Raw genomic sequence first — 288,358 nt, 5'->3', positions numbered from 1 at the left:
GAGGGTGTTGACACCATGAAATATTAGTCATTAGGCCAAACTGACAGTTGTACCAAACCCTAGGTTGGCGGGTATTCTTTAAGGGAAATAGTTACCTATGTAAACACAGTGGTTTTGATTTGATAAGAAAAAATTTTAAAAACCATTGCTGTCGAGTCAAGTCAGACTCCTGGCAACCCCGTGATTGTCAGAGTAGAACTGTGCGCCATAGGGTTTTCAATGGCTGATTTTTCAGAAGTATATTGCCAGGCCTTTGTTCTGAGGCACCTCTGGGTGGACTCGAATCTCCAACCTTTTGGTTAGCAGCCGAGCACCTTAACCATTCGCACCACCCAGGGACTCATGTATAAAAATAGTGTTACCTAAATCTTTGTGTTCATCAACAAATACTTCCATAGAATAATCTCTTAGAAATAAAATTGTTATATATACAATATTTAGGTTTAAAAAAAAAAGCGTATTGACAAAGTAGCCTGCAAAAAGTTTACAATACGTGTAAACACCAAGAGTGGAGCATAAAAGTGTCTGTATCCTGTACCCTCTTCACTGCTAGGAGTTATTGTTTTTCTGCTACTGGTTGCCAATATGATAGTTGAAAAACAGTAACTTGTTGCTGTCTTAGTTTTATTTCTTAGATTACTAGTGAGGTAGGAAGTTTTTCCTATGTCTTTGGCCAACTCAATATCTTTACGTGTGTGCAAACTGTCTGTTCTTGTCTCTTGTCCACTTTTTCCTCTATGTGTTTTCCACCTTTACATTTATTTTATCAAGCCCATTATATGCCTGGCTTTTACCGGTGGATTCAAACTACCGACCTTTTGGTTAGCAGCTGTAGCACTTAACATACTATGCCACCAGGGTTTCCCAAGTGGCAGGACTAGGGGCCATATTACAAGGAATTACAAAGGAAACTTGCACAAGTCATAGAGGACTTTCGGAAGAAGGCAGGTGGGAAGGAATAAGAGAAAGCTTGAGAAGCAACGATAGTGAGGGAAGTTTTATGGTTAAAAATAGTCTCCAACTGTTTTTTCAATTTTTTAAAAAAATATACTTTTTCCTTGAATACAAAATGCATGGAATACTTGTCAGTTGACAGGATGGGTCCAGTAGAAAGAAAGATTGAAGAGCCAAGAGAGGAAAGGCAAAAATTGGTAAAGCGAGTTTGCAGAAGAGATGAACGGTCAGGGCTTTGATTAATGGTGTGAGCAGAGGGGTTAGCCTGGAAAAGAAGGAAGGACACACCATTTTTGGGGGTGTGAGGGAGGATTTGAGTGTATAGTGTATATGAAGATATAAAGATAACGGACAATATAGAAGTTGGGAAAACTCAGATGGCCTCGAAAATTTAGTAAGGTAGAAGGCAAGACATTTCCTTTCGAAAATGGACACTAAAGTGGGCATTTGACATCTAGGACACTCCACTGGTCTCACCCACTTGGGAGCAAGGAAGAACAAAGAAAACTAAAGACACAAGGAAAAGATTAGGCCAAAGGACTAATGGACCACATCTACCATGGTCTCCACCAGACCGAGTTCAGAACAAGATGGTGCCCGGCTACCACCACTGACTGCTCTGAACAGGGATCATAACAGAGGGTCCCAGACAGAGCTGGAGAAAAACGTAGAGCAAAATTCTAACTCAAAAAGAAAGACCAGACTAGCTGGCCTCACAGAGACTGGAGAAACCCTAAGAGTATGGACCCTGGACACCCTTTCAGCTCAGTAATAAGGCTACTCCTGAGGTTCACCCTTTAACCAAAGGTTGAACAGGCCCATGGAACAAAACTAGACTAAAAAGGCACACCAACCCTGGGGCAGGTACTGGAAAGTAGGAGGGAACAGGAAAGCTGGTAATAGGGAACCCAGGGTTGAGAAGGGAGAGTGTTGATACATCATGGGGTTGTTAACCAATGTCATACAACAATGTGTGTACTAACTGTTTGATGAGAAACTAATTCTGTAAACCTTCATCTAAAGTTCAATTAAAAAAAAAATTAAAGTTTAAAAAAGAAGTAACAAAAATAAATAAATAAATAAATTGGGTATTTGAGAAGGGTGGGAGATTTGGAGGAGCCCTAGTGGTACAGTGGTTAAGCACTTGGCTGCTTACCAAAAGGTTGGTGGTTTGAACCCACCAGCTGCCCACGGGAGACAGATGTGGCAGTCTATTTCCATAAAGATTTACAGCCTTGGAAACCCTATGGGACAGTTCTACCCTGAGTCAGATTGACAGCAACAGATTTTTTTTTTTTTTTGGTTTGGGAGTACTGGAAATGTATATAAACCCATTGCCGTTGAGTCGATTCCGACTCATAGCGACCCTATGAGAAGAAGCCATTTAGAAATGAGTAGAAGGATCACCAAGCAACACTGAGAGGTGACCAAGTTCTACTGCATGAATTTGAATCTATACCAGTCTGCCTAGATACATAACTTCCTCAGCAACACTCAGCAACAGAGAAAGCAATAGATGTGAGGCTGATTGGCTGGTAGGAGACAGTGCATTCTCCCGTGCAACACACACCGCTGAGCTCTTAGAGAGAGAATCCTGAGTGGTGGTGCCATGCTAGCAGCCACATGGGCCGGGCTGGGGACCCAGTGGTTCCTCAGACAGACACCTTCTCTGCTCTCTCAGAGTCAGGTCTAGCAAGATGAGGACAAGGAGGAAAAGGAGCCCAAGATTACCACTGAGAGCATCTTTGAAAGGTTGACCAAAGGGTCTAGCAGTGGACATGCCGGTGAGGGTCAGTGGAGGTTGATGGAGCGAGAAAGGGGAAAGCAGAGATGACCACGTCACTTTTGCACTGTGCCCAGGAGCTCAGCAAAGGGGCTGTGTGGGGTGAACACTACTCTGCACTCCCTGATCAAGCCCCAAGCATGAGGGTCTGGGACTACCCAGAGGGGAAACTGTTTTCCAATCCGTCTGTCCAAAAAGAGGACACCTTTTTCTAATTCGCGCAAAAGCACTAAAAATGGAGTAAGAATGTAGCTTCTCATCGCTCTCAAATTGAACGCAATGGGAGGATATTTGAAGGAGAAATCAGGGAAGAAAGTAAAGTTAGGAGAAATGGAATCAGAGAGGGAAAAGTCAAGAAATCAAACCCGTTACCGTCAAGCTGACTCTGACTCGTGGAGACCCCACGCGTTACAGAGTGGGACCACTCCACAGGGTTTTCTTGGCTGTAATCATAAGGGTAGCAGATTGCTAGGACTTTCTTCCACAGCACCACTGGGTGAGTTCAAACCACCAACCTTTAGGTAAGTAGTCAAGCGCAAAGAATTTGCGCTACCCAGGAACTTTTGAGAGAGGAACCAGGAGACTAATGACTATATTAGGGAACCTGAAGAAAACAGAACAGAGGAAGGTAGAAGAGAGATGCATGTAGGAAGCTTTATTTTTTCACCGTTTGGTGGGTATGGGTGCATCTTCTGACTCATCCCAGAATACTTCCTGATATTGTAGATCTTGCCTCTACTTTTCCTTCCCTGAGGCCCTCCTTCTGCTTAGCTTCTAAGGGTAAATCTCATTAAGCATTTGGCTCCAGTCACTCAAAGCAGTAAAGCAAACGGCTTCTTGAGTAGTTTCTTTTTTTTTTGTGTAGCATTAACATTACACACATGATGTTGCAACAACGATATAATTGATGGCTTAATGGGCTGAATTTAAATTCAAGTAATATTTCCATTCATCTAAAAGCTATCCCTTAAAAGTCTGTAAAATTAATTTATTGAAAAAATTTCAACATAACTCTACCAGAAAATCTCCTCGGAATAATAAGGCCACAGAGTTTGCAACTTTCTTTTTCTTTTTTGATCAGTTCCTATCTTCTTCCTGCAGATGCATCACTGAAGATATGACCAAAAGCCCCAACACGTGAGGTCTGAGAATACGTGTCTCCAAAACCTCTAACATCCACAGGGATGTCTAGAGGAAGGCAGTTCACCAGAAATACCAGGCCGTGCACAGATGGATTGGAAGAGTTTTCCAAATAGGAAGGCAGGCTGAGCCCTGTGGCTGAGGTTTGGAGCCTATGCCAGCTCAGCCCCAGAGGAGAGCCAGGCTTCTTCGGGTGGAGGGAGGACAATGTGACAGGCTCAGTTCTGGTCATTTAAAGGCCCACTTAAAGCTGATCTGTCAGCCAGGTTGTATTAGTTTGCTGTGGCTGCCTTAACAAATTGCCGCAAGCTGGATGGCTCATGGGGTCCCTGGGTGGCACATAGAGTTAAGCAGTCAGCCATTCACTAAAAGGCTGGAGGTTCAAAGGCATCCAGGAAGATAGTACTGAATGCTAAGGAATACTAAAGTCTTGCCATTTGTTCTAATACAACTGAAGAAAGGAGGTAGTTTCCTTATCCCGGAGATAAATACATACTTTATAATTTCGGGTTTCAGCCTGGGACAACTTATAAATCTTATTGCTAATGTTACTCTTTGCCTCTAATTTAATCTATAACTGGCAGGGGTAGGATGTTTGTCCCTTGTTGAAGAGGATTTGGGAATAGATGAGGAGAAAAGACAGCATACAGCTATATCATCTTTTCTTGTCCTCAGTGTTCTGACCACAGAGGAGGGTGTGGGATCCGGAAATGAATGAGGAAACGGGCACTTCCAGAATGACTTCCAGACCTAGCAAAACTGATACCGATACATTCCCCTAGGAATGAACTCCATATGATAGTGTAAAAGAAAAAACACCAAAGCTTGTTTTTCAACACATTCAGAAAACCTAAGGCTCCCACCTAGATAGTTTATGTGGTTTTTGTGTGTATGTGTGTGTGTGTGTTTTAACAGCTTGTAATGACTTCAAATAAAAAGAGTAAAAACATGAAAAGTAAAAAAGAAAGCAGGTAGCAACTGAAGGAAGCTGCTCCTCAGGGAGTCGTGAGAAAAGAGGGGCCAGAGATTAAGAATTAGGGTTCAAACTGCCTTTTTTACCATGAGACCAGAAGAACTAGATGGTGCCCAGCTACCATTACTGAAAGCTTTAATTGAAGATTCTGTAGAAGAATTCTGATCAAAAAGGGGAAAAATGTGAAACAAAATTTCAAATTTTCATGGAATCCAGACTTTATGGAATCATTGAGGCTGGATGAGTCCTTAAAGTCATTGCCCTGTAATAATCTTTAAACCCTACACCAAAAATATCCCCCAAAGTCTTCTTTAAAACAAATAGTTTCCCTCAACTAGTAAAGAATGTCCGTTTTGAGCATTGTGCTCTTTTAAAGTACTATCTCTATGGGATCAAACTGACAACAGCAACTAGGGAAAGGTTAGAGAAGAGACTTAAGGGGCAGAGAGTAAAGTCAAAAGATTGTATGGGGAGGTTAGGGGACAATGTTAATGGCGGTGGCATAATCTGGGAAAGGATACTGAGAATGGTAGCACAACTTGAAGAACGTAATCAGTGTCACTGAATTGTACATGTAGGAATTGTTAAATTGATGTGATGGCACTGTTTTTTGTGTGTGTGTTTTTGTTTATTTTTTACTACATTGTCAACAATAACAAAAAATAAAATAAAATATTTTAAAAAATAATTGGGGTTCACCCAGCTCTAGTCAAACAATTGAGAGCATGAATTTGGTAAGCTTTGTTAGTACTATGATTTCTAGTTGGGTAGATCACTGTTTCCACTTCTCTCGAGAATCCTAAGACAGGGTCTCAGTATCTTGCGGTTTGAAAGCATCTCTCAAAATCCCATGGTCAACGTAGTTTATGACTTTTACTTCTCATGTATGAGAAAACCAGGTTTAAAATATTGAGTCGAGGGTGGGTTAAAGACAGAAGATGAACAAATTCCAAAAGGAAGGGATTTTTTCTCCATTTCTGAGATGAAAAATTATCTCTGTGCTTTCCCACTCTTGGAAAGATAGAAAATGTGGAAAACCAGGAAAAGAAATTCTCATGTGCTTCCATCATCCAGGGAGAAAAAAACTCACATCACTAACATGGTGGTGAATATCCTTCCAATGGTATTTATATCACATCACTAACGTGGTGGTCAATATCCTTCCAGTGGTATTTATATCACATCGCTAACATGGTGGTGAATATCCTTACAATGGTATTTATATCACATCTCTAACATGGTGGCAAATATCCTTCCGATGGTATTTATATCACATCACTAACATGGTGGTGAATATCCTTCTGATGGTATTTATATCACATCACTGACATGGTGGTGAATATCCTTCCAATGGTGTTTATATCACATCACTAACATGGTGGTGAATATCCTTCCAATGGTGTTTATATCACATCACTAACATGGTGGTGAATATGCTTCCAATGGTGTTTATATCACATCACTAACATGGTGGTGAATATCCTTCCAATGGTATTTATATCACATCACTAACATGGTGGTGAATATCCTCCCAGTGGTATTTATGTCACATCACTAACGTGGTGAATATCCTCCCAGTGGTGTTTATGTCACATCACTAACATGGTGGTGAATATCCTTCCAATGGTATTTATATCACATCACTAACATGGTGGCGAATATCCTTCCAATGGTATTTATATCACATCACTAACATGTTGTTGAATATCCTTCCAAAGGTGTTTATATCACATCACTAACATGCTGTTGAATATCCTTCCAAAGGTGTTTATATCACATCACTAACATGGTGGTGAATATCCTTCCGATGGTATTTATATCACATCACTAACATGGTAGTTAATATCCTTCCAATGGTGTTTATATCACATCACTAACAGGGTGGTGAATATCCTTCTGAGGGTATTCATATCACATCACTGACATGGTGGTGAATATCCTTCCAATGGTGTTTATACCACATCACTAACGTGTTGGTGAATATCCTTCCAATGGTACTTGTATCACATCACTAACATGGTGGCGAATATCCTTCCTATGGTATTTACAAAGGTAAAAGTCTTCATGCATATAAGGCTAGCTAGATATCCAGAGAGAGTCATAGCTAGATAGACTGAGAGCTTTGTAAATTACTCTTTCCACTTAAAACTATAGAGTGAGAATTTTTCCATATTTTTACATCGAGAACATGATTTCTGTTCTGTAGAAATTTTTGGTAACTTTTTATTCTGACAAAATTTCAAGCTTAGAGGAAAATCACAAGAAGATTTCGAAGAACTCCTTTACCAGTTTCAACAATTGTTAACATTTTGCCCCATTTGCTTTATCATTGGCACACTCTCTCTCTTTACGTTATGTGGACTATTTTTCCCAAACCCTTTGAGAGTACATTGCAGTCATGTCTTTAATTCCCAAATACTTCATGATGTTGCTTATTGGTCCAGTTGTGAGCATTTTATTTTCTTTATGTTGAGGTGTAATCCATACTGAAGGCTGTGGTCTTTGATCTTCATCACTAAATGCTTCAAGTCCTCTTTGCTTTCAACAAGCAAGGCTGTGTCAACTGTATATCACAGGTTGTTAATAAGTCTGCCACCAATCCTGATGTTCTGTAGGCATATGGATATTATCCTGTCACTGACAGTATTGTACTTCAGGATAGAGCTTGAAATGTTCTCTTTGAAGATAAATTTGATACCATTCCTCTTTGTCATGCCCAGCATAGTAGATCATATGATTTTCCGATTCAAAATGGTTAATACCAGTCCATTTCAGTTCACTAATGCTTAGGATATTGATCTTTATGCATTTCATTTTTGACGATTTGCAATTTTCCCAGATTCACACTTTGTGCATTCCATATAGGGTCTCTATGAGTCAGAATCAACTCTACAGCAATGTGTTTGGGTTTTTTTTGGGGGGGGGCAGTGGTTATGTTCTGATCGTTAATGAATATTTGCAGCTGTTTCTTCTCATTTTGAGCCATGCTACCTCAGCAAATGAGGGTCCAGAAATCTTGACTCCATCCATATTATTAAGGTCAACTCTACTTTGAGGAGGCAGTTCTTCCCCGGGCTTTTGAGTGCCTTCCAACCTGAAGGGCTCATCTTCTGGCTCTATATCAGACAATGTTCCACTACTGTTTATAAGATTTTCACTGGTCAATTTTTTTAGAAGTAGATTGCCAGGTCTTTCATCCCAGTCTGCCTTAGTTTGGAAGCTCCACCGAAACTTGTCCACCCTGGGTGATCCTGCAGATATTTGAAAGACTGGTGGCATAGCTCCCAGAGCAACACACAAGCCACCACAGCACAACAAACTGACAGACACATGTTCATGTCACCATAAGTAATACTACTGGTTACATCCTTGCTCTTAAATCTTTGTCACGACCCCCTTAGATAATTTTCTCAGAATAAATTAATAGGTTCAACAATTAGGGGAATGTTTGTCATTTTTGTAGGTCAAACTGATAAAATACTGGTTATTTCATTTGTTCCAACTTAACAGAAAAGTGGAATAACTCAGACAAAGGAAATTATTAAGGCATTTGGCAAGTGTAATCAAATTGGCGTCCAGAAAGACTTCACTGTGATCTTCTGTAGAACATGAAGTTGCTCTGTTCCTTTTTCCATCAGCAGAGCTAGCAATTTGTATTTTTTAAAACCTTTGTTACTTTGGTAGAAAAAAAAATTATTTCATTGTTTCAATTACACTTCTTTAAAAAAAAACAGGGTTTGAAAATGTTTAAGGTACATTGATCTTTTATATTTCTTGTTTTGTGATTTGTTGTTTTTGCCCTTTACCCATTCTTCTATTGTTGTTTTCAGCATTATAAAATTTGTTTCAGAATCCCTATATGTTAAAGATTTAAATCTTTATCTGTTTGGATGATCTCCTAAGATACATCTCCAAAACTTGGCTCTTTCTCCTTCTTAAGGGTACAGCTTAACGCATCAACCAAAGGCCTGGTTTGCTGGTTCTACATTTCTGTCCCAAGACTTTGCAGATTGTGTTAGATGTTAGGTGAAAGCTGTTGGTAAAAGTCCATGAGGAAGTCTCAGTAGTAATGGGGGAGGGGGGTGGCCTCAAACAGCTCAGTTCCGGTTCAAACCCGTGCTGAGAATTTGTATTTCTAACAAGTTCCCAGGAGATGCTAATGCTGCTGGTTAGGGGCCAATTCTAAGAACCACTAGGAGAACCAAAAACCAAAAAATCCAAACCTGTTGCCGTCAAGTCCATTTTGACTCACAGGGACCCTATAGGACATAGTAGAACTGCCCCATAGGGTTTCCAAGGAGCGCCTGGTGAATTTGAACAGCTGACCTTTTGGTTAACAGCTGTAGCTCTTAACCACTACGCCACCAGGGTTTCCATTAGTAGAACAGTGATTCTCAAATTTTATTACACATAAGAATCACCTGAGGATCTTGTCAAACTGTAGATTCTGACTCAGTATATCTGGAACAGAAATGCAAATTCTCATCAGAGGTTAGAACCAGAATGAACTGGTTTGAAGATCTGGTAGTGGTGTCTGCTGGTACTCACGCAGACCTCCTAGTAAATCTGGTTTCCATAAAAAAGCTAAAGCTTTTCCAAATTCCTTCATTTTGCCATCTATAAGACTTGTTGGAATAACTAATTGCCTCTTGTACTCCAGGTCCACCATGAGAACAGCAAGTCTCTGGTCGCTGCTGCTCTATCTGCTGGGCTCCAATTCGACCAGCCCTGCCCAGCCCTGTCCAGCCCAGCCCTGCCCAGCCCTGCCCAGCCCTGTCCAGCCCAGCCCAGCCCAGCGCAGCCCAGCCCAGCCCAGCCCAGCGCAGCCCAGCCCTGCCCAGCCCTGCCCAGCCCAGCCCAGCCCAGCCCAGCGCAGACCTGCCCAGCCCAGCCCAGCCCAGCGCAGCCCTGCCCAGCCCAGCGCAGCCCAGCGCAGCCCAGCCCAGCGCAGCCCAGCCCAGCGCAGCCCAGCCCAGCGCAGCCCTGCCCAGCCCAGCGCAGCCCAGCGCAGCCCAGCCCTGCCCAGCCCTGCCCAGCCCAGCGCAGCCCTGCCCAGCCCAGCGCAGCCCAGCCCAGCCCAGCCCAGCCCTGCCCAGCCCAGCCCAGCCCAGCCCAGCCCTGCCCAGCCCAGCCCAGCCCAGCCCTGCCCAGCCCAGCGCAGCCCAGCCCAGCCCAGCCCAGCGCAGCCCAGCCCTGCCCAGCGCAGCCCAGCCCAGATCAGCCCTGCCCAGCGCAGCCAAGCCCAGCGCAGCCCAGCGCAGCCCAGCCCAGCCCAGCCCAGCCCAGCCCAGCCCTGCCCAGCCCAGCCCAGCCCAGCCCAGCCCTGCCCAGCGCAGCCCAGCCCAGCCCAGCGCAGCGCAGCCCAGCCCAGCCCAGCCCAGCCCAGCCCAGCGCAGCCCAGCGCAGCCCAGCCCAGCCCAGCGCAGCCCCGCCCTGCCCAGCCCAGCCCAGCCCAGCCCAGCGCAGCCCAGCCCAGCCCAGCCCAGCCCAGCGCAGCCCAGCCCAGCCCAGCGCAGCCCTGCCCTGCCCAGCCCAGCCCAGCCCAGCCCAGCCCAGCGCAGCCCTGCCCTGCCCAGCCCAGCCCAGCGCAGCCCAGCCCAGCTCTGCCCTGCCCAGTCCAGCCCAGCGCAGCCCAGCCCAGCCCAGCCCAGCCCAGCCCTGCCCAGCGCAGCCCAGCCCAGCCCAGCCCAGCCCAGCCCAGCGCAGCCCAGCCCAGCCCAGCGCAGCCCAGCCCAGCCCAGCCCAGCCCAGCCCAGCGCAGCCCAGCCCAGCCCAGCGCAGCCCTGCCCTGCCCAGCCCAGCCCAGCCCAGCCCAGCGCAGCCCAGCCGAGCCCAGCCCAGCCCAGCGCAGCCCAGCCCAGCCCAGCGCAGCCCTGCCCTGCCCAGCCCAGCCCAGCGCAGCCCAGCCCAGCGCAGCCCTGCCCTGCCCAGCCCAGCCCAGCCCAGCCCAGCCCAGCCCTGCCCTGCCCAGTCCAGCCCAGCGCAGCCCAGCCCAGCCCAGCCCAGCCCAGCCCTGCCCAGCGCAGCCCAGCCCAGCCCAGCCCAGCCCAGCCCAGCGCAGCCCAGCCCAGCCCAGCGCAGCCCAGCCCAGCCCAGCCCAGCCCAGCCCAGCGCAGCCCAGCCCAGCCCAGCGCAGCCCAGCCCTGCCCAGCCCAGCCCAGCGTAGCCCAGCCCAGCCCAGCCCAGCCCAGCGCAGCCCAGCCCAGCCCAGCGCAGCCCTGCCCTGCCCAGCCCAGCCCAGCGCAGCCCAGCCCAGCCCAGCCCAGCGCAGCCCTGCCCTGCCCAGCCCAGCCCAGCGCAGCCCAGCCCAGCCCTGCCCTGCCCAGCCCAGCCCAGCGCAGCCCAGCCCAGCGCAGCCCAGCCCAGCCCAGCCCAGCCCAGCCCTGCCCAGCGCAGCCCAGCCCAGCCCAGCCCAGCGCAGCCCAGCCCAGCGCAGCCCAGCCCAGCCCAGCCCAGCGCAGCCCAGCCCAGCCCAGCCCAGCCCTGCCCAGCGCAGCCCAGCCCAGATCAGCCCTGCCCAGCGCAGCCAAGCCCAGCGCAGCCCAGCGCAGCCCAGCCCAGCCCAGCCCAGCCCTGCCCAGCGCAGCCCAGCCCAGCCCAGCCCAGCGCAGCCCAGCCCAGCCCAGCCCAGCCCAGCGCAGCCCAGCGCAGCCCAGCCCAGCCCAGCGCAGCCCTGCCCTGCCCAGCCCAGCCCAGCCCAGCCCAGCGCAGCCCAGCCCAGCCCAGCCCAGCGCAGCCCAGCCCAGCCCAGCGCAGCCCTGCCCTGCCCAGCCCAGCCCAGCGCAGCCCAGCCCAGCGCAGCCCTGCCCTGCCCAGCCCAGCCCAGCGCAGCCCAGCCCAGCCCTGCCCTGCCCAGTCCAGCCCAGCGCAGCCCAGCCCAGCCCAGCCCAGCCCAGCCCTGCCCAGCGCAGCCCAGCCCAGCCCAGCCCTGCCCTGCCCAGCCCAGCCCAGCCCAGCCCAGCCCAGCCCTGCCCTGCCCAGTCCAGCCCAGCGCAGCCCAGCCCAGCGCAGCCCAGCCCAGCCCAGCCCAGCGCAGCCCAGCCCAGCCCAGCGCAGCCCAGCCCAGCCCAGCGCAGCCCAGCCCAGCGCAGCCCAGCGCAGCCCAGCCCAGCGCAGCCCAGCCCAGCCCAGCGCAGCCCAGCCCAGCGCAGCCCAGCCCTGCCCAGCCCAGCCCAGCCCAGCCCAGCGCAGCCCAGCCCAGCGCAGCCCAGCCCTGCCCTGCCCAGCCCAGCCCAGCGCAGCCCAGCGCAGCCCAGCCCAGCCCAGCCCAGCCCAGCCCAGCGCAGCCCAGCCCAGCCCAGCCCAGCCCAGCGCAGCCCAGCCCAGCCCAGCCCAGCGCAGCCCAGCCCAGCCCAGCGCAGCCCAGCCCAGCCCAGCGCAGCCCAGCGCAGCCCAGCGCAGCCCAGCCCAGCCCAGCGCAGCCCTGCCCTGCCCAGCCCAGCCCAGCCCAGCCCAGCGCAGCCCAGCCCAGCCCAGCCCAGCCCTGCCCTGCCCAGCCCAGCCCAGCCCAGCCCAGCCCTGCCCTGCCCAGTCCAGCCCAGCGCAGCCCAGCCCAGCGCAGCCCAGCCCAGCCCAGCCCAGCGCAGCCCAGCCCAGCCCAGCGCAGCCCAGCCCAGCGCAGCCCAGCGCAGCCCAGCCCAGCCCAGCGCAGCCCAGCCCAGCCCAGCGCAGCCCAGCCCAGCGCAGCCCAGCGCAGCCCAGCCCAGCCCAGCCCAGCGCAGCCCAGCCCAGCCCAGCGCAGCCCAGCCCAGCCCAGCGCAGCCCAGCCCAGCGCAGCCCAGCGCAGCCCAGCCCAGCCCAGCCCAGCCCAGCCCAGCGCAGCCCAGCCCAGCCCAGCCCAGCCCAGCGCAGCCCAGCCCAGCCCAGCACAGCCCAGCCCAGATCAGCTGAATCTCAGGTGACTTGCAGACTCCTGCGTGTGAGAATGCATTCTTGCTGTTGTAAGCAACTGAGCTCCAGGAGGCACATCAGGCCTCATTATCATAGTGCTCATTATCATAGTGGTAACTAATTAAATAATCTCAGTGTCATGTAAGTACATTCGTGTATGTGTTTCTTTTGCAAATCAGACAAGTCAGCCTAGCTAAAAGAACGTCTCTGCTTCCAAGATGGGCCACATAAAGAGCCTGGGCTATGTCACTTGGGTAATTTCCGAGTTTTATTCCTTCAAAGAAAACAGAAGAGACTGTCATCTGTCTGGAGAGCAGATGTAAAGTCTGGAAATAAATGTTTAATGGTAAACAAGAAACCTTTGTAAACACCAAGTACAGATTTATAATTGATGAAGGAAACTCTGGGGACTCTGACAAGTTCTAGAACATTCCAATTCTAAAGAGCCTACCAGTCCACTGGCTCTTAAAGTTTGAATCCCCTTCCAGGTGTTTTAGGGCTGATGTTGAGATTAAATGTGTCCTGTCATTCAAGGTTTTTAAAATGAAAATATAAGATGCTGAGAATGAAAATTAAATACAGATAGAAAAGAGCAATATTTAAAATTCATTAACAATAGTTTGTTATTGTGCCTTTAAAACTTGCTTTTTTTGTGAGAATATGGAGGTGGAGGGATTTGCTCTCAGGAAAAAACAGACTAGCGATAAAACCTGGTGCCTTTCTTCAATTTCAGCAAAGGGAACTATCACAGCCCTGTTGCTAGGAAGAGCAGCCTCACCCGCTTAAGCAGGTTTTGCTAGCAGGACTCAGTGTCTATTATTGGGTCACAAAGTACAGCTGCAAGTCCGTTACCATCATTCGTTCACTCAGTGCCTGATCACGCTCAGGATGAGAAAATAAGGAAGATGATGGGAAATCAAAAGGCCAATTTCGAAGTCCAAGAACAACAGCTAGGTTTTTTTTTCTCCCTAATTTTTAACTTAGTAACAGTATACCCAGCCAAAGATATACCATTTCAACAATTTCTGCATGTACAAGTCAGTGACATTGATGACACTCTGCAAGTCGTGCTGCCATTCTCACTATCTCTACCACTCTCCTTTTCCAAATTATTCCACCACCGTGACCTTAAATTCACTGCCCCCTAAACTTCCCCTACAGCTTTCGAGATGATGCTGTCAGTTTTATCTCACAGAGGTAATTCTTTGAGAGCACAGTCCCCAAAGCAGATGTACTTTACTAGTTAAGATAAGCTATTTTTTGGTTCAAAGAAGACCTCAAGGGGTAGTTTTGGTTTAAAGTTGAAAGACTGTCTCAGGGCAACAGTTTTGGGGGGTCATCCAGCTTTGATGGCTCCAGAAAGCCTGGATTCCACTGCAAATTTGAAATTCTGTTCTGTCCTTTTTATCAGGATTCTTCTACAGAATCTTTGATCGAAAAGTTCAGTAATGGTAGCCGGGCACTATCCAGTTCTTCTGGTCTCATGGCAAAGGAGGCACCAATTGCTAGCTTCTAGTGGATTCTCTAAACCCCTCGTGTTTGAGGGCTCTGATTAAGATGGTGCTGCAGTATACTGCCACCTTTACTGACTGACTTATGTGGTCTTCGTATCCCATGTGACAAAGGAATGGAGTGGTTAGAATCACAGGCTTCAGAGTCAGACTTCAGTCCGAATATTAGCAAGTGGCTCTACATTTGAGTTTTCTCAACTGTAAAATGGAGATCATTAAGGGTTGCTATCTCGTAGGCTTGTTATAAAGATTAAATCAGTGAATATAGATCAGTGGTTCTCAAAGTGAGCCATCAATATCAGCAACACCTGGGAACTGATTAAAAATGCAAAGTCTCCGGCCCCACTCCACACCTACGGAGTCAGGACCTCTGGGGGCAGGGTGCAGTTTGGGTTTTAATGATCCCTCCAGGTGACTCTGAGGCAGCTTCACCCTGAGACACCGGTGCACAGAAAACACAGAGCTCTGCACTTAGCACTCCGTTCAGCAATGCCGGGGGAGAACTATTGAATCTGTCTTCACAGTTTTTACCATATTTGTTATTATTAAACATTATATTTATTGTTGTTATTCTCACACATGGCATGAAGTGACCAGTTGCCATGAAGTTCATTCTGACTCATGACCACACCCTGTGTACAGAGGAACTGCTTCACAGGGTTTTCATGGCTGTGACACTTTGGAAGCAGATCACCAGGCCTTTCTTCTGAGGTGCCTCTGGGTAGGTTCAACCCACCAACCTTTTAGTCAGTAGCCTAGCGCTTACCGGTTTGTGCCACCCAGAGCCTGCATCATACAATAAATGAAGCATAAAGAAGGGCAGCAGCTGACTGTTAAAACTGCTCCTCCTGGACCTTAAAATTGGGTTCATCTTCCAATTTCAAAGCTAAAATTCACCTCACTCCATCACTCAGCCTGGCTTTTCCCAGTGAAGGGAGAGAGCACCCCTCTCTTGATTCACAGGAAGGAAAGGAGGATGCCCCTTTTCTCTCACTTACCCCCCTCCCCGCCCCCAGGAGCAGATCTTTGGGGCTGCAGAGGCCTCAAAGCACAGACCCGTCTGCACAAGACCCCTCCTCCGGCTTCCAGGCTCAGATGAACCCCTCTGAGCCTCGCTGTCTGTCGGGTGGCCGTGAGACTTCACACGAAGCTCCTGCCAGCCCCTGAGCGTCCCTCCAAAGGCCCCTGAGGCCTGCTCCTCATCAGCACCCGGGTAGGGCAGAGGCCCGAGAGCGTCAAGGGAAGGAAACCAGTTGTGAAGAGGCGTGCTGCCAGCTCGGTCCCCACAGGATGTCCTGTGACTTGATGATTTGCATGTCAGGGTGCGCGAACCGCACTGCTGTTCACGAGTGGGCACAGGCCGCTGGGCGGGGTCCACTCCAGGTGAGATGCTCTGAGCCCAGTGCTGCGCCCACCACCTCCCACCGGGTTTCCCCGGGCGCTGGACGCGGAGGCCAGAGCCAGGCTGGGCGCAAGGGCATGGGGGTGAGAGGATGCGGTGCGCGAGGGGCGCTGAGTGCGGAGATGCCAGTACTCGAGGGTGCGGGGTGGGGTGTGAGGTGCAGGGCTGGATGCAGGGTGCGGAGCAAGGGTGTGAGATGCAGGACGGGGTTGTGGGCTGCAGGGCGGGGTGCATGGGTGTGGGGCGGGGGTGCGGGGTGGGGTGTGAGGTGCGGGGCTGAGTGCCGGATGCGGGGCTGGGGTGTGGGGTGCAGGGCTGGGGTGCAAGGCAAGGATGCAGGGGCGGGCAGGGTGAAAGCTGGCTGGAGCCAGAGGTGAAGGTCCAGAGTGCCATGGGCTGCTAGAAGCCGGACATCGCCGCTGGGAAGTCTCATCTCCACCCGACACACCACGCTCTGCAGAGGTGAGGTCGGAGGCTCTAACCAACAGAGTTTTAAGTTTGTTATAAACAGAAGTAACACTAACCGAGGGATACGGCGTCGCCCCCCGCACAGGCACAGGTGAGGACTGGAGGCGCCAGCAGGTCCAAGGGTGCTCCCTCAGCGTACGGAGCGCACGACCCAGGGGGTCTCCAGGGCCGGGCGCCTGTGGAACATCCCAGCGTGCAGCCCCATCTCCAGCCTCCACCGGACCAAGGGCCAACTCCGGCCCCCAGGAGGCTCTCCAGGGCCAGGGCTGCTCCTGGGGGCGGGCTACGCGGCGGAGCACCGCCAGGGCCGGCACCGCTGTCCCCATCACACCGCTCAGCTCCCTGCCACTCAGTCCTCAGCCTGTCCCTGCACAGATCTTCCTGGTAAAATAGGAGCAGGCGAGCCCTGACCTTGTCCGGTCTGTCGGGATAGGGAAGCAGTGTGTGGAAATGTGTCCTGGGGAACTGATCCCCTTGGGACGTGCCCCCTCGGCCCGCACCTGTAATTCCCATGCCTGTTACTAATAGAAGTGGCATTTGCAGAGGGAAAAAAGAGCAAGGCCTGGGGAGAACCGGAGTCACCTTTCACCCAACCGTGTCTCAAGTAGAGGTTGTAAGAATTAGAGACACACTTACTAGTATGCAATAGTCCTGCAGGAACTCTGCCATATTTTTATACTGATAAACACTCAACAAGTAAGGTAGCTCTTAGGGTCGTTTATATAGGGCGATATTTTAGGGAAGATTGGCCTTAGTGAATTTGCCGATCACCTTTCCTTCCAACATGCTTCCTTCCTAGTGTTGTCAAACAACCCAAAAGCAAGTGAGCGCTTAGCTAGAAATGAACTCAGCGCAGTTCCTTTGAGTCCTGAAGTTAGGGACATGAGGTTTACCCTTTTCTTTCATCTATTCTGTGTGTGTGTTTGTTTTTCAGGGGGCATTGATTGTTCAGTAGTAGAATTATCCCATTCCATGCGAAAGGGTGGCTCAAGAAGACAATATAAAGTGTTATAATGACCTGTGCAAAGACCTGGAGATAGAAAACCAAAACGGAAGAACACACTCTGCATTTCTCAAGCTGAAAGAACTGAAGAAAAAATTCAAGCCTCTAGTTGCAATACTGAAGGATTCAATGGGGAAAATATTAAATGACTCAGGAACCATCAAAAGAAGTTGAAAAGAATACACAGAGTCACTATACCAAAAAGAATTGGTCAACATTCAACCATTTCAGGAGGTACTATATGAGCAGGAACCAACAGTACTGAAGGAAGAAGTCCAAGCTGCACTGAAGGCATTGATGAAAAACAAGGCTCCAGGAGTTGATAGAATAGCAATTGAGATGTTTCAGCAAACAGATGCAGCACTGGAAGTGCTCACTCGTCTATGCCAAGAAATTTGGAAGATAGCTACCTGGCCAACTGACTGAAAGAAATCTATATTTATGCCTATTCCCAAGAAGGTGATCCCCCTGGATGTGGAAATTATCCAACCATATCGTTAATATCACATGCAAGTAAAATTTTGCTGAGGATCATTCAAAAGCAACTACAGCAGTATATCTACACGGAACTGCTAGAAATTCAAGCCAGATTCAGAAGAGGGTGTGGAACCAGGGATATCATTGCTGATGTCAGATGGATCCTGGCTGAAAGCACAGAATACCAGAAACATGTTTACCTGTGTTTTATTGGCTATGCAAAGGCATTCAACTGGGTGGATCATAATAAATTATGGGTAACGTTGCAAAGAATGGGAATTCCAGAACACTTAATTGTGCTCATGAGGAACCTGTACATAGATCAAGAGGCAGTCATTCGAACACAAGGGGATACTGCTTGGTTTAAAGTCAGGAAAGTTGTGAGTCAGGGTTGTATCCTTTCACCATACCTATGCACTCTGTATGCTGAGCAAATAATCCGAGAAGCTGGACTGTATGAAGAAGAACAGGGCATCAGGATTAGAGGAAGATTCATTAACAACCTTTGATATGCAGATGACACAACCTTGCTTGCTGTAAGTGAAGGGGACTTGAAGCACTTACTGATGAAGATCAAAGACCACAGGCTTCAGTATGGATTATACCTCAACATAAAAAAAACAGAAGTCTTCACAATTGGACCAATAAGCAACATCATGATAGATGGAGAAAAGATCGAAGTCAAGTATTTCGTTTTACTTGGATCCACAATCAACACCCATGGAAGCAGTAGTCAAGAAATCAAAAGACTCATTGCATTGGGCAAATCTGCTGCAAAGGACCTCTTTAAAGAGTTTAAAAGCAAAGATGTTACCTTGAAAACTAAGGTGCGCCTGACCCAAACCAAGGTGTTTTCAGTCGCCTTCTGTGCATATGAAAGCTGGACAATGAATAAGGAAGACCAAAGAATTGACACCTTAGACTTGTGGTGTTGGAGAAGAATGTTGGACTGCCAAAAGAATGAACAAATCTGTCTTGGAAGAAGTACAACCAGAGTGCTCCTTAGATGCAAGGATGGTGAGGCTTTGTCTCACATACTTTGGACATGTTATCAGGAGGGATCAGTCCCTGGAGAAGGACATCATGCCTGGTAAAGTAGAGATTCAGCGGAAAAGAGGAAGACCCTCAACAGGTGGATCGACACAGTAGCTGCAACAAGGGACTTTAGCATAACAACGATTGTAAGGATGGCGCAGGACAGGGCAGCATTTTGTTCTGTTGTACACAGGGTCTCTATGAGTCAAACCAACTCGATGGCACCTAACGACAACAACATGCGGGAAGGTTCAGTTCCCAATCAATGCGTTTCATGTGCAGCCACCACCCATCTGCTAGTGGAGGCTTGCGTGTTGCTGTTATGCTGAACAGGTTTCAGCAAAATTTCCAGACTAAGACGAACTGGGAAGAAAGGCCTGATGATCTACTTCCAAATCAGCCAATGAAATTTCTATAGGTCGCAATGGTCTCATCAACAACAGATCATGGGGATGGCATAGGTCCGAGCAGGGTGTCCTTCATTGTGCATGGGGTCCGCATGAGTCAGGGGGCCACTCCAGGCTGGTCTGCAACAATGACAATGTGCTTTTTGAAAACCACCTATAGCCCACTCGCTCTATGAATGATCAAGAGGCCCCCAAAGGAGATTTCCTAATGTTAAAATCGAGTGAAGAGAACAGGCATCTCCCCCACTCCCGTTGCCATCGAGGGGATTCCGACCCACAGTGACCCTAACGGACGGAGAAGAACTGCCCCGTAGGGTTTCCAAGGAGCGGTTGGTGGGCAGCCAAGCTCTTAAACACTTCACCGCCAGTGCTTCACCTCCTTCCTACCCAATCAACTAAATTGAGGAAGCATTTATATGAGCAAAGCAATGAAAAAGGGAAAGAAGATAGAACAGGAGAGGCACATATCAGGATGATTAAGCGTGTTAAAATAAGAGCCGTTAATGGAATAAATAGCCCTGGCAACAAGCACAAATTGGCAACATCTTTCTCAGATTCAGATATTTGCTAGAATGACAATTCCACTATTGATTATATATAATTATTAAAATCTTTTCCCCAAATGAAATGCAAACTAGTTTTCGGCTGGCAGACTGTTATTAACTCAGGCAGTGAAATAACCTTAGCGACTATCATGCATGAAAATGGAAAAGTGATTTGGCTTTTTATTTTTAAACAATACAAATGACCTCAAATGATTAAAAGGTGATTTAAATCAGCACATTGAAATATAAGATGTCAGTTCACAGTGATGTTATCCTGTGATTGAAACTTCAAAGTGACAAGTTTAAAATCTGAACATGCAAACAAACGTGGAGGGAAAACAGTCACATGGATGTGCTCGGTTGAAGGCACAGCTTGGCAGGGGGTCAGCTGAGCAAGGCGTGGACCCCAGCCTCTCCTTTCAGAACTCTGCTTGTAGGAAAAGGAGCTCAACCTGTTCACCCCAAGAATATAATGAGCAATAAGAGTTAAAATTCGCCCTCTCCAAGGGACATTTGCGTTTTAGTGAAAGACAAAAATTCCCTCCCCGAGGATGCATCGTATAAACAAGAGAATTTCAGGAAGCAGAAAACCAAGTTCCAAGTGGACAGTAAACGTAAATCAAGGCAGGGGGGCCATGTGAGCACCTTCTCCTGAGTGAACTGTCCAGGATTTCTGCTTCCTTCCAGGCCATTCCGTTATTCACTGCTCTCCCTGGATTCGGGAGGAGAGAAAGTGTCTATTCAGTAAAATCTCAACCACCTTTTTATTTATAGGTTCAACTCACACAAAAAGTTTTGCCCCAGCTGCCGTTAATGCAAATTAACAGTAAAAGGACCGTCATATAAAGAAACGGAAGGCCTGAGACCCGGATCAAAAAAAAAAAAAAGAACACTAACTGATTTTATTACTCTGTGATACACACACACACACACACAAAGCGTGTTAACGCTTGTCAGCATATGTGTACATCAATGTCCATTACAGCGTTATTCACAGTTGCCAAAAGGTAGAAACAACCCGAGGATCCATCAGTATGAATGGATAAACAAAACGTGGTACAAACATAATGGAGTATTATTTAGCCATAAAGAGAAATGAAGTTTTGATACATGCTGCAACCTGGCTGAACCTCGAAACATCACGCTGAGTGAAATAAGTCAGACACAAAAGGACAAATACTGTATGATCTCACTTAAATGAAATAAGCAAATATGTAGAAACCAAAGATTATTAGTGGCTATTTACCAGTGTAGCGGAAGGGAGGGCTAAAGGCGGGGGGGGGGGGGCGGTTTGGCTTCGGGAGCATTGAATTTATGTTACTGGTGGTGGAATAATTTGGAAAAAAGACGGCGATAATGGTTGTACAACACGAAGAACGTGATCAGTATCTCTGAAACATACATGTGGAAATTGTTGAATTGGCAAATGTTTTGTTGTGTATATTTTCGTCACACACACACACACACTAAAAAGCTCATTAGAGATTACCAGGGGCTGGGGGAGGAGGAAACAGGAGGTATTGCCCCGGGATGCTGAGTTTCTGTCTGGGGCGATACAGAACATTTGGAAATGGATAGTGCTCATGGCTGCACCACATGGTGAATGTAACTAAAGTCACGGAATTCTACACCTAAAAGTAATTAAAATGGCAAACTTTTTGTTATATACGCTTTACCGCAATTGAAGAAAAATCTTACCAGGATATATTGTGGCCTGTATTGACATGAGAGCAACGCATTTGGTTTTTTTGGTTAGGACAGCCCCAAAACTACCAGAAGGCTATCTAAACCTTAAAGTATATATAAAAATACATAAATGCAAAAGACGTCTTTAAAGTGTTAAAAAGTAAAGATGTCACTTTGAAGACTAAGATGCTCCTGACCCAAGCCAAGGTGTTTTCAGTCGCCTCATATGCATGTGAAAGCTGGACAATGAATAAGAAGGCCGAAGAAGAGCTGGTGCCTTTCAATTACAGTGCTGGCAAAGAACATTGAATACACCGTGGACTGCCAGAAGAATGAACAAATCTGTCTTGGAAGAGGTACAGCCAGAATGCTCATTAGAAGCAAGGACGGCGAGACTATGTCTCACGTACTTTGCACAAGTTGTCAGGAGGGACCTGTCCCTGGAGAAGGACATCATCCTTGGTAGAGAGCCAGCGAAAAATAGGAAGAACCTCAACGAGATGGACTGACGCAGTGGCTGCAACAATGGGCTCAAGCATAGCAACGATTGTGAGGGTGGCACAGGACTGGACAGTGTTTTATTCCATTGTACATAGGGTCATTATGATCTGGACTCATGTGATGGCACCTAACAACAATGACAAATATTCAAGGAAGTCCTCAGACATCATTTTCATCAGGTGCATGCATTAGTGACCACAAGACCCGCCGGTCACCGTGACCTCAATATAAGATGCCTATTTCCCAGGATTGTCCTCTTCACAAGCTTACTTCTGGTTTCAGAGCAACGGCACTAATGGAATGGAGCCCAGCAGACTGTCCATCGCTGCTTCCCACCTGGACTGCAGTCTTGCATCAGACCTTTCAGAGGTGGGTCCCTCTTCAAACACTGATGCAGAGTCCCCATTAAAGTTGTTGCTTTCAATAATGCTGGCGTGAGGTTGCTGGGAGCTGGCTGCTTGCTCTGCATACAAACCCTTGAAGAGTAAGTGAGCTGCCAGGCAGTGCCCAGCAGAGTTAGTGAGTACGCTCATGGCTCCTGTGAAATGGGACAAAGCAGAAGTGTGGTGTGCACTGCCCACAGTCCACAGAGGGACTGCCCTTCTACATCCCCTGTTACCTGACTTAAGTAGATTTAGTGGTGCACCTATCATCAACAACAACAGTGGTGCAAAGGATTTGTTAACATGCTGGGCTGCTAACCAGAAGGATGGAGGTCCAAATCCACCCAGAGGTGTCTCAGAAGAAAAGCCTGGCAATAGATCTACTTCCAAAAAATCAGCCATTGAAAACCCTATGAACCAAAGACACAAGGGAAAGATTAGTCCAAAGGACTAATGGCCAATAATCACCACAGCCTCCACCAGACTGAGTCTAGCACAACTAGATGGTGCCCAGCTGCCACCACCGACCGCTCTCACAGGTATCACAATAATGGGTCCCAGACAGAGCTGGAGAAAAAATGTAAAACAAAATTCTAACTCACAAAAAAAAAGACCAGACTTACTGGCCTGACGGAGACTGGAGAAACGCTGAGAGTATGGTCCCGGACATCCTTTTAACTCAGCACTGAAGTCACTCCTGAAGTTCACCCTGCAGCCGAAGATTAGACAGGCCCATAAAACAAAATGAGACTAAATGGGCACACCAGCCCAGGGACAAGGACGAGAAGGCAGACGGGGACAGGAAAGCTGGTAATGCAGAACCCAAGGTCAAGAAGGGGAGAGTGTTGACATGTCGTGGGGGTGGCAACCAATGTCACAAAACATATATGAATTAATTGGTCAATGAGAAACTAATTTGCTTTGTAAACCCTCATCTAAAGTACAATTTTTAAAAAATTGAGTCGTTTAAAGCACTGGAGAAGAAAACCCTATGGAGTGCAGCTCTACTCTGACACATGAGCCAAAGTCGGCTCCATTGCAATGGCAACAACTGTAGGTCACACTGTGTCTGCCCACCTCCCGCCCCTCCCTCGTAGCCTGTAAAATGAGACCCATAGCACCCCCCTCAATATAATGCAACTCGGTGAAACATGGCTCTCGTATAAGGTGGTCTTACTGTTCTACCATGAGGATTAATAAGATGCTTATTGGAAACGGCAAATGCATTTAAGCTAACTCGGGAAGCAGCTAAGGATAATGTCACACAGCAATAAAGGCCTTGCCGCTCTCAGACTCTCATGGGTGACTCTCTCCCAACAAGCTTAGCAGACAGGAAGGTCTGTGTCATGATTCCCACATTACAAATAAGAGGACTGAGGTCATGGAAATGGAGATCTTGCCCACCACTCTCTGCGTCACTTATTGGGGATTTATTGAGTCCACAATGTTGAGGGTGCTGTGACAAAGGCAGACGAGGTCCCTGCTCTCCTACAGCTGATATTCTAGCGGAAGGAGGCAGGTGGAAGAGAAGGGAATGAATGAATAAGATGACTTCACCCCGAAGGACGTACTCTGAGATGCTTGGGGGGTTGCCGCCCAGGCCACTTTAGGCAGGGCTGTCAGGAGGAGGTGACACCAGGCAGAGACCAAGTGACAAGGTGATGGGGGTGAGCGTGGCATGGTGGCATCACAGTGGGGCCAGGGGATGTGGAGACTGTGAGTGAGAGGGGGAGTGTCCCATGTGGGGTCAGAAAGGTGGTCAGGATGGTCAGGAAAGGATCCTCTTATCCTTATGATTCCTGGTGTCATAGAAATCCATTAGAGGTTTTAAAGCAGGAGGGTAATTTGGTGTGGTTTGGTTAGTTCTAGCTGCGTTGCATGAATGTGAAAGCAGGGAGCAGGGTTAGAGGTAAGGAACAACTAGACCAGAAACCTACCCAGGACCCCACCTTCCCAATAGCCACTGGGCTCCCTGTCTCAGAGGATAGGAGATTTCATACGTTTACGTGCGGTTCAAAACTTAACATATCTGAGATTTAGTTCTTTGACGCAGAGTTATAATCTGCCCCCAAATACCCAGAGCCAAGAAGACAGTTGTAGGTTAGAAAATGTGTAAGTAGGCAGAGTCGTTTTGGGGGTAAGGAGGGAAGAGTAATGGCAACAAGAGAAAAGGAGCAACCATCGAGTTCTGCAGAAGCATTCTTCACCGAGACACAAGCCCTCTCTTTCCTTTCTCACCTTGAACCCAGAAAGGTTAACAACTAGAAGAGAGCTCAGAGACCATCTCTGCTCTCTGTGTGACTCACAAAAATGGAGCATGAAATATTGTTTGGGAATACAGTAGTCCCTCTTATTCACAGGGGATATGTTCCAAGACATGCGTGGATGCCTGAAACCTCAGAGAGTACTGAACCCTAAATACACTGTTTTGTCCTATACATAAAAAACACACCTATAATAAAGTTTAATTTATAAATTATGTACAGTAAGAGATTAACAATAATAACTAATAATAAAATAGAACAATTATAACAATATACTTCAATAAAAGTTAGGTCAGTGTGCTCCCCGAGCAGGATGGAACGGGAAGACAAGAGACTTCATCATTTTACTCATTTAACCCTTTCAGACTGTGGTTGACCATGGGTAACTGAAACCTCGCAAAGAGAACCCGCAGATAAGGGGGGGCTACTGTAGGGTCTGTGCAGATGTTATCAGTTAAGTTGACATGAGGTTATGCTGCAATAGGGCGGGTCCTAATCCAATATGACTGGTGTGCTATAGAAGAGAAGACTCACAGACATACACAGATGGAAGACGGCCATATGAAGACGCATCTACGAACCAAGCAATGCCTGGGGCCACCAGAAGCTGGAAGACACAAGGAAGGATCTTCGCCTTGAGCCTTCAGAGAGAGCACAGCCCTGCTGACACCCGGAATTCTGACTTCTAGCCTCCAGAACTGTGAGACAATAAGTTTGTGTTCTTCTAAGTCACTAGTTAGTGGTACTGTCTTGTGGCAGCCCTAGAAAACTAATACAAAACAGTTCTTACTCATCAAAAGTCCAAAAGCATGGCTTTGACATCAGATCTATAGAGTCTCCTTATATCCCTATATTGCCATGTGAGGCTAGTCTCTTCCAACAGTGTCTTTGCTACCGGGACAGCTTGTTCAGAGCAAGGATTCTGAGAGACCTGGCAGGTATGAAAGCCACAGGCACCAAGAGACCATGAATGGGGAGCCCGTGCTCTTGCTCTTTTGGCAGAGTGATTTTGAGGGGGCCCCTCCAGGGGACCTTGTGCAGAGGCAGAGGTGTGTCCCAGCCTCAGTGATTTGCATGCAGTTGGCGTCCAGTGCTGGTAACCTGAACCCACTGGAATTGGGGTGCAGAGCACGGCCACATGGCTGGGTGTGCAGGGCACAGGAGACCTGGTGCTGGGCCTAGTTGTCCAGCAGCACCCCAGGCCAGCAAGTCTCATGGGCGCTTTCTAGGTGCATTTCCTTGGGTGCTGTCATTCTCTTGGCATCAGTGACACAACACAGACAGCAGGGCCCTTGTCACAACAGTGCATCAGACAACGAACTCTCATTTTCTAAGCAGCCTTTCTTTGCTCCTCTCATGTTGAGAAACTATCTTTAATTAAAACACCACATCAGAATTCTGAATGAATTCTGCCCTGGCTTTCCTGAGTGCTTTGCCCAACACATTAACTCTAGAATCTCATTACGCATTCGCAGCCCCTGTGACAAACGTAAACGATAACTTAGCTCTAATGCCTTCTTGAGCAAGCCATGTTTTTAAAGGCTCATGGGTAATAGTAACTTACTGCAGGAAACGTGGCAGTATGGGATTTATCCGTCTCTTTCTAAACAAATAGAGCTGCTGTAGCAATAGGCTGAACAAATCATCACAGAGTACACACCTGACAGCTCCCCGCAGGTGTGGGCTGGGAAAGCGAGGACGCTAACACTGTTCCTGGGGGTCTCAGCTGCAGGTACCTACAGAGGGGGTGGGCAGCACTGACTGGCAAGCTGAAGAAAAGCAAGAGACTCTGGATTTTGCTGCTGATTTGCTCACAGGGGACAACTTCAAGGGACCGACATCATGATGTTAAAAACAGAGCTTTGAACTGGTTGGAACCATATCAGTCATGGCTGACAAAGTGAAATCAGAACAGACTCAAATTTCTAAAATGTGAGTGAAGCGGAATGACAAGCAGAATGGGAAAAATTACGGGTGGGAGCCCTGGAAAGGTAGACAGGGAAGAGGTGTAGTGGGTCCTTTTAGGAGCCCTGATGCAGGAGATTGGATTATTGCTGGGACTGTGGACAGCCACACACATTCAAAGGGGTGCAGTGAGCCACCATCTTTGAGCGGGGCACTGTTGTTTCCAACTCTGCCAGTCAAGAGATTTGGTGGCTCTCCAATGTGCACACTGCCCTTGTTTTCTAAGAGGGAAATTAAGTTTCCAGCAGGACTTCAGCATGTAATTCTTCCTGTTCTGGTTATCACTCTGATTCACCCACATTTTAAAAATCCAGGTTCGTTTGGGTCTCACTTCTTTGGCCATGACTGAACCAGGCAGAAAGTTTGAAATCCGAGCCCAGTTGCCATGGAGTTGATTCTAACTGCTCCATAGGGTTTTCAAGACTGTGACCTTTTGGAAGTAGATCCCAGGCCTTTCTTCCTAGCTGCCTCTCTGGGTGGATTTGAACCACCAACCTTTTGGTTTGTAATCAAGCACTTAACCATTTGCACCACCCAGGGACTCCTAGTAAGATATTAGAGAAGACCTTTCTTGGGAGTGAATGTAGACTTCTTGGAGACTGCAGACCTGTATGGGCCACAGGACCTCAATCTTCTGCATTGCTTATAATGAGTCACACATCCCTAGGCATGTCCATTGTGGTGCTGGCCTTACCCACAGCCCCTCCTAACAGGACAGCCATGTTTTGTCCAACAGGACACCATTCCCTCCTTTGAAGCCAGGACCAAGGAGTGGGCTCTTCACTTGAGCCAAGAGTAGCTAATCCTTGGGCTTAGCAGTAATCTGCTAGATGGACTGGGAACAAAAGCTATGCTCAAGCAGGGCTAAACTGTGCTAATCAGATGCTCAGATGAAGAAATCTGGCCCAGTAGATACAGAACCAGGGAGTTCACAATGGAGGCTGAAGCTGAAATGTAGAGGCAATGAGGTAGATGAGAGGTCGTAAACAAACTGAAATGAAGAGAACTCAATTTGGTCTTGTGAGGAAGCCATGATGCCAAGGAGAGAGAAGGTTTAGGAGGAGAATCAAACAGCTTCTAAGAGAAGCTGACACAAAGTGAGATGCCTGCTGCAGAGAGAGAGAGCCTACCAGATCATCTACACATACATAACTTAGATACAGGCCATACCTCCAGGGAAGGGCATAACTGTAATAAGGGTGGGACTTAAAGTCACACCCCCTGCAAGGCTCTGACCCAAGACACACCTTACACCAATCCTGCCTTATCAACGTGTAGCTGTCAGGATCCACACAGTATGTAAAATGGAGGATAACCACTGGGAATCATGTCCTAGCCAAGTTGATATATAACCCCAAACATCACAGGTTCCATATACCTTATTTGCATAGTCCCACTCAATCGCTGGAGCCCTGGTGGTGCAGTGATAAATTGCTCAGCTGCTAACCAAAAGGTCAACGGTTTGAGTTCACCAGCCACTCCTTGGAAACCGTATAGGGGCAGTTCTACTCTGTCCTATAGGGTCGCTATAAGGTTGCTACATACGAGTCAGAATTGACTCGATGGCAACGGACTTGGTTTGGTTTTTTTTTACTCAAACATTGTGTATGAGTCACAGAGACCACGGCTAGATGTAATTCAGTACACTGCAGACGTATCTCATTGTAGTTTTGATTTGCATTTCTCAAATCCAACAGGCACTCTTTGGAAACCCTGTGGGGCAGTTCTACTCTGTCCTACAGGGTCCGCATGAGTCGGAGTCAACTTGAAGGCCGTGAGGTGTTTTTCCTTTTTTTTTGGTCGAAGGAGGGTAATGGCTAATGACTGTATTTCCTCATGAGTCTGTTAGTTGCCTAAGTGTCTCATTTGGTGAAGTGTCTGTTCACATCCTTTGCCCGTTTTTTAATTGGATTATTTATCTTTTTGTTGTTGAGGTATTGAAATAGCCTATAGATTTTAGATTTTAGACACTTGTCGGATATGTTGTAGCCAAAATTTTTTTCCCAGTCTTTGAGTTCTGTTTTTGTTTTTTGGTGAAGTCTTTTGATGAACCTAAGTGTTTAATTTTTAGGAGCTCCCAGTTACATAGCTTATCTTCCGGCGTTTGTGCGTTGTTAGTTATGGTTTGTAATGTATTTATGGCACGTATTAGAGCTCCCAGCATTATCTCTGTTTTTTCTTCCGTGATCTTTATCATTTTAGGTTTTACAGTTAGGTCTTTGATCCATTTGAGTTAGTTTTTGTGTATGGTGTGAGGTATGGGTCCCATTTCATTTTCTTACAGATGGACAACCAGTTTTGCCAGCACCATTTGTTAAAAAGACTGTCTTTTCCCCATTTAGTGGACTTTGGTCCTTTGTCAAAGATCAATAACCTCTTCCTTAATCTCCACATTTTACCTGGTTTCCCTATATAAATAACACTTCCTCTAAAACATTGATCATCTACGTTACTCGGAGGTTTGCTACTGGCCCAGGATAAAGTTTTTCTTCAGTCCATGGAGACATTAGATAAATAGGACAATATAGTGAGTTTTTCATAAAACTAAGTTTATTCTATTTAAAGGATTGCTTTTCATTATAAAACTGTCTTTTAAGTGTTAAATTTTCTTTTATGATATTAGGCAGTGGCTTTTAAAGATGTATTTTGAAAAGCTAAAACTTAGCAAAACAACAACAAGGTGGGTGTGTTGGCAGGTGTCTGAGCTTGGGTTCTCTAGAGGAGTGTTACCAGTGAGACGTATATGTACAGTCATGCGCCACTAACGTTCGTTCGAGCAACATCTGATCACATATATGTCTGTGGTTGTATTAACTCTTTATTAGAACTCTTTAAATTCATGTTTGTAAACGTTTAACACAGGAAAAGAAACAAACCCCACCCCATCATTTTTAACCCAGTGGGTAGAAGCAGGACCTGTAAGAACAAGGTTCAAGACAGGGCTTCCACTTTAGCCTCGGCATGGTTCCCACCTCGAGGTGTGAGCTACCTTCAAAATCTGGCAACCCTGTGCGGTATTCAGAGCCCGCTGGGTGCCAGCCTCAGGGGCAGGGCCCTTCTCTCTGCCTGGTGCTAGCAGCAATAGTCAGCCAAGTTCATGATCATTTTGGCTATGTCCTTCTGTAGCCCAAATATCAGGACCTCAACCTTGCCTTTGGGGCCCAACTGGCTCATGTGGGAAATGATCTGTGACACACACTTGACTTGCGGGATGCACTGTACGCCCAGACTGAAGATTGCTTCTGTCAGCCACGCCTCTATACGGTATTTAATACAGGGTTCACACAAAGTCCAAATCTTATAACATCCTATTTCACAGAATGTTTTTTTCTTTTTATCCTGGACATTAAGCAATGCATGACTGTGTGTTTGTGTTTGTGCATGTGTATGTGTGTATATATATACACCCAATGCTGACAAGTGGATTCCAACTCAGAGAGACCCTATAGGGCAAAGTAGAACTGCCCCATAGGATTTCCAAGGAGCAGCTGGTGGATTAGAACTGCCAACCTTTTGGTTAGCAGCCAAACTCTTAACCACTATGCCACCAGGGTTTCCAAAAGGATCAAAGGCAACATCATAGACCCACAGTGTTTCTAGAATATTGTTGCTGTTGTTAGGTGCTGTTGAGCCTGTTCTCAGTAATAGCCACCCTATGTATGCCAGAATGAAACACAGCCCAGTCCTGTGCCGTCCGCACAATCTTCGTATTGCTATTATAAAGTAACTTCCCCCAACGTGCTTCGCTCTCATGGAGGGTGTATCTGTTCTAGTGTGTGGATGCAGGTGTTTCAGAAAATGGCAAACTTCAGAGCTGTAGTTCCAACCCTGTGAATCACTCACTCCCCAACAGCCTGTGCTGGAGAGAGTCTGGGACTTGGATTCACAGACTTGCATTACAACTTCAGGCTAGTCAACCTCTGAATCTTTATTTTCTCTATGTGAAAATGAAGGGAAAAAAGGACTATTTCTTATGTGTTATTTTGAAAGTCAAAAGGCAACAGTAAAACAATGATGACTGGTAAACTGTAAAGTGTTATAAAACGTAAGGGACATTTTCATTATTGTTATCCATTTGTGGGTTTCCATTTGCTACACTCACTCCTGATACCCAAATCTTAAATATCCAAAATTACAGAAAGAGTGGTTCCAGGTTGATGATATCATAATAAAATGTATTGTAAGTGAACAATCCATAGCTCCAGGAATTAGATACAGACATTGTCATATTATAAGTGACCACAGGAGAAGACGCCAACTTGCCCATCATCTGGACCATACTTTGAGATCCTCTGTTTTAGAGTGCAACGTAGTATTGTTCAACCTCTTCCAAGGGCTGAGAAAAATATGATGTTGATGATAAGCACTCCAGAAACATTCATTAAATAAATCCAACCAACTAACCAGTTGCCATCTGGTTGGTCACCACTCATGGCGACCGAACGCGTGTCAGAGTAGACCTGTGCTCCATGGAGTTTTCAGTGGCTGAGGTTTTGGAAACAGATCACCAGGGCTTTCTTCTGAGGCAACTCTGGGTGGGCTAAAACCTCCAACCTTTTGGCTAGCAGGCGAGTGTGTCAATTGTTTGCATCACCCAGGGACTCCATTAAATGAATAGTAAAGCTTAAGCCAAGTGTCACAGATTATTCTCACATTTAAAACATGAAAAATATTATCACATCACTTTCAGAAATACACCAGTAGATTATTATTAATAATACTATTTTGAAGGTCAAAATCAAGTACAATATACATTTCTGTTTATTTTAAACAGAGAAAAGATATACAGAACTAATAATTGGCTGGCATCCATTGGATATAAAATAAAAATGTATTTGTCTGCACAAGAGGCTATTCTTAACTCTTGTCCCTTTCCAAAATGAGCATTTGTGTGTGTCTACTGGTGGAGGTGGGAGTGTGCTGGCTGCGGAGAAGGAGGAGGAGGCGGATTCCAGGAACATACATTTTCTGCAGAGTCACACCAGTTCAATTTCAATGCATTGGTTCAAGGGGATAGGGAGGGAGAGAACATTCAGTTCTCTTTTTAGAGTAAACTAATCAGTTCTCAAGGAGACCTGGTGGCACAGAAATTAAGTGCTTGGCTGCCAACCGAAAGATCGGCAGTTCGAACCCACGAGCCAGTCTGCGGGAGAAAAGACCTGGCAATCTGCTCTCGTGAAGATTACAGCCAGGGAAACCCTACGGGGCAGTTACACTCTTCCACACGGGGCCACTATGAGTCCGAATGGATTCATCCGCACACAGCAACCATCAGTTCTTAGCTGCTCCACGGCAACGTTAACCATGTTTACAGCCTGTTGGTTGTGGGAGAGGGGACAGGTGTGCGGTGTTGAAGAACTCAGTGAAAATGTTCTAGAAAGAGACAACAAAAGGCAAAGGTACAGAGAACAAAGCTTATTAGTGGTAACGGGGTGGGAGCAGGGAAAGGGCTTAACGGGGATGGCAATGTCCTGTCGGTCAAGGGTAGGCTGCACGGCCAATTATTTTAATTGCTGTCAGTAAGTTGGACACTTGTAAGGACTGAACTGGTAAAGGTTGTGTGATGGATATATTTACAACAATACTCTCTCACACACACACACACACAAAGAGTAACTGCTGAGGCTGCTTGTGTTCAGCCAAAAACCTCATGGGATTGGTTCCTTGGTTTGGAGGTTCAGGGTCATGATTTCTTGAGACATCCCAGTTAGTTGGCCTAATAATGTGGTTACCACCTCTGTTCTACCTCCTTGTCCATGCATAGCGCCTGGGATCTTAAAGGTTTGCAAGCAGCTATCCCAGGCATAACAGCTGGGCTTTATTTGCCTGGAGCAACAGAGGAAGAAGGAGTCAGGAATAAATGGGAGGAGGAGATGTGTTTTCCGATTAGGGTCCATGCCCTGGAGCAGTCATGACAATGAAAGGTACCCCAGGTCAGAAAAAGTGAGAAAGTTTATTAAGGAGATGTATACATCATCCCCGGGGACCCAGCAGCATCACAGGCTGTCTCTATGGAGTCCCAAAGAGCAATTTTACATTAGCGCCTATATAGAATCTCACAGGGTTAGAAGAGTCTTTGTAGTCCACAGATGGTCTGGTGGAGGAGCTATTCATCACAAGATAGTGACAAAAGACTCTATCAGACTAAAGAGATACATGCCAGACATCTCTTTGCCAGGCTAAAGATATACATATCAGACACCTGGGCTCTAATCTCTATATGGAGGGTTGAAAGTCACAGGCGGTCTCGGACAAAACCAAACAAAGTTATTTGCATCAGATTAAAACAAAGAACACAGTCATTAACATTAGGTCAAAACAAAGTCATTAACAGAGGTATGCGAAGGAAGAGGCAGGCAGAGGAAGGAGAAAAACTTATAAGTTCATCATGGCATTAGTTATGTCAAGCACTCAGTAGCCCATTTTGAAAAGGTGAAAACATCCTGGGGAGTATGAGCGTCACTATATGGAATGTGTGGCTAATGACCTCCATGAACAACTGCCTCCTTTGCCACAAGACCAGAAGAACTGGATGGTGCCCGGCTGTCATTACTGAACATTTTGATCAAAGATTCCATAGAAGAACCCTGATTAAAAGAGGAGAAATGTAGACCAGAATTTCAAATTCTCAGGGACTCCAGACTTCCTGGAGTCATGAAGGTTTGATGAACTTCTAAAACTATTGCCATGAGAAACTCTTTAAATCTTAAACCAAAACTATCCCCTGAAGTCTTCTTAAAACCAAACAACCGTTTTAGCTTAACTGGTAAAAAAAACAAAAAAAACAAAAAAAAACTGCCTTCGGCATTACACCCCTTTAAGAATTATCTATATAGGATCAAACTGACAACAGCAACTAGAAATATTAAATAGGAACCTTAGGGAGGCAGTGAATTTATGTTAATGGGGGAGGAACAACTCAGAAAAGGAAGATGAAGATGGTTACACAATTCAAAGAATCTTCTCAGTGTCACTAAATAGTACACGTAGAAACTGTGGAATTGGTGTACTTTTTGCTGTGTATATTCTCAACAACAACAAAATAAATAAGATATATAAAAAATGTTCTTAGCCGCTATTGAGCAGGCCCTGATTGACGGTGACCCATGTGTTACAGAGTAGGGTTTTCATGGCTGTAATCTTTATGGAAGCAGTTCACCAGACTTTTCTTCCATGGAGCCATTGGGTAGGTCCGAGCTGCCAAGCTTTATGTTAGTAGCTGATCACACACCACCTGTGCCACCAGGCTCCTCATTAAAAATAATCTTTTTTTTTTTTTTTACTTTATTGTGCTTAAGGCGAAAGTTTACAGCAAAAATTAGTTTCTCATTCAAAAATGTATACACAAATTGTTCTGTGACATTGGTTGCAGTCTCTGCACTATATCAGCCCTCTCAGCTTTTTTCTTTACACCCCGGGTTCCCCGTGTCCATTCATCCAGGTTTTCTGTCCCTTGCTACTTTCTCATCTTTGCTTTTGGGCTGGTGTTGCCCATTTAGTCTCGTATTCTTGATTGAACTAAGAAGCTGTTTCTCACGTGTGTTATTGTTGGTTTTACAGACATGCCTAACCTTCAGCTGAAAGGTGGGCTTCAGGAGTGGCTTCAGTTCTGAATTAGCAACGTGTCCTGGGCCATAGTCTCAGGGATTCTTCTAGTCTCTGTTAGACAAGTAAGTCTGGCCTTGTTTTGTGAATTTGAATGCTGTTCTACTTTTTTCTCCCACCCTGTCCAGGACCCTCTATTGTGATCCCTGTCAGAGCAGTCAGTGGTGGTAGCCAGACTCCATCTAGTTCTTCTGGGCTCAGGCTGGTGGAGGCTGTTGTTCATGTGGTCCGTTAGTCCTTTGGACTGATCTTTTCCTTGTGTCTTTGGTTTTCTTCACTCTCCTTTGCTCTGAACATGGTGGGACCAATAGATGTATCTTAGATGGCTGTTTGCAAGCTTTTAAGACCCCAGACACTACTCACCAAAGTAGGATGTAGAACATTTTCTTTATGAACTATGTTATGCCAATTGACCAAGCTATGTCCTTAGACCATGGTCCCTATCTCTCAGCCCCAGTAACTCAGCCCCTTAAGGTGTTTGGATGTGTCTAGGAAGCTTCTATTGGTTTTGCCTTGGTCAAGTTGTGCTGACTTCCCCAGTGTTATGCGTTGTCTTTCCCTTAACCAAAGTTAACCCTGTCTTAGTGATTTCCCCTCCCCACCCCCTTCCTCCCTCGTAACCATCAAAGATTGTTTTTTTGTTTTTTTTCCTATGTGTCAACCTTTCATTTTCAAAAGACAGCTATTTGGCCAGCTGAGTGGAAGAGATCCCATGTATGTACCCATTCCAAAGAAAGGACATCCAACAGAATGCAGTAATTATCAAAAAAGATCATTAAGATCACATACAAGTAAAATTTTGCTGAAGATCATTCAAAAACACCTGCAACCATACATCAACAGGAAACTTGCAGAAATTCAAGCTGGATTCAGAAGAGAACATGGAACAAAGGATATAGCATTGCTGATGTCAGATGGATCCTGGCTGAAAGCAGAGAATACCGAAAAGATGTTTACCTGTGTTTTATTGACTATGTAAAGGCATTCAACTGGGTGGATCATAACAGATTATGGATAACATTGCAAAGAATGGGAATTCCAGAACACTTAATTGTGCTCATGAGAATCTGTGCATAGATCAAGAGGCAGTTGTTCGAACAGGACAAGGGGATACTGTGTGGTGTCTTATTCAATCTGTATGCTAAGAAATAATCTGAGAAGCTGGGCTATATGAAGAAGAATGAGGCATCAGAATTGGAGGAAAACTCACTAACAACCTGCGATATGCAGATGACACAACCTTGCTTGCTGAAAGTGAAGAGGACTAGAAGCACTTACTGATGAAGATCAAAGACCACAGCCTTCAGTATGGATTACACCTCAACATAAAGAAAACAAAAGTCCTCACAACTCGACCAATAAGCAACATCATGATAAACAGAGAAAAGATTGAAGATGTGAAGGATTTCGTTTTACTTGGATCCACAATCAACACCCATGGAAGTAACAGTTAAGAAATCAGAGGACACATTCTACCGGACAAATCTGTTGCAAGAGGTCTCTTTAAAGGGTTGAAAAGCAAAGAGGTCACATTAAAGTCTGAGGTTAATGTGCCCGACCCAAGTCATGATGTTTTCAATCACCTCATATGCATTTGAAAGCTGGACAATGAATAAGGAAGACTGAAGAAGAATTGGTGCCTTTGAATTACAGTGTTGGTGAAGAATATTAGCTATAACATGGACTGTCAGAAGAACAAAAAAATTTGTCTTGGAAGAAGAACAGCCAGAATGCTCATTAGAAACAAGGATGGTGAAACTTCGTCTTCACATATTTGGACAGGTTATTAGGAGGGAACAGTCCCTGGGGAAGGATATCATGCTTGGTAAAATAGAGTCAGGGAAAAAGAGGAAGACCCTCAATGAGATGGAATGACACAGTGGCTGCAACAATGGGCTCAAGTATAACAAAGGTTATGAGTATGGTGCAGGACTGGGCAGTGTTCCGTTATTTTACATAGGGTCACTGTGAGTTATAATCAACTCAAGGGCACCTAACAACAACATCAACAAATCCTTTGTTGAGTTTTTATAAAAGTCATCTCATACAATATTTGTCCTTTTGTGATTGATTTATTTCACTCAGCATAATGCCCTCCAGTTTCATCCATGTTGTGAGATGTTTCGCAGATTCAACTTTTTTCTTTATCACTGCTTAATATTCCATTGTGTGTATGTAATATAATTTATTCATTCATCTGTTGATGGGCACTTAGGTTGTTTGCATCTTTTTGGTATTGTGAATAATGCTGTAATGAACATGGGTGTGCATATTTGTGTGACAGCTCTTATTTCTGTAGGATATATTTCCTGGAGTGAGATTTTGGATCTTATGGTATTTCTATTTCTAGCTTTTTAAGGATGTGCCATATCATTTTCCATAGGGGTTGTACCATTTTACATTCTCACCAGCAGTGCATAAAAGTTCCAATCTCCCTGTAACCTCTCCAACATTTGTTATTTTCTGTTTTTTTGGATTAGGACCAGTAAATAAAAGAATAATTTATTTTATAAGAACCAGCACAAAGCTGTTTCTATGGATGGAGGTTAAAGATGTCCCAAATGTCCAACTTTTCCAAGTTGCTGTACCACTCCATCATCTCTAACATCAACTACTCTCTCTCGCCTCAGTACTCTCCCTCCTATCTTTGGGTTCCCTAATTTGCTGCCACATCAAACTGTATAAACAAAATGGCTCACGTGGTTGTAGAGACTTGCAAGTTCCAGATAAGTGGATCGAGCATAGGCTCCTCCCAACCCACGTGGCTTCAGGGGCTAACGAACCCAAGCCAGCAGTTCAGACCACAGGCTGCTGGCTCAAAGTGCTGCAGAAGCTGGTGAACCTGGTCAAATAGGCAGCTGGCCCACAGGCCTGGGGAGGCCGGGGAATCCCGGAATCAGTAAGTCAGACAGCAGGGCTCTGGCTTAAGTCCCAAGAACTGGAAGTCAGTTGATCACGAACCAGGCACGGGATCCAGATCCAGAGAGAGAGAGCCCCACCAGATCATCTACACATATATACCTTAGATGCAGGCCACACCCCAAGGAAGGGCTTAACTGGAGTAAGGGTGGGACTGAAGTCATGCCCCACTGCAAGGCTCTGACCCAAGACACACCTTACACCAATCCTGCCTCATCAACAAGTAGAGGTCAGGATCCACAACATGTAAAATGGGGGACAACCACTAGGAATCATAGCCTAGTTGATACATAACCCCAAAATCACAGGTTCCATATACCTTATTTGCATAGTCCCACTCAATCATTAGAGCCGTGGTGGCACAGTGATTAACAGCTCAGCTGCTAACCAAAAGGTCAGCAGTTTGAATCCACCAGCTACTCCTTGGAAACCATATAGGGGCAGTTCTACTCTGTCCTATAGGGTCGCTATAGGGTTGCTGCGAGTCAAAGTTGACTCAACGAGATGGATTGGCACAGTGGCTGCAACAATGGGTTCAAACATAGCAACAATTCTGAGGATGGCACAGGACTGGGCAGTGTTTCTTTCTTTTGTACATAGGGTCGCTACGAGTTAGAACCAACTCAATGGCACCTAACAGCAACATATATATATGTATGTATGTATATGTACATATACATATAGAGACAGAGATTTACTTCTAGGAAATGGCTCATGCAATTGCGATGACTGGAAGGTCACAAATCCATAGGCCAAGTGGCAGGCTAGAGATCTCTGCTGGCTCATGTCCCAGGAATTGGAGTTCAGGTGACCGGAAGAGTGCAAAGTCAAGAGAGAGAGCGAACTTTGCAAGAACATTCATTTATATTCTGGAGGCAGGTCACACCTCCAAGGAAACTCTCCTTTCAACTGATTGGTTCATCACCTCAAATCACATCAGTGAAGGTGATCGCATTACATTAATTGCATTACATTATGAAACAAGAGCCAGTTAAGTGTCTGGCCAAACCACTGAGAATTACAGCCTAGCCAAATTGACGCATAAAATTAACCATCACAGCAGGGGTGGAACTTCACTGGCCCATGAGATCCGAAACTTTTTAGGACCCAACTCATAACCATTTGCCGTCTAGTCGATTCTAACTCATAGCGACCCTACGGGACAGAGTAGAACTGCCTGGTAGGGTTTCCAAGGAGTGGTTGATCGATTTGACTTGCCACCCTTTGGGTTAGCAGCCGAGCTCTTTAACAACTGCACCACCAGGGCTCCATTTCAGAATGAGGAGCCTCCTTTTTAGAAAGTCTTCCATGATCCTCTCCCTCCTCTCCTCCCCCGCTCCTATTCTCACCCTCTTTCTTTTATTCCCATTTTACCCTGGGCAAATCTCCTTTACTGCGCTAACCACCATGTCTGATGACTCTTCCTCCCCTATCCCTTGGGTTTCTAGAAGGCAAAGACTAGGTTCCCTTCAGCCCCAACCTCAGCAACTAGAACATTAGCATGGTGCAAGCACTCTGCAATATTTTGGGTTGAATATTTGAAAACAGCATCAGAAAACTGATCTCTAATAAATTTTTATAATTTCTCTGAATATGTGCCATGGATACTTTATGAAATATTTTTAGCAAAAAATAATATTCCTTTCTTGCTCTTTGTTGCTGAATATTTAGCTCCTCAGTATATCAAATCTTTTTATGTAACTGTAACATGAAAGTTTGCAATATTCAAATGTTGGATGTTGAATTTAGTTAATTGTCACTTTTAGAATAATAACGACAAGGAAGACATATACATTACGGAGCCAACTTAGTAAACTAGCTGCCATTTAGAGCCCTTCCCATGTTCACTTTTTTTTTAGAGTTACACTTTTTTTAAAATAGAGTAGCAAAAACTTTCTAAGCCTTTATCCTGTTTTCAGTGTATCTAATTAAGAGCACAGACACAACCATGCGTTCAAAGGTACCAACGATCGTGAAGATGGCGCAGGACTGGGCAATATTTCATTCTGTTGTGCGTAAGGTTGCCCTGGGTTGAACTGAGTCAACAGCGACTAACAACAATAATCATTAAGAGCACTTGGAAGGTGATCTGAACTTACATTAAAGTATCATGAGCAGCACCCGATAGTGCAAACAGTTAAGCACTTGGCTGCTAACTGAAAGGCTGGTCGTTCAAACCTACCCAGCTGCTCCAAGGGAGAAAGATCTGGCTATCTGCTTCCGTAAAGTTTACAGCCAAGAAAACCCTATAGGGCAGTTCTACTCTGTCGCCTGGGATCACTATGAGTCAGCATTGACCCAACAGCACCAGATAACAACAAGCAGCATTATTAATACTTACGTGACCTTTTTTCTTATTGGAAGTGTAAAAGAAAAAGTGAAACCTATTCGCACATATGCTGTATGCTATTAAATGGCAGTATTTTCAAGCGTGGGCTGGATTTATTATTAGTCTCTTTTCCCATAGTGCAAAAACATTTAGCCCATTCTCACTGTATTGCTTCCCCTCTCTGGTAACCCTTGATTCATACATAGCCTTGTTGGTAACTTAATTTAGCATTTCTCAGCAGCTGACAAATGGATATGCCTAAAAATATTCCTCAGTTTTGATCTATCCCTTTTCTATTTCTCATTTTCCAATAATAGACAGATCTAGTAGCCAAAAATCGCCCGAGTCCTTCCATCCAAGTAGCTATTTTGGTGTTTTTATTGTGCTGTATGTAATATTCTTGCACCAAAGATTGCTGGGAATAAAAATATTACTGACTGAAGTTTGGAAATCTTTTCATGATTTAAAGACGTGGCTGCAATGGTTTTTAGCGTGTGGAAAGTGGTTAAGGGACCTGGGAATGTTTAGTTCTTCGAAGGGCTTGCACTGGGAGGAAAGAGACATGGTGTGTACAGCTTCCATGACTAGACCCAGAACCAGCAGGGTGGAGAGCAGACAGACGAGTTTCAACCAACATGAAGAACATTTCATTCATAATTCAGTACGTGAAAAATGTATTGATTGGTGAGGAAGTCAGCTCCATATCACTACAAGGGTTTCAGAGAAAAGGGAACCGGCATGGTCGCAGTGCTTCAGTAGTGGGTCCAAACACTTGTATGCGTCTACGCTGGTTGGGAAGTTAGACTGGAGATGACCCTAAAGTTTTCTCCAGTTCTGTGGCACTCACCCATTAGGCTAACATCATTTTGTATATAGTCACTGGCCACAGTTCCCCCTGCATGTATCTAGGGGTTCCTACTGTACCTCTCTACTGAATCCATCAGAATCAGTTGAATGGATTAGACCAAAAAAAAAAAAGCTTGAAAGAAATGGAAGCTTCTGTCAATTCCACCAGCATAGTAAGAGTTCAAGAGCAATAACAGGACACACACACATAACACAATTTCATCAGAGTTCTATTTGGGACCCTAAATTAAATCTTCAAGTGGAATAAAGTTAGACCTCTGACCAAGACCTGGAACCTCACCTTAAACAAGCACTGGAGCAATTTGACCCCAGAGTTTCATTCCGAGTATTCGCCCTTGTGGTTCCTACCAAGCCTCCCCTTTCTGACCCTGTGAGCACTGCCCAAAGGCAGGCCTGGTTCTTCAATCTACTTGTCTATTTACCCCTATCTTACAGCGTTCCATGCTGTCTTCGCCATTCGTCCACCTGCTGTCGTCCTGTTTCTTTTCTGCTGGCCATTGTGACCCCATTCCACTGCAGGTGAACTTCCTATGTCAGGATGGCAAAGACAGCTCCAACCGGATCGTGGTAAGGAAAGGCTTCTGAAGTTGTCCCAGAACTCCCTGGGAAAGATGCCATCGCACATTATATCCCTGCCGTTCCATAATTGGAGTTCCTGGGTGGCTCCTATGGTTAACAGGTTCAGCTGATAACCAGAAGGTTGGAGGTTCGAGTCTACCCAGAGACACCTCAGAAGAAAGGCCTGGCAATCTACTTCCAAAAAATAAGCCACTGAAAATTTTACGGAGCACAGTTCTACTCCGACAAACATGGGATCGCCACAAGTCAGAACTGGCTCAATGGCAACTGGTTTTTCTTCATTATCTAGATATTTATTAACTAGAATTAGTTCTTTGGTGACCTTAGTGAGAACAGGTTCAGTCTCAACTGTGAGAAGAAGATAAAAGAAAATGATTATTCTCAAAACCTTTTAGGAATTAAATAAAGAAAAAAGCTCACACAGTAGCCTTGCTCTTGATTCCAGAAAATATGTATTTTCCAAGAAAAAAGGAAGTAAAAACAGGTATTATGTATCTAATCTCAACTCATTTTCTTTCCAAAGGATTCTCTCTCTAAGAATTTTATTTTACTTTAGATGGTCCTCTTTTCTCAGTATCATCTTTAAAAGACATCTGGCTTTCTTAAAGATCCTTCTGGCACCTATCAATACGCAAGGGCGGTTTGAAGCTGGCTGTCAAGCCAACAGGCTGTTCAATGAACACCAGCTCAGGAGAAAGAAAAAAAGAGTCTATAATGAAGAGGGTAGCAGGTTTCTGTTCTGGGTAGGCAGCAACTTGGGAACTTTTTAAAAATGAAAATCCCCATCCAGGCCCTCACTTGCATTTCTGTTACTTACGAGGGAACGGAAACTCAAGCGATGAGAAAGGAAATCTAATTTTGAAATGCTTTCTTATGAAATACCCTTTCCTGCTCAGAGGCATGAATGGCTGTATGGGCTGAAATTTTTCCTCGAAAATGAGTTTCATTCCTCCTTTCCCTCCTCTTTTTTTTTTTCCCCCCCTTACTCCCCTTCTTCTTTTATGATTTTATTTCAAACATTTTTTTCTCCTTAAACATTTCCTTCTTACATATGTACAAGGACAGTTTCACACATATGTACGTACAAAACCTCGGAAAAGGAAGTAGAAGAACAAATGTTCCTTCAAAACTCTCATTATTCCCACTTCCTAGTGTTCCTGAGTGATTACAAAGGTGGTATTGCCCTAAGACCATAGCTGGTCAGTGCTGTCTGCATTATTGGTGCTTTCCTGTGCTGTGTTTACGAACTTCAACTACACCCTCCACTTCTTGATCACTGAAAAGTGCTTAAAATTAGGGTATTTCAGTTCCCTCAGAGCACTAATGGTGCAGTGGTTAAGAGCTTGGCTGTTAACCAAAGGTCAGCAGTTCAAATGCACCAGTTGCTCCTTGAAAACCCTATGGAGCAGTCCTACTCTGGCTTGTGGGGTCACTGTGAGTTGGAATTGACTTGATGGCAATGGTTTTTTTTGGATATTTTTAATAATTAGTGAAGACAATTCAAAGTTAATTGATTTTTATTGTTGTTAAAATAATTGCAGGGTTCCTATTAGAAGCCCAAATGCTCATATTTTAAGGCAATCTATATCAATCAGACACATATTAGGTAGTATACTTTTTAGTGTTCTATGTACTGTTTCAAATATTAGCAGTACAGGTTTTTTGGAATTTTTTTAATTTTAAAGAATGAGGCGTTTGTATTCCCATGTAATTACTTCTATAAATAATGTTTAGGTTAAAAACAAACAGAGTTTGTATTCTAAGGGTCATTTAAATGTGTATAATATTTTTTTCTAAATTTTATTTATTTTGTTGTTGTTGAGAATCTACACAGCAAAACATACACCAATTCGAAAGTATCTACATGCACAATTCGGTGACACTGATTACTTTCTTGGAGTTGTGCAGCCATTCTCACCCTCCTTTTTCCAAGCTGTTCCTCCCTCAATAACATAAACACACTGCTGCCTAAGCTTCCTATCTAATGTTTCGAGTTGCTGTTGCCAATTTGATCTTATATAGATAATTCTTAAGAAAGAATAATGCTCAAGGCAGACATTTTTTACTAGTTAATCTAAGCTATTCTTTGATTAGAGAAGACTTCAGGGGATATTTTTGGTTTAAGGTTTAAAAATTATCTCAGGGCAATAGTTCCAGAGGTTCATCCAGCCTCCATGGCTCTCATTAGAATTCGAAATTCTGTTCTGCATTTTACCCTTTTTGATCAGGATTATTCTATGGAATCTTTAATCAAAATGTTGAGTAATGATAGTTCTTCGAGTAGTAATAGTCATTCTTCTGGTCTCGTGGCAAAGGAGGCAGTTGTTCACGGAGGCAATTACCCACACATCCCTTATCCTCCTCTGATTCCTGACTCTTCTTCCTCTGTTGCCCCAGGCAAATAGAGACCAATTGTTGTGCCTTGGATGGCCACTTGCAAGGTTTTAAGACCCCGGGCACTACCCAACAAACCAGGAGAGAGAACAGAAGAACTAAACATGTTATTAGGGCAATTAACTGGCATGTTCCATGAAAACATGACCCTATACCTCCAAACCAAGGGACCAAATCCCATGAGGTGTTTGGTTGTACATGGGCAGCCTCAGCAGCTACTCTCTCTCTTTTTTTTTAGTCATTGTTGTTAAATGAGTATAATATTTTAATAGTAGGTATTTCAGTTATATTTAAATGGTAAACCACATTGTTTGGAAAAACCCACAAATAAATATAAGAACTTTTTAAGTGCACACACTCAATGAGGTAAGTTTTCTCATCGAAGGCTGAGTGTGAATGCCTCTTCTAGAAATAAACTGTTGCAGTTTGCAAACATTCAGTATAGTGGATGAACCTACTGACCACTATGCCAGATCATATAATCCACCAAGAACTAAATTCCCTGGGAAGAAAATCAAATGGTGCTAGTTTTCAACAAACTGAAATCCCATAAAAGGAAACAGCGCATCTGAATTACTTTACTAGGATAAAAAGGAAAAAAAAAAAGTCTTATGTAGTTGACTCAGAATCATTGAAACCAAAGGAATATCTTCCATCAGCAATCGCTCTTCAAATGGAGGTTCAGAGTATCTAGGGACCAAGTAACTGGTTGATCCAAATAGCCCCTAAATTCCTGATGATGTGAGCAGATCACACACGTGATACACAAACCTTGTGAGCGGAGGTGAGAAAAAAGCTAGCTTTATTACACTCAGAGTATTCTAGAGTTTTCTTATCTGTGCGTACAGTGCTATGAAAGGATGTCCCCAAGATCAACTCTTGGTAAAATGTGCCCTGGCTCAGGCTCTAGTAGGTGAATCATGACTCATGGATAGAACTTAAACACGGGATGCCAGGAAGACCAAAAATCATGTGTTGTAGGTCGTCACTTACGTCTTGATAGGAAAAACAGGTTCGGTTGACATTCTGTTACCAAAAATTCATTATGAATTTTAAGTAGTGAAGCACATGGTATTTACCGTTTCCTAAGTAGAACATAAATGGGTAAGTTAATGCTCCTAGTTTTCCAGTTACGTCTAACTCTTTCGACTTTGTGTGGGCTGCCACACTTGACATTACCCATCTGCAAAGTAACGGGGAGTTTGGCTTTCCAGCACTCCCCACCCCAGTGTGAAGGGAACAGATCACAGTTGCATTCAAAGTACAGTTTGCTCAGCTTGGACCCCTGGACTTGTGACTGTCACCATGAAAAACCTCACCAGTTGCTCCCAGTCTCCCATTCAAAGCATTATTTTCTAAGGGTACCAGGACCTGAAAGTTTGAGAAGCCCTCCTTGGGGCCCAGAGTCTTGGGGAAGGAGCAAGGCCTCCTAAAACATCACCTTCTCCTCTTATCCCTCACCTGCACAGAGAAGACAGAGTAAAAGGAGGACAATGAGGATGGGCCATACCGGCTGGGAAGCGGGGTGGGGGTGGGGATGCCATAGGCTGTGGATTCCTTTGGCAGAGGGGTCAGGAGAGAAACGCAGGCAGGGATCTGCGTGAAGAGGCTGCCGCAGTAACTGAAACACGAAGCAACGGAGGCTCAGACTGGAGAAATCACTGCTCAGACACTGCTTATCAAGCACCTCTGAAGTACCAAGCACATTTGGGAAAAGAGAAGAACTAGTGGATTGAATTTTCTATATACGTACCTACTTATATATTTTCTATATATGTACCTACTCAGGTCCTCTGTAATGACTACATCTTATTGTAGAGTTCCTTAAGACAGGTGTTCTGAAAATGTGCGTTTTTTTTTTTCTTTCAGGAAATACCACCTGAAAAAGTAAATAAATGAGACTGAAGTGTGGGGGTGTAATTACAAGAGACGTCTTTACATTGAAGAAGCCAAAGTCCCATGAAAAAAGCATGCCTTTAAATCTGGGTCCAGCTTGTTCTGCTCTGAAGGGCCAGCCCTTTCAGCAGGTTGTAAAGGTTCAATACAGCAAGAGATTACATCCCCATGCCAAGGGCATGGACTCAGGAATGCCACTTCTGGGAGTGTGTCTCCAGGTATGTTTCCTCACCTGTAATGAATAGGGGTATCAGTCCTAATGGTCAACCTTTCTTTTGCTTAGAAGGGCCTTTGATCAATTTTTCCCCCTGAATCTTTTTATTTATGATGCAGAAGATGCTGGGCTATCTCTCAGGCATGGAAACCGGGATAAACTAGTCTCTTTACCCTGCCTCTGCCTCAATAATGTAATATAGCTGTAAGTGTAGAATGGATGGCAAAGACAGTCTAGAAGGTTAACATATGGGTAAGGAGTACACTTTGGGTTTGGGTATGGGAGGGATGTCAGTGGCCCAGGCAAGCCTACATACATAGGCTCTGGTTCACTTTAGAGCCCACTAGTCCACTAAACCTCTTTCCCTGAGCTCCAGCCAGTTGGTCACCTGGTTTCCACATGCAGTGACAAGGTCTGCACGTATCACTTGAATTTATAATTCTCTAGGGACAGCTTTGGGAATAGGGTGTGTACTGGTATTTATTCACTCAACGAATGTGTACTGAGCACATGCATTCCCATCACTGTGCGGGGATATCTGACCCCCGTCATGGATTGAATTATGTCCCCCCAAAATACGTGTCAGCCTGGTTAGGCCGTGATTCCCAGTATTGTGTGGTTGTCTGCCATTTTATGATTGATATAATTCTCCTATGTGTTATAAATCCTAATCTCTGCCTTTGGTTAATAAGGCAAGATTAGATTAGGGTGGGATGTAGCACCCTTGCTCAGGTTATGTCCCTGATCCAATGTAAAGGGAGTTTCCCTGGGGTGTGGCCTGCATCACCCTTTATCTTAAAAGAAATAAAAGGAAAGGGAAGTGAGCAGAGAGTGGGGGACGTCATACCACCAAGAAAGCAGTACCGGAAGCAGAGCATGTCCTTTGGACCCAGGGTTCCTGCGTGGAGAAGCTCCTAGTCTGGGGGAAGGTTGATGACAAGGACCTTCCTCCACAGCTGACAGAAAGCCTTCCCCTGGAGCTGACACCCTGAATTTGGACTTCTAGCCTCCTAGACTGTGAGAGAAAAAGCTGCTGTGTGCTAAAGCCATCCACTTGTGGTATTTCTGTTATAGCAGCACTAAGATGACTAAGACAACCCCCTACCAACAATTCACAATTAAATGGTAATACATTTAAAACGAAAGCAAAACATACTCAGTACTCCTACATTTAAGACCACTATAGATATATTTCCACTCACATCTATAGCCAGTTTCACAGGACAGAGCTAACGAAAGGACTAACAACTTCAAGAAAGAGTAATCTTGATCTAAAAGTATGTAGACTACTAAGATTAATAGAACTCCTCAGACCACAACCATAGTAGAAGGATTAAAGGATAGTTGGTGCCGTCCAGTCGATTCCAACTCATAGCAAACCTATGCACAACAGAACCAAACACTGCCTGGTCCTGCACCATCCTTGCAATCCTTGTTATGTTTGAGCCCATTGTTGCAGCCACTGTGTCAATCCGTCTCGTTGAGGGTCTTCCTCTTCTTCACTGACCTTCTACTTCACCAAGGATGATGTCCTTCTCCAGTGACCGGTCCCTCCTGATAACATGTCCAAAGTACGTGAGACAAAGTCTCACTTCTAAGAAGCATTCTGGCTGTACTTCTTCCAAGACAGATTTGTTCGTTCTTTTGGCAGTCCATGGTGTATTCAATATTCTTCGCCAACACCACAATGCAAAGGCATCAATGCTTCTTTGATCTTCCTTATTCATTGTCCAGCTTTCACATGCATATGAGGTGATTGAAAACACCATAGCTTGGATCAGGCACACCTTGACCCTCTAAATGACATCTTTTCTTTTTAACTCTGTAAAGAGGTCTTTTGCAGTAGATTTGCCCAGCACAAAATGTCATTTGATTTCTTGATTGCTGCTTTCATGGACAAGTAAAATGAAATCCTTGACAACTTTAATCTTTTCTCTGTGTATCATGATGTAGCTTATTGGTCCAGTTGTGAGGATTTTTGTTTTATGTTTAGCTTAACTAGTAAAAAATATCCGCCTTGAGCATTATACTTTTAAGAACTATGTGTATGGTATTCAATTGGCAACAGCAACTCGAAAGATTAGATCGGAGCCTTAGGGGGCACTGCGTTTATGTTAATGGAGGAGGAACAACTCAGAAAAGGAGGGTGAGAACGGTTAGACAATTCAAAGAAAGTAATCAATGTCACTGAATTGCGCATGCAGAAACTGTTGAACTGGTGTATGTTGTGCTCTGTGTATTCTCAACAACAAAATAAAAAAAAGGTAATTTCAATGTTATGATAAAGTTGTATCCCAGGTGGACAGAAAGAATGCCTCTGAAACCGGTAGCAGTTAAGGGTACTAGGAACGCAAGCAACCTGCCTGGTAGGGGGACATCACTCTGGGCTTGGCTGGGTCCAGGCACATCCTTCCAGGTGAAAAGGAAAGCCCTAGGAGGGCACGGCGGGGCCGCAGACCTGGCCCTCTGTGCAGCACCTGAGGAGTGCCCTTCTGAAAAGCAGCCAGGGGGATGAGGGTGGACTGGTACTTGCCCCTAAGACTGATCAGCTGGAACACAGTGGCTTTTCGAAGTATTCTGTTAAATAGCAATTCAGCAGCATATGGTTTTAGGGGATGGGTTATTTCATATAGGCTATATTAAGAAGCAAAACTTCCTACTAAACTTTAAGCATCTTTACCATAAACAGACAAGATAAATAGCGTCGTGAAATGTGAATATACTGCAAAACACTTTGCTCCTTTGTTCACAAAAGAGAATCAGAAATTTACTAGGTTCTCTGCATAAAGTTGGGCTTTGGCACGCTTTTGTGATGCACGTTGGATAATTATCATGCTATTTTTATTTTATGTTTGTCGTGCCCAATGCTAGACGTGAACTGTTTGAAGCAGGGTCTGCCTTCAGTGTTGTCTGCCCAGAGGCCGGCGTGGTACTCAGCGTAACCACCTCAGCACATAAATACTTCTGGAATGAATAAAATGGCTTGGCTGTTTTGGGAGTTTTTCTTTCATTCATATTTGGGATTTGAATAAATCAGCATGAGTTTCCAAAACTGCATTTGTCTATAGAAACAATGCAACTGACAGTTCAGTCTCCAGTCCTGTAGGTACCTTAGCTAGCTCCTTAATCGTCACCTCCCATTACATTTCCTAGATGTGAAATAAATTTAGCACAAGTGAACTTATTTCTGTGTTCAAAGAGCGGGAATAGAGATAGAATGAAAAACTAAGCACACCCACTTCACTATAGTCACCAGCACATTCAATGTTAAGAATGCCTCTCTGTTAGTGACATGAAAGGCACATAGAAAAATAACTGACATGAGCCAGCATCCTCTCTGAAGACTCTGACTTCTTCTCATCTCTATAGACACACATATTCCAGTCCAGGTTGGTCTATTATAATGTAAATGTAGAATTGAAATCTTCATTTGGACAACAAACATCAAGCTTGTATGTCCCTGTTGACAAAGCACACGAACACCAAAGGGGATATGTTTTCCAGTTTGTTGTGTGTTACCAAGCTTTCGGACACTTATGTGTTTTTGGTGTCCATGTGCAACCATGGAAAACAAGCTTAAATTGCTCTGAAAAAAATTAAAAAATGCACAGCACAATGCTTATTTATCTCTGTGGCTTTTAATTTGTGTTCTTTCACAAATATTTTGCTTTTAAATTTCTTGTAACTGTTGAAGGGGTTAATTTAAAGAAGGGTGGCAGTAAAACATTCACAAATTCTGCTTTAAAAGAGCCTAGGAGCAACTTGTAACATAGAAGACACCTCCAATGAACAGTTCCTATTTCTGCTGGGTACCCGGGCCACTGATTTGGGATCTACCAGTAACAACTTCATCAATGACAAAACCTCCCAAACCGGTCCCCAAATGAGTATTTTTGAAAGGACCCGGATAGCCAAGGTATGCGAATTTCCTTGTTTCTGGTTTTAAATAGCAAATGCACAAGGATTAATTATACTATTAGGTGGGTTTTACCGTGTTTGGATACCATAAATCTGATGCACAACAGTTTGGTTTTATTTAATGCATTTTGAAGTAGAGAGAAATGGTTTTTTTAGTCGGGTGCTGTCTTTATTGAATTGCACACCAATAGCCATATCTAATTAACACCATACATCCCACGGTTGTTAGCTGGAGTCTATCTTTGACTCATGTGACAGAGTAGAACTGCTCTATAGGGCCTTCTAATCTGTACGGGAGTAGCTTGCCACATCTTTCCCCCAAGGAGCCGCTGGGTGAGTTTTGACCACCAAATTTTGATGAGCAACTAAGCACTCAAAAAAAAAGACTGTGGTGCTGGCATTTATTAGTACTAGTAACACTGGTGACATGGCACACAGGAGTTCTGATGGGATGCTTTCTAGTGGCCTAATATCTTTTCTTTTTTTAAGCCATTGGTATATGATACTCCCTTTTCTAATACATGGTCCAACAGCTTTTCCCCCTAACACTTCTCCATTCTACTTCCATTACAGTGTCTGAGGACCAGGTAGTCACTCCCAGGGATGGCACGGGGAGGGTCTCCGAGCATTCAGTCTGCAGGCCTTCCTCTCACCCTGCTGAGGAACTCAGGGAGAAGGCTCCTTCTGACTCATCACCAGATTCTCAGAGCAGCAGCCTGCGCAGACACGGAGCTCGCCGAGTGCCTTCCTTTGGGCCCAGTAGAGCGATGTTAAAAAATACTACAGAAATGGGAGTTGGCATGGTACCCAACTACATTTTTCAAGTTCATATTATTTAGACTCATCGTACACGCTTTTCTATTTTTCCTTTCAGTTAGCTCTGCGAAGTCATGAAAAAAGTAGGTCTCGGCCTTGAATTTAGGGGACACAGCAGTAAGGAAAGAATGAGGTTTCCAACGTTTCCCTTAATAATACTCGTTCTTTCTGACCACAGTTCACTGCGCACTCACTCAAGTGTGGCGTTCTATAGATAAAACTGTTCCATGTGCGTTTCAGTAATTAAAACCAGCTTTACTTGGTGGCACAGCGGATTAAGTGTCTGGCTAATGAAAATGTCAGCAGTTCTAATCCACCAGCTGGTCCTTGGAAACCCTACGGGGCAGTCCTACTCTGTCCAATGGGGTCACTATGAGTCGGAATTGACTCGACGGCAATGGGCTTGGTCTTTTTGGTTATACCTTCCAGCAATTATTAGTTTTGGATCAGATGCAAAATATGCTTTCTGAGTCAGTAAATTTTCCTTGCTATATTCTCTCTCTCTCTGGAGCCCTGTGGCACAGTTGTTAAAGAGCTCAACTGCTAACCAATAGGTCAGCAGTTCAAATCCACCATCTGCTCCTTGGAAACCCTGAGGCAGTTCTACTCTGTCCTATAGGGTCACTGTGAGTCAGAATCGACTCGATGGCAAGATATTTTTTGTTTTGAATAATTTCTCCAGGCTGGAAACCCTGGCGGTGTAGAAGTTAAGAGTTACCGCTGCTAACCAAAAGTTCAGCAGTTTGAATCCACCAGGCGCTCCTTGGCAATCCTATGAGACAGTTCTACTCTGTCCTATAGGGTTGCTATGAGTTGGGATGGACTCTACAGCAGTGGGTTTGGTTTTGGGCTAGGATGGAAGTGGGGAATCTTGAGTAGAATGTAACAAGCAGTTTGAACCTACCCTATGGCACCGTGGAAGACAGGCCTGGTGATCTGCTGCCATAGAGATTATAGCCAAGAAAACTCTATGGAGCAGTTCTACTCTGTAATACATGGGATTGTCACGAGTTAGAATTGACTCAATGGCAACAGGTTTGGTTTATTCTTATTTCTTAAACTCTACTGTGTTTTAGGTGAAAGCCTGGAGCCCTGGTGACGTCAGTGGTTTAAGAGCTTGTCTGCTAACTAGAAGCTCGGCAGCTCAAATCCGCCAGCTCCTCCTTGGAAATCCTATGGGGCAGTTCTACTCTGTCCTACAGGGTCGCTTTTGAGTCGGAATAAACTCACAGCAATGGGTTTATTTTTTTGGCTAAAGCTTGCAGAGTGAACTAGTTTCCCATTCGATCGTTTGTGTGCAGTGTTCTATGACGTTGGCTGCATTCCCCACGTGTCAGCACTTTCCCCATCTCGGCCCTGGGTTTCCCATTTCACCTGGATTTTTTTTACTAACCCTTCCTGCCTTTTGGGCAAATGTTCTTTTTGATCTTATCATTGGTTGTTCTAAGGGATGCGTTCCTCTCGAGTGGGTGTTATTTTATAGGCCTATCGTTTGGCTGAAGAGTGGTCTCTGCAAATGGCTTCAGTTCCAGGTCAGAAGGGTGTATTGGGGCCACAGTCTTCGGGGTTTGGCTAGTCTCGCCAGACCAGTAAGTCTACTCTTTTTATGTGAATTTGACCTTTTGTTCTACATTTTTCTCCCACTGTCTGGAACCCTCTCTTGGGACCCCAGTCAGAGAAGTTGGTAGTGGTATCTGGTTACCATCTAGTTCTGGTCTCGGGGGTGTGTAGGCTGTGGTTCATGTGGTCCATGGTTTTGTTGTGAAGACTTGGGGTTAATTCTCCCTCAACAGATTCAAGGTATTTATAGGCCACCTTGGAGTCTGTCACCTCAGGGGTATCCGTGTTGTCCACATCAGTGAAGCTTTCTCTGAATAGTACAAAATCTTCTAACAGAATCATCACAAATGTAACGCTCTTTGGAACATGTAAAAATTTATGCTACACTTTTCCTTTTGTCTCTGTCCACGTGGGCTGCTTTTATCACAAACTTACAAGAGCCGGACGGCTCGAATTCATTTTGGAATGAACATCAATACCTCCAGCAATTGCTGCTCACTTTTAGATGTGGTATCAAACTCTTAGTTACTTTTTTCCTTTGACTTAAAAACCAAGTTTCCTGCAATAATGCATTCAGTTTTCCCCTGCCCCAAAGCCGATGTCTGAATTAATAGTTTCGGGTGGGGCATTTGGTTGATTTGCTGGCTAGTTTTCTTTCCTGAGGTACCAAATCGGATTTCAGCCTGTATTTTCACTCGTATAGCGCTTCACCCACTGACTTCCCTGTTTTAGGTATCCCCACCGTTGAGAAACCTAGCTGTCTAAACTTTGACATTTTCCATGCTCTTTTACCTCAATGAGGAAACAATGGGCAAAAAACATTAACAAGCCATTTGTTTTCAACTTGTTTTTGTATCTGTGGATTAATTTACAAACATGTATTTGTCATTTTACTCATTTGTCCCCTAACAACTTTCATTAACATTCAGTTAAGTAACCAGTGACTATAACAGAGCGTGCATTAAGAAAACTAGGACTACAGTAAATCTTCATCCTAATCTTGAGATGTTCTCTAAAAATGGAAATGCTGGATAACACGTAAAAACAAGCATTTCTTTGATGGTGTGCCTATACCCCAGGAAGGAGAAAATTTTACAAAAGAGTGCTTAACTGGTTTAAAGGGGGCAGTTATTCAGTTTCAGCTGGCAGTTACCATGTGAGAACACAAGCTTGATATTTCTAGGTATTTTTATCTTTGAAGAAGGGCAGTGTTTGAAACCTTTTTTTAAAAATGTCTTATCTTTGGACTTTGAATGTTGGCAATTAAAAAAAAAAAAAGGCAGAAACAAAACCAAACAACTCTGGGTAGGCCAAACCACGTGCATCTGTGAGTTGCTAGTTTGTGACCTGTGACGTGGATCCTTCGGCTGAGTGTGCCAAGGAAAACACAGCTCCTGGAGAGCATTCAGAAGAAAAAGGCCCCGGGAGACGCCTGCGGGAGCAAGAGAATGCAGAGCGCCAGAGCTCCTGAGAGGGGTCTAACGCTTAGAGGTCAGGCTGGGACCACAGAGAAAAAATGGAAGCGCGCAACCAGTTCTTCCACCGTGCATGAGAGATGCCACAGTCCTTGGCATACAGCTGATGAGAACAAACGTTCCTTTCTTCGCTCTTACATCTAAATACCTACACATAACTTGAGCCTGAGTTCCTTACAAACTAATCACCTCCATTGGCAGGAACCCTGCAGAAGTCTGCTAACTAACATCACTGAAATCAGAGGAAACAGGCAATTCCCTTTTAGCTAGTGACACTAGAACTCCAGAATGCCCGATTCTCACCGTTTCTCTTCAATAGTGTTAAAAGCATCAGAGGAAATTAAAAATGAAAATGTGCATTCTTTATTCTGATATTTATACATATACTTTCCGGGGAGGGGGGGGGAATGAGCGGCATTTCGACTGCAGTTGGCTGAGAGGAGAAAGCACGTGCATTTTTTCCAGTTGGTTTATTGCATTTCACGTACAGTCATAGGTGGTTCTCCGTTCACATGTGACCTGGGAAGACCTATTCCGACTTCTATATAAATATATACAATGTCCACAAATAAAATCTTAAATGTCTTATACACACTACTACAATATAAGCCATAAAAGATGTATTTGGTAATCAAAACTTTTTAAGAATAGCATTTCTAAAAAGATAAATTTTTGCCCTGGAAGCTGAGATTTTTTCCACAGAGTGGTGTTCTTTGCCAAGAAGGGACATCACACTCGTAGGCAGCGTGAAGTCACTTGTGTGTGTAGCTACCTGCTGCACCTACCACCCACCTCCACTCTCAGTGGCCCTCTCCCCTTCCCGGGCAATTAGTAGTGCAGCAGAAACACAGAAAGGACTGTGCTCAGGGGAACCAGTTTGATTCAGCATTGAGTACCAGGTACGTATGTAATTTTGTTCAGTCTCTTCATAATAGTAATCTTTCAATTTAGATACATTTAAAGAAACCCCAGGTAAAATGACCAATGTGTACCACATATTTCCAAAAGGCATTTATTATTGTTCATAAATGAGTAAAATTATTTTTCCATTTTAAATAAAAGACTCTACAACACTGAAAAAATTACTCTATGTACTTCTTAGAAAGTTTGTGGTTCCAAAAGTTTTCTGATTAACTTTTGCTGAACAGTGACTTGTAGTTTGGCAATTTGTTCCATTCCACCGAAAAATTACTTGTTGGAAATGCTGTAACAGCTAATTGTTATTAGGGGTAAAGAGACGCACCCACCCCGGCCAAACAAAGAAATCAGAACATCTAGAGAAACGTCTGAATGTCCCATATGAAGGTGTTAGATTGTGCTGTTAAAAAGGTTTGTGATTTGGTAGAAGAGAACTTCACTTAAACCTAGTGTCTGCTCTTAGTGCACTAGAAAATAAAACAGTCCAGACCCTCTATGGTCATGTAGTAGTCACTAACTTTACCCAAATACATACTCTGTGAATATATCCACACATTCTGATTTCACAGACAGGGTGCTCATGTAACCTCCTAAGTGGACTCCGCCGCGCTTGTAATTATGGCACCAAACCTTCCGTGAATACCTGCTGTCATCCTACAGTTTTTCCCTGACATTTTGCCTAAGTGAGAAAAAAAAAAATCAGCTACTAAGTACATTAATTTCACCAGCTTCCTGACTGAAAGCTTAACTTCCATTTATTTAGTCAAATAACAGGATAAAGCAATAAATGGACTCTAGAATTCTATCATTATAAGAATTCGGTAGTTTCAAGTTTAATACCACTACACCCTGTAAAAACTGGGATTTGTTATGTTATTTTTACCTTTAAAAAACTGGCTTTTACAACTTTTCCAACATAAAAGGTGACAATACAACCTAATTATACATAAAGTACCATTAACTGAAAATGAGATGAGACTGCATTTATAGACTTCATACAGAAGGCAGAGTAACTGCACAGAAACTCGTCATCAGTTTAAGTGATGTGGCACCATGGCGGCTGGAGTATCAGCAGCTTGACAGACTTCTTCAAATGTTCACAGAAGAGTACTCTGCACTGTTACTGCAACAGTAACTCTGACTAGGAGCAGCGTATCAACGCCCTGTCTGTCTAGCGAGAACACTGCTCTCCATCCGAGAAACGACCGTGTTTGCCTCCATCATCCAAACGGCCATCTTAGTCATGAGTAAACCAGCTGTTGGCACTATTCTATCTATTTCATATATGCATATAAACATGTATGAAATAGAGCAACACTGACAGTCTTTGATTTGTTGGGATGGAGTACACTGGTACAGTTGTATCTTCTGTAACATGTGACTTACTTAAGCACCGCCCCCCGCAAGAACTTTAGAATAAATAGAACGTGATTTCCAAAAATAAACCATTATTTACAAATGCAAAGATTCATCCTGAGAACTTTTACTAGCAGGATAACTGTTTCACAGAAAAGGAAAGTACGAACAGTATCTGTGAAATAAAAATACACCTCAAGAGATAAAGAATTCATAAACAGAGGTCAATTTACCCAGGCTGCAGCCAAGAAAACCATGAAGATATTTAAGAAATCTTCTCAAAACTGATTTGCATACAGGATGTCACCCGTATGTAACCACAGGAGCCCTGGGTTCTCCCCCACTGCCTTTTCCTGCCTTCATGCTCTTTCTGGACTGTGCTTTGGAAGTGAGAGGAAATGTACTGGAAGAAAACCCAGTGCTGCTGTCTGGCCTCCTGGGGACAGGCTGCGGTGCTCTGACCAAGGGCTTGCTGTGAACCATCAGGAGAGACAGAGCCCTTTTGGCCTCTGACTTTACCTATGTGGTGCTCCTCCGACAGGAGCAGCTGGCTAAAGTCCAGCACTTTACAAAAGAAAAATGTCAAATTAAAACAAAACTCCGTAATACTGATGAGACAAAATCAGAATCTTGGCTTCCTAAGGTGACCACAAGATTACACCTATTTGTGGAAGTTAAAAGAAATGGTTCAACAAAGAATCAAACTGGTTTTCTCCAGGTGTGTCGTGACAGTGAGTCTCTTTCTCTGCTGCGAGCAGACAGTGATTATTTCGGAGAAGAAAACAGTAAGAAAGTGTGGCATTAGTAACGCAGACACTGAAAGGCAAGTGCAAGACCAGAAGACGGCTTCCTCGAACGAAGGCTACTCTGCTCCCGTCCCTGCTGGCACCTACCCCGCAAGGTCAAAGGCCAGAACAACCGAAGCCATTTGAACAGTGGTGTGCGGAACTGTCAGCTGACGAACAACACAGAAACAAGTCACGCTAGGTTATCTGTGGTCACGTTCTTCAGGGTTAGTCCAGTAACTCAAGACTTTACATTCTTTTGTCTTTATTTGTTTATTTTAATTAAACATGTAAAGGTTAATAAACAGACACAGTCCAGAGTTAGTAGGTTGGTATTATAACATTTATTAAAATAATGCTATGGGTTAATAGAAACAGCAAAGAACCAAAGAATTAAAATGCAAGCTATGTAAAATCCCAACTAAAACCCAAAAGTGTCTAATGTATTCATTCATTAGCTAACTAAAAGCCCAGGAAAGACAAGACACCCAATATAATAAAGTACTGCAAAACAATGGGCAATTTTCAGTTATCAAAATTGTGGATTTTGCATTTTGTATCCTTTTCTCAATCAAGAAAAAAATTTTTTTGAATGTTATATAACATACATATAAAACAAGATAGAAAAATACATTATAAACTTGTAACAATGGCTGTAAATACATTATCTTACATGTTTCTCATAGGCAATAGGTTGGTTATGGTACATACAGAGCATGAAACTACTAAGATAATAAAGAATAGACGAAATACATGTCAGCTGTACGGTAACATACAAGCGACACTCCCACCTACCCACTCTAAAAAAATTACATAATACTGTCAGAAAAAAAATCTTAAAAACTACATATTTTAATAAGAAATAAATTCAATAAAGAATGATAATACTGAGAACCAAGGCATTCAAAAGTCATGCTTTTTTTTTTTTCAGTTGATCCAAAAGTTTGTCAACTAAGTTTTCAAAAGTTTGTTCAGAGCCAACATTACTCATAAATGTCAAACATTTATTTCATACATTTACTTTCTTCCCAATAAAAGACCTTTGACAAACATCTAAAATACCCAGGTATAACATAGTTGAGATGAAACTGGATCAAATACTGGTATATCCTCTTTAACAACTATCACCTCAAGTGTTTTGAGTGTCGCGAATTTATTCAACCAACCAAACAAAAATCAAAATGGCACAGCATATATTGTAATAAATCAAAACAACTGTATGTGTAACAGGAAGACAAAGCAGTGGCACGCTAAACCAAAGCTAGCTGAGTGCAACACCATGAATGTCTATTGCATAGTAAATAAACTGAAAACGGTTTCCAAGTGAGACAAGATGGCTGAGGTCACCACGCACGGAGGTGCTCACTGAGCTGACTGCCGACCTTTGACCTTGAAGCTGTGAAGGTATGGAAGAGGGACCGAGTTGATAAGCTAGGCAGCCACTGTCACTTGAGATTTGCCATGTCTGGTACTGAGCAGTTAATGATCATCAACTCAAGTATTTAGGTGTAGGCGTTACGCACATTAAATGGCTTCAACTACAATACCGACTCTTTCAACTTCATGAGAAAGTGGACGCTTAAACGGAAATGTAGTTGATCCTTTACATGCAAAATGATGCTGGTTTTTCACATCCTTTTAAGTTAAAAAAGAAAAGAAAAAAAAAGGGGGTGTGTGTTGGTTAAGACCAGCAAAGAGATGGACTATACCAGTCATCTGGTATGGTACAAAGAAGTCTGATTAAATTTGGGTCATTTAAAAACATTCTTTTTCAGAATGATGGTCACAAAGATTCATTTTTGTGAAGAGGTTGGCCACAGTATACTATTATCTCCAACTAATAAAAAAATCCAACGTACCCCCCTTTTCCAAATAAAATAAAGCTCTAATTTTGTCTGTAAACTGATGTTCAGTTTAAACAAAAAAAATCACACGTAATTTTTATCTCAGCATCCTTTGGGCTTACAGTGAAGACTATAATAACCAAAAGTACTCAGTTATGATTTCACAAGAATGATGTTTTAAAACTTACTAGTCAAGCATTAGAAAAGTTATCAAATATTTTCACAGTATCAGATTTGGCAAATTTGCATCAAGGTAATGTGGCCCGAATCGTCCAATTCAAGCCATCAACTCCTGCCTCCCTCCCTCCCTCCCACCTTGTCCTCACACTCTGGGCGACTGAGCCACGGGCACTGACTGCATTCCAAGGGAGGAGCTGCTCTCACGAGACACTGACTGAATGACCATGAAGGAAAATAAGGCACTTTCTTTTCTTTAGACTTATTCCAATACTTAAAAAATAAAAAAGAAAGACAAAAAGGCTCTTTTGGTCTTTTGTTTCTTGACAACCACCAGAAAAAATCATTTAATGAAATAAAGGGTTTCTTTGTTCTTTTTTCTTTTTTTATAACACTTGAAAGTATAAAATGCTACATTTCCAAAAATATATATATTTTTTCTGCACCAGCACCCTTGTATAGTAAAAGTATCTACTTTTGTTCATTTGTTTCAATGCACTACACTTTATCTACAACCTCATTACATGTATACAGCAAGTAGGCAAGCATGGCTTTACATCCTCAACGAGCTTTTCTGTACAGGGAGGTTCAAAAAACATCGCAAGGGTCTGCCCAGGACTGTGACACATTATGCATGTACCTTGTTCTCACACACTTTTTAAGGAGGTGTAGAAGAAGGGGTCAGTAATTTTAACTCAGTTACTTTTTTTAAAAAATAGTGTTGCAGTTTTGTTCTTTGTATTACTTTTTAAAATTCCTCGTGAACTGTTCTCTCATGGCACACTTTCCTCTAACACTTCAAATTTTGGCAGGCAATGTAAAAAAGGCGGCAACGTCTGCCCTCTGAGGGCACTGTAGTGACTAAGAGCATGTCAAATTTTGAATACTTTTGAGATTGCTTCACCAATGACATCCCTGACCAAAGGAGCATGCATGATGCGTCACCACACAGTACATTCAGAGAGAGCTGGGACTCCACTAGAGAAGGAAGGCTCCGGAAGTCTCTCACAGTAACTGCCTGTCACTGAGTGGCTGAAGACCATCTGTCTCCCCTCTAAGTGAGGCCTCTTACCGTTCGCTTGGGGTGGGGTATGGAAGGTGACCAGTGCTGTGGGATGAGTTGGGCCTTATTGCTTTACTACTATTCAGTGCAGGTTCTAGAACCGCTTTCACCCAAACAGGAAAAAAAAGCTGATTTGGAGGACAACAATTTCTTTGTCTTTTGTTTGGTTAGATGGTGAGACGAACGGACAAGTGCCTCAGCTCGCTGCGCTGACGACAGGCAAGCAAAGGCGATTACCAGTTAACTGATCAGCAGGCAGGCATGGTCAGGTCATCATTGGGTGAAGAGTTCAGAGGTCAGAAGGTCATAGGTTAGTTGCCGGTGGCGGCTGGGTGGTTAGAAACAAAAAACAAAACAAAAAAAGAAAGAAAAGATAGAGAAGAGATTAGTTTCAGCTAGTGACGGCTTAATGACAACATGAAAAACTAATCACAACTAATAAAAAAAAGCATGTTTAATTCTGACAAACTGATTTGACACCATCTACAGAATACAATGAAAATCATGACAATTTCATATCATGATTTGAACAAATGAAGGAGAGCCCACTCCGCCCCCTCCAAAATAAATAAAACAAAACAAAAAACTGGTTAACAGGAAAAATAGAAATAAAATATAACTAACAACTAATAGTTAGTAGCAGTCAATGGAAGAAACTGGAAACAACAACAATGAGTAGGTCTGGGGTACAGACCCCTGAAACAGTCAGCGCGGTTACTGGTGTCTGACTGCTATTAAGCATTAGTATTCTCTCCGATGCAAGCACTGAAGCAACTATTAATGATGGTGTGGTTATTAATAACTGATGACTAACAGACATGAGTCTAAGGAAATTTAAATTTCTATCAGCACTCTGGTTCAACATAGACTCTGGGCCGAACAAGGTTTCTTTTGTTCAATAAACGTTTATTGCTTTTTCAATTATTCTATTTACAAACAACATGGAACTTCTTGGCCTCATGATACAGAGCACACTCAACTGTGGTCTAGCAGTGTAGCAACATCATGGGAACCAGAAAAAGGCCAGGCCTTCTGCTCTAGCCAACACTTTCCAGTTGAAATACTATTTTACACATATAGAACACTTATAAAATGCACTTGCATGTAAACACTGTAAAATCCTGCCATTTAAAATTCTATACTCAAAAAGCTCTAAGTACATCAAAAAATAGAAGAAATTTCTAATTGAGACCAATAAGGCATTTGGAAACTACAAACAGCTTTCTTTATTCAATCTCAAAGCTAATACTCTGCAAATACAATAAAATCTGACACTTCATATACATTCCTGCTTTATCATTTTATATTTTAAAAGAAGCCACCTGTAAATACTATTTTCTTTTGCAAAACAACAGAACAAAAATAAAATAAAATAAAAAAATTACAGTAAAACATAAAGTAGTTCTCAAGTGGAAAAGTCACCATCCCCAAAGTCTTTGTGTCGTTCCTTCCTTATTCCGCCTCTACCACCTTCTGCTCCACCAACCTTGGTCCACTTAACAGTAGTATGATTTTTAAGACTCATTCAACAGCTTAATTATTTCTACTATATTCTGAGGTTTCATAGATTTCTTGTACTGTTGCCACTGTGACTAAGGCAGAGGAGATGTGAATGAAAGGGTGCTCAGGGCAAAGTTAGATTCTGTGCCACTCTACACAGCAACACCCAGGCGGGGTCACGTTTGCAGAGTTCACATGATCTCTATAATGGACTGATTAGCCTTCACAGAATAAAACGGCTCTCTACAGTCTATCATTTAGGATACTCTATAAATACTACAAAAATACGGCATCTTCAATGTAACCAAATCTTCCCTGAATTTCTTAAAAATCAGTGGACTTTTATTTAAAATAAAAACTGCTGTTTCAAAATCAAAAAAGCAAATAAATATTTAACATGGTATAACCATGCCACTTCACAGGTACTCCAGAAATACAGAACCTTAAAGCATTTTTGAAATTATTTTAAATTTTGATTAAAATGGTATTATATTTCTTAGACAAATTATGTAAGCAATGGTTTTTGTAAAGTTGTTATTCAGGAACTGATTTTATGGGCGTGTGGAATATATAAACAATGCCAACCACCATTTATACATCCCACGACACTAAGAACACATCCTCTGCCAAGCCCTGGCCCCTACAGGACACACGTGTCAGCCGTGCAAAACCGTGCAGCTTGTTACAGCTAAAAAGTCCGCTGGTTGTTTATAAACTTCCAATTGAGCTCTGAAATACGTGTAGAGGTGCTTTTATGTTTAGTAAAGAGCTAGGTATATGTCAACCATGCGCCATAGTCTAAATGCTCATATAAAGTCACATGGTTATATGTTCAAGGGCTGAGTTTCCTTGCTGTAAATGAATGTTTATATTAATTTTTTCTTCAAAAGATTAAAAACAAAGCAAAAGAAAAAAAAAAACCCTCAAAAAATAGAGAACACAGTAGTATCATAATAAAATAATTTAAGTGAAGGACTTCAGACATCTCCCTTAGACCCAATGGGTACATACAGTGAGACTAACAGCAGTACAAGTATTCTGTTATTTAAAAAACAACAACAACAACAACAACACCATTTCGGTTTGCTGACATTGCATTTTGAATAAAAACAGTGACAGACTAATGAGAACATGGAAGTACAAAAGAGCCAAGCATGGAATGTGTTATCATTTTCCAAATACAGTAAAATCTTCCTCCAATATTCTCAACCATTTCAAGGCACAGGGGTACTCAGTAGGCCAGTAATTACTGTGTAAAGGTAAAATTATGAGAAATTGCCTAAAAGGGTGGGGGGGGGGGGGTGTAGGGGACATACAGGGAAAGGTTAACAGAATAAAAATCACCGTAAAACACTCTTTAAAACTATTTTAGACATTTGCAATATGAATAAAGCTTCAAATTATTCATGAAATTATCCAGTTTAAGCCTAATGAGACTTTTTTTTTTTTTTTTTAATTTCTCTCTTCCCTAGGGAACTTGCTCTGCTGCTGCAAGGATGGTATATAACACACTTAAAAGGAGTAATTGTATCTTGAGGTTTATTTTGTTCTTTGAATAATCACTACAAGTAAGGTACGTATTAGTTGGAAGTCTCCAAGGCTCTTTAATTACGTTTGATGCATGGTGTGTAAATGCTGCCTTTGGGAAGGCCTTATATGTCTGATGTGGACAACAGCTGTGCCCGATATTTACCACCAGTTTTTAAGGTTACAATGTAAAGCAGGCACAAAGTTCAGAGAAGATGATACGATCGGAGTGTGAATCCTACCACTTCTTTCCTACCAACATGAGAGACCTTCATCAATGTAATTAGTAAAATGTGCAGTATCATAGAAGCTTATAAAGAGCTCTTTTCTACCTTGCTTGGGATTCCTATCTTGCCATGAAAAAACTTAGAAAGCAATTCAATGTCAATAAACCGAAAATATCACTCCTCAAAAAACTTAATAATTTATAAAAGAGTCCAAGGGTATATATAGGACACAAATTATAAACGGTAAAAAGGAGAAAAATGAAGACTTATTTTCCAGTCACAGGTTAGTCCAAAAAGATATACGATAACAGCTGGATCTCATACCACCACAGAACTTCAAGAGATAATTTACCTTCAGATAATATAGTTTAGCAGCAAATGACAAACATCGGAGGATCCATTTTGGCAAGAGAAACGTAATAGAAGGGACTTGATTTTCTGATTTATAAAAAAACCCAACCAATCCCAGTCATCTTCACAGGCCTGGCTTTGCTGACGTCAGCTGAGTACCTGACATGCACACCCTCAGGCGCATACTGCGGCCTAAGTATTGTACAGGAAAATGAAGCCAAATCTTCAGTTTTCTCCAAAAGTACACAGGAGGCATACATTCCTTTACTTCTCTCATTAAAGCACCATCCGCTCAATTTGTTTTGCAAAACCAACCAGAAGTTTTACAACAATTAAAAGGTAAATTTTAGCAAATGTCATTACTGAAAAATAACTGGGGCAACATCACATTTTCTCAGCTCCCCAAACTGACTAATGTATGTTTTAGTGGGAATAAACCATAGTATGTCCTAACACAGAATTTATTCAGTTAAAATATGAAGTGAGCAAAACCAAAAATTGGAAACGAACACCCAACCCTTAAATCTCTCAATCCTAACAAATGAATTTAGAAAAAGAAAAGAGACGGTGTGCAGGTAAGCAGTTATTGCATGTTTCCATCAGGTGTGGTGTTGCAAATTTGACGGACCCCCAGCGCATGTCTTACAAACGAGAACTGCAGAACTACACTGACCTCGGTCTGCGGTCACAATCCTTTGGTAAGGATGGACGCGCATATCGTGCCTCCGAACTTTAGTAGCCACCGCACCTAGTTAAACCGCAATTACCAAGACAAAGTTAGAAACATTCACAAGGGAAAAAACAAAACAAAAAACATTAACAGCAGGTTTATCAAAATGGATTTCAAATGTTCATTTACTACAAAAGTTTGTTTTAAGAAACACGTTAAGGCACAGTAGTTTTAAACTTAACCATACTATGTCGCGTATATATGCATCTATTAATATTGCATTCATTTCAAACATCCTGGCCTTAACCCATTTCGTCCACTCATTTACAATCCCAGGTTACAGGGTGCCGTGACCTCTACAGACCCATTTAAGCTTTACTAGTCACATATTCACTGAAGTGCCTTTCTTGCAGCAGGCCTACTTGAATGATGCCACGTTCAATACTGACAATTGTTTGCTAACCTTAAGACCACTTCCAGAGTTCATCACTTACAAAGGTTTAAAAGCAATTCTTAAAGCCTACAGATCGTGGTTTTACACTCTGCGTCAATGAGCATGAACTGCAATGAATTAGGTGATTAGTAAAGCAAACAGTGTAGTACACTTAGCAGTCAGTATACTACTATACACTCCTTTATAAATTACAGTTACTGTGTCATGTTGCAGACTAAACCAAATTAATCACATAATTTTACTTTATATCTATGTGCAAAAAGTGCAAGTAAGTCACTGACTGCTAGGCTAAGCTTTTTTTTCCCCCGGAGGCTGCTGAGACTAAGCATTTGTTAAATTCAGATCTGATGAGGGTTCAGTTAAGACCGTTCTTGAATTCTTAGCCTTTCGTTGGGAAAGCCATACCTAAAGATAAAAGGAAGGGAATTAAAAATTAGTCACCAGTGAAGACTTGACGCTGATACCAATCTCCTCACTACTACCAACACACATGTCTGCGGCTGTCTTCAAGGGCACTGCTTGTTTTAATGTGATTTAATGTGAGAATTGACATAGAGCATGCATGTTATCTGTGTGCAAGTTTATTGTAACTTAGCAGTTTAAAATAATTTTCTCAGTTTTCCAAGTGGTCAATGTCACAGTTGACTGCTTAGGTGGCAAAGCGAGAATTTAAATCAAATCATCATTTTCTGTTTTCATTTAGTGCTCATTATTATCCACCTTATGCGTGCCAATTTGGTATCCACACATTTTGCTTTTAATTTTGTCAGTCTAATAATTAGGCTTTTATTAAAAAAAAAAAAAAAACTTCTCAACAAAACAAAAACCACATTGCTTTAAAATGAGACATTTTGCTGCAGTGCCTGTCTCTGTCTCTAAGCAGGAAACTCCCCGCGCCCCTCTTCACTGTCCTACACTGTCACCAGGGAGATCTGGCCCACAGAGGCCACAACCCGCAGGGTGGCCCAGTCCTGAAACTCCTCAGCAACAGATGCTGTGGGTGCAGCAGAGAGGAGTTCTCGGGGGGAAGGAGCATGCGGGGGTCACAGGACAGAGTATTAATAGGAAAGAAACACTTACAAAGGTTATATGTTACATGTTATTTAAAAAAAAAAATGCTTCAAGAATGTGCAACAGAAACAAGCCTCTCCTAGACAGTTCTGTGGTGTAACTCTGACCTGTCATCACTTCGTACAATGATTTAGTGGTGAACGGAAAACATGTACAATAAAACGTATTTGTTCATAAAACAAAAGGCTCCTGAGTGCATGCATACACACAGATAACATACAGAGCATCGTGGCTTTATTGAATTCAACAATGGATTTTTGAGTTTATATCTTAGTGTCCACGTTCATTAAAGACTTTCAAATATTTTATAAATCAGTATTAATGCTGGAAAAAAAAAAAAAATCAACGTCCTAAAAGTAAACAGCATGCATGCAGCACCAAGGTCATATACAATTCAGAAAAAAACAATTATTCGGATTCTGTCTGGTGAAACAAAGGGGCTGCACTGAACAGTGTGTTCCACATTGACTGGTCGTGTTTTACGGCTGCTGTATTCTAGTCCTTCATCCCGCAAGTCAATGGGCTGAAATATCAGGCATGACTGGCATTTCAATCCACTCTATAAAAAAAAGGCATTAGTAATGTCTTCGAGCACACCACTTTTTGTTCATGTATTGCAATTCTTAACTAAGCGTTTACAGTATGACCTTCATTTCTGCCTAAAGTGTGACTCTGCATCCAGCGTCTTGGGTTGACTCATCAATCATGGACTGTACTATCGACATTCAGAGCGTCTAAGTCTAGTACTAACTAGAGTTTCAGAAGAGAAAAAGTGAAGAAATGTTCACAGTAATTTAAGTTTTATAAAGACTTCAAAATGCTTTCACACAGAATTTTAAAATTTAGCCAGCAATTAAATAAATCTCAAAAACAAAGAAATCTAAATTTGGGTAGTGGTGGTGATGGGCAAAGGAGCCCTGGTGATGCAGTAATTAAAGCGCTCAGCCGCCAAGTTCTCTTGTTCTTTTTGTTTTGGTTGGCGGTTCGAACCCACCAGTGGCTCCTCAGGAGAAAGATGTGGCAGTCTGCTTCTGTTAAGATTACAGCCTCAGAAACCCTATGGGGCAACTCTATCTTATAGGGACATTATGAGTCAGAACTGACTCAACGGCAGTGGGTTTGGTTTGTTTTTTTCAGTGATAGGGTGATGGGGATGTGGGGAAGACCTAAAACTCAGAATGACCTTAGTAATGGCAAATGAGGAAATTTACCCAGACATACAACAACGTGAATTTGAACAAATTTAAGGTACAATTATTAAAAAGAGTAAACTCTTTGGGAGTTTGAGAAAAAGCAAAATTCAAGTGTCAGTCTTTCCTCATGGAAATTTGTCTTGCCTCTTTATATGTGATATGATCATTTCAATGTCTAGGGCAGCAAAAACTATGAAGGGATGTCTCTTAACCATGTAGGGAGAATAACTTACCTAACACACCACTAGGTTCAATAGGATACTCAAGAATCGATGTAGCTGGTGCCAACGTGTAGGGGTACTCGTAGGGCGTGTAAATTAAACCAGCTTCAGGTCCTGGAGGGACGATTGCAGCAGTTGGGTGAGGAGTTCCGTTTGGCATGACAGCGGTCTGTATTTGTCTGATCAAAGGCATTATGGTAGGGCCAGCTGGCGTCGGGGTACGCAGGGCAGCTGGTGGGAGGACAGGCGCAGGGCCAGTAATAATCCTTGGAGCAGCCTGGGCTGTTGCTGCAAGAGAAAAGGCAAGGGCTGCTACAGTAAGCAAAGAAATTTAGAAGGAAGTACAGAGATAGCAGTGTAAACACGGAAAAATGAGAGGGCAGTAGGAAAAAAGAAAGGGAAAAGCAGGAAGGAAGAAAAACAAAAGGAAATCATTAGTACATGCGCTGATCACACAAAAATGCCAAAGCACACCAAATGCAAATGGCTTCCCTCTCCCAGTGTGATTAAAGAATAAATGTGCACAACTTAAAAAGCCATTGTAAGAAAATGAACGAGATCATTAAAATAGATTGCATTTAGTCCACATATTGGATACATCTATGTTTTTAAGATTTCATGAGACTAAGATGCATGCAGAAGCAAGAAAACACTTGCACTGAAAGTTGTTAAAAAAAAATTTGTAATCGGAGTCCACAGAAACACAGTTCTGGCATAATTCTAAACAGAAGCCTCAGTTTCAAATCAGAGAAAAAAATTTTCATTGTATTAAGTTAGTCAAGTAATCACTAAAAGTATATGTAAATTTCGGGCATATTTAGGAATTCTTCAAAGAAAACGAAAAGACAAAAAATATTACCCTCCTAAATACATGACTTTTAATGACATGCTCAATTCTCATGAGGAAATTAAAATCAACCATTTATAAAGCAACCACTCCTAAACCTACTGCGCGTTGCCTTCAGTTTGGAAAGTTGGCTGGGACTTTAAAATTCTATTTCTCTAAAACATTAGTTAATTTTAATATAATGATAGTATGTTTATATAAATGACATGTTATAGTTTACATTGTCTCAAAATATACATTTCATGTTATTCTATTTTAAACTAAAAAAAAACTAATGCTCTTACAGCTTCTGAAAACATACTCAAATGTGTAAAAACAGGAATCTGTAATCTCTGTGAACTCATACATGAAATCAACAGGGAAAAAATACTGTTGGGAAAACATGCCAAGCAAGGTGAAAAGACAGAATTTAACAAAAAGACAATTTCATTCAGATAAATTTGACTGTATGTTCCAAATTAGGTTTTTTTTTTTTAAGAAAAGCTTTCAAAATTTTCCGTCTTGTGCATAAATTTAACAAAATAAGCTGAGAGTCTTAAATATTCAGTAGATAACAGAACACAAAATTTCTGGCAACTCTTGAATTTACAGTTGAAATTTCACTGAAAGTATACAAGTTACAAAACCCAAAGCTTAGATATGCTGGCATATAATAAAATTGATAAGAGTATGCTTGGTTATCAAGGGACACAATTACTTCAACTCTTCCTACGGGTTTAACTGTTCACGAGCTGTGCTGCGAAAAGGAGAAGGGTCTGCAGACGAGAGCTGGCACGCCAGCAACACTGGGCCTCAGTCTTGTTCTTACGTGATTTAATGTTGGCGTCTCGGTAAGTGCCATTCAGAATCGCAAGTTCCATCAGCTGCATCTTCTTAAGGCTGTCTTCTCCTTCCGCCTACATACAGAAAACAGAAGAACATTAAGCATTTGCAGACAGTCCATATACATCACTGCTGCATCTATGCAGTCTTAAAATAGATACTAGGTGACAATGGTCACCTGTTTACATCAGGGGAAAAACTCCAGGAAACAGAGAGATGCGGCCCACTAAAGCTCATCCTATCAGAGATGTAACGGCCACAGTGTGCCAACATACAAGATGGTCTCAACTAGCTGCATTTCTACTTGAAAACATTCCAGGTAAGCTATATCAAATTTATTAGACTTCTCTTAAAATTCTCAGGAAAGTGGTGAGTTTAGGTCTAAGGGTGATGAGAAAATTGGCACCGATTAAGAGCAGTGGCTACACAATCTGACTAACGTAACTGATACCAGTAAGTGGTCCACCAGAAAAAGGGAGAAATGGCAAATGTTTTAACTATAACTTTATACCAACAACAGCAACCAAAAAGAAAAACAAGAGGCTGCAGTTGCTGATACTTCTTAGGTACAACCACACACCTCATGGGATTGGCTTTCTTTGAATGTTTCAGGGCATGGTTGTGCGACTGTTGTCAACCGGCTTAGTATCATTTAAAAGTTTCTGTTCTGCTTCCCTGGTTCGGTCTTAAAAGTTTGCCAGCAGCCATTCAAGACAAGACAATTGGTCTCATCACCGGAAGCAACAGAGGAAGACGGCAACCCAGGAATTGGAGAAGGCAATGGTCTGCAGGTCTAACTGCCTCCATGAACTAATGCCTCCAATGCCATGACACCAGAACCAAATGGTACCTGGCTGCTGTTACTGAACGCTTTCACTATGGACTCAAAGCTGGATTCTGATCAAAAGGGAGAAAAGTAAGGAACAGAATCTCAAATTCTTACAGAATCCAGACTTACTAGATCCTTGGAGGCTGCAGCACACCCTGAATCTACTGCTCTGAATAAATCTTTAAGCCTTAAACCAAAACTATCCTCTGAAGTCAACTTTACATTAAACAACAAACCAAAAAAAACCCAAACCCACTGCTGTCGAGTCGATTCCGACTCATAGCGACCCTATAGGACAGAGCAGAACTGCCCCACAGAGTTTCCAAAGAGCACCTGGCGCATCTGAACTGCAGACCTCTTGGTTAGCAGCCGTAGCACTTAACCACTACGCCACCAGGGTTTCCAAATTAAACAACAGCTTAGCTACATTAGTAAAGAACGTCAGCCTTGAGCGCTGTACTGTATCAAAGAATTATCTACATGAGATCAAATTGACAAAAGTAACTCTAAAGCATAGATGAGAAGTTTAGGGGGTATTACATCTAAGGCAACGGTGGTGTAACATTATGGGTACAGATTAATGAGAACGGTGATATGATGTAAAGAAACTAACCAGTGACACTGAGCTGTGCATGTAGAAACTGGATGTATGTTCTGCTGTGCATATTTTCAAAAATAAATAAATAAATAAATAAAAAGCCTTGCTCTTAGTTGGAATGAATGAAAATCTTAGATAAGATTAAATATACAGTATATTTTCTTCAGTATCTATCACTTTGCAAATATTTCAAAGCTCAGATGTGTTCATTAGTAGGAAAAAAAAACCTGGGATTTTAAACATACAAGATTTGATTGTGGTATTCAGGAACAAGAATTTTACATTTATTTCCCCAAAAAGGAAAATTCATTGAAATTATAATGATCGTAAGAATTTCAAAAGACTGCACATATTTTCTGCTTTCTTATGCCATCATCATTCCCCTTTCTTGATCTAATCACTATCAAGTGCTATCAATTCTATAAGGGGTCCTGGTGGCACAGTGGTAAAAGTGCTCGGCTGCCAACTTCTAGGTTGGTGGTTAGAATCCCCCAGGTGTTTCACAGGAGAAAGATGTGGCAGTCCGCTTCCATAAGGATTACAATCTTGGAGACCCTATGGGGCAGTTTTACTCTGTCCTACAGGGTCACTAAGAGTTGGAATTGCTCAACAGCAACGGCTTATCAACTTCATGGCAATCTATCTTCAGGGTCACCATGTGATCTATTGTTAAAACCAAGAAACTTTCAAAAGCACTATTAATATTGTGCTTCAATAGCAGGTATAAACCAGGATTGTTCCCAGTCATGATAATGTTTGCCACTCCATTTACCTTGGATTTGGCCCTACCCTTTCCATCTACTGTTGTTGATCTTGTCCTAGTTGTTGATTTACTACCAAAACTACTGCAAGATTCTATTAATAGCACCCATCCACCAATAAATCTATACTAATGGCAAGACTGAATTTCCAAAATACAGCTTTCATCTTAACATTTCTTAATATTCCCATGTCTCAAAACTTTTCAAGTTTCTTGTTCTCTAAAAATATATAAATGATTCAGTATCTAAAGCTATCTATGATCTGGCCCCACATGATCTTCTATTTTAAACATGCATCCTACATACGTACAGAGGCCTTGCCTAGTCACTGAGAGATCTATGCCTTTTCATCTATGCGCGTACAACCATTGTCTCCATCTTGAACACTTCTTTGCGCTCTCTCCTAGCCCTCCAAGTGAGAGGTTTAAACAAACGATGCAGTGTTAGAGGTGCTCACCGGTCTATGTCAAGAAATTTGGAAGACAGCTATCTAGCCAAAAAAACTAGAAGACATCCGTATTTGTGCCCATTCCAAAGAAAAGTGATCCAACAGAATGTGGAAATTATCAATTATTAATATTACAAACAAGCACAATTCTGCTGAAGACAAATCAAAAGTGGTTGCAGTAGAACGTAGAACGGGAACTGTCAGATATCCGAGCTGATTCAGAAGAGGATGTGGAAAGAGTGGTATCATTGCTGATGTCAGAGGGATCCTGGCTGAAAGCAGAGAACACCACAAAGATGTTTATCTGTGTGTTACTGACTATGCAAAGGCATTGGGCTGTGTGGATTATAACAAATTAAATTATGGATAATATTGCAAAGGACAGAAATTCCAGAACACTTAATTGTGCTTATGTGGAACACCTTTGCACAGACCAAGAGACAGTTGTTTGAACAGAACAAGGGGAATACCCAGTGATCTAACACCAGGAAAGGTGTGCAACAGGGGTGAATTCTTTCACGATACTTAGACAATCTGTATGCTAAGCAAATAATCTGAGAAGCTGAACTATATGAAGAAAAATACGGTATCAGAATCAGAGGACGACTCATTAATAACCTGTGATATGCAAGTAACACAACTTTGCTTGCCTAGAGAAGAGGAAGCGCTTACTGATGAAGATCAAACACTACAGCCTTCAGTATGGATTGCACCTCAACATAAAAATACCAAAAACTGTCACAACTAGCCCAATAAGCAACATCATGACAAATTATGAAAACACTGGAGTTGTCGAGGATTTCATTTACTTGGATCCAAAGTCAACGTCCATGGAAGCAGCCGTTGAGAAATCAAACGACATATTGCATGGGGGTAAATCTGCTGCAAAAGACCTCTTTAAAGTGTTAAAAAGCAAAGATGTCACCTTGAGGACTAAAGTACACCTGATCTAAGCCATGGTATCTTCAATCGCCTCATACGCATGTGAAAGCGGGACTGTAAATAAGGAAGACCAAAGAAGAATTGATGCACTTGAACTGTGGTGCTGGTGACGAATGAACTGTGGTGCTGGTGAAGAATCCTGACTATACCATGGACTGCAAGAAGAATGAACCAATGTGTCTTAGATGAAGTACAGCCAGAATGCTCCTTAGAAGGGAGGGGTGCAAGACTGTCTTTTGTACCTGGGACATGTTAGGAGGTGGGACTAGTCCCTGGAGGAGTACATCATGCTTGCTAAGGTAGAAGGTCAGCAAGAAAGAAGACGCTCAATAAGATGGACTGACACAGTGGCTGCAATGATGGGCTCAAAAACATAGTAAGGATGGCGCAGGACTGGGCAGTGTTTCCTTCTGTCATACATAGGTCGCTATGAGTCAGAACCCACTGGACGGCACCTAAAAACCAAACCATGATGTAGATATGATGCTGATTTCAATACAAAAACAGTGATGCTTACAAATGTAACCACGTGAAACACCTAGAATCTTTACAGAAATGCAACATTGTGTAGCTGTATCAGAAGGCTCAGTTATTTCTCACTATCCCTTTCAACAATGCTGTGCTTAGCTGGACAGGCAAAGATAAATTAGCATCATTACTTCATCTGGGCAATAAAGCTGGCTTATCTTTTTCAAAGCAAGCCCTTAGTTCAAATGACATGCCAAGAAGACCCTACTGTTTGACTGAGAAATGCGCTGGCCGAAACGTTAGAGACACACCAAGGGGAGGCTCGCCTTATCTTTCTGTGCTGTCCATTACACTGACATCCTCCCGTTTAATCATAACACCTAGCTTAGTAGCAACAACTCCACCACAGACAGAACAAGGTAAAGAATGAAGCATATTATTTAAGTAGAAAAGCTTAAAACATTCAAAATACAGACACATAGTGTTACCTTCATTTTTTTTTTTCTTTTTAATTTTTATTGTGCTTTAAGTGAAAAGTTTACAAATCAGGTCAGTCTCTCATACAAAAAATTTACATACACCTTGCCATACACTCCTAATTGCTCTCCCTCCAATGAGAGAGCACAGTTCTCCCCCTCCACTCTCTCTCCTTGTATCCATTCCAGTAGCTTCTAGCCCCCTCTGCCCTCTCATCCCCCCTCCAGACAGGAGATGTCAACATAGTCTCATGTGTCCACTTGATCCAAGAAGCTCGCTCTTCACCAGTGTTACCTTCATTTAAACTAAATAAAACTAATAAAGAGTTTTACATTAGGATGGTACGTTCTGCCTTTCTTCAGTAAGGTACAAATATATGTATTCTAAAGTAGTAATGATCTCCACACCTTGGTACCATCAGGTCGAGTCTGATGCATAGCGACCCTATAGACAGGGCAGAACTGCCCCATAGGGTTTCCAAGGAGTGGCTGGTGGATTAGAACTGCCAACCTTTTGGTTAGCAGCCATAGCTCTTAACCACTGCACCACCAAGGCCCCAGTAATGACCCCAGAATGAAAAAAATCACGTCTCTAATAAGCTCTTTTTTCTTTCTATGTTAAATACAGTATGTACAATCTGACATTTTATATTTTACACTAAGCTATAATAAGAATGACAAACCTTTTAAAGATCTGTATGTCCACAATTCAGGCTAAAATATCAGCATTACTGGGTTCAGATCATTGTTTTGTAGAGAAAAAAGATCTCTAAAATTTTATTATATTTTAGATAGGTATTATCAGATTATATGGTCACAGCAATAGAACAAATCCGTTGTTGTCCAGTCAATTCCAGCTCAGAGCAGCCCCATGATATATAAATACAAACCAGACCCTTGCTCTACAGTGGAAGATGAAGAGAAAAGGAGGAACCTGAAGGTAATGATGACCTAAGAAACTATCAGTTGCGAGAGATGTCTGTCAGGGATAGGCAGAAAAATTCTAAAAAGTGTATGCATGTGGTAGTGGTAGTCTGAAGGGAAGTAAGAGACAGATCCTGTAGGATGTTACAATGAATAACTGACAAAAAATTCTAACAGTAGGACTATGTTAAACTATACTACCATGTACTTTGTACGTGTTATCAGGAGGGACCAGTCCCTGGAGAAGGACATCATGCTTGGTAAAGGGTCAGTGAAAACAGAAAGATCCTCAATGAGATGGACTGACACAGTGGCTAGAACAATCAGCTAAAACATAGCAACGATTGTGAGGATGGCGCAGGACCAAGCAGTGTTTCGTTCTGTTGTACACAGGGGTGCTATGAGTTGGTAACTGACTCAGACAGCACAACATTTAGAGTGAACACTGAGTGTACAGGAAGGAAAAGAAATTTATCTGATTCTGATTACGTATCAAAGGCCTGTTACTGTCCCAGTGATATAAAGAATGAGACAGTCCTTGTCCTTGAGATTTACAGTCTTTGCAGAAAGACAAAGCAAATTCAGTGACAGTACAAATGGAACTGGAGCCCTGGTGGTGCAGTACCTATGACTGCTAACCAGGAGATCTGTAGTTCGAATCTACCAGCTGCTCCTTGGAAACCCTGTGAGACAGTTCTGTCCTTTAGGGTCACTGTGAGTCGGAATCGACTCGACAGCAATGAATTTGGTTTAAACATGGTATTAATATGAAGTTTATACACGCTGTCAGTGGAAGAACAAATGAGAAAATTTAGGAAGAAGACCACAAAGCGCTTCTAAGTATCTGACTATAGACATCTCTAGAAAGAATACAGATGAAACTATTACACATCATTTTAGGGGGTAACTGCAGAGCTAAGCTTACCCCAAATGATCCTGCACGATGTCCAGGCAAGACTACTGTCTAATGCCCATTTGTCCGAGAACCCTTCTAATACCTCACTGCCCACAAGGAGACATTCGTGAGACTTCTGCTGATTTCAGAGAAGACCAGGAGCAGAGAGATGCCTGGCGCCCAGAGCCATGTGACAAGTCACCCAAGCTATTTTTGGATGTGGGCACCATGGTGACATCCAAGATAAGTGATTTTAGTTGCTTCCCACCTTCTCTTTGTTGTGCCACAAGATATCCAAAGGCAGGCCCTTGTTGTAGTAAATATCGTACTTAAACTGTGAACCTCAAGTTACGGCCAAAAGAGAACAAAGTAAACGGGAAAAAAGGCTGATAATTTCTTCAAATGTCATCCAAGAATATTCGACCTCTACCACGCATGATGAAGAGCTTGGCTGCTAACCAAAAGGTTGGCAGTTCGAACCCACCGGCTGCTCCTTAGAAGCCCTACGGAGCAGTTCTACTCTGTCCTACAGGGTCACTACGAGTTTGAATCCACTCAACAGCAACAGGTTTGGCTTAGTTTTTTTTTTATATGATTAACAACAACAACGAAACTACCGTGGAGTCAAATAAGATTAAATCTTCTGCACCATTTCGTTCCAGACAGTTAAGAACTTTGATTCACTTTTCCTTGTTTAGGAAAAAAAAAAAAAAAAAAGGGTAATTAAATCTATCTTTTTATAAAAGGCCTTTTTCTCAGATGCAAATAAAAGTCCATATTTTAACAGTGCCTTATAGTTTATAAAGTATTTAATCTTTCTTATCTCATCTGATCCTCTTAACTCTGTAAGGTATGTAACAAGGTCCTATGTCTCCCATCAGCTGCACTTTAGAGTAAAATTAAACAGAAATTAGGAATTTGTGCCACTTTGTAAACAAAACACTTGAATACTTGTTATGCTTGGCTATCTAACAAGGGCTATGGAGTAACACTTGAAGAATCATATGACAATAAATAAAACGTGAAATGTAAACACCACGTCCCTTTTAGGGATGAAGAATATTCTACTTCTGAAGTAAATTGCAAATACTCCCCTATTTCTTGGGAAACACTCTATATACCAATCTAAATAATGCATTTTTAAGCAGGCATAAAATACATCAGTGAGAGTTAAGTTACAGGGATTGAGTGTTAGGTACTGGAGTCAATTCTAGAACTAAGAGGTTCGGAACTTTTTCCTCTACAGTAGGACCAATTATGACTAAAAGCACTCTTGTGCTGGAGTGCAGCATATATTATTTCTGAGGAAATCACTTTAAGAAATTCCACTACTTAAGACCTTCAACGTTAGTAACAGTGCCCAGCAGCTTTGCTTGCGGTCAGTGATGGTACTACTGACTATGCATGGTTGTTGATTCTTGGTGCTGGCTATATTTGCGACATATTTTGAGGTGTTTTATGAACATAGAAGTCCTGATGGGGCAGTGATTAAGAACCTGGCTGCTAACCAAAAGGCTGGCAGTTGGAATCCAACAGGTGCTCCTTCGAAATCCTATGGGGCAGTTCTGCAGGGTTGCTATGAGCTGGAATTGACTTGATGGCAATGGGTTGGGTTTTTTTTGGTATGAACATTAAGAATCACATCATAGCTAATAAAAGTAACAACAGTGAGCCTGTAACTTTTAGTAAGATACAATTATCAACAGAAACAAAAACTGAAAAGTGGTGAGGAAAAACCACGTACTGGAAATCACTTTAAGAATCCGAGGTTAAGTTAAGCATGGTCCAAGAGGAGATGAAGCGCGTCCAAGCCATGGATGATTGTCCATGAATCAAGGCTTGCAGAAGTGCGCAAACTGTACATGATGTCAAAATGAGCAACAGGAAACGGGCATACTTTGGCTGCCAAGGAACTCCCTATTCTATTTGATGAGATCACTAAGGAAGAGAGTTGCCTGCCTCAACAGATTCCCCTCAACCCCGTCCATATATACAAGTCTGATCCATTTTGAAAAAGGTTATCGATGATACACTACCAAGATGGGAGAATACAGTGAAAATTCTTAAGCTACAAAGGATGGCATCATATTTCTATTTGGGAGAAATATACACAAGGACTGAAAGCAGAAAACTCTTAATTAGTCTGGACTGATAAACAAATGAATATAGGTACTATCTGAGTCTAGGAGAGTGTCTACATTCCCTTAAAATTGTATTTTAAAATTTATCCATAATCTACTACTCTAGAAAAACATTTTTATTTCCTTCTAGATTTTTATTATGAACAGGCTTTTTCCCTTTAATAGTTGCTACAAATATAACTTTATATCTTTTTTCATAAAATACTCTATCAACTTTTTTTTTTTTTTTTTTTAATACATTACAGTCATGTGATGCTGCTTAACATCCACAATACGTTCTGTGAAATAAGGCATTACGTGATTTGGACGTTGTCTCCACATGCCTAAATTGAGAGCAATAGCATCACAGATTTTCCACCTTCACGTTGTGTAATAATCTTTTGTTTCACTTCGAGTCAGTACTTCCTTCCCCTTTGCCTCTTGCTGCTATCATTAGCACTGGGTTTTGCTGTGTTTGGAAGCAACGATCCACTTCGAGGTAATATTTTTGAAAGAAAATTAAGCTGAGAGAGAACACTACAACACTAAAGAGACATGTGATACATGAGATTGGATGCTGCTGCCTACGAGTTGAAGCATACACTGTTATTCTGTAAACTTCTAACTTGTAACCAGGGAAAGTTCAATTAAAAATAATAATACAAAATGCAGGACGGTACATACCTAAGCCGGTAACATTGGCATTTGACTATCAAGACATCTGCATTATACTTTATGTATGTATAGTACCATCGTATGCCTGGTGGCACAATCGCTTTGCACACAAGAGACATAAGATATGCACGCTGCGCGCAGGAAGTGTGTGCATTCGCTGTGTCCAGTTACATCTGCTACATCCCATTCTCTGATGGGGATTTCTGAACTCTATTACAACCCTATGGGACTACAGGTGTGTATGTGGTTGGATATTGCCCAAAAGGACGTTATGCAGCACATGACTGTGTAGCCCTTGGAACTTTAAAAACATGATTGTATTCTTAAAAAATACTTTTGAGAACTATTCTACAAGAGAAGTATTAACTAACAGATAAAAGTCTGCCCTCCTGGAAACTCGTGTGGGGTGTGGAGATGGAGCAAGTTAAGAGATGATTAAGCAATTACAACAAATATGACAATCGGGACTTTCCAGGAACGTACAAGAGTACATTCTAAATGTGGGCTGGTGGTGAGCGGGGCAAGGAAGGCTTTGGGGTTTTCTACATATAACTTGGGACTCAAAGGATAAGAAAGAGTTAAAGGAACTTAAAGCAAAAGTGGAGAAAGAGTGCAGGTGGTTCTAAGAAGAAGGAAGAACATCTTCAAATACCCAGAATCAAGACGACGTACAATGAAGCTGGTAAGGTAACAGTCATTTGCAAGCCGTGTTCAAGCAACTGGACTCACTTGTAGGAATAATGAGAAGTCACTCATCCAAGTGTTTTAACTTAGGGAAGGTGATGGCTAGACCTGCATTTTAGAAGCAGCCCTTTAGTTCCAGTATGGAGAACACCAGGAAATCCAAGATCAGACAAAAATGCGATGATAGGTCCCCAACTCAGGCAGCACAGATGAGATCCTGAACTAGTGCACACGATATCACACAGTGTCCTGACAAGGGTTTTCCACCTTATATGACTACACAAAAGTACAGGTGTTCATTTTACGATGTTGTCATTGTTAGGTGCTGTCGAGTCGGTTCCGACTCATAGCGACCCTATGCACAACAGAACGAAACACTGCTCCGTCCTGAGCCATCCTTACAATCGTTGTTAGCTTGAGCCCACCGTTGCAGCCAATGTGTCAATCCACCTCGTTGAGCACCTTCCTCTTTTCCGCTGGCCCTATACTCTGCCAAGCATGATGTCCTTCTCCAGGGGCTGATCCCTCCTGACAACATGTCCAAAGTATGTAAGACTCAGTCTCGCCATCCTTGCTTCTAAGCATTCTGGTTGTACTTCTTCTAAGACAGATTTGTTCATTCTCTTGGCAGTCCATGGTGTATTCAATATTCTTCACCACCACCACAACTCAAAGGCATCAACTCTTCTTTGGTCTTCCTTATTCATTGTCCAGCTTTCACATGCATATGATGTGATTGAAAATACCATGGCTTGGGTCAGGCTCACCTTAGTCTTCAGGGTGACATCTTTGCTCTTTAACACTTTGAAGAGGTCCTCTGCAGCAGATTTGCCGAATGAAATGCGTCTTTTGATTTCTTGACTGATGCTTCCATGGCTGTTGATTGTGGATCCAAGTAAAAGAAAATCCTTGACAATTTCAATCTTTTCTCCGTTTATCATGATACTGCTCACTGGACCGGTTGTAAGGATTTTTGTTTTCTTTATATTAAGGTGTAATCCATACTGAAGGCTGTGGTCTTTGATCTTCATTAGCAAGTGCTTCAAGTCCTCTTCACTTTCAGCAAGCAAGGTTGTGTCATTTGCATAACACAGGTTGTTAATGAGTCTTCCTCCAATCTTGATGCCCCATTCTTCTTCATATAGTCCAGCTTCTCGTATTATTTGTTCAGCATACAGATTAAATAGGTATAGTGAAAGAATACAACCCTGATGCACACCTTTCCTGACTTTAAACCAATCAGTATCCCCTTGTTCTGCCCAAACAACTGCCTCTTGATCTATGTAAAGGTTCCTCATGAGCACAAGTGTTCTGGAATTCTCATTCTTTGCAGTGTTATCCATAGTTTGTTATGATCCACACAGTCAAATGCCTTTGCATAATCAATAAAACACAGGTAAACCTCCTTCTGGTATTATCTGATTTCAGCCAGGATCCATCTGACATCAGCAATGATATCTCTGGTTCCACATCCTCTTCTGAAACTGGCCTGAATTTCTGGCAGTTCCCTCTCCATACACTGCTGCAGCTGTTTTCAAATGATCTTCAGCAAAATTTTGCTTGCGTGCGATATTAATGATATTGTTCTATAATTTCCACATTTGGTTGGATCACCTTTCTTGGGAATAAGCATAAATACAGATCTCTTCCAATCAGTTGGCCAAGAAGCTGTCTTCCGTATTTCTTGGCATAGATGAGTGAGCACCTCCAGCGCTGCATCTGTTTGTTGAAACATCTCAATTAATATTCCAGCATTTCCTGGAGCCTTGTTTTTCGCCAATGCCGTCAGAGCAGCTTGGACTTCTTCCTTCAGTACCATCGCGGTTCCTGATCATATGCCATACCTCTTGAAATGATTGAATATTGACTAATTCTTTCCGATATAATGATTCTGTGTATTCCTTCCATCTTCTTTTGATACTTCCTACATCATTTAATATTTTCCCCATGGAATCCTTCACTATTGCAACTCGAGGCTTGAATTTTTTCTTCAGTTCTTTCAGCTTGAGAAACACCGAGCATGTTCTTCCCTTTTGGTTTTCCATCTCCAGCTCTTTGCACGTCACTGTTGTCGTTAGGTGCCGTCGAGTTGGTTCTGACTCATAGCGACCCTGTGCACAACCGAACGAAACACTGCCTGATCTTGCGCCATCCTTACAACCGTTGCTTTGCTTGAGCTCATTGTTGCAGCCACTCTGTCAAGCCACCTCGTTGAGGGTCTTCCTCTTTTCCGCTGACCCTGTACTCTGCCAGGCATGATGTCCTTCTCCAGGGACTCATCCCTCCTGACAACATGTCCAAAGTATGTAAGACACAGTCTTGCCATCCTTGCTTCTAAGGAGCATTCTGGTTGTACTTCTTCTAAGACAGATTTGTTCGTTCTTTAGGCAGTCCATGGTATATTCAATATTCTTTGCCAACACCAACAATTCAAAGGCCTCAACTTTTCTTCGGTCTTCCTTATTCACTGTCCGGCACGTCATGATAATACTTTGTCTTCTCGAGAGGCCCTTTGAAATCTTCTGTTCAGTTCTTTTACTTCATCAATTCTTCCTTTTGCTTTAGCTGCTCAACGCTCAAGAGCAAGTTTCAGAGCCTCCTCTGACATCCATCTTGGTCTTTTCTTTCTTTCCTGTCTTTTCAGTGACCTCTTCCTTTCTTCATGGACGATGTCCCCGATGTCATTCCACAACTCGTCCGGTCTTACGTCACCAGTGTTCAGTGCGTCAAATCTGTTCTTCAGATGGTCTCTAAATTCAGGTGGGATATACTCAAGGTTATGTTTTGGCTCTCATGGGCTTGCTCTGATTTTTGCAGTTTCAGCTTGAACTTACATATGAACAATTGATGGTCTGTTCCACAGCTGGCCCCGGGCTTGTTCTGACTGATGATATTGAGCTTTTCCCTCATCTCTTTCCACAGATGTAGTGAATTTGATTTCTGTGTGTTCCATCTGGTGAGGTCCACGTGTACAGTCACCGTTTATGTTGGTGAAAGCAGGTATTTGCAATGAAGAAGTCGTCGGTCTTGCCAAATTCTATCATTCGATCTCTGTCATTGTTTCTATCACCAAGGCCATTATCTTCCAACTGCTGATCCTTCTTCGTTTTCAACTTTCGCATTCCAATCGGCAATAATTATCAATGTATCTTGATTGCACGTTCGATCAATTTCAGACTGCAGCAGCTGATAAAAATCTTCTATTTCTTCATCTTTGGCCCTAGTGGTTGGTGCATAAATTTGAATAATACTTGGATTAACTGGTCTTCCTTGTAGGTGTATGGATATTATCCTATCACTGACAGCGTTCTACTTCAGGATAGATCTTGAAACATTCTTTTTGACGACGAATGCAACACCATTTCTCTTCGAGTTGTTATTCCCAGCATAGTAGACTGTATGATTGTCCAATTCAAAATGGCCAATACCAGTTCATTTCAGCTCACTAATGCCTAGGATATTGATGTTTATGCATTCCATTTTTGACGATTTCAATTTTCCTAGATTTAGACTTCATACATTCCAGGTTATGATTATTAATGGATGTTTGTAGCTGTTTCTGCTCATTTTGAGTCATGCCACATCAGCAAATGAAGGTCCCGAAAGCTTTACTCCATCCACGTCATTAAGGTCGACTCTACTTTGAGGAGGCAGCTCTTCCCCAGTCATCTTTTGAGTGCCTTCCAACCTGGGTGGCTCATCTTCCAGCACTATATCAGGCAATATTCTGCTGCTATTCATAAGGTTTTCACTGGCTAATGCTTTTCAGAAGTAGACTGCTGGGTCCTTCTTCCTAGTCTGTCTTAGTCTGGAAGCTCAGCTGAAACCTGTCCTCCATGGGTGACCCTTCTGGTATCTGAATACCGGTGGCATAGCTTCCAGCATCACAGCAACACACAATCCCCCACAGTACAACAAACTGACAGACACGTGGGGGCTCATTTTATCACCGACTCAATAACTGTTTTACTAAAAAAAAAAAAATCTGAACAAAATAACTGCTAACCTTTTTGGGAAAATACCACTGAGTTTCTCTAACAGAGGTTAAAATTGGACTTCTTCTTGGACAGTTTTGACTACGCTGTGTTTTTCCCCATGAAAACTGACTATCTGTTAAGATTACATTAAAATATGCTTGTTCACTATAAAGGATACACACATAGTGAACTTGACCATTTCCCTGTACCTGGGGGTATGTCATCTGACACGCTAGCTGAGTTAAGTGCAGAGAAGACGCTACAGAGCACAAGTATTATTTGTATTTTCACCCAGCTTTCGTTGTTACTACTTTTCTATTAGATACACAGTTTCTAAAAGTTACCTGTACTTTTTAAAAGTTTTTTTTCTTTATCATGAAAATTCCAGACTACATAAAATTAGTATACTTTTAAAATGTTACATTTCAAATTTTATTCTCAAAACATTTATAATTTATAAAAATCAGTGGATACAATAGTTTCGTGTAACAGAAAAAAATGCTTTAGAACAATCTCTTGAAATATAGTTCTTTAATTTAGGAATACCCACAACAGATTAACTTGAATATCAAGAGCATTTTAATTGGCTCACAACTATAATCCTAATCAAATCTAAAAATCATTTATTTCCTTGGTTTCAAAACCAGAGTAGTAGCATTTCTTCATTTCAACAAGCTCTAACGTATGGTTATTCCAAGCAGTGGGACAATTCCAGGAAACCCTGGTGGCGTAGTGGTTAAGTGCTGCAGCTCCTAACCAATAGGTCAGCAGTTCGAAACCGCCAGGCACTCCTTGGAAACTCTATGATGCAGTTCTACTCTGTCCTATAGGGTCACTACGCGTCAGAATTGACTTGACAGCAGTGGGTTTTTTGGGCACAATTCCTACCAGCTGTAATAAATACTGGTATCTTTCTAACAGATGGAGTTCTCATGGTAAGAAATGGAGTTAGGAAGCAATGAATTTGAGAGAAACACTCCACTTGCTGGCACCATTAGTTCAGACCTGGACTGATGCTCTACAGGTAAGTTGCTTTAGTTGGAGTGGCTGTGCTTTGAGTATCTGGTGTGAATATTTAAGACACAATTTGCTGGTGGTGAATAAAAGAAAGGCAACTGCTCTAGTTTTAGAGCTAAAGGTAACTCGACTCTGGATTTGCCCTGTGATCATTTGGTTTTAGGGTATCGTTATTTTTAAAAAACCTGAGATTACCAAAATTCTTATAGGACAAAGTAACTTTGTTATTCAGAATATGAAACTCTCCAACCTCCTGTAAAAACTTTTCTTAACTAAAGTTTTGGTTGCATACTACTAGAAGCGTATCTATGGATTTACTGCCAAACAGACTGGACACTTTAATTTTGAAAAGCAACACACTATTAAGTTTGTGGTACATAAAACACTAAACATTTGCTCCATGAACAGAAATGAATGCTTAACACACCTGTTTAAACTGTAGAGTGTTAGATTAAAAAAGAATGTAACATTCTTTAAGAAGTAAATAAAGTGAAACACTACAAGTCTTGCACATTAATATGTTGTTACTGTTGTGTGCACCATTTAAAAACTACATAAAACTAAATACTGTGTATTGTTTTTAGGAAATAAGTTTTCTATGAGCTGATCTTTTACAGGAAGTCTCGTCGCTCAAAGCACTGGATCGCTAGGAGAAATCGTCCTTGTTTTCCTTGAGCTTTTTCCTATCTTAATTTCCACTTCCTCCGCATCTGCTCCAGCACTACAGCACAAAGTCACACGTCACAGAACTGAGCACTCAAACTTCATTACATATTGCCAACCTCAAATGGGCCCTCAGCTGTGCTTGCCTCTCTAAACCTCACCCTCAGCAGATAACCTCACCAGCCCTCTCTCAATTTACCAACATAACCAAATGGAACTTCCTCCTCGCCTGTCCTCTCTGTTCCTGTTAGGCTAGAGGTAGTTTCCCACCTTCTTAAGGCTCACCTCTCCACTCCTGATTACCTACTCAGAAATTTTACATTGGCAATTATGATGTCTCATGAACTACATCCTTTTGTTGACAATGAAACTTACTCAAACTTTCGCATTCTTAAAAAATAATTTCGGACTACATCTTCCATCCCCTTTAACCCACTTCTTTAACATTTGCCTCAACTCCACAAAACCTTACTATCTCCATTTACTTCTTCTCCGTAAATTTCTTCTTCAGTTTACTCCAAACTGGCCTTCACCCCCATCATATATCACTCCTCCAAAGCAGTTCTCATTTATGCTATTAAAAATCTCTACAACACCAAATCAAATTGGCAGCTTAGAGACATTGTTTTTCTTGACCCTGAAAAGCACCTGACACTGTTGATCAACTCTCACATCTAAACTTACTTACTCCCCACCTCTTCCACCTCACTCTCCTAGTTCTCCTCTGCACTTCACATTCTGGGCTTCAGACAAGTTCCTTTAGGTTCAAACCCCTGCCGAGAATTTGCAATTCTAACAAGTTCCCAGGAGATACTAAAGCTGCTGCTTAGGGACCAATTCTAGAACCACTAGACGATCAGTGGTTCTCAAAATTTATTAAATGTAGGAATCACCTGGGGATTTTCTTAAAATGTAGATTCTGATTTAGTATATATGGGGTGGAAATGTGAACTCTCCCTCACCCAGCTACCAGGCTAGAATGCCTCAAAACCAGCACTAGGGAGTTCTCCTCTCCCTCAGCAAGCTCAAAGGCTGTATCTTCAGTTACTAACCACAGACAAATAACGCAACTATACATCTTTAACCTAGACCTCTCCTCTAAGTAGACCTGCACATCTCAACGGCATCTCGTATTAAATAAGTTCAAGACGGAACCCATAACTTCTGCTGCAAAGACTGAGTCATCTTCCATGTTCCCCATCTTGGCGATAGTACCATGATCCATCCAATTACTCAAGTCAGAATTCTCAAGTTATACACAATACCTCTTTCTACATCACCCTTCACAGTTCCCTCTAATATATCACCAATCCCTGAGTAGTTTATGCCTAAATATCACCCCACCCTACCCAGTTCCTTCAAACTCCATTCCCTCAGTCCAAGCTACCTACAGGCTGAGATTACCTCCAATCTTCTCTCACCCTGTTGCCAGAGGGATCTACACGACACGAAAACATGAGTGGATCCCGCTCCTTAGAACACTCAGTAGTGCCTACTGCTCTGCAGGCAATATCATCATACTAAAAAAATACCCTGCTGGGTCAGCTCCTTGAGGACTCCTCCAGTCTCAGCTCAATCTCTCATTTATGCACTTCAGCCACACAATCTTACAGTTCTTTGAGTCGGTTATGTGCCCTACCACCTTTTTGTAAACAGCTCTGCTGATGTTGTTACATGCTGTCTAGTCAGTTCCGACTCATAGCGACCCTGTGTACAACATAACAGAACACCGCCCGGTGCTACACCATCCTCACACTCATTGATACGTTTGAGCCCTGTTGCAGCCACTGTGTCAACTCATCTAATTGAGGGTCCTCCTTTTTTTTTTTGCTGACCCTCTACTTTACCAAGCACGATGCCTTCTCTAGGGACTGGTCCTTCCTCATAATATGTCTATAAAGTACGTGAGACGAGGGCTCGCCATTCTTGCTTCTAAGGAGCATTCTGGCTGTTACGTTTTCCTAGACAGATTTATTTGTTCTTCTGGCAGTCCATGAAATACTCAAGATTCTTCACCAACACCATAATTCAAAGAAGTGAATTCTTACTAGGCCTTCCTTACTCACTGTCCAGCTGTTGCACACACGAGGCCACTGAGGATACCATGGCCTGGTTCAGGCACACCTCAGTCCTCAAGGTAAAATCTTTGCTTTTTAACACTTTAAAAGAGGTCTTTTGTGGTAGATTTGCCCAATGCAATATATGGTTTGCTTTCTTGGCTGCTGCTTCCATGGGCACTAATTGTGGATCCAACTAAAATGAAATCCGTGACAATGTCAATCTTTTCTCCATTTATCATGATGTTGCTTACAGGTCTAACTGTGAGGATTTTTGTTTTATGTTGAGGTGTAACCCATACTGATGGCTGTAATCTTTGATCTTTATCAGTAAGTGCTTCAAGTCCTCTTCACTTTCAGCAAGCAAGGTTGTGTCATCAGCATACGGTACGTAGGTTGTTAATGAGTGTTCCTCAAGTCTCGACACTGCATTCTTCTTCATACAGCCCTACTTCTTGGATTATGTGCTCAGCATACAGACTGAATAAGTACAACGAAAAGATACAACTCTGATGCATACCTTTCCTGACTTTAAACCACTCAGTATTCCCCTTGTTCTGTTCAACTGCCTCTGGTCTATATACAGGTTCCTCATGAGCACAATTAAGTGTTCCAGAATTCCTATTCTTTGCAATATTACCCATAACTTATTATAATCCATGCAGTCAAATGAGTCTGCAAAGTTAACATCTTTCTGGTATTCTCTGCCTTTGCCATGATCCATCTGCCATCAGCAATATCCCTTTTTCCACATCCTCTTCTGAATCGGCTTGAATTCCTGACAGTTCCCTGTTGATGTACTGCTTCGACAAGTTTTTAATTATCTTCAGCAAAAATTTACTTGCATGTGACATTAATAATATTGTTAGATAATTTCCTCATTCTGTTGGATCACCTTTCTTTGGAATGGGTACAAATATGGATCTCTTTCCAGTCAGCTGGCCAGGTAGCTGTCTTCCAAATTTCTTGCCATACACAAGTGAGCACCTCCAACACTGTATTCGTTTGCTGAAACTTCTCAACTGGTATTCTGTCATTTCCTAGAGCCTTGTTTTTCACCAATGTCTTCAGTGTAGCTTGGACTCCTACCTTCAGTACCATCAGTTCTTGATCATATGCTACCTCCTGAAATGGCTGAACATCAATCAATTCTTTTTGGTACTGTGACTCTGTGTATTCCTTCCATCTTCTTTTAATGCTTCCTGGTCGTTTAATATTTTCCCCTTTGAATCCTTCAATATTGCAACTAGAGGCCTGAATGTTTTTCTTCAGGTTTTTCAATTTGAGAAATACCAGGCGTGTTCTTCCCTTTCGGTCTTCTAACTCCAAGTCTTCGCACCATTCATTATAATACCTTACTATGTCTTCTCGGGCTTCCCTTTGAAATTTTCTGTTCAGCTCTTTTACATGATCATTTTGTTCCATTTGCTTTAGCTACTCTAAGTTCAAGAGCACACACTATGTCAAACAGCTTTACTGATGTGTAACTTACATGCCATTAAAGTTCACCTATTTAAAGTTTAAATCCAATGCTTTTTTAACGCATTTACACAGTTGTGCAACCATCAGTGCATATTAAGCTTATACATGCATTAACTAATGTAACCGGCAGAACAACCCATCAGACAGACACAGTTATTATCCTTTTATTTTATAGATGAAAAAGTTGAGGCACAAAGAGCGTAAGTGACTTGCCAACCCAAGGTTTCCATTACTGTTTTTCTAGAGTCTACAATTACTGCAGAAAGCAAGCATTGGATATTCTGTTACAGAATAAACATTCATTCATTAATTCAAACAATTACTATGTATGTGCAAGTTGCTGCTAGCCAGTGAGGGATGGATACAAAGATGAAGTAGATCCCACGCATGCCTCTGAAACACCCACAGTCAGGGAAAGGGAGTAAATAAACAAAGAAAAATCACTTAATTATTGTAACTATAATAAGCAATGCATACTACTGTAATACTAGTACAAGATACTGTCATGGGAACTGGGGAGAAATGCCTCTATGTTGGGGTTGTTAGGAGAGTTTTACAGACGAGATAATGTCTAACCTAAGAGGAGAAAAGAGGAAGACGTTCTGTTGGTCATCAGGACTGGAGGAAGACTCATTACAACCTGTGTTATGCAAATGACACAACCTTGCTTGCTGAAAGTGAAGAGGACTTGAAGCACTTACTAATAAAGATCAAAGACCACAGCCTTCAGTATGGATTACACCTTAACATAAAGAAAACAAAAATCCTCACAACTGGTCCAGTGAGCAGCATCATGATAAACGGAGAAAAGACTGAAGTTGTCAAGAATTTCATTTTACTTGGATCCACAATCAACAGCCATGGAAGCATCAGTCAAGAAACCAAAAGACGCATTGCATCGGGCAAATCTGCTGCAAAGGACCTCTTCAAAGTGTTGAAGAGCAAAGATGTCACCCTGAAGACTAAGGTGAGCCTGACCCAAGCCATGGTATTTTCAATCACATCATACGCATGTGAAAGCTGGACAATGAATAAGGAAGATCGAAGAAGAACTGATGCCTTTGAATTGTGGTGCTGGTGAAGAACACTGAATATACCATGGACTGCCAGAAGAACGAATAAATCTGTCTTAGAAGAAGTACAACCAGAATGCTCCTTAAAGGCAAGGGCATGTTGTGAGGAGGGATCAGTCCCTGGAAAAGGACATCATGCTTGGCAGAGTACAGGGTTGGGGGGAAATGAAGAAGACCCTTTGCGAGGTGGACTGACACAGTAGTTCCAACGATGAGCTCAAGCATAACAACGACTGTAAGGATGGCTCGGGACCGGGCAGCGTTTCGTTCTGTTGTGCACAGGGTCGCTATGAGTCGGAACCGACTCAACGGCATCTAACAACAACAGCTGGATGCTCCATTAGTATCTCAAGCTCTAAATTTCTAAAACAAATTAGCCAATAGGAGAGAGGTGTTTCTGGCAGAGGCGACTATAATACACTAAGTAAATACCGGTGCTCCTGGAATGGCACGTTATTTCATATGAGTAGGGCTTAAGTGGGTACGGGAAAAATGATAGGAAAGGTCTGAATGCCGTGCCAATGAGTTGAATGTTTACCATGTGGTGACAGAAAGCTTGTGAAAACTTGAAAGAGGGATTGTGACGATATTATATTAAGAAGATGGCTCTGGCAGCAAGTAGAAAATGGATGAGAGAGAATGCCATAGCAGAACTTGTCCAACAGTGAGAACAGAGAAGAAAGAAAACAGTCATGGGATATTAGGCGGCCGAATCAGGTAGATGTTGGTGATGTAGTACATGGGAAGGAGTGAGGCAGGAAAGAAACAGAAGGTAAAAAAAATCAGTAGTAGCTGACACCTAGGCAATCTATGCCATTCACACAGACAAAACAAGAACAGATATACGAGGAGGGCAGGAAGAACATGTTTTCAGTTTGGGAAATGCTGTCTGAGATGCCTACCTGGCACCCAGGTGGAGGTGTTCAGTGATCTGGAGTCCATGACTGGAAGCATATTTAAGAACTATCAGCACTGCAGTCTTAACTGGAGATGCAGTAATGGATGCGACTGCCCAGAAGATCAAATGAGAGAAAAGATCACTGTGGAAAATATCTACCTTTAGTGAGAATGTAACAATTCTAAAGAGGAAATGTCAATTCATCAAATAAGTAATTAGGAAGTTCATTAACTTTGCCCTATTCTCAATTATAGGAAACCCTAGCGGCGTAGTGGTTAAGTGCTATAGCTGCTAACCAAAGGGTCGGCAGTTTGAATCTGCCAAGTGCTCCTTGGAAACTCTATGGGGCAGCTCTACTCTGTCCTACAGGGTCGCTATGAGTCAGAATCGACTCAACAGCACTGGGTTTGGTTTGGTTTTTTGGTTATCCTCAATTATATTACTAAGCCTAAGGCTTTGTATGTACTAAGCCTACTCTTCTAGCCTGGAAAACAGCAGATTCTCAAAGAAGTTTGTGAAGTGAATTGTTATTGACAGTCATTAAATGATTCTTTTAATTTCCACAGGTATGTTCTAATTCTACAGATGCTAAATTCCATAACCAAAATATTTTATTTAAAATAAGCATATTATCACATCCTTCACAGGAGAATTCATAAAGTAAAGTATCATGAAGTAAGCTAGCTCATGAATCTGCTAACTTGTTCAGGGATATTAAACACTAAAAAGAGAAAAGCTACCAAAAAATAAGCTGATGACATGTGAGTTTTAAGGACTAGGGTTTGCCTGACTCAAGCGCCATGTGTTTTCAGCCGCCTCATAGGCATCTGAAAGCTGGACAGTGAATAACGAAGATGGAAGAATTAATGCCTTCCAATTATGGCGCTGGTGAAGAATACTTAATATACCACGGACTGCCAGAAGAACGAACAAATCCATCTTGGAAGAAGTACAGCCAGAATGCTGCTGAGAAGCAAGGAAGACGAGACTTTGTCTCACATGCTTCGGACACGTTATCAGGAAGGACCAGTCCCTGGAGAAGGACATTATGCTTGGTAAAATAGAGGGTGGGCAAAAAAGAGGAAAAGCTTCAATGAGATGGATTAACACATTTACTGCAGTAATGGGCTCAAACATGGCAACGAATGTGAGGATGCTGCAAGGGCTGGGCAGTGTTTCGTTCTGTTGTTTATAGGGTCCTCATGAGTCGGAATCGACTTGACAGCACCCAACATGTTAGTTTAAAGGCATAACTTAAAAAAATATTCAATATATATTTTATATTTAATTTATATATTAAAGTTTAAATTGTTTTTCCACAGAAAAGATTAAGAAAATAAAAAATAAAACAAATCCACTTACATAGTTCAGCAGTAAGGTTTCAGAGTAATTCTTACAAATGAATATTGTTATCAATAAGCAGGATAATCTAACAGTCATTTTGAAATCAAATTTTCAAAATCCAGTTAACAAAAATACAGAAGAAAATCAAGGCATAATATGAGCTACCAAATAAGCTTACCTGGAGCAATCTTAGTAAAATATTAAAATGTCACAAGTAAAACAATTTTACTTATAAATAGCATAACTAAAACAATTTAAATGCTGAGAAAAGTTGTATATAAGAACTTAAAAATATAAGCAAATATAAATAAAGCAGGGGCATTTGTTCCTCTTAACTTTTTCTGCCCAATCGATTTCAGCATATCGTAATATGAAGTGAATGGGTTATAAACGTGTTGCCTATATAAGAGGAACATGATGCTATTTAGCAGCCATCGGAAGGCCACACAAATAAATTAAAGGGGTGTATGAAAATAACTGAACTAAAGATACACTGAGCAATCACCCACCTATTTTTCTTGTATTGAACGTATTTTAATTCTTCAATAAGTAAAAAAAACAATATATTCTCTGCCCAGGTCCCTTGTTTTATATTCGCAACACCTCAAATTCACTGCGGTGAGTTGTCTTGTTTGTCAACCCAAACAACACCTTGTGTTTGGAGAGGCTATTCCTCAATGAATCCTTACTTCAAAGTAAATCTACAGGGAAAACAACCAATATTATAAGAACCAAAAGAAGGATGTCAATCATATTTGTGAGCCCTCTTCACATACTTTATTGTCATCACCAAGGAGCTTCTTTCTTCAAACTACAGCTCCAGGTCTGGGGAATGCTCCTCTGTGGGTTTTAAAAGGCTGACTCCCTGCCTGAGAATATTATGGTTGAACAGACACTTAACACTGCTCAACAACTGCCCAGTGACTTACATGGTTTCAGGAGGACAGAGACTGCAGTTTGAAGACCCAAAGCTTGTCACACCTAACTTATCTGCATGTATTGATTGCTATCCAAAGAAACAGTACTTGTTATTATTTATAAAAATTCTCATTGGAACAATGTTCCTGTTGTTGCCCTGATGCAGAAAAAACAATACAGCTGAAATATGGAGACGGGGTGTAAAAAGACACTGCATGCAGAATCAGATTAAACTAGTTAGAACTGTTCCTCTTTTGCAAAATAAGGATGATCAGCACATTTCAATGTCTCTCTCCAGTGTCTCTCTCACCCACCTCGCTTCCTAAGCAGGGCACACCCTATCAGGGCATCTGACAAACAGCTCACTATGTCTGACGCCATTTTGGTTCCAAGGAGTCCTACACAAACTATAGAGCGTCTCTCTCTGGTAAAGACTTCTCTCATGGTCTTTGTATCCCAAACTTAAATAGATGTGTAGATAATAACTAAATTCACCAGTTAAAAATGAGATTTTACTGTTTTTATGATTAAGTTTTATCTGTCACTGAAGCAAGTTTTATTAATGGTTCCAAACTTATCTTAGAACTACAGGATTCTAATCACACTATTTTGACATGTAATTATACTTTAAGCAGTGGTGATTAATGTATAAACAAAAAATGTGTATTGTACCTGTAAAAAGATTACATTTACTTGTTGTCTAAAATAAGCAACCATACTCTCTCAATATGTCAGCATCTCCCCAGTGAAACTTTTTTTTTTTAATTATGCTTTAAGTGAAAGTTTACAAATCAAGTCGGTCTCATACAAATACTTATACACACCTTGCTATGTACTCCTAGCTGCTCTTCCCCTAATGAGACACCACACACCTCCCGTCTCCACCCTGTATTCCCTGTGTCCACTCAACCAGCTCCTGTCCCCCTCTGCCTTCTCATCTTTCTTCCAGACAGGAGCTGCCCACATAGTCTCACGTGTCTACTTCAGCCAAGAGGCTCACTCCTCCCCGGTGAAACGTTTTTGAAAGACACACCTACTTTTCAGGCCACTAGGGTAGCAACGATCAACTTAGTACTTTCCTTATGAAACTGTAAGCTAGGTAGCTTGAAAATGTCAATGAACCTTCCAAAAGACTTTATCGTGTGAGAGTGCTTTATAGTCTCAAAACCTAAAAATATTTACTTTTTCAGTCTGAGCGGTTTTCCTCAGACCGTCAATGCAAGAACTATTATTACCACTGGTCCTCTTGAGGATGGGTGGTTATACAAGCCTAAGTGATGTTCATCACTTTAGGCATTTAAGGAAGCATTGAGACCATTTTCTCACTAGCAAGTCATTAAACTAAAGCCTAATTCTTTTCAGAGATAGAAGAGAGCCGAAGCTCTGAAAGTATTTACATACAATCCAAATAATCCAGTTTATGAGCTTGAGTACCTTACCTGCTTCCAAAAAAGCTTTCAATGTTCACCTTACTTCATGAGACAGATATGACAAGTGTCTGAACAGAATTAATGTCAGGATCAGGTTAATGGTGATTAAAACAATACAGAGTCATTTTAGGAGCATTATTTGAAGGTACATTAAGAAGGGAAATTCGATTTTGTCCAGAGTTGTCACTTTTTCTTACCAGAGATGTGGAACAAACTGTCTTTCCTTGAATGAGCTTATCATACTGTATTTAGTACAAAACAAACCTTAATAAGCCGATCGTCTGCATGGGAGCTGGATCAACTCCTTCTCATTAAGAATTTAAGAAGCTATCAGCCTTCTATACAGTCCTGCCTGTGTGAGAGAAAGCAAGGACTGGCTCCTTTCAAACCTGTAATTTATGAGTTTATTCAAACCCGCCAAATTGCTTTAAGTAAACGCCTCTCACATTCGAAAATTCCCATGGCAACTCATTTAGGTTGGCAGACAGGCAGGCCCAAATTCAATCCTTTCATCCTGCAGCTAAACCATTACAATGGTAATTCTGCTCTGACACTCTGAAGAGACCGCTAATTACTGTGCTGCGGGTCCCTAGACAGATCTCCCATTCAGATTAAGATGGCTTTGCAAGCGGCAACACCTTTCTTTACCGGAGAGAGACGCTCTCTCATGTTACAGCTCTATCAAGGAGCAAGTGCACTACAGCTGGCTGCCTTTGGATGTACCTTTTGATGTCTTGCCTTCTTTCCCAATAAAATGACAATGTGGCCAACAATACAATCTACTTCAATTTTTGACACTTTTGGTCAGGAACTAAGGTACTGCCATCAGTTTATTAACAATTCCCTTAGAAACTTACAACTCCCTCTATCTTTACAGTCAGTATCTCTTTCACTATCTTACTCATTAAACCTTTTAACTTACTCTCAGGTGATAAGCAATACAGTTAACTCCAAGTCAAATGCAGATGGCAACAGATACAACAGAATATTTGAGAAATATAAAAGACAAACTATTAAAAAATATTTCCTGACATTCTTTTCTCTTTACTACTCTCCCAGATTTTGATGATACTGACATTTGTAGCTTTTTAAAAAGTGACTTAAAACTGATTTTGTTTTGATAAATATTATTAAATTTCCCAATGTTCCTTGAAGTAACTGACAGCAACTTTACATTTCACAATCCTCAACTGGAAATGTGTCATTAGAGCAATTTAGTTTAATATTGCTGAATTCTATGTACACACTGAAAGGAGGAGCCCTGGTGGAACAGTGGTTAAAGCACTTGGCTGCTAACTGAAAGGTCAGCAGTTCAAACCCACCAGCTGCTCTGCAGGAGAAAGATGTGGCAGTCTATTTCCATAAAGATTACAGCTTTGGAAACCCTCTGGGGGCAGTTTTACTCTGTTCCACAGGGTTGCCATGAGTCAGAATGACTTGATGGCAACAGGGTTTCAGCTATGTATATATATTTGGTTATGCAGCTTCATAAAGAGATCAGTTATGTTAAAAATTGATTTATATTCAAGTTCTCAAATACCTATAAGTAAACTTACAGAACCCCACCCCTCAAGACACCATTATATCCACTAACCACCACATAAAGTCAAAAAGCTTGACGATAAACACTTTACTGATTGACTGGAACTGGTACATTTTGTGTGCCAAAATGTGTCTTGAATTATCAGGATATAAAGTAAACTTCAGAAGCTGCATCACTTATTTTCTCTAATACGGGTTAATGCTACTCAATTAGTTTAGCCTTTCCAGTTTAGTATTCCATCTCCCCTACAGAAACTTCTGGCCTCCATTCCAATTTAAACAGGAGAAGAAACCACAGTGAGAAAAGGAAACATGAGTATATACGTGGGTATAAAAAAAAGATCTGGGTATATATCTCTCTCACTTCTACTTTCTCAGTCTTCATACTAGCTTCATTCAGAGCAGCCCCCCGATTTCAAATTCTAGTGTTTTTTAGGTCTCTTGTGAGAATACTAGAAAAGATCATAGGGCATATGCCCGAGTCAAGTCTTGAGTTTGATGAGGAAAAATATTATTTAATACTTTACAGCCAAATGGAATGAGGATTAATGGAAAGAGGGATATCTGAGACCTGGGACAGCAGAGCCATCCCATAACGTGTGTGTGTGCATGTGTGCATACACACGAGACAGAAGAGACTTTTTTTTTTTTACACAGGATGTCATTTTTTAGTGAGGTTAACAGATGATTTCATAATGCTTCTTGGTTACTCTCCCACTGTGAACAAAAGTCTGCCTTGATGAGATCGTGGACTAGCAATAAAGGTACATTTTGTGGATAAGGAAGAATGACTTTCTTTCATGTGGTACCCTGAGACCAGGAACTGAACTTGCAACTGACCTCGCAATGCTGTAGTAGAGGTAACCAGTTCTTAACAGTTGCCATTATCTTAAGACTAGTGTGTGCTCCTCGATGGCTCCGTAAGAGCACACTAATATCGTATCTCTGTACAGACGTGCTTCACCTACATAAACAGGGCTTGGCATCGTTAGAAAACTTCACTCTTTGTTTCAGATAGGAACAACTATTTTTATATACATGTACTCGACGGCTCTGGGGTGTTTTTTTTTTATATTCAAATGCCAATTATTTCATGAAGTACATTCCTACAGAGCGCAATTATTCTTCTAAATCAACACGTTTATCAGATAATTCAAAGATTAGCCTAACACACAATCTAAAAGGCACTTTTTTTACTAATGGGACACACAGTTTTTATCCAAGATTTTACTTTGCTTTTAGGTGAGAGGAAATAACTCCCTAACTGGAAATTTAAGTCTTCTTTAGTAATCACTGATGACCTCAGAATGACCCTCCTAAGAGTTGATTTCCTATCCAGAACAGAATTAAGAGATTACTTTATCTCTGCATAAATTTTAATAGGGATAATTAATTACCAATTTGATAAAAAGATACACAAACTGCCAAGGCAGAGAATAAAACATTTCCATTTCATTGTGAAATCACAGATCAAATCTCAGTGAGTCACTTTCCAGACACGTTTCCTGCAAAAATATTCAACCAAGCACAGAAATAGTTAAGACCAATAGCTAGCACTTTCTATCCACGGGCTTTTTTTTTTTTTTTTCTATTAACTCATTTAATCCTTAGAACAAAACTACAAAGTGGGGCTATTACTCTGACTACATAAACGTAAACTGATGCACAACGGTTTTAAGGTAATTCAGTTAATAAATAGAATCAAGATTCAAACCCAAGTGGATGTAAAAATAATAAATGTATACACATCTAATATAAGAACTATAGGATAAATAAAACAAAACTGTACTATTCTGGCTGGAGATCTTTACATACCTTTTCTAGTAATTGACAAGATTAGAACAAAATGAGTAAGGATCAGAGACCTGACCAACATTTTCAACCACCTTTATCTAAATGCCATTAGTAGAACACATACCCACCCAATTACTCTAGAAAACACATTTTCAAGTGTACATGACCGTTCATCCAAACACCACATGTTGGGCTATAAAAATGTCACTTAGGTTAAAAAAGACTGAAACCTTATAGATTACATTCTCTACATATAACAGAATTAAATTAGAAATCGGTAACAATATGGTAAATAGGAAAACCTCAAATATTTGAATATAACCCAGAATTAAAGAAGAAATAACAAAGGAAATTAGAAAATATTTTCAACTGAATGATGATTAAAAATACAACATAAGAATATCTGTGGAATGCAGCTAAAATATTACTCAGAGGGGACTTTATAGCTTCAATAGAAAGGTCTCAAAAGTAGAAAGAAAGGTCTCAAATTACTAATCTTAGCTTCCACTTAAAGAGTCTTGAAAATAAAATTAAACCCAAATAAAGCAGAAGGAAGGTGTAAGAGCAGTTAGCAATGAAATAGAAAAAGAGCAGAGGAAATCATTAAGCCCACAAAGCTGGTGCCTCTAAACGATCGATAAAATATATAAAGCTCAGCTAGACTGATCAAGAAAAAAAAGAGAAGCCACAAATACAAATGAGAAAGGACATTACTACAGATCCAACAGAAATTAAAAAAATAAAAAGAGTATTATGAACTACTTTATTCTAACAGATTTGACAATTTAGATTACAGAGACAAATTGTTTGAAAAATAAGAAAACAGAAAATCTGAATAGCCCTTTATTGGCTGAAGAAACTATATTTGTAATTAAAAATCTGCCCACAAAACACAAAGAAACACACACACAAAGCAAGTAAACAAAACCAAAACAGCAAGCCACAGATTGGGAGAAAGTATCTGTCTGACAAAGGACTTATACCCTAAATATATAACAACTTTTATAACTGCTTAAGAAGACAAACAACCCAATTAAAAAAAAAAAAAAAAAATGATGGAAAGATTTGAATAGACACTTCACCAAACAAGATCTATCAGTGGTCGAGAAGCCCATGAAAAAATGTTCAACATCATTTGTCTTCAGGGAAATGAAAATCAAAACCACAAGTAAATGGATAACAAGCTGTGGCCTAGCTATTCAGATATAATACTAATTATCAACAAAAAGGAACAACCCACTGAAACACCCACGAAACAAGGTAGGTGAATCTCAAAGAGATAAACATGCCGAATGAAAATAAGTTAAACTTATTTCATATACATGAAATTCTGGAAAAGGCAAAACTAACCCTAGTGATTGCCTAGGGGAAGTGGTAAACTGATGTCTAAGGGACACGAAGAAATTTTTGTAGTGACAGAGTCTTAAAATTGTAGTGGTTTTAAGTCATCAAACTGTACACTTAAAATGGGTACATTTTTACTGCATGTGTTAAGGGGGGGTGCTAAAGAGTTTTCTTCAATTGTCTTCAGAGTGACCATTCTTTAGCATTAAAACAGCTTAGCTCAACTATATTTAAATTAGACTTATAACTTTTCACTGCTCAAATGGGTATCTCTAGAACGTTACATGTGAATATACCCTCCCCCCCCTTTTCTGAATGGTCAACTGAATTTCAAAATGGTTCCTCCCAGAGGTTTACAATGCTTATATCATCATATTGAAGGCTTCCTTTACCCAGGATACTCATGAAAAGTGTCTCATGAAATAGTTATGGAAATGACACTCTACTATAAATGGAAGGATCTTGCCTTAAACAATTTCCTGTACCCCTAGCGCCTAGCATACAGTAAACTTACAGTTTAAGTATCTGTTGATCTGAATAGAAATGATGCTCTGATACAATACTTAATAAGTGAATAAATTATACTCTATTACCCAGGTCGCTACAGGAGTTGGATCTGACGCCAGAGCATTTGACAACAGCATCTTCTGTTACACACAGGGTTGCTATGAGTCGGAACCTAACAAAAACAGTAACAGCAGCCTTCCCATTCAGAGCTGAGCATGACCTCCAGAGCGGCCTTCCCACCCGGAGCCGAGCGTGACGTCCAGAACGGCCTTCCCACTCAGAGCCGAGCGTGACGTCCAGAACGGCCTTCCCACTCAGAGCCGAGCGTGACGTCCAGAACGGCCTTCCCGCGCGGAGCCGAGCGTGACGTCCAGAACGGCCTTCCCACTCAGAGCCGAGCGTGACCTCCAGAGCGGCCTTCCCACCCGGAGCCGAGCGTGACGTCCAGAACGGCCTTCCCACTCAGAGCCGAGCGTGACGTCCAGAACGGCCTTCCCACTCAGAGCCGAGCGTGACCTCCAGAGCGGCCTTCCCACCCGGAGCCGAGCGTGACGTCCAGAACGGCCTTCCCACTCAGAGCCGAGCGTGACGTCCAGAACGGCCTTCCCACTCAGAGCCGAGCGTGACCTCCAGAGCGGCCTTCCCGCCCGGAGCCGAGCGTGACCTCCAGAGCGGCCTTCCCACCCGGAGCCGAGCGTGACGTCCAGAACGGCCTTCCCACTCAGAGCCGAGCGTGACGTCCAGAACGGCCTTCCCGCACGGAGCCGAGCGTGACGTCCAGAACGGCCTTCCCGCCCGGAGCCGAGCGTGACGTCCAGAACGGCCTTCCCGCCCGGAGCCGAGCGTGACGTCCAGAACGGCCTTCCCGCCCGGAGCCGAGCGTGACGTCCAGAACGGCCTTCCCGCCCGGAGCCGAGCGTGACGTCCAGAACGGCCTTCCCGCCCGGAGCCGAGCGTGACGTCCAGAACGGCCTTCCCGCCCGGAGCCGAGCGTGACGTCCAGAACGGCCTTCCCGCCCGGAGCCGAGCGTGACGTCCAGAACGGCCTTCCCGCCCGGAGCCGAGCGTGACGTCCAGAACGGCCTTCCCTCTCGGAGCCGAGCGCGACGTCCACAATGCCCTTTCCACTCAGAGCCGAGTGTGACGTCCAGAATGGCCTTCCCACTCAGAGCCGAGCGTGACGTTGAGAGCGGCCTTCCCACTGAGAGCCGAGCGTGACGTCCAGAATGGCCTTCCCGTCCGGAGCCGAGCGTGACATCCAGAATGGCCTTCCCACTCAGAGCCGAGCGTGACGTCCAGAACAGCCTTCCCACTCAGAGCCGAGCGTGACGTCCAGAGTGGCCTTCCCGTCCTGAGCCGAGCGTGACGACCAGAATGGCCTTCCCACTCAGAGCTGAGCGTGACGTCCACAGCGGCCTTCCCACTCGGAGCTGAGCGTGACATCCAGAGCGGCCTTCCCGTCCGGAGCTGAGTGTGACGTCTAAAACGGCCTTCCCATTCAGAGCTGAGTGTGATATCTAGAACACAGGGTCATTCCCTTCTTTGTGTGGCTTTCAAGATATCATACTCTCCTGACTTTGTTTTCATCTTGCTCCTTTTTTTCTTCATCTCTCTGACGTCTTTACTTTGGAGTGCCCCAGGGCTCAATTCTTGGAATATTTCTCTGTCTCATTCGCTCCTTCCAGTCATTTCATACAGGGTATGTGGCTTTTAATCCCACTGGTTAGCAATAGAGACCTGGTGGTACAACTGTTAACTGCTTGGCTGTTAACCAAAAGGTTGGTGGTTTCAACCCACCAGCAGCTCCCAAGAGAAAGACCTGGCAATCTGCTTCTGTAACAAAGTCTAGGAAATCCTACGGGGCAGTTCTATTCTGTCATACAGGGTTGCTCAGAGTTGGAACTGATGTCACATAGTAACAGTTAACAATGAGCCTCTGTCCCTTGAATTCCAGACTCATAACCAACTGCCTGCTTGACAGCTACACTTGGATGGACAACAGGCATCTCTTGAACTTAACTAAGTCAAAAATTAAGCTACTCAAAGTGTGTTCCTGGTAACATCTTCCCCATCAAGGGTATGGTAATTCTATCCTGCCAGCTGCTCAGGCTAAAAACCTTGGCGCTGTCCTTGACTCCTTGCTTCCAGCACCCCAAGGACAATCCACTGGTAAAACCCAACAGCTTCACTTTCAAAATATGTCCAGAATCAGACCATGTTTTACCACCTCGCTCACCTCTGTCTTGGCCCAAACTATCATCATCTCCCATCTAGACGAATGCAACAGTCCAGGAGCTCCACGCTTCTTCTGTAATGAGCTGGACAGTAAGTGGTTTTGTTGTGCATGTGGTCTCTGTGGCAGCTAACTCTGCCATTAAATGCAAAAGCAGTAACAGACAACGTGTACATGAATAAGAATGGCTGTGTTCCAAAGAAACTTTTATGTGGATGGTGAAATGTGAATTCCATGTAATTTTTATATTTCATGGAACATTTTTCTTTTGATTTTCCCCTACCATTAAAAAATGTTAAAAAGAAAAAAAAAAAACTTCACTCCTGGATTGTACAAAAATAGGTGGTAAGCTGAATTTAACCCTCGGGCCGTAGCTTGCTGACCCCTGCCAGAGCCTCTTAACCAATCTCCTCACTTGCATTCTTGTGCTATGTTGTCTGTTTTAAACAGAGCGTGCTGAGTAATTCTTGTAAAATACTGACCAGCTCATATCACTCCTCTGCTCAAAATCCTCCAAATGGCTTCAACTTATGAGCATAAAAGCCAAAGTCCTTAAAATAGTCAAGAAGGACCTCCACCACAACCAATTGCCCTAATAAATACACGAGCATATCAAGGCAAGTTAATTACAAGCAGGTTATACAAAGCAAAATACACTAGACGTTTGTAACACATTACAGTGTTAGTATAGAACGAATAAAGGAAATAAAAACATCTAATCACCTAATGATAAAAAATAATTTACTTATTAATGAAATATGTAAATTACACACATTCTGTGAGGATCAAATACATGTTAAAGCAATTTGAAAAGTACCACATAAAAGAAAGTATTATTTCATAGTTCACAGCAGAAATGAAGTTATACTTGTAAACTTATTAGGTAAAACACTAAGCGAAGACTGTAAGCAAAATTTTCGGCCAAGAAGCTAACATACCAGTTTATTCTGAAGGGCTTACAGAGAAAGTGTGAGAATTGTGATGTCAAATGTCTTTCTGAAAAAAGTTTTCTAATAAACAAATTAAACATACATGTTGTTGTTGTTAGGTGCCATCGAGTCAGTTCTACTCATAGAGACCCTATGTACAACAGAACGAAACACTGCCTGGTCCTGTGCCATCTTCACAACCACTGCCATGTTTGAGCCCATTGTTGCAGACACCATGTCAATCCATTTCACCGAGGTCCTTCCTCTTTTTCTCTACCAACCATGATGTCCTTCTTCAGCTCTCTCTTGAAAACATGCCCAAAATACGTGAGACAAAGTCTCTCTATCCTCACTTCTAAGGAGCATTCTGGGTGTACTTCTTCTAAGACAGATTTGTTCATTCTTCTGGCAGTCTGTGGTACGCTTGGGTCAGGCACACTTTAGTCATCAAAGTGACATCTTTGCTTTTTAAAACTTTAAAGAGATCCTGTGCAAATTTGCTCAACACAATATGTCATTTGATTTCTTGTCTCCTGCTTCCATGGGGAATGATTGTAGTAACATAAAGCTACCCAAAATTCTATAATTATCTCATTAACATTTCCCCTCTCTGACTTTACACATTTCTCATGATTGTCTATACTTTGTTTACAGTTATGAGCCACTTTTTCACCACACAACAAAACGCTCACTTGCTATCCCCACTTTTAAAGTATGGTGTTCGAATCTTATTCTAAGTAAAATGGCAAGCCACTGGCAATGTTTAACTTGATCTATACTTAACTAACTTAAGGGACAATGAACTGTAAGGAATAAGACTGACAATGAACAGAAGAAAGATCACTAAATAGCGTAAGCAGCCCATAGTCTGGCTTCATCCAGGGAGGCAAAAATAAATGTATCCTACTGTGGAGATAGACTTAACAGCTTAGGTCTGCCCAACAAGACCACAGTTACTAAATATCAGCAAGGACAACACTGCTCTAGAGTCCTTTTCTATCAATGAGCTTAATTTTCCACCAAGGATGTCACACTGTGATTACAGCAGCATACAGAAGGCTCTGGGAATCTGAAGCAGGTATAGTTCAAGTTTATGGAACTGAGATTGTAACTACTGGATTGATTATACTTATCCTGAAGTGGGTATTTTTAGTAGATATTTGAAAACAACAGACTGAGAAATGACTCTTGCCTAGCTTTGCAGTTTTTAAAAATTATTTTGTGATTTAGGAAGTAGAGACAAAAGGGATTAAAACAAAAACAAAAGGGATTAAAATAAGTCAAAGAAATTTCTAAAACAAAAAAAATGGTGATTTTCAGATAAAGTTCTCTGGAGTCCCTGGGTGATGCAAACGGTTAAGTGCTTGACTACTGGCTGAAGCGTGTGCGGTTCAGGTCCACCCAGAGGTGTCTTGGAGGACAGGACCGGTGATCTGCTTCTGAAAGATCACAGCCTTGAAAACCCCATGGAATTCTGCACACGCGGGGTCGCCATGAACTGGAATCAACTTGACAACTCACGCCACCAACAAAACAGGTTTTCTAGACAAAATATTATTTGTTAAACTCTACTAATGAATGAAGTATGTTGAATGAAATGTGATCACCTCAAAATCCTTAGTACTTTTACAATGGAATCTGAACACTGAACACACACACAAACTAATTACCAAGTGCTCTAACAATGCTGAGGCAGTTTGCTTGTTGGTGGGGAGGGGTGTCACTACTTCATAAGGTTGTTTTGAAACCTGAAGGTGAATTTAAAGGATATGAACTGTTTACCACACTTTTAGTTTATATGCAAGTTTATATGCAGGGTGATGTGAATTAAGGGGTATACATTCAAATCACCGAATTATCAGAAATATAAAACTTGTCACAAGGAGTATAGGTACAATCTTTACCCAGATTTCTAAACCTTCAATATCACTAGATGCAAAAACACAAAATGGAGTATTTACTATATTGAGTTATCAAGTTTTACAACAAGGAAAAAGTCTACCACCTCTCCACTGCTTACTCTCAGGCCCCTCAGGCCACAACTAGATCTCTGGCTATGTAACATTGAACAAAACAAGCAGAAAGCCATTAAAATACAATCAACTCTCTTTCTACATCTCCCAAAAAAGACCCTATTCAACACAGTAAGGTAAGAAACATTTTATACTGGAATAATACAGAGACAACTCCAACTTTACCTACAAATTCTTTCTGTGAATGATAACGTAAAGGAAATCATATTCCCCACAGAAACAATATGAAATTAGTGCTGGTGTTCCTGATCAAAATATAGATGCGAGGATAAAAAATAACAGTTTTTAAGTTACAAAAATATCCACAATATCAAATATCTCTTTAATATAGGAAGTGACCTAAAATAACAAATAATAAAAATTACTTTATTCAAATTTTTGAAAATAAAAAGTCTTTTAGAAAAAAAAAAAAACCCCATTAGGAAAGCAAAGATGAGAATTCTGTTCACAGCCAAGGATTGAGGCTGCCCCAAACAGACATTTTCATACGATATTAGCAGGACTATAAACTAGTACAAATCCTCTGAAAGGCAACTTAGAAATTTCAGTGTTAGTAAGGTAGTAAATTTTAAAATACACCTAATCCTTTAACCCAGTAACTCTACTTCAAGAGACTTAACCCACAAGTACATAACTCAGCATCTATCTCCTCATTGAAATGAGGGAAACGCCCACTGCTGGACTCTCTGCTACTCTATGTCTGGAGGGTGCTTTTATTCCTGATGAGAAGGCCTCAGGCGACCACCCTGGGAGGGGGTAGCTGAGGTGGAGTAGAGGATAAGATCCCTGGAGGGGAAGCTCAGGATCATTTACCTAATAATGAAATCTTGGCAGAAAAAAAAATTCCAGTTCCTTTCTCTTGTCCCATTCTGTCCTAAACCCACCACCATCAGATGTCTAACACTCACATTCCCAAAAAACCTGAATGGCAAGGCCACCAACGACCATCACTTGCCAAATCCACTGGATGGTTCTCCACTAGCATTTTAATTGAACAAAACGGATCATTCACTTCTTGAGAATGTCTTCACTTGGCTTCCAGCGCTCCTTGCTGTCCTGGTTTTCCTCCCTGTCAAGTCTCCTTTGGATCTTCTTCTTGGTCCTGACCTCCCTATTATGCTGACATTCCCCTGGGCCTTCTCTATCCATATCCCATTTCTATGGACCTCAACACTTTTAGTATGATGATGACTCCAAAACTGACATATTCTTGTGTCATTTTCTAGCCTAACTTCTGACTGTTAAAACTAAAATGCATATCCAACATTTGGTATCTAATAAGCATCTCAACTTCTACACTTCCAAACTCAATTTCCTGACTTCCCTTTTAAGTCTGCTCCCCCAACAGTGTAAATAAAAGACAACTTACAACTTCAGTTGCTCAGGGTTAAGAACCTTGAAGTCACCACATATCATACCGCACCCAACCCATCAAAATTCCTATCAGCCTCACCTTCAAAATAAATCCACAATCTGAACACTTCTCACCGCATTCAACGCTAGCCCAAGTCACTTTCATTTCTTCATGAAGTATAGATGCTTCCTATTTGGCATTCCTGCTCTCACTGTCACCCTCAAAATTTATTCTCAGAGTAGCAGCTAGAATGATCCTTTCAAATATAAATTACATTTTCTTATTTCTCTCCTTGAAATTCCCCAATAGCTCCTCATCTCAAACTAAAATTCAATATCCTTATTGTCATGGATTAAACTGTATCCCCCAAAAGTATGTGTCAATTTGGTTAGGCCACGATTTCCAGTATTATGTGGCTGTCCTCCATTCTGTCATTGTAAATTTAGGTTAGAGAGGATTCGGGTGGGATTATAACACCCTTACCCAGGTCACATCCCCGATCCAACGTAAAGGGAGTTAGTTTCCCTGGGGTATAGCCTGCACCACCTTCCCTCTCTCTCAAGAGGTAAAAAGGAAAGGGAAGTAAGCAGAGCAGAGAGGGGGGACCTCACACCACCAAGAAAGCAGTGCTGGGAGCAGAGTGTGTCCTTTAGACTTGAGGTCTCGGCACGGAGGAGCTTCTAGTCAGGGTAAGATTGATGAGAAGGCTGACAGAGAGAGAAAGCCTTCACCTGGAGCTGACGCCCTGAGTTTGGACTTGCAGCCTACTTTACTGTGAGGAAATAAATTTCTCTTTGTTAAAGCCATCCACTTGTGGTTATTTCTGTTATAGCAGCACTAGGTAACTAAGACACTTACCACGGCCTAAAAGCCTGCATCATCTGCCATCCCCTCCTCTTACCTCTTTCTCCTACTCTGCTCACCAGGCTCTACAATGGACTCATAGGTATTCTTCGAATGTCCCTCAGGGCCATTGCACTTACCACCCTCTTTGTTTAGAACACTCCTCACTTATATCCACATGGCTGCACCACATTTCAGTAGGGCTTACTCTCAAATGTGACCTTCTCGGAGACCTTCTCTACTCATTCTACATAAAATACTATTTCCCTAATCCACCATTCTCCATTCCGTTACCCTGCTTTATTTTTTCTTCACAGCACTTTATGACAACCTAGCTTATATTTGTTTTGCTTGTCAGTGATCCAATCCCCCCCCCCACCACAAACAGAACATAAACTCCATGAGAAAGGAACTCCGTCAGTCGGCTTTATACTCTCTACCTCCTCAAAGGTAAACAGTGCCTAGACTACTGTTTACCGTTACAGTAAGCATGCAATAAACACTTGTTGAATGAACTACAATGCATCACGGGTTAAAAAGTATGAAATTTTGAGGAATTAAAATGAACACAGAATGACTAAATCTGTGGGCATGGTGTGGAGAAAACTGTGCGTGTCTGTATGTGTATGGTGTGAGCGCGAAAGTGTGAAAGGAAGAGGAAACAGACACAAACGAGTTAACTGATTTTTTGAAAGACACATAGCTAGTTAGTATCACAGCTCCTAATTCAACGCTCTTGCCCAGGTTAATATCTTTTAGAACTAGTTTACAGAATTAGAATAATAGTAAGAGTTTTAATTATTACACACAGCTCTACTTGCTATATTAAAACAAAAACCCACTGGTGAACTCATTTGCCTAGCATAATATGAGCTGAATATTTTTTGGTTACACATAGCAATAAAATGCTAAATGTTAAATAACTTTTTCTGAGCATAGGACTAACAGCCCCATATGCTGACAAAAACCCTCTTTTCTATAGTTTTTAAATTACAACAATTATGGAGGAAAAAGAGGAGGAAGATTATATAGCTTAATAGTATACAAATATAGATTTCAATTTATATTTCTGATAAGCCCTATTAAACAGAATTTATATGAAATTTTTTTCTTCCAACGAGCTGATTTTGTCAAGGAAAGGAGAAATGTTTATGACTTTGTGAGTTTATTTGTAGAATAGACTATCTGGACAATAAAGAACACCAGATACAATACCCATTTTATGTAAATGCCAATAAATTTTTTTGGACAGAATACTAATAACTGTCCTAGTTTTTTCTATAGCTAGTTAGGGTTTGCATCTCCACGTATTTTTACTAATATAAGAAAAATATTTTGAAGACTTAGAAAACCAATAATTTATTTTCATTCCCCACTGAAAAAGATTATAATCTGATAGTAGTTCAACCATCATTTCTAGATTGTGGGGGTGGGGGGAGAAGGGAAAGAGAGAGAAGGAGGGAGCGGAAGAAGGAGGGATGATGAAAATCTAAAGGTGTCTGGGCGCATTTCTCTTGAGTTGTCACCCTCCAAAATTACTTGTAATGCCTTACCTAAGGCCCCTAATATGAACTTCAATTGTTCTTAATATGTTAGAAATGAACATTAACAGAGCTAAAGTATGAGAAGTTCTCAGAATGGTGCCTGGTACATTAGTAAAAGTGAGCTTTTATTTTTATTAAAAGTACATTTTATCCTACGGGAAAGTTCACTTTGGGACACTAATCTTTCTGTGGGACACAGGTTGCGCCAGGAGAGTGACTGGCACACACACGCAAGTCACAGAACATCTTCCTAGCAACACAGCTCATCCAGCATATTGGATGTAGAGACTTCTGCACATTCATGACTTGCTTATAAGGATATTGCTCCTCAAAAAAAAGCGCATTTCATCACTCATACTGATAGTAACGTGCTCTTATCTTCCCCTATAATGACGGAGTGATTCAAAAGTGTCAAAGTTCAGTACTGCTTTTGAAAAGTGAGCCGTTGAGTCTGTGCCCCACACAAGACTTCTTTCATAAAAAATAAACAGGCTTTCCCAGCTGAGGGTCTGAGCAATGTCTAAGCTTGTTTATTATACTACATTCAATGAGTTATAAATTAGACATTTTGTGGTTAAATAAAATTGCTAACAAATAATTACCTATTCTTTATTAGCATAAATATTACAATAGTTTAAAATCAAACTGAAAAGGGGGTTGGAAGCCAAATCTAAGATTTGGAAATTATTACTTACTGCAGGTACCAGTAATTTCTTCACTTCTTCAACTGCTCTCTTGAGTTTGATTTCTGCTCTGTTCTGAGCATCTTCCACAGTGATTAGTACATGTAAATCTTCGTTTAGATGTTCCCAGTTGGGCTTGCCTCTATTTTGCTCCTCCTAAAAAAATGACAAAGTGCACTATTACAAGTTGCTCTCTCCAAAGACAGGGTGCATCCAGCATAACAGTAACTTGTTGCCGATTATTTAAGCTGCATTTGTATTATTTTGCTGTGATGACAATGTAAACCTTTTGAATGATTTTCCTGGCAAAAGGTCTGGGGCTGTGACAGTACTAGGTCGAATGACAGTTACTTCAACGAGGACCATCTGTTGAGCATCTACTACTACTATGTACCTGACAGGGAACCAGACGCTTACACACCAGTGAGCAAGACAATCACAACCCCTGCAGTCCTGCAACGCACCCAGAGATGTACGTATGGTTCACCCATCAATGATCATGGAAATACTTTAAGAAGCATGTTATCATTTCTTTTACTTAGAGTAATCAGAAACTCATCAAGGTTAAACAAGTCACTTGTCAAGATCACAGTGAATAAACTGCTAATTTAAGAGCTGAACCAAATTTTTCATTCTCAAGTTCAGTGACCTTTCCACTTAACTGCTTTTAGTACACTGGTTGTCTTCAAGGTTAGGAACTGTATTTTACACACAGGAATTGCTGTGTAAGAGAAATGTCATTTGTACTAAGTATTTCAAGTAGTAATTACAGAAATATTTCTTCACAGTCACAACAAGGACTAAAGGTAAGAATAGCCTTAGCTGTTATTTCCATCAGACCTTACTTTTAAACACTGAACTAACGCTAAGATCACTCTTTATAATTATATCAAGGCATAAACATTAAATACCTACATTTCATCTCTGTGATGTCTTGAAATCACCTAGTAAGGGACGTCCCTATGTTGGAAACCTTGTCAAGTGACAGACAGGGTGCTTTAGCAGCACAGCGAGTCACATTTCCCTGACGCTTAAGACTATTCTTTGCTTCTTGTTTTTAGTTTCAGAGATATGAATGCACCTTGCTCAGAGCAAGGTAAAAAAGTAATAAATAGGAGCTGTTGTCCAATCTCTATCTTAAATGACACTGTATACCAAATTGTGAAGCCAATCACAGAAAATAGAAGAATTTATGTATAATAGTGCAAGAGCACTAGTTGCTTTCTACTACAACTCACATGTTTACAGCAGCAATACGACAAAAGATCTATGGCGCTTAACCGGTGAGGGTAGGAGTAAGTTCTAACAGTGATGTACACATGCTTCTGCCTTTATTCTCCTTTAGTATAAAAACGTACCCAAATGTTTTAAGAGGAAACTGGAAATTAGATAAAATACACTTTCTGCAATCCTACCATGGGCTATGTAGGTGTTGCCAAACATGGATTCACAGTTAGCATGGTGAACTCACGAGGGTGCAGTGGGGTACTTTAATGTTATGTGAAGTACAGCAACAGTCACTGTCTGTCAGACGCCACGCAAACCACTAGTTCAAAATATCTGACCATTTCAAAATTAACCAGATGCTGTTCAGTCGATTCCGACTCGTGATGACCCTACGTGTGTCAGAGTAGAACTGTGCTCGATGGCTGATTTTTCAGAAGTAGGTCGCTAGGCCTTACTTCCCAGGTGCCTCTGGCTGGACTCGAATCTCCAGCCTTTCTGCTGGGAGTCAAGCACGTTAACCATCTGCACTACCCAGGGTTTTGATAAAAAGCAAATCCAGGCAAAAATCAATGTGGAACAGGACATGAGAGTGTGTTGTCCACAGATTACATTAATAAATACCTGTGACTATTTAAGACTAAAATCATAACATTTTTTCTTTCAATTTATGTGTGCTTATTTTTTTTTTTAAATGAATACTAAGCTATTATAATACAAATAGTAATTAAGGTGTTTGGAAGTAACTGATTAATAAATGGAACTGCTGGGTATTTCTCCTGGTGCACCACAAAAAACCAAGGATATAATGAATCAAGGCTCCCAAAGAACATAAAATATGTAAATCTGTACCCATACCTTTGAAGTAGCAAGAAAAATCCATATTTTAATTTTTATGCTGAGAAGTGTTGCCAAATTTTCCCTCCAAAGTTTCTATTTTTATTCATTGACTAATTTGTTTGTAGATACACATTATAAAGTCACTTGTATTATTTGGTGAACCTAAACATGTACGTACGTACATACGTATGTACGTATGTATGTATAAAGGACTTTTGCTCCTGGCCAAGATGAGTAACAGGAACCAGATTTACACTCTCTCCTGAACCAACCAAGGAACGATTAAAATATACGAAACACCAGCTTTCAAGACACTAGACAGAAGGCAACTAAGGTCAGTAACCCCTCGGAGTGAGAAACAAGGAAGGTGAGCAGTACGATACCCAGCTCACCAGCTGAGCATTTCCAGGCTATGGCCCAGGGAGGGCAGGCCGGTGGAGCCTGGGGCCCCCAGAGCCCAGGGAGGCGGATGTCCTGGCCCTCCGGGGAACTACAGAGGGCCTCCTGTCCTCATCAGCTGACCCTGACCAGTGCACACCGGAGGAAGGGTCCACGAGCAGGTACCTGGTGCTCACCCAAGGCCAGGATGAACACCTCACGTTCCCAGCACTGGGGAGAGGACACTGAGGAGCCTTGCCTCAGTCGTGGGAACAATTAAAGCTGGACTAAGCCCTGTGACAGTACCACCTGCCTCAAAAGAAAATCCTTCAAAAAAAAAAAAAAAAGCAAGACCTAAAAGATTATATAGTTTCCAACTAACTTAACTGTGTCCCAGAACAAAGCTCAAGAATACTTGTAGAATACAGAACATCCAGGCAACAAGCTAAACCAATCAACTGACACCGACCTAGAACTGACAAATGTCAGAATCAGCAAAAACATTAAAGCTATCGTGTGCTTGTGACACACATTAATGCAAACAGACACCAGTGCACGGACGATCTGAGAACACTTACAGTCCAAAGGATTTTAGAAAAGCCGAAGAACGCTAAACTATAATCAAAACTTACCTGCCACAGAAATTTTCCTCTTTGGGATGACAAAAGCCAGGGATTAAAAAAAAAAAATGGGGAGAAGGGTGACTATTTGTACGACAGGAACAGAGAACAAAGCTGCACTGTAATTTGCTCCTGTGCTTACTGAAGAAATAAAATTTTTCAGTTGTAAAACATCTTGGTAAACATACAGTCTTAATTCAACAACATATGCCAATTAAAAATACAAAAAGAAAATTACACCTACCTAAATGTTTCAAAATAAAGTTTTGCTTGCAGTTAAAAAAACCACTGAAGAAACAAGAATTTCCCAAAGATGGTGGGTGAGATCAATGCAATCATGTACTTTAACTTCCTCAAAAAAAAATTCTTCTAAAGCAATATAGAGTTTGAAATGTATAAGTTCATAAGAAAAAAATGCAACAGGAAACAGTAAAAAAAAAAATTGAAAACCAGAAAGCAGATGACTTAGTGATAAATGACTTAGCAGACCCCAGAAAGTAAAATCCTGAGACCACAGAGTAAAAAAAGCCAAGAGGGAACCCAAATTACACTGCAGAACACCCAAAAAGCTGAGGAAATCAGCAGCACTGGAGGTGGGGATACGGGAAAAGCTAAGACTGGAGGGCTGGTTGAGTTCTCACAACAAACAGTTCAATTTCCACATCCCTTTTTCCTAAATAGCTGGGTACCTAGCATTCCCTGGTCCCAGCAAAAGACAAGAAATTAATTTTCTTAAGAAAGTTGAAAGCAAAGGGGTAGGGGAGGGAAACTGTTGACACCCTGAAGGCTAAGACCTCCAGGCTCCCCACCCACTTCCCAGTGATGGCAGCCAGGCCCACCACTGCAGACAGGAGAGAAGACCCTGCTGTGGGAGCCTACCCAACTGGACAGAAACAAACAACCTGAACGTATCAATCACCGAGGCGGAGAAGAAAAACTGAAAATTCCTCAGAGAGTTAAGAGAAGATACTGCAACGCAGGAACAGGTGTTTAAAAAAAAAAAAAGTCATTAAAAAATAATTCAAAACACAAAAAGGAGTGTTGAAAACTAAAAATAGAGCAAAAATGAAAACTTAATAGAAAGGTTGGAAGGTAAAAATTCAGGAATCCTCCCTGCAAGCAGAACAACATGGAGATAGGAAAGTATAGAGAACAATGTAAAAATTAGAGGACTAGTCCAGGAGGCTCAGCAGCCGAGTACAACACTCCAGCAAGAAAGAGAAACAGAAGGCAGAAAAATCAACATAATGCTTATTAAACAAAACCAAAGGATATGAGTTTCCATATGGAAAGGTACCACTGAGTACTCACTACTGTGAATGAATGCAATGAAAACTTTAAAAAAAAAAAAAAATCAAGTCATAGCAATGTAAGTATACAGTCAGTTGCCCTCCTCACATGCGGGTTCCACATCAACCAACTGTGGATGGAAAATATCAAGTATCGGGGAGGAAAAAGTTATGTAGTTGCTGACAGGTACTATGCAGTTAGGTCTACGGTGGTTGGGTCTGTACTAAACATGTACAGATGTTTTTGTCATTATTCCCTAAGTGATACAGTGTCACAACTATTTACAGAGCATTTACACTGTATTGGGTATTATAAGTCATCTAGAGATGGTTTAAAGCAGACGGGAGGATGTGCGTAGATGATATGCAAAATACTACACCACTTCATAGAAGGGGCTTAAGCATCTGCCAATTTTGGTATCCACGGGAACCTTGGACAACTGTGCACACCTTGTCAACAGAAAGTAAAACCAAATATAATCCCTTAATGAGCTGGAAGTGACTGAGGGGGTGGGGGTGGGGTGGGAACAGCAAAGAGGGAGGAAAGAGGGACCCATGTTTCCCAATCAAGCCCCAGGGAATTAAGTATCTTTTATCTATGTGCATACCTAATTCTATATTTAAATATAGAGAGAGAGAGAGAGAGAGAGAGGTCATTCTACCCAGAAATCACATTTATCCTTTTGTCCATTCTAACCCAAGAAAAAAGTTACAATGCAAATGTAATTTCTCCCTATGTTTTCTTTTGGCTTCTTAAACAGAAAATAATGTGGGACTGGCAGATTTACTATACACAAGTCAATAAAACTTTTCCATAAGGGTTCTCTCTTAGTCTTAAGTAAATAAACAGAAAATAGGATTATAGAATGTTTACTTCTAAACTCAAAAATAGACACACTAAGAAATCAATTCTTCAAATTTCTCATTTCTATAAATAATCTGAGTCAAAGAACAGGTTGCAATAAAGCAGAGAGGAGGAATGGCAAACTGGTGTACCTGTGAGAAACTGCTGTCCATCAGTCACTGATTTCTTCTTATGGTTATCTTTTAAATAATATTTCTGGGGTAAATAATATTTTCTGGGTATGGGAAAAAAGCTCATTATTACTAAATATTATAATGCCTATTTTATAGTCACCTGAAGCAATGTCATCTCATGTTATGTGCTGTCATGGATTGAATTACGTCCCGCCAAAAAATGTGTTTATCAGTTGGACTGGGCCCCGGATTCCCGGTAAATTCTGCCTCTATGATGTTAATGAGAGAGGATGGGTCGCAGTTGTGTTAGTGAGGCAGGACTCAACCTACAAGACTGGATTGTGTCCTGAGGCAATCTCTTAAGGTATAAGAGAGAGAAGCCAGCAGAGAGACAGGGGACCTCAAACCACCAAGAAAGCAGTGCTGGGACCAGAGAGCATCCTTTGGACCTGGGATCCCTGTGCAGAGAAGCTCCTAGTCCAGGGAACACTGACAAGAAGGCCGACAGAGAAAGAAAGCCTTCCCCTGGAGCTGACGCCCTGAATTTGAACTCTTAGCCTACTTTACCGTGAAGAAATAAATTTCTCTTTGTTAAAGCCATCTACTTGTGGTATTTCTGTTGTAGCAGTACTAGACGACCAAGGAAGACATGTGCCATCAAATTTGTTAATGCAAAAGAACGGCTTTTCTGCATCTATGTGTTCCTGAATTTCCTCTTCCAATATCTTCCCCTCTGATTTCTAGACCTCCAAATCTACCTGCCAGCTTCACACCCGCACTTCGACGTCTGCAAAGCAGTGTCTCTAAAAGACGTCCCAACCGGAGCTCATTATCTCCCTTCTCCAAACCCATCCACAATGACGTCTCAGCTATTATGTTCCTCCAGAGTTTCTGTGAATAAGAGGGTTTTTAACACTGGAGGACAAGAACTAATTGGTTTTGTAGAAAAATCTCCAAAATGTACTCATAAGCATATTTGTGCCTTGATAAAGACAGGTTACTGTACTTTCATCCATTCACTTCAATCCACACTAACTTCAGGTCCAATACTTGGTCATTGTCTCATGCATGATCCATTTAAATTTACTCCATGCTGCAAATAAATTAGCCTGTTCCTCAAACCCGGATCCTAATACCCGTAACTGTATACAAGTCACCACCTAGGCCCACAATGCCTCATCTTCCTTAATATGGACTTTTACTTCTCTGTTGCTCTAAGTCCAATCAGAAGGGCCCACTCAGCTATCTGTGCATCATGTTGTTTTAGCCATTAGAAGTTTGCTCCCCAGGTGAAAGCCAGAATCATGCCTGATCTTTACACTCTTGGAAATATATAATACACTGATTTTACACCCATCTGGCCACAGACAAACATTTAAATGAATTGAATGATTAAACTTTCATCAGTGAGGAGATCACTGCTGCACTGTCACTCTCTCTCTTTCCACACAGTCACCCATCTCTTCCCCTTGCTCATGTATCCTGGCCTCTGGGATGCTTCTTTTTGACTTATTTAAGTTGCCAGTAACTTCTGATGATCTTCACCCGATCTTTTTATTCTTGTTCTCTTATTTCTTCTCTGCTAGTCAATCCTCTCACGTTTTCTAACGTTCACAACGTCTGATTTGGATATCCCACCAAAGAGAGCTTTTCCCTTTATGTTAACACCTCAATATGGCCTTGCCTCAAGGCACCAGAAGAATGAGGCACGCTAAGGGTCAAAAGCTGGTTCAAAACTGCAACACTAAAGATGTATCTCATTAACGAAGTGATGGCGAACATAAATTACATATAAATGATTACTATGTGCATAAAATACATCCAAAGCTCAAAACCACTGACCTTGAATCTTTCATGGGACAGTGAAGTGACAAGAAAAGGTATGAAAATGGGAAATAGTTTTATTTGTACAGTGAATTGAGGCTATCATATTAGACAACTTCATAATACCATCCCTACCTGATCATAGCGCAGACAGAAAAAATTACCAACAATACTTTTTGTTGTGTGCCATCGAGTCAATTCCAACTCATCGCCACCCTGTATTAAGGTTTACATAATTAACAGCAATATTATAGAGATGTAACACATTTCAAATAACTGTTATCCTCTCAGGTGATGATAAAGAAATTCAGAAGTGAAGATGATGATGATGATGATGGTAACGATGATGACAGCAACTAAGCTTTTATTAATAAACACACAGTGCTTGCCAAGTACTATGCTAAGCAATATAAATACGTCATCTCATTTAATCCTCATAATGCCCAAGTTAATGAAGTACTATTTGATGCCTTTGAATTGTGGTGCCGGCGAAGAATATTGAATATACTGTGGACGGCCAGAAGAATGAACAAGTCTATCTTGGTAGAAGCACAGCCAGAATGCTGCTTGGAAGCAGGATGGTGAGACTTTGTCTCATATTCTTTGGACATGTTACTGGGAGGGATTAGTCCCTGGAGAAGGACGTCATGCTTGGTAAAGTGAAGGGTCGGTGAAAAAGACGAAGACCTCTACAAGATGGTTTTTCACAGTGGCTCCAACAATGGGCTCAAGCATAACCACAATGGCGAGCACGGCGCAGGACCAGGCAGTGTTTCCTTCTGTTGTACAGAGGGTCGCTACGAGTTAGAACCAACTCAGTGGCACCCAACAACAACATTACTATTACCATCATTTTAAAGAGCAAGTGGAGGCAAACATGACTTGCCTCAGCAGTACAGACAGTGAGGGCTGCAGAGCCAAGATACTGCACCAACGCAGAATCACCCTATGGACTCGTGCTCTCAACAATTAACTTCTACCAGAAGGTATTACCTACAATTAAGGGATTCCTACAATTAAGCAAGCTGCCACTCTAACATCATAAACCAGGGAAGGAGTCAAAAACAGATTTCCTGAACCTTTACAATTCTTTCCAGTTTGCCATTTTACCTTTAAACAATTTTACATGGAATTCCATGCATCTCCAGTCCTCAAAAGACTTTAGATGCACATATACCGATTAATTGAGATTATGTAGTAGATTTGGGGGTTTTTTTTAAATTGGTCCTCTCTACTAATTCCAAGTGCACTTTCCCCATAAATAAATTCCTGAATAAGTCACATGAAGATCAATACAAAAAACTGGGAGAGAGGCACGTAGTAAAACAGAACTCCCGTACCTATGAAAATAGAATGCTTTTTTCCTAAATGTGAAAATCACCCATCAAATTTTAATAACACAAATATACAGAAGGTATAAACCCGTGACTATTTAACACACAAAATTCTTCTCACAGTCTTTAAAATTTTCATTAGGTGTGAAGCCTGAAAACTAGAATTTGCCCTTCATACACCATGCTATTTTCAACAATATTACTAAGTTAGGGCTAATTTAAATCACTATCTCTTTTCAATAAAATACTATCCATTTCATTTTTAAAGCTACTGTATACAGATGACATAAAAATACTAAGAGAAAAAAGTCTCAACATTTGAGACACTATTTTTGTTTTAGATTGGTTTTTGATAAACTCAAGTCACTGCACTAGCCTTAAAATTATGCTCTAATTACAGTTCTATAACATGAAGCATGGGAACACACTGACTGTCCCGCCCCTGCTGAGAGCCTCTTTTAATTAAGCATTTGTAGTCAGGCAAAGGAGTCTAAGACTCCTGGTCCTACTGCACTCTAAATGTGACAGTTCACATGCTAGAACCTCCACAAGAAAGAAATTCGAGATTATTACATATTTAAGCAAACCATGGTTCCAACAACACACTTAAGCCAAGTGACAAAGCTTAGTCATATAACTATCTCCAGCTGTACACCCAATCTCAAATTAGTTTAAGAAATGCTCACTGAAAAACTGGCACAAAGCAGATTTCATATAATCTCTCACTGACTCCAGCTAAAAAGCTGACCTTGAGAACACTTTTTTAACTTGAACCTCAGTCCCAACAACAATCATGTTTTTAGAGCTAATTATTTTCTAATAATATATGAAGATTACAATAATTGCATATCCAGTTGTTGAAACTATCACCTAGGAAAGTCTTAGGTATGTGGCATTCAACAAAGGCTTATTAGCACAATGCAACAATTTGCTAAATTCAGTATTTTATGCCAAATATTTTCCAAGTTAAAAACAAAAGAAACCTTTAGCTACAGCTATTCCCAATGCTCTTCCTTCATAAGAATATCTATTTCCTACTGACACAATACTAAGACTGCCAGGGATGTCCTCTTTCCAGTTTGCAAATATTAATCCCACTAACTGCAAGTAAACTAAAATTATGTAATCCTAGTCTAGGCCAAATAATACTGATCTGCTCCAATGATGACCTGTTAGTAACACTTGTCTAGGTCTGAGCTGCCTCTACTATGCAAAAACAAATTTGAATGACACCATTTGGGAAGCTGAGTATGATGGTGATGATGCCATCATTCAGGCTAAGAAGACTGAACTAAAGAGGTGAAAGGTGTTTCCCATAAAAAGACAACAATGATCAAGTGGTTTTTAATTATTACCCAGCAAGTTTAAAGACTGATGGATGAAGAATGTTTAACAAAAAGAGAGTGAGGATAGAAATAACTAGCAGGAAATCCTTTCGGAAACACTGGGCTGAGTTTCTGTTGCCAACAATCATCTATACAAAGGTAGTCACTGCCCACGGAAGCACGAATAGAATCCTTTCATTGATTTTTATGTGAAATTTTGTATATTGGCTCTTATTCTCTTCACCACCTAGGGGACACAAGAAAAGGTTATTAAAGGACTAGAAAAACAAAGCAATATTTTGTTTTAGAATGTGATGTTTTAAAATACTCAATTAGAATACTCACTTGCTGATATTCTAAGAAATTCATGATAACACACTAAGGCTTGACCAAGGAAAAAACCAAACCAAACCTACTGCCGTTGAGTCGATTCCGACTCATAACGACTCTATAGGACAAAGCAGGACTGCCCCACAGTTTCCAAGGAGCACCTGGTGGACTTGAACTGCCGACCTTTTGGTTAGCAGCTGTAGCTCTTAACCACTATGCCACCAGGGTTGACCAAGGAAAGATTACCAAAAAAGTAAAAGAATAACTTTTCTATCCTCACTCATTTTCTTCCCCAAAACATCAAAAGCCATATTTCAAAAAACCATCTTTCAATGAAATCTTACCACCCCCCCACCAAGTCCTCCCAGACAGAATGTTCCCTGTATGCCCAGCCTTTGTTCTTCTGACAGTGTTGGTGTGACTCGTACTAGTATCTAAAAAGAGCTGAAAAGTCTGGACTCAGACTCGTCTCCACGCCCCTCAGCACCGACCACAGAAGTGCCTAGTAACTGCGATTTACCAGAGCGCAGCACCAGATACTGACTGGAAGCCACAGCTGGTGGTATTAAGACATACAGATGTGCCTGTGCACTCAGCACTTTGTGCCTACAGTCATTCAATCCTTTCGACAACCCTGGAGACAGGTATCATCATCATCACCTCTCTCCCATTTTAAAGGCAGACACAGTGATAGGCAGAAACCTGACTGACTTAATGCCACTCTGCCAGAAGCTGACTTCAGACTAAATGCATCTGCCTTGAAGGTCGTACAACTACTAAGTTGGGAAACTCTAAAAAGGAAGGTTAAACAGTAAAAACACAGAGTTCATGTTACCAAAACTGAGTCATGATACTAGTTTCTTTGACACTGAAATTAAAAAATATATATATTTAAAAACCAAAATAATCAAAAAAGATTACAAATGTTTCACTGAAAACAATTAACAAGAAACAGACGATTATTTTGAATAACCCACATGTAGCCTTGTACTCCCTCAAGCAAAAGACGGTTAGCAGGTTTATGTAATCAGAGTTTTAAGGAGACAGAGTTGCAGCACATAGTTTACTGTTACAAAGATACTTTTTCCAGGAGCCTTCCACTCAAACAGTAAATTCCACAAAAATTCAAAACAAAATCAGTATTTGTTTTAGAATATGATTTTGAAAATTGAATTTCGAATATCTATTTGCTGGTATCCTAAAGAATTTACAATACTACACTTACTAGCTGTTTAGTCTTGGGCAAAGTGTTTGAATCTTTCTGTGCCTCAGTGTCCCCATGTGGAAAACAGCTGAGTATAGCACCTTCATCAAGGGACAGGTAGGAGCTGCACAGGTGTTAATGTCTGCACAGCACACAAGAGTCTCCAGGGTCTCACAAGAGCTGTGCAACTGTGCAATCAGGGTTTGGATAGGCTGCAAGCTAAAAGCAAAGAGGGACAGACGACTGTAGGAAACGACATAAGCAGGGGAAGGCAAGGGCTGAACACCAACAAATAACCCAACATGACTACAGGTGATAAGTGAAACAAATGCACCTGGAAATGCACTGTGTGGATGAAAGATACTAGTTTAAGATGATCTATTTTTTTTTTTTTCCAGTTAACTCAGGTCCATAAAAAGCACTATTTAACATATTAAGTAAAAACAAAATCATTTCATGTTTATACATATAAAATTAATGGGAATAATAAAATTTATAAAGATAACTTAGGGCCACCACTGACTGGGATGTTTGGGGTTTCTGGCTTAAGGGGAGCTTGGGTGACAAAAGCACCTGACTGCCCTCCACATGGAGGGTTGAAAGGACAGGGACAGCACGGCTACAGTTTTCTGGAAAGAGGAATAAAACTGTGATTATTTCACAAACTCACATAAAACGCACTAAAACTTTTTTATAAATGGAAATCATAAAAGCTGACTGAAACTGAGGGATGCGCTCAGATAACAACTCTTCCATGTTTTCCCGAGTGACCCCACCCTATCAGCACTCACTCCCCACCCTACCCTGTAGAATTTTATGGATCCATGATGATACATGACACTGCAGTCTTCTGCATCTCTCATACAGAGCAGTAAGCCTCTGGAGAACCCAAAGTTTCTTCCATTTCTGTATTACTCACAGGGCATTTACAGATGCCTAACCAAGAGACGGGTTGGGTTTTGGAACCAAGAGACTAGTGCATAACCAATGGTTCTCTTCTCTTTGCCCTTGCAGCTCTGGGCCTGCACTTCTTTTATGATATTTTCATCAATTTTTTTCTGAATGGTATTTATTTGTCTATCTGTATTATATTATTATGGAGCTCTGGTGGTGCAGCTGCTTAAAAAGTCACGAGTTCAAATCCACCAGCCGCTCCTTGGAAACTGAGGCAGTTCTACTCTGTCCTATAACGTCACTATGAGTCATAATCAACTCCGTGGGAATGGGTTTTTTGATTGTTATTGTACCATATCACGTATTATGGTAAAACCAGCAAAAGCTGAAACCTGTCAGAGAAGGAAAGTTCAAATATTTTCCACTAAACCTAGCGACAGAAAAGTGTAAGAATGCCCTCTGTCAAAGGCAGAAAACTTGCAAGATCTGGAAAAATAGGGCAGTCCCATCAAGTTCTGGCTCTCACAGGTTTCACTGTATTTTGAGTTCTATATCCAATAAATAATAAGCCACATACAAACGATTGCTAGTTTTCAACATATGTGCATGATATCAATACAAACTCATTTAGAAAGCATTGCTGAATTCAGTTTTCTTATCATTATTGCATTTTCTCTACTCGACACATCAAGCTACTGTCTGTATACATTAGAAACTACTTCTCTAAAACAGCCAGCAAAATGTTTTACATATAGTAAGTACATGAGAAACATCTAGAATTAAATTTCTATGATAATATAATCTGAAAATAGCAAGTTGCTGCTGTTGTTAGGTGCCATCAAGTTGTAAAATATACTGGTTAAGTACTAAGTCTCTAAGCCATATGATGTTTTCTTGTGTGTTTTACATGTGTACTTTTCTATGTGGGATTAAGGGAAATGAATAAATAACCAAAGAATTCAACTCAAGATCTATAAAGGAAACATCAATCAGCCAGTATCAAAACAGAGTATTTTACCTGCCTTCTGTGAAACTAAAAAATACAAAACATATGCAAAATAAAGAGATGACGAACCAGAGTGCGCTGACCTGCAACCACAAGCAAGGTAAGGCCTTCTCTGCCAGGACCCACGCGGAGCCTGCCTTACTTCCTCTTCCAGCAAAAGCTCTTCGCCTAATGTTCTAGTATTAAGAAAAAACCTGTTGTCACCAAGTCGATCCCCGACTCATAGCAACCCTACAGGACAGGGGAGAACCGCCCCGTACGGTTTCCAAGGATTGCCTGGTGGATTTGAACCTCTGACCTCTTGGTTAGCAGCCGTAGCTCTTAACTACTAAGCCACCAGGGTTTCCAATGTTCTACTGTTAGTGTTTCTGAAACTTTTAAGACAGGAACATCACCGGGTTCGTTACGCTATAAAGGGCAGCTCTTCCTTGGGAACTGTGAGATAGAAGATAAGGAGAAGCTCCACTATTTGCATCCTTACTCTGAAGTATCCTGTTCAACCTAAAAAGCCACTGTGGCGGATATCTACAGTGTAGATGCTGCCCACATGTTCATTCACAGCTGCCTTCACGGAACCCTGAACTCTACCACGAGAGAGACAGCATCAGAAACACAACTGTGTGGAAAAATGATTCCAGATTATGAATGTTCATTTAGGAATGTGTTCACATGTGTGCGTGCATGCCCACAACTGTCATGACTGAGCTACCTGGCAGGAAAAAGGCAGTAATTTATCATTGTTTTGTATTTCACGGGGCCTTGCACAGCGCTAAGCACCTATCAAGTATTCACATTTACTGACTGATAACTGGAGTATTATTAAGTTTGCTCCAAACGCTGAATTATCATTTGTTGTAGTAAAATAGAGAGCACTGATTAAGTAGGAAGAAACTCACAAGGTCTCTCCCCACACCCCTCCCCAAAATGAGTGGACAGGGGGCATAATAAACTGCACAGAACACAGACTTAAACACCAGCCTTATTTCAACCCCTCTGTAACTTCAAGCAACTCATTCATTTATCTATTTCATAACCATTTATTCACTTTCTATTACACAGAAGACACTTTGCTAGTGGGTAAGATTTAGATAGTTAACTAGAAAGACGGACAAGCCCTTGGGGAGCTTACAGGCTAGTGAGGAAGACCGACATTACAGAAGCAATCACAAAGTACTCGCAATTGAGATGAGAGATACCAAAGATCACTGTGCTAAAAAAGCGCACAGCAGGGTAGAGAGTCTTGAGGGATGTATGACAAAATAACTACCTCTTGAAATCTTATTTCCTCTTTGAAAAAGTTATAGGGTTGTAAAGCTTAAATGAAAGAAAGTTTAAAACAGTGCTTAGTCCCTAGTACCTAATACTTTTACTATGTATCACTTATCCCTGTTCCCTTTCCTGTTGTTGTTAGCTGCCACAGGGTCATCCCATGCACAAAAGGATCAGACCATTGTGATCCACAGGGTTTTCATGGGCTGATTTTTGGAAACAGATCACCAGGCCTTTCTTCCTAGTCTTATTCTGGAAGCTCCACCGAAACCTGTTCAGCATCACAGCAACTGATGGACAAGCGGTGCCTGTACCTGAGATGCACTGGCCGGGAATCAAACCCAGGTCTTCCTCATGGAAGGTGACATGGATTGAACTGTGTCCCCCCCAAAATATGTGTCAACTTAGTTAGGCCACAATTTCCAGTAGTGAGTGGTCGTCCTCCATTTTGTGATCGTAATTTTATGTTAAAGAGGATTAGGGTGGGATTGTAACAGGACCTTTACCCAGGTCACATCCCTGATCCACTGCAAAGGGAGTTTCCCTGGGGTGTGGCCTGTACCACCTTTTCTCTCTCAAGAGATAAAAGGAAAGGGAAGCAAGCAGAGAACGGGGACCTCAGACCACCCAGAAAGCCAGCTTCCTGAGCACAATTCGTCCTTTGGACCTGAGGTTCCCGCACTGAGATGCTCCCAGGCTTTCTCTTTCTGTAGGCTTCCTTCAGAGCCTACAGAAAGAGAAAGCCTTCCCCTGGAGCTGATGCCCTGAATTCGGACGTTTAGCCTACTGGGCTGTGAGGGAACAAACGTCTTTGTTAAAGCCATCCACCTGTGGTGTTTCTGTTACAGCAGCACTAGATGACCCGGACAGAAGGTGAGATCTCCTCCACTGAACTACCACTGCCTTCTAGTCTTTCTTAAAAGGTAACTTTCCAGCTAACAGGGAGTTCTATTAATTCCACTGTCAGACTTGCTGTCGTTATGTTAACAAGTGTCAGGAAAGTCCCAGCCTCAAAACTGTTATCACAGGGGGCGGGGGGGCTAGTCAATGAATCCCTTGGATGAAAAAATACAAACCACCACCCCAAATTACCTAGAACGTCACAGCTCCTTTCTTGGTGGTGATTTTCCACCTTGTTAGTAGTTTCAGAATTAAGATAAGGATGAGAAAGCAAATCAAACCCATGGTTAACAGTCTATGTGTGCTTATTATCTAAAATACTCGCAGTATTTAAGATTATCTGGCGTATTAAAGCATCTAGTAAAGTTATCCTTCTGATTTTAATTGAAAACAAAAAACACATATAGGTACCTGCAACACACCCCAGAGATCACCACAGGGTAAGTCTACAGAGCTGTTTTTACTGCACAACGAGGCAGCAGCAGGTATAATCACTGTGAACAGCCTGCCTCTATACTTCCTGGCGGGAACCCTGGTGGTGCAGTGATTAAGAGCTATGGCTGCCAACCAAAAAGTCAGCCATTCAAATTCACCAGGTGCTCCTTGGAAACTGTATGGGGCAGTTCTACTCTAAGTTGGGGTCAACTCGATGGCAAGTTTTTTTTTTTTTTTTCATACTTCGTGGCTAAGAATTTGGACGACACAATGTCTGATGATCAAAAATATAATACCTGATTGTCCAAATGGCTAGTGTAATATGAGCTGAATCTTTTCCCCTTGTAATTCCAGCATGTTAACATACACTGCACACAGCCATACTTCTCAGTGGATAAAACGCAATGACAACATACTTAACTGGAAAAACGAGGTGACTAGATTTCTCTACGCTTGTTTTTCTCCTACATACACTGCCTTTATGGTCCAAAACCTATGTAAAAATCCAAGACTTTCCTTCTGCTTCTTTTTAAAATTTGGCTAACAAAATATAACCATAAAGAGTGATATAATTAATGTAGCAATATATACCAAGTAATGTAATTTTCCCTTTCTCTTGAAGATCCTGAATTATTTTCAGATGCATAATTTTGAAACATAACCTACTCAGAGTAAGACTGATACATACATTCAAACATGTTGATAAATTAAAGCATTAAACATTACTGTTCAATGACACTGTTGGCATGACACGAATAAGCTTCAACAGCGTCCAGATACAAGCAGGCACACAATGTAACAGCAGCACTCTAAAGGCTGGGATCTGAGAGCACACGGTCAAGCTAAGACAGGGAGTATTTAGAATAGTTTTTCTTTTTCATTCTGTGATGTTGTAATAAAAAAAAAAAAAGGCTTTATGAACTTCTTCCTTCATGAACTACAATTACGCATCCAACATTTTTTTTTTCCTGAAAACTGTTTCTTAAAAATTACTGAACTATTTTTAACTAAAACCTGGCCTCTTTCATCAGGACTTTTTATTCCTACGAAATGTCACTATATATTCTCAAGGTTATCCAATGTTATAATGATTAATTCTTAAGTTAAATGGCAGCCATTTTATCACCATTTTTATACTTTACTGTAATTACATGAGAATCTAACCAAATCAGCTAAGGAAGGAATCTCTAAGCAGAATAAACAATAATGGTTCAGAGAATCCAGGTTTCATTTTGTCTTTTTTTTTCTTTATTAGAAGCCATTTCAAGTATGTTCACACTTCAGCGATATGGAATTAAAGCAAAATTCTTAAATTCTTCTCCCTATTATCAACTGACATCCATGTTAATTGTATAATCAAAAAGTTATTTGCTTCAAAGTCTTGATAGTATCTTTAAAATATTTGCCATCAGATGTTCAAATATTTTAAGTGACCAAGAAAGGGTGCAGCATTGCTTGTCCACTAACAGTTAATAACCTATCTGACCGAAGACAAAAAGGCTTGCTTGGACAGGAACACAGAAGTCCACTCTTTTGAGAATATCTTTGTTCCCCTTCCTCTTAATTAAGAAACAGATTAACCACATGCTATTCACCATCACATTGGTTAAGAGCCTGGCTGCTAACCAAAAGGTCAGCAGTTCAAATCCACCAGTCGCTCCTTGGAGACCCTATGGGGCTGTTCTACTCTGTCCTATAGGGTTTCTATGAGTAAGAATCCACTGGTCAGCCGTGGGTTCTGTTTTTTTTCATTCACCATGTAACTGAAATACGAACATAATGCAAAACATTTTTTGAGGTATTATAACAGCCATATGAAATCTTTGTAATGCTTATGAATTAAATTACCGTTAACAATTACCATGGTTAATTTTGAGAACAATGTCCAATTTATATAATGTTAGTAATCGTTGAAAAGGACCATAAGGTATCTAAATACTTATTAACTGCTAACTGCATGTATTCTAAAACAGTGTCTGCTCCTTCCTAGGTAACCATAATAGAAAGTATCACTTAAACAGTACCAATTACTAAACAAGGAATCTTTAGCAACACTGAATGGTAGGTATTATCAATCTTATTTTACAGATGAGGAAATTTACACTTAGAGAAGGGTAACTTGTCTTGAAGCCATCCAACCAACAAGCAAGGGCCTCAGGATGTGACCCCAGGTTTCACACCTCCTCTCGTGCCCTCTTCTCTCCATCCTGTCATACTGGCCGGCCCACTCTGTTTAAGGCCCACGTGAAACTCGACATTATCTTTGAAGTCAAGCTGTCCTGAGAGTTTTCGTCCACACTTTCTCTAGCAGTCCTAGTCATCTGATTCTTATTAAAGACACACTTTCCTAAGGCAACTGCAGATGTCTACTTAGCTAATCGTTTCATGTCTATTGTGGGCTACTTAAGGTTCAGATTCCCGTCTGGCACTTCTCAGACTATTCTTCAGACACAGTTATCTAGTGGCATGAAAAGAATGTGGCTGGGAAATGCGGGAGAAAAACGTCATGTCCACTGAACATGAATTTATACTTACATTCAAGTCTCCAATTTTACCAGTAGAGCAGAACAAGCAGTGAACGAAAATTCCAATGGCTACTTTTGTCATTAATAATAAATATTATCATTTTTAATAAATAAGTTCACACAGCGATAAAAGATGCAAACCTCTTAAAACATCCATTTAATCCTAGGGAGAAGCGGGAACGGTAGAACTGTTAAGTGTCTTCCTATGCCTATCTACCTTACTAGGTATCGTGGTCAGAACAGAACACTGACATTTTATTCAGAAAAATGAATTTATATATTGAACAAATGTGGCTTCTGTTGAAAAATATACAGCGTTTTGCTCTAATTATCCCACGTTTACCTGAAGTATTTACTAGAAACTACTAGACAATAAATGGAAGCCCAAACCTCAAAGTTTGCAGTTCATAAATCACCATTTGTCTACATGTAGAAATTTAACCTTAATGTTAATAACATCTAAATCTATATTCCTTGCTCCTTAATGAATCCCTTAATATCAATAACCAAAATAAAAGTTTCTATCCCAATAAGATGCAGAACACCCTCTTCCTTAAAATATTCCAATCGTTTGTCATCATTTTGAAAAATATATCCAGAAAACCTCGACAACTGCTCTAGAAACGAGCCTGTGACTCTCCCCAGTCGTGCCCAATACTGGAAAAAATACTAAGAACACGTGACCAATAAAAAATTACTTCTATGTAGAACATATTATTTTCCAACCCTGCTTATCAGAGCCCCTTCTAATTAAAATCTATACTTGTCCATCTTGCCTACAAAAGGGCAGACACCATATTTTACATCTGACTGTATCTTTAGCACTTTGCATGAGCCTACCACAAAGGAAATGCTTTAAATGTCAGCTGAATGAAGGATCAAGAAACGGACTGATCAATCTTCAAGTGATGTGGCTTGTGTTCCTGGAGAAAAGGAATTCCCCAGCCAGCTTCTTCTCCATCTAAGTTAAGAACAAGACATCTCTCTAGATCACTTGAATTCTACTAAACTGGAATCTTGCCTGGATAAAATCTTCTGAATTACCACTTTCCTTTGCATTAAATATTAAAAGGAGTTTTCACATTAAACACATAAAATTAGGAGGGAAACAAAGGATAAATTAGGCTGTGGCAGGTAAAACCACCTATTAAACATAAAACTAAATATAACCCCCAAAAGAACCAGGTGACCCGTGACTGATCTTAATCTTCTAGAAATAGCTGCAGATCTTTTAATTACACCTAAATTTACATCTCTTGCTCATCAATACAATTATCTTTTAATAACCAAAATAAAGGAAACTATGTATCTGGGTACTATTTAAGTAGTCAGTCATGCTTGATAGAGGGTCCGTGAAAATGAAGAAAACCTTCCACGAGATAAACTGATATAGTAGCTTCAACAATGGGCTCAAACGTACCAACGATCAGGGAGATGGCGATGTTTCGTTATTATACATAAGTCGCTGTGAGCTGGAGCCAACAAGATGGCAGCTAACAACACTATTTAGGAAGTAAAGTCAGTAGCCTGGCATGATGGCTTTTGATGGGCCAACTAAGCTGAGATGCAGTTGCGAGAATTCCGTTTCTAGTATGTTTCCAGTTACGGTGGGTTACAGGTTATTTCCCAGAAGACACAGGCCAGAAGGGAGGCAGGGTCACTTTGTAGCACACACACACCTTCTCAGAGTTTTTAATCGAGCATGAATCTAGCTGGTGCGGTGAAGGGATTTTGCAGGTGCGATTAAAGTCATTAACCAGTTCATTCTAAATTTATTAAAAGGGAGATGACTTGGGCAGGCCTGATGATCAGTTGGAAGCCTTTAAACGCAGCCTTACACCTGCTCTAAGCTCAGAGACCTCAAAGAGCAACTGGGTCTGCATTTGCTTCTCCCTTCCCTCTAGATCTTCCCCCCTGCCTGCCTGCGGACCACAAGCTTCACCCATGCCCACGCCTGCAGAGTTCCAGCCAGCTCGTCACCTTCCCTTCCCGACTGCCTGCTGCTCTGTGGGCTTTGGGCTAGCCAGCACTCACAACTGTCTAAGTCAAGTCTTTCAAATACACCAGCATGCACAAACCTGTGCGTGTATACTTCGTGGTCCAAGTTTCACCCTCATTAAAATTCTAAAATAAAATGAAAAGTATCCCACTAAGCCACTGAAATCACCGCATGAACACAAGACATGAACTATAATTGATAGCGTCTCAAAACAGTCAAATTATGTTTAGGAATATTTTTTAGGAATATTCCAAACAAAATTACAGAATGACAATTTGGACCAAATTCACATTGCTAAGAAAGTAACACTTACGCATTTTGGTGTGAAAAATTACTTCTTCAATAAAAATATTTGATTAATCTTTGTTCAATAAACATGATATCAGTTAAGACAGGGAAAACGAAAAATATTCTTGAATTAAGGCATTAAAGGCATACTGAAAAGACCATACTTGAAAAGACACAAATTTAACTAGTTACAATAACTAAGATGAATTTTAAAAACTGCACTTTATCCAAACAGGCAAGGCACTGTGTAGAATGTATAGGTATGTGTGCGTGCTGTATATGTGCATACATAATTTTACCTTTCTACAAATAGCTTGCTCCCTTAAGAAAAGCCATTAAAAAAGGACCCATGGCTCAACCCACCTGGAACAACAAAGTAGAATGAAGAACACCAAAGACATAAGGTAAAGATGAGCCCAAGAGACAGAAAGGGCCACACAAACCAGAGACTACATCAGCCTGAGACTGGAAGAACTAGATGGTACCCAGCTACTACAGAAGACTGCCCTGACAGGGAAAACCACAGAGAATCCCTGATGGAGCCAGAGAACCATGGGATGTAGACCTCAAATGCCCATAAAAAGACCAGACTTAACGGTCTGACTGAGAATAGAGGGACCCCAGAGGTACAGGGTCTCCAGGTCCTTTGTTAGCCCAAGACTGGAACAATTCCTGCAGCCAACTCTTCAGACAGGGATTGGACTGGATGATAGGACAGAAAAAGATACTGGTGAGGAGTGAGCTTCTTGGCTCAAGTAGACACATGAGGCTGTGTGGGCAGCTCCCATCTGGAGGCAAGATGAGAAGGCGGGGGGGACAGGAGCTCGTTGAATGAACACGGGGAACACAGGGGGAGAGCAGGAGTGTGCTGTTTCATTAGGGGGAGAGCAGCTGGGAGTAAACAGCAAGGTGTGTGTAACCTTCTGTATGAGAGATTGACTTGATTTGGTAAACTTTCACTTAAAGCACAATAAATTAAAAAAATTAAATAAAAAGGACCCAAGAAAAGATGCTAACCCCACTTTGCTTGAACATCCCAGAATACAGCTGCATTTAGTTTCTTACTATTCCAACATGAGAGGGCACAGTCTTTGAAAATAATTCCCTACATAAACTATTAGATTATACTGCAATGAGGGGACAGGTTTGAAAGATAAAAAGAAAGGTGAAAAGCTTTGATAGCTTAATAACTATCAAATGCTGGAGTTATTGTTTACTTTTAAGACAAAACAGTAGCTATGCAAAAAAAAAAATCAAGTATTCAATATTTAAAGCCTTTTAATAATCCTAATAAATAAGAAATAAAATTTCTTGGAATGTGACCTCACATACAGAATGCCCATCACTATATCACCATGTGTTAAGGTTTCCTTTTCAAATTGATTTATGCATAAAGAACACACCGATATATTTGTGATGCTAAACAGAATACTTAGAATAATAATAATAAACACCCAGAATTCACGCGCAGCAGTCTCATAAGGAATCCAAAAATAGGGAAACTTCCAGAGACAGGACCTGATTTCACTATTAACATCAAAACCCAAAATCAAACCCTTGCTGTCAAGTAAATTCCAACTCACAGGGACCCCGTCAATTACACAGTAGAACTGCTTGACAGGGCTTTCTTGGTTGTAATCTTTACAGAAGGAGATTGCCAGGCCTTTCTTCTGTGTCACCATCGGGTGGGTTCAACCTTTTGTTTACTGGACAAGTCGCTTCCAAAAGTGGCTCTAACTGCTTACCCACCTGATCTCACTGCATAAGAGCTCATGTTTCCCACAACCTAGACCCAAGGTGTTAATTTTGACAACTCAGTCGGTATCAAATAGTATGTCACTCGTTATAGTTTTCATTCTTCCAAGCATTAATAAGATAAAGCATCTTTTCACGTGTTTATTGCTCATTCAGGTTTCTTAGTCTGAAAATTGCCTGTCTGCATATTTTGCCCACTTTTTTCATTGCATCGATGGCCTTTTTCTTACTGTTTTTGAATGAATTATTTAGATATTCTGAATACAAATGCTTTATCATATATGCTGCACGTATATTCCCACGCTGTGGCTTGTCTTTTAAAGGTTCACAGTGCCTTTTCCATAAAGTACACACTATATTCCACCACAGAACACACACTGATCCTTTGCTGGAGGTTTAGACATGTTATGGCACCAACAGAGGTAACAACTGACTTTGTTGGCAAATACTAAGACTTATAAAAGGATTTAAAAAATCTAAGTAGGACTCAGAAAACAGAATAGGCAATGGAAACTTTGCAGAGATCACAAACCATGTGACGTAAAGGGGCATTCTCCCTCATCTGTACAATGAAACTTAAAAGATGCCCTGCTCAGACGCCCACAGACTCAGATTTTACCGACTGATCCCACAATTACATACTTTAATGTCTCTAGTTACTTACTTCAGTAAAAGAAACATTAAAATATAAAACTCCTTTTCTCTCAAAATAGTACTAGGAAACAGAATTCCCAGAAGGCCAAGAAAAATGAGCAGTGTTTTTTAAATAAAGCCTAACAGTAAGTGTTTGGATCCAAAAGTAAACTTAAAAAAAAAAGGGGGGGGGGATAATTAGTGAATATATTTATTAAATAAGTTCAAAACGACAAAAAGAACACCAATTTCAAGTTTTCCCTGAACAGAATAATCACTCATTAGTTTTCTCTTAGATTAAACCTACAGTAGAGTTTTTTAAGTGCAAAAACTTGGTGGTGGTTGTTAGGCGCTGTCCAGTCGGTTCCAACTCACAGCAACCCTACGTACAAAGAAGGAAACACTGCCCGGTCCTACACCATCCTTACACAATTGCTGTTATGCTTGAGCCCACTGGTGCAGCCACTGTGTTGATCCATCTCCTTCAGAATCTTCCTCTTTTTCACTCACCCTCCATCTACCAAGCATGATGTCCTTCTCTCCAGGGATGGTCCTTCCTGTCCGAAGTATGTAAGACAAAGTCTTGCTTCTAAGGAACATCCTGCCTGTACTTCTTGCAAGACAGATTTGTTCCTTCTTTTGGCAGTGCGTGGTATATTCTTCACCAATACCATAAAATTCAAAGGCATCAATTCTTATCTGGTCTTCCTCATTCACTGTCCTGCTTTTGCATGCGTTCTGAGGTGACTAAAAATAACCACGGCTTGGGTCAGGTGCACCTTAGTTCTCAAAGTGACATCTTTGCTTCTTAATCACTTTTAAGGGTTTTTTTTGCAGCAGACATAACCAATACAATACACGTCATTTGACTTCTTGTCTGCTGCTTCTGGGTGTTGATTGTGGATCTTACTAAGTAAAATGAAATCCTTGACAACTTCAGTCTTTTCTCCATTTATCATGATGCTGCTTATTGAGAGTTGTTTCCTTTATGTCAAGGTGTAATCCATACTGAAGGCTGTGGTCTTTGATCTTCATTAGTAAGTGCTACAAGTCCTCTTCCCTCTCAGCAAGCAAGGTTGTGTCATCTGCGTATTATGGTTGTTAATGAGTCTTCTTCCAATTATGATGATACATTCTTCTTCATACACTTTAGGAGTGCAAGAATTTCAGGTGTTCTTAAGAAATCATAGTTAAAGTTTCACTTGAGGGCTTAATATTTTGTATTGTCCAACCCTGAATCCTTTACTTTAGCTTTGGTCCCAGCCTGAATTGGCTCTCTCTCCTCAAAGTTCAAATTATCAACTTTAGATTTACATATCTCAACTCAGTAAGTTTCAAAACAATTTTCCAAATGCTTCTAAAGCTTCAAGACGACTATATATATACAACATTCCATGGACTAAGCCTGACTTAACCTCCTTGTGGAGCCCTGGTGGTGGGCTGGGGAACAGCTTGACTGTTAACTGAAAGGTCAGCAGTTTGGCAGTTGAGTTTCACCAGTCGCTCCTTGGAAACCCTAAAGGGCAGCTCTACTCTGTCCTATAGGGTTGCTATGAGTCGGAATCAACAACAAGGGGTTTGGTTTTGGGTAACCTACCCTGTATTTCAAAAATCAAACTTAAGAAGAAATTGCTATATACCAATAATAAATATCTCACCGACTTTCATATCTTGACAGTAACTAACAAACGTTTTGGGAGGGACAGTGAAAACTGTTTTTTTCTCTTCAAAATTTTAAGAACTTAAGATGTTCAAATTTGTTATACAATAGAGTTTCTATGATTCCTAAATTTTATCTAGGTTAATGGGGGTAGCAAAGTATGTTGCTTTTAAATTTAATTTATTCATTGCATTTATTAGAAACATTGAAATTATTTTTTTCTGTCTCCTTCACTGTAATTAATAGAATGACTTAGCAGTTTTCAAATACCCCATGTTTCTCCCAGCTGTCCTGGGTCAATCCTCCTAAGGCCAGACTTTATCCCTGCTGATCCTCAACCTCTGTTACCTTTTGTTCCTGGAAATACCCAGAACTCTCCTTCGAACACTCATGTCATCACCTAGCATAGTATCCAGCACTATAACCTACAGATCTTTTATCAGCCATTATAAGTGAAAATTCCAAGAACATGGCCCCAGACACCTTGTAACTCGGTACTGAAGTCACCCCTGAGGTTCATCCTTCAGCCAAAGATTAGACAGGCCCACGAAACAAAATGAAACTAAACGGGCATACCAGCCCAGGGACAAGGACAAGAAGGCAGGAGGGGACAGGAAAGCTGGTAAAGGGGAATCCAAGGTTGAGAAGAGGAGAGTGTTGACACGTCGTGGGGCTGGCAACCAATGTCACAAAACAGTATGTGTACGAGTTGTTTAATGAGAAACCAATGTGCTCTGTAAACCTTCATCTAAAACACACATCAAAAAAAAAAACAAAAAAAAACTAATTCTAAGAACAAAAAACAAATGGCGAGAGACAAGAGCAGAGTCAACCACACACAACATAGACACAGTCAACTGGCTGGGGGTACTGCGACATGGACGTGGTGCACAAATGCTCAGAGAGAGAAGGGAGCTCCTCCGTACTACCACTCATTAGCTGAGACAAGATGGCACTCAGAGCACAGAAATGCTGAGTGTATGCTGGCAGTTTATTATATTTATATATATTTTTTTAAATTTCAGAGACAAACAGTATTAAAAGAACTGGCATCAAGTAGAGAAGCATCAAGCACTGAACTGAATGGGTGTGTATATGGGGGTGAGTATGCTTTTACACCCTTCACATACATTATCCGTAATTCCCCTACAGCAGGCTTTAAAACCGTTTGCTGCAGAGGCAATTCCAACTCACAGTGACCCTACAGGACAGAGTAGAACTGCCCCATTAGGTTTCCAAGAAGTGGTTAGTGGACTCGAACTGCCAACCTTTTGGTTAGCAGCTGGGCTCTTAACCACTGCACCACCAGGGCTCCGCAGCAGCCTTTAGTGGTTATGAATTATCCAAATGTCACAGATTAATAAACTGAAGCTAACAGAAGTGAAGGGGCTTGCTTAGGCTAAATAGTACATGCCGTAGCTGCTGAAATCTAGAGGCAAAACCTAGATCTCAGTAGAAGGCCCAAGCCTTCCTACCACATCTTTTGTTTCTCTAAACCTACTTGCTTCATTTGTAAACCAAGAGGGTCTGATTGGATACCTTCCAGTTCTGTAACCATCTGATTCAATTCTAAGGCATATTCTTTTCTTTCAAAATATTTTTCTTAAAAGGAAAAAAAAAAAGCTTCCCAAACTTTTCTTTTGATTAGGAGAACTTCATTTGTTTTAGAGAGGTCTGGGGAGAGATTAAGACCTATTTTATTCAGAACCCGAATTTTTTCTTTGGGTTTCCACACTTAATAAAACAAGCAGAACTTTCTCTAAAGTTTTAATTAAATGCAGTTAAAATTATCTTACTATGCATGTTTTAAATAAAAGGAACTAACTTACGGAAGTAAATTGAGAACTTACTGATTCGCAAACAATGGAACTAAAAACAGAGTTTTAAATTTGTGTGAGATTTAGAAGTTCAAATATGTTAAGAGTTCAGAGCTTTAATTAGTCTGACATTAGCTGGTAACCAGTGGCTACAAAAATTCTAAATGCCATTTAAGAATATTAATAATACTGCTCTTACCAGCCCTTTTGTGAAGCAGCAAGAAATAACAAAATAAAGTGTATAAAGACTGAAAAAGACACGTTACTGTAAACAATTTTTTACTATCCCTGGATTTACCAAAAACAAAGCTGCCTACAAACAGCTGGAAAAAAACTTCATTTTCTTCACCTCTCATCTTCCCAAGAGACAAACGAGGGCATTATAGTTGTTTAATACAAGTTTTAATTGAGTTCTGTCACTGGTGGGAAGAAAAGTGTAGACCCACTGCTTTCCATAGCAAACAAAGCAGGTAATTAGCAGCCATTCTGGCACAGTCCCTTATCACCAAAGTACACAAGGAATGCTAACTTCTCTCAAAGCCAATGCTGTGCTACAGCGAAGCTGAGCTGATGTTTCAGGGTCACATTCACTTCTTTATTACACGAGCATAAATTCACTGCTCAGTCAGGCACCTATAATTAAACACAAGAAGAAGATAATGCTAATATTCAGGCTGGCTGACATGTAAAGAAGGCTCTCCCTCCTCTCCGTACAGATGATTGCCTTTCATTTTATAGTTTCAAGTAGCTACAGTTCACTTAGTTTTGATTACACAGCAATTAGATATGCAAATGCCTAAGATCCGGAAAAAGACTTTCAAACGTCAGATTGTGAGCAATCAGACCCATTCTCTTCTCTTGTATATACAAGCAGTTCATTAAACAACTATTGTCTAAAGAAATCTCTGCCTCAAACCCCTTGATCTTTTTTTTTTTTTTTATGTCAAAAACTTCAAAACATATCTTTGACAAATCTCTTGGCAGCTGGTTAGTGTGCCCATGCATGGCGGGAGGGGCATGGGAAGTGACCATGGGAAAGGACACCCTGATTCACATACTTAGGGTCTTCAAGAATGGCCACAAAGTTTGCTTTAAAAAAATTCTTTTTAATATACAATTAAAAATGGTTTCTATTAAATGACAGCATCGAACAACAACATTAACAAAAAATATTACCAAAAAATAAACATCTGACTGGAAATCATTTTCACCTGACTTTATAGCTTTATAAGTAAACTGATAAGCGTACATCAAATTGGTAATGCAGATCAAACCCTTAAAAACTTACTGATATAAACAAATAACACAGGACTTAAATCATATGCACGTTTTGACGGGAAGGAGTAAAAACGTTAAATTTGTACTTCACAAAAATCAAAAATTGTCATTTCCATGTGTCAGTGTGACTTGAAAAACTAACACAGGCCCCAATGCTCTTTGCAAAACATTCTCACTTGTTGTCTATAGCTTAGCAATTAATTTTACTTTTAGATTTTAAATTTCAACTTTGGTTCTTAACCTCAAGTCTTATAAAGCGCTTGTTCACTCTCCCTTTACTTCTCGTGTTCTTTTTTGTACTATGACACGTCAGTTTCAGTCATGTGTCAGTTGTTTACAGCCAAGTAAATTTTTTAGGCGTTGTTTCACCTGTGTTGCCTATTCGATACTCCTAACAACTTCAGAAAATGAAGAATTAGCCAACTAGAACTCTGTGGTAAGGACAACACTATTGTTATCTTTTAACGGGCACCAACTGCGTTTGCATTGCGCTGAAGGAATAAGAAATATAAGTTACTACTCTTGGAGAATACAGTTAGGTAAGGAAACAAGAGCAAATGATTAATATTAAAATTGTGTATTTGGAGAACAGGTGCTTTGAAAATTTATCAAAGGCAGATTAGCGATGGCTGAAGTGCTCCAACAGTGTTGCAATACAATGAATCTTGAATTCCTTCTTAGTCAAGTCACCCCAATTTCTCACCTCAATAATGTCAACAGCCACCTAATGGCTGCCCTTGCTTCAATCTTCTTCAGCTCCCTCCCTACACGCAACTGTTCACAATCCTTTCTCCAATTGCTTCAAGAGAACGCTTTCTAAAAGCATCATTCAGTTTGACAGTTTCTAAAAACTGTATACATGGAATTACCATATGATCCAGCAACTCTACTCCTAGGTGTATATTCAAAGAACTGAAAGCAAGAACACAAACAGATACACCAATGTTCACAACAGCCACAAGGTGGAAGCAACCCAAACGTCCATCAACAGAGGAATGGATAAACAAAATGTAATACCCCACACGATGGAATATTACTCAGCCATAAAGAAAGATCAAGTCCCAATACATGCTATAAAACGGATGAACTTTGTAAAAATTATGCTGAGTGAAATGTCAGTCACAAAAGAACAAATATTATATCATCCCACTAACAGGCGAAGGTACAGACACCACAGTTTGGCAGTGGGCAGGAGGGGGAGGAGTCACTGCTTAGAGGGCACTGAGTTTCTGTTATGGGTGATGGAAAAAGGTGTAAACAGACAGGGGTGACAGCTGATGAACGTAATTAATGTGACTGAACTATATATGTAAAAAATGCTGAAATAGCAAACGTCTTGTCATCCATATACTGGTCACACACACACATACAAAAAATACAATTCCAACTTAAAAATAAAAAAGACAATTAGAATGCACCACAAAGCATCAAGGCTGCTTTGGGCTTCACGCAGGATTTCTTACAGCTGGTCTCTGCTAAAAATGGGGAACTGTTTTTATGTCACTATAAATTACATCTAATTGCAGCTTTTGGTTGCAATAATTTGCGGCATTCTTCTCTTCTTAAAACTTGTAATCCAGCTCTACTTTGTGAGAACGCCTTCCTCTGCATTCTTCTCCTTCATGAACACTGCAGGCCCATGCCTCTTTCCAGCACTATCAAAGTGTCTAAACAGCAAGGACCTCTACTTTTCTCACTGAGGTAACTTCAACTCACATCCGTCTCATTTCTAAGCCCTAGGTCCTTTCGTGGGATGAGTGGTCTATCCTATACCAGGACATTCCAAAGACTTTTAAAATAAGCCCCCATCCTTGAAAACCTACTATTATTATAGCTTAAAATACTCTGTAGTCTTACTCCACACAGCTCTCTTTGAGTGAGAAACTGCATGTAAGGCAGGGTTATCCTGAACCCCATCTACAGGGCTGATTACTAGACAGTGCCAGAGAGCCTCTGAACAGGAGCTTCATTACACCACAGTTTCAAGTCATGAGCCAAAGCTACACTGTCAACGTGAGCACCAGAAGACATTAAATTTCATGTGAACACATGCAAGTAAAAATTAGTATCTAGTGTCAAGCACGCAGTATATTAAATGTCTTGCTATTTTAACATTTTTAATAACCTGCGTAAGATTAAAGTAACACAGAGAAACCCAAACAAACAAAACGGATTGAAAAGTACTTCTTTCACATGATGTGTGAACCCAATTCAGGTCAGAGTTCTCCTGGCCATATTTACATTGATCAACAAAGGTTAGCAGGGGACCAAACTGCCAGTTTGATTCTCTATCCTCCCAGCCTATAAGGAAAATGCAGCCCATGTTAGAAATTTCAGCAAAAGGAAAAACCAAAACCACCTCACTCTATCAAAGAGCATTATGTTAATCAGACCCTTCCATCTCTCTTCTTAAAGTCCTCAACTGACTTCCCACAGTTCTTCCGATAAAATTCAAGCTCCTTACCGTACCTACAAGCACGCATCTGGACGGAGGCACTATGAACTTCACCTCCTCCCCCGTTTCCACCCACACTGACCTTGCTAGTCCTTACACAGTTCAATCTCAGTCCCACCTGGGTACCCTCGCACTTGCTCTCAGATCACTCTGAAACACGCAGCCTGAGATCTTCCCCATGTCGGCCTCCATGTCATCTCAATCTCAGTTTAGATGGCACCTCCTCAGAGAGCTTCGCTCACCACCTCAGTGAAATCACCCCACTGTGGTCACACGTAAGCCCTTTTGTTATTCTTTTCATGGCACTTATCACTTATGAAATCACCTTACTCACTGATTTATTTAGTAGTCTGTTTTCTGTCTTCCTCTTTAAGTTACACTCCATGAGGGTAAGAATCTACCAGTTTTGTGTGTGGCCCAAAGTAGGAAATCGAGAAATACTAAGAAATATTTATTTGATAAATTTTACAAGGTAGAAGAATGTATATTTTAGGTGGAAAAATGCACATAAGAAAAGCATAAAGAGAGGAATAAGAATGGCTTATTTTTTAGAAGGTAAGAAGATGTGGTTCACAACACACAAGATACTAGAAAACAACTCTGTTCAAGGAGACAGGGAATGGGCTACACTGTTACATGCACATTGTTGGTGACACTGGTGTCAACTAGACTCTCCGTATCTGAGCAGAGTGATGCCACTATCACTGTTTCACAGACAATTCACCGAGCCTTCCACTTCAGGTCCCAGGGACCCTGGGCTTTCAGGCCAGGTTGATCAAGTGCCTTGCTTCTTCATCTACAGTAAGAGCTCAATCATCAGCACAATTCCTGGATTATTTTTTAGTACTTCTTAAATGAATTTAGAGTTTTGTTACAAGAGAAAAAGAGGGAAAACTAGTGATTCTGACTGAATATATACTGAACACGTATTATATCAATGGCAGTGGCAAGAAAGACCTAAAATGAGCACCTTTAGAATCTGCTTTATATTCTTATAGTAGCTAAATGTATAAACCTGTCAAATATTCAGAATTAGTAGTTTTTTAATCATAAAAAATTCTTCTAAAACAACTAGCCTAATATCCTTCAAATGAATCAATGTCAGGAAAGACAAGGCTGGAGAAGTATTCCAAATGAAAGAGGGAGGGGAGAGAGTGGGCAGAAATGGAGCTTCGAATATGTCTAACGTTGTAGATGTTACTCATTGGTGAATCGGGGTTAAAGGTATATGGGAATTCTCTGTACTATTCTTATAATTCTCCTATAAGTTTAAAAATATTTCAAAATACAATGTTAAAACCAGTAATTATCAGTTCCTAAACTTCCGTTTCTCCACATTTTCTATATGAATTTGCTCCGCCTGCCAGCACTGTCTCATTCCAACAATGAGAATGGTCTGTATCTATGCTGTCTAAACGGGTAGCCACTAACCACACATCACTACTGAGTACTTCCAATGTGGCTGTGCGTGCAACTGAGGAATTAATTTAATTTTACCCAATTTTAATTTAAATGGCCACATCTGGCTTGCAGCTACTCTTAGCATGCTGTGCAGGTCTAGGCACTTTACTAGCACAAGTAACACCCAGCTGAAGGCTGGTTTAACGTCAAATGATAATGCCCTTCCAGGACGGTGTCTTCCTTACAGCACCCTCAAACTAAACCCTGGGCTCAACATTCAGGGGTCCAGTGGGGGTAAGGGAGGCTACAGGTGGCAAATGTCCTGGCCTGAATCACAGAGATTCCCCTATCTTCTCACGATGGTGACAAAGGACACAAGAGATCATCTGGGGAGTCCGGATGGCACAGTGGTTAAGAGCTACAGGTGCTAATCAAAAGATCAGCAGTTTGAACCCACCAGCTGCTCCTTGAAAACCCTATAAGGTAGTTCTACTCTGTCCTATAGGATCACTACGAGTTGGAATCAACTTGATGGCAATGGGTTTGGTTTTTCTGCTTTGGTGGTGCAGCGGTTAAAAGTTCAGGCTGCTAACCAAACGGTCAGCAGTTCGAATCCACTAGCCACTCCTTGGAAACCCTATGAGGCGGCTCCACCCTGTCCTACAGGGTCCTTATGAGTCAGACTCTACTCGACAGCAAAGGGTGAGGGAGTCTCTGGGTGGTGTAAATGGTTAATGCGCTGGCTGCTAACAAACCGGCTGGAGATTCTAGTTCACCCAGAGGCTCCTCAGAAGAAAGGCCTGGCCATCTACTTCCACAAAATGAGCCACTGAAACCCCTGCTGAGCACAGTTCTACCCTGATATATATGGGGCTGCCAGGAGTCAGAATCAACTCCACAGCAACTTTTTTTTTTTTACATGCACCTAAGCTATGACTTGAGTCAGAACTGACTTGACGGCACTGGGTTTTTTAAGCTATGACAACAGAATACTCCACTTTGAAAAAATCTCTATCAGAGAGATGTGATTTAGACAACATAACAACCAATATTATTTCTGGCCAAAAGATTTCTGCCATCATGCCAAATATATAAAACATTTTTTATCTAAAAACTCCTCCATTGGCTCTATATACGTATTAACACTGTAAACACAAATTCATTTACTGTTCTCCAGTGACTTCACCAGGCATTTCCTGTTGGTAATTATAACCTGCAATAAAAACATTTAATAAAAATCCTTAAGTTCTAAAGCAATGTGATATGAGATGAATCTAAACAGCCACAAGTTTCTACTGAGGTTTTAAGTTATGATGAGAAGGTTTGAACAAATGGTTAAGAAAGGTTTGATGTAAAAATTTTAGGCTGTCGTATATCAACAAATAAAATTGGAAGTCTAAAAGCTGACAGATGAAATTACATAAATTACCTATAAAGTTTACATAGTCAAATAAAAAAATTTTTAAGTAAACGATTAGCGTGGTTACCAAAACCAAACCTGCTGTGATCAAGCTGATTCCGACTCACAGTGACCCTACGGGACAGAGTAGAACTGCCCCCTAAGGTTTCCAAGGAGCGGCTGAAGTAGTGCCTAAATCATCACAGGTGCTCAAAAGGCACCGGAGCACTGCAGACCTGAACAACATCAAACCATCACCAGCACCACCGCCATTTAACCTTTTTTTTTTTTTCTACTTGATTAAGTAAGCAGTCTGGAATTCAGGGGAGGGATCCTGTCTGTAGACAAAACTTCTCAAATCGACAAGGGATGGAAATGTATGTAATAAGGAAAGAGATCTTAGCCTACCAGAAATGACAGGCAATATCTTCATTACAATTGAGTGTCAACTAATAAAGCTAAAGGCAATGATAAGAGTTAAAAAGGCAACAATTTTGCAAACATGATATTAAAGCAACAGCTGATTTGGGCAAGGATCATTAACCAATCAATGGATCAACAATCATTAACTGATGCTAAAGCCACTGGACACAAGCTTCTTGGGATTAAGTTATTACAGTACTTTGAAACATTTCCCCTTAGATGAGTTATTAATTTAAAAGGGAAATAAAGCACCTCTACAGTGAAAGAGACAGAAAACAGGCTGACATCACTTTAACAAAATGATTCAAATAAACTTCATCAAAAAGGGGATAAACTAACATCATTTTACTCCCAATGTAATACACTGAGAAGGACACACGTGGCTTTTTTAAAGCATTCTCGCCAAAAAATGCACAACCGAGTCTGATCTTGAGAAAACGGTAAGACAAACCTAAATTCTGAGAGAATGAAAGCCTGAGAACTGTTCCAGATGAGAAACCGAGGAGACGTGGTGGCTAAATGCAACGCGTGACCTGGAACGCACCGGGTCAGGCGACTAAACGCAACGCGTGACCTGGAGCGCACCGGGTCAGGCGACTAAATGCACTGCGTGACCTGGAACGCACTGGGCCAGGCGACTAAATGCACTGTGTGACATGGAACGCACTGGGCCAGGCGACTAAATGCAATGCGTGACCTGCAATGCACTGGGTCAGGCGACTAAATGCAATGTGTGACCTGCAACGCACTGGGTCAGAAAGAATTTATAACAAACGGGTAACTGAAGAAATCTGAATACAGAATGCTGTTGTTAGGTGCCATCCAGTCAAATCTGACTCACAGTGACCCCATGTGACAGAGCAGAGCTGGCTACAGGGTTTCCTAGGCTGTAGTTTTTACGGGAGCACACCGTTAGGTCTTTCTCCCGTGGAGCTGCTGGGTGAGTTCCAACCACCAACTTTAATCCCATTAAATGCCATTTCTCCGTGATTTTCAGTTATAATTTCTTTTTTGGACTCATAGGCTGTAATATCATCCTGGCCCTGATGACAACCTATGTTTAAGAAATTAACCATTTTGATTATACAGTATGCTTTAAAATTAAAAAAAAAAAAAAAAAAAGGCAACAATACATTTTCTTCTAAGAGTGGTCTTTCCTAACTGATTGGTAAACAGAAAAAGAAAACTAGTAGGTAGAACAGGATGGCCCAATATGCTCCTGGAACTGCCTAAAATGATTCATCAATCTAACTGAAAAAACATTTTCCAATCAAAGTTCCTTGTTAAAGGATTTTGAAAAAGAAAATCAACTGATGCTGCATAATCATATACACATAAGCAGCATCCCACTAATTCTGTCAACAGATGACTGAATCTTTTAAAAAGAAAATTTGTTATATACAACACAACTATAAGGTGCTCCAATATTCCTTAAGTAAATTGACTGCAATTCAATCAAGACTTAATTTTAAAAGGCTCATTAACAGCATCTAGTGATCAAATGGACTCTCCCTTTTCACTGAAACTCATGTCTCGTCTCATTAGACACGGACAATTACCTCATCCCAGTATTAGATCTATGGCAGAGTAATTAGCTTAAGTTTTACAGGTTACTTAAAGTGTTACTTTACTAATGAATACAAAGCTTTATTCTCATTGGATCCACCTTTTTACCTCTCAAAAAGTGCCTGACAAACTTTAATAATTGTGCCTTCAAATAAATAGAATTTTTTATTTCATATCCTCCCAATCTTGCCTAACAATGCAGCCAAAGCCGCAACTCTACAGTGTACTGAAATATTATCCAATCTGAAAGAAGCATTTAATTTTTATTGCACTGCTTTATTCTCTTGCACCTTAAAACAAAGCTAAGTCATCTGAATAATGAACATGCGACCAGAAATGGAAAAAGAAATGAGTCTAGTCAATATTGGTCCAATAATGGTCCTCCTCATGAACCATCCTTGGTAAAACTGCATCATTTCTACGTTCTGGTTCAGATGAGGAATGCTGGCTGAGAAAGGCTGTGTAGAGCTAACAGAAAATCACAGCACATTTCCTCTTGAAGACATTTTAAATAGTCATTGGTACCTTAGGCCCAGTCAGAAGTCTATCATAAGACCAGCTAGAATGCACTATTTCAACTATGTCTAACCATTATTTATAAACTGCTTCTTAGGAAAACAAGAAACATATTACAAGCAAATTACTTACTGGAAAACTGGACATGGTTACATTGCTCAAAAGAGCAGTGATCTTTTAAACACACACATACATATATACACACATATTAAGTGTGTGTATGTGCACTTTTAACAGAAGCTCACTCTCTTGTTTAAAATACAAAATTTTAACTCTGTGGATGAAGCCGAGGAAACTGGCACTTTCATATGTTGCTGGTGGTAATGCAAAATAAGAAAAATTCCCAGAAAAACTTTGCATTAGCTACCAAAGACACAATACCACTTCCAGAATTCTACCCCAAAGATAAACTAGCAAGTACACGTAAAGACTTTTTATATAAAAGCTATTCAATACAGCAATATCCTTATTTGTAACAGCAAAAAATAAGAAATCTAAATGTTCATTAACAGGGGACTTTGAAAAATTTATGGTACATTCACACAAAAATGAAATATGATAAAGTTATTAAAAAGAATGAAACTGTCTTCATGTACTCCCATTAACTGATCTCAACCATACGCTGTTCAGTTTGGGGAAAAAAAATAGGAAAGTGTAGGAAAGAGTGTACAGTATACAACCATCTATGAAGGGAGTGAGAAATGACATACATATACACACATGCATACGATACTTATACTAAAAAAACAGAAATGAAAGCATAAACCAAAAACTGAAGTAATAAGTCTACCCAAATAAATGGCAAGGAGGGAATTGGTAGAGTGAACGGGGATGAAAACCAGACTTCTCTGAATATGCTCTGTTTTGTAAATGTGACTTAGGAATCATGTAAATATTTCACAAGTATAAAGACCAATGACTTCTTCACTGCAAATACCTTCTTTCATCCACATAAACGGCAACTATATACGCGTGGAGCTCACAGATGGAACAGACAGGAATCAAATCGACTACATCTGTGTGAAGAGACGATGGAAAAGCTCAATGTCATCAGTCAGAACAAGGCCAGGGGCTGACTGAGGAAGAAACCATCAATTGCTCTTAAGCAAGTTCAAGCAAAACTGAAGAAAATTAGAACAAGTCAATGAGAGGCAAAGTACAACCTTGAGTACATCCCACCTGAATTTAGAAACTGCCTCAAGAATAGATTTGACTATTAAGAAAACATTCTGCATTCCACTTTGGAGAGTGGCTTCTGGTCTCAATCGTAGCAAGCGGCCATCTAAGATGTATCAATTGGTCTCAACCCACCTGATGCAAAGGAGAATAAAAAACACCAAAGACACAAGGTAATTATGAGCCCAAGAGGCAGAAGGGGCCATATAAACCAGAGACTACATTAGCCTGAGACCAGAAGAACTAGGTGGTGCCTGGCTATAACTGATGACTGCCCTGACAGGGAACAAAACAGAGAACCCCTGAGGGAGCAGGAGAACAGTGGGATGCAGACCCCAAATTCTCAGAAAAAGACCAGACTTAATGGTCTGACTAACCCTAGCATGACCCCAGAGGTCATGGTCCCCAGACCTTCTGTTAGCCCAAGACAGGAACCATTCCCAAAGCCAACTCTTCAGACAGGGATTGGACTGGACTATGGGATAGAAAATGATACTGGGTGAAGAATGAGCTTCTTGGATCAAGCAGACACATGAGACTATGTTGGCATCTCCTATCTGAAGGGGACATGAAAGGGTAGAGGGGGTCAGCAGCTGGCCCAATGGACACAAAAAGAGAGAACGGAGGGAAGGAGTGTGCTGTCTCATTAGGGGGAGAGCAATTAGGAGTATATAGCAAGGTATTTATAAATTTTTGTATGAGAGTCTGACTTCATTTGTGAAGTTTCACTTAAAGCACAGTAAAAATTTACATATATATATATATTTTTTTTTGATGTGTTGAACGCTAATGACCAAAGACCAGACAAGTTGTGGAATGACATCAAGGACTTCATATATGAAGAAAACAAGAGGTCATTAAAAAGACAGAAAAGACCAAAATGGATGTGTCACAAGAGACTCTGAAACTTGCTCTTGAACATCAAGTAGCTAAAGTGAAGAGAAGAAATGTGTGGATCAGAAATTATACATAACACCGTGAAGAATGGCAATTCTGGAACACTTAATTGTGCTCATGAGGAACCTATACATAGCTCAAGAGGCAGTTGTCCAAACAGAACAAGGGGATACTGCATGGTTTAAAGTCAAGAAAGGTGTGCATCAGGACTGCATCCTTTCACCATGCCTATTTAATCTGTATGCTGAGCAAATAATCCAAGAAGCTGGACTATATGAAGAAGAATGGGACATCAAGATTGGAGGAAGACTCACTAACAACCTGCGTTACGCAGATGTCACAACCTTGCTTGCTGAAAGTAAAGAGGACCAAAGCCTTCAGTGTGGATTGCACCTCAACATAAAACAAAAATCCTCACAACTGGACCAATGAACACCATCATGATAAACAGAGAAAAGGCTGAAGTTGGCAAGAATTTCAATTTATTTGGATCCACAATCAACACCCATGGAAGCAGCAGTCAAAAAGTCAAAAGATGCATTGCACTGGGCAAATTAGCTGCAAGAAATCTCTTCAAAGTGTTCAAAAGCAAAGATGTCACCCTGAGGACTAAGGTGTGCCTGACCCAAGCCATGGTATCTTCCATCGCCTCCTATGCATGTGAAAGCTAGACGATGAATAAGGAAGACTGAAGAAGAACTGATGCCTTTGAACTGTGGTGCTGGAGAAGTATACTGACTATATCACGGACTGCCAAAAGAAGGAACAAGTCTGCCTTGGAAGAAGTACAACCAGAATGCTCCTTAGAAACAAGGACGGGAAGACTACGGTCTCACGTATTTTGGACACGCTGTCAGGAGGCATCAGTTCCTGCAGAAAGACATTACGCTTTGTTAAGTAGAGGGTCAGTGAAAAAGAGGAAGACCTTCAATGAGATGGACTGACACAGTGGCTGCAACAATGGGCTCAAACCTAACAACCACTGTGAGGATGGCACAGGACCAGGCAGCGTTTCGTTCTGTTGTACGTAGTATCGCTACGAGTCGGAACCAACTCAATGGCACCTAACAACAAAGTAAAGAAATAATTTAAGCAATTCCTAAAATTAGAAAACCCAATAAAACTAAACAAGTGAACTTCACTGTGGAACCCACATGATGGCACAACTGTTAACTTGGAAAAGCTATTTGGAATGTTTTTAAAAGATACTAATTTGTATCTCTAGTGGCATATTTGCTAAAAACAATATGAACTGGAGGAAAAATTGTTCCCACTAATGATATTGTTGGTAGTTGTTTTTATATTGTTATTCTGAAACTGCTTTGTGTATTTTAGGGTAAAGAAAATTGTTTTGAGTTATTAGGAAGTAGGGTTTTTGGTGGGAAAGAAAAGTAGCCACTGATATAAAATCAATGAGATTACATAAACACACTGTAGTCCTGGATCTGAACGAGAATGAACTTGTAAGGATACACACACACACACATATATACATACACACACTATATATATACATACACACACATACATATACACATACACACACATACACACACGTGTGTACTTATATATATAAGTTCATATATTCAAATATATAATACTTGACATTATACATAAACACATACACATACACACAACACACACACATAAATAAATTTTCCCCTTCATTCTGTCTGCAAACAATGAGTACTACTACAGCCCGGAGTGTAGTCTCTCAACACCATTTCACATCAAAAGAAACCAGGATTCCTTAAAGAAACAGCCAATTCCAAAACAGGGCAGGAAATTTTACAAGATGAGCCTGGACTATCATATCACAGCAGAAAGCAATGTAATTATAACCGACTACTAAGGACTGTGTCAAAAGGCCTTAAAAACCAATGTGAAGAGGCCCCAATAGGCCAAACAATTTGAGTATCAGTTAAAAAGATTAACCGCCATGAACTGAAACACAGCAAAACTATTTAAATGTATTTATAATAATACACAAAACGAAACAAAAAACTCACTCTCCATCTTTGAAAAATGCGTGGGAACAACTATCTGTAAAACTAGTAAATAGTCAAGCATTTACCCAGCCTGTCGTATAAAAACTGTACCTAGTTAATATTAACGATGAAACAGGATACAGACATTCTGCAAGTCCTACTGAAATGAAGGATCTAGACGACAATCGACGGCAACTGCTAACATCACAGCGCTAGGAAACCAGACTTTGTACACCACCCGACGGAAGGATACGACATGGCTTACAAAGTGTTCTTTCAAAAGGAAGTGGGTACGAGGGTCAATCTCATTAAACCTTTCCAACTACCAATTTACAAAAAATACAGGGGAGAGAGATAAATGTTAAGCAGTACCTAAGAATGCAGCTAGCAAAATCCATAGGAAATTCTTCAGGGCAGTTTCTTTACAAATAAACTGTAAGAGGAATAAATAACTGGAGGTGAGGAAGAGGGTGGCTTAAGAAAGATACCAACCAGTCAGCTGCAATGACATGGCCCTCGCGTGGCTGCTCCTTCAAACTAACTTTTTGAAAGCACATTCACGAGTCAAAAGGAGAACTCAAACACTGACTAGTTATCTTATTTGATGACAAAGAATTCTTTTTGGTGGTTAAAAAAGCAAACATAGTATCATTAAAGAGTCTTTCTATTTTAGAGATACCTAATAAACTATTTACAGATGGAATTCTATGTCTGGAATTTGCTTCCCAAATAATCTGCCAGGGAGCTGAGAAGGCAGGGTGGGGCGGGATGCGGAATGAGGGGGAGTATACAAGAAAGGAGATTCATTACACTAGTCATCTTTCTACTGTCTAGAATTTTCATGATGAAAATTTCTTTTTTTGTTTTGTCTTAAATAAACTGTATCTATACTAAAGGTTGTCAGGGAGCTAAGTATTCCACAAGATAGCAGGCTGGCTGGAAGCAGGCTTGCTCTTGTGGGTTACCTGTAAAGCAGAATCACACAGCAGACCTACTTAGTCCCCACCCCTTTATGACAGGGGAGTTCTCAGAGAAGGGCTGAGAGATTGTGGACTGATGAGAAAACTCCTCAAATGGTGTCCCCTACAAAGACCATTCATATGAAAAAAAACCCAAAAAACCCAAACCTGTGGTCACTGAGTGGGTTCACCCTACAGGACAAAGTAAAGCTGCCCCACAGGGTTTGAAGGAGTGGCTGATGCACTCGAACTGCCAACCTTTTGGTTAGCAGCTGAGTTCTTAACCACTGTGTCACCGGGGCTCCACCATTCAAATAGATGCCCCAAAAGGCAGACTTGGTTTACTACTTTAATAATAAGTGCCACTGCTCAATAATTTACCAGGTATCTAAATATATATGAAACACTGCTTCATGTTTTCATGACTTCATGTTTTTCACCTGTTGCCCTGGGAGCTAGCTGACTGCCACCTTTGTATTCTAACATGATGATTTTTCCCCACAGCCCTCCATGTGGCCTCTGCAGCCCTCTGCTACCTCAGTTGAAAAACTATAATTAGTTTCTTTTACTAACATTTCTACTCTATCATATGTAATATGCACAAGTATTTAGTTTTCTGTCAGAAAACAGGATTTAATCCTTGAAGATGAAGGAAATGATACACAGAAACAAAACTTGAATATATTACTGTGGGAAAAACAAAAGCTTACAGGTGTTCTATAAAATACATCTGCATGAATATTCAAGATGTTCTAATATCCTACAGTTGATATCGCACTTAGAAATGGTTTATAATTAGAACGTAGTGTACCACAGAACAGAAAGCACAGACTTGGGTGCAAATCTGACTGCCACTTTTTGGCGTGTGACCTTTGGCAAATTACTCAACTGCCCTGAGTCTCAGTTTCCTCGTTTACAAAGTGGGGACAATAGGACCTGGATAAATTAAATATACACAAAATACTTAGAACAATGCTTAATACAAAGCACACACCTACAAACCTGAAGAACTACTCATTAAAACTGACCTCCACTTACAAGATGCATTCTAACAGTGCCCTGTCACCATATACCTAATTTCACAGAGACCGGGTACGGTCTGCCCACTACAGATCAGAGCTGCCTTCCTTGCATGAACAGACGAGGAGTTCCTGATAGCTTTCCAAGCCCCGACCGACTACATTCTCTCACCAAGTCTAACTGTGGTTCTGGCTCTCGAGTTCCAGGAGGTCACCCAGTGTTATTCCGTTAATTTATGTACAAAACCAATGCTGCTGAGCCCATCCGTAATGCTGAAGCAATTCTGATCCAAGAGAATGAAAATGAAAGTGGCACATTCACTTGCTTGAAACCACAGCCCAGAGGTATACAGCACTAACTCCTCACAGGGTTTACAAGCAAATCTAACTTATAACTCTCCCTACTGCCCCAGTTTTCTTTGTGGGGTGGGTGTTATCCATGCTTTCCATTCATTTATTAGGTTTTCTTTGTGGGGTGGGTGTTATCCATGCTTTCCACTCATTTATTAGCTGAACTCAATGGTCACTCCTTTCAGGTGCATTCTCCAGTGCCTACTCTGGCCAGGTAAGCCACCAGACAGCAGGGAAGTGCTACACGAAGCAGATGCAGTCTGTCCTCAGAGCTGAGCAGTCCAGGACAGGGTCAGCCCAGTAAGGAGCATTTCCATCATAACATTTTTGTTAAAAGTTAACTGGCCAACCAATAAATTAAGATTTATTATCTAGCTTTCTTAGCTGTTACATAAATTAACAACTCAGCAGGAAAACTTAAAGCCAACTGGCTTTGCCTTTGTAACAACTCCTGAAATGCTCTTTACTCAGCCTTATTACATATATCGATACTTCTATTTTGACTTCACTCACATTATTAACAATTTTTAAGAGTTCAATGACTAGAGTAACTACAGCCTAACTCAAGAGGATTTTATTAACAACTTTTCACGTGCCACAGATTTAAATTCAGATTACAGAAGACAATCCAGGTGTTATAAATTGATAAATTCTATACAAATATCATAATATCAAACATACAGTAAGCCATTCAAATTAACTTGATACACCTAAAGCAAGTTCATCTGATATTAAAAAAAAAAACTGAAAATATAATCTATAGCTTTTCATTTTTTGATGTTTTTACATATTTTAACTATGTAGTATAATCTGTAAACTTTTTCTTCAGTAGACAACAGTACAAATTAAATAAAATGTGTGAACTGCTTCTATTTGTGGTTAAGAGCAAAGTGGCAAGACAGTAACCACTAGACAAAAATAGAAAGCCATAAGAGTACGGGATTTTCAAAGGTTACAAAACAACAAAGTATTGTCATCTCCAAAACTTAAAAAATTGTAGTACTGATACAGCATATAAAAATAAAATGTTGACAACTAACCAACAGTGTTAAAATTCATTATGAACAACCATTAACATTAATGGAAACCCTGGTGGCATAGTGGTTAAGTGCTACGGCTGTTAACCAAAGGGTTGGCAGTTCAAATCCACCAGGCGCTCCTTGGAAACTCTATGGGGCAGTTCTACTCTCTCCTACAGGGTCGCTATGAGTTGGAATCGACTCGACGGCACTGGGTTTGGTTTTTTGGTATTAACATTAATTGATCACTTACTTTGTGCCATACACCTAAGTGCTTTATAGCCTGTCTTAGCTATCTTCCTGCTGCTTTAACACACATACCACAAGTAGATGGCTTTAATTAAGAGAAATTTATTTTCTAACAATCTAGGAAGCTGGAAGTCTGAATTCAGGGCACCAGCTCCAGGGCTTTTTCTCTCTCTGTCAGCTCTGGGGGAAGGTCCTCATCATCAATCTTCTCCTGGTCTAGGAGTTTCTCAGCATAGGGATCCCAGATCCAAAGGATGCACTCCACTTCCGGTACTTCTTTCTTGGTGGTATGAGGTCCCTCCCCTCTCTGCTTGATTCTCTCTTTTATATCTCAAAAGAGATTGACTCAAGACACAACCTAATTCTGTAAACTGAGTCCTGGGCCTCATTAACATAACTAATGCTAATCCTGCCTGATTGGCATCACAGAGGTAAGATTTACAACACACAGGAAAATCACGACAGATCACAAAATGGTGGACAACCACACAATACTGGGAATCACGGCCTAGCCAAGTTGACACACATTTTGGGGGGACACAATTCAATCCATAACACAACCTACTTAATCCTCACAACTACCATAAGTGATAAGTGCTAAGACTACCCCCATTTCACATGGCACAAAGGGATTCAGTAATTCGTCCAAGGTCACAAAGGCAGTATGTGGCAGAAGCAAAATTCAGACCTAAGCAATCTGGTCAAACAACTCACGCTCTCAACCTCTACACTCTTCTACCTCTTAGTAGTAAGCCAAAGACAGTAGAACATTTTCTTTATGATACAAACTGGACCCCAACAGAAAACAGAATCCACGATGCCCAGCGCAGAGCCTATGTCCTGGTAGTGGGGGAATGAGGGGAATGAGTCAGTGCCCTCGCTACAGCATCAGCAGAGGCTGAGAGGAAAACCGATGCTGTTAGCTGACACGTCTCCTTGTTTAAACAGATGGAGAAACTAACCTTCTCATGAAGATTTATTTGTCCCTCAGTTGTCGGGACTTCATCTCATTATCCCTTGGCAATTAAGCTAGTACTACTTTGTGCCAATGCAATGCTAAGGGCAAACACGGGCACCAAAACTGGATGGCAATATTCACCTGACAAGGCTGTCACTCACAATAGGCTTCAGTTTTTTTAAAGATTCTAATCAAAACAAAAGAAACTAAAAGTGTTCAAAAAAAAAAAACTCACATAACTCTCCTAGAAATATTTTTAAACCTCAGCTGACAAGAAGAGGTTAAATAAGGTTTAAATACAATCAGTATTATCGCGCCCCCTCCCTCCCAACTCCTTAGCTATCCAGTCATTTGGCTGAGGGTGGCAAAAATGACTGAGACCCAGTTAGCTTACGGAGGACTTCACTGAAGTTAGGTGAAAAGCTAGAATATATAAGCACATCAAAATGAAGTGAAAGCCTGTAAGTGGGATGCTTGTTCCAGAAGCTTCACAAAGCAGTTCCCAGCACAAGCTCCAACACAAGGAGAAACCAGGCCTATCACTTGACAGCCCCTTTCAAGGCACTATATTAAAAAAATAAATCACCCTTCCTAACAATAATTTTAATCTTTGGGAAGTAAAATCTAGGTATTTAAAAAAACATTTTTACACTAAATTCAGAAAGTATCCTGCCCTCACAGTACCACTGAAAAAGGACACTAGGCAAACGAATCCTTTCTAACAACAACACTTAACAGAGACAGTAAGGTATTTGCTGGTTAAACTAGCAAGACAAGAAATGGCAGGAAAAAAGGGGGGGGAAAAAACCCAGAAAACACAAACAACGTACTTCAAAATACAATGTCTAGAAAACTTTAGCAACACAAAATGTTGGTGAAACCCAAATGACTCTTACGGTTACTTAAAAGCCTTCTCTTTTAAGAGGTTTCGACAGATCACAAAATGGTGGACAACCACACAATACTGGGAATCACGGCCTAGCCAACTCTCCCAACGATCTACACACATCCAAAGTTACTCACTGGATCTCTGTCTACTTAACTTAATTCTCATCAAAAGAAATACTTTAGATTTTTCAAATATTTAGGTAGGTATTTTTATATCTAATATGTTATACTTTGACTAATTCCAAATTGTCGGCTTCTCAAATCCAAAAACCAAAGTATGCTAATATGATGTACAGAGTGATACCCTGTTACTGATACTTAACAAGGGGAAACCATGAGGACACACACGCACACAATTTCAATTTCAGGAGGTCATTCCCAACATGTATTTTGTTAGACTTCTTACATGAAATATAGACATTTATGCAGAAAAGATCAAATATCAAAAGATCTGGATTATTAGGATGCAAAAGTACACATAAATCATCTACACAAAGACTTGCCCCGCTTTCAAGACTTACCTTCTTTTTATCCCTCATTGAGCCTTTGCCTCGGACCATTATTTTGCATCCTGTTTCCGCTTCAAGCTGTTTAGCTGTAAGTCCTCTAGGTCCGAGGATTCTCCCAACAAAATTGAACTGGGGAAGGAAAAAAATCACCACACATTATTCACCTGCTTAAATTTACAGCTTAAAATTATTTTTAAAAACTGTATTTACTTTTGGAACTTAAATATTTTTTACACTAAGTTAAAGTAACATCTTGGAGACTTTATGAATTTCCCACCCAGTTTAGGGGTCAGTAACTCATTGCTCGGCATGAAATTTCCGTGAGTATTAATACAAATTATGAGTTAGAAACAACAAACAGCCATCTAGCTGAAATAGGTACTGCATGGAACCATCCATCAACATGTAAATCTAACCAGAGTATTATAAAGAGTTGTTTGACAAAATCTTAGATGCCACCAAAAAATACAAATCCCTTCTAAAAAATTCCTGATTGTCCTTTTAAGGACAGAGTTGAGGGAACTGTTCATTACGTTTAATAGTGATTGCCCTTTTTATGGCAATTCCTAAGAAAAATTTATCTTATTTATGTAACAAGAAATGTTGTACTTTGTCCAAAGCAACTGATCCAAAAGAACTGTGCAAAAACTGACAATCTAGGGATGGCGGAAGGAACACAGACAGCCAAATCTGGGTTTTACCCTAGGTTAAACGTCTATGTTAAGTCTTCGGAGTATACTTTTTTTTTTTTTTAACCACATTCCTATACCCTTATTTTCCTTTTGCTTCTACCTTTAGCTTATGCTTTAAATCTTTTCATGACTATGACAGTAATGTAAATAATTCCACCTCTCAAAAAAGAAACTTCTAATATCCATATATAAAAGGTAATTAAAAAAAAAAAAGGCCAATGGGAAAAACAGACTACTGAAAACTTTTCCTCATTCACAATTTATCTGTATAAAAAACATGAGTGTTTACCATCATTTCCACAAAACCCCATGAGTGATTTTCACTTATTTATTCAATCAAATTGGCACTTCCTCTTACGTATACTGCTCCCTACTTTTTCCTTGCACTTGGTCCCAAATATACCAGAATTCACTGCTGTCAGGGCTCAAGGAGCCAGGGCACCACTTCTGCCTTCTGCACTCCAGGGGCGTCTCACTTTGTCTCCCTAAGCTACTCACCAGCATGCCACATCTCAGACAAGGGGTTCTCCAACCAAACGTGGATAGGACACGCATATAGGCTGAAGAAACCACCTCGCCCTGTGGTTCTCACGCACCTTCTTCCACCCCAAGTGGAAAACCAACAGCCTTTGATCCTGTAAACACTTGATCTAGGTCCATCTGAAATCTGCCGACCCATCACCTCTTTGTATTCAAATAGAGCCCCTCGCACTTGTCCAGCTCTCTGCAGATAGAACTTTACTGACATCTTTACCCACCCCAAAATTCCACTGTCATCCATCTTAGCAATGAACTCAACTTCCTAGATTCCCAGAATGCCCAGTCAACTTGATCTTCCCACATTTCCAATCTGAATGAACTACAGTCATGCACTGCTCAACGTCCATGATACGTTCTGTTAACACAGGATGTTATATGATTTGGACACCGTATTATGGGCAGTCCTGGGGTTATGGAAGTCCAACTTATGTTTTGTACTTAAGAACAGACTTACTGTAAAGCCTATTATATTAAAATTTTTAATTAAATACAATGGTTCGTAATAACAAACACACATGCTACTTTGTGACGCTCATGAAAACATTGTGCGTTTTGGAAGTGTTTCTTAAGTGTTTTATATGCATAGACAGGTGAAATACACACTGTATACTAAGACAAACATCTGGCTAACTAATGCTAAAAAGGAATCGTATGTACCTGTTCCATCTTACATACAAATCTGACTTAAGACAGACTTGGGCACGGATCTCGTCCATAACCCGAGGACTGCCTACATACAGGAGACACGCGATACATGCGTTGCATGCAGGGATCTGTTGCATACACTATGTCCAGTTACATCCGCTAGTCTTTTCTCCAGTCGGGATTTCTGAACTGTTAGAACCTTATGGGGCCATGGATTTATATACCATCGGATGCTGCCCCACTGATGTTACACAGCACATGCCTGTTATTAGTATACAATAGTGAAGTGTTCAAACTCTGAAAGCACACAGATCCTGGCAGGTATCCTAGTTTCAACGCCAAATAGTAACTAGGAATTTAAAAGTCATACCAAATAAGCCTCAATTATACAATAAGGATAATATTAACCACCTAGAAGAGTTTAGTGTGGTACACGGTGTGTGTGTGTGCACACACACACAGCATAATACATATATAAAATGTCCAATACAAGGTCTGGCACACGTTAGACATTAACAGCCCGCCACTACAAATTCATTTCGGGAAATGTCAGACCCTCACTCATACTCACCAATACATACATTCAAGCCTAAATGTTCACAGAAGGGGAAACAACTCACCCATCTTTACCCGCCAAATACCAACAGCTGGGCATCTCACTTTCAAGCAATAGGCTGGAGTTTCCTCTCTAGAACTGAAACACCCTAGAGAAAAGATTTCCCCGTTCCAGCACTGGGATCCCACTGCAAGGGTCAGAGCTTTACGTTATCATCTCAAATTGAAGCCAGCCAGCGGACAAGCCCTGTTTATAAACACAAGCTCCTAATTCAAATTTTCAGCACTTCATACTTAGATATGAATAGACAAACTAGGTTCCCCAAACACTAGCAGGAAGGCCCTAACACGAAAGAGATGCAAGATAAAGAAGGAAAAAGATCACACTGGATAAGGAAGAAAACGTCCAAAAAGAGTATCTTTAGTAGACAGTGTGAAGCTATATTCTAAAACAGTAGTACACATTTACTTCTGTGGTGGTGGTGGATGCTGTTAGCTGCTGCGTCGGCCCCTACTCACGGCAACCCCATGCACGAAAGAAAGAAATGTTGCCTGGTTTTCCACCGTTCCCATGATCAGACCACTGTGATCCACAGGGATCTCACTGGCTGATTTTCAGAAGTAGGCCGAGCAGCCTATCTACCTAGTCCATCTTAGTCTGGAAGCACTACTGAAACCCGTTCAGCAACACAGCAACAAGCAAACCCTCAATGACAGACAAGTGGTAGCTGCACACAAGGTCCCTTAGCTGGGAATGAAACCTGGGTCTTCTACATGGAAGGTAAGAATTCTACCACTAAACCAGCACTCACTGCTGCCCCAAAGAATACACAACAGAAGAGTATACGAATTTGTTTTGACCCACATCATCTCCAAAATTTGGCGGTGCCAGTTTTGTGATGATTGTTTCCTAGTCATGCTGCTGCATGTTTGTTAGAGTATCTGAACTTGTTCTGATTGGCATTTCCCCAACAACTAATGAAGCTGAACACTTTTTAGTGTGTTTATTGGACATCTGGATATATTTTTTTGAAGCACATTTCAAGTTTCCTGACTTTTTCCACTGTGCTGTGTATCTTTTTTTAATTGATTCCTACTTTGTGGTTACATGTGTAACAAATACCTTTGCCCATACAGAGGCCTGCCTTCTCATCTTTTAATGATGTCCTAGTAACATTGTGAAGGATGGGAATTCCAGAACATTTAATCGTGCTCATGCGGAGCCTATACTTAGACCAAAAAACAGTCATTTGAACAGAACAAGGGGATACCATGTGGTTTAAAATCAGGAAAGGTGTGCATCAGGGTTGTATTCTTTCACCATCCTTATTCAATCTGTATGCTGAACAAATAATCCAAGAAGCTGGACTCTATGAAGAACACGGCATCAAGACTGGAGGAAGACTCATTAACAACCTGCAATATGCTGATGACATAACCTTGTTTGGTGAAAGCAAGGAGGATTTAAAGCACTTACCGATGAAGATCAAAGACCACAGCCTTCAATATGGATTACACCTCAAAACAAAGAAAACAAATATCCTCACAACTGAACCAATAAGCAACATCATGATAAAAGGAGAAAATTTTGAAGTTGTCGAGACATTGAAGTCCACATATATTTTACTTGGATCCACAATCAACACTCGTGGAAGCAGAAGAAATAAAAAGACGTATTGCCTTGTGCCAAATCTGCTGCAAAAGGCCTCTTTAAAGTGTTAAAAAGTAAAGATGTCATTCTGAAAACTAAGGTGCACCTGGCCCAAGCCATGGTGTCTTCAATCTCCTCATACGCACGTGACAGCCGGGCAGGGAACACGGAAGACCCGAGAAGAACGCATGTATTTGAATTACGGTGTTGGCACAGAATACTGAAAATACTACGGACTACCAGAAGAATAACAAAAAAATCTGTCTTGGAAGAAGTACTTCCAGAATGTTTCCCAGAAGCGAGGATGGGGAGACTTCATCTCAGTACTCTGGACATGTTATCAGGAGGGATCGGTCCCTGGAGAAGAACATGCTCGGTAAAGTAGAGGTGTCAGCAAGAAGAGGAGGACCTTCAACAAGACAGACTGGCACAGCGGTCTCGAACGTAACAACTGTGAGGATGTGGCAAGACCAGGCAGTGTCTCATTTTGTTGTACACAGGGTCACTATGAGTTGGAACCAATTCAAAAGCCCCTAACAACAACATGATTACTGGGAATTTTTTAATTTTAATGTAATTCAGGTTATCGATTTTCTCTTCATGGTCAGTGTTGTTTGTTTTTAAAAGAATTCTTTCCGCACTCCCAAAATCACTACAATATTCTCCTGTAGTATTTTTTGAGTATCTTTCAGAAGCTTTGTTGTTTTACACCTTTCACATTTACATCTCCAGTGTGCTTAAAATTGATGTCTGTATACGGTCAACTTTTTTTCTCTCAAACGGGTATCCATCCAATTGTCCCGGCGCATTTTATTGAAAAGACCATCCTTTTCCAACTACTCTGCAGGGCCATCATTGTCATAAATCAAGTACCTATATACATGTGGGTCTATTTCCGGGCTCTCTATTCTACTCCGTTAATCTAGTTTATCCTTGCTTCAATATCACACTATATTAATTACTGTAACTTTATAATAAATGCTTGATATCTAGTATACCAAGTGTGACTTTGTTCTTCTTTAAGAGTGCCTTAGCTAGTTGAGGCCCTCTGCATTTTCACATTATTGTACAATCAGATGGTCAATTTCTAAAGTAACACTTGCAGGAATTTTCACTGAGATCATATTATAATACAGAATTTCCAAAGCCATGAACATGGTATAAGTTCTTCATATGATAAAGGTCTTCTTTGCTTTCTTTCAAGAACGTAAAGCTTTTTTTTATTGCGCCTTTACTAATCTTTTGTTAGATTTACTCCTAGATATATTCTGCTATTGCACATGGTATTTTTTATTTCGTATTCTGTTCTGATACATGAACCCATAATTGTTTTATATCATTTACCCAACAATCTTGTTTCTTCATTGTCAATTCTCATAACCTTTCTATAGGTCCTTTTGGTTCTTTAAGTAAGCAATCATATCACCTGCAAATAATCTATTTTTCCCCTTTCTATTCTTAATGTTTTTTTCTTTTTCTTGCCATTTTTAATGCACCAGTTACCACCTTGAGTTCAAAGTCAAATAAATGTTTACCATCCCTGACTTGTTCCAGATTTCAAGAATAAACATTTCAACAGTTCCCGATTAAGTATGAAGTAAGCTGTAGACGTATTTTACCAAATTAACAAAATTTCTTTCAATCCCTGATTTCCTAAGTTTTTATCATGAATGCATGTGTCATCACATTTTTCAGCATCTATTGAGACAACCACAGTATTTCTCCTTTATTCTGTTAACATAATAAATTATACTAGTTGTCAAATGTTAACCCAACCTTACATTCCTAAGATAAACTCAACTTGATCATGATGAATACCCTCTGTATAAACTGCTGGATTAAGTTTGCTAACATTTTGTTGAGAATTTTTCTTTTCTCAATTTACATTCATGAATGGAACTGGCCTATAATTTTCCTTTCTTATAGTATCTTTGTCAGGATATGGCATCAAGGTTATTCTGGCCTCAAAATGAATTGGGATGCACTGTCTCTTTTTTCTTGTCTCTGAATGAAGTTAAGACTAGTGTGTGCTCTTCCTTAAATAGTATAGAATTCATTAGTGCAGCCACCTGAGCCTAGAATTTTCTCTGTGGAAGGTTTCAAGTTATGGGTTCCATTTCTTTATGGTACTCCTCAGATCTTCTTTCCCTTCTTATGTGAATTTTGATAAGCTCTGTTTATCTAGAAATGTGTTCATGTTGTTGAAATCTTTAAATGTGTTGATATAATGTTGTATAACTGTATCTAATTTTCTTTCTAATGCCTGTCAACTGCAGTGAGGTTCCCTTTTGCATTCCTGTTCAGCTGTATCTATCTAGCTTCTTTTTTTCCTTGTTCAGTCTTCCAGTCTTTTCAAAGAACCCACTTTTGATTTTTTTTGACTGGGGCAGACTAATTTTCCAAAATGGCCACAATTCGCACCCCTCCCAGTATCCATGCCATTTATGATGTAAATTCTGCAGCTCCTCCAATCTCTTGAATCTGGGATAGCGCTGGTATTTGCTCTGGCCAATGCGGTGGTGGAAAGAATGGTTTAAAGAAAAAAGCCTAGGCCTCAAGAGTCTCATACATGCTTCTGCTCTCTTAGGGCCCTACTGTTGTTGCTGCGTGCCATCGGGTCAATTCTGACTCAGAGGGACCCTACAGGACAGAGCAGAAGTGCACCATAAGGTTTCCAAGGCTGTAATATTTAAGGAAGGAGATTGTCAGGTCTTTTCTCCTCTGGAGCAGCTGGCAGGTTCAAACCCGCCAACCTCTGGTTAGCAGCCAAGCACTTAACCACTGCAGTACCAGTAGAGCCTTATTATTCCCATGTAAACAAGCTCAAACTAACCTGTTGGGGAATGAAAGCCATGTGACCCAGTCACCATCACTGCCCCAGCTGACAACCAAGCAACTTCCAAAAGCAGAGCCACCTGGCTAATCTTAAACTGACTGCAGGTGCAGACAGAAGAACTGCCCTGCTGATCCCAGCCTAAAGGGCCAGCCTACAGGAAAAAAAAAAAAAAAAAGCAGGAGCTAAATAAATGGTGGCTGCTTTAAGCTAAGTTTGTGGGATGTTTACTATGTAGCAATAGCTAGCCCATACACAGATTCTCTCCAATTCCTGTTTTCTCTTTCAGTGATTTTCTACTCTTAAGTTCATTTTTTTCTTTCCTTCTACTTCCTATGGGTTTAATTTACCTTTTTCCAAGTTTCTGAAATGAATGTGTAGGTCATCACACTCTTCTTTTCTAATAAATACATTTAAAGTTCTAAGTATTCTACTAACTGGCTTTCAATGTATCCCACAGTTTTGATATGCAGTTATTTTCATTATCAGGCAGGTCAAAACAATTTGATAGCTACTGGATATTTAAATGTGTTTTTCTAATTACAAACATATAAGTGATCTTTGTTACTTATTTCTAACTTCCCAGCATTGTAATCAGAAAACATACTATGCATAATTTCAGTCTTGTGATACTCGTGTAGACTTGCTTTTCAGCCTAGCCTGGTCAATTTTCGTAAATATCCCGTGTGGTTGAAAAGAATGCATATTCTGTTGTGATAAAGTTTTGTCTGTTTCTCCTTTTAGTTCTATATATTTTTGCTCTGTAGGTTTAGAAGCTGTGTTTTTGCTGTCTACAAATTTAAAAATATACCCTTCTCTCATTATAAAGTACTCCTCTTTATCTCTATTAATGCCTTTTGCCACCATTAAGTCTATGCTGATATCAATACACATATATCGACTTCTTTTGTTTTTTATCTTTTTTAATCCTATTACTTCCAGCCTTTTGTTTTCCTTATATTTTAATTGGGGATCCTGTGAACAGCATCCAATAATGAGTTTTGTTTCTCTATCCATCTGGCCATCTTTGCATTTTAACTGGAACCCTTAGCCCACTTATGCCACATGACTTCCTTATATCCATCTATAACTAATAATTTCAGAGATTATAAAGTAAAAATATATTGGAATATGGGTCTAAGGAAGGGAAAAAAGGAAACAGAAAAAATATCACTGGAAGTCTATCAACCTGCCTAGCCCTACTTTCAGCTAGCTCTTCCCACTTTTCTGCCAATTCCTAACTTACCCTATTTAGTCATTTATGATATAAAAGGTCCTTTATTTCCCCCCAAAACACACCTGAATAGAGACAAGGATTGCACCATCTCATTCTTCACCAATTTTGTTTAGCTTGGCATTTTTCGGTAAGAGAGATGCTAGGGATAAAAAAAAAAAAAAAGAAGACGAAATTCTTCCAGCTCTTAAAAAGTCTATGAGAATGCCTTTATCTGTCACCTTGTCTACTTTCTAAAATAAGCAGCCTTCCCAGCTGTATCATGGTGATAGTTGTGTGCTATACAAATCCTTTTCCAAAGCAACTCACATACTGGAGATAGGTTATAGATCGCAAATATGAAAAAGAATGTCTAGAAAAAGTTTTGTCAAGAATGAAGGAACTTTAGCACTTCAATTAAGTAACAAGTTAAACTGTTTTTGATCTGCATCCTTTTTAAAGCTGGCTAGCAAACACTTCATGACACACAAGACACTCTTTCTGGCACTGTCATGGATTGAACTGTGTCCCTCAAAGATGCGTGTATCAACTTGGCTGGGCCTTGATTCCCAGTGCTGTGTGACTGTCCACCATTCTGTCATCTGATGGGATTTTCCTATGTGTTGTAAATCCTGCTTGTGATGTTAATGAGGGGGGCTAGGCGGCAGTTATGTTGATGAGGCAGAACTCAAATCTATAAAATTGGATTGTGTCTTCTGGCATGTAAAAGAGAGAAGCAAACAGAGAGACTGGGGGACTCTTACCACCAAAAAAGGAATGCCAGAAACAAAGCACATCTTTTGGACCTGGGGTTCATGCATGGAGATGCTCCTAGTCCAGGGGAAGACTGATGAGAAGGACCTTCCTCCAGAACCACACAGAAAGCCTTCCCCTGGAGCTGACGCCCTGAATCGGGACTTTCAGCCTACTTTACCGTGAGGAAATAAATTTCTCTTTGTTAAAACCATCAACTTGTGTATTTCTCTTATAGCAGCACTAGGTGACTAGGACAGGTACATTCTGTCCTTTTCACAGAGTCCCGAGGTGGTACAAACAGTGCATTCAGCTGCTAACTGAAAGGCTGGAGGTTCGAGTCCACCCAGAAGTGTCTTGGAATAAAGGCCTGGCAATCTACTTCCCAAAAAAACAACCACTGAAAACCCAGTGAAGCACAGGTCTACTTTGACACATGAGGTTGCTGTAAGTCAGGACTGACCCAAAAGCAACTGGTTTTTAGTGCTTTTCTTTTTTTTTTTAATCCTTTCCACATGTTACAACTCCTTAGCTGGAGCCACAGCATCAAGATTATATACAAAAAGGCTTCCACTACAGCTAATTAATCCTCACAATTATTGTTACTAAATAAAGTTTTTAAACCAGTCAAAAGCAAAAAACATTAGGCCTCTGACATACAATTTTCTGACCTTAAAAATGAACTAATCTCCACTACACTAAAAAAAAAAAAAAAAAATTTTTTTTTTTTTTTTTTTTTTACACTAAGCACCCACAAACAACAGCTCAAGAAGTTAAAGTGCACACCGCTGGGGTTCCAACCCAACCGGAACTGTCAAGGTCATCCTTCTCAAAACGTTGTGAGCGGAGAATGAAAAAAAAATCAATCATGGCAGCTGCTTTGTCTACTGCAACCAATTTCCAAGTTAATATCGTTTGCCTTACATTAAAATTCATTCTGTGTTGATTTATCACGCCAGTTCTTCAGCCTCCTTCAATTAAAACAATGTCACGACACTTTCAAAGAAAATCATTTCAAATAGCCTGGGCTAAGTACAACCCTAAAGGCCAAAAGAAAGGAAAAGAAAAAGAAAAAAGGGGAAAAAAAATTCATTAACCCTACAGTTAAGTACAGACGTTCTCTGCAGCTCAATCAATTATAATTCCGCGAAGTGGCATGTTAATTTCTAAGGAAGAGGTTTAACAATAACCCATGTCTAATGATATCTGTTGATGCTCACTTCATTTTAAACAGAAATGATAGATTTCTCCCAATGACAAATGTAAAATAATATGGCAAACCTTTCTTCAATCTTTTAAGAATTCTACAATTGGATATAAAACCTCTTGTGACACACTATCAAAACTGATAACTAATAAAAAAAATTGTATTTCCAAAAACATTCCACTGAAACACTTCTAAAAAGTATTAAAGAGCAGTCTCTGCTTAAAATTTTGGAAAGACAATTTTAAAAAGAATACATACTTCTTTGGATTGCTGTTTACACAAAAGGCTGATATGATAATTTGTTCTTAAATGCTGTATATAGAATTTCTAAGGTGGTTTTCATTAGATACCTTACAAACTTTACATTATACCACTAAATTATGCTAAATTACATTAACCAAAACAAAAACAAAAACAAACACATTGCCACCAAGTTGATTCCGACTCTTTAAGGACCTTTCAGGACAGTGCGGAACTGCCACAGAGTAGGTACAAAACACACCCTTACGTATATGTGTACTTGTCAATTAAGTCCTTCACTAAGCAGGAGACAAACAATGGACCACCTGGACACCAGAGAGCCTATCTCATGCAAGTGTGTAACGTGAGAGAAGAGGCATGACTACTTATCAGTACAACTAGGTTTCTTAATTGAAAAAGTAAAACAAGCATACCAAAATGTCTTGTGCTGTCTGAGGAGGCAAATGTCTTATCCGTTTTTCTACCTTCATGTTAATTCTAGATAAGTGGCCAAGAAGTCTCCTGGAGAAAGAGCTGGTTTACACTGCATAGCAATCATAGGAACCATCTGGCAAAGCCTTCACGGATTAGCCGTTATAAACATCTTTTGTTGGTGCCATAACATCAAGATTATGTAACAAAAGGCATTAACACAAGCAGCTAGGAGAAAAATTAGTTATCAATTATAACCAAAGTAAGAATTCTGTGGCATGTGAACTTGGATACCGTATCAGCCCAACAGTGCCCAACAACTACTACTTATGGCGAATCCCCATTCTCTGTAGATATAACTGAAACTATTTAGAACAAACTCAGGTGACCAGGATTGATGACTGTACTGCCAGAAGCTAAATAACAACTAAAAACCGAAAACTAAAACCCACGGCCATCGAGTCGATTCCGACTCTCAGAGACCCCTGTAAGACAGAGCAGAACTGCCTCACTGGGTTTCCAAGGCTGTAGTCTTTACGGAAGCAGACTACCACATCTTCCACAAAGCACAGCTGCTGGGTTTGAACCGAAAATCTTTTGGTCAGTAACCGAGCACTTTAATAACCACTACACTATCAGGGCTCCAAATAACAATTAGAAAAATAAATTTTTAACCAATTAAAACAACAACAACAACAACATGAAAGCCAACAAGGGTTTTATGACACAAGCAGATGACAATATTCACGATAGCGCAGAGTCCAAACCCTTACACACAAGGCCCTTTAAAAGAACTTAACTTGCTTTTGAAGCCTTTACGTTTGCTATTACTCTAGCTTACTCTTATGTGTTCCAGCCACATAAGCGATTTGCTGCTGCCTAAAGACGGCATCCTTGGAAACCCTATGGGGCAGTTCTACTCTGTCCTACAGGGTCCCTATGAGTCAGAATCCATTCGCCGGCAATGGGGTGCAGTGGGGTAAAGACAGCATGTACTTTTAGTTTTTCTCCCCTGTGACACCTTCCCAGCAGACATGTCGAATTCCTCCTCATCCCAGTACAGGGCCCCGCCCACCGTCCCCTGGTCTGCGTGTCCTGTGTCTCTGGATCCTGGAGACAGGGGCTTTCTCCTCACAGCTGGGCTCTGAGCGTACCTCTTAGAGCTCTCAGCAGCACGTCTGCAAGGAGCTGCATATCTCTTGCCATCTCCTGAAGGCAGGAACCAGCTCCTGATCTTATACAGCACACAGAAAACCCAGTGTTTGTTCACACTGCTGGATAACACTGCTTAGAAGCGTTCACGGAAATCCTATAGTGGTTTTTTCTCTGTCACAGTGAAAAGTTCAATCACTAAATACTAAGTTTTTCCTCAGCACAACACAGCACAGGAAGTCTCATACAATTCGAAACTTCTCAAAAGGTAAGCCAGCCTGACTGATCTCGTGGGTAACTTCCAAATGGTCAACTCAATGATGCCACAAACAGAAAGCAATTATTGGTTTCACCTTCCATTCAATGTGAAAATATCACGAGTGCAAAGCTGTTACTTTCTGGGGTGTTAAGTATGCTAAAGTACATCTTGTTAGGTGTTCAAGTCTGAGCCGGCTTCTGTGCTAGGCACTTCACATACATGCATCACTTAACTGCCACAACAACACTGTAAGTTAAGGCTTACCATTTTCACCTGCGTTTAGTAAGTGAGAGGTTACATAACGTGACCAAATTCTAGAACGCTCAGGTTAAGGGGAGAGCTCAGGCACTCGCCAACACAGTATGCTGCCTCTCTTCTCAAGCCTCAGACACAGCCTGGTCACCCTGGAAACAAATGTTTAGTTTTCTCAATTCTCTTAATCATTCAAAATGTTCAGTATATATAAAGTTCATAAAACTCTCTTCACATTTAAGTTTACTTTCAGAATGGATCCAAATGTATTTTTATAATTTCTTTCTCACCTACATTTCAAGACCTAACATTACTACAGCACTTTTTGGAGAACCCCATCTTGCCTTCTCAGTATTTTCATCTGTCTTTTAATGACAGGATCATTGCTTAACGACCATCCCATGCATCCTTTTACCTTCACTGAACCTTTCCTAAGAATGAAAACAATTATGTGATATCACTTCATCAGCATAATTCTCAAGAGCAAATATGTGCAACTTTAAGAAAGTGAGAAAGAAAAGAACAGGATTATTTGAATCAAGACTGTGCTGACGAGAATCACCTGGGAGCTAAAATGCGTACTTCTGACCACAATGCTGTCTAGGGCTCTTCTAAGGTGACTGAGCTGATTTCTTAAGTTTTGCTGTATAAATATAATAAGCCTCATACACTGTTCCAAAAGTATTCATTCGGATCTTGAAAATGACTTGCCTTTTTTGGCACAAATTCTAGCCATATTTGATCTTCTGAAAACTGTTCTTTATACTGCCTGGTGTAATGTTCGTATATTACTAGGAATACTTCAGCTTACACTGGCTTTTAGTAATTAATTACATCCTGTTAAAAAAGACAGTATGTTTACCATCTCTTACTCTTGGTTCTTCTACAATATTGAATTATAAAACCTTCTCCTACTTCTGTGTGTTCTCTTCCCAACAAATGGTACCACCATTCACCTACATGCATTCTTAGCCCACACATATAATAGACCAAGAAATCTTAATGGCATTCATTATTTAAGTATTTCTTTAATCTGTCTCTTCATTTCAACTGCCATTATCTTAGTTCAGCAGGCCCTCATTGTTGCATCCCAGGGTTATTTCTTTAACTAGTACCATGAGAGCAAGGACTGTCTTTTCATATTCCTATGTCCAGCTACCATGCCCAGTTGCCTAGCACAGGCCACACACATTTTTTAAATAAATGATATAAAAGTTCTGCTGTTTTGTATTCAGATTTTTGTTTTAGCCTTCATGTTTCTAATTACTTTTCAAATTTTGCTTTTACTTTTGTTTTACTGTCTTTAAAATGGCAAACTTATAAATAAAAAGGCAAGAAACTCATCAAAACAATCACTGTCCTATAACCCCAAAGAATACAACATACAATCTTGAGCTTAATGGATCCATTACCAAATAATAAACAAAGAAGCACCCTACTAATATGAAGCATGGAGATAACTAAGTTCATGACAGGTAGGATGTCATTGATAAAGATGATCTTCGACTTGGGAAAAGCAGTTTTCTATGATAGTCAAAATTAGATTCCAGCAAGTCCCCAATTTATGAACCATTCTGTTTCAAGGGGCTGGGCTTATTCAGACACTGAACATGCTTTCCCAAAATTTAGTGCAAAGGCTACCTGTTGAAAAGCTATGTCAATTTCAACGTTCTTATGGTACAGTTAAGTCACATTTTGTTAAAAACTAAGGGGGTTCTCTGCTCAGACAAAATCAAATGAAAAGGCATAAATGAGTCCATTCACTCACAAAACAAACTTAGGTCACTAAGGTGGGAAGTTAAGTTCACGCGGTACAAATCTTGACTACTGCTTCACAGCCATTCCATCTGCCAATGGGGATGGGGGCAGGAAGATGGTTAGGATACGAAGATTGTGTTACTGACTGCTTCAACCAGTGCCAAGAGATGCCGCTCTCTCAGACAGGCCGACAGCAGATCAGCACCTCGTGCTTTCTTTTAATGTCTACCAGAAACATCTTAATGTTCCTGGAATATGGACAGCAGCTTTTCCTAGAAAAGATGCCCCTGGGTGGTGCGAACAGTTATGAGCCTGGCTCCTAACCGAAAGGTTAGAAGTTCAAGTCCACACAGATGTGCCTCAGGAGAAAGGCCTGGTGACCTACTTCTGAAAAATCAGCTATTGAAAACTCTGTGGAACACAGTTCTACTCTGACACACGTGGGGTCTCCGAGTAAGAATCAATTCAATGGCAAATAGATGTTTTTTCCTTAGAAAAGCAGGTTAAAGCCCAAATTTTTATATTCTATTCCTTTGTCTATTTCAGAGAATCTCAGAGGTACAGAGGTGGGACATCTGTGATTCAATATCCAACTGATCCATAAGTCCTTCATAACAACAATTTTAACAGAGCAGATCCTAACAAACTCTTTATGAGTAAGATAAACCACTGAGAAAACTTTCTATCTCAATTGAGCCTGGGCAACATTTGCTTGTAAGAAATAATTCTTCTCTCAAAAAAAAACTCCATCTTTGATCTTCTGAACACTAACCCAGTGCCGTCGAGTTGATTCTGAACACTAGTTCCTTTTAAATATTAAAATATATTACTTAACACAGAAAGCATTCACATCTTTTAGACTCTGAGAAGTCTTATTATTTTAAAAAGTTGTTAAACCCTGAAAAAACCTGAGTTAGACAAAATGTATTGCTTTCAAACTGTCCTGGAACCTTTTTTTGGATTAATATCTATTAACATCCTAAGGAATTCAGTGTATCCAAACCATATGAAGCCTATTAAATATTTGGTAAACTGCAAGCCCTCATATATCCTTGCAGAGTAAAGAAAAAGGAAATTTCAAAACCAAGAACAAAAAAAACGAAAGCCAAGAAACTGACTGTGACTAAATTGATTTGGCTGTGTGTACTTCTACATCAACAGTAACAATTCCCCCACTTATAAAGATGAATTAAACACTATCAAATCATACTGCTAAATGAAAAACTCTTCACTTGTAAATATGTAACTTGACACATTTCACAATTCCACCTTATATATATACATACACACACATACATACTCACACTTACTAAAATTAACTTATCTCTAATTAACTTCCTGTATTAATGATCAAAGAGAGTTACACAGATCTCATCCCCAAAACATTGTATTTTCAGCCATAATTGAGTTCGTGCGCAGGCAGAACGCATGGCTTAACCTGGGCATTGAAAAAGGAGACTTTGTAGATCATTAAATTTTTATTTACGGTCCATTTGTCATTCAGAACAACAAAACTGAAAGTAGTTTACGTGAAGACACTTGAAGACACTTTATTTATTCCTTCAACGTAGTAAGAAAGCCACACCAGTCAAATAAACAAAGGCCTGAGGGAAGGTTAACTGACTGCACTGACACTGTCTTCTCGTAACCCACCCGGGACAAACACCAGCTCAGCAGCCGATCTGCAATGACAACCTTGAAAAACAGAAGAAAATCACCCAACGATCCTGTAATTCTGAAACTATGACGAGCTCACTTTTATCTGCAAACTCAGGAAAATTAAACTCACAAAGAGAACTTACAGCTCACACTCCACTGTTAATACAGGTCAGCCTGAGACACCAAAGACTGCACTGTGGAGAGCATCATAAACCTATGCTATTAATTATAGTCACCAGCGTAGGACCCGACCAGCTGGGAAAAAACTTCAAGAGGCATTCTTCCATCTTACAAATCTCTGACAAAATGTGTCATTACGATGGCCTGGACCCAACAGATACCTTTCAAGGTTGTTATTCAAAATTAAAACCCATTTTAAAAATATTATAAAGTCAGAGTTACGGTCATATGAAGTCTCTGAAAAGCCTCACTCCAGGTTCCTCATCGCGCCGTGTCCAGAGCAGACGGTTTAACACTCTAACCTGTTCGTGTACACGCAGGACAACTGACGTCCCTAACAGCTAGGCCTTGTCAATACTGGAGCTGCCACCTACCAGTATGGCAGATCTATGCAAGTTTCTCAACCCCCAAATTGTAAAATAGAGAAAATTAATGACAAAATTACTACTGACTCACGTAGAACTGTCTTGGGAGAAGTACAACCAGAATGCTCCTCAGAGGCAAGGATGGCAAGACTGCGTCTTACATACTTTGGACATGTTGTCAGGAGGGATCAGTCCCTGGAGAAGGACATCATGCTTGGCAGAGTACAGGGTCAGCGGAAAAGAGGAAGACCCTCAACGAGGTGGATTGACACAGTGGCTGCAAAAATGAGCTCAAGCATAACAATGACCGTAAGGATGGCGCAGGACCGGGCAGTGTTTCATTCTGTTGTGCGTAGGGTCGCTATGCTATGAGTCGGAACCGACTGGATGGCACCTAACAACTACATGTGAAACATTACATCTTCAACTGTACCCGAGTCAACTCCATTCAGACACCACTTATAAGATCTCAAAGGATTCAAGTAAGTCCTAATAACGAAGCCAGCCATGTTACTCATTTGATGGCCTAAAATAAGTTTACTCCTTATTCATGTCTATTATTTTGTGAAAACATGACAAATAGTTCTAAATGATTTAATGCAGTATCTTTTATTTTTCATACAAGGCTGTGGGCTCCCTTAAGAACGGGTTTCTTCCCCCCTTCATGATAACAAGAATCATCAGCTACCATTTACTGCATGTCTCCTACCTCAGGCACCACCCATTTATCTTTATTCCTCCCAACGACTGTACGAGGCGGACCTTATAATTTCATAGTTGAAGAAACAGATCCTAGAAAGTTAGCATCTGCTCAAAACAACGTGATAGTCTCAATCACTTTTCGGCAAATAGTTATTCCAGTTCCCTTCTCACTAAGGACGTGCAACTTGATATGGCTAAAGGCAGGGTTTCTCAACATGGGCACTACTGACATTTTGGGCTAGATAATTCTTTTTTTTTGGAGGGCGCTGTCCTGTGTACCATAGGACATTTAGCAGCACCCCTGGCCTCTGCATACTAAATGCCAATAGTACTCAACCCCCACCCCAGTTTTGACAAACAAAAATATTCCCAGACATTGCCAAACGTCCCAGGTGGGCAAAATCGCCCTCTGTTGAGAAGGGCTGGGCTAATGGAATGTCAGCTGACGCCTGACACGTGCTTATGCGATGGGGCTCCAGCACTCCAGTTATCTGCCATGAGAAAAGCATGCTCCAAGCTGCTGCTGCCGCTTCAGCCTGGGCCCCAGAAAGGACGCAGACAGAGATCTGGACTCCACATGAAGCCAGGAGAGCAGCCTAGGCTCAGTCTCCATCAGCAGAAGCTCAGATATCATACAGATCCATGAGCACTGAAATAAATGCTTATTGTTTTAAACTGCTGTGCTTTAGGGTGGCTTATTATGGAGCATTACCGGGGCAACTGTTGACAAATACAGCCAGTCAGAGGGGAAGCCAGAATTCAAAACCCAGGCCTATCTGGCCCAAAAACCCACTATCTTGACTGTATCAAATAGTTTTCTCAACTAAATTTATATTTCCACCTCTAGGATATGCAATAAAAGTTTGTTTTATTGAAAGGTAAGTATTAGTAAGAATTTTGTAAAATTTTTCAATAGGCTGCTCCTAAGCCAAAGAAAAAAAAAAAGTTGCTAGTCAGTCGATTCTGACTCACAGGACACAGTAGAACTGCCCCACAGGGTTTCCAAGGAGCGGCTGGTGCATCTGAACTGCCAATCTTTTGGTCAGCCATCGAGCTCTTAACCACTGTACCTAACCAGGCTGCCCCTACTATCTTTTACCGCCCATCATTAAAGCAAATGGTTCAAAAACAGTCTGAAGTCACAGTACGGCACTACCACGTTTCAAACACTGAATCTTGGGCCTTTTCTCCCATCAGTCCCACAGCTAGACAGGCCGAATCCAAACCTCTGCCTACAACTCAACAATAACTTCTAAAAAGAAGCTATCTGCAAATACAAGAGACAACAGGTTTTTAAAAAAAATTAGCAATATTTGAAAGAGTGAGGCTTTCCAATAAATATGCTCAACGAATACTGACTGCGCATCTACAATTTAGGAGACACTAGTCCTGGGGTGGTGCGAACAGTTTGTGCTAGACTGCTAACCTGCAGGTTGGCAGAAGAAAGGCCTGGCAATCTGCTTCTGTTCAGATCACAGCCAAGAAAACCCTAGGAAGCAGTTCTACTCTGTAACTTGGGGTTTCTGTAAGAATGGACTTGACCACAACAACAACAACAACAAATTGTAGACACCAGGAATACAGCACTGCACCAAATGGACAAAAGCCCCTTCCCTCACGGAGCTATACCTTAGTAACACTTAGGCAGCATAAAGACATTTTTCCAAGTGCTTTACACATATTAACTCATTTGCTCTTCCCGGGTCTGTGAGAGATGTGATATCCCCATTGCAGAGATGAAGCAACTGAGGACCAGAAATGGCCATTTGGCCAGAGTCACAGAACAAGTAACAGAGCCAGCCAGGAGTCACCTGATATGTATCAATAGCCCAAAAGGAAAAAACAAAAAAACTCAAAAACTATGTACAGATCCCAATTCTGCTTTACAAATTCTTTTAAAAGACATTTAAAATCAAGGTATTAAATTATCTGGAGGGCCAAAATTGTTTTCTACCTACTTCTCTCCTCCTCTGAATTATAACCTTTTGGCCACCAAAAGAGGTATCCAAAACTCTATTTCCAACTGCTACTTCACATCTCCACGTCTGGATGTTTGACAGGTATTTCAGACTCAGCACCTCTAAACCAGAAGTGCTGAGTTCCCCTCCCCAAAACCTACTCCTCCCCTCCCTCAGTCTCTTCTCTCTCAGTAAAGAGCAATTCCATTATTTCAACTGCTCAGACACCTTGGACCACCCTTGGCTTTCTCTCACACCCCATATCCAAGCTATCAGTGGATCCTATTAGCTCTCACTTCAAAATCTATACAGGATGCAATCATTTCTTAACTCCCCCATGACTCCAACCCTTATTCAGGTCACCAAGTGCTGCCTCCTTAGAGGGCTCCCTGCTCCACACTGCCCACAGCCTATACTCCGCAGCAGCCCTTGGGTCACTCCTCTGCTCAAAACACCAGAGCCGCTTCCCGTTTCAGTCAGAATCATATCCAAAATGCTGAAGGTGTCTGCAGGCCCTCCATGGGAGGGCCCCTCTGGCAACCCTCTAACGTCACACCTCACCACACACATGCCAGCATCCCCCTGTTCCCAAGCACATGCTGCCTCATCACTGCACTTGGCCTTCACTCTGCCTGGACGCCCTCCCCACAGTTTCTGTGCCTCTCTCCTTGCCACTTCTCATCATGGCTGTGCATTCCCATCCTCTCAGAAGAGAGTCTTTCCCTGATTGCGCGCTCTCTCTCTCTCTCACCCACACAGGTCACCACTTATCTGCTTACCCCACATTACTGTTCTTCATAGCACCGACTGCCACCTCAAAGTATACACTCATGTGTCTGTGTACGTCTCTGCACTGGAGGCCAACTCCATGAGAGCAAAGACACTGCTTAGCTCACCACTCTATCGGGCTCTACGACAATGGCACAGTAACCCTGTATGTGATCACTTATTCACCTGTTTGTTCTGAGGATAAAAACCAAACCCACCACGGGCAGTGATCCTCAGACTTCGGCATGCATCAACATCACCTGAAGGGATTGTTGGAAGGTAGGTTGCTGGGCCTCACCCCAGAATCTCCACTTCGCTAAGTCTGGGTTGGGGCTTATTTCCAGTTAGCTTCTCAGGAGGTGTGGATACTGCTGGTCCAGGGACCACATCTGGAGAACATCAATCTCGACAGTGCTACGCCCACACATCCATTAGCAACAATGGCCCATCACGGCAATGAGTCACAACTGGTACAAGAAGAAAGGCGATCCAGGGAAAAGGCACGCCTGGATCCTGGCTGGAAAAGGCCTTCCCTCTCATTTAGAAGACTGTGTGAAACACATGCCTTATAAATTATGCAGTATAAATATCCCTTCCCTGGATTAAAATTTTTTTAAGAGATGGAGACCAGACAGATCAAGGTTACATTCTCTAATGAGGTCTTAAAGTTTTAAATATTCTACATTAATGACTACTGCTGAACCTTTAGGGTTTAATCAGGCAGCTGAGAAGGTTCATACCCTTAAAGGGATACTCAAACACCAAACAGTACCAAAACCAAAAACCAAACCCAGCGCCGCTGAGTCGATTCTGACTCATAGCGACCTTATAGGACAGAGTAGAAATGCCCCACAGTTTCCAAGGAGCGCCTGGCAGATTCGAACTGCCGACCCTTTGGTTAGCAGCCATAGCACTTTACCACTACCCCACCAGGGTTTCTGCACCAAATAATAGAAGTCACCAATTGGGACAACTGCCCAAATCACAATAATATCCCATCTCTGGGACTCATCCTACAACCAAGAAAGGCCCATAGTGGTCATGTCAATGTTATGTTTGGTAACCAGGCACACCAGACTGGCCCAAAGCACATTCTCTCTCCTAAGAATCTGAAATTTGAAGATAAAGCCTGGAAACCACTGATGTCACGTTATGTTATGAGCAACGCACTCTACGGAGAAGTTCTACAAATGCCTGCTGCTGAGGCTCACAGAGATGCCCTGGTTCCTGTCTTACCTAAGGTCTCTATTCTCTAGCTATTCCTGTAACCCTCTGTACTACTCTGCAATCATCCAACTCACTCCCCTTTTTTGCCTACATTATTCAGAACTGTTTGTATATTTACAACCAAAAATATTTATAAATATATCAGTTCTTTACAAAAAACATCAGATAGAGCTATTTGTCTCCATGAACCATGACATCCTCTACCTTGAGACCAGAAGAGCTAGATAGTACCTGGCTACCACAGGGTCACAATGGATGGAACCTGATAGAAAGTGGGGGAAAAAATGTAGAACATAACCTCAAATTCTCAAAGAATCCAGAACTACTGGACTCACTAAGACTAGGATGAATCCCTGAGACTACGGCCCTGAGATATTACTTAAACCATGAACAGAAACTGTCTCCTGAAAGCACCTCTGAACTAAAGAGTAGGTTAGCTCAACAAGTAAAGAACTTCACCCCTGCGAACTGTGCTTTTTAAAGAAATTATCCATATGAGACCAATGGACAACAGTTACTCTAAAGCACAGATGAGAAGTTTGGGGGGCAGGGAGATAAACTAACGAGAGTGGAGTGACCGAAACGGAAATCCTGAGAACGCAGCCGAAGTCACTGAACGTTACGTGCACAAAGTGTTGGATGGAAGCCTGTTTTGCTGTGCTTACTTTCACCCAAAATACAGTTTGTGAAATAGTAAAGCTCTCAGCCATTAAGACATTTATTTCCCATCTCCAGACTGTTTACTGCCCAGACAATCCATGAATCTTAGAGCACGTATCATACCTCTGACACGTATGACAGCTGTTTGCTTTCAGAAGAGTCCTCTGAAACAGTTACCGCTTTCTCTTTATTTATTCAATAATTAAATACTGAATGCCCATCACATGCCAGTATTACACACACACAGGCATACAGCAATGAATAACAGAGACAAGGCTCTTGCTGTTAAGTACCTTACATTTTGTTAGAATAGAAAAGTAAGCAAATAAACAATAAGAACACCAGATAATAAGTGCTACGGCAGAGAAATAAGAATTATGTGAAACAATGAGTATAACTAGATGGCTTTTAGATAAAATAGGGGAGTCCTCTCTGAAGTGACATTTAAGCTAAAATTGTAATGACAAGAAGCAGCCAACCAGTAGAGACCGGGGCACACAGCTAACATTAAAGGTCCCGAGACGGAGAACAGACTTGACTCATTCTAAGAGCTAAAAGAAGGCCAACGCGACCACAGAGTAGCAAGGAAGAGGGAAATCACTGAAGATGCAGTCAGAGCGACAGAAACGAGCCATGTCATGCAGGGCTTTGTAACCAAGGGCGGAGTCTGGGTTTACTTAGAAATTAACTGGCATACAGTAAGGAGACTGTTCCCAACACAATGATTATAGGGAATAGCTGGACAGTGGACTAAGAAAAAAAAAATTAGAGATCACAAACAGTGGTTCTCACAGAAAGTTTAGAGCTGGAAGGAACCTTGGCTGTTAGACAGTCCAACACCCTCCCGTCACACACAAGGATGCTGTGGCTCCTCAGAGGTCAGAATAAGGACAGAGCAAGGCGTCGTACTTGATGTTTCGGGACATTTAGGCCAAAGCTCTTCCCACAACTCTCAACCCCAGTGTGTGAAATCCTGAACACTCTTCACCACAGACACGTCCAGAAATGACACAGCAGCATTCAAATGGGAACATTTAGAAAGAATTTTTTTTAATTATCCATGCCATTAGTCACACCCTCAGCCCCTCCCATGAAATTAAAAAAAAAAAACAAAAACAACTGACAACATTTAAGTATTTGCCACCAGATACACCTCTTTCCAAAGTATGTAAAGCAGAAGAAAATTGAATAAAACAACAGAATATACTTACATCTGGGTATTCTTTTACAGGCACATAAAGTTTCTCTTGTAACTGAACAATAGGTCCCACCGCGTCAGGCAATTCTGCGCTCCTTTTCTCTGTACTGCCATTTAATGTGTCATTGTACATGTCTTTCCGTACTCTGCTAATTTCTGTTAAAAGTAAAAATTTTAAATGTGTTAGACAAAAAAATATTCTTGCTAGTCCAGGAAAGATTATATATTAAAAAAGAGGGTAGGGAAGATTTCAATAATAAAGTGTTAAAACTAAAATAAAATCATTAATTTTAAATAGGTCAATAAAAAATCGTTGACCTGTCTTTCACTGGATTAAGCCCAGATTTAACAGGACTAGTAGCCTTAAATAATTTCTACTAGAAATCAAACATATGCCAATCAAACAACATACCTTATCACAACTAACTTCGTTACCTGCACTTTTAACCACCACGATACAGGCCTGTTGTTTTACCTAATTTTTCCATGCCTAAATGAAGCCAGTCATTCAAAATGACAGCTTCAGTAAAATAACTCTCCTAAGAATTTGTCTGTCTGAATGAGTTGAAACTGAACCACTTTGTTATATTTTAGGTGCCTTTGGAATACCCAAAAAGAGATGGCCAATAGACAGACGGCAAGTTTAGCAGAAATCTGAGTCTGATACATAAATTTAGTGGCTAAAGCTATGTGAACAGGAAAGAGGTCTTAGAGAGGACATGGTGAAGAGGGAGGACTGAATACATCCTAGGAAAAGTGATACCTAGCAGGAAAAGACGACCCCAGCTAAGAAGAAACGGAGGTAGGTAGGAAAACCAGGGAAGAGAGGTGTAATAGAAACTAGGAAATGACAGTTCCAAAGACAAGGTGACGAGAACAGTGTCATACACTACACAAAAGGAAGGGAAAGATCAAAAGAGGGCACTTTGGATTTGACCACTAAGCTACTGGTGACCAGAGAGGTTTCAAGGGAAAGAGAAGAACAGAGATTAAAACTCTAAGGGCTAGTGAATGAACTATCACAAAGTAGAGATACCTAACGTTAGTACCTGTTAAACACATACACACACAAAACTCCAGTACAGTGCCCGATATAAATGAACTTCTGATATGAAACACAGGGAATTCTATTTTAGTTAACTAAGTTCTATACAAGGAGATGGATTAAATCTTTCAAGAATTATTTATTATCCTTTTACTATGTGCTAGAGAAAAGACTCCTGCCCACTGGAACACAACGTCTAACAAGGGTTCTTGTTATTAAAATCAGCTGAACGCCTGTGTAACTGTCCATCCGTCCTGGAGATTATACCCTGCTTGAGGGACAGCTGGTGTCCTTTCATTCTTTAAATGTGTTCTGCACATCTTCCAATGTGAAATTCCAATCTATTGATATTAAAGAATTATTTAATGTGAATGCACACTCTAACTAGTTATTCAAATCAGTTTCAGTTAAATGAAATCCAACACAGCAGAGAGGCATATTATCAAAGGTGTTCTTACCCAGTTAGAAGTTTTAGTCAGCGAAAATACTGCACTATAGTACATTTTCTACTTCAGGGATGACAATATTCATGTTATGACAAATTTTCTCTCTTAAGTAACAATTTGCTTGTCAAAGCTTACCAAATGCTAATCTCTGAATAGCAAATGAAATCAACAAAAATCAAAAGAAGGTAACTTAGATTTGACCACATTATAGGAGCCAGACTTCATTCTTTCTTAAAGTTCTTTTTTTATACTTCTAGTTTTATAATAAAATCTTTTCTAATATATCCAGTATGAAATTAATGTTTATCTTAAGTTAGCATATGGCAGCAAGTTTCCAACTGCCATGTCATAATTTAAAAATAAATCACTGTTTACATAATTGACATGATTACAGCAAGTAATTCACCACAGGGTATTAGAAAATTAAAACTATACCTGTAAGGGATAAACAGACAAAGAGCATTTTTAGGGCACCGAGACTATTCTGTATGATGCTTGTCAAAACTCCTGGGACTGTACAATAGAAAAAGTGAACCCTAATATAAAATATGGAGCTCTGGTGGCATGGTGGTTAAGAGTTTGGCTGCTAACCAAAAGGTCAGCAGTTGGAATCCACCAGGCGCTCCTTGGAAACCCTATAGGGCAGTTCTACTCTGCCCTATACGGTCGCCATGAGTCCCAACTGACTTGACAGCAACTCGACAGCAACAGGTTTTAATCTAAAATGTGGACTTTACTTAATAATAATACATGAATGTTAGTTCGTCAACCGTTACAAATGTACCACAGGAATGAAAAATGTTAATAATAGGACAAACTGTGCGGGGGGAGAGGCAGCAGATCAAAACTCTGTACTTTCTGCGTCATTTTTCTGTAAATCTCAAAATGCCCTAAAAATAAAGTCTATCGAAAAATGATACATACACTTTTAGTCCAGGTCTCTATGTAAAAGCACTTTCAGTATTAATTTATTATCATTTAAATTTTCTCTTTAGGAATTGCCTGATTCCTGTTATAAAGTTAGCATAACACACATCAAAACCTAACAACAGCTTAAAAAAAACTACAGATAAAATTTGCTTAAAAATATAGATGTGAGCATCCTAAATAAATAAAATCCACCAGCACATTAAAAGAAAAATACACCAAGACAAAGTGGAATTTATACCACAACACAAGACTAGTTCAATATTTAAAAAATCTAATTTTTTTATTATTATTATAAGTAGCCATACTAATACAATAGATCAAGGGGGGAGGGAGACCATGATTTACCAGGTTAACAAATTTATCAAACTTCAAAAAACCAAAAGAATCAATTATAAATGGTAAGAAAATTCAGGTAAAATGACTAGATTTAAAAAAATATAAATATACAGAAACCAATAACCTCCATACATACAGTTAGATGGTGAAAATGGAAGAAAAGATATATTTACCACTTAAGATGTACTTCTATTAGTAGTTCTGTGACTCTTTGGTTAGTTATCTTTATCTCACCCAGATGAAAGGTTCCATGAGATTCTATCACCCATTGTATCCTCAGCTCCTACAACAGTGCCTAGAACACAGTACCAGTGGGGGGAAAAAAAAAAAAAAAACAGTGCCATAGAGTCGATTCTGAGTCATAGCGACCCTACAGGACAGAGTAGAACTGCCCCATAGTTTCCAAGGAGTGCCTGGCAGATTTGAACTGCTGACCCTTTGGTTAGGAACATAGTAGGTCCTCAATAAAATACTTGGTGAACTGGAGGGACAATGGGTGGATGACTGGAGGAAGGAATGAGCTAGGTGCTAGGGCATTAAAATTAAACAAGCTGTGATTCCAGCTCTCAAGGAACTACGTCTAATATGGAAGATACAGAAACAAATAAGGTACTCCGGGTATGAGGGCAACAGAAGAGGCATGGATTATACAGTGGTTGCACAAAAGCAGGTTTCATCCACCGTGGTGCCTGCACTGCATCAAGAAAAGTCATGGAGGAGGGAAACTTTAAGCTTTTTTCTAATGACAGGGAGGAATGCGTGTGGTAAAAGAACCAACAATATGACTATAAATTCTTCTTTTCTTAAAATTAAAGTAAGTCATCCTACCATAATTCTTCCACTGCCTCTAAGACATACCACTCAGTTTAATAACACAACACACATTATATACAAGACAGTACTAATGATAATGAAAAGACAACTAAGAAGGCTCTTCAAGGAATTTATTCTCATTCATTTGTTGAGTTAACCAGCTGAGTACTAACCCTTTCTAACCAGGAAACCACTAGCACTTCCTCATGTCTTATTTAACTGGCAAGTCAGAACAGGTCTGATTCCAATTCTAGAAGTTAACTGTCCCTCTCTGTGCCTGTGCCTCACATAATTATAGCTGTTTATTGAATGACTCAACCTTAGTATGCAAGAACCTCATTATTTTCCCACATGTTTTAAAAAGTTTGTGTCCAAAACTTTTCTATTCCTAAGTCCTAGCCATTGGAGCTTTTGTTAATGTTACCCTACCAAGTTGATGTAATTATAGCCACAATATTATAGAAACACGCAACGGGGTATGGGCAATGCTCTTTCCTAAGTGGTGGGTTGACAGGTGTTCATTTATGAAGCATAAGAATGCTTCATAAATAATACGGCATATATATTGCAACCCACTCAGTGGCTCCATGGGAGGAAAGACCTGGTGGTCTATTCCTGTAAAGATGAACAAGTTCCTGTGGAGTCAATTCCAACTCATAATAACCCTGTGAGGACAGACCAGAACTGCCTCACAGGGTTTCCAAGCTGTGATCTTTAGGAAAGGAGACTGCTCCATCTTTCTCCCAGGGAGCAGCTGGTAGGTTTGTACCACTGACCTTTTGGTTAGCTGCTGAGCACTTAACCACTGCATCACAACCTAGGAAACCCTATGGGACAGTTCTACTCTGTCATATTGGGCCGCTATGAGTTGGCATCAACTCCTGGGCACACAACAGCAATAATTTACATAATTCTCATTAAATCTAAAACAATAAAGAATGAACAAATCTGTCTCGGGAGTACAGCCAGAATGCTCCTTAGAAGCAAGGACGGTGAGACTTCATCTCATATACTATGGATGTGTTTATCTCCAGTCCCTGGAAAAAGACATCATGCTTGGTAGAACAGAGAGTCAGGGAAAGAGAGGAAGGCCCTCAAGGAGCTGGACTGACACGGTGACTGCAACAATGGGCCTAAGTATAACAATGTTCATGAGGGACGGCACGGGACCAGGCAGTGTTTCATTCTGTTGTACACGGTCACTCTGAGTCGGTACTGGCTAGACGGCTCCTAACAACAACCATCTGTAAATGAGAAGTCCCCGGGTGATGCAAATGCTTAATGCGCTCAGCTGCGAAAGAACGCCTGGAGGTTTGAAAGAAAGTCCTGGAGATCTGCTTCTGAAAAATCAGCCACTGAAAACCCTAGGGAGTACAGTTCCACTCTGACACATATGGGGATGCCTTGAGTTGGAACCGACTCCACCGCAGCTGGTTCGGTTTTTATCTGTAACTGAAGGACAACTGCCACTATACAAAGAGGTGGCTGTTATGTGCCCTCATGTACTTAGGTTATCCAAGATCTGTTCTGTAAAAAAAAAAAAAAAGCCTCTAATTCAGGATTACTAAACACAGGAGAAAAGTTTTAGGTACTCCGTGCGGAGCAAAACCCAGGGAATAATATAACTTCACTGTGCTCATTTTAAGAGCCAGCTCTACAAAGTACAGAAAGCAAATAAACTTCAAAGGTTACTAGAGAGCATGCACTATTTAGTGGAATATGTTTTGCTTACTCTAACAATAGAATAAATTAAATCTGATTTAATTCAAGGCAACTGCTTTTAACCGGCAAGAAAAAAAAAAATCAAGCTAACTCTCAGTAATTCTCTAGATGGACCTTATTTCTGAGTAAATTGCATTTTGTACTTCAGAACTGTAAGTACAAAAAAGAAAAACTACAAAATTGAAGTCAACATTATAACCTTCTTTTAAATTGCCAAAATGAACAATTGTGGAAAACTGTTGCTAGATTTCACATTAATAATATGAAATGGCAAAGACCTTGTAAAAATTTTAACTACCCTTCCATGATCGTTCTCCTCGGCAGTTTTCTATCACGGAAGGTATTTAATAGTAAGCTGTATCTTCCTGGAATGGTTCTTTCACAGGTTATGTAACAAGCTATACAGTGTTTGTATTTTTATATAGACACCTAGAAGTCAGAAAAGATAAAACAGCTATCAACAGCAGTCACCTCTGGCAGAAGGATTTACAGGGACTGTTAAGCTTTCATCACGATAAGAATTTTGTTCTACAATAAATACTTATCAAAAGATAAGATATTCTCACTAGAAGGGGAGAACGTACTTTAATACAAAATGCAATATCAATCATATTGAGTTCCCTATATAAAAACAGTATTATAGTAAGCATGAAGTCACTGACTCCCAACTCTTTAAAAATAAAGCCACAAAAACTACATAATTTTTTTAACATATGAACATCATGCTAACATACTTCAAAACATCTTCTTACCCTCCTCAGAATCTGAAGGAGGATAGACTATAATGTCCAATTTACAGAGTGGAAATTGATGCTAGGAGATTAAAGAACAGTGCTGCCAGCTTTATTTAAGGTTTCATAAGCACTTCCTAGAATCAGAAGCACTTAAAATCCATTCGAAAAGGTGGTTATCAGAGGATGGAAAATAAGAAAATGGAACAAACCAGCTTCTGCGTCACTGCTGGCCATGTTATAACTGCAGCCCAAAATACTCCCAATTTTAACAGTGACTACAAGAAAGTCTTCGCACAGCTCTTTCACTCCATGCTGACGGAGGCAGTTCTGTGGGTAAACTCTAGGCCTGGACTCCTAGCAAAATGACAATCCTGAATGAATAAATGGTCACTGCTGGTTTACAAAGAAGCTAAAATAGGCCATTAGGAAAGCAGAGGGAAAAAGCGTTTTTTATAGAGTGAGTAAAAACCAATTATCTAATTGAGGTAGGCGACCTTTCTCATTTATACTGTAATGGATGACAACCCGTGAGACCATACCAACATAAATAACTGCATAAATAACACAGGGGGGAGAAGAAGCAGCTCTTCCTTACAGGAGAATGCCAACTCATGGATGTACAAGGGAAGATGGAGACTTTTAGAAAATCACCATAAGGAAAACACCACACTAACAGCCACTGCAGGTTAAGAACCACCCAATGGATGCTAAAATTAGTGGGCAAAAGTAGGATGAGAAGCAGGGTATACTATCAAGGTTATCTCCCCATAAGACTATTAATTAACAAGGGAAAAAAGAGATTATATAGTAGAGAAATTCTGCCAACACCACCTTAACCACATAATCAAAGTTACTGCTACCAATAAGACGACACAGGTCCTGTACAGTATGATGCACCGAGAAGAGCCCATCACTTCCCCGATGTTCCTGCTAAAAGTGAGTAACCTCAGTAAAATCACGAAAAAACATGAGACAAACTCAAACTGAAGAATATTCTACAAAATAACTGACCAGTATGCTTCCAAAATGTCAAGGTTATGAAAGAATGAGAAGCCGCCACAGACTGGAGGAAAGTAAAGAACCATCACTACCAAGTGCAACGTGGGCTCCTGGATTGGAGCCTGAACCACAAAAGACATCAGCAGGAAAACTGGTGAAATCTGAGTAAAATCTGTACGTGAGTCAACAGTACCGCATCAGTGTTAATCTCCTAGTCCGATTATTGGACTATAAATTGTAGTCTTTAAATTATTAATATTAATCTCTGTACTATTTTCTACTTTAAGTGTAAATTTATTTAGAATTAAAAATTTGAAGTTTTTGCTTTCACCTTTGTAGTTATTTATTCTTACTGGGGTGAGAACGGGGGATGATAGTTGTGAAGAGAATGAAAGCCACGAAAATGCCTTATTTTTCTAGTCTATAAAAAATAAAAATGTCTGCTTACTAATAAAATGGAAGACCTCAAAATCATTCAAAATAATCTCATTTACAGTTCAAACAGAATTGAAAATTTAAATTATATGTATCTCTTTTCTTAAAATAAGCACTCATTATCAATCTTCCAAAACATATATGCTTTTTGTGTTGAACATAAGAGCTTACTAAATCAGTTACTGTTCTCGAAAATAAAAAAAATATCTGGTCTGATTAAGCTGTGAGGATTTGCCTTAACCCTCTGGGTCTCAGTTTCCTCTTCTAAAGATGAGCAGGTTAGAACAAGGTTCCTTCCAGAGCCACGTCCACCAACGAGGAGCCCAGGCATCTTCCTGCCCCCTCGCAGAGACCCACATTCTGTGCCCCTCTCTATTCCCATAGAAAAGGGCTGTGTGTAGTGACCAAATGAGAGAGACCACAGAAGGGACAAACTACCCCTGTTGGAATTAAACATTCCAAAATGTCTTAAGCTACTGGAAACCCTGGTGGCGTAGTGGTTGAGAGTTTGGCTGCTAACCAAGAGGTCGGCAGTTCAGATCCACCAGGCACTCCCTGGAAACTCTAAGGGGCAGTTCTACTCTGTCCCATAGAGTCACTACGAGTCACAATCTACTTGACAGCAATAGGTTTTTTTGTTTCGATTGGGCACCAGATTTACTTTAAATCATATTTTCATGAAGCCTGGACTCCTCCTATAACCACGCTCCTAGGCATCTGTATTTGGGAAGAGGGAGCGTGGGCCGTCTCTAGGTACTTTATCCTCTTCAAGTACCAAATCCCTCAGGGCTTTAAAAGGAACTTAGTAAACCAATGTAGAACTAAAACAGGCCACAGCACTCCTCCCGACAACTTGGAAGGATTTATGCCTGTGTTGGGGGAAGAATGAATACCTTTCCCTGGGTACTAATTTCTTCAATTTTTAATTATGCTTTTCAACTGTATTCCAAATTCCAACAAGTTCGATGGAAGAAACCCCTCAGGAACCTATGCATGCACCACAGGCTTACCTGAGCATCACCTTAATTCTATAAACAAAGGCAGATGACATTCACAGGTGTTACAGCAGTCTGTTTATAAAAGCCCTCATACTACAAAAAAGCTCAGAAGGCTTTCTTTTAAGTCACAGTAAACAGTCCACGCAACATTCTAAAAGGTCCTTTACTGCAAGCATCAGGACTGAGTTAGAAAGGAAAATAAAACTTCAGCAAAAACATCTTAGTACCAATTCTGTAGTAAGAGCAACGTATTACAGAGACCCTCAGATGTCAAAGTAATTGATACTGAAAACATTCTTTTAATACGGTAAGCAACATGAACCTCGTTAATTAAACCAAAGTTGGTTTCCTTTACAAAGAACTAGATTTTAAAAACTTGTAGATATTGTTCTGCTACGGGCAGAATGAGATTTACATTTTTACTGTCGCTTGAAGAGTACATTCTCAATCACATAACATTCTTGGAAGGCAATTTTAATGATTTTGTAAAATGAAGAATACAGCACTCTTTTTGAGATCATAAAAGTTAAATTTATTGGAATAGAGGCTAAATGCTATCACTTTTTTTTTTTTAATTAGAACAATCCAACACACACACTGGTAGAAGACATTCCAGCCTGACCCTCTCCGCTGAAATCCAAACTCCTATATTCAACTGCCTGCTCAACACTTCTACTCGACTGTCTAGTAAGCCTGAACCTTGACACATTCAAAATTTGCTTCTTCCAATCTCAGAAAATAGCAAATTTATTCTCTCCTCATCATATCCAATCCACCGACAAATGCTCTTATGCTCACTCAACTTTCAAAATATCTAGAGCCCCATTTCTTCACCACCTCAACCACTTCCTCCTTTCCTCCCTGCTTCCAATCAGTCTCTTCTCTATACTAGGGAGTGAGCCTATTAAAGCCCACGTGAGACTTCACTGCTCTGCTCAAAATCATCTCCTGGAGCTGCTCTGGAGCCTGCCAGTCTCAGGGCCCCATGCTTGAAAATATATTTTGAGGAAAACAAAGAGCTTTTTTGTTCATGAGGGTTGTATCTATCAGTAATTATTACTAGAAATCAAAACTGAAAATATTTAATTCATTTTAAAATAACAGTAAACCCATTACATGTTAACACGAATAACACATATTATGGAAAATAATAGTTGCCAAAAACTAAGAAAATGTTAGTGATAAGAGGCACTGATCTCCATTTGTGTAAACCTCTCTAACGTTTTTCTTAATAGAGCTGGATTCTCCGTCTTCTTCTCCATTCAATCTGCTGCAATATCCCACAGGACACAGCCTCCGGAAAAACTCCATCGTACGCTCATGCAAGAATGACGATGAAAAAGGCACCAATACTATCATGAGATCATTCTGACCTCACAGACACCCTCAGAGGGTCCCCTGAGCATGTCTGAGAACCACTGCTCTAGTGATTTCCCACCCCGATTAGTGAAAAACCTCAAGTCCCCACAAAGATCCACAAGGGCCTACGACATCCCTGGACCTCACCCCGTTCAGTTTCTGGTCTTCTCTCCTAACAAGCTCCCCCTCGTTCACAGCCAGAGTCATACAGAAATTGCTGGTTCTGGCCTCAGGAGTTTCCTGTAACTCATATTGCCTAGCGTACTATATAAAGTACTTAATTGTTGCCTGTCTCTCACATTAGAATATAAGGTGCATGAGGGCAAATTAACTAACCTTATTAAGGCTATCAATACAAACCCATACAAAGCTACAAACATTCCTAACAACTCACTGCAGCATCACCTGACCAGTCCCTAGCTTACTCCTCTTCGCTTAACAGGCACAGCTCTTCTCAAAGGGCTAGTCCTCTTTACCCTGCATTTGTGAGGTTTAGAACACTTAGCTAATGACAGACATGAGTCACATCACAGTTAAAGTTCTCAAGTCTATCTTAGGTAGATGAGAAGTTAAGCTGCACAGCCATCTAAACATATAATTGGTCTCAGCTTTAAAAGCAACAGCAACAACAAAGCCCTAGTGCATAAAGAAAAGGCTGTCCCATCACACTTAAAGGGGTGTGATGGCTCATTTCTCTTGAAGGTTTCACGACATCTATCTTTATAGTCCCCAGAGTTCTGGTCAACTCTACTCAAAGCATAGTTGGCAAAAATTTTAACGAGATAATAAAAGCTTTGTCATAACCAGAAACGACTTCCTCAAAGCAGAAACTATTAATAAAATGGAAATGACCTGAATAAAGTATAATCTCAGTTAAAAAAAAAAAAAAAAACCTGCTTTAGTAATCAATGATAGAGTAACAACAGGTTTTCACATTAAGCATTCAATAAATAGGGACTGCATACCTATTATGCACTGGCCAGAGCCCTGGGGACAGAGTAGTGTACAAAAACAGACATGGCCCCCGCTCTATCAGAAACTAAGTGAGCCAGAATAATAGCTGAAGTAGAATACCCAGGTATGGCCTCTTGAAGCATCTCTCAACATGTTTCAGAATGCAAAGTCACGATAATTTTAACTTATTGAATTTCTATTCCTCACATATAATAATCTATAACATTATGCAAGGAAGTTACATCCCTGTACCATACATCCATCTCTTAGGGAAATAGCAAACATAATGTTTTGGGCTCAGCTGGCTAGGAGATAGGCATTCTTAGGATTAATTATCCAGGGAAAAGCCGAATCCTCAGACTGGAAACCAGAACTCAGAGATCAGATTCATACACAACTCCCTCTTCCTCTGGACAACTTCACATTCCTGCTTGTGACAACATGTCTGACCATGCCCCAGGGAAAGAAAGGGGATGAGACGCTACACAAGGAGGCATCTGTACAGAAGATTCAGTTTTAAATGGATTCCTTTTTGTAAACAAGACTATCCAGCTAAACATGATTGTTATCTCTATTTCCACTGTTTTCCAGGCCATTCCTAGAGGCTTATTTAAGTGTTATGGCATGGTGTCATAGGAATGAAACAGCTGAAAGGTGATGGCAGTACACAATTAGTGAGGAGGAGGGCCCTCTCGCAAACTCCAGGACTTAAAGGACTGCAGTGTCATTTCTCTCCACGTGGAGAGCCTCCTTCAAAGTCTGCCCTTAATATCGTGCTGTGATCAGACAGATGGATATCCTTACAAATAAATACTATTTTCAACTCCCTTTTCTAGTTAGAAAACTGAGTTCTTTGACCCAAGATCACATAACTCCTAAGTGAAATCAGGATTCAAGGCAGGTCTGCCTCCAAAAGCAGTGTTCTTTTACTTACGCCACACTGCTCTATCTCCAAAATCAAATTTGGCTGCTGCTAGAACAAGGGGTCTTGCTAGCAGTAAAAAAAGTGATGAAAGATGATAAGAGCCAGATAGAGAAGAGGCAAACAATGGGGAAGGGAAATGAAATAGGAGATACGGATAAAGAGGTAAAAATGGAGACATACAGTAACCACAAAGTAGAGAAAATATGGTACACATCCAAATTAAACTGGATAAAGAGGGAAAAGTGGAGACACTACAGTAACCATGACGTAGAGAAAATATGGTACACATCCAAATTAAACTGGATAAAGAGAGAAAAGTGGAGACACTACAGCAACCAGAAGGAGAGAAAATATGGTACACATCCAAATTAAACTGGATAAAGAGGGAAAAGTGGAGACACTACAGTAACCATGACGTAGAGAAAATATGGTACACATCCAAATTAAACTGGATAAAGAGGGAAAAGTGGAGACACTACAGTAACCATGACGTAGAGAAAATATGGTACACATCCAAATTAAACTGGATAAAGAGGGAAAAGTGGAGACACTACAGTAACCATGACGTAGAGAAAATATGGTACACATCCAAATTAAACTGGAACAGAAGTCAGAAGATGCAAAGCCCACTCAAGCTCCCTGCCAAGGACTAGCTGATGGTCCTTCAACAAGTCATTTAACCTTTTCACAGTCGGCGTTAACTCAAGTATGAGGGATCTAAGGTTACTTCCAAATATGAACATGACTTTGTCAGCATGAATTCTTTCATTTGAGCGACATATATTTTTAGAGCGTCTGGCACATAGTAAGTGCTCAAGAAGCTGCTATTATTGACTGAATACTTCCATCTTCCCACGGTATCCAGAACTGTCCTAGGAGCTGGAAACTCACTGGGAAGCACACAGCCCATCATCACAATTCTTACAGTAATAACAAACAACTGGCTTCTATGCAAACAGATTAGAGGTTAGAGGTGACTGACAGATTATGTGTCTACGATTATCCAAGCAAGTGGTTCTTTTTTTTTTTTTTCCCCTTGCTCAAGGTACTTTTTCATTTATTCTAAAACTTCTCAAAGATAGAAACCACTGAAGTTACACATTTCAGAGCAGCAGACACACTGAGGTTTAAAGACATGCAAGTTATCATTCATATTACGTAATTGTCCCTGGAAGCTGATGCGTATTTTTCCCAGAGAAAAATTCATAATGAACGTAACTCCTAAGACCAAAGATCTGCCTGCACCAACGCCTGCCGTGCTAAGCACAAGTGGAAAATCACTGACATGAACGGATATCTAAAAAGACAAAAATGCAAACAGCACTCTACCACCAACACACCACACTGAAACAGTGAAACGCAGTCACTGGAGATATGCATGTCTCCCTAACAAACGCTCCTCAGAAGACCAAGTCTAGTAAGATCCACCATCATGAAGACAGTCACAACTGGGCAACGTTTCCTTCTGTTATACACAAGGTTGCCAGGAGTCAGAGCGGGGCAGCAACTAACAGCTACGACCATCCTGAGGTGGATAATTTCACAGCCAACAGAAGGATTAGGGAGTATGCGAGGAACCCCCAATACACTATTTTCTTTTTTAAGCAGGAAAGTGGAAGAGGCCACAGAACCTCTCATAAGCAGGCTATCCACAGGAGCCTGGGGCCACCTGGCTATACGGCATTATTAGTAACCAGCAGTAAGGGGTGATCAGAGTACCAAAATTTCCAAAAAGTGAACCTACTTTAAGAAGGTCAGCAGTACATGGAATGAGGTTCATAGAAACATGTTAATATACTTCCTCCATTCTGAATATGGTGTGCTGGCTTTTCTCTTGTGAAAAGAATGACACCTTCAAGTCAAGCAAGGTGTTTACACAGTCAGGAGAGCACCCCTTCCTCAGAGCTTCAGTTCCAATAGCTAAAGAATTTAATGCAATATGCTTATCAAGGACAACCAAGACAAAAACTGTCCAGGTTTACGTCCAGAACTAAACTATCAGTTTATGAGTTAGATAAAATCTACAAAATAGCTGATAGCACTACTGTAAATTATCAGTGATGAAAAATGAATAAACTGCTAAAAGTACAATCTAAAAAAAAAACTACTGTTATGTCTCAATGTGCCTCCATTTTCTCAATCCGTAAATGGAGTTTATTCCCACCTCACAGGACTGCTGTGAAGATGAAATGAGATGTGTGCACGTGTGTGTGTGAAGTGCCTGACACAAACCCACAGTATGTTCACAGCAGGTCATCAACAGTATCGTCATCTTCATCAGTGATGACTGTGATGAAGATTACATATATCCTGAATGATAGGTCTGAAAGGCAGTATCTGTTGACCTGATGGTGTTTATTACCACAAATCTGTAATTCATCTTTTTTCCCCACACTCTACAGGTATAAAAGACACTTTAAAAAGGCACTTACCAAATGCTATTTGCAAATGACTTCTCAAATGAAGATTCATCATAAACAGCAAAATGAAGGTAGAAAGTAAGTCTGACTTTTCCAACCCATTTTTACTCATCTCCTCAAATTGTCCACCATGTAATCCAGAAAACTTTACGAACTACTCAATGCAAACCCCACAGTACATTCAGCTTATTAAAAATGATCCTCATCTACTTGAGATAAATATAGTCTTGATGGCACTTTTCCCACAACATACTCTTTGCCCCCATAGTCATACAAAAAAAAAAAAAAGTCTGAACGTGTTGCTCCAGGATCATTCTGGCTTGTTTTTAACATATTTGTATAACTTTGTAACGTTTATCTCCATAACTGTAACTCAACACTAAAAGAGTTATCTAACCCAAGATGACTGAAAGGCATCCCACCTCATCCTATCAACTTAAAACTGCTACATTTCTACATTCATCCTCCTTACCTCACACCACACTGACAATTCGGTAATCCTGAATAACTCAGTCATGTCATCCCTTCCAAACAACTCTCAGACACACTGCAGGTGTTTCAGACTCCAGCATAAACAATTTTGAACTGAACTGTGGCTACATTTATCACAACGGTTTTTGTGCTTTAGGTGTGGACTGAAGCGTATCACAAAGAAAATCCTTGGTAAAAAATAAACCACCACCAGTATCTCTGGGAACTGTATTTAGCATCAGCTGATTAACTATACTCAGCCAATTATACTTTGATAAGCAGTATACTAAAAATTTGCAACCTGCTACAGGATAGTAAAATTTTAATAAAGTATTATGCACACATGCACAAATAGGACCTGTTTCACTAAAATTACATACAAATGTGTGTATACATGTGTGCACCTACACACACTGCATATATCTTACTCTAAGTAGCTTCATCTTATATGTCAAACTGCATAAAATTGTATTTTTTCTGAAAGTGAAAAGAAGGCTTTCAAACATATTGATTTCTTGGATCAGGAGTATTAGAGTTAATTATACTTTATGTCCTCTCACAAAGGCTTAGCGTAAATACCAAGCTTTAGGCTGTCTCTGAATTACAAACTTGCCAGAGCTGACTTCCACCAGCCACGAGCCCGAACAGCTCTATCACTAAGCAGGGAACAAAGGACTGAGGCATCTTCAACTTTGCTCTCCATCCAAATTCCAGAGACAGCTAAAAACTCAAACACGTAGTCAACATTGCATGCTAAGCTCTTTAACACAACCTGTGAAACGTCTACAACTTAGAATAATTTAAACACACCTAACTTTCATTGATAAAGACACAATGAGCCGTCCTTATTTTAACAAGAAAAAGTACTACTCATATTTCTTCTTGCTTCTCATACCTTAGGTCTCGTGTCCACAACCTCAATAAACTGAACTGTTTCCTGCATACAGAACATTTGCGTGACTTTTTCCTACATTCTATGCTTGTTTTCCCAACCATGAAATAGTAAACTCCTCCATTTACTTTAAAACTAAGCAATTCTATAATGCTATACTTAACAAAGCTCTACTTCACTACATCCTGATTAATAAGTAGTTTCAATAAGTATAATGAATACCAGTAGGAATACAATCACTTTTACACTTTAAACACTTACTGTCCTTAGATAGGTCTCACTTCCTAACAGCCACAAATGATTCTCTGAACTAGACAGACACAGGTATCTGGTAACAAGTATGTGCACCATGGGGAGAAAGTGCACGTCAAAATACAAGTAACTGACCTGGATTCAGGGTTAAAGACTCTAAAGACTGTATGTTGGACAAGAGGTTACGTTATCCCTAAGAAATGACAAGCATTAGTCACTCACAATAAAAAATGACAATGTCCAGATTTCTTATAATAGAAATTCTACCATCCTGTGTTTAGATTTTATAATATAAATGGAATTGGTAAAGACTGATTGTTTATATGACATTCTATCAACTGAATATTATATACAAAGCCAAGGAATTCTGCATCCTTTAAAACTCTGGTCCCTTATACAAATGGCAGGAACAGGAAGTGCATAACATGACCACAAGTAAACGGATTTCAATTCATTACACATAACACGTACTAAAATATAAAAAGGCAGCAATATTCTAGATAATCAGTAAAATACGTGTGTGCTAGACTGTATCTATAGAGCTGAAGCACCTTTAAACCAACCATCTCCCTAGCTTTTAAGTAGAACACTCCAGTGTCAATCATCTGAACTAAGCAGGCCAAGCAAAATATCCTGATTCCTTCGTTCTCCTCAATGTCGAAATGGGTGGATAAATTTAAAGCCTGTTCTCTCAAGAGTTGCTTTATAGGCAATTTTCTCCCAGTATCAAGGTCTGCAATTTCCATTTGGCTGCCAGTTTGTGATTAAATTCATCACCTTTATTATAAAAATGTGCTTTACTCCACAGCCTGCTGCACAAGAACTATAAGGAAAACATTTTTCACTGCTAACGGCAAAATCATTCGAAGGCAATGACCACATCCACTCAGACATTAGCTTCTTCAACCTGATGGAGTGGCCCATCACTCACAGGGAAAACCTTTAACAATTATGTAACACACAGAAACTAAATTCTGAGAAATACAGGCTTTACATTAAGCTTTTTAGATAAAAAGCATCCAAACTCCTGATTTTTGTATTCAGTATTACTATAACTGAATTAAACAGAAGATTAGAAAGTTAATATACCAAGTATTCCCAAATTTCAATAAAAAGACAAAGTAATTTTTAGGTCTGGGATAATTAGTATCCATCCTTTATTCTGTTTCTTAAAAAATTATGATTTGCTTGATAGTTTAACTTTTATCATCTCCAATGGTCAAGGGTAACTATGAATATGTGTTTACATAACGCCTCTACCCAGCTTTACCTTTCTTAGTAAGCCACAATATAAATGTCAGAGTAAAAAAAAACACAAAAGTCAGAAAGGAAATAAGTATTACCCAAATAATGGCATTAAAGCTAGTCACCACGACTTATTTACGAAACCATTATTACTTGTTTGTGAAATTTAAAAAACAAGGTGGGCGGGGGGGGCGTCAAGAAAATCTAAAAACAAAGGAAGAGAAAGACTGCAGCAAGCACAGCAATCTCTCACATTAACACACCATGCTACAGTTTAATGTCTGTACAGACTACAGAGACTACAAAACCTGAACTAAGAACAGAAATACGGAGACAGAGAAAAGGAAAAAAAAAAAAAAAACACTGAAAGAAAAAAAATCCTAAATGGGTCTCCCATTATCAACAGAACAGACTCTAAACACCAGGCATTTAAAGCCTTTTTACTGAGCATGCTCTACATTCAAGGATAGTGTTCTCTGTCTCTAGAGCACTGCTCCCTCACCTTTTTTCCATTTAAATCCCGTCTATCCTTCAAAGGCCAGGTGAAATGTTCACTCTTCTCCTGAAACACTCCATAACCACCCCGGCCTAAAGTGAATTCCTTAGCATCAGTCTTTAGTCCACTCTTGGAATGTTTACTACTTTTCTTTTCATATTATCTACTCAACCACTCAGGGAACTTAAAGGAATGAATTCTAAACTCTGGTGTACCCCTCATACCATCCTACAGGGAGCACAACTCAAGTATTTGCTGACAGAATAAGAAGTTTCGATTCACAATGCTAAATCATTAAAAAGAATGTGTGAAATTTGCAACTCTGATATTACTAAAAATTTAAACATCACTTTATAGCCACCACTTTGAAATACAATGCAGAATATAGTGTTGATTTCAGATTAACTTCACTCGGAAAATAAAATACCTTGGAACTCATAGGTGCCAGTTATATGACAATGCTTTCTAAACAATAAGTAAGGAACTTCTGAAACCTTTGATATTATCATCTCACACACACTTCGTGAAAGCAAAATGACACCTCCCGTAACAACAGTGAAGTAAATCATAATATACCTATAAGATGAAATATGTCACCATACGAATACATTTTCAAAGAATATGAAATGGCACAGGAGAATGCTCAGGGTGTAATTTATATATTTTTTTAAAAACCACAAGGGTAGTATTTATTACACTAGGATTCCAATTTTGTTATATCAATAAATGAAGGGGAGGAGAGACTAGAAGAAAATTCACTAAAATGTTAAAAGAGTATCACTGAATTATCAGTGATTTTATTTTTTAATTGATACATTTTAGTTTTTTCCATAAAATAAAGAATATTTGTTATAACAATGAAATACATGTGCGTAAGTCATCATATTTTTTAATGATTACTGGAAAGAAGAAACTCAAGCTTCTCATAAATCCTCTAAACTATAAGAAATCATTATAAAAGTATATATTCAAAGTTGGTCATTCCTAACTTTCCCTGCAAAATAAGAACTCACATTCAGGTTCAAAGATACTCTGCTGTGGAACCTCCCTACTCTTACCAGCACTTCAGGTGGTCTCTCTCAGGATTCAAAGAGACTACAAGTCATGCCACTGCCAAAGATGAATTTAAAATGTTTAATTCTTCAATTCTCTACATCTTAGGAATAACAGAAAAAACAGTCTACAGGAAAAGCGTAAAACACAAGTTACCATCAATTCTACAAGCTACCACAAGAGATCTCTAGTCTTCTACAAGCAGACATACACTTCTCTCATGTCTGAGTTCAAATCCAAGTGACTGAAGGAAAAAAAGGTATTTTACAATTGACTTGGCAATTAAAAATAAGCTCAATAACTCAATTACCAAAACCAAATCCATCACCATCAAGTCGATTCCAACTCACAGCGACCCTACAGGAACAGGGTAGAACTGCCACATAAGTTTCTAAGGAGCTCCTGGTGAATTCGAACTGCTGACCTTTTGGTTAGCTGCCGTAGCACTTAACCCACTACACCGCCGGAGCTTCCGTAACTCAATTAGAAAGATACAATTTAAATGCACTAATTATTTAACAAAAACACATACTTCCAAATCAATTCCAAGATATAATTTAAAGCAAAGTATATATTTGCCAAACTCAAACAACTGATAAGAAATGCTATAAACTAGGGTAATAAAGTGAGATAAGATTACTTTTTACTGCTGATAATTTTTATTACTACCATAAAACTATATCCTTCGAAAGAACTCCCCCTTCAAGTAACATGTAACAGCAAACTGACACACATTTTTGGGACTTATTTCAATAAAAAGAAATCAATCACTTGGTTAAAGGCTTTAAAATTATAACAAAAAATTAGGAAAAAATAGCAGTTTTCCCCCATCTTTAACCAGTGCAAACAGATATTGAAGTAACAATATATACAAAATAACTCATTTCACTTTAAAATTAGCTTTGCTAAAAAACGTGATGCTTTCATTTAAATAGAAAAAAAAAAAAACAACTAGGTAGAAAAGTCCTTAAGTCATCTAGTCAGACAGTCCTCATTTTACTGCTGACCAGCTTACCAAGAGCCAAATAGCTAATTAACAAAAAGATGAGAACTCAGAGCTGCAGATGACAAATCTCATCTTTCCTTCATACCATATACCAAACCAAACCCTGTTGCTGTCAAGTCTATGCCGACTTATAGCGAAACTATACATACCATATACATATTAAATAACTGCCAAGATAATTTACAAACAGAATACCTCTCAATATGTGTGACTCAGCCTCCACTCCCTGTCAAACAAAAATCCTTCAAACTAAGCTGTGAAGGCAGAAGCTGTATCTCAGAAAATCGCTAAGTCAATCAGATGTCCTAAACCAGTTATATGTAATACAGTCAATGAAATATTATACTTGTTTATGTGCCACCCTAAATATTAAACTCACTAACTGCTATTAGTCTTATTCCTCACCAATTTTTCTCTCACAATTTAAAAGAAAAAAAATCCTAATTTCCTATTCTGGCAAAAGAGTTATTTCCCAACACATTTTAATCACTAAAAGCTGTCTTTTGTGTACGAATACCCCCATCTGCTGGAACATAAGTCTCTTACCACACAAAGTTCTTAAGGCCAAGAAGTTTTCAGCGGAAATCTTGCAACTATTTTAGAAATGAAACTTTAATACTTAATTTTCTACCTAGGGATTTTTCTCTACCTCATAGAACTTTAAAAGTTTAAGGAACTCATTCTGTTCCCTAAAGAATACACTAAATTAAAACACAGCACTAGCTGTATTTTCTTTCCCTACATTTCATGTTTAAGATACGAAGCACTGAACACAGCAACCGTCTCCTATATGTTACCTCTCGTTCTGGGTCCTGACTCCATAAAACACATACAATAAACACACACACACACGCCCCTGACTTTATTTTTAAGATACATGCATATTTTCCTCTAATTTCTGCTGGGCGTGGGCTAAGAGCTAAGAGAAATAGTACAACAACAAAAGGCTAGTAAATGACAGCATCAAGAGTCAAAAACAAGAGTTGGTTAAAAAAATGAAAACTTAGTAAATCTACAACCACACCAAAAAAAGAATGAAGAAAATTGCAGTCCACGTGAAGAAAAGGCAACTGGCTGCATCTATAACTTGTCATGTCTGAAACAGATGAAAACCTTTAAGTACGATCAGTAGTTTTATCAGTAGTAGTAAAGTATTTCTTTACATTGTAAAATACAGCAAATAATTACATCGCTGTCAGCAACCACGTTACTTTGGTGTTGGCGGCAACAAAGATATAAAATTTAAATTTTTAATATTAAATTTAATGTTAAAATTTAATTGAACATACAAACATGAACTCATGAAAATACAAACGTGAATTATTTTTTAAAACAGACCTTGCCTCTCTATATTCCCAGACAATGCTCTGGAAGTAATCTTATCCCAACAGCAACGAACACATTGAGATCCTAAATTCAAGTCTCTAATACCATTCCCACTAAAAGGATCATTAGAGAAATGGCTGACTCTAGTTCTTGAACATGGAAGGTACAAGGTGTCCTTGGGACATCTTATTGGCCCAGAAACAAAGATTTCAAAAGACACAGGAGCCAGTATGCAGTAGCACTGGCCAAAGTTCTGGCAGTATGACCACCACAAATAATATTATAGTTGAATTAAATACACCGAATCTATGAAAATCCATGGGCCCATAAATGATGATTACGAAAGAGAAAGGAAAAAAAAATCCATTGGTCACCATTTGAGGCAGTCAATCAGCCAGAACTTAATACTTTGAGAGCCAACCAATAATTAATGAGAATAAGAACCTATCTGGCTTTTTCATTAGAAATTTATTTCAGAATAGCAGAACAGTTGATGAAGGAAAGCTCTGCTTTTCAAAGAAATGCAACTAACAGTTGCAGAAAAGATGGTAGAATTAGAAAATCATCATGGTGCAAGTTCTAATGAAATTACTGATTCAGGCAAAGATTCACAATTGGTTAAAACCATTCGGTGAATGGCTGATGCAGAAATCTAATTCTATAGGGTTTAACTTCTGGTTCCATGAGAAAAGCATCTAAAACTTTACACTGGCAGGATCAGCCTATTCGCACCTATTGCAGATAACAGTCTTAGCTTCACTAACAATGGAACCAGATACCGTGTCTCCTGACGTGATGCAACATAAAGCACACCATATCACCTGTGATGTAACCTAACCAAAAACGTCATGCCTGAACCTACTTCATCCTTTAGTTGGAACCTCCAATGTATTGGATACACAGGATAAAGGAGCAAGCCCAAGGACAAGGAGGTCAACTCAACGTCACTAAAAAAAGGAGAGAGACCAACCATTCTAGATTTAAGACGACTTGAAGTCATAATAACCAAATTCAGTGAGTGACACTGAGTCAGGTTCTGATCCGGACAAGTCGGCAGAACACTTTGGGAAGGGGCTTCTGAATATGGACCGGGTACCTCATTACGTCTAGGATTAATCCACGCCTTTCAGTGTAATGTCAGTCTGGCTAAGACAGAAACATTAATTTTTAAGAGATACGTAAGTATTTAGGGATGGAACATCAGGATCTCTAATTTACTTAAAATAATCAACATAAATACATAGGTAAATAAAAACGAAAATTTGAGTGTACTAATTTAATGTTCTCAGAAAATCTTCACTGTACTTGGTAACACATACAGATTTAAGAACAGATCAGTCAGCTTGGGACGAAATTTTCTCTAAATGAAACTAATTCAAGAATTCCTAAATCCCTCCCAAAGCTTAGCAAACCAAGAGTTCCTTCAATTCTCTTTAAGTTACACAGGGATGAAAGCTCACTTCTCTTTCACCAAACCCATAGCCATCTAGTTGATTCCGACTCAGAGAGACCCTATAGGACGGAGTAGAACTACCTCATAGTTTCCAGGGCTCTAAAATCTTTACGGAAGCAGACTGCCACATCTTTCTCCTATGGAGCAGCTGCTGAGTTCAAACCACCAACCTTTCGGTTAGCAGCCGAAAGCTTTAACCCTTGGCCAACCAGGGGTCCTTCACTTCTCCTTAAACCCCACTACTTCTCCTTCAGTAATCAAAAACTGAGCTCACAGCTAAACAAAGGAGCCCTACATGTTCTCAATACTTTGAAACAAGGGATAAGGAAAACAGATAAGGCAAAAAAAAAAAGGATATTTTTGGTTAAAACACATTTAAAAATCTCTAAGGAGTTTAAATCTAAAACAAACAAAAAAAAAACTGAAAATAAAAATAAAATATTTTTATTAAATACTATTTTGAGAAAATGAAAACGATTAAAAAATTTTCCTAATAGGCGAACAGCATGCTAACTTAACTCTTCATACTGCATCCAACTTCTACTCCCTTAAACTTATCTATTCTATATACTCTTATTAGCTTATCCCCAGAGTTCATTATGGTACCCCCAAACAATCAAAATCCTCGATGGCTCCTTATAACCTTGAGAATATGTATTCTGGCATTCAAGGCCCACTACAACGCATCCCTAACCTGGCTTTCTCTAGTCTTTATTCCCACAACTTCTCTATGGGCATGTGCCATTTCAGCTAACTTCACCCACACGCCATTTCCTGAACAAGCTGTGCAGTCTGCCATCACCACCATTCTGATGGTTACTGTACTTTCCCTTCTCCTAGAACACCCTCCACACTCCACTCTCCCATTCCCCTAATTAAATCCTACCCAGACTTAATACCAACTCAGGTCCCACTTCTCAAAAAAACCTTTCTGAGATACTTCAGCTCAAAGTGACTTTTTTCCTGAACTATCAGAGTGCTAGTATTGAGTGATTCTTAATTGAGTGATTCATATGCACATAAATACTAGCTAACAGCCCTGTGGAAACCCTGGTGGCGAAGTGGTTAACAGCTACTACAGCTGCTAACCGAAAGGTCAGCAGTTTGAACACACCAGGCGCTCCTTGGAAACTCTGTGGGGCAGTTGTACTCTGTCCTACAGGGTCACTAGAGTCTGAATCAACTCCATGACAATGGGTTTTTTCCTTTTTTTTTTTTTTTTTAACAGCGATATGGATAAATTCCATACATTCCTGGCCAACTGACTGGAAGAGATCCATATTTATGCCTATTCCCAAGAAAGGTGATCCAATCGACTGTGGAAATTATAGAACAATATCATTAGTATCACACGCAAGCAAAATTTTGCTGAAGATCATTCAAAAGCGGCTGCAGCAGTGTATCAACAGAGAACTGCCAGAAATTCAGGCCAGCTTCAGAAGAGGACGTGGAACCAGGGATATCATTGCTGATGTCTGATGGATACTAGCTGAAAGCAGAGAATACCAGAAGGATGTTTACCTGTGTTTTATTGACTATGCAAAGGCATTCGACCATGTGGATCATAAGAAATTATGGATAACACTGCGAAGAGTGGGAATTCCAGAACCCTTAATTGTGCTCATGAGGAACCTTCACATAGATCAAAAGGCAGTTGTTCAGACAGAACAATGGGGTACCGATTGGTTTAAAGTCAGGGAAGGTGTGCATCAGGGTTATATTCTTTCACCATACCTATTCAATCTGTACACTGAGCAAATAATCCCAGAAGCTGGACTATATGAAGAGCGGGGCATCAGGATTGGAGGAAGACTCATTAACAACCTGCGTTATGCAGATGACACAACCTTGCTTGCTGAAAGTGAAGAGGACTTGAAGCACTAATGAAGATCAAAGACCACAGCCTTCAGTATGGACTGCACCTCAACATAAAGAAAACAAAAATCCTCACAAGTGGACCAATGAGCAACATCATGATAAACGGAGAAAAGACTTAAGTTGTCAAGGATTTCATTTTACTTGGATCCACAATCAACAGCCATGGAAGCAGGAGTCAAGAAATCAAAAGACGCGTTGCATTGGGTAAGTCTGCTGCAAAGGACCTCTTTAAAGCGTTGACGCGCAAAGATGTCACCTTGAAGACTAAGGTGCGCCTGACCCAAAGCCATGGTATTTTTGATCGCATCATATGCATATGAAAGCTGGACAATGAATAAGGAAGACCGAAGAAGAACTAAGGCCTTTGAATTGTGGTGTTGGCAAAGAATAATGAATATACCATGGACTGCCAAAAGAACGAACAAGTCTGTCTTGAAGAATTACAGCCAGGATGCTCCCTAGAAGCAAGGATGGTGAGACTGTGGCTTACATACTTTGGACATGTTGTGAAGAGGGATCAGTCCCTGGAGAAGGACATCATGCTTGGCAGAGTACAGGGTCAGCGGAAAAGAGGAAGACCCTCAACGAGGTGGACTGACACAGTGGCTAAAACAATGGGCTCAAGCATAACAACAATTGTGAGGATGGTGCAGGAACACGCAGTGCTTCATTCTGTTGTGCATAGGGTCACTATGAGTCGGAACTGACTCGACGGCACCTAACAAGAACAACGGATAAATAATTTTTCTTTCCTTTTCCTTTCATCTCTCATTCTCTACAAGCAGCTATACTTATATCTGATTGTCCATTCTCATCATAAACCACCTAAATACACTGACAGAAATTAGATGATGCCACCTTGTAGCCTGAGAACCTCGTCTGCATATAATAATCTTTAGCCGCAGAGTATCTGAGGTTGGCAGGGCAGTTGGTAATTCCCATTACAGATGAAGAAGGTGAGGTTCAGAGGTTAGATGTCTTATCCAAGATCACAAAACTAATTAGTTAGCTGCAGTCATGATTAGATGCCAGGTCTACCAGTCAAGAACTCTTATCACGTCACAATATGGTCTCATTAACATATGCAGAGAAACGGACTAATTTTTATTTTTATGCTGGCTCATGCCTGTGCATATGTGAACACACAGAGTTGAATACTTGTTATAACAATGGAAATATTACTGCAACAATCCCACTTTGGGGAGTGGCATCTGGGGTCTTAAATGCTAGAAAGTGGCCATCTAAGACGCATCAATTGGTATCAAACCACCTGGAGCAAGGGAAAATGAAGACCACCAAAGACATAAGGTAATTTTGAGGCCAAGAGACAGGACCACATAAACCAGAGACTACATCAGCCTGAGACCAGAAGAACTAGATGGTGCCCAGCCACAACCACTGACTGCCCTGACAGGAAACACAACAGAGAACCCGAGGGAGCACGAGAGCAGTGGGATGCAGAGCCCAAATTCTTGGAAAAAGACCAGACTTAATGGTCTGACTGAGACTAGAAGGACCCTGGAGGTCATGGTCCCCAGACCTTCTGTTAGCCCAAGACAGTAACCATTCCCAAGGCCAACTCTTCAGACAGGAATGGGAATGGACTGTGGGGTGGAAAATGATACTGGTGAGGAGTGACCTTCTTGGATCAAGTAGACACATGAGACTATGTTGGCATCTCCTACCTGGAGGGGAGATGAGAGGGCGGAGGGGGCCAGAAGCTGGCCAAATGGACACAAGGAGAGAGGCTGGAGAGAGGGAGTGTACTGTCTCATTGGGGGGCGAGCAATTAGGAATGTAAAGCAGGGTGTTTGTAAGTTTTTGTATGAGACTGACTTGATTTGTAAACTTTCACTTAAGGCACAATAAAAATTAAAAACAAGAAATATTACTGCAACAATGACAGAAACAGCAACAAATAGCAAAGGATCTGCTGCTGTGGGCCAGCCCCCACTCATGGTGATTCCACGCAAAACAGAACATTAATTTCAAAGCCATTTATATTGGCCTTGGTTTAAAAATTTTTTTTTCACAAAAACTTTTTATCTGTCTGCCACGTAACACCGAAAGTTTTATCAGAGGGATACAATTACTGTAACACTGGCAAGCAAAGACCAATGGTTTATACGTCATTAGAGGGAATATACTTGAATAAGCAGTCAATCCTCGAGATCCTGGCATTAGGAATGCGATGTAGAGGCTACCTAGCGCAGCAGCCATCTCCATTCAATCCACCACCATCCACCTCCTGGCTGTCACTTTTCAGAGCTGCCCAGCTGATAAAATACTGGGCTGTTCATCCTATGCTAATCTAAAACTGATCCAAGTGTATGTTCCTGTCTTGAATTGCTTAGCAATATTAAACCGCTATATTCAACCTTCCAGTCAGAAATGTTGTTTTCTCTTGAATAATTATTAAAAATAACACTACAGAATACATAGTGGATTTACTTGTACTACATTATTTAGATAGCTGAGGCCCTACTCTTTGCTTACTAAGAAGTTTAAGTGGATGAGTTTAAATCCTCTAAAAACGCCCTTGTTTTCTCACATTTAACCTCTTAACTATGATAAAGACTTACCGCTTTAAAAAAAATTATAACAATTCTGGCTCCAAGAATCTGATGAGCCACATTTGTCCAAGCCTAACATACAGAATTAGCAGAAAATCCACCTGCTTTTCCTTCTTCGTGTTCACGATAAAGTGCATATGCAAATACTCTTGATTTTTCTCCTTCGGTTACACTTACAGGTTGGCACACTGACAGAACAGATCATCACAAGCCCTGTACACCTGTTTCCTCACCTATGAAGATGTCACACTTTTACTATCAGGTCCCTTCCAGCTACAAAATTCTATGAGTCTCTGGTATTAATTTTCCCTATACTCAACCAAGTTCAAGAGGAAATGTTTTGCATTTCTAGTTGTTTTTTTAATATCCACCTCTCTTTGAACTCTTTGTAAAACAATTGAGATCCCATAAAAGTGGAATTTATGCAGAAAAAAGATTTCAAATAAAAACTGCATAAAGTTTTTTTAATGATGTCCTAGTTCTACTCTTAAAATGTAATAAATACACATGCGTATCTTTTGTTATTTAATTTCCCGCATGTATTTTAAACTGTGAAGTTAGCGTAAAAGTCTACAAGTTCTCCAATAATTTTCAACTGAGCAGCTGATCATGGTCTTTAAGATGACTTGTCCTGCACTGAAGCTAAAAGCAAGGGGTTAACACCTGATCTGGTGTCCACTGTTAGCATACAATCTTTTCACTCCTGGGGCCAACCAGGTATTTCATTACCTCAAAACCTTCCTTGTTCTGGAACTTCACCATTCCCAACACCTACTCTGAAGAACTTCAGGGCCAGCGCATTTCTACTGCATGCCTCCCTTTACACACCCACACATTTAACACAAAGCACACGTGTGCAAGCATGCACACACACGTTTTCCTTATACCAAGGCCACAACATGGAACCACTTTACAGATTTAACTGCATTATTTTGACATTTTTCTGACACTTTAATACCTTTAAGAAAGATCTAAGATGACCCAACCTGACAAATTCTGCTTTATCATAAATAATGCCCGATAAAAGCTACAGTTTGTTGATTTTCACCAAGCCTCAAATTTTAGTTCAATAAAGATACAGGCTGAAACCAATACATGAAGCAACATTACAGACAAAAACAAAATTTCTATTTGCTTTGCTAAAGACTTGACAGTATGGCAAAATTAACTAATCAATTAATTGATAGATTTTCAAACTAGGGTTTCTATTTCATGAAATTGAGGAATGTGGGAAAACACTGAGTACAATCATATGCTTACAGACAAGAATTCTAAATAAACAGCTTATCTTCTGCAAGGTACTCTCAGAAAAATTCATCGGAGGTTTATTTTAAAACATTGTCAATATTTAAGCAGTGAAGTAGACTCCCTTTAAAAATGAAAGTTAAATTTCAGTTAACTGATGGCATTGTTTCTAATTAGTTTAAAGATATCTGTGCTTAAAAAATTGACATTGTGTTAAATTACAACAGCTGCCACGTATGATTACACTCTACTTTCTTCTAAACTCAAAACATTCAAACAGCCCTTGTTTATGCTAAACACACCAAAGCAGCACTTCAGGATAAGAAATCTTTCCTATTTACTACAAGACCTACATATAATCGTTGAATATTAACCTTTATAGGTAATTGACAAGGGGAAAAGTTTATATAATTCCACAAATGCCAAAACTCCCAAGAGCTGAGATGCACACTGATAGCTTTTCTCTAATTGTGAACTGATACGCTTTAGTGTAAGGCCTGGCTAGAAACTATACTGCTTAAAGTAAAAAAAAATTATCTTTCTAGTTCTCATTCACAACGGCTGCTGTTGTTAGTTGCTACTGAGTACATTCTAACTCATGAGACAACAATGGCAGAAAGTAAAACTAAGATTAAGCTCCTTGAGGGCAAGTACTGCAAATATGAGATTTCTAAAAATTGTCATTTTAAAGAAAAAAATACATGTACCTTTTACTCAAGCTGTCAAAAGCTATCACCAAACAATTCCACAATTGTTTATACAATTGTCTGAAGGTATTAAAACAATTCTTCTAATATCATTTATGTATTTTCACTAAAAAAATTCATGTACACAGCACATATTTTAGAAAAACTAAAAGTTAGAATAGAATATTAATTCAACAAACATTGGAGAATATACACGTGCCAGGCTCTGAGGTGGGCACCTTCAAAGAACTAATTCTAACAGGGCAGACAGGCACAGAAAGCGATTATTACGATATGTTAAGCATACTGACAGATATACAGAGACTAGTACCTAACCCAGACTGGGGTCATATATAGTCAAATTTATTAAAACAAGCAGTACTCACAGTGAAAAGTTTAACACTAATTTTGCTTTTCTGTTACAGGAAAATAGAACTGTAAAAATCTCACTTGGACATCAAATAATCCAGCTATTTTGGGCTCCAATACTGAAATGCTGATTTTTAAAAGGAATAAAAGCATTCCCTAAAGGTTCTTAGGAAGGGAAAAATCTTATTAAACTTACAAACCACACTGAAACCGCCCTAATATCAGATAAAGGAGGCGTCAGGAGAACATAATGAAGGCCTGTCGCTCACATGGATGGAACACTGGTACACAATCCTGACTTCCCGACGTGGGCCCACTCACTATCCTCACCACCCCGTCCCTCACCCTGAATTAGATTCTAGCGTATTCTCAAGGCAGCTGACATACCGACGGCAGCGAGCTGCTCTGTGGGCTCTATCTGAGATTAAGTGCTCTTCAAGTTTTCAACCAACAAAACCCAACAACGTCATACAGCATTTTTCATCTCCCACAGAAAGGCAAGTTTTGCTTGTAACTGGGCCACCATAAGTTGTATTAGCTGCCTTGAGTTTCTCAAGTATACTGCCTGCACTTCCATCAGCTTATAGAAAACTGTACCTAGCTTAGTGCCAAATGGATAGGAATTTTTTAAACTTTACCTGTCTATATACACGGACCTCAAAAAAAAGTACATCTGAATAATGCTGTAGAAGAGGCAAGGTCGAGGTATTTTTTTTTTTCTTTTAAACATTTTATTATTGCCACAGGAATCTATGATCCTTAAAAAGTAAACCAAAAATCATCTGTTCTCATGGAAAACTGATGCACTTCAATCACTCTCAGGACAGTACTAGTGAGGTGACCACAAGAGAAACAGAATGTGCATAAAGCACTGAAAAAGTCAAATTAATTTGTTTTAATATGATATTGTCAAAGCCATTTAAGAAAAGGTATTCATACCAAACACACTTAGAAATGGGATTAGCAAAGAGGCCTGTTTCTGTTAGCTCAACTGTGCTACATCCTTGGGAGTACAACCTTTACTACAATATATGTAAATTGGATGAAGTAAGAAAAAGGAATCACCTTCTGGCTTACAGCATGCACGTGCATTCTGAATACACAGTCTGCCTTCAGGGAAATTTCATAAGTACACAACGAATGCTGAATAAATGACCTAAAATGTCATAGGAATTATCGTTTTCATTATTACCTTATATAGCTGGTGACACAGCCTGGGTGAGAAGAAAAAAGGGTAATGGAAAGAAAAATCAATTATAAATATTGGCTTCCTTCTTATTACTACTACTTCAAAGGGCTTGTGTACAAAAGCAGAATCTTAGCTCCTAAGGAACAGATTAATTACCTCAACTTAAGTAGATCTGTTTGTCACAGATATTGATTACTGTCAGCAATGATTTCATCTCCAGACAAAAAGAACGTCTAAAACCATAAAAAACCTAAATAGTAAGTCCTCTCAATACCAACAAATAGCCACATAATTTTTAAACCGAAACTTTTGTAAAACGGCAGTTTCTAAAAAAAAAATTATACGTGTGCATGCGCATGTTAAAGTGTAAGAAAACTGAAGGTATGATACGTTCAGTGGAATATGTAAGCGGAAATAAACATTAACGTGGAAAAATGTTTAGCAGTAAAGCGAATTTTAATTTTTTAAAAATTGCCTACATTTTGAGAGAATGAGAATCTAAATTCAGCTCAAAAAGAAAATTTACCCAAAAAATGCTATCAGGAAATGAAAACGTGTTTTTTAAATCAGTGATGCAGAATCTATTCAAACAAACGTGTTCTGCTTACTTTCTGAACCACGTGCTCATTTTTCAGGCATCTACAACACAAAGGTTTAGGTTGTCCTTTCTCATAAACCCTATCTCATACTTTTTATTTCCAGCTTTACCCTCCCTCCCACCTAAAAAACAAAAACATGCAATTTTAAAATACCTACCTCTCCATTTCCCCTGTTCTGGGCTTTTAAGTCAAACTGATTTTATGCAATTTCTTAATTCTAAGTTTCAATGCTTTCTAAAAACATAATTTACATTCAAATACAATTGTTTGCTTTTTAAGATTTTCGTGACAAAGAAAAGTGTTTTAAAAAACTTTTTTGCGGTAACTGCTTTTTCCCATAGATGGTCCCATGGTTCAGTTAAAAGTTCCTTCTAAAATTACAGGATTACAGATAAAATTTCAAAATCGAAATTATATCTGTAATCCTGTAATCATTTTTATCTTAAAAGATTTAAAAAAAAATAAAAGCCCTGAAATTATCACCTTAAATTACTTCCTTTTTAACTGGTCCAACCTATAATGCATTCACGATTTAAAAGCAGGCCTGTCGAAGATTCATACTCTTAGAGGAAAGACCGACAGTCCAAAAAAAAAAAGAGGTGGAGGATAGTCCGTAGTCAAGATACAAGCGAAAGGTTAACTTGGCACAGAATCAACACTCTCATTCTACAGCATTCAAATATTAACCAACTAGGAAAGCTTAGCACACCTGATTTCCAGTTTTGTAACTAGCTCAACAGAAACTCTCAAACTGACAAATTTTTACAAAAGTTTTTTGAATATTGTTACATAGCCTCATTCAAAATCTGTATTAGAAAATATATCTACTGCCAGAACTAAACCAAACCCACTGCCATCAAGTCAATTCCAACTCATAGCAACCCTACAAGACAGAGTAGAAATGCCCTATAGGGTTTGCACTCCACATCCTCAAAGAGCTCAGTCTTGTGAAAGGATGGCACCAATTAACTAATTAAAATGTGCTAGTCGAAAACTGACTCAACAGCACCCAACAACAGTAACAACGTGTGAACATAAAGGAGCCCTGGTGGTGCAACGGTTAAAGAGCTCAGCTGCTAACTAACAGGTAACAGGTGAAACCCACCAGCAGGCCCCTCACAAGAAAAGACCTGGCAATCCGCTCCTGTAAAAATTTCAGCCTAGGAAACCCTATGTGGCAATTCTACTCTGTCCTATTCGGTCACTAGGAGTTGGAATCAGTTGAACAACACAGAACAACAACAATCTTTAAGGAGGCTGACTGCCACATCTTTCTCTCGCTGAGCAGCTGGTGATTTCGAATCCTTGACCTTTGGTTAGCAGCTGAGGGCTTAACCACTGCCACCAGGGCTCCTTATACCTACTGCAACTAGGTATAATATCTTAATGTCATTAAGCTAATCATAATCACTTAAGTAAAGTTTATAGTTTTACCTAAATTTCAAAGAAAAATTCAACCAAGCATTATGTACAAAGGACAATGTAATTCCTAACCACAAACAGAAGTCGTCATTAATTTGTTTTGGACAATGATAGGCCACAAAGCAGTAACACAACTTTCCAAATTTCAGAATAAAACTATTTCTCAAAAAAAAAAAAAAAAAAGAGATGCACTTCAGAAACCAATATATCTGAGTCAAATTCAGTTTATAACATGGCTAACAATTACAGGAAGCAGCTCATTCCACACTAAGGAATAGTCCCTTTTCCTGCGTGTTTGTACTGGTCTGATAAAAGAAAAATCAAACTCCCTAGTCATTATGTTGTCAATTTTAAACATCCTTGCTACCATACACAAGCAACTGCTAGGCTGAATTGAAAAGGCTAAAATTCAAAATAGACTAAGAAAAGAAACAGAGTAAACTAACCATATTAAAAAGGAAAACAAGTGTTAAGAATATACCACCCTGAAATAGTGGTCTGCAACCTCTGAAACTCAAATGGTGACTATTTCCAACCAGAGAGAAATAAACCTTCATTAAAGATTAAGACATAATTGCAGTTTCTAGATTTAGAAGATCAGATATTATTCAATCCAAAGATTAGAAACCGTTTAACAGAACTGCAAATTATCAATGAGATTTCAGATCAACACAAAAGCACAACGGAGAAGCATTTTAAAACTAATCAAAGAACTCATATTTAATTTTTTCAATAAGAAGTTCTTTCCCGTAAAGTGACAAGTACTTCTGAATTTGTTTTAATAACCTCCTACGCCATTTGATAAAATTAAACATTTTAGTTCAAAGACTGCAATTTATTAAAAAATTTAGTTTACCCTAAATATTGGTAAAACCTGTTTTCATTTCTAATATCTATGTGATGCCTTCTAAGCAACTGCATTTAAGAAAATAAAACTTTCAGCGGAAATTCTTACTGATACTAAAACCTTAAATTCAGAAAAACACACCCAGTAAAAAATAATAGCTTATGACTTCCGAAACGCGGTACAATTGTTCCAAAAATTTTAAATAAAACGCTTTCAGTGTTTGTAAATACTTACATATATGGACAAATAATGGCAGTTGAAGCGATCTACTAAGATTTAAATTTCCACTAAATTTCGTACAGATCAGATTATTAACTTATTGCACATTTTGCGCCAAACGTTTCTCATGTTTAAAAAAAAATAACTGGCGCCCCTTAGCGCTCACATTTGGAAATGTACTCAATTCAAGAGTTCCAGCTTTTTTTTTTTTTGACATTCCAGAAAGTTTTCTGCCTCCACCATTTTTCAAATGCCAACACAAATAGGAAAAGCAGAACCCCTTAAAGGGACAGCTGAAGTTTTCTCTGGAGCAATGTGAAATTCACACCCAGCTCTTTCACTGCAAAACGCCCGTTTCCACTTAGGCTCATTCTAGTTTCAACGTATATCAGCAAAACAACGAGGAAGCAGTAATACCCATCTTGCACTTTTAGAGCTGCTTCTGTGTAGTGACGTTCATGACAACAAAAGCTCCGGGGATCCTTCTTTAACCATCTCTTGTCACGGAGACGTTTCCGGTCTTTTGTTCTTTGGTGACATTCCAACTCTAAGCTGCAGACTCCTTTTCCCCAGATCTATTTTTAAAACCTCGAAATGCTTGCGACCCACCTAAAATCCACTGTTCGTCTCCGTAACATTTAGTCTTTTCGGCTTGCTTTCAACATTCCTCCCGTGGTGCTTCTCAATTAGAAAAACAAGGCAACTCCTCGCCACCCGGTTTTCCAAACGTACTTTCTGCGGGTCGCACTTGTGTCCCCAGAAAGCCCCAGCGACCAGAGATCGGAGCTCCGGGTCGCCGCCGCCACAACTTGGGCAACAAACTCCAGCGCCGCCAGTCCGTCTTCCCGTGGCTCCCGGGCCCGCGGCCCCGGGCGTCCGACCTGGCGTCCCGCCCGCCGGCCCGACGCGCCGCCGCGGCCTCGGCGCCCCCCGAAGTGAAGTCCAACTCCGCCGCAGGTCTCGCTTCCCCAAACAAAGGGGCGCCCGGCGCTGTCGCCGCCGCCCGCGGCCGCACTTTGGGGCTCGGCGGAACGTCCCCAGGTCGCCAGCCCGCGCGGACTCCCGCCCCGGGCGGCACGCGGCGCCGACTCCCCCCACGCCCGCCCGCCCGCCCGCCCTTGGCGCTCCGGGCCTCCGCGGCCTCCGGGCGGGGCGCCGGGCCGTCCGCGCTCGGGAGGAAGGGTGCCGTCGTGCCCGTGCCCGAGCCCGGCCTCTGCGCGCCCCGCGCCCGGCGGCCGGAGAGGCGGCCCCGCAGCCCCGGCAGCGCAGCCAACTCGGGCCCCGGAGCCCGCGCCCCGCCGGGACCCCGCCGGGACCCGCCCGCCCCGCGCCCCCGCCCGCGGACCCGCGCGCCGAGCGGCCGGCGCCGCGTTACCTTCGTCCAGCAGCCGCTCCAGGTGGTTGAAGATCCCGCAGAAGTTGGGCAGGCTGCTCATGAGCTTCTTGTCGTTCATCAGCTGCATCAGGTAATCCGGGGTGGGCTTCGGCTTCTCCTTCGTTTCCATTTCCCCGACCATATTCCAGGCTGCGCCGCTCACTCGCCGCCGCCGCCGCCGCCGCCGCCGCCGGGGAGGAGGAGCAGGGCCGGCGGGAGCGCGGGCGCCGCCGCTCGGGGCCGGGGCCGGGGCCGCCCTCCGCGAGCCGCCGCAGGGGCCGCCGCCGGCGCTCGCTCCCGCGGGCACTTCCCCGGCCGCTCGCAGCGGGTCCCGGCGCCGCCGCCGCCGCCTCGGACTCGGCGCGCCCCTCGCGAGGCCGGCGGGCGGGGTCGGCCCTGGGGCGCGGGCGCTCGGCCGCCGGGAGCCGCCGCCGCCGCTGGTCGTGCCGCGCCCGCCGCCTCGGCCGCCGCTCGGTCCCTCCGGGCCGCGCCGCGCTGCCGCCGCTGCCGCTGCCGCCGCGCTCTGCTCCGCGCTCCTCCTCTTCCTCCTCGGCCGCCGCCTCCTCACTCACTTGGCGGCGGAGTTCGCTTCAGTTCAGGCGCCGGGGGGGAGGGGCGCCGCGGGCGGGGGCGGCGGGCGGGGCGCGGGGCGGCCGTTGGCGCTCGGTGCGCTCCCCCTCCCGGTGGCCGCGGCGCCGGGCCGCCCCTCGGCGGGGCGGGCGAGGCCGGAGCGCGGGGGGCGGGGCCGCGGCGGGCGCTGGGGCCGCGGCGGGCGCCCGCGCCGCTCGTGAGGAGGCTGCTCGTGAGGAGAGTCCTCGCGCGGCGCGCGGCGAGGGGCCGGGCGGGCAGTGTTTCCAGCGGGCAGGACGCGGCCGCCCCGTCTCGGCCCCACGCTCGGAGCTCGGGGCGGCGCGCGGCGTAGGCCGGGGCCGCGCGAGGAGAGCCGCGTGTCGCGCCGGGAAGGGAAGGGGCGCTCCGGCGGCGGGCCGCGGGCCTCGGAGCCGGCTCGCCCGGGCGCTGTGATTGTGCTTTGGGGAGCCCTCTCGGCCGCCCCCACACACCCCCAAAGAAATCTTTAACGCCCTGTTGCTTCACGGGGGACTTTCGGGGTGGGCGTCACGTGGCCCGACACGTAGCCGTGAGGCTCGAGGGCGCGTGCGCGAGTCCGGGCCGGCTGGCCACGCCCCCTCCGAGGGTCGCTCCGGCCCCGCCCGGGTCCCGCTGCGCGGCACGGCGGTGGGGGCGGGGCGGGCTCCGCGGCTGCGCCTGCGCGGGCGGGGCGGGGCGGGGCGGCCGTGGGTGCCGGCGGCGGGCCGGGTGCCGCGGGCTGGGCGGTGGGCGCCCTGCCGGGGCCGGAGCCCTCGGGGCGGGGCGGAGCCTGCGGTCGCTGCCCGGGGCTGTGCCGGCCGCGCGGCCTGTGTGCGCGGGGCACTGATGGGCGAGTGGTGGCCGCGGCGTCCAGCTGCTGCTCGCGTTTGCTCGGCTGCTGCGAAGCGGCGTTGCCGAGCGGAGCGCGCAGGGGGTTGGTTCGGCGGGAAGCCGTGCGCGGGCCCCGGTGCCGGGTGCGGGGCGGCCGTCTGCGGACGGAGAGTAGGGCCTGTGTTTGGTCGGCCCGTCCGGGCGGGCGCGCCGCGCTCCCGGCTCCGCTGTCCCGAGGGCGAGCCAGCCGGAAACGAGGGCGGTGGTGGCTAAGCGGCGGGCCGTGGCCCGTGTCCGGGGCGCAGTGATAACACGCCGCGCCGGCGTGAAATAAAACTCGGTCGAAAAGCGAAAGTCGACAGCTTGTGTTTGCAAATTCGTAAAAAGCACCATGTAGGGCAAGAGGACGCTCCTGGTGCTTCCGTACCGTACGGTCGCGTTCACGTAGATTTGCTTGGGAAAGAATTTTCGGAACAACCGTGAAATCCTCTGAACGTGTAGAATGTCGTCAGCCCCTGAGTCCGCATCTGCATTTTACCGCAAGTCCTTTATGACATGTTCCACTAGTACAGTAGACAAAAGCACTTAGTCAAGCTGACCACTGTGGGAGCTCTTCGCGGCGCCAGCTTTGGTAACGTTCTTCTGCGTTGTAACCATGAACGTAAGTTTATAACGTTTCGTAAAAATTTTGCTTCAAACAAACTGAGGAGCGTTTTTAAGTTTGAGTTTTATCGAAGGTAGTAAGTTCGAACATACACTCTTGGAGTGGCCAGTAGCTGCTGGCCTTTTCATTTGAAGAACATCAGGGTTCGTTTTTAAAATTAAGTTCTTTGGTATATACATACAATGGAATACTGTTCAGCCATAAAGAGAAACGAAGTTCTGATACATGTCAGGGCATGCGTGAACCTTGAAAACGTTCTGCTGAGTGAATTAAGTCGGACACCAAAGGACAAGTACTGTATGATCTCACTTCTATGAACTATTTAAAATAGACAAATGCATAGAGACAACAGTGCAGTCGTGGTTACCAAGGATTGGCGGGGGGAGGGTAGGAGACTTATTGCTTGAGGCTGCTTAGTTTCTGTTTGGCCTGATGAATATTTTTGGAAATAAGATGGTGGTGGTTGCCCAATATGGTGAACGTAATGAATGTCACTGAATTGTACACTTATAAATGGTTAGAACGGAAGATGTTTTACTACAATTTTTTTTTTTTTGTTACTTTGATAGAAGAAATGGAATTGCCTTGGCAGACAAAGTTGAAAACATTTAAAATATGCAAAATTTTCCAACGTTCGTAGCTGTTATTGGAACCGTAGAATATTCACCTACCTAATTATATGTTTAAAGGGTGAATTGTATAAATGCAAGGAGTAGTACTTTGATCAAAAAGCTGTTGTGTCTTTAAAAGGTAACGTGAAGTTGTGCTTTTTCAGTACCTGGCACAATGAAAACCAAACTCCAGTGCTGCTGAGTCGATTCCAACTCACAGCGATCCTATAGGACAGAGGAGAACTGCCCCACAGAGTTTCCAAGGAGCACCTGGCAGATTCCAACTGCTGATCCTTTGGTTAGCAGCCATAGCACTTAACCACTACACCACCAGGGTTTCCAGCACAGTGAAAGGTAGTTCTAAAGGGTTGGGTGTGGAATCATTCATTTGATCAAACTACTGAGTAAAAGATTTAATCCCCCTTCTTAATTGGTTCATTTATTCAATGAGCTCCTAAGCCCTGCGCTTTATGTGTATATCTCATTTAATCATCATACCACCTCTCAAGACTTAGGTTATGGTGTTAAACCCCATTTTACATAAGGAGACCTGAAGGAGAAAGACATTAACTGGCCCAACACTAATGAATCTTGGGCCTGAGATTCAAATCAAAATTTTTTATTCTAAAATCCATGTTCTTTGCACTTATACTGGCCGTATCGAACAAGTTAGGAGTCCCTGGGAAATCGGTAATGGGATCAGCTGCTAACCAAAAGGCTGGAGGTTCAGGTCCACCCAGAAGAGAGGCCTGGGAGTCTCCTTTAGAAAAATCAGCCATTAAAAACCCTATGGAGCACAGTTCTACCCTTGACACACATGGGTTCACCATGAGTAGGAATAGACTCAACACAGCTGGTTTTGGTTTGCATCCAATAAGTTGGTTGAACCTTATGAAATTGCTAATATTCCACCATTTTTGACCCACAGAAACGCAATTATATGCGACTCAACTAATTCATATAATCTAGTTGAACTCAGATAACAAAAAACGATGATAGGCAAAATTCAGTTCACATGTATCGAACCTGTTACGATTACAATGTTTGATAATAGCTACTATGTATTGGGAATCCCTGGTGGCATAGTCCTGGCAATCCACTTCCTAAAAATCAGTCGGTGAAAACCCTATAGGTCAGAACTATCCAATCCCTTTGTGCCTGGGGGTCTACTGTAAGGCAGCTAACAAGAGTAACAACTGTGTATTACCTTTTCAAGTATAAGTTACATCACTTCTTTGCTCACAGTTCTTCCAGGAAAAAAAAAAAAAAAATCTGAAGACCTTGTCAGTGCCTGTAATACCCCACATTATCTGGCTTGCTGCCTCTCTGACCTTATGTCCTTCCCATCTTCTAGCTCACTCGCTCTTCTATAGCTGCTGAGTCCTGGGTCTGGCTTCAAATCAATTTTTTTTCTGTTCTAAAGCCCATGCTCTTTGCACTTATGTTGACCCTATCCAGTAAGTTAGGAGTCCCTGGGAAACGGATGCTAACCAAAAGGTTGGAGGTTCAAGTCCACCCAGAGGTGCCACAGAAGGAGGGCATGGCAATCTAGAAAAATCAGCCATTGAAAACAGATGTTTCCTCTCCTTGGAAAGCTTTTCCCCACATCTGCAAACCTGGCTCCCTTACTTTCTCAAATCTTACCAGAGAAGGCCTCCCTCACCTCCCTGTATAAAATAGTGCACACACACTTATCTTTCCTGCTGCCTTATCTGCTTTATCCTGCTGTTAATTTTTTTTCCACAGAAATTATTCCACCTGGCATATTACATCTGCAGGTTAATTTGTGCGTCTACCGCTTCCCACGGTAAGCTCCAAGAGAGCAAGGACTCTATTTGTTCTATTTGGAGTTCCCAACACCTAGAACAGCACACGGTACATGTAGATGCACATTAAATATGAGTTCAGAAAAAATATTAAGTACTTACCGTGTGCCAGAAACTCCGCTAAACCTTTACCTATGTTATTTTCTTTAATCCTCAAAGCAAGCATTTTAAGTAGGCATATTTTAGAGGTGAGGTGGCTGCTGCTCAAGAGAAGGAGCTGGTCCAAGGCCAGATGGGGTCCCTCCACAGTAAGGTCTGAGCAGAGATAACTGAACTACTGCCTCCACGTCCCCACAGCACCCTCCCTTTCTCTCATGCCCCTGCTTCAAGCGATTTAGGTATAACACAGTTAACGCCCAGCATATGATAAGTGCATTCCTGGGGTTTGTCGCTGGCCATCAAGAAGCCTAAAAGTCTGAAAATGAATGTGGACAGACTCATTAATCACATTATTATAAAAATCTTAATACAACATTCAAAGTAAGTTACTCATACGCAGGGTACACGTATAGAGTGAGCTCCCAGCTGAAGGGCCCTTTTCACTGAAAAATTACGTCATCTAATATATTGACACTAAAAGTGGTTCAGCATTGTACCGTCAGTAATTAGTCACAAATGGAAATATGTCTTCCATCCTCTTTAATTTAGTTGGCTCTATTGCTGTTCTTGACGTTTAAAATAGAATACGACAGTATTCCAAACATTTTCTTTCTTTCTTGACACAGAGGTTTTGCAGGAACTAAAATGTCCCTTAGACTTAAGATTCAGCCTTTGATGGCTTTTTTTTTGCAATACTCTTGTTAAAAGTGTTAATCTTTAAGTTGCCCCCAAAGGGAATGAGGTGTTTGGTGTCTTGGCAAAGTGACCTTTTGTTTATGGCCTTAATAGATTTCCTGAGTATCCTTTTAAATTGTGAGGTGCCTTATCAGGTATCATTTAAAAGGTTGGCAATGATATGTTTTAAGTGTGAATGAATATCTTAATCAGCAAATATTTGCGTAGCAATTATATGTAAATACCTGTCATTAGCCCTAAGGCGCTTACAGGCTAAGCAGGGAGTTAATAAGCATACTTCTGAAAAGCTAGCTAATAACCGCCAGGTTGGAGACAAAACGCCTCTGAGTATGACAGTGACCAGAAACCTTCCAGGCTGGGACGTTGGGAAGACTTTCTGGGGGATGGGCTTGATCCACAGCTTGGGGAAAGAGAGGGCCCAGGGGATCACTGGGAAGTGGAAAAGTACTAGGCTTTAGGGTATGAGCTTCCACCCAGCAGAGGAGATGCCAGATTTTGGTTAACCTTGAATGTCCAGCTAAACAGTTTGCAGATAAAGAGGCTTGGAGTTCTCTTTAATTCACGGAGATGAATCAACAGAGTAGTAACGTGGTGTGTGGGTTTAAGTGAGGCATAGTTCTCTCTTAGTACAAATACAGCATTTGCAAAACGCAAGATTCTTATCTTCATCGTGCTGCCTTTTTAAACCACCAGCATGATAGCTCCAGATGTAACACCTCCAATTAGTCTAAACCACTGCACAGAGGTTAAATGTTAATTTAGGGTCTACGATTTCCAGGCACTGGACTTCTAAGGGAAACTTCAGAGCCAGAACCAGTCTCAGCCTGTAGGCAGGCAATGTGCTGGGCAATCCAGTTTTCATTCCATAAATAAACTGCAAATTAATCGTTAATTAATTGTAGGCATGTGATATTGAATTAAAAATGCATTTTGTTTTAATCCAGCTAATTCATGGATTAATGACTGCAGAACAGTTTCAGTAGTGTGCCCCTGGATTGGGTTGATTTGTTGTCCTCCCCGCCCCCTTTCAGGATCTATATGCTTCAGGATCCTTCAGGAAGAATCTGTGATTAAATTTTTTTTAAACATTAAACAGATACCTTTGATTCATAGTCCATGAATTAGTTTTAAGTAGCTAATGTAAACATTTTAGGAGCAAGGGAAGTGACTCCCCATGTCTCAGGCATTTAGTCAAATGCCATTATCCTTTTCTACAATGTAAATTACAGCCTAAAAGTTATCGTTTTCCCAGTAACTTCCGTATGTGTGTGCCCTCTGAGTTCCCAGTGGGGCCAGTGAGAGACCAAAAAGGGGCCTGGTGTTTGTAGAGCCCCTACTAACTGCCAGGCACTTGAGTTATTAGCTTATTAAGCACACAACAGCCCTGAGTTAATTATTATCCCCATTTTACAGTTGAAGAAGCCGAAGCTCAGAGAGCTAAGTAACATGACCAATGTCACACAGCTAGGTAATGCTGGAGACAGGATTCAAACCGGGTATTCCAAGTTCTAAGAAATTCAAGGCTCACAACTGGCCCTTCTGTAAGGGTTAAATTTGGGGACCACAAAAGCTATCTTTTAATGACTAAAATAGATGTCACTTTTGAGCCTTTCATTTTTCATAGTCTAGCCAATGTTGAAGGACCCCTGGTGGTACAATGGTTAAGCGCTCAGCTGCCAACCAAAAGGTCGGTGGCTCAAACCCACTAACAGCTCTGCAGGAGAAAAGACTTGGCCATCTGCTCCCGTAAAGGTTACAGCCTAGAAAACCCTATGGGGCAGTTTTACTCTTGTCACATGGGGTCGCTATGAGTGGGAACCGACGCAACGGCACAGAAATAGCCAGTGATGATGCTGAGTCTTTTCAAACACTAAGCTTGTACCTGCCAGAAATACTACTGGTATCATGTAGAGAGAAGACTGCTGTACTGGGTATGCACAGGCCTGTTCTATCCTAACAAGCTGTATAGCCCTGAATAAGTAACTCGGTCTCTCTGGGATTTGAACTAAATGATCTTGGAAGTCTTTTGAAGTTCCAAAATTCTGTGACTCTGAATAAAATGTCCTTATAGGTATCAGCAAATTGACGGTGTTGTAATTTATCTTCTGTGCCCTGGCAAACCCGGTGTACAATGGGTGGTCACATCATCATAATAGGAAGTGTATTTTAAAATCGTTAGGTGTCCAATTTTGTGCCCTTTGAAGGAAAAGGAAAAAAAAAAAAAAGTGTAAAGATTTTTGCTTTCCATAGACAATACATTTGGCTGAAAATCTTATATTTTTATAATTTCCAAAGGGTTAAAAACAAATCATCTTCCGTCTTTTTCCCTAGCACATTATGACTTAATAAAAAATTTTTTTTTAAATGAAGCTCTAAAAAATTGTATCGAGAGCTCTTAATTGAGAAGCTTCCTACTCCTGGTGCATGGAGTCCATTCCGACTCCCTGCAACCCTGTAGGACAGAGTAGAACAGCCCTGTAGGGTTTCCAAGGCAGCAATCTTTACAGAAGCAGACTGCCACATTGTTCTCCAGCAGAGTGGCCAGTGGATTTAAACTGCAGACCTTTCCGTTAGCAGCTGAATGCTTTAACTGCTGTGCCACCCGTGTTCCCGAGTTACTACTAGTAGAGCATAAAAACTCCTGAGGGTAGAACCTGGCCTCATTTCTCCTTCTGCTCGCAACCTGCTTCCCAGTTAGTCTACTTTCACTGATTACTTGTTTAAATGAATGAAGGGGAAGAAGAGAAAGAAATACAGACATTTTTTTTTTGTACTCTGGGGACAGCAAGCAGCTGTGCAAACTGCTCGCAGCCCGAGGTAAGCCCCGAGTACTTACAGGGTAAAATAGTAAAATAGTAGCATCTGAAAATCCAAAAAGATCTCTTTGCCCCCAGTGACACAGGAAACAGGAGTGGGGGCCTGAGTGTGGGGTGCTGAGTGTATAGCTTCTGCAATGTGGTCAGTGATTCTAGACAAATATTTTGGAATGTGAGATATGTCTCGCTCAGCAAGAAACATAACCCTCTAGGCAACTGGACCAGAAGCATCCAGGGTCCCCCAAATCGGTGACAGGCCTGTGAGCACCCCTTATTTAAACATTAAAGGGGCTTATATAACAATGTATTTTGTCGGAATCCATTTGGCTTTCATACTTGTTGAGATATAAAATTAAGTATGAGCAATTATTCACAACATTAATATTCCACCAGTGCACACCAGAACAGCTTTAGCAGTTTTTAAATCCTAAAATATCCAGGCACCACTCCGTAAATAGACAATGCTCCAAGCCTCCAGGCCAGATACTCCCCACTGCCCAACCTGCCGCCCCCCCGCCCCCCCCCCCCGGGCCCCAGATCTCCCAGGACCCAACAACTACACCAGGCCTGGCACCGGCCCCCAGAAGGGCTGATGGCCATTCTGATGCGTTTGGGGCCTTACCACACCAATTGTTAAAAATACTTTGAATATTGCCTCTGTTGTGTGTGCTTATTTGCATATTTAGAGAGTTGCTCACTTCATATCTTCCTGTCCATTAATAAACCTGAGTTTACTGGTTCTTACTAATGGCAACACAAATGAATAATTTTTTTGTCTAAAGTATATATAGGTTCTTCAAGTACATATCCAAATTTAGGAAGCGGGCCAGTGAAAACAGGTCAATCATGGTTAGCCAGTTACCATGAAATACCAAAGCAGCAGTTTCCCTTTTTATTTCCCACCAAATAAAATTTTAATAAACAGGTCTTTGCCAGAGTTGAAACCTGATGACTCGCCCTCCTTACAATAAATTCCTTATATTTCACACCAGAATAGGAGCTAGGTTCTGCTCTTTCCCCAGTCCCAGACCGCCATTTGTGTTCCTTCGCTGAACTACACAAGTAAAACTGTTGATGCCAGCATTTACTATTTCCTAATTATTCTGTCTAAGCCAAACTGCGAAAATGTGTTACATTTTATAGATCTTCAAGGGCCACCAACTTGATGAACCAGCCTTCCCTAGCCTGGGATTTTCCGTGTCCATTTGTAGCCGGCATAGTTAGAGAGGCAGCATAGTAGAAGGAGTAACACTCCCCGTGTAACAGTTCTAGATGTGTGCCCTATATTTAGAGTATGAGCCTGGAATTAAGTAGCAGTGAGACGTGCAAACGGGAACTGTGGCAGGCAGGGAGCTGGCTTTTCCCAGGGCTGATATCATTTCTCCATCCAGGTAGAGCTGTGAATGTGAACGTGAACGGAGCAGAAAGATTGTGAGGAGGAAGTCAGGAAAATTTGAAAGTGAATGGTGAACCGAAGTAGAAGAAAAGTGACTTGCACTCATGGAGTTTGAAGATAGCCTCCTGAGCTCCCCCATCGCTGACATGTGGCTACAACCCTGTTCCTCGTCTGAACCCAGCTTCCCCAGGGCTGCCTTTCCCTTCCAGGTGCCAGGTCCTCTGACCTTTGTGGACCAGAAGCAGACGTGACTTTCTCCCCTCGCTCAGCAGACCGGGTTTCGACATTCCTTCTGGTGCCTTCTTACCTGAATGCACGCTTTCCCTTAACAAGACTGTGCCCACCAGACCCTGTCACTCTGCCCAGGAGCAGGGAGCAGAGGCTAAGTGGTCACAGCAAAGAGTAGGCTCTCCTGGGGCTGAGACCAGTGGAATGGAGGCCTTCCTTCTCTGTGCCAGGCCCTGCTAATGAGCACTTCCTTCTGTAATTTGAATGTACAAAATACAAATACCTTAGCCCCACTCCATAACCACCTACCACAGCTACAGAAGTGCTTCTCACCAATGGTGCAGGTAAGTTTAAAACCCAAGCAATAAAGTCCTAAAAGAGTCATCATTAAGAGTTTGCTGGTGCTCTGAGCAGTGGCAGAGCACAGGGGTTGAGAGCAGAAATCTCTAAAGTTGTGGGTTCAAATCTCAGCCCTGCCAAGTGCCAGAAGCTACCTAAACTGTCTGTGCCTCTCTTTCTTTTCTTACCTGTTAAATGGGCTGGCGCACCATAAGGACGCTGTCAAGGTCACCTGAGAGAATGCATGTACAATGCTTAGCAAAATCACATGGTAAGCTTTCTATAAGCACTGCAGTTTTAACAATTGAAGAATGAGGCCTGGATTCAGCTCGTATTTGTCAACCTATTTGTGTTTGGGATGTGTATAAATATCTCTGTTTACTGAAATTTTATCCACACAGCTCAAAAATATTTTGTCATCCGTTTTTTGCCGCTTCCTATTGCACAAACCATTTCCTGTTCCCAGGACTGCTGACATAAGGAAGTAAAAAAGCACAGGTCACCTGATGAAAAGGAGCCTCGTCCCAGCTGGCTATTTTGTCAGCAGCCACACAGTAGACCTAAGGCTGGCCCGGCCTCTGCACTCCTCTGGACCCAGTGTCAGCTACCAGCCACAGAAGTAGCCCTGCAGCAGGGGAACAAGTGACGAAGGCCAGAACGCCTCTCTCCCGCCCCTGTCCATGAACAGCTGGCCTGGCCCTCAGCGGAAGCTCCCATCTTCCGGCAGGTCTAGGACCGGGTGCACAGGCCCAGCCCTTCAAGACCTCTGTCTGTGTCCCATCACACTGCACAGAGCCTGCTCCTGTGTCCTAACCCTCCCAGTTGTGGATGACCCCAGGGTTAGATTATGATGTCCACGTGCTGGTGAGCTGCCTCCTGCCAGATCGAGGGCTTCTCCCATCTTGACTTAGCAGCTCGAGCCACCAGGCACTCCAGGGGCCCTTTCCCTGCCTGTCCACTCAGCAAAACTGTGCTTTCTTCTTGCCCCAGCAGATGATTGGTAAGCAGTAGCCATGAGCCTACTTTCTTACCAGAGACCATGGGAAAAAATAGCTCCTGTTTTGAGGAACGTAAAATCTGAGCACAGAGTGGGAGGAGACACATGTGCATACATCCACAAGTGGTTCTGCAGTGTCATTAGATCACTTTTGAAGCAAATAGAACATAGAGTGCCCACCTCCAGAAAACGTAGTGCCCACCTCCAGGAAATACAGTGCCCACCTCCAGGAAATGTAGTGCCCACCTCCAGGAAATACAGTGCCCACCTCCAGAAAAGGTAGTGCCCACCTCCAGAAAATGTAGTGCCCACCTCCAGAAAATGTAGTGCCCACCTCCAGGAAATACAGTGCCCACCTCCAGAAAAGGTAGTGCCCACCTCCAGAAAAGGTAGTGCCCACCTCCAGAAAATGTAGTGCCCACCTCCAGAAAATGTAGTGCCCACCTCCAGGAAATACAGTGCCCACCTCCAGGAAAGGTAGTGCCCACCTCCAGAAAATGTAGTGCCCACCTCCAGAAAATGTAGTGCCCACCTCCAGGAAATACAGTGCCCACCTCCAGGAAATACAGTGCCCACCTCCAGAAAAGGTAGTGCCCACCTCCAGAAAATGTAGTGCCCACCTCCAGAAAATGTAGTGCCCACCTCCAGGAAATACAGTGCCCACCTCCAGAAAAGGTAGTGCCCACCTCCAGAAAAGGTAGTGCCCACCTCCAGGAAATACAGTGCCCACCTCCAGAAAAGGTAGTGCCCACCTCCAGAAAAGGTAGTGCCCACCTCCAGAAAATGTAGTGCCCACCTCCAGAAAATGTAGTGCCCACCTCCAGGAAATACAGTGCCCACCTCCAGAAAAGGTAGTGCCCACCTCCAGAAAATGTAGTGCCCACCTCCAGGAAATACAGTGCCCACCTCCAGAAAAGGTAGTGCCCACCTCCAGAAAATGTAGTGCCCACCGCCAGAAAATGTAGTGCCCACCTCCAGGAAATACAGTGCCCACCTCCAGAAAAGGTAGTGCCCACCTCCAGAAAATGTAGTGCCCACCTCCAGGAAATACAGTGCCCACCTCCAGAAAAGGTAGTGCCCACCTCCAGAAAAGGTAGTGCCCAGCTCCAGGAAATACAGTGACCACCTCCAGGAAATACAGTGCCCACCTCCAGAAAATGTAGTACCCACCTCCAGAAAAGGTAGTGCCCATCTCCAGAAAATGTAGTGCCCACCTCCAGAAAATGTAGTGCCCACCTCCAGAAAAGGTAGTGCCCACCTCCAGAAAATGTAGTGCCCACCTCCAGGAAATACAGTGCCCACCTCCAGGAAATACAGTGCCCACCTCCAGGAAATACAGTGCCCACCTCCAGGAAATACAGCGCTCACCTCCAGAAAATACAGCGCTCACCTCCAGAAAATGTAGTGCCCACCTCCAGAAAAGGTAGTGCCCAACTCCAGAAAAGGTAGTGCCTACCTCCAGGAAATACAGTGCCCACCTCCAGGAAATAGAGTGCCCACCTCCAGGAAATAGAATGCCCACCTCCTGGAAATATAGCACCCACCTCCAGGAAATAGAGTGCCCACCTCTAAGTCTGTTGGTCCTTCCCTGAAGCTAACTGGATCCCTTAGAGTGACTCTCCAAGGAGTCTCAGCTTCAGCAAGACAACATCTCTAAGATTAATATTCCCATTGCTCCATGCACCGTCCCCACCCAGCCCCCAGACAAGACACGTAACTTCCAAAATCGTTGCCAATGGAGCCAAAATTTTCTCTCAGTGGTTCTGAAGATATCAAAATGGTGTTGACAGCATCATTTCACAATGGAGGTTGGGACAGGTAGCTGAAGAAAAAAGGAAAGTGTCAAGTACACAGTTTGCTGATTGTGAGTACGGGTTCAAAGTGAATCCCCTACCCCATTATGGCACACATGTCAAGCAGGATTTATATTCGCATCACATGTTTTCTTGTTCACCAAGAGGGAGATGCTTTATCCCTGGACACCTGGGGGCCAGGATTCTACCTGAACTATAGTTGAATCCCTGGCATTGTAAGGGACTTGATAAAACATTTCCTTTCCAAATCTATTTGTTCAGAAATGATTTATTGTAACGTATATAACTATTATACACAAGCCTGGGTAATGCTAGTCCCCAAGGCAAAGTCTTGTGTCACTTAGCTGTCATTTGCCTAGTGAATGGCATTAAGTCTGAGTTCAGCACACAGCCCTGGCTTGTGGGACTTCCCCTTCTCAAGTATGATACTCCCTGCTGCCTTCCCCCATTGTTACTATGGCCAGAGGGGTCATTGCCTTCCCCCATTGTCTCTGTTACTATGGCCAGAGGGGTCATTTCCTATCAGCTTTACAGCCCCGTAGAGTCCCTGAGGCCCTATGAATGTCCTTCATCCTGAAACCTGCTGGTGTGATGTGATAGGACTTTTTCTCTATAACCTATGCGTAGTTAGCACTGTGGATATGTGCACCCCACAGCCTTGTTCTTAATGTCTAACATAGTACTTCCTGGATGGAAAACTTGGCTAGCATCTTAATATCGCTTTTAAAAACAATAGTTAACATCATTTAAGATTTACCTTGCTGTCTATCCTTCACTTGGACACTGTATTCAGTAATTTCAGCTGTCTCTCCAGTGTTCATTAAAGATGTCATTCTAACAAGGAAGTGAAGGAGACTTGTATGAGGAAGAAGAGGGCCAAAGGAAAAGGTCTCAGAAAGGCAAATTGCCCCCAACAAATCTTGGCTAGGGAGTTTAACAGCAGTTTTGTTTTTCAAGTTCTAAACACAAAAATACCACTTCTTGCCTGCTAGCTCAGTTTTCAGCTGCTCTGTCTCACAGCCCCATGGTGTTTAGATGGCTTTATTCCACGCACACAGCGGTGGTTCAGTGGTAGAATTCTCGCCTTCCATGTGGGAGACACGGGTTCAGTTTCCAGCCAGTGCCCTTTGTACGCAGCCACCATCTTTCTGTTGGCAGAGGCTTGCGCATTGCTGTGATGCTGAACAGGTTTTAGTGGAGCTTCCAGACTAAGACTGGCTAGGAAGAAAGGCCTGAGGATCTCCTCCCAAAAATCAGCCAGCAAAAACCCTATGGATCACAACAGTCTAGTCCTGTTGTGCAGAGGGTCACCATGAGTCAGGGTCAACTCAATGGCAGCTAACAACAGGATCCTAAAGTTCAAGTGGGTTCAAGGTAGCTTGAGAGGACTTTAAGATCCTGTGCTCTGTGTGAAATTGTTTGCAAGATCTGTATTCTTGAAGAAAAGATCCTGGTTTCTGAAGAATGTTAACCAGAGAAAAATATTGGAAAGCATCTCAGAAAGAAAAAGAAGGTCCTTGGATCTGCCATTAGTTTTAAATTGGAAATGAATTACATTACCGGTCGACTTTATAGAATCAAATAATGCTGGCGTTCCCTGACATTTCCTCCCTTTAAAAGTCAGAAGGAGGCTGCAGGTCTGGGGAGAAAATTCACATGCTAATCACACCTCAAGATTTGTTCTACCCGGGCCTGCTCTGTGCAGCAATCTGAAGACCCCATGGTCCAGCAGTTTCCACAGGAACTTGACATTCAGGAGCCAGCTTGCCCTTCACAGTGATAAAGTGCAGGTGATTTCAGTCGTCAAGTATCTCTGATCCCCCAGTTCTTACCAAGGAGGTGAGCAAAGCTTGCAGTCTCTTCCTATTGAATTTAAACTGTTCCTGCAATAAAGAGGTAAGTACACTGGCACTCCCTGATGGTAGCATGAAAATCCGTAGGACACAGAGTCACTAAAAGTATCAAAAGAACAGGTGTCAATCCCCTAGAACACTGCCCCGTCTCAGGCCCCACCTGGGCCCCACCTTTGTTCTCTTCTTCCTCAGCTCCTCCCCAGCAAGTTAGGCGAGTCACCGGGCTTCCAGCTACTCCATATGCATCTCTCCTCTCCGGCCCACTGCAGAGCTGAACACAGCATGCCCAACCTTCCTCCCTTCTTGCCACCTCCAAAACAAACACAAATTAGAAAAAGGACGCAGGAGCTTTAGTTATAGAAAGGTCAAACAGTTTGAAAAATTACGAACACTGGGCAAATTACAAGATTGTAAGGAATCCCCAAAGCTACCAGCAGTGGTTGCTGGAGGCTGACCTCATTTACATGTTAGTGGAGCCCTGGGCCAACTGCTTCCAGTGTTTCCAGAATATTCTTATTCTTATTAGTCTTTCAGGTAGTTAGAGGTTCCAGGCACCTTGTCTGTGATTGGACAGCGCTACCTGGCCTCATGGGTCCAGGCCCCACCCCTGCTCTTTCTTAAAGAAGGTTTTCCTCTTGGGCTTGCAGATTCTTATCCTGACCTTAAGTTTGCTGCCACAGTCCCTCCTGGAGAGCCACCTGGCTGAGACCTTGGGAATCTATCCTCTGCCTCCCTCCCACTGCCCCAAAGATTTCTCATCCTAGATGTCTTTACACCTATGGGTTCTACAATCCTCCATTCAATCAAAACTGGCCCGGTGAGGCAGCTCTATGACCTGGGAAAACCTGTAATCTCACCACCTCAGAAGTCTTCCAACTCAGGAGGGGGAATGAGAATCACCATCAGCACAAAGCTGATGCCTGTGAGGTGGAGGTCAGACATACCTCCACCCTTCAACTTTTTCACCCTTTCTGAAACCAGCCGCCCTCCCCATGGCACTCTCTGCTTCTCTGCTCGATTTGATAATTCGTTGCAGTGGCCACACAGAACTCACAGACCATTCTCACGATTATGTGGTTTATTAGGGAAGTAGCAGGCTATAATTCAGATTCGGGATCAACTAGGAAGTAACAGGATACAGGATACAGTTCATCAGTAAGAACAGTTTCCAACCAAGACAGCTCTCAGCTCCTTCTCAGTCATGCTAGCCAGCAGGTCACACTCGGGCCTCTATTGCCGGCCTCCTGCTCAGGCCTGGCCTCCGTTGCCAGCCTCCACTCGGGCAAGTGCTATAGCTCTTTAGCTCTTCAAACACGTGCCTGTAGGTACCCCACTCTACCAGCAAGCCTCTTGCACGAAGGCACCCAGCTCTCTTGTTCTGTGGGCCAGGAAGCCCACCGTAGCTGCCTCACTCTGATCTCCTGGTTCTCACCATCTGTCATGCACTAAATTGTATCCCCCAAAAGTATGTGTCAACTTGGCTAGTCCATGCTTCCCAGTATTGGGTGATTGTCCACCATTCTGTCATCTGATGTGATTTTCCTATGTGTTGTAAATCCTGTCTCTGTGAAGTTACTGAGGTGGGATTAGTGGCAGTTATACATTAATGAGACAGGACTCAATCTACAAGATTAGGTTGTGTCTTAAATCAATCTCTTTTGAGGCATAAAAGAGAAAAGCGAGCAGAGAGACAGGGGGACCTCATACCACCAAGAAACAGCACTGGAAGCAGAGTGTGTCCTTTGGACCCAGGGTTCCTGTGCCTGAGAAACTCCTTGATTGGAGATGATTGATGACAAGGACCTTCCTCCAGAGCCAACAGAGAGACCCTTCCTCTGAAGCTGGCACCCTGAATTCAGACTTCTAGCCTCCTAGACTGTGAGAGAATAAACTTCTCTTTGTTAAAACAATCCACTTGTGCTATTTCTGTTATAGCAGCACTAGATGACTAAGATACCATCTGATGCCACTGCTGCTTGTGCCATGCCATCACTTGCCATCTCCAGTGTTACAGCTCTCTCTTTCTGCTGGGTCTAGGAGGTTCTTGGCATAGGTACTTCGGGTACAAAGGATGTGCTCTGCTCCTGGCTCTTCTTCTTGAGAGTAGTGAGGTCCCACTCAATCTCTGTGGGATTAGCCCTTTTGTAAACCTACTGTTCCCACCAAGAGCATGAACTGCCCAGCACTCTCAGTAGGCCACAGTCACCTTATTTTCATAGTAACCTGTCCAATCCCTATAAGGGTTTCTTATTCATCTTATTTGTGTAGTAAATTGTCCAATCCCTTTGCAAGATTGTGGCCTAGCAAATCATCTTGGCAGAACTACTAACCCTGGGCTAGAAAGACCATATATAAAGAGAAATCCCTTGATCTGTGTTACCCGATCTCAGTTCATCCTCAGTTTCTTAGCTGGAAAATGGGGGTACTAGTAATACTTTATCGTGTTACTGTGAGGATTAAATGAGACTGTGATTATAGAGCACTTAGCTTATGCCCGGAATATAATGATTGCTCAATAAACATTGGCTACTCTTACAACTATTGTTAACATTCAGTTACTACCTTTAGGTTGCCTACTCCACGTCACCCACTATCTTGGACACTGGGGAGAAGAGGCAAGTAACTGCCTGCCTTCAAGAAATTTTCGGTCCATCTACTCTCTGTGTGTGTCTCTCTCTGTCTCTAGGTCACTTCTCTCTTTATAAAGATATCACTTATATTGGATTAGGACCCACCCTACTCCAGTATGACTTCATATGAATTTAGCTAACTACATCTGCAAAGATCCTATTTCCAGATATGGTCACATTTACTTTTCAGAGGACAAAAATTAACTCATAAATAACACCACGGATGACACTTGACTGGTTCAATAATTGCTCTAATTTAATAACTGGATCCAGTCTCCCTCGTGGTCATGTGGCCTCAGTAGATAAAAGCCTCAGGAGCCTGCTCTGTGGACATCCATCTCTTAGCTTTAAAGCTGTCCCCAGACACGCCTTCCTCAGAGACACTGTGCTTAACCCGAGGGACATATTAATGATGTAATTCCCCTATATTGAGTGTTTTCTGTATGCCAGGCACTTTTCTCAGCCTTTACAAACATCACCCAGTTTAGACTCCACCACAACCCTATGTGGCCAACTTGTCTTGTGTCCCGTCCTGGCTCCAACAAGTTCTAGTTTGGCAACCTTGGGAAAATTAAGTAACCCCTCTGTGCCTCTGTTTCTTCATCTGTCCAATGAGGTTGCTAGTCTCTACCTCCCAGGGTTGGTGAGAGGATTATGTTCTGGTTTTTACTTGCTGTCAAGCCGACTCCAACCCATGGCAACCTGTGTGTAACAGAATGAAACGTTCCCTGGACCTACACCATCTTCATAATCTTTGACAGGTTTGAGCCCATTGCTGTGGCCATCTTGTTGATCTATCTCATTGAGGGTTTCCCTTGATTTCACTGACACTCTACCAAATACGATGTCCTTTTCTAGTGGCTGCTCTTTCCTAAGACATGTCCAAAGTAAGTGAGTTGAGTCAGCACAGCGGGACCAAGGCAAAGGAAGGCACTGAGAGGAATGCAAGAATAAAGGGCAATCACAGTGATTACCGTAACATAGACAATCTTACAAAATAGTATTAACAAATAATAATCTATTTGTTATTTGGATTTATAGGTAGAGAGGTATGCTAAAGAGGATTGGGAGGGTGTAAGGGAGCACACCCACCTGCAGATGTAGGTTTGGTTGCAGATATTACTACATACACATTTGTAAATATCGTATGTATATTAAAATAGATAATAGAACACAAAGCAGCATAGTTGTGGAAGCTTCCTAGACATAACCAAACACCTCAGGGGGCAAAGTTACTAGGCTTGAGGTGTGAAGACCATAAACTCAGGGGACATCTATATCAATTGGCACAACATAGTTCATAAAGACAATGTTCTGCTGCTATTCATAAGGTTTTCACTGGCTAATGCTTTTCAGAAGTAGACTGCCGGGTCTTTTCAGAAGTAGACTGTGGAAATTATAGAACAATATCATTAACATCACACGCAAGCAAAATTTTGCTGAAGATCATTCAAAAATGGCTGCAGCAGTATATCGACAGGGAACTGCCAGAAATTCAGGCCGGTTTCAGAAGAGGACGTGGAACCAGGGATATCATTGCTGATGTCAGATGGATCCTGGCTGAAGCAGAGAATACCAGGAGGATATTTACCTGTGTTTTATTGACTATGCAAAGGCATTCAACTGTGTGGATCATAACAAACTATGGATAACACTGCGAAGAATGGGAATTCCAGAACACTTAATTGTGCTCGTGAGGAAACTTTACATAGATCAAGAGGCAGTTGTTCGGACAGAACAAGGGAATACTGATTGATTTAAAGTCAGGAAAGGTGTGCATCAGGGTTATATTCTTTCACCATACCTGTTTAACCTGTATGCTGAACAAATAATACGAGAAGCTGGACTATATGAAGAAGAACGGGGCATCAGGATTGGAGGGAGACTCATTAACAACCTGCGTTATGCAGATGACACAACCTTGCTTGCTGAAAGTGAAGGGGACTTGAAGCACTTACTGATGAAGATCAAAGACCACAGCCTTCAGTATGGATTACACCTCAACATAAAGAAAACAAAAATCCTCACAAGTGGACCAATGAGCAGCATCATGATAAATGGAGAAAAGATTGAAGTTGTCAAGGATTTCATTTTACTTGGATCCACAATCAACAGCCATGGAAGCAGCAGTCAAGAAATCAAAAGACACATTGCATTGGGCAAATCTGCTGCAAAGGACCTCTTCAAAGTGTTGAAGAGCAAAGATGTCACCCTGAAGACTAAGGTGCGCCTGACCCAAGCCATGGTATTTTCAATCTCATCATATGCATGTGAAAGCTGGGCAATGAATAAGGAAGACCGAAGAAGAGTTGACGCCTTTGAATTGTAGTGTTGGTGAAGAATATTGAATATACCATGGACTGCCAAAAGAATGGACAAATCTGCCTTGGAAGAAGTGCGGCCAGAATGCTCCTTAGAGACAAAGATGGCAAGACTGCGTCTTACATACTTTGGACATGTTGTGAGGAGGGATCAGTCCCTGGAGAAGGACATCATGCTTGGCAGAGTACAGGGTCAGCGGAAAAGACGAAGACCCTCAACAAGGTGGATTGACACAGTGGCTGCAACAATGAGCTCAAGCATAACAACGATTGCAAGGATGGCGCAGGACCAGGCAGTGTTTCGTTCTGTTGTGCATAGGGTCGCTATGAGTCGAAACTGACTTGACGCCACCTAACAACGACAACAAGTTCATAAAGACAGTGCACTGCATCCTACTTTAGTAAGTAGCATCTGGGGTCTTAAAAGCTTGCAAGTAGTCGTCTATGATACAACTATCGACCTCATCCCATCTGGAGCAAAGGAGAGTGGAGAAAGCTGAAGACACAAGGGAGAAATTAGTCTAAAGGACTAATGGACCACATGAACCACAGTGTACCTGACCCCAGGACCAGAAGAGCTAGATGGTACTCAGCTACCACTACTGACCACTCTGACCTGGATCACAACATAGGGTCCTGGGCAGAGGGGGAGAAAAAGGTAAAATGAAGATCAAATCCATAAACGAGACCAGACTTACTGGTCTGATAGAGACTGGAGGAACCCCCAAGACTATGGTCCTAAGATACCCTTCTAACATGGAACCGAAGTCCTTCTTGGAGACCACCTTTCAGCAAACAATAGACAAGCCTACAAAATAAGCAATAACACCTAAGAGGAATGAAAGCCTTAGAACAGTTATTTATATGAGACCAGAAGGGCAAAATCTGCCCAAAAGCAAAGATAAAAAGGCAAGAAGGGGTAGGAAAACCAGATGAAAGGTAACGGGAAAACCAGGACAGAAATGGGGAGAGTGCTGACACATTGAGGGGACTGTGACCAATGTCTTGGAACATTCTGTGTATAGATTGTTGAACAGAAACTATTTTGCTCTTTAAACCTTCATCTAAAGCACAATAAAACATCAACAACAAAAAAAAGTGAGTTGACGTCTCAACATCCTCACTTCTAAGGAACATTCTGGTCGTATTTCTTCTAAAACTGATTGTTCTTCTGGCAGTCTGTGATATATTCAATATTCTTAGCCAACACTACAATTCAAATGCATCAGTTCTTCTTCAATCTTCCTTTTTCATCATGCAGCTTTCACTGAAAAAACCAAGGCTTGGGTCAAGCACACCTTAGTTATCAAAATGACATTTTGCTTTTTAGAGAGGACTATGTGACACAGTGGCTACAACGATGGGGTCAGACATAGCAACAATTGTGAGAATAGTGCAGGACCAGGCAGTGTTTCTTTCTGTGGTCCATAGGGTCACTATGAGTCTGAACTGACTCCATGGCACCTAATATCAGTGTATGAGTTAATATATGTAAAGCTTCTAGAACAATCCCTGGCACATAGTAAGAACTCCATAAATGTTAACTGGTACTGTTATGCCACTACAACTGCCTCTAGTTCTCCACTCATTTGCAGAATAGTGGTGACTGAGGAGGCAAAGACTGATAGCGTTTCACCCAAGTTGATTTCCTCTTCATCCCGGGCGTGCAGCTCATCTACATTTCTCAGCTTCCTTTGCAGTTAGGTGTGGTCATGTGTCTAGCCAAGGGAATCCAAGCAGAAGGGATGCATACCCCTTCCAGGCCTGGCCATAAAATCCTCTCAACACCCTCTATGATGACCTGTCCCACTCTGGGCATGCTGGGTTGGAGACGTGTTGAAGATGCTGGTCCATGAATGACTGCATGGAGCAAGGCTATCTGCAGGCCTTGTCACCCATTCAATTCTGTTACCCAAATAAGAAATACACGTTTATTGTATTTGGACGAGTCTGCATTTGGATAGCAGCCTAGGCAGCCCTTACATATACAACCGACATAACTGAGCTTAATGAAGGAGCAATTTTGTAGTCAGCTGTGGTAGCTATAGTTTTTGTTTGTTGTTTTTGTTAACTGCTGTGGAGTTGGCCCCTGACTCATGGCAACCCCATGTACAATGGAACAAAACATTGCCCAGTCCTGTGCTGTTCCCATGATTGTTTGTGGGTCAGACCATGTGATCTCTAGTTTTCACAGGCTGATTTTTGACAGTAGATCATCTGGCCTTTCTTTCTAGTCCATCTTAGTCTGGAAGCGCTGCCGTTCAACATCAGAGCAACATGCAAACCACCACAGACAGACGGGTGGTGACTGCATGAGGCGCATTGGCTGGGAATCAAACCCACTTCTCCCACATGGAAGGTGAGAATTGTATCAATTTTCCCTTCCTCCTGCTCTTTTCAGTAAAAGGACCTCTCTTTTTTGTGTGGGAGGTCTTCAGTGTGATTTTGGTGGAGCTCAACACCTCTGCCACCAAATGACAGTCCGCAGTTGGCCCAGGCTCCAAGCCCTTGCCCACAGTGATTGGTTCAGGGTAGACACGTGACCCAAGGTAGCCAATCAGTCATTGCTACAACTCTTGCTGAAGGTTTTGGGGAAAATGAGGTCGCCTTTTTAGTGGGATTGCTGGCTTGAAAAGCTGAAGATTATTTTGTTGTTAGGTGCTGTTGAGTCGGTTCCGACTCATAGCGACTCTACGTATAACAGAAAGAAACATTGCCTGGTCCTGGTGTTTGAGCCCATTGATGCAGCCGCTGTGTCAATCCATCTCGTTCAGGACTTTCTTCTTTTTCACTGACCCTCTACTTTACCAAGCATGATGTCCTTCTCCAGGGAATGAATAGTCCCTCCTGATACCATATCTAAAATACATGAGACTAAATCTCATCCATCCTCGCTTCCAAAACATATTTGTTCGTTCTTCTGTCAGTCTGTGGTATACACAGTCAATATTCTTTGCCGACACCACAATTCAAAGTCATCAATTCTTCTTTGGTCTTCCTTATTCATTGTCCACCTTTTGCATGCATATGAGGCGATTGAAAATACTATGGCTTGGGTCAGGCACACCTTAGTCCTCAAAGTGACATCTTCCATAAAGATTACAGCCTAGAAAACCTTATGGGGCAGTTCTACTCTCTCCTATAAGGGTTGCTATCAGTTGGAATCAACTTGGCAGTGCACAACAACAACTGTGGCCCTGGTAGTAATTACCATATCGAGAGAGCTTGCCAAAGAAAGAAGGCAACCTAGAGAAAAGTAAAGCCAATATACGGGAGAAAGTTTTCTTATGGGATCTTTGAGCTCCTTCACCCATTAATGTTAGATTCATGTTTCACCATTGCCTTGGTCAGTGAATCTTTTTTTCCTTTAAGCTAATTAGCACCAGGTTTCCCTGCTACGTGGAATTGCAAGTTATCCATCTACCAGGCCTGCCCACTGCCCGCAGTATCTCTGGGACCTCTGACTCAGGCACGCTCCTTCCCCTCCCCCAGCACCTGTCCTGAGTGCCGTCTTGATAATCCTAGCTCATAAAATTCCTGAAATACTCAGTGACAGTCCCAGGCATGACTTCCACTAAGGGAAGGTGATTAGTCACGTGTGGTCTCAACTGATAATGCTCATTGTTTAGAGAGGGAGCCTCGCTATAAATGCTGGAAGAAAACAAGATCCCATTCAGACAAATGCAGTAGAACCACCCCCATCTTTCTATACTAAACTTTTGTTCTATTAAATATTTCCTAAAGTAAGTGGTGAATTTAGGAGGTTTGGAAATTTCTGCAGATTTCCTCCATAATGTGTTTCCTTATAATGGAAGTTGACCAATAATACTTCCATATGTTTTTCATTTAAAGCAGCATAGTTGCCGTTCCAGAGATTTGCAAAATGGGAAATAACAATATGAACTAATTTTTATAATTAATTAGACAGGCTGGTCTCACAATCTCCATGTCAGCCTTTTGGTTGAGTACAGTGCATTCCCAAATATTTGATAGACTATTCCTGTAAAATATAGAATCCATTCATTTTGTTTCAAATACTATAAAGTATTACCAGGCTTGTATTTTTAAAAGTCTTACTTGTATAAACCAACTCCTTACTTTAAAAAAAAAAAAAAATCAAGACTTTTCAAAAGCTGCTCAACTTTTCACTATCATTTTCTTCCATTCTGGTGAAAACCAGACTGGTCATTTGATGTCCCAACTTTCTTTCCCTATATTCATCTCCAGGATTCCAGTTCATTGTGTCTGTGAATCTCCACTTCAGAAAAACGACTTTTCAAGTCTTGTATTTCTTGAACTTCACCTTCCTTCATTTTCCCTTGCTCTGCACGCTCCGGCCCCTCCAAAATGAAGTGCTGCGTTTCCTGAATCCAGGGAGAGTCTTTACGAATGCGGTTTTCAAAAATCTTGTTTGTACTTCCTGTCTTTGTATGTTGGTAGCAGTTACTAAATTTAGATGCACTGGTCATATGGAGAGCAGCCACTAAGAAGAATGAAGTCAGTTAAATATAAATAAAGTGTATAACTATAAAACATAAAGCAATTTTCTTCCTGAAAAAAAAATTTAGACAAGAGAAATTATACTTCACTGGGAAGAGCCAAACACACACTTTAAACTAGTTCTGATTTTTCAATGAGATTTTATTACATTTTTCGATGTATGTTGTAATTCAATATATAATTGAATTGCATATATAACATGTAATTCAATATTCAATGTGTATTGTACAATGTGTATTGAAATATTTTTTAATTACATTTTTCAATGGAATTTTTCATTACATCCCTTTGCAAACTGTCCTTTTGCATGCTTTGGAAAAAAAATCACTCAACCTGGCCAAGATTGTATTGATAAGCAAGGATGAATGACCCCCTGGAGACCACAGGGTTTGTATTCGAGTTTCCTCCACCTTTTCATCCTTTGTCCCCTTCTGGATTCACATGCAGATGAACTCAGACCAGCTCCTCACTAAATACTCTTTTTCACTTGAGTTTGGAAAAGGTAGAAGATGCACTAAATATTTATGAGGCTTTCTGGCCCGAGTTTGTGCTGGGCCCTTGTTGGCTGTTGAGGAATTACGTTAATGAATGCATGCCTGCACACACAGATGCAGGAACCAGGCAGAGGAGGAAGAAATGCACGCGCGTGCGCGCACGCGCACACACACACACACACACCCCTCTGTCAGCTCTGCCAGAGGCGCTCACCAAACAGTTCCCATGAAAGAGAAGAAAAGGTGGGAGGGGGAGGAGGAGAGATTTAAACTCTGTTGCCAGGAGAGAAATAAATTGTACAGCTCCACACAAAAGAAGGAACAGAGTTTCATCTTTGCTTTCTGGAGTTGCAAATGTAACTTGTTCCAAGTCAGTACAAATTTGAAATAAAACATGGGCACTGAAAAAGGAGCGCTGGCTTCAAGTGCCAGAGCCTGTGTGGCTCTTCCCAGTGATGAAGTAAATTAAGGGCAGTCTCAATATCGGAAACAGTTTAAAATAAAACAAAGAGCCAACCAGCATTTTCTTGTGAGCAGTGCTTTCTACACATCGCTCCAGTACAGGTGTTTTTGGTGTGAATCCATAAAAGGCTTCTTAGGATTTTTACAGAATTGCCCGTAAAGAGTGTCTTTTTTTTTTTTTTTTTCCTTTTGTGTAACCTGCCTTTTCAGTGGCTTTTAGATACTGCTTTTATTAGCTAGCTAAATTTCACTTCCAAATGAATTCATCCTAAATGTGTTTGTGTGAAATCGTATCTAGTTATGGCTTAGCATATAAATCTTCTTCAATTATAGGTCATCTTTATAATATTTTAATAGAATAATATATTAGCACACTGGAACTGACATGCAGACATATTAATGGCCTTCATATCACACTGCAAGAAACAGACATCTTTCTGACCCTTAGTCACCCCGCTGGCTCCCTCTGCCCCCCATTATCAATGTGAGGGATCCCAGAGCGCCTCCAAGGCCTTGCTCACAAAGTACGACAGTGGCTCCCTAATCATCTGTCATCTTTGAGCATCAGAGTAAAAAAAAAAGGTTACTTATCTCTGTTCTTGAAATATTACCCCTCAACTGCTATTTATTTTCATTTGTAGATCTTAACATACAAAAGGAGCCCTGGTGGCCCAGTGGTTAAGAGCTTAGGCTGTTAACCAAAAGGTCAGCAGTTTGAATCCACCAGCAGCTCCTTAGAAACCCTGTGGGCAGTTCTACTCTGTCCTGTAGGGTTGCTATGAGTCGGAATTGACTTAATGACAACGGGTTTGGTTTTGGTTTAATGTACAAAAAGATTATGGTTTTATTTATTATTTTTGAAATTTCTTTCTAGATTCAATAAATATTTAGCTTGGCTTTCTTCATCTATTTTCAAAAAAGCTTGAGAAATCCTACCTTGCACCCACCACTGTCTAAACTGCTACCCCAGCTGAAGGGAGAGAAAGGAGAAAATAAACTTTCAACTTCCTTACCCTGGTGGCGTGGTGGTTAAGTGGTACAGATGCTAACCAAAAGGTCGGCAGTTCGAATCCACCAGGTGCTCCTTGGAAACGCTATGGGGCAGTTCTACAGTGTCCTATAGGGTCTCTATGAGGCGGAATCGACTCGAAGGCAGCACATTTGGTTTTAGTTTTTGGTATAAACAAATGGAGGCTTCCCTCAACACTTCTGTGGCAAATTGAAAATTAGCTCTGATTAATAATATTTGTTTGAAACATTAGGATAAAATACAGAATGTACTGTCCTGTTTTCCACACCCTCTCCCCAAAAAAATAAAGAAAAAATCTGGTTACTTGAGATTCTTAGTTATTTGAAGTTCAGTTAATAGTTTATTGCCCTCTGAGTCTAGTATATTTATGTAACTATTGTTATGATTTAAATTCACATATTCTTACCTTACAACCAGTCTAATATTCATGTCACACAATGCAGGGTGTCTTTAAATCAGTTTCATCAATAAAAAACATGACAAAAAGTTCACACAAAAATTTCTCACAGTCTATCATCTGATACACTGACAGGGTTGTATTAGCTCAGCATTATCGCATAGTCATTTATTACTTACTTGTCTGAAGGAATAGCCACTCAGCTGTATCTAAGTTTGCTTCAAAGAAAATTTTACTGAAAAGGTTCACAAAACTATTACAAATTCCCCCTAAAAAAAATTGCTTGGAAGCTGTTTTTGAAAGGCATTTTGTTGAAAACTCAGGAAATCAGTATATAAAAAAAAATAGGTATTCAGTTTTTAAATGAAATGTTGTGTGGTTTCAATTAAATAAACTAAATGCACACATAAATTTGGTCATCCACTTCTGTATAGGTAAATCTGCATGCATAAATGGAGCCATTTCCCCCACTGATGGTACACTGCTAAAGCCTAACTTAGGTGGCACCTTCCAAGCTACTAGAGGTACTATTGGAAGTATGGAATTACCCCAGTCACAGCAATGTGAAAAAAAAAAAAAAAAGAACCCCCATTTTCCTCACCAGGCCTGGAGTGAGACTACCTTTCACAGATTGACATGGACAGAAATCCAGAGAGCTGGCCTTTCACGCACACAAAGAAGACTGCAGCCTGTGGGGACAAAGTGAAGGGTCTCCAGGAAAGGTTTCCTTGGACTAAAAATATGTTCCTCATCAGAGCACTACTTCATTTCTTAGAATTTCTGTTAGTTGTAAGCCCTTGAAAAATATGAGTGTTTTCTGTGAGGGTGTCATTAACAGTTGTTAGTCCCCCAGCTGGAATTCAGGTATTGGGTTAACTTCAGCAGGAAAACAAACAGACAACAACTGTGTTTGAAATGCAGAGTACACAAAGGGAGGAAAAGGTCAGGCCGTGGCTACAGGGTGCTATATGGGACCTACGTGAACGTACTTGGACAAGCTTCCCTGGGAAGTCCAGATACAGCTGTGGGGGGCACAGAGCACACAAGGGAGGGCCAGCAGAGCTGAGGGAGCTGAAGACAAACTGTGTACAGCGTAGAACTTCGTCCAGGAGAATGAAAACTATTTTTTTTCTAAAATTAAAATATATGATATGTTTTAATGCTATAATCCACTGTTAAAAGGTGAGAAAGTAGACATTCACTGATGCTGATACTGTAAATTCATAGATGATATCTGCCAGGCGATTTGATAATACATATCAACAGATTTAGGGTTTTAAGTACCTTTGGGAATTTATTTTGTAGAAATGATCCACAATGGGCAAAGGTACAGCAGTGTTATTATTTCTAATGGGGAAAACTTAGAAACTAAGGATTTTTATTTCATTATTGTTACAGTTTTTGATATTTTATACAGTAAACAGGAGTTAATTGTGTGATAGAAATCAGCACTAGTGTTTGTTAATAGAAAATGTCTGTTCTTGGTCAGCGAGCTCCTTTGGTGTCTCCTGAAGGCTGTCCTCCCAGGAACTTCATGGTGAGAACCCCAGTTTCATAAGTGCTTAGTTCTGTGATGTGCGTGGAATGTATGTATCAGTATTGTTCAGAGAGTGCATATCCTGACTTCAAAACAAAACAAAAATGTTCAGTGAAATAGTCATAATTTGAGCAGTATAGACAAAATTAGAACGTTTCAATAAATCCATTATATTTCGCATACAGCTAGATGCACACCAAACCTAGGCAACACTCTCTAAACTTGAAGTCCTCCTCTTTTGATCTAACTCTTCTTTTTTTCTATTACACCTTCATTACCATGGAGTTTCACGCAAATAGAAAAGCATTTCAGGACATCATCTCTCCTCAAAACAGAACAGATCTGGATTTGTATTAAAACAGCAAGGAATAAATGAAAACCTCCATAGAGTCTTAACTTAGAGCTGAAATATTGAAAATGACAGTGTGGCATCCAGTATCCTTTTTCACAAAGGTCTATCTCATGGCCGGGTTTTTGTTGCTCAAACATTTTCAAATATTTGATCCTGGAAGCCTTCACCCAACTCATTTCAAAGTTTAAAAATGCTGCCTCTTTCAGAATGTTTACACACGGTTCTCAAACATGATATGAACTGGCAGGCTAGCCCTCAGCTGTTTTCAGGAAAGCACCGGGAGTGAGTGTGATATTTTTCCAACCTAGAACTGTTATTGCCCTCAACTGAGATACATGTTTCACAGCGGAACCTAAATCCAAATTGAATTTAAAAGCTTACTGGCAAACTGCCAAATTCAAAACTACCCTGACCTGTCTTCCCACTATTCTCTGACAATGATTCCATGTACAGACTAGTCTAAAAATAGCTGGTTTGTAAATGGGCGGCGGGGGGAGGGCTCTCCAAGAAGTATTCACACAACGAAATAATCATTTTATTTTGGCCACACAGACAGCCATTCAATTTCGTGAAAGAAAAAAGAAATTAAACGTTTTCTTTTCAAAGTCCAGTAAGTTGACTTACTCAGTTGCGTGGTTTGTTTGTAATGGTGAGTCTTTATCTACACAGTTGCATCTGAAATCTGAATTCCCATAAGAATGCCCATGGAGTAAAATTTCAAGTTATGATCGTTTTACTTTAATTACTACTGAAGCATTTGGTTTACTGTAGCTGATACTGACAGTCATAAATGCTTTCAGTGGGGAAGCTGCTTAGAGTTCATCTTGGCCAGTGGCTACTGAAGAACACTGGGGTTCAGAATCCCCTTCCCTAACCCTTTTAAAAAAAAAAAAAAAAAAACCCTTTAGATCACAGCAATTCCACCTTTGACTGTTCTGCATAGCAGACTTCCTAGAACAGCGACAACAAAATACAAGTTGAAAACCAGTGATCTAGCCTAAACTTTCACTCTTTTCACCCATGTACAGTATTTCACAAAGTCATGAAAACCAGGCAGATCAAATGTGGAGCCTCCCAACCTCAGCTACTTGCCTTGCAACAGTTCTCTATCTTTGCTGCAACCTCCCTTCTACAATTTTAGTATCCGTCGTGGATTTGTCTAGGAAACAGTTTTACTTCATGCCAGCTCTTGGGTTGTCTTGATTTTTAAGGCCAGTTGACATAAGAGAGTAAAATGAAGAATAAGACTTACATAATTCTCAATTTTCAGCATAATTCCTCTATAAAATCATTCATTCTTCCTAAACTATGTGAATGGAATTTTTTTTTATAAAAGTAATTCCACCAAAGGCTTCTAAACTGTGAACTAATTACATGATCTAATTTTGGAGCTTTTCCAAAGTTAGTCTCTGAATTAGTTATCTTTTGTTTTTCTTTTATGTGTCATCTTGCTTTTCCACATTCCATTAGGTATCAAAACCAAGAGAGACAAAGTGCAAGCTATTTATATTTTATCAAGGCTCAGGATAATGGGAGCTATTTTATCATAGTTAGAACTGCAAGAGAGTTCAGTGATTCCTGAACCAATGTTTTGGCAGGAAATAAAAGTACAAATAACCATGAGCAGCAATAACTTAAAACACTTTTTAAAAATAATCCTAAGAAGGACAACTATTTCACTGAATTCAATTTTTATTTTAATTGAAATAAATACCTGTGTGTGCGCCTGTCTGGGCTTTGTGTTGCTTGTTATGTTGTTTGTTTTGTGCACAGATGTGCAATGGTTGGAAGGAGCACTGGGTGAAGATGTGGGTTCAAGCCCTGTTCTATCACTTGCTGATAGTTTGCCAGAGAGGAAGTCACTTAACCTCTCTGATACTCAATTTTATCATTTAAATTTAGGGCTAGCAACACTTGCTCAATCTGTCTCAAAGGCTCGCCATAGAAATCAAAGGAGATAGTGTATGTGAAAACTATTAATTAATGTATAGATACGGTCCTAACAACATGTACTAGTGAACAACGTAATTATACCAACAACTGAGTGTAAGACTTGGGGCAACTTATTTAACCTTACTGATCCATTATTTTTTCATATATGAAGGGGGATCATAGTAGACTCTTAAGGAGGGAAGTGATATTGCAGTGTAACCCTGTGGGCAGATATATATTATGATCTCTTTAGCTTTAAGTATCATAAACCTAACTTAAAATAGCTTAATCCAAAAAAAATAAGAAATTTATTATAAGTCTCAAGTAACCATGAAAAGGACAAGGAAGCCTGTGAGCCTCAATAACCCCTGGAACAAGAAGCTTGAATGCTAACAAGACTGACTTTTCCGTGTCTTACTGCATCTTGTTTTTATTCTTTCAGAGAAACTTCCTATCCACAGCTGGAGATACAGCCACCAGCAACTCCTGTACCCGACATCTCACAACTTTGCTACAAGAAGAAAAAAACTAAAATTGCCCACCTCCTTCCCCTATGCCTGACACCAGTTGGAAAGTCCAGGAAAAGACTCTCATTGGCTCATCTTGGGTCATATGCCTTTTCTGGGGTCCTGCCACCAAGAGCCCCCATTAGAATGCCAAGGTTGAGAGGGACAGAAGCAGTGTTCTCAAAGACAGAGGCTGTGTCCTCAGAAAAGAGGAAGGTGGCTAAAACAGTAAGTGCTCATCAAAGAACAGAGGATTGACCTTGACCTGAGTGCTGGTCTTCCCTCTGCCCTCTCTGATGAAGTGAAAGTACCTCAGTTCAATCGGTTAAGTTCTCTGTCAAATGGGAATAATAAAGCCTACTCCTGCCTGAGATGGCTGATACGAGGAACAAGCTACAGAACGGATTTAAGGGTGCTTTACAGACTTCACAGTACTGTGCCGATAAAAGATAAACTAAGTCATCTGGTTTCTCTGCATTTGGTCAGGGCCAATAACTTAAACCATTCCAGTTTATAATCTTATTAAAGTATAGGAGCAAGGATTCTATTTTGTGAGTAAACAGCACTATTTCAGATAATTTTTTCATATTTAAAATTTTATCTTCTCCTGCTAAATCACGCCTGTGATTTACTTGGGACTATCCCTGTGATTTTTTTCAATTAGAAAAGTGTAAGTTACAAAATATTTATAATGTGCACATAGCTGGCTATGTTTTAGAGTATCACCTAAAGAAACAACAGTATGATAACAACACAAATACGAACTCTTTGATCCTGCACTAGGTTAAGCTTTCTACTTGTTTCTTTTAGGTCTGTTTGAAGAGCTTTTCCATTCTTGAACAGTTTTCTTCGTGGTAATACTTCTCTGCTATGGAGCCTGTGTCCATTTGGCAACAGCTGTGCCAGCTGTATAGAGTTATTTGTGGCCCTATGATGACAGAACTACATTCCATACTTGAGTTACTTCAGTTTGTTTGTCAGTAAACCCGGAGCCTCTTCCTTGACTGGCGTTGCACCGTCTTCCTGGAACGTATCTCCTTTTAGTTCTCACTGCCAATCCCGGTCTATCATAGCCTCAAAACTGGATGGAAACTTGCTGCTCTAGGACATCTGTTCCATTTCCCTCTCTCTTTAGGCGTGCTTCTTAATTTTGTGGGAACATGTTATCTGCGAATATACACTAGCACTTCCCAGGCATAGCTTTGTACTTCTTCTCAAGTTGCTACATGTGTACGATTTGTCTCTCCAAAGGATTAAAACCTCAGTGGATGCCAAGTTCCTCTGCAGGAGGAGTGGGCAGACACCTTCAATGCTGCCAGCAGAAACGCATTTGGCACATCGTTATAAGAGTAGGGTGCACAGAGGGCAAATTTGCCCCCTTCGTTACTCTGCCTCATTCCCATATGCATCCCACACTTGACTGGGAATTAGGGACCAAAAACTGGAATAGATTTGCCCTCGCCTTTGTCCCTCGGGACCTGGGGTGTGGGGCTGTAAGCAGATGGAGTGCCTCCCGCCCATGGCTGCAAGGGGAGAGGCTAGAGGATAAATACTGAAAATAATATTCTGGGGTGAGTGCCAAGGTCACGGCCAGCAAGTGAGTCCAGACCATGTCATAAATTACACTAACTTAAAAAATTGGGAGCTAAGTTACGGAGCCAGAGTGAGTGGTGCTTAGCCCAGAGAAAGCCAAGAATGGTGACAGAGGGCAATAGTGACATGTCGAAGTTCATTTGGGTGCTTCCAGTGTAGGCTTATGGGGTGAGCTTGGGTTACTGGGGGCCTGCATAGAACCAGCCCCTCAGACACAGTAGGTAAAATCTCCTTTACTAAATCGTTCTGTATGTTCCCAGGGATCCCCCAATTTAATTCTGGCTTCTAATTTTACATTCTTCATACATGGGCAGGAAGGCCTACTCCTTCATTACTCTAATCCTAAGGAAATCGTGACAGAGCCAAAGTCAGGTTTAATCATGTTATCTTTATCCAAACAGAAATCAATATCCATTTCTGTGCAGCTCTGTGAGAACATCCATTTCACTGTGTCTTTCCCATCAGTCGAAGGCGCAAAGGCAGCAATTCAGTTAGCGCCCAATGGTAAAAATGAACTTACTATTGCTTGTGTGCTCCGTGTGTGTGAGGAGATGGGGACTATTTTGTGACTTCGTCTAACTAACTGTCTTTATCTTTATCTAACTATCCATACGCTTCCTTCTCTTCCCTCTTCTTCCTGTTGGGACATTTTTATACATGCCAAGTGCCACAAGATTCCAAAGGGAATATGCGTACTTTATGATTGTCTAAATCAGAGTCTAATTCCAGGGCTAGGCTTTCTGTTAAAACTTCAATCATAATGTAAAAACTAACCATATGCCTTAAAAAATACAACTTTTCAAAACCCAAGTGTAATTCTCATCCCTTTTATGATGTCATTGATCTATAACTACATACTTGTTTCATATAAACATGACAGAACTATATTGGTACTCAGACACTAGGTTGTTTATTTCTTAAAAAAAAAAAAAATTCTGACAGATAATCAAATACATACAGCCATCCAGAGTTTGCCCATGTTAGTGATTTCAGCTGTTGGTGATTGAGTTATTCTTCCCATATTATTTGGCTTTGAAATGCTGATGTGTCCCCTTCTCCCACAAGTGAGGGAGAAAATGTCTGTCTCTCCCTCTGCTCTTTTAGACACTTGTACCCTTCTGACCTCTTCCTTCCACTGCTAGAGGAAGGGTGGAAGGAGAGGGAAAACTTCCCATGTCCTTCACTGGCCTGAACTAAATAATTGGATAGAGACCCACCTTAGTGGCAAGAGATGAAAAAGATCCTGGTGGCACATGAATAATCCAGAGTTGACTGCAGTTTTCATCCTCTGAGCTTTCTAATGTGAATATAAAAGAGTTTTAGACTCTGGAGGACAAGAAAAAGTCTTTTTTTTTTTTTTGAAAAACCTTTCTTTATTCACAACCTTAATGCCCGTCAAGTAAAGTCTGTCACTTTGTAAAACCTTTTATTTTCTGGTAGGAAAGTTCAAACCTAGCTGAGGATTATATTCCCTTCTTTGTATCAAAGGGTTTGTATGTGTGGTTTCTCTTAACATTACTATTTTTTCTGTCAAAATTTGAGTATTTCTCTAAAAATGGTTGAAAGCAAAAGGTTCTTTTCTATTCAGTGACCAGAAAAGAAAGGAGTAACTCTGGCACGTCTCTTTTTTCGTGATACCTAGCACTGTAGATAAAATAAGTGTCAAGGGGAAGAAGTGACTCCTCTTTCAAGCATGTAGTTTTAGGGATAAATTGTGAAGTGATGAGAAGGTAAATGGAACACCTGTTACAACCAGTAAAATTAATAGAGGCATAAAGGTATCTTGGGCCACCTCGGCTGCAATAGGGGATGATGACGATGATTAGCATGACAATCCCCAGACTGCTTTCACAGGATTAAAATTCTGTATTATTTTGAATGAATACTTCAGCGGCTAGTGGTGAGGACAAAATATTCACTTTATGGATAATCAAAAGTTAATAGAAATTTTCTTTTGAAAGATGGAGCAGCTGCCAAAGAGATTGGGAGGGAAGGAAATGTGTTGAAATGCTATGATCATTGTATTTGATGATTACTCACACCTGTTATCGTCGAGCTGCTTCCAACTCAGAGCGACTCTATAGGACAGAGTAGAGCTGCCCCATAAGGTTTTCAAGGAGCGACTGGTGGATTCGAACTGCCAACTTTTTGGTTAGCAGCCCAACACTTAACACTACACCACCAGGGCTCCATTTGATGATTAGAGATCTAAATTCTAGTCATTGTTTTGCCATTAAATAGCTGTGTAACTTTGAGCAAATCACTCCTTCTTACTGGGTTTCAGTTTCCTTATCTTTATAAGAGGTATCTTCAATTGTATTTTCTCTAATAGCTCTTCAAGCTCCCAAGACTCTATAATTGTATCAACCAAAACCAGTAAGTACGTTGTTGAGATTATATATGAGCAATTGATTATCAAATGTGAATTAAAGAATGGATTCCTATGGCACTTTAAATATGACTTTAGAATTATTTTATCAAATAACCTCTAGGAATATCCTGGGATAGAGCCATAATAACAAACTAATAAATCCTGGACATTAGACAAAATATCCTATTTCGTGAACAAACTAGTAATTAGGGGAACTGACTTATTTTTTATTTTAATAATGATAGAAGTTATTTATTAGCACTTACTACCAGACATTGCATTAAACCTTCACATCCATTTCTGCAAATAATCTTCACAAGAATCTTGTGAAGTTATTAGTATACCCTTTTTACTGTTAAGGAAACTAAGTCTCAGAGAAAGTAATTAAATCTTGTTTACTTTGGACATGTCATCAAGAGATGCCAATCTCTGAAGGAGGACATCATTCTTGGTAAAATAGAGGGTCAGTAAAAAAGAAGGAGACTCTCAATGAGATGGATTGACCCAGTGACTACAACAGTGGGCTCAAACATAGCAACAATTGTGAGAATGGCACAGGACCGGGCAACTTTTTGCTCTGTTGTACATAAGGTTGCTAGGAGTCAGAGCCTACTTGATGGCACCTAACAACACCAATAACAACTCATATCGCTCAGCTCAGACTCAAATCCATGTCCATCTGACTCTGTGCTTATATTCTGAAACACTGTGCTGTACTGTCCCACTCATTGGGAAATATCCAAAGCCTGTAATAATGACAGCAACAGTTCCTTAAAGGTAGGAGCTGTGTTTTGAACACTGATCATCTCTGGTGCTTAGAACAGGGACCGCACATGGTTGGTGCTCATTGAAAATCTGTTAAGTGAAAGATAACCACTCATTTATGACATGTTCCTTAACTTCTTGGAATTTATAGTCTCAAAAGAAAAAAAAAAAACCCAAACCCACTACCTTTGAGTCAATTCCGATTCATAGTGGCCCTATAGGACAGAGTAGAACTGCTCCATAGGGTTTCCAAGGCTGTAAACCTTTACAGAAGCAGACTGCCACATGTTTCTCCTGCGGAGCAGCTGTTGGGTTCGAACCGCCAACCTTTCAATTCACAGCTGAGTGCTTTAACCGCTGTGCCACTAGGGCTCTTTTACAGCCTCTGGAGCAGTGCTATTCGACTGAACTTGCTGCAATGACAGAAATGTTCTTTATCTGCATTGTCCGATGGGTAACCACTGGCCACGTGTGATTATGGAGCACTTGAAACGTGGCTAGTGTGACTGACACTACATTTTCATTTTTACTTAATTTTAATTAGTTTAAATTTAAATAGCAGCATGTGCCTGGTAGATACCATATTGGTCAGTGCAGGTCTAGAGTAAAAAATTTGTAAAATGTTTGACATACCACAGGAATTTGGGCTTATCAATGCAAACAGGAGCTTTGGGGGTACAAATTTTGAAAAAGATTAAAACTGATAACAAGTCTAAAGAAAATTAAATATGGCTCAATTAAGAGGGGGACCAGGAACCCTGGTGGCCCAATGGTTAAGCACTCAGCTGCTAACCAAAAGATCGGCAGTTTGAACACACCAGTGGCTATAAGGGAGAAAAGACCTGGTGACCTGCTCCCATAAAGATTACAGCCAAGAAAGCCCTGTGGGAGAAATTCTACTCTTTTACTTGGGGTTGCTATGAGTCAGAATTAAATTGACAGTACCTGACAACAACAACAATGACTGTTCGAGATTAAATATCTTGCCCGAGTACTTACGAACTGGAAGGATAGAGCCATGATTCAATCCTGAATTTGCTTGTCCTATATAACCCAAGAAGCCCTGATGGGGCGGTGGTTAGAGTGACTGCCAACTGAAAGGTCATTGGTTTGAATCCACCAGCAGCTCCTTGGTAATCCTATGGGGCAGTTCCACGCTGAGTGGGAATCAACTCCATGGGGCAGTTTTTTGTTTTTTAGGCATGTAACCCAAACTCATACTTTCTCCACCATCACCCTGTACCATATTATAGAAAAAAGAATCAAGAAGCTGACGCTAAAGAACCCCCGGAACATACATAAACAGGGAGCATCACATGATGGTTTCCAGGACTGGAGTGGTCCCACACATATGACTTCATCATTCTTTAGAAATGGGAATTCGTTATCTTCGGACAAAAGTTCGTCCTATAAGGAAGTCACCACAGCAAAACAAAATTTGCAGTCCAACATCAGTGCCTAGGTTCTACTGTCATAGCGAGCTACCACTTCGTTCATGTCCAGCTTATCTGAGCTGTTGAAGTAAAATAATAGCAACAATAGGTGTGCAGAATGCTCTTAACCACAGTTATGCGTCAGGGTGAGCGGGGCTGGATTGTCTGGGGCAGCACGTTGCTACCGTTTCTCTAGAGCAGTACCGATCTTTCTTTTCGACATTTTAGACAATTTTTCCTAATTGCCCCAATGAAATTTTAATACCACGGATTTGTTGTATGTCTGTTTATGTACTGCATGTGCATCTCTACTTTATACATAAAAAGAGTATGATTTTTTCTTGCTCCCCAAGAACCAGTCTTCATCCCCCTGCTGGCTGAGCATGCACGCTGCGTTCTAGAATGTACTAACTGTTCATGGCTGTGAAGTGGGTCAAAGAGGAAAGAACATGGGCTCCCATCAGGCAGGCGTTTGTTTAGCCCTGGCTCTGCCTCTTAGGCAAATGACGTAATCTCGTGAAGCCACCGTTTTGCCCAACAGTAAAATGGCGGTACAGATATGGCCTCCTCCCTTGGCTGGTGTGAGGATCCTATGAGGTAATGCATATTAAGAGCTTGTGGCTAACAGGAAGTGTTCTTTACATAACGGCTAGTTTTACTACTTTTGTTAACACATTTCGGTAATGCAGCCAACTTCCAAACCTTTTGTTTTCTGCAGGTTGCCATTTTGAATTCTTTAACTTTGAAAGGGGACTCCACGGTGTCTAGGATGAAAGTTCCTTCAGGGCGAAAGTTCTTAAGAAATTACTGTTCAAAAAGACACAGGGTGTCTTCCTTACCCAGCCCCAGTCAAATCTTCTGAGCACTTATTAAAGCCCTTCAGAGCTGACTAAACTGAAATCACAGGCATTTCCCTAATATAAAATATGCATGGTAACACTATCTTAATTAGACAGACATGTCTCCGAAGATATAAATAAATGCTTCCTTTTTGATATGTCTGATTTAATGGCCTAATAATAGGGGAATGTTGCTGAAATATAATTCATGGGGTGAGGGAGAAATTAATAAACTCAAATATTTAAAGCTCAACAGCAATTAACCACCCATTTAAAACAAATTTCCAAATTTTAATTGTTTTTTTAATCCTTAATCCAACCAGGACTAAACCCAGGGTTCATCATTATTCATTTTCTGACCTAACAGGGTACTTTGCCCTTTGCTTGGGAGATGGTTCCCATTCCATTATGGAGGTGCAGTGGGCCATGAAGCCAGTGTGGCAGAGTGGAAATTCAAAGGTCCCACCTGAGTTACCACAGGCATAATGTTTCCTGTTTTCCCCCTTTATTATTTTTGCTTCTCTCGCTTCCTTGAAAATGTGGGTTTTAATTTGTGTGCTGCATGTTTAACTGCACACCCATGCCCCTGCACAAAAACAGAATAGGTTTATCCTGAGGGTTCCTGGGGGGTAAAGGAAGCCCATTAAGAGCTCTGGGAAGTAGGGAAGAACCTTGAATTATGTACTTCATGCCTACCCATTGCCATCGAGTGAATTCCAGCTCGTGGCAACTCTGTGTGTTACAGAGTAGAAGTACTCCATAGAGTTTTCTTGGCTGTAATCTTTACAGCAGATCGCCAGGCCTTTTTTCCATGGTGCTGCTGGGCGGGTTTGGAACAGCACCCTTTAGGTTAATAGTCAAGTGCAAACCATGCTCATATCTAAGGGGTATGAAAATGAGTCTCCAGGCATGTGTACTTAGAAACCATGCTAGGATGGAACAAGAAGCCCCTCGTGGGGTGGGAAAAGGGATGGGTGGGCTCAGTATCTGCTCTCTTCCCCATTTGTACTTTGTCTAAAGGAACAAAGGTGAAGAAAGATGGGATGAGAGCAGGAGGGAGGGCTTGTTAGCACAAATGCTTTAGTGGAGACTCTTGACTAAAAGATGAGGAATCTGACTTGGGCGTGCCAGAGGCACACAGGGTAGGAGAGAGTCAAAAAAGCTAAGGATTGTGTCTTTAAAAATAACTTCTTTTGTATTGGCCCAATAGGGGACAATTTAAAAAGAAAGGGAGTGGGGAGTGAAGAGCTACACTTGTGAGATCAAAGCAAGGCCATACTAAGTTTAGCCTTCTGTGAGCACAGAGTTTCAAGAAGACACACCACCTTATTCAAGGTCTGTGCCTCCTGCCAGAAAAGTTGCCAGCATTGTCTGGCTCTTCTTGTAGAACTTTTTCGTGTCTAACAGACCCGTGAACCCTTCCTGGAGAACCATCCTACTGCCAACCAATGGGACCTCTTAGCCATGTGTGTATGTCCTGAGTCTATCCATAGATCTTAGCCAGGGATCTCTCCCAATTAGATTCTGTCTCCAAGAGGGTCAGTGCAAAAGAGGAAGACCCTCAACGAGAAAGACTGACATAGTAGCTGCAACAAAGGGCTCAAGCATAGCAATGATTGTGAAGATGGCGCAGGACCGGGTAGTGTTTCCTTCTGTTGTACATAGGGTCACTATGAGTCAGAACCGACTCAACAGCACCTAACAACAACAACAACTCCAAGAATTTGGAATTGGAATTTAGAGGTGCTGATACTCTGTTGCTTACTTGAACTGAGTTAAGGCAAATTGGGAGGTTGGATTCTGCATCCCACTACTTTGGAGAGTGGCGTGTGGGGTCTTAAACGCTAGCAAGCAGCCATCTAAGATGCATCAATTGGTCTCAATCCACCTGGAGCAAAGGAGAAAGAAGACCACCAAGGACACAAGGTAATTATGAGCCCAAGAGACAGAAAGGCCACATAAACCAGAGACTACATCAGCCTGAGACCAGAAGAACTAGATGGTACCCAGCTACAACTGATGACCGCCCTGACAGGGAACACAACAGAGAACCCCTGAGGGAGCAGGAGAGCAATGGGATGCAGACTCCAAATTCTCGGAAAAAGACCAGACTTAATGGTCTGACTGAGACTAGAAGGACCCTGGTGGTCATGTCCCCCAGACCTTCTCTTAGTCCAAGACAAGAACCATCCCCAAAGCCAACTCTTCAGACAGGGATTGGAGTGGACAATGGGATAGAATAAGATGCTGGTGAAGAATGAGCTTCTTGGATCAAGTAGACACTTGAGACTATGTTGGCATCTCCTATCTGGAGGGGAGATGAGAGGCCGGGGGGTCAGAAGCTGGTGGAATGGACGCGAAAAGAGAGAGTAAAGGAAGGAGCGGGCTGTCTCAATAGGCGGAGAGCAATTAGGAGTATATAGAAAGGTGTATATAAATTTTTGTATGAGAGACTGACTTGATTTGTAAACTATCACTTAAACCACAATCAAAATTAAAAAAAAATTGGGAGGTTGGAACTGATGTTATACAGGTGGCCATTTCTAGTTATTTGGCACAAGTAAAGGTAGCTGGGTTACAGAGAGACAGAGAGAAGTGAAGCAGTGGAGAAAAATTTTGATAAGAGGTCAAGTGACTGCCTTGATTCTGAAGGCTTATCCAGCTCCTGGTGGCTTTTGGCATTGTGGCCACATCACTCCAATCTCTGGCTCTGTCTTTGCGTGGCCTTCTCTCTGCGTCTCTTCTCTTTGTGTCTCTCACAAGGACACTTGTCACTGGACATAGCCACCTGGATACCCCAGGATAATCTTGTCTCAACCTGATTCCATCTGCAAAGACTCTTTGTTCAGGTAAGGTCACATTCACATGTTCTGAAGATTAAGACAGTGACAAATCTTTCAACCCACTGAAGATGGTCAACACCATAGAAGGAATACTCATTGTAGAACATAGAATTCGTGCATCTTTCCAGACACACAGCAGTTGGTGTTTGTTAAAATTCCTTTAATTAAACTTTCTTGTGCTTTGTTACAGCCAGTTTGTTTCTAGGGGAGGATTTTGTGCCAGTCAGTTGGACTCTCAGGGGAGATTCTCAGGTTTCTCAGTGGGAGTTTGAGCCAAAAGAATAAGATATTTCAAAGGGTTAGACCAATCATACCATAAGTTTCATTTGTCCCATCTTAAGGCTTGAGGCATGATGCTTCCTCTAAGGAGATACAGGACAGGCAAGGAAGAGGCAGAAACTGAGGCTGCCCACTGGAGCAGGGCTGGTCCGAAATGGCTGGTGAGGCTGGTTGTGGAGGAGTGGTCAGTGGGTAATGCTCAATGACCGATAAAAACTAACCAAACCCATTGCCATTGAGTCTATTCTGACTCATAGTGACCCTATAGGACAGAGTAGGCCCACCCCATAGAGTTGCCTACCTTTTGGTTAGCAGCCGAGGTCTTAATCACTGTACCACCAGGGCTCAATGACCAATAGACACAGCAATTCCAGTTAAAAGATGAGCAACAAGTCAGCTGCCAGGCTCAAAGATAAGTCAGTAGATTTTAATAAGCAGATGGATTGGGGATCCATGGAGATTATATTACATTTTTCCTATTAGTTAAGCATTTGCTTTGTTTTGATTTTTTGCCAGCAACTTTAAGCGCTACAAGGGTATTTGGCAGGTATTAGGGTAGCTCAGAGAATTAACAGAAGAGCTGAACAACCCAATTCTGGAACCAGCACAGAATCTAAAGCAATGTTGGGGCCTTAGTAGGGATCTTTTTTCTAGCTCTCTACCCTTGGAATGATGCTGACCCAATAACCTCCAGTTTCTCTTTCCATTCAAGTTTCAAATTCCCAAGGGAGAATTTGATAGCCCTGGCCCAGAACAAGTGTCATACTAATCAGCCATGGCATGTCTATAGACATGTGTGTGAGCTGAAGACATCTCCCCAGCTGGGGTCTGTGACAGTAGTATGTAAGAATCAGGTGGACAGGAGGCGGCCAAAGGGTCCAAGTACCTTGACTACACTAGACTGGGTTTGAGGGATGGGCTTCAGACTACAGGAAACAAACAGAAAAGGCTGGGATGGACCACAGGGGCCAACATGGACTCAGCAGAGTCAGAGGTGGTTTAGCACACAGCAGCGGATCTCCACCTTTTTTTGTCCAAAGACCTCTTTACACTCTAAAAATTACCAGAACCTCAAAGAGCTTTAAAAACAAAAGAAAACAAAAACAAAAAAGTCATCATAGAGTCAATTCTGACTCATGCAAACCCCATGTGTGTCAGAGTAGAACTGTGCTCCATAGGGTTTTCAGTGGCTGACTTTTTAGATGTAGATCACCAGGCCTTTTTTGCAAGGGGCCTCTGAGTGGACTCAAACCTCCAACCTTTCATTTAGCAACTAAGCATGCTAACTGTCTGCACTACTAAGGGACTTTTGGGTGGGCTCTGTCTATCAATATTTACTTACTAGAAATTAAAACTAAGAAATGTTTAAAACACAAGAACACTCAAGCCCAGATTCCAGGAGTTGCCAGAGCCATGACATCATCTCATAGCAGGTCGTTTTTGGACCACTCCATGGTATGCTCCTGAGAGAATCAGAGCAAGAAGGGTAAGTAGCATCTTAGTGTTATTACAAAATTAGTTTTGACCTTAAAGACCCTGTGGAAGGGCCTTGGGGACCCCCAGGGCCCCCAGATCACAAGTGGGGAACTGTTGGCACAGTGCTTAGGAACAGGTGCTCTTGCCAAGACCACCTGATTTGGAACTCGGCTCTGCCTCCTGCTGACAGCGTGCCCCTGAGCAGGTGGCTCCACTTCCCCAGCTGGAAATGAGGCTGAAGAGTACACCTTCTTCAGGGGGCTGTGGAAGGATTACATGAGAACAGTGCCTAGCATGGAGTACTTCATTAAAACAATGAGCTGCCTTTGCAATGATGAAGCCTAGGCCTGGCTGCTGAGGTCTGGGAGAAGTGGACCCCTGGAGCAGCCCTGGGGTATCCGATCCTGGGTCTCACTGGTGAGACCCAAGCCTGAGAGCTGGCCCTGGGATCTGGAGTTGGCAGTGGGGCTCTGGCCAGCAAGGGTGGGAAAGGCTGGTGTTCTGTCCTCTGGGCCCAGGCTCAGGGTGGCCCAGGACCCCCAGCTAGCCAGTGTGTGAGTGAGGGCCAGCATGCAAAAGCGTAGGGGGGCGCATAGAGGGGGCGCTTGCCGCCGGATGCAGGTTCAAGGGGGTGGTCAGATGAGGAGCTGAATGACATTCCAAGGTGTCACAAACATGAAAGGTGCCTGACTGAGGCAGGTGGCTGGATAGGAGGGAGGAAGGCATTTCTGTTAACCAGTTGCTGCTCTCGACGTCTATTCATCTTGAAATTGGAGGGGGGAGGGGGACGCAACTTAGCGATTGCCCCTGGGTGCTGGTTACCCTCGCTATGCCTCTGCCAGCATGGGCTTCCTTCTGGGGAGCTGGGGGGAGCACCTGCCACCGGAAACGAGGTAGGACTTATGTCTCGGCAAGAACGATTATCGAAACAGTATCGTTTTTATGGTAGACATGACTTGTATTGCTGAGACACACGTGTTTGTATGTATCAATCAATAAAAAAAGAAATTGGGCCAATTTATGAATATTTAATATATAACTAGTCTAAGATTTTAATATTTTATATATGACAAGTCTAAGATTTTTATCAAAAAACATGACAAAAAGTCCACCCATATGCCTCAGACCTCCTGAATCTTTCTCCTGGCTTCAGTTCAGTCAGCGCACACAGAACCTGGCAGGCAGATTTTGGAATTGGTACGTGTTTTTTTTTTTAACATCACCCTGGAAACCCTGGTGGCATAGTGGCTAAGAGCTATGTCCGCTAACGAAAAGGTTGGCTGTTCAACTCCACCAGGCGCTCCTTGGAAACCTTATGGGGCAGTTCTACTCTGTGGTATAGGGTTGCTATGAGTCGGAATCAACTCGACAGCAACAGGTTTTTTGTTTTTGTTTTTAGCATCACCCTGGGGTCTGGTGGTGCAGTGGTTGAAATGTTCAGCTGCTAACCAAAGGGTCAGCAGTTTGAATCCACCATGGGAGAAAAAAACCTAGTGATCTGCCTCCATAAAGATTACAGCTTTGGAAATCCTGTGGGCAGTTCTACTCAGTTGTATAGGGTCGATATAGGTCGAAATGACTCTGAAGCAACAGGTTTGGGTGTTTATGGTTTTTAGACCCTGGGTGGTCAAACGGTTAACAAGTTGGGAAACTAACCAGAAAGGTTGCCGATTCAAACCACCAGCAGTTCTATAGAGAAAAGACCTGGCAATATGCTTCCATAAAGATTGCAGTCTTGGAAACCCTATGGGGCACTGCCACTTTGTCATAGAGGGTCACAATCAGTTGGAATTGACTGGTCGGCAAGTGGTTTTGCTTGTTTGGCATCACTATAACTGTAAGTCCAGCTCACCCAAGGTTTTACGAATCCAGCCAGGAGCCGTGACCATCTGTCTGGGTGTAGGGAACATTGTGACCCTCCTCTAGAATGAGCAGGACAAACCAACTAGCCGTTCAGTCAAAAGGGCTAGGGAGGTGATGCTGGGTGAACCCACACACAGAGCACACAAAAGCCATCAATGCAGGCCATGTGTACTCTGCTTAAACACGGCCCTGGTTCGATTATGTCATTCCTGATTGAAGAATAAATGCAGTGAAATTAGGATACAAGGAGAGTATTTTACAAAACCCTCCTGGGGACAACAGGGTTGTGAGTACCAGGAGGCAGTCCCTGAACTGTCAGCCAATCTTCCCGAACTCCTCGGAGGAAAACCACTAGCCAGGCTTACCTCCTCCCATGGTGCAGCTTCCTCCTCCTCCTGGGAGCCCATCCACCCACAGCTTTCTGATGTCCTTCCCTCGGTGAGGCACCGCTCACCTTGGGGCCCCTCTTCTTCCTTATTCCCCAGAGTTAGGAGAAGTTTATTACTGAGACATGGCAGCCCTTCCCACCCAGAGATGCCCACAGAGTGGCCCTCAGTGTCATGTCCCTTCCTCACTAGACTTCTGTCTGCTCCAGAGTCATATTCTGGATCGACCTCGAGGCCCATCCCTCAGCTGTCACCATGGACTAGCTCACAGCCACTGGCTCCCCACTCATAGTCGTGAAAATGCAAAGCCCAAGGAGCTGTGCTACCTACTGCCAGCTGCAGTGGGGTCAACTGACTCATGAGGGCTCCATGTGTGTCGGGGCAGAACTGTGCTCTGTAGCGTTTTCGATGGCTGAATTTTCAGAAGGAAGTCGCCAGACTTTTTTCTGAGGCACCTCTTGGTGAACTTGAACCTCCAACCTTTGGTTAGCAAGCAAGCAAGCATTTATCTGTTTGCATCACCGAAAGATGCAGGAGCTGTAGCATCTATTTCAACTTCTTAATTCATAGATGTGGATGCAGACCTGGAAGGGTATGAACTTACTCCATATTCACGGAAAGCAAGGGAGCCATTTCAGAGCCCTGTGGCCATGGGCATGGAAGCAAAGGACAAAAGCACTTGGTTTCATGACTCTTTGTTCTCTCTCTTCCTGTGCCTTTGGTTCAACTCTGGAGCCCTTTGGGCAGATAGAAAAACCCATTTCTAGTTTTGTAAAATGCTTTGAGACCCCAGAGAGAAAGAGCCTTACCTAAATAAACAGGTCAATGAATTATTGAAAAGATATTTACTCTCTTGTAAAGCAGCTGTCTTCTCTTGAGTGTCCTCCTAAGTCTCATTCTTGTTAATACGTGCAGAAGTGTTCCGGGAAGCCAAGAGGTTATCTGATTAGGGCTTCAGGAGATTTGTATAACAGTAAGGGACTCTTGGAAGAAGTACAGCCAGAATGCTTCTTAGAAACGAGGATGGCGTGACTTCGTCTCACTTACTTTGAACATGTTATCAGGAGGGATCAGTCCCTGGAGAAGGACATCATGATTGTAAGTAGAGGGTCAATGAAAGAGACGAAGACCCTCAACAAGATGGATTGACACAGTGGCTGCAACAATGGGCTCAAACATAACAATGACTGAGGATGGCACAGGACCAGGTAGTGTTTCATTCTGTTGTACCTATGGTCACTATGAGTCCGAACCGACTCAACGACATCTAACAACAACAACAAGGCACTCTTGGAGGCCAAGTTGGCTCTTCAGATGCAAAGGATTGAAGTTATGAAAGTGGAAAATCAGACTTACTACTGCTGGATTCCGCTGAGTCTGTGTGATGGCGAATGCTATATGTCAACTTGGCTAGGCCATGTTTCTTAGTGGTTTGGCAGACGTTATGTAATCATCCTTCATTTTGTGATCTGATGTAAGCAGCCAATCAGTCAGAAGGGGAGTTTCCTTGAGGGTGAGGTCTGCCTCCAGTATATAAATAGATGTTCTGGCAAAGCTTTTTCTCTTTTGATCCTTCACTCTTGATCTTCAGTTCTTGGGACATGAGAAGCCTTCAACCTGCTGCCTGACCAGCAGATTTTGGGTTTTCCAGTCCCTGAAACCATGTGAGCCAGAAGAAGCCTTCAGTTTGTCACCTGACCCATGGAATTGGGGCTTGCCAGTCCCCACAATTGCATAAGCCATTTCCTGACAAATGCGTGAGCCATTTCCTCGAACTAAATTTCTCTGTATGTATCTATATATGCTTCACTGCTTTTGCTCCTCTAGATAACCCAGACTAAGACAGCCTCACTTGAGCCATTGAATGTAGACTGTAAAGGCCGGCCAGGACTCTGGTGACTCCCAGCTCCCTCCATTGTGAGGCCACCTGCCAGGAAGGCTGGCCCTACATCCCCGAAGAGGGAGCTGGGTACCTGGGAGTTCCTCTCGCCTAATTCATGCTGTCATCTGTGCCCAGAGAGGTGAAGTGATTCTCTCTGGGCTACACAGCCAGTTAGTGGCAGAGCCATAGCTGGAACCTTAAAAGACCTTGGGGTCTCACTAGGGTTCTTTTTACTACTGGTCCCTGCCTCTCAAACCCCACTGCTACTGGGCAACAGTTAGAGGCTGGGTTCTCTAGGGAAGCAAAGCCAGTAAAGCATATAAATATATATGCAGAGAGATTTATGTAAAGAAAATGGCTCACATGGTTGTAGAGACTAGAACGTCCCCAGTCCGTGGGTCAGGCAGAAGGTTTCTCCTGATTCACATAGCCACAAGGGTTGGCGAACCCAAGGTCAGATAGCAGGGCTCTTGCTCACAGTCTGCAAAGACCAAGGAATCCCAATATCAGCAGGTAAGCTGCTAGCTCAAGTCCCAAGAACAGTAGGTCAGATGAACCGAACCAGCTGTAGGTAGGCCACACCCCCAAGAAAGCACCCTTTCAACTGATTGGCTGCTCACAGTAGATCCCATTATGGAGGTGCTCACATTATATCAAATCTCATCATGAAAGTGATCACATCATCATATAACTGCCAAACTATATCATAACTGCTGAACCACTGAGAATCATGGCCCAGACAAGTTGACACACAACCTTAACAATCACAGTTCACCCTTTATCATCTTGGCACCTGTATAAAACCAAAAAACCAAACCCAGTGCCATCGAGTCAATTCCAACTGATAGCGACCCTATAGGACAGAGTATAACTGCCCCATAGAGTTTCCAAGGAGCACCTGGAGGATTCGAACTGGCGACCCTTTGGTTAGCAGCCATAGCACTTAACCACTACACCACCAGGGTTTCCTGGCACCTGTATACATCTCCTTAAGCCATATGTAATCTCTAAATAAAGATAAAGTCACACTTGCACCTAATATGATACAACAAATACATATACAGCCGAATATGCACTAGCCCTGTCTACGTCTTATATTTTATAAGCAAAGAAAACAAAAATATTCGATGCACACAGATATAGCAGAAGTACTCATAACAATTACAGTCCTCATTTCTGCAACTGGTCACGTGGTCATAACTGGTATTTAGAACTACCCTCTTCTACCACCTATTCCGTATTCCCTTTGCCCTCAGCAACTGGTCCTTTGCCTGATGGGGTGACCTAAACCTTCATTTCTGAAAGGTCTGAGAAATCAGTAGTCTTGTCAGAATTGGGTTGTTGTAGCTTTCCATTGACTTTAATCACAGTACATGGTAGTACTAAGAGATGCCCTAAGGGATCTCCTGAATTTCATACGTACTCTTTACCTCTATTATGTAATATCAATCTGATTTCCTCTTGGTAATCAATGTCAATCACACCAACCAATATAGTAATTCCCTCCTTTGCCTGTTTATCCAGAGGCATAAGGAACTGAAAGTGGCCAGGTGACATTCTAAGCTTCCAGTACAATGGAATCAGTGATGTGTCTCCAGGTGGGAGCATTCCTCCCTTTGGAACTAAGACCTCTAGACCTGCAGAGCATAAGGTTCAGGGACAGGAAACAAAAATTTTGCTAGTGGGTCACTAGGGGTAATAGTGAGTTGTGCCACTTTCATTCTATCCTTTGATTCCTGGACCCATTAATCCTGGCTATGGGAGAAACAGCACCATATGTTGGATGCTGGTTTAGAGTATATACAGCCTCCTGGAGAACATTGCCCCAACTCTGCAAGGTAGTACTACCTAACTGGTGCCATAGTTTTGTCTTTACAAGGCCATTCCATCTTTCTATCAGTCAGCTGCTTCGGGATGATGGGGAACATGGTAAGACCAGTGAATTCCATGAGCATGGGCCCATTGCTGCACTTCATTTGCTGTGAAATGAACCCCTTGATCTGAGGCAATGCTGTGTGGGATACCATGATGGTGGATAAGGCATTCTGTAAGTCCATGAATGATAGTTTTGGCAGAAGCATTGCATACAGAGAAGGCAAATCCATATCCAGAGTAAGTGTCTATTCCAGTAAGGACAAAACACAGCCCTTTCCATGATGGAAGTGGTCCAACATAATTAACTTGCCACTGGTTGCTGGCTGCTCACTTCAAGGGACGATGCCATATCGAGGACTCAGTGTTGGTCTCTGATGCTGGCAGATTTGGCACTTAGCAGTGGCTGTAGCCAACTTGGCCTTGGTGAGTGGAAGTCCATGTTGCTGAGCCTGCGCATAACCTCTACCCCTGCCACCATGGCCACTTTGTTGATGAGCCCATAGAACAATGATGGGAGTAGCTGAGGAAAGAGGGTGACTGGTTTCCATAGAACTCGTCATCCTATCCACTTGATTGTTAAAATCTGTCTCTGGTGAGGTCACCCTTTGGTGAGCATTCATATGAGACACAAATCACTTCTTTGGCCCATTCAGAGAGGTCTATCCACATACCTTTTCCCTATACCTCCTTGTCTCCAGTTTTGTAACCTTGTTCCTCCCAAGTCCCTGACTATCCGGCCAAACTATTGGCCACAGCCCATACATCAATATACAGTTGCACATCTGGCCATTTCTCCTTCCAAGCAAAGTGAACAACCAGGTGCACTGCTCGAAGTTCTGTCCATTGGGAGGATTTCTCTTCGCCACTGTCCAGGGAGGTCCCAGAAATGGGCTGTAGTGTTGCTGCTGTCTACTTTTGAGTGGTGTCTGTGTATCGCCCAGAACCGTGTATAAACCAGGCACGAGTTTTCTCTTCTTTAGTCAACTGATCATAAGAAACTCCCCATAAGGCCGTAGGTACAGACTGGGAGATGGAAAGTAATGTGACAGGAGTAGAGACCACAGATATTTGGACCACTTCCTCATGCAACATACTTGTGCCTTCAGGTCCTGCTCAAGCTCGATCTTGTATATACCACTTCCATTTAATGATGGAGTGCTGCTGCGCAAGTCCAACTTTATGGCTCTGTTGGTCAGTCAATGCTCAGTTCACGATGGGCAGCTCAGGCTACATGGTGACTTTGTGGCCCATGGTTAAGTGTTCAGTCTCTACTAAGGCCCAATAACAAGCCAAAAGCTGTTTCTCAAAACGAGAGTAGTTATCTACAGAGGATGGCAGGGCTTTGCTCCAAAATCCCGAGTCTGCACTGTGATCCACCAGTAAGGGCCTACCAAAGATTCCAAACAGCATCTCTATCTGCCACTGACACTTCAAGCACCACTGGATCAGCCAAATTATATGGCCTGACTGATAGAACGGCTTGCACGGAAGCCTAAACCTGTTGCAGAGCCTTCTCTTGCTCTGGGCCCCACTCAAAAACTAGCAGCTTTTTGAGTCACTTGATAAATAGGCTGGAGTAGCACATCCAAATGAGGAATATGTTGTCTCCAAAATCCAAAGAAGTCCACTAGGTGTTGTGCCTCCTTTTTTAGTCATGGGAGGGGCCAGATGCAATAACTTATCCTTCACTTTAGAAGGAGTATCTCGACATGTCCCACACCACTGGACTCCTAGAAATTTCACTGAAATGAAAGGTGCCTGAATTTTTGTCTTATTAGTTTCCTACCCTCTAGCACACAAATATGATTGTAAGGATGGCGCAGGACCAGGCAGTGTTTTGTTGTTGTGCATAGGGTCACTATGAGTCAGAACCAACTCAATGGCACCTAACAACAACAGCACACAAATATTTTACTAATAAGTCCAGAATCATTGACACTTCTTCCTTACTATGCCCAATCAGCATAACGTCATCAGTGTAATGGACCAGTGTGATGTCTTGTGGAAGGGGAAGATGATCAAGTTCCCTGTAGACTAAATTATGACATAATGCTGGAGAATTGATACAGCTCTCAGGTAGGATGCTGAAGGTGTATTGCTGGCCTTGCCAGCGGAAAGCAAACTCCATCTGGTGGTCCTTTGAAACAGGTATGGAGAAAAAGGCATTAGCCAGATAAATAGCTGCATACCAGGTATCAGGAGGTGTATTAATTTGCTCAAACAATGAAACCACATCTGGAACAGAGGCTGCAAGTGATGTCACCACCTAATTAAGTTTTCGATAATCCACTGTCATTCTTCAAGATCCATCCATTTTTTAGACAGGCCAAATAGGCGAGCTGAATGGGGATGTGGTGGGAATTGCCACCCCTGCATCCTTCGAGTCCTTGACGGTGGCAGTAAAAATTTTGGCAGTCCCTCCAGGAATGTGGTATTGCTTTTGGTTTACTATTATCCTAGGAAGGGGCAGTTCTAATGGTTTCTACTGGGCTTTTCCTACCATACTAGCCCTTACTCCACATGTCAGGGATCCAATATGGGGGTTCTACCAGTTGCTGAGTATGTCTATTCTAATTACGCATCCTGGAACTGGGTAAATCACTTTAGGACAGGTTTGGGGACATACTGGACCCACTGTGAGACAAATCTGAGCTAAGACTCCATTAATAACCTGACCTCCATATGCCCCCACTCTTACTGGTGGGCCACATTGACATTTTGCATCTCCTGGAATTAGTGTCAGTTCAGAGCCAGTATCCAGCAGTCCCTGAAAAGTCTGGTTATTTCCTTTTCTCCAATGAACAGTCACTCTGATAAAAGGCTGTAGATCCCTTTGGGAAGGCTGGGAGAAAGATTAACAGTATAAGGTTTTGGCACTATATTGGAGTTCTTTCTCAAGGGGACCTGGCCACCCCTTCATTCAAGGGGTTGTGGGTCTATTAACTTGATCAAGTTTGGGAATTGATTAAGATGTCGTGACTCTTTATTCTGGCAATTAGAGTTTGACTGCTGTTCACTTGACCTAGAATTCTTCTGCTTGTACAGATCAAGTAAATATTTAGTAGATTTCCTATCTGTGACTAAGTAGCCAACACCATAAGTCCATACAAGTCAGACTATTCTGATTACTGCTTTGACTCCACTGTCCGTTATGATAACCATGCCTACCTTGACTTTGTCAATTGAGTGCCACCACTTGGCCCCTACCACCACAGGGTCCAATCAGCCCCATCATAGTTAGATGTCTTAATTCAGTTAGGGCAGCTCCTACTGTCAAATCTGACTTCCATAAGATAGTAATCACAGCAGTCTTCAAGGGTGCTGGGGCTCCCTTCACAAATTTGTCCCTCACCATTTTGGGAAAAGGTGTGTCCTCTGGCCACTCCATGTGTGGGCCTGTGAGTCTAACCTGATAAATCCACTCTAGCATGCCAATTTCCCTAACCCTTTGAATAGCTTTTTCTACAGCACACCAAGGCAGGTCTGGTACCTCAACTTGATTTAGTGTAGGCCATTGTGTAATCCATCCTTCAGCGACCCAACTAAATAAACTATTAGATCCATTGCTAACCTCTTGAGCTGAAACATTGAATGAAGGATCTGTGCTTAGTGTTCCTATATCAATAAACTAGACTGATCCATCTTTATGTTCCTTGCACCATTATCCCACACCCTTAATAGCTATTTTCATACATATTCCCCAGGTTTCTGTCTGTACCTATTGGAAAAGTCAAGAAGTTTTGACTGCTGTGATTGCTATTTTATGTAAGTCAGATTGGACGGTAGAAACTGCCCTAACTTAATTAAGACACTTAACTACAATGGGGCTGATTGGACCCTGTGGTGGTAGCAGCCAAGTGGTAACACTCAATTGACAAAGACAAGGTGGACGTGGTTATTGTAATGGACAGTAGAGTCAAAGCAGTAATCAGAATAGTCTGACTCGTATGGACTTATGGTGTTGGCTGCTTAGTCATGGTGTCCCTAGCAGTGAAATACATAGTGTACCTCCTCCTAGGTCCACTTTGTACTTCACCTTTTGGAGTTCATTGAGGCTTAAGTCTAGTTATATGTCTAGAAACCAGAATTGGTGGTGGGGATGTGTTTTGAGAATATTCAGCATTGTCTTGTAAGGCACCTGCATCAGATGATACCCCAGACAATGACTCAAGCAAAAGTTCTTTAGAGACAGATGGGTTAATCTCATTAGATGGGGCTGGAGGGTCTAACAGTTTTACTGGGGAGGGTGGGTTAGCCAACAAACATAGAATAATCTCTTCAGGTGGGAGTGCAAAGCCTGGTTCTGTTGGCAGGAATGATTCAATGGAATTTAGGGGTACAGTATCTCCAGCTTCCTGATTATCTGCCCATATGTCCCCATCCCAAGTTTCAGGATCCCATTTCTTCCCAGCCAATTCCCTCACTTTAATGTTAGGCACCACTTGAGGCTGGAAATTGAGTTGGCGTTGTAATTCAGCTAGTCTTGCAACAAAACTCTGTGTCTGGTTTTCGTTAATATCAGCTTTGTTACTACAAGAAATAAGGCTTTCTTTCAAGGCACAAGTGGAAACTTTGAGGTCATTTATGCAGCACTTAAACTTTGACTCTGAAGCCCTGAGCTCATCTCTGTCTTTCACCACTTTGTCTAGTGAAAGTAGGACCAACCAACCAGCTTCCTTATACTTCTCACTATGACAAAATTGTAGAAATGTATCAAACATACAACCACTCAGAGCCTTGCCTTTTACCAATACCTGATCTGTTGGTGGTGATATTTTACATATTTCTATTGCCACCTCATGCCATGGATTACCAGTGCTGCCTTTACTACTGGAAGCAGAGTCATCAACATCTTTAAGACTAACCAGGCTTGAGAACCAATTTAGAAAACTCATCCTCACAATTTTGTTTCTCTAGAACCACTCTCAGAACCAAATGTCTTACATTAGGTGCTCTAGAGAAGCAAAACCAGCAAATCGTATGAATGTATATATAGAGAGATTTATATCAAGGAAATGGCTCACATGGTTGTAGAGACTATAACTTCCCCAGTCCATGGTCAGGCTGGAGGCTTCTTCTGATTCACATAGCCACAGGATCTGGCAAACCCAAGATCAGCAGGTCAGACAGCAGGGCTCCTGTTCACAGGCTGCAAAGACTGGCAAATCCCAAGATCAACAAGCAAGATGGCAGGTAAGCTGCTAGCTCAAATCCCCAGAACAGGAGGTCAGATGAACAGGAGTCAGCTGCAAAATCCAGAGTGAGCAAAAGCCCATGAGCCTTGCTAGGAGGCCTACTTATATTCGATGCAGGTCACATCCCCGAGGAAACTCCCTTTCACTGATTGACAACACACAGTAGATCCCATCATGGAGGTGATCACATTATATCATATCTCATCATGGATGTGATTACGTCATCGCACAATTGCCAAACTACATCGTAACTACCAAATCACTGAGAATCATGGCCCAGTCAAGTTGACACACAACCTTAATGATCACACTGCTGTAAACCTGGGCTAAGGACACCAGATCGTGAGTCAGTCCTTGGGTGGTGTGGCTTGGTCAGCACTGCTGAGTTACCCACCATGCTGCAGCCCCATGTCACAGAGGACTCAGACCCACAGGACTGGTCTTGCCATTTCTGTGCTTAGCGATCTACAGGATTTCATTGTTTGCACAAATCGTCCATTCCTGATTCTCAAGCTTGGCTATCCACACCTGCTTGTCTTCCTAAAGCATTGATTTGATTGAAACTTTTAGAGGAAAAAAGATCACCCACTATTTTTGTTTTAAACTATGAAGAAGGAAAATTTATGTGGCTTTTGAAGATGAAACAAGGAAATTTGGCTAGTTGGCTGCTACTAGCCCAGCTGGGGGAGTGAGGTCACTAAAGTAAAGGCTAATGTAAAGGCTGATTTAATTAAAGAAAATATTTAATTAATAGTTTGACTTACTAGCACAGATACAGGACAAAATCTTAACCCATCATGGCCGACACAGTCCTTCCTGTTTGAACCTCTACCTGCATGTCCAGGCGCACCTCCCTCCACTCTAAGGGATTCCCCAGACACACTGCACACTTTCACATCCCCACACTCTTGCACATATAGTTTCGATAACTTGGGGTGTCTCAACCTCAGCACTATTGCCATTTGGGACTCGATGATTCTTTATTGGGAGTGTGTGCTGTCCTATACAGGCCATCAGTGGCTACCCCCTACCCACTACAGGCCGGTAGCACCCCCAAGTTGTGACAATCCAAAATATCTCCAGATATTGCCAAGTATCCCCTGGGGGACACAGCGATCCCCAGTGGAGAATCAACACTCTAACTGTCATGGGCTTCTTGATGCTTGTCCGTCTGGCAGACTGACGGCTCTTTCATGCCTCAGTTAAAAAAGCATCTCTCTTGGGAAGCCTTCTGATACTGCTCTAATCAGAACTACATGTCTTCCCTCTGCTAATGCCTGAATCTTATAGGTCTGCATCCCTGCTTGGTGGTTACTCTCTGGTTGTGTAATTGTATAAGTACCTGTCCCTCCCACTAGTCTGTTAACTCTTCAAGGTCAGTTACTATGCCTTCAAATTGATGTTCTTTTTTTTTTAAAAAAAATAATATTCTATTGCGTTTATGGTGAAAGTTCACACGGCAACTTAGGTTCCCATTTAACAATTTCTACACAAATTATTCAGTGATATTGGCTACAGTTTTCAAATGTGTCATCATTCTCATTCATTCTCTTCTGGTTGTACCATTTCCGGTACTCTAGTTTCCATTACCTTTTCATCTTTCCTTTAGAGTAATCTTTGAACATTTGGTCTCATATAGATGATTTTTTAAAGGAGCTCATTACTCACTGGTGATATATATATTTTTTAATATATATTTTATTTATTTTTGTTGTTGAAATTGTACACAGCAGAACATACACCAATTCTGCAATTTCTACATGTATAATTCAGTGATATCAATTACATTCTTCAAGTTGTACAACCATTCTCACCCTCATTTACCAAATTGCTTCTCTCCTGTTGACATTAACTCACTGCCCCCTAAGCTTTCTATCTCACCTTTCAAGTTGCTGTTGCCAATTTGATCCCCAGGGGGGAAGGGGAGTAGTCCTCGGCATTAAGCCCCCTGGCTTTATGCCCCCGGCCCTTCACCTCTGTAGCTGTGAGACTTTCCTTATTTTATCAGCCAGTCTGTTATTTAGCTAAAAGCTGACCTTGAGGGATAATTTCGGTTTAAGTTTTAAATGATAGCTCAGGGTGATAATCTTGGAGAGTTCTCTAGTATCAACTGGCCCAGTAAGTCTTGACTTATTTAATAATTCGAGTTCTTTTCTACTTTTTTCTCCTGGTCTTTGGAATCCATCTATTGTGGGCCTAATCAGAAAAATTGGTAGTGGTAGCTAGGTGCCATCTAGTTCTTCTGGTCTCAAGTGGATGAAGCCATGGTTCGAGTAGACTATTAGTCCCTGTAGACTAGTTTTTCCTCTGAGTCTTTGGTTTCCTTCTTTCTCTTTTGTTCCAATGAGTAGAAACCAGCAGTTGTATCTTAGATGGCCAAAAATCCATGTTCTTAAATGCTCAGCACCCAGCACAAAATCTGATACATAGGAGTTGAGAAAATGCTAAATGAAAAACCATCTACCCTATTAAGCTGTTACTGCCTTGTGATGCACCCACAAAGGAGCATCACCATCCCCTTCTCATCTAAGATCACCCACAAATTCAGCCATTGGCGTAATCTCAGCTCACTCTATAACTTGATGACTGATTGAAAAATAAGTTTATCAAAGAAATAACCAAGATTCTTATTAATAGTCATAGTTACAGTGGTAGTATGAGAACAATGGCAGCAGCTGCTAACATTGAATATTTTCTCCATATTTTGCTAGGTGTTTTCTCTCCTAACAGCTAACCCTTACAACATTTTCATGAGCTATGTCTTATCATTTCCACTTTACAGGCGGGAAAACTGAAGCTCTGGGAGTTTAATTGGTAAGCTCAGCATCCTGGTGGCCGTGGGATTCAAATCCCAGGTGGTTTGACTCCAAACCCCACCTCACCTCCCTGCCTTTGGTTTCCAAAGTTCTTATTCTTGAGCGTGCATCTCAAAAAGGAGTCATTTACAGTCCACATGGCCTCAGTGTGCCAGATGAGTGGGTTACTCCTGCCTTGCTGTACTTTGTGTCACTTGTCATTGCAACTAACATCAACTTCTATCAAAATACAGAAAAAAATCATTTTGATGTTACATTTGCATACCCAAGGATTGGAGGGTGGTTTGTATAATCAAATTATGTAGAGATGTAAAAAAGGGAGTATAATTTAAATAGCTTACAAAATTACTTTTAAGATGCATATTAAAATCTAAAGAACCCATCACCTCCCAGATCCTTAGAAAAAGTTAAATTCTAGTTGAATATGACAGCTTTGTTTTCATCACTGGCACGATTCTCTGGTTCTACTTTGTCAATATCACAGCTCAGACATCACCCTCTCCTCTCTTACTCTTCTAGCCCCACCCATGCTGCGTTACAATAACAGATGGAATTTTACGCTCAACTGGCGTTTCCCCCTCTCCCCATAGTTGATCGAAAGGAGCAACCTGAAAAGACAGGAATGTGCTGAAATTCTGATTTCTTTCAGCAGTTTTATGGATTTTATAACTTATCTTTCATTGACTCTGCAAGGTCTCTGGTCCCAGCATCTGTGTGTCGCATCTGGGGAGAAAGATAAATTCCCTTTTTTATGCCACTGAACCAAATTTGAGAGACAGACAAAGACACAGGTCTCATTTGAAAGAGGACAGCAGTATGTCCTCTTCCCCCCTCGCCCTTTCCCAGGGCTCTTGAAGACAGGACCCAGTGGGGTGGGGGAGGATGGATGGGGCACTGAAGACCACCCTCTGATCAGGCTGAGCAGGTGTTCCACCCAAGAGGGGACTGGGGACTCTTGGTAGTGGGCACAGGCTCTTGGGGGGGCACTATGCTTACATTCAAGAAAGACTGCATATCCCTGACAATTCCTCAAACTTGCAGAATTATTCCTGGTCACCAGAGACATGATTACACATCACTCAGCTTCGTTATAATAGTGGCTCTGCTACTCCCACTTCTTTAAGACCTCAGTGCTTTGATCCAGCCTCTTCAGCTCCATAACTGCTTATAGAATTAGCAGACTCTGTGCATAGTTGACTCTCCTGGTGGAGCATATCCATCATGGTGGATACTCCTGTTCCTGTACAGACTAGGCATGGTAGAGAGGACTGTGAGCACTGCCCAGCTGGGCAGAGACCAGGAGAGAGCTGACCTGCCCAAGCCCAGAAAGCGGCCCTGGAGAGGATGGGCCAGGACAGTGGATGGGATATTTTCACTCAGAGATATAAACTCGTGCTTACCTTGCTTATTAGATAATCTGCCTGTGGTTACTGGACACTGTGAAAACCAGACTTTGCTGTAGAACATGCGTCGGGAGCCCTCTCTGCAGCAGGGAAGAGCACCAAGGCTGGGAGCAGGGCTGGGAAGAGGCAATAGAGGACAGGGCCTCAGCAACCGGAAGTGGAAGGGAAGGGAAACTCAACACATGCAGAATGGAATGGGTGGGGCTTAATGTTTAGGATTAGTGGAGCTCAGAGGGACACTGTATGGCCTGGGCTCCTCTGTCTCTTTCTACTACTGATGGCCCACAGGATGCTGTACTGGGTCCCACAGAAGCCACTGAGGCAGGGGACAGGAACCTGCTCTCAAAGAAAACACACGCTAGCGCAGGTGGCAGGGCAAGCCTTTTCAGAATTCAGAGCAAGGGCGTCCTGCATGGGCCCTGGGAGTCAGGAAGCTCCTCCTGAAGGAGGTGAAGGTTGCAGAGATGAAGGCCATGGGGAAATGGGTGGAAGCACCGTTCCATGGTGGGATGGGCAGGGGCCCATGTTCAGGGCAGATCGTGCCGCCTAGTGTAAGGTTGGAAAGGAGATGCTCCTGGACGGGGGGGGGGGGGGGGGGCCGGTACCTCCAGAACGGGGCTGAGTGGGGCAGCCTGGATACATGTACCCCCTGAGAAATTGGTCCAGGCCATGCCCTCAAATGTCTAGACCTTCATCTAGTGCACAGATCATGGTTTGTGGAGCTCAGTCACTCAGTGTGTACATGACCTGAGCAAGGAAGCCAGTCTAACTAGAAGCAGTCAATAGTAAGTAGAAGTCCACTGGCCGGCTAATCTGACCACTGCCCCTCTCCTTTAACTGTGCCTCAACACTTGGCTTATTTTCATGTTCCAGAAAGAGGTCTGTAGTCTGTTAGTTTAAAAAATATATATCAGAGCAAGATATTGAGGGGAGATGGATGTGGAGAGAGGGTCTTACTTTCCACTGTTGAGAAGCAGGAGGCCGCATGTAAAGGGTCTGGTTTTGGAGTTTGAGAGAAGAGGGATGTGTCTGACCTTTCCCTTGGGCTCCTGTCCTCCCACCTTGCCCGGCTGGACAGAAGGCATGTAAGAAATGTGGTACATGCCTCTCCAGTGGGTATGTTGCTGCTGCTTCTGCTGTTGTCAGCTGACATCAAGTTGGCCCCAACTCATGGCGACCCCATGCACAGCAGGATTGGACTCCTGTGACCCATAGGGTTTTCACTGGCTGATTTTAGGAAGCAGATGACCAGGCCTTTCTTTCTAGTCTGCCTTAGTCTGAAAGCTCTGCTGAAATCTGTTCAGGATCATAGCAATACCAGGCCTTCACCAACAGACACGTGGTGGCTGTGCTTGAGGTGCACTGGCCAGGAATTGAGCCCAGGTGTTCCACATGGAAGGTGAGACTTCTACCAAGGAACCACTACTGCCCTAGAAAACCCAAAACAGACGCAAAGATTAGTCTTATCTCTGCATCTGTTTTCTGACCACCAAATGCCCCCAGTGTAAAGAAGGAAGAAGAATCCCACATGAAGGGGCCCAGAGAGTCACATCTTTGCCTGATGGAAACGTGGTACAAAGGAATCAAGCCAGATCTTGGACTTGGAAGCTTTGGAGCTATTGAGATGTAAATACAGTCTTTCTTTTATCGTAGGAGATACTATGTATTGTTTTAAAAAGGCCTCTTACAGCCTGGATTCAAAACGCTACTTACTTACAGGTGGATCCTTGGTATAGAGACATCATTCCCTGCCGTGCATATTCTTACTTTTAATCCTTCCTGTCATTGACAGGGAAAAGGCATGGGGGCTGACAACCGAGAATGCCTGGTATTGGTTTATTGACTTCTAAGAACTATTGCCCTTTTGCAGGGGAGGGAAAAAAAATCTTTATACCGAGATTCTGCTGGTGCTAATTTGATGGAAGTTAGGCTCCGACTGCTTCCACCTCCCAGGATTGGAATGCAGGCTACTTAGCATAGAAAAAAAAAGTCAAACAATTCCCTGGCAATAGATTGCTTTCCACTTGTAGGTCTACTAAATAAATAGGAAAGTAATTAACAGTGTGTACAATGGATGGTTTTTATGACAGATGGAGCAGGTTGGAATTTCATTAGAGTGCAAAGGACTGAGAGAATGGAGAAGTCACTGTGTCTCACTGCCTGATGCCATCTTGGTCTGGGGTAGACATGTTATCCCTATTTCTCTTCCTGAAGAGAAACTTCTGGTTTCCCTATTATAGCTTCTCTGTTATCAAAGGGAAAATCTTAAGTGCCTGAAATTACTTCAAAATAAAGAGTTCTTCTCATTTTTCCATTTAACTATTTTGGTCCTGATATTCCAGGATTGTAGCTCTCTTTTGTTGTTTCTTTCTTTCTTTTTTATTTTTTTGTTGGGGGGGTTAACTATCAGAGACTCATCAAATATCTGGATTTTGCAGTGCTAATTGAATGTCTCTTTGTTGTTACTTCCCACTCCCTTCAGAAAATAAATGACATTATGCCATTTACAACAGCAGGAAGACCTGGAGTTTCATAGGAAGGAAATGTATGCTTAGTTGAGAAAAAGAGAAGCTGTTGAAGGCATTTATTTTTAGCTATCTTTTAAAAAACATATGTGAAAGTACTAAATTCAATTTCACATGTCCAGAATGGCATAACCTAATCTCAGCATATTAATTAACAGTAAAACTAGCATTTTGCCTCATACAAAGAAATAAAATAATTGACTTACCGAGGAAATGGGGTCATATGATTTTACTTTGAGACGGTAGTGAATGGCACTGAGCAAAAAGGTTCTGCAAAGCAACTCTGGCAGTGGAAACTGTCTGGGATACTTTAACGAATACCTGACTAGAGGGCCAGTTTCTTCCATCTTCAAATGTTACCTGCCCTGACTCAGACTACACTGCACACACCAGGCCAGCCAGGCAGGTGTTCCTGAGAAAGAATGCTAAGTTGAGAGTGAGGAGTGTTCAACAGATCTCAAGAGTGATTTAAGTATCCAGATGTGCCCTGAATTAACACAGACACAGTGAGGCACTACACTTCACCAAGGTGCTTTCTACTTGTGGAAGAAATCCCAGCATTTTTGTTTTTTACATATTTGGGCCTTTGAACTTTGAATATTTTTTCCCTCTCCACATAGCTTCATTCCAGGCGGCAGAGGGTGGGGACCCTAGTCTTTTAAGTGGTGATTATAAAGCCAAGTGTATAAATATGCATGAGGGGTCATTGTTACTGCAAGATGATACTTAAAAGGTTCAAGTGTCTCACTAAGATTTTTCAACTTGTTCGGTGACAGTAAATCAAGATCTTCAATTTTTGGTGGTTGAACTTTGCCTTTGATTGTTCTTTCAGAGTTTTCAAAGAGACGGTTTTGGAGTTCTTGCTGACAAACATTCCTTCCTTCACTCACTCACTCATTCCACAGATAGTTGATGATATTTAACTTAACCATGCCCATGTTTAACACAGTATACCACACTTGAAGCACTGCTGCTGGGTCATGAAATTTCTAGGTTTCAGAACTAGAACAGAGTCATAGAGAAGTTAAATGACTTGACCCACATCACAATGGCCCGAACATACCAACAATCATGAAGATGGAGCAAGACCAGACAACTTTTTGGTCTGTTATACATGAAATTGCCATGAGTCAGAGCTGACTGGACAGCAGCTAACAACTAACAGCCCACGCCAAATGGCATCATATTGTTGAGACTAGAAATCTGATCTGTGCTATAAGTCTCCATCTCAGGAAGGCTTGGGGCCTGTCTTATAGTCATCTAGTGCTCCTATAACAGAAATATCACCAGTGGGTGGCTCTAATAAACAGAAATTTATTTTCTCACAGTTTAGGAGGCTGAAAGTCTGAATTCAGGGTGCCGGCTGTAGGGGAAGATTTTCTTTCTCTGTTGGCTCTGGAGGAAAGTCCTTATCTTCAGAGTTTCTGCTCCTGGATGACCTTCATGTGGCTTGGCATGTGTCTTCCCTGTCTCTACTTCCTAGCTTGTTTGTTTAATCTCTTTTGTGTCTCAAAAGAGATTGACTCAAGATACACCCTATACTAATCCTGCCTCATTAACATAACAGAGACAACCATTCCCAGACGGAATCATAACCACAGGCACAGAGGCTAAGATTTACATATCTTTGGGGACACAATTCAACTCACACGATTCTACCCTTTGCTCCCCCAGCCCCCAAATTCATATCTTGCCTCAAGGAAAACACATTCACTCCATCACATCATCCCAAAAGTCTTAAATCAATTCCAAATCCAAAATCTCATCTCCCAAACCATCTCAACCAAATATGGGTGAAATCTTAGGCATATTTCATCCTGGGACAAAATTCCTCTTCATCTATGAACCTGTGAAATCTAGACTACAGCTTAACCTGTTTCCAAAGTACCATGATGGAACAGGCACAAAGTAGACATTTCCATTACAAATGGAACAAATTGGACAGAAAGAAGGGATAATGGGCACCAAGCAAGTCCAAAACCCAGCAGAACAATTTACATTAGCTCTCAAGACTTGAAAATAATCCTCTCTTCTCTGAGACCGTCTGGGCAACCACCCCTGCCCTGGACTCTGGGTGTTGGGCATGCTCTCTGGATTCTGGGTGAAGACCCCTTGACCAATGGCTTCAACTCCACCTTCGAGGACTACTGGGACAGCAACTCTGCTCCCTCAGTTTTGGGCAGCCCCATTCTCCTAGTCCATCTGTGTGGTAACTCCACCCCCTCAGCCCTGGCAAGCCCCTTTCTTCTGCCCCTTAGACATGGCAGCCTTTCTCCCTCAGCTTTGGGCTGTGGCTGCATCCCCTGGCACACCTTACTCCAACTCCAGGTAGAATTTACAGCCCCCAACTCCAGCTAGAATTTACAACATTATTTGGGGCAGGGAGGACACAATTCAATCCATAACAGGGCCCAAGGTATGGAAATGCCCTGCGAACCACAAGACTGAGGGGTTATATTTTGACCCATTTTCACTTCCAGAATTTAGTATTTCAATGTAGAGATTTCACATAGTGTAATAGGAGCCCTCAAGGCTCTAAGACATGACATCCACGTGCAGAATGGACGTCAGTTAAACCCTATTATTGCAGCAAGTTCCCCCTTGGAGAAGATTAAATTCTCATCTTCAGGATTAATTATCCATGAGGCCCTGCTCTCCATGGAGAGAGGAGAGGAGGTAATGGATGACATAGTGGAGCTGGAAGGAAGGCAGCTCCAGCCAGTAGCCTGGGCTTCTCTCTGTGTGTTGGAATACCATGCAAGTACCCTTGGGGCCTGACAACTTTTTAAGTTTCAAATTAACAAAAAGTAAAAAAAAAGCCTTAGTAAGTGTTTGCTCCTGGGCTCAAATCTCTGACTGACAGGCTAAGCCTTTGGAAAGGGGAAGGGGAGGAGCCCCGGGTGACAGGGTAGTGCTCTTCCTTGTACAAATTCAGAGTGGGGTGGACGTATTTTGGTGTTGCATTTGAAATCTTCCTGGGGAATGCCGTCTAAGGTTGATCTCAAGTGTTCCCATTTGTTGTTACCCAAAGCTAACAAATTTAAAGTCTATTTCTATTCTACTCCATCCATTAGGTGCATCACATGGCCGTGTAGACTAGTGGAGGGAGCATGCATCTGTGAGGCCAATTTGAGTTTGACTATCAGTGTGAACCTGGGCAACAGACCTAACTTCTTCGAGGCTCAGTTTTCTCATATGCAAAATGGGACTAACAGTACTTACCTTGGCTCACAGGATTACCAGGGTTAGAGGAGCCCTCCCCTCTCCAGTGTGTCTGGTTCCTAAAAGGTGCTCAAGGAAAGTCCACTTCTACCCACAGCCTTTCAAAGTTCTTCCTAGGAAAAGGGCTCTTCAGTTTTCTTTTAACTCCCCTTGGTCATTCCAAAGTGCCCAATAATGCATTTCTTTTATTTGCCAATCCTTCCCCACCACACAAAAACCCACTGCCGTCGAGTCGATTCCCCTACATCCCTTTATTGTTTTGTTTTGTTGTTATGTTGTTGTTGTTAGGTGCCCTCAAGTCACTTCTGACTCAATAGTGACCCTACATACAGCAGAGCAAAACACTGCCCAATCCTGCACCATCTTCATGATCATGGTTATGCTTCAGCCCATTGTTGCAGCCGCTATGTCAATCCATCTCATTGAGGGTCTTCCTTTCTTTTGCTGAAGGAAAACTGCACTGGTCCCTCCTGATAACATGTCCAAAGAACATGAGACAAAATCTTGCCATCCTTGCTTCTAAGGGGCATTCTGGCTGTACTTTTTCTAAGACACACTTGTTTGTTTTTCTGGCAGTCCAAGGTGTATTCAATACTCTTCACCAATGTTTATTTTAAAATTTATTAAAGCTATCAACTTTTAAAAATAAATTTTCTGTTTTTATTTTGTTCTCTACCCACCCACCCCCATATTGTGATTTTGAGTTTCACAGGATGTGACTTTTCTTTTTTAACTCCCACATCAATTCAGTATTTTGTCCACCTTGGAAACTCAGGAGGTTTGCTGGCTGACTAACAGAATTATCAGCTCTTCCCAAATCCAAGCTTTTCCTTCACTTTAAATTACTCACACTGTCTTCCTCCATCCCTAGGATTGCAGGGTCAGGAGGGAGCTCCCAGGTCCTTGATGTCCTTTCCTTTAGAACCATAGCAGGAGGCAGGTGATAGAGCTGGTGGAGATGTAGTTCTCTGGAGACGCAGGGAGGAGCTATGGGACCACCTTGAGTCTGAGAAGGAAGGATTGTTTCCCACCACAGGGGCTCAGGCATTGCCCCAGGTTGGTTTCGATTGTGCTCTGGACTGTCTCTAAACCTCCTGGGAAATAATTTCCTCTTTGTCTTGTAGCCAGTCCATACATTTCCTTTTACTTAAAACCTTTGGCTCTGAATCTTGGTTCAGGTGCTGATCTTACATGTTTTGACAAATGACTTGCAAATGTGTGTGTCTATGTCTGTCTGTCTCTCTCTCTCTCTGTATATCATCTGTATATCACCTGTATCTATGTCACCTGGATCTATATCACCTGGCTCTGTATCATTGCCTTAGTCATCTAGTGCTGCTGTAACAGAAATACCACAAGTGGATGGCTTTAACAAAGACAGGTTTATTTTCTCATAGTAAAGTTGGCTAAAAGTCCAAATTCAGGCTGTCAGCTCCAGGGGAAGGCTTTCTGTCTCTGTTGGCTCTGGAGGAAGGTCCTTGTTCTCAATCTTCCCCTGGTGGAGGAGCTTCTGAAACACAGGGACCCCAGGTCCAAGGTCCAAAGGAAGCACTCTGCTCCTGGTGCTGCTTTCTTGGTGGTATGAGGTCCCCAACTCTCTGCTTGCTTCTCTTTCCTTTTATCTCTTGAGAGACAAAAGGTGGTGCAGGCCACACCCCAGGGAAACTCCCTTTACATTGGATCAGGGAGGTGACCTGAGTAAGGTTGGTGTTACAATCCCACCCTAATCCTCTCAATATAAAATTACAATCACAAGATAGAGGATAACCACACAATAGTGGGAATCATGGCCTAATCAGGTTGACACATATTTTGGGGGGGACACAATTCAGTCCATGACAGTCATCTATATATCATCCGGATCTATATCATTTATATCTTTATCATATGCATCTATACCCGATCTCATTTTCGGGTTATTCTTACCACCTCGGACATATATTTATTTATTCACCCTTTCCGAGCTAAACTTTTCCTCACTTGCTCACCCGCTCCATTCTACCATTAGTTTTGAGTAATTCCGTCAACCAACCAATGACCAAGCTCTGCTGAGGGGTCCAACTCCAGGCTAAGCTTGCTCACATTCTGGCTCATGTGCTCATTCTTGGCCTGCCATCTTCCTTTTCATCTCCCTGGGGACTTTCTCACTACTGGCCTCTGAGGTGCCCACACAGAATATAATCTCCCATGACAGGGTGTCTTTTCATGTGCAAACTAAAATAGCCCTGGCCTTTTGTGCAGCTGTATGCCTTTCCAAACCGATCCTGACATCACGTCTGGTCTCACCTTCAGGTCACTTTGGCCTCGTCACACTCACATTAGGAAATACTGTTATAGATCTAAGTTGACTGTTTTGGGCTCCTGTGTTTGTAAGCTTTGAATCTATTCATATTTCTTTTCTCCTCACCATTCTTTGAGCTACCTCCCTGGTGGGGAGTCAGGCGAAGATTCTCCTCTCATGTTTTTTAATCCACTTCCTTTCAGCTAACAAAGATATTAAAGAAACTCTACCCAGGCTTGGAAAAAAATGCTCAGTTACATCCTAGGGAAGTAACAATTTATGTCATCTTGTCTTAAGTAAGTGAATCTCTTTTTTAAAAAATTATAACTGGATTAGATCTTAGGAATTGTCTGGTCCCAACCCTTTATTTTATGGATTGAGAAATGAAGGCCCAGAGAAGCTAAGTGATTTGTCCAAGAACACATAAAAGTCTGTCCTGGATCAGGGTTAGAATCCTGGCTCCCTGGCTTCAATTTAGTGTGTAAGTTTTTTTTTTTTTTTAAAGATTATCTTTATTATTAAATTATATATATCTAAAAGAAAGAACAAAACCAACTTCTAATGCCAAGTCCAGGCAAACACTTCTCCAGAGTTCTGTGGCATCTGAACACACACGTTCATCCTTGGCATTTTGCCTCTCTGTATGACTCTATTCTGGGAGCTCTGGTGGCACAGTGGTTAAAGTGCTCATCTGCTAACCGAAAGGTCGGCAGTTTGAACCTACCAGCTGCTCCACTGGAGAAAGATGTGACAGCCTGCTTTCGAAAAAACTTACAGCCTTGAAAACACTACAGGGCAGCTCTCCTCTGTCCTTTAGAGTTGCTATGAGTTGGAATCCACTCAGTGTCAATGGGATTGGGTGTAGCTTTATTCGCTCCCTCAGGAAACCTGCCCACTCACCCTGGTTCAGGTGCCCTGGACCCAACAGAGTCCCCAGTCTCTTCCCAGCATCATGTTGGCTCAGTGGTTAAGAGCTATGGCTGCTAACCAAAAGGTTGGCAGTTCGAATTCACCAGCTGCTCCTTGGAAACCCTATGGGGCAGCTCTACTCTGTCTACAGGGTTGTTATGAGTCAGAATTGACTGGGCAGCAATGTTTTTTTTTTTTTTTTTTTTATCATGGTGGCACATTTGCATTGGAGGCCATTGGCAGTTGTTCTTTCCAATGTTGCCTGGCCAACTCTGTCCAAAACCCTTTCTTGATAGAGATTCTATTTTATATTTGGACAACTCTAATTGTTAGAAAGTTTTCCTTCTGATGAAACAAACTCTGCTTCCTCTTACCTTTGCTTGCTGAGGCCCTTTTCCTCTGTCCCATTCAAATGGACTGGACTCACTCTGGTAAGTGGTCTGCTGGGATAAACAAAAGGTGGGATTTTATCCCCAGGAGTCTCCCCTGACTCTGCTCTTCCTGCTCTGTGGTCTTTCCTGGTTCCTTGACCTCCCTTACGTTGCTTCCTAACTTTGATTCACGCTTTTCATTGAAGTTTTATCAGTAAGAATTCAGTTGGACCTGTCTTTTCCCGCTTTTTCTTAGAGATTTCTCTAGACTCTGACTCCTGGTTTTGCCCTCCATCGTTATGGATCTTGATCGTGCTAAAAGTTTGCTGCGCCAAAATTGGGAGCATCTGGGATAGGTGGTTGGTCCACCGTGGTTCAGCCCCTTCAGTCTGAGAATGATTAGCAGACTTGGTCTTGGTTCTGCCCTTTGGAGTTGCCCAGAGTACATCTAATCCCTGTAAGTATTTTAAGAGTGTGATCATATCACACTTACATGTCTCTTCTCCCTCTCCTTATACATGCTTGATAGGGTTGGTATAGACGTTTGCATCTCTATAGATGTTTTCTGATCCACAGTTAGACCAGTGGGAATTTCCTGCCTTTACTGGAATATTCTATCTTTATTGCTGTAATCTCAGAGCCCCCAGATTTTTTTGTAGTGATATGGCCATGTCCTTAGCTTATTTGAGCTGTGGTCGATCAAATACCTCCACTCTTTCCCCCCTGCATATGAATTGCTGGTAAGCCTGGTCTCTGTTATTGTCAACTTATGTCACTTACTTATTTTTGAACACTTGTGTATCCTGTTAATTCCTCACTTTGACTTGGATTCATTACACTAACCTAACGATACCTTCTGAATCCCCATTCTTTCATGTGCCTTTATGTTTCCTCCAAGCATTTGTCATGTGTGCAAATGTCACAAAGGCACATTTTGTGCTTCAAAACCAACAATGAAAGTGTTCAGTAGGGGTACAGTTTACCAATTTTGAAACTGCTTTACTTACATACTGGGGTCACACGAGTAAGTACATGGATGGTGGATGGTGGCAGCCAGGTTTCTCACTGTTAGAAAGAGATGTTAGATGAACAAGGAGGAAAGGCCACTGGTTTAGAGCCAGAGACATCAGTATGAATTCATGTCTGGCTTAATGTAGCTGCAGATAGGTAGATACAGATACAATTACAGATATGTGAGTATACATGGATTCATATGGATCCGTGTATTTCCTAGTTCTGTCCGTTGAGAGGGCTTAGAAGCAGTACACTCCAGGAGCATGGAGCGCATCCAGGACCCACAATTTTGTTTTCAAATACAATCTCCAATGAATTGAATGGAACCAGGGCTCCTTGGGGAAATGGCTAAGGTAGGAAAAATAAAAGATGAGCCTGAAGCACCTTGTGTAGCAAGAAGAGAGGATGTCTCTCTAACAATGTAAGGATGAGACCACGTTGAAGAACACAATAGCCAACTGAAAAAGGTACCAATGACCAAAATTGGAATGATTTAAGCAAAAAAGTAAATAATGTAGTACTGGGTGTTGTTAAAGCACAAAATAAATATATATGAGTCCATAGTGACATACATAAGCAACTGAATAAATAAATGGAAGAGAAAGGGAAAATATTCCTCATAGAAGAATTTCAAATAATTTGCATAGAAACTCCCCCGTCTAAGAGGTGGGGCTTAACTCTACCCACTAACCCATGCCAAACTCCAGTCCTTGAGCGTGGCTGGACTTAGCAACTTACTTCCATAGAAGGAAGCTTCCATAGGAGAGAGCTCCTATAGAAGAGAGCAGTGTAAAGTAACTTTACTCTTGTGACAAGCACTACCTTGCCTGGGTGATCAAGGTTAGTATCATCAGTGATAAGTCACTTTGGCAGTATGTACCTTTGATGTGATCTGATGAGAATGGCACTTTAACTCTATAGTCTTTTTCCCTAAAACCCATTAACTACGGTCTATTTGTGAGGAAAAAATCATAAAAACCCAAACTGAGGGGCATTCTACAAAATAACTGACTAGTAGTCCTCAAAACTGCCAAGGTCATCAAAAACGAGGAAAGACTGCACCCCTGTCACAGAGCACAGAAGACAAAGGAAATATGACATCTAAATGTACTGTCTTTGCAACTTTTCTGTATATCTAATATCATTCCAAAATTTAAAAATCTATTGAAACACAAAAAGAAAAGAAAGGAAAGCAAATAACTTTTAAACAAGAAGCCTGTGATATTCTAGTAGTGAATCAATCCAGTTGATATCGATCCAATAGCTGGTATTCTTTATTGAATCAGACTCATCACCAATCTACCTTCTTGTTAGAACCTTGTTAAACCATTGCAGTTGAGTTGATTCTGACTCATAGTGACCCTACAGGAGAGAGCAGAACTGTTCCATAGGTTTTGCAAGGAGTGGCTGGTAGATTCAAACTGCCGACCTTTTGGTTAGCAGCTGAACGCCTAGCCACAGCACCACCATGGCTCCAAAAACTCATTGCTATAGCGTCAATTCGGACTCACAGCAACCCAAAATGAACTTTTTTCCAGTAGTGGAAGCATGGGAGCTGGGTCTTCAGCATGAGTGTCTTCTCCACCACAGCGTAATAATGGATTTCGTTCCAGAACCTGATTCTTCCAAGGCTGTTGTACTCCACTGTACTTATTTGAACTATGTCCTGCCATTGCTGTCTTTTTTTGGGGGGTAGGACATTTGAGCTTAGAAATCCACTGGTAGTTAAAGCTAAAGATATTTAAATCCAAGATCCACATTATGTTTTCCTCATGCTGTAATCTTTTTATTGTCTCAGCTATCATATTGTATCATCCTGGTAACACCTCCCACAAAAAAGAAAAGAAAAACTCAAACCCATTGCCTTCAAGTCAGTTCCAACTCATGACGACCCATATGTGCAGAGTAGAACTGCTCCATATGGCTTTCAATGGCTGAGACCTCTCAGAAGCAGATCACCAAGCCTCTCTTCCAAGGAGCCTCTGGGTGGGTTTGAAACTCCAACCTTTCAGTTAGTAGCCAGTTGTGTTAACTGTTTGCACCACCCAGGGACTCCTGGTAGTGTAGGCTATTAACTTCAGGGTTATCTGCGACTTGCCTCTCCTTTGTAAGATTCAGTCCATCCCTCTGGCTTGTCAGTGAAATTGCTTCCTGTTATCACTTTCTATCTTCCATTCACACCTCTGGTGAATCCAATCACTGGAACTCCATGGGCAAGTCACCTGTACCCCCTTCCCATCCTGTATTCACAGAACTTCCTTAAGCCACTGGAAGCTAGCGTTGGAAGCCTAAAGGTCTCTAATTACCTTTCAAATAAAACTTACAGCTCCAGCCATCTTCACAGTCCCCACAGAGCATCTGTTCCTACCTAGGATACAGACGAAGTATAACCTAGCTCTTCTATCTGACTCCCATCACTGGGATTCAACACTCTTATCTCTCAGCTTGTTGTTGTTGTTGTTAAGTGCCATTGAGTTCCAACTCATAGCAACGTCATGCACAACAGAACAAAACACTGTCCGGTCCTGTGCCGTCCTTATAATCATTGCTGTTCGAGCCTTTTGTTGCAGCCACTGTGTCAGTCCATCTCATTGAGGGTCTTCCTTTTGATTGCTGACCCTTACTTTACTAAGCATGATGTCCTTTGCCAGGGACTGGTCCCTCCTGATAACACGTTCAAAGTATGTGAGACAAAGTCTCTCCATCCTTGCTTCTAAGGGGTATTCTGGAAGTACTTCTTCCAAGACACATTTGTTGGTTTCTTTGGCAGTCCATGGCATATTCAATATTCTTTGCCAATACCTCAACTCAAAGGTGTCAATTCTTCTTTGGTCTTCCTTAGTCATTGTGTAGCTTCACATGCATATGAGGTGGTTGAAAATACCATGGCTTGGATCTGGAGTACCTTAGTCTTCAAGGTGACATCTTTGCTTTTTTACACTTTCAAGGCCTTTTGCAGAAGATTTGCCAAATGCAATGCATCATTTGATTTCTTGACTGGTGCTTCCACGGGCATTGACTGTGGATCCAAGTAAAATGAAATCCTTCACAACTTCAAAATTTTTTCTGTTTATAATGATGCTGTTTATTGGTCCAGTCGGGAGGGTTTTGTTTTCCTTATGTTGAGGTGTAATCCATACTGAAGGCTGTAGTCTTTAACTTTCATCAGTAAATGCTTCAAGTTCTCTTCACTTTCAACAAGGAAGGTTGTGTCATTTGCATATCACAGGTTGTTAAAAAGTCTTCCTCTGGTCCTGATGCCCTGTTCTTCCTCATATAGTCATGGATTATTTGCTCAGCATATAGATTGAATAAGTACGATCAAAGACTACAGCCCTGATGCACACCTTTCCTGACTTTAAACCACGTAGTATCCCCTTGTTCTGTTTGAACGGCTGCTTTTTCTCTGTGTACAGGTTCTGCACGAGCACAGTTAGGTACTCTGGAATTCCCATTCTTCACAATGTTACCCATAGTTTGTTATGATCCACACAGTTGAATGCCTTTACATAGTCAATAAAGCACAGGTAAACATCTTTCTGGTATTCACTGCTTTCAGCCAAGATCCGTCTGACATCAGTGATGATACCCCTCATTCCACATCCTCTTCTGAATCCAGGCTGAATTTCTAGCAGTTCTCTGTCAATGTACTGCTGCAACTGTTTTTGAATTATCTTCAGCAAAATTTTACTTGTGTGTGATATTAATATTGTTTGAGAATTTTCCTATTCCATTGGATCACCTTTCTTTGGAATGGGCAGGAATATGGATCTCTTTTAGCCAGTTGGCCAGGTAACTGTCTTTCAAATTTCTTGGTATAGACAAGCAACTGCTTCCTGTATTGCATTCGTTTGTTGAAACATTTTGATTGGTGTTCAACAATTCCTGGGGCCTTGTTTTTCGCCCGTGCCTTCAGTGCAGCTTGGAGTTCTTCCTTCAGCACCATTGGTTCCTGATCATATGCTGCCTCCTGAAATGGGTGACTATGGACCAGTTCTTTTTGGTACAGTGACTGTGTATTCCTTCCATCTTCTTTTGATACTTGCTGCATCATTCAATATTTTGTCCATACCAAAACCAAGCCAAACCTGTTGCTGTTGAGTTGATTCTGATTCATAGCCACCCTATTAGACAGAGTAGAACTGCCCTGTAAGGTTTCCAGGGAACAGCTGGTGGATTCGAACTGCCAACCTTTTGGTTAGCAGTGGAGCTCTTAACCATCAGGGCTCCATTTTGCCCATTTAATCCTTCAATATTGCAATTGGAGGCTTGAATTTTTTCTTTAGTTCTCTCAACTTGAGAAATCCCAGGTGTTTTCTTCCCATTTGGTTTTCTAACTCCAGGTCTTTGTACATGTCATATACTACTTTACTTTGTCTTCTTGAGCTGCTCTTTGAAATTTTTTGTTTAGCTCTTTTACTTCCTCATTTCTTCCTTTTGCTTTAGTTACTCTATGTTCAGGAGCAAGTTTCAGAGTCTCTTCTGTCATCCATTTTGGTCTTTTCTTTCTTTTTAGTCTATTCTTGAGATGGTCTCTAAATTCAGATGGGAGACACTCGAGGTTGCACTTTGGCTCTCTTGGGCTTGTTCTCATTTTCTTCAGCTTCAGTTTGAACTTGCATATGAGCAATTGATGGTCTATTCTGTATTTGGCCCCTGGCCTTGTTCTGACTGATGATTTTGAACTTCTCCATTGTCTCTTTCCACAGATGTAGTCAATTTGATTCCTGTGTATCCCATCTGGTGAGATCCACGTGTATAGTCACCGTTCATGTTGAAAAAAGGTATTTGCAGTGAAGAAATCATTGGTCTTGCAAAATTCTCTCATGTAATCTCTGACATCCTTTCTGTCACCAAGGCCATATTTTCCAACTACCAAATCCTTCTTCTTGTTTCCAACTTTCGAATTCCAATCACCAGTAATTACTGATGAATCTTGATTGCATATTTGATCACTTCAGACAGCAGAAGTTGGTAAAAATCTTCAATTTCATCTTTGGCATTAGTGGTTGGTGTGTGAATTTGAATAATAGTCGTATTAAATGGTCTTCCTTGTAGGCATATGGATATTATGCTATCACTGACAGCATTGTACTTCAGGATAGATTTTGAAATGTTCTTTTTGACAATGAATGCGCTGCCATTCCTCTTCAATTTGTCATTCCCAGTATAGTAGACCATAGGATTGTCTTATTCAAAATGGCCAATACCTGTCCATTTCAAGTCACTAATGCCTAGGATATTGATTTTTATGTTTTCCATTTCACTTTTGACAACTTCTACCTTTCTTGATTCATACTTCATGCATTCCATGTTCTAGCTTACTTCCTGCAAAATGTTCTTCCCGGGGTGACTTTCTTCCTCCTAGATACCAGCCCACCTTCCTTCCACACCTCACCACACTTCTTTAAGAAGTTTTGAATCAAAATCCCTTCAGGACTCCAGGTACTCCAGCTTTCTCACTGACCCTTGATATTTATGAGTAGCAATGGGTTTTTGTTTTTTTTTTAAAAAAAGAATATCCATGTTCTCCTGTTTCTGTAATTCTCCTTTTCTGTGCTTTATTTGAATGTAAGCTTTTTGGATTCACGTTCTGTGTCCTTTAACAACATCTTCTTTTACTTCTATGCTTGGCTATTGGAAAGGTATTGTTTGTACAGCTTTCCCCCCCCTATAATTGTAGAATGTCAAAGTATTGTTTGAGTACAGTGGGTGTTAGTTTTATTCAGTTTGTTAAACGTGTAGTCTTCATAGTGGATGGTGGACTAATAAAAAGTTGGTGCTGCTCAACTGGGATTTGACATTTCTTTACACATTTATTTATTTATTTATTTTTAAACATTAGCAGTTTCTAACACCACCTTGGTGGTAGATCCTGGGCCCTTCTCTAGCAGGACCTCTGTCGTAAGATCATTCTCCTAGACTGGTCCTCCATCTGCTCACTAACAGCCCAGGTGACTTCCTTTTTCAACCTCATCCTGGGTTCTTATTTACCATCCTGAGACTTACCCAGCTCACTGTGAACTCACTGTGCAATAAAGATCCACCTTATGAGGTGTTGTAAAACCCACTGCCGTCAAGGCGACTCTGACTCATAGCGACCCTATAGAGCAAAGAGTTTCCTAGTCTGTGATCTTTATGGGGAGCAGCTGGTGAGTTTGAACCACCAACCTTTTGTTTAGCAGCCAAGTACTTAACCACTGCACCACCAGGGCTCATCATGAGATGCTCTACTGAAGAAGTGTTAAATGTAAATTCCAGGCTGTTCCCTTGATCTGTGAGTCCTAGAACTCCACCAAAAAAGCTTTACTTTTCCTGTGCACAGTTTGTACTTGGCAAAAACACACCACACTTCAAACATCTACTCTTCTGATGCAAGCTTCAAAGAGTGAATGTCATTGTGTTTCCTTTTCTTTCTTGAAGATGGGTCCCAGTCACCAGGAGCATCAGGCTCCACCGATCCTCTGTAAATGTCGATTTCTCTTTAACACACGAAGGGCCACTCTCAGGAGCTGGTGCTTTTTCTTATTTCAGTGCTGCCTCTGCAACTCCTCCACTGACATTCTCTGTTTCTTCCTGAGCATCCGTATGGAGAAGAAATGGCATTTCTCCACCCTCCGCCTGTGATCAGGGCCCGCTGCACAGAAGGGCAGGAGCGCACAAGGGTGAAGAAAGGCATGAAGCAGCCTCAACCCTCCGGAGGTGCTGGCCGGCGACTCTGGTGTGATGTGTGAAATAGTGTGTGTGTAAGTGTGCATCCGTGTGGTAGAGAGTGTGTGGAAGTGCATGTTTGTATGTGTGAGCATGTGTGAGTGTGTCTGTGTGATATATGTTTGTGTGCGTGAGTGTGTGAGGAATGTGTTTGCACGTGTGCGATGTATGTGTGACTGCATGTGATGTATGTTTGTGTGTTTGGGTGTGTGTATGTGATATATGTGTGTGATGCATGTATGAGTGAGTGTGTGATGTATGTTTTTGTGTGTTTGTGTGATCTATGTATTCGCGTGTGTGATATGTATGTTTCTGTTTTTGAGTGTGTGTGCGATATATGTATTTTGTGTGTGGTGTGCGTGTGTGATGTGTTTGTGTGTGATCCATGTGAGTGTATATATATGCGAGTCTGTGTGAGTATGCGTGTGTGTTTGTGTGTACGATGTACATGTGTATGATGCATGTGTGTGAGACAGTATGCGATGGATATATTTGCATGTTTGAGTGTGTGTGATATTGTATTTGTGTCTGTGATGTGTCTGTGTATATGTGAGTGTTTGTGATGTATATGCGTATTTGAGTATGTGTGATATATGCATTTGTGTGTGATGTGTGTGATATGCACGTGCATGTAACGCATGTGTGTGTGATATGTTTGTGATATATGTATTTGTGTGTCTGTGTGTATAACGCATGTGTTTGCATGTATGCAGAGAGTCCACCACCAGCTCAGGAAGGCACTGCTCCTGCCTGGGCTTCTGGAATCAGAAGAAGGATGACCTAAGGAGATGGGCTGAGGAAGTGCCCAGTGTCCATCTGGAGGAGTGGGAGGAGAAGGAGGAGGAGGAGGGAGAGGAGGAAAAGGAGGAGGAGGGGGAGGAGGGGAGGAGGAGGAGGAAGGGAGCTATTCCGAGCCTGCAGGCTTCCGCTCCACTCTGGCCGCAACAGGGGAACCACTACCTGGTGAAACGCTGAGGCTGCCCCGTCAGGAATGTGCGGCCACATCCACGTTGTGTCCTCACAGGATCCAGCTCCTGGGCCACCATGTGCCCCTCCTTAACCTTGCTAGACCCCGATCTTTCCCACGTGAAAGAGTGACGGTACCCACTGTACCACGAGGACAGCCCGTGTGGATGAGTGAGCGATGCTAATGTGAGGGACTGTGTTGATGACTGCACTTCCTTCTTACTGAGAGTTATCCTCACAGGGCAGCGCAAAACCTGTGACCTGCTTATGGGATGTCTGCACAATGCAAATCACTGCAGATACAACCTGTTTCTAGTTTTCTTTGAGACTGAAGAAATGAGAGGAGAGAGAAAAAGACAGTGTCTTGGTGGCTCCTTAGCTTCCCACTCATGGACAGCTGACCTTTGGTGCACCGTGGTAGTATATTGCTTTGATTGGCCTCAGGATGTCTGATTTATCGGCTTTGAATTGATCTATTCATTTAAGAAAAGTTGTTTATCACTGTTACACAGTGTTCAGGAAAAGCACTCAATTTATCCAGTCTGGCAAAGGTCACCAGTAATAGATGTTTTGCTGATTCTGTTGGGTGACTAATTTCCATGGCATAACCACAGGAAACCTACAACATTGTCACAGTTCTAGTTTCTCGGCATGTAACCGATGGACCCACCCTGCAGTGGGATCCCGTTGGCCTGGGCTCCTTGTTGTCTGGGGACAAGGATTCACCTCGGCTCTTCCCCTTCAAAAGGACTTTGCTGAGGTACCAAGCGATGGGGCAGGCTGTGGGGCTGATGTCAGCAGTGGTGCCAGGCTGCTGGGACAGCTTTCATGCCTTCCAGTGAGTCAGTCCCTCGGGTCTGAGTAGGGCTCCCCCTAACCACTGGGATGGAGGGATGCTTGGGAAACAGTGGCCAGGCGGGCAGCACCAAGGGTAGGATCACTTCCTCTGGAAGTCTGCAGCCAAGCTGGCCAAAAGACATGCTGTGGGGCCTGCTTAGGCGCCGGCAAGTGCTCCCCGGACCTTCATACCAAAACACAGGCCACACATACCACACTCAGAAGCAAGTGGACACGTACACATGCCCGACTCACCAGCAACCAACTGTGTCCTCGCTCCAACCCAGACCCTACTCCTCACCCATGGTGTGAAGGCTGAGGGTCATGAGGGGCTTGCAGAACTGTTTCTGAGTGCTTAGCACCAGTCTCGCTCAGGGGTTTGTCCCCAGCTCCTGCCAGGACTGGCCCAGCCCAGAGCCCCATGAACACTCAACCTGCACTTTGGGGAAATGAAAGTCTCGTCCTGCAAATCAAAAAAAGGAAACGAATCCAGCTAGCTGTGTTCTCTCTCTTCCTCCAGGGCGTGCCAGCCCCCCGTGGGTACCGTCTAGACCCTTGTGTCTGGGATGCCTGGGGAGACCTTCCCTCCCTGTGTCTGGCTGGTGTGCCCTGCATGTCAGGTGCATGCGCAAGAGCCACCCAGAGAAACAGTCTGCCTGTCCCATACTCCCCCCGCGTTGAGCAGCACCGGCTGAAAGAAAGCTCAGAATTCTCTTTGTAGTAACTTTTTGAGGGCACATCTATTTTTTGGAGACAATTCCTCAAAAGTGACATCTCCACTCCTAAAATGCTGACCTACATTAATTCCATTTCAATCTCCTAAGTGCCTTAAAGGATATCATGTACTGACATCTAGTATTTTCTTTTTTCTCAGTTTCAGTCTTCTACATATATAAAAAAAGGTCACTTCTCTTAGTTAACGATG

General features: G+C 41.7%; 2 protein-coding genes across 22 annotated transcripts; both read right to left on the bottom strand.

Annotated features, from left to right (window-relative positions):
* Positions 1-56,343: 56,343 nt before the first annotated feature.
* QKI (QKI, KH domain containing RNA binding) lies at positions 56,344-210,897 on the bottom strand. 8 transcript variants are annotated; one of them, XM_049853116.1, is made up of 8 exons: positions 210,660-210,887; positions 175,961-176,103; positions 153,061-153,177; positions 107,483-107,626; positions 67,972-68,059; positions 66,329-66,628; positions 63,381-63,455; positions 56,344-59,430 (listed from the first exon to the last, which is right to left on the bottom strand). In XM_049853116.1, exons 1-8 carry the CDS (start codon positions 210,799-210,801, stop codon positions 59,414-59,416), a joined length of 1,026 nt encoding a protein of 341 aa, XP_049709073.1. In that variant the 5' UTR covers positions 210,802-210,887; the 3' UTR covers positions 56,344-59,413. The 8 variants fall into 8 exon arrangements, 7 of the variants coding, with proteins under 7 accessions (XP_049709073.1, XP_049709250.1, XP_049708993.1 ...); XR_007513132.1 differs by having other exon boundaries at positions 59,406-59,430; positions 63,381-65,461; positions 210,660-210,888; XM_049853293.1 differs by lacking the exon at positions 56,344-59,430 and having other exon boundaries at positions 59,437-63,455; positions 210,660-210,897.
* LOC126057249 (uncharacterized) lies at positions 68,067-107,474 on the bottom strand. Of its 14 annotated transcripts, XM_049852880.1 has the most exons (4): positions 99,157-107,474; positions 98,491-99,119; positions 98,405-98,416; positions 68,067-98,367 (listed from the first exon to the last, which is right to left on the bottom strand). In XM_049852880.1, exons 1-4 carry the CDS (start codon positions 99,292-99,294, stop codon positions 98,166-98,168), a joined length of 981 nt encoding a protein of 326 aa, XP_049708837.1. In that variant the 5' UTR covers positions 99,295-107,474; the 3' UTR covers positions 68,067-98,165. The 14 variants fall into 14 exon arrangements, 4 of the variants coding, with proteins under 4 accessions (XP_049708837.1, XP_049708730.1, XP_049708771.1 ...); XR_007512764.1 differs by having other exon boundaries at positions 68,067-98,256; positions 98,294-98,478; positions 98,516-107,474; XR_007512872.1 differs by having other exon boundaries at positions 98,405-98,478; positions 98,516-107,474.
* Positions 210,898-288,358: the final 77,461 nt, after the last annotated feature.

Source organism: Elephas maximus, chromosome 1 (assembly GCF_024166365.1).
Source record: "Elephas maximus indicus isolate mEleMax1 chromosome 1, mEleMax1 primary haplotype, whole genome shotgun sequence".
In the NCBI taxonomy this organism is placed as follows: Eukaryota; Metazoa; Chordata; class Mammalia; order Proboscidea; family Elephantidae; genus Elephas; species Elephas maximus.
Note: the sequence above shows the minus strand (reverse complement) of the source record. Positions and strands in the feature narration are given on the sequence as shown.

What these genes read in the sequence shown, in the direction of transcription:
- LOC126057249 (XM_049852773.1), bottom strand. Translation starts at nt 99,294, where the DNA reads ATGTCACGCTCAGCTCCGAGTGGGAAGGCCGCTGTGGACGTCACGCTC. An exon ending in GCTCGGCTCTGAGTGGGAAG is followed by an intron (nt 99,120 to 99,156) that starts GCTGTTCTGGAC and finishes CTGAGTGGGAAG; the next exon opens with GCCATTCTGGATGTCACGCT. An exon ending in GCTCGGCTCCGGGCGGGAAG is followed by an intron (nt 98,306 to 98,490) that starts GCCGCTCTGGAG and finishes CTGAGTGGGAAG; the next exon opens with GCCGTTCTGGACGTCACGCT.
- QKI (XM_049853293.1), bottom strand. Translation starts at nt 210,801, where the DNA reads ATGGTCGGGGAAATGGAAACGAAGGAGAAGCCGAAGCCCACCCCGGAT. An exon ending in GGAGCGGCTGCTGGACGAAG is followed by an intron (nt 176,104 to 210,659) that starts GTAACGCGGCGC and finishes TACTTTTAACAG; the next exon opens with AAATTAGCAGAGTACGGAAA. An exon ending in TGAACCTAGTGGTGTGTTAG is followed by an intron (nt 63,456 to 66,328) that starts GTAAGTTATTCT and finishes CGGTTTAACTAG; the next exon opens with GTGCGGTGGCTACTAAAGTT.